Here is a 241,803-nt window from a genome sequence, read left to right as displayed (position 1 = left end):
AAGAGAATGCCATGGCAGCCCTGTTGAACCTTTCAAACCATTCCAAGAGCAAAATGTTAATTGTCAAGAACAATGGATTGGGATTGATTTTGGACGTTCTAAGAGGATGAGGAGTACAGGAAACATGGGATTGATTTTGTCAAAAACATTCTAGCAGCTGCTACATTTTTTTATCTTCAGTTGAGGAGTACAAGAAATTAATCGGAGAGATGCCAAATGCAATCTCTTCCTCGGTAGAGCTGATGAGGATTGGAACAGCTCGTGGGAAAAAGAATGCTTGTGAGGAGAAAGCAAACCACCGCTAGTAGCGGTGGTCAAAAGAAACAAAGGAAGGGAAAACATAAAGAAAAAGAAACAGAAGATGGGGAAGAAGATAAAAAGAGGAAGAGAGAGAAATAAACGAAAAAAATAGGAGAGGGAAGAGAAGAGTAGAGAGAAAGAGAGAGCTTTGAGGAGGTTGCCGTTGTTAGTTGTGGAAACTTTGTTCACTGCCGCTGTGAAGAAAATGAGCAGTGCCTTTCGGTTGCTCCGGCTTGATGGAAGAGAGGAGGGACAATAGGGACGGAGAAGAGAGATGGAGAGAGAAGAAATCAAGGACAAAAACTAGTGAGGGGAGATTGGGGAAAGGATATCTTGTTGTTCCCTCGTTTTATGACAAGAGGAAGGGGAAGCAAGGGCAATTCCGATATTTTGAAATATTTTAATGATGTCGTAACAATTAATCAGCAGAGGTAATCTTATAATTTTAATGGTTTTCCGTCTGGATTAGTGACCGAAGTGAAGTTTTTATAGAAACCATAAGAAAGGTTTTTATGATTATCAGAAACTTTAAGGGTGATTTTTGTATGTTACCCTTCGGGTTTTCAAACACACCATTTGCAGCTAGCGGAACAACAATAGCCAGAGAATTAATCCTTGTTTGTGACGCCATAATCTAAGTTGCTTGTAAATATAAGTCTTGGATTGGAGGCACTCCGCACTGAGCTGAGTCCAGAGATGATATGGTGAAGCGTTTACAAACTAATAACGAATGCGGCAAAACTGGGATTATAATTAAATGTAGAGGCTCTCACAAGTCACGACCTTCTCCGGCATATCGTAGAACCCCAATCGTCAGATCCTGTCTCGGCTTTTCAAGAGTCGAACTTCGGCTACTGTGTAGTCCTCCCTTTCGGTACTCTGTGACCTACCACTATGTGTTCTTTCCAGTTCAGTCTAATCAAATCAAGTTGGGTCCGTTTAGCAGCTTGAGAATTCGAAGTAGGTTTCCTGTTTCAAGTTGGAAACCCATTTTAATTTTTGCGACATTTCTTTGGTGGTGGCAGAGAACATGGCATGTTTGAAAATTTTAATGAACGGTTAATGGTATTTTGGTCTTATAGATTTAATTTGTTGTTAGACTTAACCTTTGAAGGAAGGTGGTACACATAAGTCAAGAGAAATTTAAATAGAAAATGACTGTGCTGCAACATATGCAGGTGACAGGGGTGATAGTAAAAAGTGGTCTAAACCTTATCCAAGATTTTCGGAGTGGCATTTTCTTCATATTTTAGTTGATTCAGTGTGTTTGGTTTGAAGGAAAAAGTAGGAAAAGATAGAAAAACCTTAACAAACCTTTTATAGATTTTCTTAATGGATTCAGAACCTAACAAACCGAGACATAGATAGTTCTGTTTGATTCTCTTCTGGTTGTTTTTAATAATATATTCCATGTATTTTCAGATGATATATAGACTTGATCCCGGCAGGCGCCCGTGGTTGTTTTCTTTTGCTCTGTTTTATTGTTGCTTTAGTAGGCGAGCGCGTCGTTTTTTCTGTTAGTTTCTTGTCAACGTCTTTTAACCGTAAGCGGTATCCCGTTGCTGTTGTCTTTCTGCTTGGAACCAAGTTCATCTCCTCTATGTAATGTTGTGGCCCAGTGATGTCGTGATGGAGCTAAAGCCATGATTCACAGTTTTATGTAGCTAAAGTAAACTCGGGAATCCGGATCTTTTTCTTTTATGGGTCAGGGGATCCGCATCTACTATTCATACTCTACCCACACGCCACAATGTGACCGTTCATCCACCAACATCATTATATGCTTTTTAGACAGGGGGTATCTCAATGACAATAATGTAAATACAATGACTTTTTAACATTTTCATTTTTTTTTTTGTCATTTTACAAAAATTTAACTTGTTTTTTAGGAGAAGTAGGTAGTTGAATAGTATCAACACATTATAAAGGTTAAGCACGAGATCCCCTCTATACAAACTTATATGTTTATGTTTATAATCATTTTATGCAATACAAAGAGTTTTTTGTCTAATTTGTATGCATTTATTGTTACCTTATTGCTTACTTTCTTTACATTATAGGCTTACTTATTGATTCATGGGTGCCGCATGGGGCCCCAACATAGCCCCGTGACAACAAGGCATTAGAGCATGTGAACATCCTGGTATTTGGATATACTTCAAATCCCAATTTCATGCTGCAAAGTGCAAATATTTCTTTCTCTCTCTCCACATTTGGAGGAGTTATTTGTAAGGGTGCAACTTAGACGACTCAAACTGAACTTGACTCAATCCAACCCAACTCAACTAAAATTGGATTGGGTTTGGGTTTAGGTCTTAAATGGCTCGAGCATCACCTAAACCAACTCAAGCCCATCTGAACAAATACATACATATATGTGTTGATTATACTACTTTTAAATGAGGCCATAAAACCCAATAAATGATGGCTATAGAAAAATCTATACATAAATTTATTTTAAACGAACTAAGCCTGGCCTGAATTGTATTTGGATTAAGTTCAGGTTAGGCCTGGATTGATAGACTTCGGCTTAACCTCAGATTGGGGCAAAGTCTGATCCCAAGATTCGTACCTTTAGAGTTAGGCTTGGGGACTTTCAATCTGACCCAACCCACCCGTGTTGCATTTTTACCCCTGCACGTTTGCTTCAAACTGATCCAAAAGTTTCGATGTATTTGAAGCGGGTGAATTTTAGATTAATTCCTAAATGGAAGTCTCGATATGTACCTACCATCTGTTAAGCGAAACCAACCAGGTCATGTACCTATTGTGCTCATCGCATCATTTCCGCCTATTGTAGTGGAGACTCGGGATCAAATCCAACCTTCACTAGGGTTTGGGGGTTATGGGCCACCCCTCGTTATGTGAGATGGGATCACCTGCCAATAAAATACGTTCCAACACCCTATCAACTACATCTGATACCACGCATCTCATACATGGCAGATTGCAGTTTTATAGAGAGGTATACAGTGTCAGATCAAGTTGGTAATTAGGGTGTTGGAACTTGTTTTGTTAGCAAGTCATCCCAACTCTTGTTATGTAGCCCAATGGAGCAAGAAAAACAAAAATTAAGGCCCTGTTTTGTGTCTTTCCACGCGATCTTTCAGCTGTTTACAAATTGAGTAGGTTGTGCCGCGGTCTTTTTCCATTTGGTTCATATCAGATCTATCTGTCAAAAGTCGGTGCACCAAAAAGACACAAAAAAACCCATTTTGGACTGATTTCGGGAAGTTCCAAACAGAGTTTTTTGTGTCTTTTTGCTTTATTTTCACACGGAAAGACCCGAAAAAATACATAGAAAGACACATGATTGCCAAACTAGCTTCAAGCTACTCAGGTCTTCATGCAAAAGCTCAATACATCTTTTGACCGTCAGATAGATAATCAAAATGACTTGCTAACTACTAAAAGATCTTCCCAAAATGACTTGCCAACACCCAACGACCCTAAGGAGCACCAAACAGATAGACACTGTGACTTAATTCCGTCTCATTTCCCTTGTACTTTTTTCTATGGATCCTTGTAATTGCAGACACGATGAGATTGAGGGTGTCATCTTAGTTGCACAAGGACTAAGGACTCAAAGACAAGGATCCCATAAGATCGAGATTGACCGCAAGATTTGCAACATTGATCCATAAAACTATTCGAACAAAAACAGAAATATGGATCTGTAGAAGAAGAGAAGACACTTGGTGTACTTTCTATAAGGAATCTCCAAAAACCCAAGAGCACCTCTTCATGGAATGCCCTCTCTCAAGGGCTGTTTGGATGCAGGCCCAAGTTGGACTTATCCCAGAGGCTTTTTAAGCTCTGGACAAGAGGATTTAATCCAATGGTGGTGGCAACATACTACTCACTTGCAGAACAAAGTATTAAAGTGCAAAGATTTGTGCTATCTTCAGAAGATTATGGGATGCAAAAAATGATCAAAATTTTAATAAAGTGAAACTAGACCCTCTTCAAATTTCGCGAAAGGCTGAAAGTTACTATAACTTTAGAGAAACTGAGCTCAAAATTTTGAACTCACTACATCTACAATCAGTTTGCGACTTGCATCAAGCTCTCCTCACAAACCTCCTGATCATCTTAGTGGATGGTTCTTGGTGTGCCACCACACAAACTACATCCACTAGAATATATATATGTTCTCTCACAAATCTCCTCTTCTCATTGTAGAAGGACAACCATGCATGGCAAGATCACCAACAGCTAGGAATGGCAATGGGGCGGGGACTACATTCCCCATCCCCAACCCCGACCCCCAAACCACCCCCCATCCCCGTCCCCGATCCCCAACAGGGAAAGGAATCCCCCCTCCATCCCCGACCCCGACGGGAAATTCATCCCCGTCGGAGACCCAAATCCCCAACAAACTGGAGACTAAGAGTTTGAGTCTCTAAGAGACTGAGAATGAGTCTATGAAAGAGAGAGAGAGAGAGAGAGAGAGAGAGAGAGAGAGAGAGAGAGGACCGTTGCGAAAGTTGAGGTCGGCGATGAGAGAAAATCTGAAGGGCGAGGCGATGACGACGATGACGAAAATTGAAGGAAGATTAAAGAACTGAAACTCTTCTTTAAGTATCTCTTCTCTGTCCTCTGTCTGATGTCTGACAGCGACGGGCGAGTGGCGACAGTCAACGATGGCAGTCGGTGAATCGGTGACGAAGATGAACTGACGAAGGAAGACAAACCTAGGGTTCTGTCGAAGACTCGAAGTCGAACTGGCAAGCCTTTTACTATTTAAGTGTTTTTTAAGTTTTAATCTTTTAAAAAACAAATAATAATTTTGATAATATATATATATATAATTATATTATATATATATATATATATATATATATATATATTAATTGGGGATGAGTCAGGGCAGGGATTGCATTTCCCGTCCTCGTCCTTGTCTCTGATTAGGGATTCAGGGGTAGCCCCATCCCCGACCCTGACCCCGCCAAGGTACCCCCCATCCCCAACCCCGTCGGGTCGGGGAGCCCAGGTACCCATCAAGGACGGGGAAAATTGCCATCCCTACTAGTAGCAGCTGAGCTCTAGGCAGTAATTAAAGGCTTACATAAGTTTTTTGTATGGGTGTTAAAGCAAGTTTTTTCTATCGGATGCCAAGGAGGTTCTTATGAAGCTAAAAAGAACTGAGAAAAACATCATGTGGGATCTGCAGGCATTATATGATCATATATCTGAACTTCTCTTGTTTTATTAAAATTTTGTATGTAAACAGGGATATAGTGAAGCCAGCGCATGATCTGGCAAAGCGAGCTAAACTCCAAAACTCTTATGTGAATAGTACTCACATCCCAGTGAACCTAGCTCAAGGTTTTTTTGTTAATTGTAAAAAGGGGACCCAAATGTTCCCATGATGTTTTTAATGGGTCCTTTTTTATAGAAAAAAAATCATGTATATTTGTGTTTCTGTGTAGTTTGTCAAATTGTTACGCTACAATAGTACAACAAAAAGATATTGATATTGATATTTAAAAAATAAACAAAAAATTCCATTCTTACTAATTACATGTGACATGTATTATATATGTGCAACTTCTATAAATGTATACAAATGCATGTCAATTATTGAGGGAAAAAATTTTCCAAAGCATATTAAATTATTAAGGTATTATAGCTGATAAGGGCAACTTTTAGGCTCTAATATCAATAAAAATAATCATTTTAATATAATTTATAAAATTGGTTAACTTTTTTAAAAAAATATATCAAAAAAGGGTAAAAACATTGTTCATCTTCTTTCTCCTCCAAACCACTGAATAAATCTCTCTCAAGCATAAATTTCTATTTTTTGTTCGCCCTTGTGAAAAGAAATACTAAATATCCATAACCCATATGGGCTTTGCAAACAAAACCCAGTTATGAGAATGCACCAATCAATCTTTAATTTAATTCCTCTAGGCATAAACCAACAAACAAAACCCAATACCCAGATGGGCTTTGCAACTCGCTCTCATCCATACTACTTGCCCACTCCATCACCGATGAGCTGCACCCAGATGAAGATGACAACATTGACGACGACCACGATCTCCTTGTCGTGTTCAAAAAGCCTCTGTTTATTCTCTTCCACTCGAACATACTCATCCCAATCCCACCACTGATTGGTGTCATCAGATTGGCATTGTCAGAGGTGGGCTGAGGCAGCAACAACGACACTAGTGGATGGTGGTCATTGAGGTTTGCAGGGTTAGGGCGGAAGCAAGATGGGAAAAATATTTATTAATCTTGAGAGTGATTTATTAGGTGGTTTGGAGGAGGAAGAAGATGAACAGTGTTTTGCCCTTATTTGATATATTTTTAAAAAATTAACTTATTTTAGAAATTATATTAAAAGGATTATTTTTATTAATATTAGGGCCCAAAAGTTTCCCTTATCAGCTATAATCCCAAAAATGAATGGCAATTTTAAAAGGCTTTAAAAATTTTATTAAGGGTCATTTACTAGAACACCCCTTATAGTTTCACAGATTTACTTAAACCTATCCTATAATATGCATTTTACTAAAACACCCCTTATAGTTTGCAACCTATTTACTTAATTGACCTTTAATTACGAATTATTCGTTTTGCCATATGAAAATAGTAGCATGATCACCTAAACTAATCGGAAAACATTTAAGGGCATAGACCCATGGTTGTTTCCAAAAGTACTCCTAAACTGAGTGGAAAATGTTCAAGGGTATGGATCCATGGTTGTTTATTCCAAAAGCACCCATGACACTTTTTTTTTGTATAGAAAACGAAATTGGCCAGCTAGAGAAAAATAGAGTGGTTGTCTTTGTTTTATTAGGGGCAAAAATGACAATTTTGTTTTTAATTTCTTTCGATTAAATTTTTTAATGGATGTTAGTGTTAAAACTGCCATTTTCCACTTTCATCTAATGAAAGGTCGATTAAGTAAATTTATTACAACTTATAAGGGATGCTTTAGGCTCAGTTTGGAAGGAGTACAAATACAAATTTGTAGAATGCAAAATCTTGTATTTTGTATGTATTTGCACAGTATATATTTGTATTTGTACTCCTACCAAGTTGAACCTTAGTAAAACACAAACTATAGGGTAGGTTTTAGTAAATTCATAAAACTATAGGGGGTGTTTTAGTAAATGAGCCATTTATTAATTATATGGGGCCATCTTAAATAATAATTTGGTACAAAGGAGATAAGCTGGCATCTTATCTAATAAACAGAAACCATACCATACACCATCTTCAAATATACAAGTAGTTTTTCAAACTACATGATACAATATACATCATTTAAGTAATTTCTCAAACAGAGTATATATAAATAATTATCCCAAAATACAAACACATTGTTAAACTGTGTTTTAAGATGAGGTTCTTCATACTGTCTCTTTTCATTTAATTAGGGTTTTGAAATGTGGAAGGAGAAAGAGAGGCTGTGATCAAGTTTCACGTTTGGTTTGAAGGAAAAGGTAGGGAAAGGAAATGAAAGACAGAGAAACCAATACAAGGTTTATAAAGGTTTTCTTATCTTTTCTTTCCTTTCCCTACATTTTCCTTCAAACCAAGTGTTAAAAGCTGAGGAATAGTGGCTTAGTTTGGTCTTGATTCTGATCTTTGGAAGCACTCCATGGGTGTATCAGACTGAAAGTATCAGATAGACTTTTTTTTCATTCACATCAAGCAATCCTCTATGCGTGGACGTGGGTCAAGCCATAAAAAGTCACCAATTGTTCAATCATAGGAGCAGATTCACCATAAAACAGATCAACTATACCTCTTTAATCAACCACTCAATCATGGAAAATCATATTCTATACAAAAGACTCTGTTTGTGCATCCACTTAATTAAAATGTGCATCCCAACAATAACTCCCTACCCCTTTAGGAGAGCCACATGGACTTTGGGTAATTCGTTTTAAAAGGTTTTATTTAAGTCTAATAAAAGTTAAAACCTTCAGTAACATATGTAATTGTAATAGTGATAGGGCTCTCTGTCGCCAAAATGATATTTGGTAAGTCTGTTGATTAAATAAATGTTTGTTTCGGTTGATAGCATCTAATAGCGTCTTTTGTGTAAGTGCTACTTGTGTAAGTGCTTAATAGCATCTAATAGCGCCTACCTGTCAAACAACAATAAAAGAACCGTTTATCAACTGTTTTTCCTCGGTTTTAAAGATAAACCAAGTACAAATGTTTTTCAAATAAAGGGAAATAATGCCAAACATCGTCAGTTTAATGAGTTCCTTCTTCCTCCGAGCGCAACATTATAATAAAGTAAACTTACCTGTCAAACAACAATAAAAAAACCGTTTATCAACTGTTTTTCCTCGGTTTTAAAGATAAACCAAGTACAAATGTTTTTCAAATAAAGGGAAATAATACCAAACATCATCAGTTTAATGAGTTCCTTCTTCCTCCTGGGCGCAACATTTTAATAAAGTAAACGTAAAATAAACAAATACAGCTTTGAAACATTTTAATTTTTATAGGGGGAAAATGAAAACTTAATAAAGGAGAAAAAACAATACAATTAAAATAAAAAAAGAGACGTCTTACGTTACAGAGACATCGTTATTAAACCTCACACACTCTGACTCACACTTAATTTAATGATCGACTTCAAACTTCAAAGTATTCAAGCATTCCCCCCAACTATATATGTTGGCCTTCACTAACGAGTCACGACTCAGTGAGCAGGAACAGCGGGGAGACTGTGCAACACAACCGTCTCAACAGTCAGACCGGGTCCGAACCCGAACAGAACACCCCACTCCAATCCTTCACCCGTTGTGGCCCTCCCTTCCTCTACAGACTTCTTCCTCATCTCATCCAGAATAAACAACACACACGCACTGGACATGTTACCGTATTCGCTCAAGACGTTCCTCGTTGCTCTGAGCTTCTCCTCTTTCAGGCCCAGTTTTTCTTCGACCTGGTCCAGAATGGCCGGGCCACCCGGGTGAGCGATCCAGAACAACGAGTTCCAATCACTGACACCAATCGGGGTGAAGGCTTCAACCAGGCTCTTCTCGATGTTCTTAGAGATCAACCCGGGTACGTCTTTCAACAGGTGGAATGTTAGGCCAACTTCGCGCAAGTGACCATCGATGGCTCCATGAGAATCGGGAAGAATGGTCTGCGCCGCCGACACAAGCTGGAACAGAGGACGTTCGATGGACGTGTCGGGATCAGCTCCGACGATCACGGCTGCTGCTCCATCACCGAAAAGAGCCTGACCCACAAGAGAATCCAAGTGGGTGTCAGAGGGTCCACGGAAAGTGACGGCCGTGATTTCAGAGCAGACGACGAGGACACGCGCGCCGGCGTTGTTCTCGGCGAGGTCCTTGGCGAGGCGAAGCACGGTGCCACCAGCGAAGCAGCCCTGTTGGTACATCATGAAGCGTTTGACGGAGGGGCGGAGGCCGAGGAGCTTGGTGAGTTGGTAGTCAGCACCCGGCATGTCTACACCAGAGGTGGTACAGAAGACCAGGTGCGTGATTTTCGATTTGGGCTGACCCCATTCCTTTATGGCCTTTGACGCAGCTTCTTTTCCGAGCTTGGGCACTTCAACCACCACCATGTCTTGACGTGCATCAAGGGATGGAGCCATGTAGGCGCAGATGTTGGGGTTCTCCTTAAGAATTTCCTCCGTTAGGTGCATGTAACGTTTCTTTATCATAGATTTCTCGCCTGTTAATAATTAACAAATAACAAGTTATAGCAATAGTTTTTTTTTTTTTTAAATTAAACATGATTAAATCGAGAGAGAGAGAGATTAAATCTCCAAAGTCTATACTGCTTACACATTCTCTTGAACTTCTCCTTCAGTTCGGTTTTGTGCTCGCTGTTAGTGATTCGGAAATAGTAGTCCGGGTAGTCAGCCTGGTAGACACAATTGGCTGGAGTTGCAGTGCCAATGGCAAGAACGGTGGCCGGACCCTGAGCGCGCTGGGCGTTGCGAATTTCCTCGACGGACACCATTGTTTCGTTGATGGAGTGGGATTTGTTGGACGTTCGTTCGAAACCGAGCGAGCCCGAAACTCGGTCTCTGCAACGAAGAAAGAAGCAGGTGAAAGCTCAACTCAACTGGTTCTAGTCTTTCTAGCTACTTCCCAGCGAGTTGGAGAGCTCGTGAGTGATGTGGTGGGTTAAAATGGGAAGCAGCTGCTTGAATTTATAACGTGTGAGGGGTAGGTTGGATGGAGGGGCAGATGAGTTACCACGTGGGTTGATCGATATGACAATATTGGTGTTAGCATGCGGTGGCCGTCGTCGCAACGTGGCTAGCTTCTTTCCTTTTTTTCCCTTAAAAAAACTAATCTTATTTTCGGAACTATTACTATTTCCTTCCATGATTTCGGACAACGAATTAAATGTGACATGTGCTGCATTCAGTGTTCAGGTAGAGGAAGTCAAGACTCGAGAGGAAGAGGAAGAGGAAGTGGGGTGGCCGGGTGGGTAGTTTGATCATTGAATGTATAACTTGGTAGTGGGAATACAGTACTCCAGTTTGTTTGGTAGGTTGAACGTCCAGTCCCCACACCCCAACCAACCACCACCAAGTTTGAGCCGGTATTTTTCCGGTTGTTTTGTCTCGATGGCCCGACCGGGTTGCCCATGGGGTACGGTACTTTTTGTCACTTCTTAATAAGTAATACGTGTACCAGTCGCTCAACTTCATTAATACGCATCAACTACCTACCCACACACAGGATACTAGTTGGTATGGAGATGTTCTTAATATTCTTGTCTGGATTCAATACGCATACCCCAACTGAATTGGGATGTCACAACTTAGAATCTCCCAGAGTTAGGGATGCAAATGAATCGGATCATAATTTGATTCGTTCTGAAGTTTGATTTTATATTTTTGGATAAATTTATCTCTATTTTGGATTTTTAGATCGGAGTGGATGATATGGTCTTATCATAAAACAAATAGAATACAGCTCCCCCTTATCCGATTTGATATATATGTTATTTATTTATGTATAAATATATTATTTATATTGTATTTTTGTAAATTTGTCATATTATTTATTTTTTTATAAAAATTATATATATGATGAAAACAGTTAAAAATATATTTGTATTTTTTATATTTCTTTATTTTATTTTTCTCTGAATAATTTATATTTTTAAATCAAATCAGATCGGATCAAATTTGAATATCTGAGTTTTTCATTGAATTCAAATTTAAATCCATGTTTATGAAGTCCTATTGGATCTACAATTATTAATATCAGATCGAATTTCAATAATACTTTAATTCAAATCGGATCCAATCCATTTGCATCCGTACACGGAATTGAGTGGTGAAGTGTGTCCGTGTGAACTGTGTTGTTGAGTCACGGGTTGAACGTATTTAGTTAAGTTGAAAAATGGATGGCCCGGATCAACTGGGTCATTATACATTGGGAATTGGTACAGTTAAGTAAGCCCCATATGTTCGTGACTGTGACATCCTTAATTTGGCCTTAGAGTCTCAGGCGCAGAGGGCCAAAGGTGAGAAGGCCAGGTGGCATAGAGTCCACAAAATAGCACCATCCCCACCTAGAAAATATAGAATGGCTGTTACTAACGGTAACGGTAGACAAGGTGAGGAGGTTGTTGGGGGGTTTGGGCTGCCGTTTGTAGTTTGTTCGTCGTATATGGTGACCACTAGGAATGGTTGGAAGGCGTGTGCGCTGCGTGTTCTACATACAATTTAATAATATTGTTAGGCTTACAATTCCAAACTTGGCTTGTCGTCCACTCGTCCTACCAACCAGGTCCATTTCGAACCAGTTTTCTTTGCTTCCTTTTAGATCGGGACAGGCCCGGGATAGAAACTTCAATGTTCTGTATCCAAATTTGATTCGTTAATATCCAGATTCAAGTTATTTGATTCATAGTCTTACATTCAATTTTGATGCTAAATTCAAGTCAACACCTCCAAAAAGTTTGAATGCGCCAAATTTTATCTTAAAAGGCTTAAGCCTTGAAGTGTGACTGTGTGAGGCCTATTATCGATTTTACCTCTTAAGCATCACAAGTCATAATTTTAATATAAGGCTTGACCTTTGTTAGAAAGAGGTGTAAGGCTAAAGCCTAAGCCATGGGCATAAAAAATCAAGATACTTTTTTTTCTTACGTAAATGTGGAAGTGCTTTGCACGTTAAATTTTAAATTACAATAACAATTATCATCATCATTATTATTGTTATTATTATTTAATTTTGTGTTTCATTTTCATTATAAATAAAAATAATTTTTATTTAATATGGTGAATATATAACATTAGAAATGTCCTCAAATATTTTTGACAAAATTGTATACTTTTCATTTTTTTGTTCTATCTTTTTTAAATATTTATTATTCATCATTAATAAAAATATTTATTACATTTCATACTTAGTTTTATTTAGTATAATGAATATATAATATTAGAGATATGCTCAATTCCTTTTTTTGTATTTTTATATATTATTTATTTTGATTTTTATTATTTGATTATGGCATTATTGGTTAACCCATTTAATCCAAATGGTTGAATTGCTTACCACCACTAGAATGAAAGAAAATGGTTTTGTTTTCAAATTATTTTTCAAAATATTTATTTTTATATTATTAAAATCAATGTTATGGATTTAATTAATAGAATTTAATGATGAGAAAAATATATCTTAAATATATACCTTAGGTATGAGACTTAATGAGTGAACAAGAAAATAATTTAATTTCCAATTGGTTTTAAATTTTATATTCTACTTCTATCATTAATTGATGTATTTCTTATTTATCATACTTATTCTTGTCTAATATGATGAATATATGATATTAAAGATGTTCCCAAAATTTTCTTTAATTTATTTTTTTTTCATTTTATCAAGTTTTAATTTTTTTTATTTAATTGTGGCAACAATGCAACATGGGTTTGCCTATTTGACCCAATATTGTTTAATTTTTTACCACCACATAAAAATAATGCTTTTCCAAGCCAATTTCAAAAGTATATGTTATTAGAAATATTCATATATGGATTTAGTTAGTGGAATTGAGTAATTAACAGAAACAAAAAAATGCCTTAAATGTATGGTTAAATGAGGGTGAATGAGAGTTAATACTTTAAATGGAATTTAATGAGAGGGAATTGAATGCAATGAATAATAGTATTCAAATTACTTTTTCTGCCCTCATAATAAATAGGGACCCTATTTCAAAAAAGTGTATTTTAGTCCAAAAAAATCCAAAAATCTTGACCCTATTTGCACTTTAATTTCTATATTTTTTACATTTTATCTAGTTTTAATTTTTTATTATTTAATTGTGGCAACAACGCAACATGGATTGGCCTATTTGACCCAAAATTGTTAATTTCTTATCACCACATAAAAATACTGCTTTTCCAAGTCAATTTCAAAAGTACAAGTTTTTATGTTATTAGAATTATTTATGTATGGATTTAATTAATGGAATTTAGTAATTAAAAGAAAGGGAAATTGTCTAAAACCCACCAACACTTTTTATGAATTATCTTAAACTCAACATAACTTTTCAAAACGTCCAAAACCCACTATGTCAGTGAGATTTTATTTTATAAAATTAACCATCCGTTAGAACACCATTAATGTTCATTGATCCAAGTTGTCCACATCAACCTGAATGCAAGTTTCATGACCAAACTGCCCTTAAATAATGAGTCAGCTTGTTAAATAATTTTTTAACCGAAATGCCCTTAAGCGCCCGATCCTATTTCATATATAATATTCCTGCTCACTTTCTCCCTCCCTCGGTTTTCGTATATTTCCTAAAACATTCTAACGTCTTTTTCTATTATTTTTTATTCAAAGGTTTATAGGGAAGAGGGAACCCAGGAAACAGTGAAAGACGTTGCTCAGAGCCATTCACTCACCAGTCACCACCTCTGCTAACATACGCTCCTCTCCACTACTCTCTGCTCTCTGCTCTCTCTCACTTCAAGACTCCTTTTGACTGGACAATGGCCATGCCCCCCGGTCCGCCACCACTATCGCCATCGTTACCACCACCCATGGCGACCACTACAACCACACTTCTCTTCCTCCCCGTGGTGTTCTCCGCCACCACCCTGTTATATTGTGCCCAGAGGAGTCCTGAAGTAGGGTTGTTCATAAGAAGGCCCAACCCGACCAAACTGACCAACCCGGACCGACCCAACTTGATTCGGTCGGGTTTTCATCAGCACCGGTCGGTTTCGGGTTAGGCAAATTCATAAACCGATATATCGAGTCGGTTTCAGTTTTCACACATGAAAACCGAAACTGACCCAAACCGAACCGAACCAATTAGTCTTCTAGCTCGGTAGTTCCTACTTAACTAGTCTTCTACTTCCTACTTAACTAAATTGTATCTATCCTAGTTTCTATAGTCTTTTTCACCAAATAGGCAACCCATTAGGCAATTACAATTAGAATTAGGTGTCATTTTTTACATAGATTAGAATTTAGAAAGTTTCTTGAAATATAAATATTTCACCATTCTTTCTATAAAACAGTTTGACTTTTTATTTTATTCATAACTTTTGTCTTCTATTAGAATTAGGTGTCCTTTTTTACCTAAATTGTATCTATCCTAGTTTTTATAGTCTTTTACACCAAATAGGCAACCCATTAGGCAATTACAATTAGAATTAGGTGTCCTTTTTTACCTAGATTAGAATTTAGAAAGTTTCTTGAAATATAAATATTTCACCCTTCTTTCTATAAAACATTTTGACTTTCTATTTTATTGGTAACTTTTGTCTTCTCTTCTATTCTCTAACTTGGTCCGCCTCCCTCAAGTCCTCAACTCAAGACATCATTTGATTTTTGAACTTGGCTCTCCCAACTCTCCCATCTTCTCAAATAAATTTCCTTCTAGTTCTAGGCTTCTTTGTCCTTTTGTACAAGAGCAAAACCGAAACCGACCCAACCCGACTCAAACCAACCAGGTTGGTTTTGCCTATTAGTGGGTCAGCTTCGGTTTCCACTTTAGGTAACCCTACCAAGACAGGTTAGTTGGGAAAACCCCAGTAAACCGACCCAACCTGACCGGTGAATAACCCTATCCTGAAGCACTAGTTGAGATTCAGGCTTTGGTATCGTTCAAACTCAATCTACATGACCCGCTTGCCACGTTGAACGGCCGGGATGCTTCCACACCATCCACTCCTTGCGATTGACAAGGCATTGCCTACTATAACTCCACCATCGGCTCACTGACCACCTTGGTAAACTCACCGAGCTCTGCAAGCTTAGCCTTCATTCCAACGCCTTCAACGATAGCATCTCTTCTTGCAGTACAACTCATTCTCCGGTCGTCTTCCACCGAAGATCTTCAACTTCACTGACCTTCAAGTTCTCAATGTAGCTTAGAATCTTCTCTCCAAAGGAATCTCTAGTGATATCCCACAAAATCTTCGGTATCAAGATTTTGATGCGGATTATTCCATATATAATATTCCCGCTCGATGACATGGGAGACACAAGTGTTCTTGACACAAGAATGTTAGTTAGTCAAGTTACTGTTATCTCACTAACATCATGAGTTTTGGACGTTTTGAAAAGTTATAGTGAGTTTAAGAGAATTCATAAAAAGTGGTGGTGGGTTTTGGACAATTACCCTAAAAGATACAAAAATGCCTTAAAATGTATGGTTAAATGAGGGTGAATGAGAGTTAATACCTTAAATGAAATTTAATGAAAGAGAATTGAATTCAATGAATAACAGCATTCAAATTACATTTTTTTAAGGACCCTATTTTTTAAAAAAGGGGTATTTTAGTCCAAAAAATCCATAAATCTTAGACCTTATTCGTACTCTTTATAGTACTAGTAAAATTATACGTGCTTTGCACGTGGCAATTTTAAATAATGAAGATAATAATATACATCCAAATTATTTTAAATTTTGTATATATTTTTATGTATATAAAATAATTTATATTAAAGATGTCCCAAATGTTTTCGACAAATATTATGCATTTTTTGTTTTTGTCTTTCTTTAATTTTTATTATTTAATTATGACAACATGGCTTGACCCATTTGACCTAGATGGTTGAATTGCTTATCCACAACCTAGACAGAGGATAATTTCATTTTTTTTATTCAACTTTGAAAAAAATGAGATTTATTGTTAAAAGTATTGTTATAGAACTAATAACAGAATTTATTAGTTAGAAAATAACTTAAATATATCATTTAATGAGATAGAATAGGCGTTGGCCCCTCAAATATATAACTTAATGAGAGGGATTTGAATGAGGTGAAAAACAACAGTTCAAAATACATTTTTTGCCCTCACAATTAAAAGGAGACTAAATTCAAATTATATTTTTTACATTTGTTATTTTTCCATGTGCATAAAAATAATTCTTATTTATGACACTTGTTTTTGTTTAATATGATGAATATACAATATTAGAGATGCGCCCAAATGTTTTTTTTGTAAAATTTATGTATTTTTTAGTTTTATTTTTATTATTTAATTATGACATCAAATATTGGCACATTTGAATTAAAAGTCAAACTATTGATCTAGACCAAATAGGAAATCAATTTCATTTTTTTTATTGGTTTTAAAATTTGTGTTTCATTTCCATTATCAATATAAACAATTATTGTTTATGACACTTATTTTTGTTTATTATGATTAATATAAAATATCAGAGAAATGACCCACATGGATTCACCCAATTGATCCCAGATAGTCGAATTGGCTTAGCCACCACTTGGACAGAAGAATGGTTTCATTTTCTTTTTTTGTTGTTAATTTTAGAAAATGATAAATTGCTAAAACCTGCCTTGAAGTTTCTAATTGTTGCTAAAATCTCCTCTGAAGTTTGGTAATTGCAATCATTTCCCTTAAACTTTCTAATACAATTTCAAGTAGACTCTCTCTCTTAGAATCCTCTAGCAAGAGGCACATCCAAAATACCCATGCAGTTACCATTGAAGCTAGTTTTTGCATAGCATAATGCAAACTTTATTAATAACAAAAAAAATAAAGTTTAAAATTGCAACTTTTTGAGGAATTCATATGAAGGGAAATTTATAAAATAAATCAATTTTGGAAAAGAGGTTGGAAGGATTTGGGGTAATGATTGATATGAAGGGAAAATTTGAAAAATAAACATTTTAGTCAAAGTAACAAAATGGTTATTTTGGAAATTTTCATGCCTCTTGTTAGAGGATTATAAGAGAAGGGGTCTACTTGCAGCTATGATAAAAAGTTCAAGGAAGGTGATTGCAATTACCAAGTTTCAAGGGAAGTTTTAGTAGTGGTTGAAAACCTTAGGGGGGTTAGCATTTTATCCTTTAAAAACATGGGTTTCATATTGTTAAAAAGTATTTGATAAAGATCTAATTATTAGAATTTATAAAGTAAAAAATAGCTTATTATATTCAAAATTTAATATGAGAGAATGTGAATTAGTTCCATAAATATAAGACTTAATGAAAAGGGAATTAAATAAGGTGAAAATTTGTAAGGGATATTACATTATTTGCCCTCAGAATTAAATAACTAAATTCAAAAATAGGGGTAGTTTAATAAAAAAGAAAGTTCTATACCCTCATTGAGTTTAATAGTATATATAAAATATAATATTATATAGGGTCATTTACTAAAACACCTAGTTTGCAATCAATTTTTACTTAACCGACCTTCCATTTGATGAAAGTGGAAAATAACAGTTTTAATCCTAAAATCCATTTAAATAAATTTAATGAAAAAAAATAAAAGCAAAAATGCCATTTTTGCCCCTAGTAAAACATGAACAACCACTTTATTCTTCTCTATTTGATAAATTTTGTTTTTTTATGCAAAAGTGTTAGGGGTACTTTTGGAATAAACGACCATGAGTAAACATTTTCTACTTGGTTTAGGGGTACTTTTGGAATAAACAACCATGGATCTGTATCTTTGAACAATTTCCACTCAGTTTAGGGGTGGTTTTGGAATAAACAACCATGGGTGAACATTTTCTACTTAGTTTAGGTGATTATATTACTATATTCAAATGGCGAAACAAATATTTCTTAATGAAAGGTCAACTAAGTAAATAGGTTGCAAACTATAAGGGGTGTTTTGGTAAAATGAAATGGTAGGTTTAAGTAAATATGTGAAACTATAAGGTTGTATTAGTAAATGACCTTATAAAATAAAAGGTAAATATACACAAAAAATTTCAACTTCATGTGGATTGCACATAGAAGTTTTAAATTACAATTGTTGTTGTTTTTATTACTATTACTACTACTACTACTACTAAATTTTAACCATTATTTTATTTGAAAAGTTGGAATACTGACCCACCATTTAGATAGGAAAATAGCTTTGCTTTTAAATCAGTTTTAAATTATATATTTTATCTACATTATATAAATATTTTTTATTTATTAAACTAAATTTTTGTTTGATATAATTAATATATGACATTAGAGATTTATACATTTTTTTTATAATTTTTGTATTCCTATGATTATTTGTACTTTTTTACTTTTTAAAGATTTATTATTTAACTATGACATCATTAGTTAATTCATTTGACCAAAACCAACAATCCACCATAAAAAATGACAATATTTTTATTTTTAAAAAAGAAAGGAAAATAGGTTGATTTTTAGGCTGACTTTAAAATTTAAATATCATATTACATTTATATCATTGATAAAATTAATTTTTATGTTTAATATTTATTTTTGTTCAATATAATGAATGTATAGTATTATATATGCACCCAATATTTTATTTTTTATAAACATATAACATTAGATATGTGCCCAAAATTTTATCTAGTGTATTTTTTTATTTTATTTTTGTGATTACTTTTATTTTTTATTTTTAAAAATGTTATTATTTGACCTTGACATCATTTCATTTATTGGTTGATTTTATATTTGAAATTCCATTTCCATCATTATTAACAATACTTCTTATATTTCATACTTATTTTTGTTTAGTATAATGAATATACAATATTATAGATATGCTTAATTTTTTTATATTTTATATTTTATTCATTTTAATTTTTTATTATTAAAGTATGACATTAATTGTTGATTAATCTATTTAACCTCAAATGGTTGAATTGCTTACCCACCACCGGGAGGGAAAGAAAATGGTTTTGTTTTCAAATAATTTTTCAAAATATTTATTTTTATAGTAATAAAGTTAATGTTGTGGATTTAATTCGTGGAATTTAATGCTAAGAAAAATATATGTTCAATATAGGATGTAATGAGAGAATATAACTTAGATATGAGATTTATAGGAAAATAGTTTTATTTCAAATTGGCTTTAAATTTTATATTCAAGTTCCATCATTAATAAAAATAATTATTATTTGTCATACTTATTATTGTTTAATATGTCAAATATATGATGTTAAAAGTGTTCTAAAATTTTCTTTAATTTATATTTTTTTGCATTTTATCTATTTTTTTATTTTATTTTATTTAATTGTGGCAACATTATTTTTGGTATTTAACACAACACACTAACTTTTCAACAGGTGGATAATTGTGGCAACATTGAGTTGGCCCATTTGACCCAAAATGGTTTAATTTCTTACCACCACTTAGATGAAAATACAATTTTTTTTTTCATGTAGATTCTAAAAGTATAAGTTTTTTATGTTATTGGAATTATTAATTTATTATGTATAGATTTAATTAGTAGAATTTACTGATTAGAATAAATAAGGATGCTTTAAATATATGATTTAATGAGGGTGAATAGGAGTTAATACCTTAAATGTGTGATTTATGAGAGGGAATTGAATGCATTGATTAATAGCATTTAAATTACATTTTCTACCCTAATAAAGGGATCATATTTCAAAATAGGGGGTATTTTAGTCAAGAAAAATTTAGAAATTTAGAGGCTATTCATACTTTTTATAGTAGTATAGATTATAGATTGTTCTACACTTTTGGCTGACAAGAAATCTAGCATCTTATATTTGCCATTTCTTTTCTATTTTCCCTACACACATAGACACACACAAAACCATCTACCCAAATTTTGCCTCTAAATTTTCTTTATAATAGATTTCTTTTCCTTTTATTGGTTTTTTCTCTTTTTTCCATGTATTAAATCAAATATCACTTATATAGATGATTCATCAGAAAATCTCATTAGTGATAGAAACTTTGATGATGGGGAATTTTTTTTTAATCTAATGCATATGACTGGTCATTTGTCATTTGTGAATAATTTGAAAAACTTTGGGCTTTGAAACTTGAAAATTGAAATATAAAAAGTTTATGGTTGTTAATTGATTAATTATTATTTTGTTGAAAGATAAACCCTATAATTTAATTTGTTATTATGTTTTTTAAAGCTTATAATTCCACCTTTTTGACCCATTACGTATTAATTAGCTAAACTTTTAGTTTTAGTCTTTTAAAATTTTCGGGTCTTTATTGTTCAGTCCACCCGAACAAATATTAACTCCACCTTACAGTTGGAATAGATACCAGCTCAAAATTGATGATTAATGCCAATACACGAGTAGACATTGGTGTTATAAATAGGGGTAATTGAAATTTTGAATTATTATAAGTTTGCAGTGGAATTTAAAATTCTGAGGTGTCTCCTGATAATTTATAATATACGACAACAGAATTAATCTAAAAGATCAAATGAATGAATCAAAGCCGAAGTAATGCCCAATGCACTTCAAATCATCTGCTAAGTGCCTTAATTTTCAATTGAATTCGTCTCGCATCATTAATAAAGGGAGGAATTTTGGGCTTCGTGGTTGGTATTACTCTGATCACATTCAATGTAATAGAAAATTGTCACGGATCATTTTCTAAACATTGTTGATATGCATAGTCTTAATAGCTCTTAATGCCAACCTACCAAAATTTAAAAGAAAACCAACCATTGATAAGTACCGGAAGCCAGTACTGGGGATGCAAACCAGCTTAAGTGAATCAAGACCGTTCTTTCCGGCCCAGAAATCTCTCAACTCTATATATGGATGGCCTCTGTTTATCAAAAAACCGTTTATCTCAAGTTATATGGAAAATGTCAAAATGTTTGTCATGAAAATGTCCAAATGACGTTGCAATGACAACATGTTTTCGCACTTTTTTTGATTTATGTGAAGCCGCATCTAATGGTTATAGTGTTGAAAAACTTTAATTAAATTAACGTTAATGACAATTACCCCCTAAAGTTTCATTTGCAATAAAGGTCGGAACTTTTACTTTGCAACAAATGCCCCTTTTGGGGAGTCTGTATCACCTGCCAATAAACGTTTCAACCACCTACCAACATGATTTGACACCACACTTTCGTACATATATGAGATGTGCGGTGTTAGATCGTTTTGGTAGAATGTTGGAATGTGTTTTGTTGGCAGGTGATTCAAACTCTCAAAGGGGGTTTTTGTTGCAAAGTCATAGTTCTGGACCTTAATTGCAAATGAAAGATTGAGGGGTAATTGTCATTAACCACAGTAGTAATTTTATTTTATGGTGGGTTCTGATTTTATAGTGAGATGTGCGGTGTTAGATCATATTTGTAGAGGGTTTGAACGTGTTTTATTGACAGATGGTTCCAATTCCCCCTTTGGTTGTCAAGTTAAGTGATGAAATGCACTAAATTACCAAAATACCCAAATGGGCTTTCCTTATTTTTCATTGCTCTTCTTCTCTGAACTTCCATTTTCTCCAAATGAAACCAACTAAAATAACAAAAATCATTTCATGACATAGAAAAACAATTTTCTTTAAATTCTTCTTTCATTTCACTTATATGAATGTCTTTTCTTCATCTTAATTTATAAAAAATATCCACTCCTTTCTCCAATAAATCTTTACAATTTCACCTAAATATTGAACCAACCAAAATTTTGCAGTAATCTATTAGAGAAATTGGGAGGATTTTAATGTCATATTTTAAAAAATTATTTTACTAAAATAAATAAGAAAATGGAATTTGAGAATTTAAAAAGTTTTAAAAGCTGAATGAAAATATTTTTCAAAATTAATTGATGGAACTCTAATGAAGGAGGTATTTATTATAAAGTAAAAGTTCAAAGGGGTATTTGTCACAAATGAAAGTTCAACTGGGTATTAGCGAAGCTTTTAATTGTTTTAATTATTTATCATAATGCTTTAAGGGGTGTCTATAGTGTAAATGGCAAATTGAGTGGTATGTTTTCATCCACACCACACCCCAACAAAGTAGTTGTTTCTGTCTATAGTGTAAATGACAAATTGTGTGGATTGGTTCACACCACACCTTCACACCACACATTTTGTTTGATTACATGCATATCAACTACAATATTTGAGATAATTTATGTCGTTAATCATTAAAAAATATTTTTTGTAATATACACAATAGAAAAATATTAGTAATTGCTAAGAATTTTAGTAATTAATAATTAATAATATTAAATAGAAAATAATGATATTAATATTAAATAAAAAACAAGTAATAATTTCAATGATAATTGATAATATTAACAACAATATTAATAATAAGTAATAATGTCAATAAAAATTCATATTAATTATTAATATTAATAAACGTAATATACAAAACTTAATAACTAATAAAGTTAATATTAATATATATTAATAAGCAAGTAGTGGCAAGTGGTTCAAACAGAGAAGAATAATATAGCATGAGAATAAACGGATGAGGAATACTTACCATTGGCAGTCCAATGCAGTGGTGGTTAGAAGAGGAGTAGCGAGTGGTTCAAATGGAGAATAATAGCGGCGAGCTCACAAAGAGGTGTTCCAACAATAAAAAGAAAATAGGTCTTATATTAGGTAAACATCCATGTAAAGTATCGGATAATTATTCTATATGCAAAACAGTGTAGTGTAGATGCTTCTACAAGATAAACCCGTGGACAAGAAAATGGGGCTGTGGTGTGAACCGATCCATGCGCCACACCACAGCCAACCAAATGCATGGCACATGCATGGTGTGGATTGAAACTGAATATATAATGGCCAATCTACACCACCGAACACCACCTTAGGTTCTAGATCAACTCTAGTAAGAATATGCATGGTGGAGAAGAATTTCGGCGTCTCCAAAGAAGCATGTTTGTTTTTGAAAACATGGAACCTGATCTAATTAGCGTGGCTCCGAATTTGATTTGCAGGATGGTGCGGGAGAGGAGTATGACTTCCCAGCTAGGATGATCGCCATGTTCCATAGCCCTTGAAAGCTCGAGTTTGCCCACTTTCTGGCAGCCTCCTTCACCACGATCTCTGAAAGTGAATGCAGATGGCAGTTTTTTACGATGTTGGTAAGGCATGTTTCGGGGTGGCGATTAAGGACCATGATAGCCTCCCATTGGCAGCTCAGTTTGAGCGAGCCTCTCGCAGTCTCTTCCACTGTCCAAGCAGAGGCATTGCTATTTTGAAGGGGATTGAGCTGGTTAAAGGCTTTTGCAAGTCTCTTATGTCGAGGTGGAATCGAAATGTTTTTTGTGTCAGGATATGTCTTGTAAGCTCAATTCCAAAGGAGTACAAATACAAAACATTGTAATTTGTATTGTTTTTTATATGTATTTACAGTGTATAAATTTGTATTTGTACTCTTTCCAAATTGAACCGTAATTGCTCCATTTTTGGCTCATGAGTCATTGGCTGCTTTATTTGGAATTGTCCAGTTTGGCTGAAGATATTAGTGAGCCAACTCGTATAGACCCTCCATTGTGCCCCGTAGATGTTCTGCTGTCGCTTTTCTAATCTATTTGCCTTGTTATCAAAAAATATGGTAATATAGTATAGGGGTTTTTATAAGTCAGCACACCTCCGAAATCTTAATCCTACTGTACAGGTGGGATATAGATATTGGGGGGCTACTAGTTTCTGAGGTAAGGGTCTTTGTAATTTGTGTCTTATTTTTTAATCAAATCAAACATCACAAAAAACAATGAAGCAAGGAACCTTCCAATGATTTAAAGAAAAACGAAAAATATAAACAGAGTTATAATTACCAAGAGATAGATGGCAGATCCGATGATGAGGAAGGTCCAAACTTAGAACACTTTCATGACATGAGATGGTTTAGCCTCACCCAAAGTCAGCTCAAACTCAAACTCTAAATATTGGACCTAAGTCCTTAGTGCAAATTGGGCCTGAGTGCAAGCTCAATCTCTCCGACCCAAGCCTTGGATTGAAAATTGATATATTCTGGTTGGGTCCAAGCATAGGTTGAGTTTGTGTTTGTCAATTGGACCCAAGCCTAGCTTGGATTGAAAATTGATATATTCTGGTTGGGTTCAAGCATAGGTTGAGTTTCTGTTTGTCAATTGCGCTCAAGTTTCATGAACATACACATACATACACAAATGAAAAATCTCTATTTATTATTGTTTGCATAATATAAAATAAAAAATAGAAAATCTGATGATACTTTAAGTAATTCTTCAAACAGTAGGGTAAGTTATTGTCTATTGTTAAGCCCACCCACCATAGGGGTTCTTTAAGTATTCAATTAACCCTTTGATTTATGATACTATCCTAAGTTTATTGTTGTTGAATATTATTGTAAAGAATTGTAACAACTATTATTGTTAAAATAAAAAAAACAATAATTTATTTTCAATTTTCTATTATGTTATTCATTTTAAAATTGAAATTAAATTTTATTACTTTATAATTATAAGATTATTATAATTAATTATACAATATGGAAGTATTTTTCATAATTATAATAATATTTTTCAATTAATTATTCATTTTTATTACTATAGTTTTACTATTTGTTTTATTGTGTTATTTATTTTTTCATTTATTGGTATTTTAGATATTTTTTACTCATCTTACTTTAATATTTAAACTAGCGGAGGGGCCCTGCTTCGTAGGGGTTGGAATGAAATTGTCGACTTGTTGATCTGTTGACTCGGTCCCTGGCTAAAAACCGTTGAATCGGTCAATGACCCATTGGCCCGAGCGGTCGAATCATTGTCCCATCGACCCGTTGACCCGTAAAATGGTTTTTAATTGTTTTTTATTTTTTTAATTGATAACCATCCAGGCAACCAGTTCTATTTTATCCTAATCTCGGTCCCTGGCAAAAAAACGTTGAATCGGTCAATGACCCATTGACCCGGGCGGCAAACCATTTGACCAGTTCAATGGTTTTGGGTCGTTATTTTTTATTTTTCAATTTTTGTTGTCAGAACGGGCCATCGTTCGAACCGAACAGTCGACTCGAAAACCGGTGGTCATAACGATTCTGTTTTTAGGTCATATGAGTCACACGCTCGAATGACATAACATGTATGATACTACTTAATGGACTTCACACACTCAAAATTTTGCTTGTAATTTTTGTTGTCATAATGGGTTGTCTTTTCTTATTTTTTTAATTGGGAACCGTCCAGGCAACCAATTCCGTTTTACCCCAATCCTAGTCCCTAGCCAAAAACCATTGAATCGATCAACGGCCCACTGACCCGAGTGGTCGGACTGTCAACCCATTGACCCGTTCAATGGTTTTTGGTCTTTTTTTTTTCATTTTTGTTGTCAAAACGGGCCGTCCATTTGAACTGGACGGTTGAACCATTGACCAAAAAACCGGTGGCCAAAATGGTTCCATTTTCAGGTCGTATGAGTCACACACTCGAATGACATAACATCATGGTTTTTAAAACGACCCAGAGACTGAACCAGTCAGGGGTCTGGTTAATGGGCCGAACGGTCTGACTGTTCAAACCGAACAATCGAATCGTCGACCCAAAAACCGGTGGCTAGAATGGTTCCATTTTTTGGATCATATGAGTCACACGCTCGAATGACATAACGTCATGATTTTTAAAACCGATCGGGAGACCAAACCGGTCAGGGATCCGGTTACCGGGTTGAACGGTCGACCGTTCTAACAAAATTGTTCAAACGGTTCGATATAATAACTATTATATATTTATCTAACAATATTTATATAATTAATAGGAAACGAGATTAATAATATTTATAATAACTATTATATTTATATAATTAGATAATTATATAACAATATAATTAGATAACTATCTAACAATTAGGAAATGGATTGCTCTCACGTGGAAATCTACTCACGAGTAAATTCCATTTCCTACACGGAAAGAGCATCTGTGCAGAGACATTAAAATTATATGGTAAGAGATAGAGATAGAAATAGAAATAGATAGAAAGAGAGGAAAGAGACATTAGAATTATATGATTTATTGGGCATGTGAGGTCGATTGTGAGATGTTTAGGAGAAAGTTTTAGGTTGGGGAGGAGAGATTTTGGGACATTAGATGATTTAAGAGAGAGAAATATCATGAAACCTTTGTTTAGGGAAGGGAGAATATCTAATTGGTTGTTTGAAATATGATATGGAATATAAAGTCAACAGTTAAAAAAAAAGCAGAAAAAAGTATAGACTTCCTTGGATAGGCTCGAGCCTAACTTGAAAGTATTGAGGTTGTGTACATTTGGGCTTACGTTTTCGGAGAGTCAAGCCAAAGCCCAATTTATAAAAATATTGAGGCCTTGTTTATTTTTACTTACCTGAGTAAATGCATAAAACTTGCTTGGACAAGCTTGCTTAGGTGAGAGGGTGAAAACGCTTACTGATGCGGTTTAGGATATGGTAAGTGATTTACCCACGCTGAGGGAGGGTATCTCGTACCCTTGGGAATTGTAATTTGCCGTAGGATCCAATATAGCGGGAACCAACACTGTTATTGCAATCAATTTATGGATTGATCAATTTATCCCCAACTAAATACGATAAACAAATGAGGCCTTACAGACCAATTTTCTTGGCTTAGGCCCTGCTCAAGCACGAAATATAAAAGCCCATCCGTGTAAATTATCGGATTGGGTCAGTTTGGTCTTTGGGTGGGCATGCCTAAATTGCACCCGTATTTGTAAAGAGTTCACTTTATGGAATTTACAAATTTTATCAGAAGAGTTCACTTCTGAATAAAATATCGAAAAATAAAATCAAATCCTAAAGGAAATGGGTGTGAGAGAGTGATGATATGAGAGTCAGAGAGTACCTCACGATGATGAAACTTCTGGAGTAATCATCCGTGCCGGAGACCGCGTTGGATTCGAGATCGAATGAAGGGGAGTGAATGGAGTCAGGGTTCTCACACAGGCTTCAAGCTGAGGGCCGGAATATGGAGATTGGGGTTTTGGGCGAGTTTTGGAGCTAACGGGATGAACTTCCATCGTGTGAGGACTAAATAGAAAATCATAGACTTGAATCTACTCCAGCGGCCCCACCAAGAAGTTACCTCATAAAATTGAAGGTGAGGCGATAGCACCAAATCAAAGGGTTTTATTTACTTGTTTAAACGCAAGGCTACGACACTTAAATTGTCTTCGGTGCTTATAAAACCGTGTTTACACTGTTTGTACAACTTTTTATAATCGTGCATTGAAATAAAAACTATACAAGTATAAAGATATTCCCAATATATAGCTATAAAATATCGTACGAACAGTATAAATACGGGATTGCAAGCATTGAAGTCGATCTCTACGACACTGTCATAGGAAATGTGAATCGAACATGAAACTATTTTGGGGACCGATTCCTGGGTTAAACGGTCTGACCGACCGTCTATTCAAATTGATGGCCCATTCCAATTTTAAAAAATAAACTAGCGGAGCAACTCTGCCGTTTGAAATTTCCTCAAAGGAGATACAATTGTACAAATGTTAGGAAAAAGTGAAGGTCACTCTCCATGCATTAGATCTGTGTAAAACGTAATAAGCTACGGAATGGATGAACTGCAAAGGGTTGGGCGTCAGGTAAGGGCGTAGCTGACCAAACTCCCACATAGTCAATGGAGACATGCTAAAACCTAACCAATATAGCTATTGCCAGATTTGTACCATGAAAGCTGTGACCTGTGAATCTGTGATTCGGCCCAAGTTAAGGTCGCAAGACTCGCAACGCATGCAGTTCGGCTTCTATAAGAGCAAGTCTGTGCTTACACTCTTCCAGTAGCCCCTTGCAATTTTGCATTGGGAATATCTTCCATAAAATAAATTATGTAATAGCGGAGATATTCCCAACACAAGAATGTAAAGGCTATTAGAAAGGTCTTTGCTCTGACTGAAACCGGATTCCAACGCATGAAAAATTTTCAGCTCCAAAACTCTCCCAAACAGAATGGGAAGTATTGTTTAAATAAGCATAGTTAAGCTCCTCAAAAACTGGTGCAGAGTTTAGACGCCAAGGCAGGTTAAAGATGATAATTCAAGACAGAATCAGAGGGCCTTGGACAATTAAGTATCATGTTAATAAACAATTATAACATACAACACATAAGAAAAATAAAAAATTATTTAGTAAATATCGAAAAATACAAAAAACAAGGTTCAATTTGAAAAAAATGCAAATGTAAATATCTACAGTATAAATACATACAAAATAATACAAACAAAATAAAATTTTACACTACATATTTACATTTTGTACTCCTTGCAAATTAAGCCTAAAAAGACAAAAAACTCAAAGGATAATAAAACCAATCACAGGGGCCTGTGTGTTTGTGTCCCCTGTATATGGCATATCTTCCCCATTCTCATCCTCAAACCGAAACCCTTTGGAACTTACAGTAACTCTCCAATTAATAGGTTTGTTTTTTCGCTATAATTAAAAAAAAGACAAAAAAAAATCTATGCAAGTCAAACTCATCATGTGAATCACCACTTTCATCTGATCCACCGTGAGCTCCACCAGTATAATAACTTAGATAGATTTAAAAAGAAATAATTAAAACAAAAATATCCAAAAACTGTTGTTAGGATTGATTGGTCAAATGCTTAATTGCCCGGATTAATATATTGCTGAACAAGTATTATACATTTATAGATTTCATTTATTAAATAAATATTTGTATTTGATTTATTTTTAAAATCGGGAAAAATGCTTGATAATTCATTTATTAACAATTAAGCACCACATCAGCGGTTGAGTGAAATCATTGGGAGAAGTGTGTAAATGAAACTTCTCCAATGAATCATATAAATCAAAATCCACTTTTATAAATATCAATGTATACAAATAAATATGATAAAAAAATATTAAATTGATAGTCAATTTAATATCGGTAAACGTCCATAAAACAAAAGACACGCCAAATCGACTGAAATGGTTTTATGATGAAACTGAACCGGTTGCTTCACAGGTTGGGTCAAGCGATCCTACTGCCCGGTCTCGTCCGGCATTCAAAACCATGATAAGACTGGTTTATTAAACAGAAAGAATTTCACAAGCCGTTAAATCAAATCATACATCACATGATGTGATTCACATCGCATTTGTGGTCATCTCTCGAAATTTAGGCGGGATTCATCCTCCTTAACATAGAAGCAAGGAATCTACAATGGCGAAAAAGAGAAATCAGAACACTTTACACATAAAAAAGTCATTTTTACAAAAGAGAAACAGACCTCATCCAGTCTCTCTCTCAGTCTCAGTTCATTCTTGCTTCAGTTTTTTTCTGACGCATTCGGCTTTTCGTTTGGCTTTTGGGCCCTTTCCTTTTTATTTTGGAACTTTTTTCGGAAGCATATAGAGATGAGCTGTGAGACCGTCGGTTCAAGTCCAACCAGTCTGCATGCAGACTGCAAAATTGCCTCGGATGGGTTTGAACATATTTTTCAGAGAATGATGAACATGGATACTTGTTTTAACTGCAAAAAGCAGGGCCATTGGGCCAGAGACTGCCCTAACATCCCCAGCGGCCAGGATTTCCCGGTTGTGCACTGCTCTTGCGGGGCTGGACCATGCGTCGTTCTTACGTCCCGCACGGAGAAGAACCCTGGGAGAAAATTCTATTCGTGCCCTGTGACTGTGAGTATTAGTATACATTCTTCTTCTTCTTCTTCCTCTTCTTTCGTTCTGTTTTGTCTGCAACAGGATCGATTGCTTTAGTTCCGCGTTTCTCTTGCTCAAATGACTCTCTTTCGGCAATAGTCCTCTCATTTTGTTCCAAAAGTCCTTTTTTTTTCAAGTGTTGATTCGGTTCACCTTCAAAATATCTCCGGGCATTGTTGTGAACCATTTTAATTGCTAGTTTTCATCAAGTGCTACCATGTCAATCGAGAAAAAATGTCTAAAAATATGGTAAAACATGGATTAAGTCATCCATGGAAGTAATGGGCCATGGACACTACACACATGAATGATTTTAATGAACCTTTAGAACTTCAAGGAAGTGTTCTACTTCTACAGTGTTTTGGCAACTGACAGATCTTTCACGCTGAAGATTATGAGAGCTGAAGTGGTAACGTATTGCTTGAAACCTTTTCTTTTTATTCCTTATATTATCTACCTTATTGCCAGTTTCTCTCAAATGATTTTCATTTGGAAAAATATGGCCTATCTTTTATACTTTATAACTAAGGACATGAAAAAAATATAAGCAACTCGTCATACTTCTTCAGTATGCTTCTAAGTTTTGTTTATGATCTTCTGATGAAGGAAGATTTGGCCCGACCTCATAATCACCCAACACGTGGCGAAAGCGAATTGCACAACAGTGCGCCCGAGGCGTGAACTTCGGAGGAACCAGCGTCCGAACTCCCTACAAGGAGCCCGAACTCCCCGCAAGGAGCCCGGGCTCTCCCTTTGGCCCCGAGCCTTACAAACACAAAGGGCAACAACCCGAACTGGCCTGCCCCATGGCAGTTCGGGATACACCTCTATCCGAACTCAAGACCACCTCGCTCGCCACTCCAGCACTTCGCCCCCAGGACGCCGAACTGAACAACCGTACCATGCCTAACATCGAGGAAGTCCGTGCCCAGGGGCGGTGCGCCTGACTGACTTAAGATCTGACGCTTGACAGCCGCACTTCAACGGCCACCTGCCACTGCCATCAATTAAGTTGCAGAGACGGCTCCGACAAAGAGAGCAGTGACGGTTCTGCCCCAGCAGAGGTGATGACACCCGAACTGGCAGGAGCGCAAAGATAATCATAGCCGACTTGACAGAAGCTTAGGAGTGAGTGCGCGAAGTGGTTATAAAAGGCCCCCTACCCCCTAAGAACAAGGTATGTGAACTTTGCGCCATCTGGTTTTATCCTGCCTTTGAGAGAATTCTAACTTGAGCTTCGGAGCATTCATACTGGGTTCCTCCCGGAGCTTCCCCATCTTCTCCGTTTCAGGCTCCCCGTATCTCCGCCCAGAGGCAGAATCATTGACAGCTAGGACCAGCCGGATTGCGCACCATCAATTGGCGCCGTCTGTGGGAAACGCTTCTAAAAGCCTCCCTCTAAACTCTCATAACCTCTTTTCTCCAAAAGCTCCAACACTCATGGCTACATCCAGCAACGCCGGATGTGGCACGGAGACAAACACCACCGGGGAACAACTTCAAGTCCCCGTGGTGTGCGTCGGGCAATTCAGCATCCCCCTTCTGGTGGATGGGATCCCTAGCTTGAACGCGCCACAAACAGTGGTGCCCGTAAACCTTCCTGCCATGAGCATCCCTCTTCCACTCCCTATCGAAACAACTTTTACTGAACCAACTGCTGTCCCCCTGGCGACCTGCCACAACCAGTTTAACGACCTGATGCAGTGCATGCGGGCAATGCAAGCCCAAATGCAACAAATCCAGCAACATCAACTCCAGCAGCACCAAGTACTGCACCACCTCTCTCAACATCACTAGCAGCAGCAATTCCCCCAACTGCCCCTGAACCAGTCACTGCTTCCACCTCGGCACCCCGCTCCGAAGCCAGTTAAGGCTTCCCCTCAGGGTAGACGCCCTTGCCGAGGAGAAGCCTCCCAACCCTAGAACCCCCCCAACAACCAGGCCTCATCCCCGCCGAAGGGAAAGAATCACCCCCGCCTCGCAGCTCGTAGGTGGGTCGGGAACCTCACCCGCGAAGTCAGCACCTCGGCGCTCCAAGGCTGAGTTCCCGCTCACAGAGAACCGATTCAGCGCCCTAGTAGCAGACTACCAACATTCTGGACCCATAGAGCTCAGCAACACAGAGGCCAGCAGCGCCAGTACCAGGCCCACTCAACGAAGGCGCCGGCGAAGTCGCCGAACTGCCACCCGTGTTCTGCCTGAACTCAGAGGTAAGGAAGAGACGAGCTCGGACGAAGTAAAAGCTGCCCTGATTCTCTCAGTTCCTTCCCCCCTCGCATCAGAACTCCTGGTAGTCCCCATGCCCAAAGACTTCAAGCTCCCACCATTGGACAAGTATGACGGGTACTTTGACCCCAATGACCACGTCGATGCTTTCCAATCCCAAATGCACCTCGCTAGGGCCAGTGAATCATGCATGTGCGGCCTTCACCACCACCTTCAGGGAGGTGGCCCGCACATGGTACAGGAACCTAGCCCCAGGGTCAATAAGAAGCTGGACCCAATTCGTGCAGGTCTTCACCGCGCACTTCGTTACCAGCAAGCGGTGCCCCAGAACTGAGGAAAGCATCTTCGGAGTAGTCCAGAGAGAAGGAGAATCCATTCGGGGCTACATCAAGCGGTTCAATGAAGCGTGCCTATAGATACCACGATTAGACCCCGCAGTTCAGCTCGCGGCGGCCAAGAGAGGAGTAGTGCATAAGGAGTTTAAATGGCACATGGTAGCCAGCCAGCCCGCGACCGTGGCCGAATTCCTCAAGCTCGTAGACAAGTTCATGAGAACAGAGGAAGAGATCAACCAAAGGACCGAAGGCGGGGTCGAGAAAAGGAAAAGAGAAGGTTAACCCTCCAACCCAGGCGACAGAAGAAACCCGGCCCGGGAGGCGAAGCCGAGCCAACCGTCCCGAGCACCATTAGTAGTTCGGACGGATTATATGCCGTTAAACACGAGGCAGACCGAGATCTTGATGACGATCAAAGACGCCCCATACGTCAAGTGGCCACCTCGCCTGAAAGGGAATCCAAACGAGAGAAACAAAAACCTGTACTGTAGTTTTCATAGAGATCACGGTCACAGTACCGAACAGTGTAATAATCTCCGCGACGAGATAGAGGGACTCATCCGTCGCGAATACTTGAGAAATTTTGTACAACATAATAACAATAAGGCAAGTCGGTAAGGGGAGCATGGGAAGGACGCCCCTGAATCCAGCAGCAGACCAGCCGAAGTGTTGCCACAGCCTCCGGGAGAAAGGCTAGTTCGGGGAACCAACCATGTGATAGTGGGAGGTTCGGTGGTAGCAGGGTGTACTTTGGCAGCAGCCCGGACGTCAGTTCGCGAGGCAGCCCGAGAAGAACAGAACCCTCCAAAGAGGCCGAAGACAGAAGAACCGATCTTCTTCACTGAAGACGATGCGCGAGGTGTCCACTACCCCCACGATGACGCGCTCGTCATAAAACTCAGGATCAACGACTTCGAAGTCGGGCGCGTACTTGTGGATTCGGGTAGTTCGGCGGACATCCTCTTCAAGTCGGCGTTTGACCAGCTACAGTTGCGGAGAAGCGAGCTGAAGCCCACAAGCACTCCTCTGGTGGACTTCAGCAGAGAAGAAGTCAGGCCCATCGGAAAGATAACTGTACCTGTGGAAGTTGGCACATGGCCCTTGTGCGGTCAGACTCAACCACGATTTTCTGGTGGTCGCAACCCCCTCCCCATACAATGCCATAATAGGGCGGCCAATTACCCATATCTTGCGGGCAGTGGTCTCCACATACTATTTGGCAATGAAGTTCCCTACAGACTTCGGTGTGGGGGTAGCGTGGGGCGACCAGCTTGAGTCCCGCAAGTGTTATGTTGCCGCCCTGAAGGGAAAAACCAAGGCGGTCGGCGACCTTGAACTGGAGCGGCCTACGGAGCAAGGCGAGGAACGAGCTTCGCCCACAGAGGAAACGGTCGCAGTCCCGACTTCGGCTACAGACCCAGCTCGCACACTACAGATCGGTGCTTCCGTCGAGGAACCACTACGAACCGAACTGGTGAGTTTCTTACTTCAAAATTTAGATATTTTTGCCTGGTCTGCGGTTGACATACCCGGTATTGACCCCAGCCTTATAACTCACAAACTTAATACTGACCCTGTAGTCGCCCCGTGAAGTAGCAGCCAGTGTGGCATCTCTCCTGGTTAGGCCAAATGCGAACTGGGATGAGGAGCCTTGGATCCTTCACGTAGATGAACCAGCAGGGTAGCCTCGAACCAGCAGGGTAGCGGGGCTGGAATAGTGCTACGCGGTCCGAGTGGCACGAAATTGGAATACGCACTACGCTTTGAGTTCGCGGCATCCAACAACGAGGCGGAGTACGAGGCACTGATAGCCGGGCTGAACCTAGCGCACAAGGTAAGAGCAAAGCACGTAGTTATCTACAGTGATTCGCAGCTCGTGGTTAACCAGGTTACGGGCGAATACGAAGCGCGCGAACTCACTATGATTGCATACTTGGCAAGAGTAAAGGAGGCTCTGCTCAACTTCCAGTCACACTTCATCAGGCAAATCCTGAGGTCAGAGAACACTGAGGCCGACGCCCTGTCCCGGTTAGCCAGCACGAGTCACAACACCATGATAACCATGTACATAGAGGACTTACCTCGGCCTAGCATTCTCGGTGGGGTAGAGGAGGTCGCTCCCGTCCTTGAAGCAGAGCCGAGCTGGATCGTCCCACTCACGAGCTTCTTGATAGACGAATGGTTGTACCGACAGTCCTATATGCTCCCCTACCTGCGTTGCTTGCGACCTGCCGAAGTCGAGCTCGTACTCCGCGACACTCGTGAAGGTCTGTGCGGCGGACACCTGGGGGGCAGAGCCCTCGCCCAAAAAGCACTTCGACAAGGATACTACTGGCCAACGATGAAGGCAGAAGCCGTCGAGCTCGTCAGAAAATGTGACAAGTGTCAGAAGCATGCCAGTATCCACCATCAGCCTGCTGCCGACCTCAAGTACCTCACCAGTCCATGGCCCTTTGCACATTGGGGCATCGACCTCCTGGGGCCATTTCCGCTAGCAACAGGTGGGAGAAAGTTCCTAGTGGTGGCAGTAGATTACTTCACAAAGTGGATAGAAGCTGAACCTCTGGCAACAGTCGCAGCCCGAAACATACATAACTTCTTTTGGAAGAACATAGTATGCTGCTTCGGGCTACCTCGGGTATTGATCTCCGACAACGGCAAACAGTTTGGGGATATCAAGTTTCAAGAATGGTTCCAAGATATGGGGATTCGTCAGAACTTCACATCGGTCGCACATCCGCAGGCTAACGGTCAGACAGAAGTAATGAACAGAGCCATCCTCCGCAGATTGAAAGCACGACTAGACCGAGCTAAAGGGTTGTGGGCGGACGAGCTACCAAGTGTTCTATGGGCTCACCGAACCACGAAAAAAACCACCATAGGAGAGACCCCCTTTAACCTCACCTATGGCACCGAGACGGTAATCCCGGCGGAAATCGAAATACCTACACTACAAGTAGAAGCATATGACGATCAGACAAACGGAGATGAGTTGCGCACCAACCTCGACCTACTAGATGAAGTAAGAGACCTTGCGCGCATCCGAACAACGACCTACCAACAAAAAGTAGCTCGGTACTACAACGCTAGAGTAAAGAAGCGGAGCTTCCGCGTCGGCGACCTGGTTCTCCATAAGATCATGGTACCTGAACCCGGCGTGGGCAAACTCAGACCAAATTGGGAAGGACCCTACAAAGTAAAGAAAGCACTCGGGGGGGCATACGAGCTCGAAACCTTAGAGGGTAAGCAAGTACCCCGAGCATGGAACATCGTCAACTTAAGGCGATACTACCTATAGACCACCAAGCGAAGTGGATAAAATCGCCACCAAAGCCCAAGGGCTAGGATGCCGAGCTAACGAAGGAACCTCGGCATAGGCAAGCCAAGAAAAAGCCAAAGGCAAAACGGAGACAACGAACTAATAGGGACATCGGCATCTCAGAGTACCAAAACAGGCCGCGCGAGTGTGGTAACCCGGGCAGGAAACAGACCGGACGTATGGTCAGTTCGCCAAATACGTTCAGTTCGGGAGAAAGAACAACCAATACTTAAACCAAAAAGAAAGTCATTCCATTTCAAAATAAGGGAGTACATTTCAAAAAAAAAAAAACAAATTACAAGCCCGGAGCTACTTCCTCATTATCAGAAGGCACTTCAACAACACCCGAAGGTCCCGCCTCGCCCTCGGAATCTGGCTCACCATCTGCAGCATTGGCCATCTCCTGAGTTATGCGCGAAGTGGATATGGCACTGATATCAAGCTCGGGGTATGTATTCCGGATCATCCACCGGCTTAGCTTGAAACCCCTTCGGTACGAATCCACCATCAGGTCGTCAAAGCCCGGCGAGGCGATGTACTCATCAACGACCTTCTTCTTGGCATCTTCAATACCTTGAGAGAAGATCTGCGTCCTCTCCCTAATGTCCTCCTGAAGATATTCGACCTGATGTTGCAAATCCAGCCTCAAGTCCGCCATATGTTTCACTACGACTCCCATGGCCTCGGCATCTCTCTGAGACCTCACCTGCCTGGACTGTGCAACGCGAGCAGCTGCCTCAGCAGCACGAAGTGCCTCTTTGGTAGCTCGCGCCTGCCTCGGGCTCCTTTCCACCTGGGCCGCCAAGGCGTGAGTAGAAGAGTTCACCTACCAAAAGGAAAGAACAAGAGGTTAAAAGGACAGCAAGAAGGATAAAAGCAGAAGAGCTCAATAAAAAGTCTGACTTACCACCAAGGCATGAGTAACAACATGACAGGTCACTTGGTGCAGAGGGAGATCTGTCCACGCCGCGACCTCCTCGGGAAAAATGGCCTCCTTACTCTTCTGAAGAGCGTGGGTCAGCGACAACACACTCCTGAATTCCCCTGGGGCCCCCGAGCCCGAGGGCCCAGCTCGCGTATAAGCAGACCCAGAGTAGGTGGGAGCCCCCGTGTAAGTAGTTTCAGCATACGGGCCCCCTGCCGCTTCTTGCATTGGAGGAGCCATCTCGGGCTCCCTGGGCGGATCCTCCGATGGGTAGTCTGGAACCTCAGGCTCCGCATCCCGGGGCAGCTCGGTGCGAGTTCGCTTGGCGACTCGCTTCCTCCTCTTCATGCCTTGGAACAAGTGCCCACCACGGGTCCCTCCTGAGTCCATCACACCTGCAAAAAAGAGTTCGGCATCAGAAGAAAGTAAGAGAGCAAAATAGAACCTCTAAGTAAGGAACCTACTCGAACTCAGGCCGGCTGCAATGAGCTTGGCCTCTTTCAGATACTGTTGGCACTTTAGCCCAAGCCGCGCCCATTGCCGGAGGCCCTTCGCCGTCTCCTTGTCAAGCGTAACCCCGGAGTCAGGGGCGGCCATCCCCCACCCGGTCTGAAACGGCCACCCCAGCACACTTCGCACCCCGAAGTAGTCCCGCTTCCACGCCGGGACCTTATTAGGAAGCTCACGTAAAAGCTTAAAACCCGGGCGAGGAGACAGGTAGTACGCTCGCCTACGCCCGGGGAGGAGACCCGCTTGCTTCTTAAGCATTAAGATGGAAGAGAAGATCTCCAAGTCTAAAGGAAAGCCCTGTTCGCAAAATAGAGAGATGGTCCCCACCAAATTACGAATGGAGTTCGGGTGAAGCTGGCCGACCGTAACGTCGAAGTGATTCAAGACCTCGACAAGGAAGGGACAGAAAGGCAATCGCAGCCCCGCAGCGAGCTGCTCCCGGAATATCACGATCTCATCAGGACCGTGTTCCCAAGGAAAGCTACCCGAAGGTATGAAATAAGTGTATTCCTTAGGCAAATTATAATAGGTAATAAGGGATTGGAGCCCCTGGGGGTCATGGTCGAGGGGCCAAACTTGTCTAACGACCGACCCCGACGAGAGGTGGACGCCAAACTACCCGAGGTGACTCGACCAACGGGTTCGAACTCTTCCTCGAGCTCTACCTCCGACTCGCTAGAACTATCAGGGGATGCAACTCGGTTCGTGGAACCTGCATCTGACTCACCAGAAGAACCGCCCGATCTGTCCGAACTAGACATTGAGGAAAGAAGGTGGATTCCAGGAAGGTACTCACCCGGATAAGAGCTTGAACGAGACTACGAAAACTTGAACGAGCAAAAAACCTTGAACGCGAACTGAAAGCCCGGACGCGAGCTAAAATCTGGATGCAAGCTCAAGAGGCAGCGCAGAAGTGACAAAGTGACTGGGGTCCCCCACTATTTATAACCACAGTGACCGAGATGCAACGGCGCAGATCAAAGCCGATCTGACGGCCCGCGGTCACGCTGACCGCACGTCCCCTGAGACCGAGACGTGATTGGCGCACGTCTTTCTGAAACTGACATGCGCCGGCGCACGTCTTTTTGAAACTGATAGAACGCCAGCGCACGTCTCCTCACGTTAAAGGCGACAGCGACACGTTTTCAAATTTGAAAAGACGCCTGCTGTCACGTCTCCCAACGGCGCGCTTTTTCAACTTTTTAAAAGTAAAGAGCGCGTTGCCACATCTGTCAACTTTTTCGGCGCGTTTGCCACGCTATCAGGCAACCAAGATTCGAGGTACGGGACAAATCCACTAACCAGCTCGCGAACTCCCCGCGTCAGGGCAAGGTCCTTAGCATGAGGAGTGGGGGGCAATTGATGAAGGAAGATTTGGCCCGACCTCATAATCACCCAACACGTGGCAAAGGCGAACTGCACAACAGCGCGCCCGAGGCATGAACTTCGGAGGAACCAGCGGTCCGAACTCCCTGCAAGGAGCCCGAACTCCCCCGCAAGGAGCCCGAGCTCTCCCTTTGGCCCCGAGCCTTACAAACACAAAGGGCAACAACCCGAACTGGCCTGCCCCATGGCAGTTTGGGATACACCTCTATCCGAACTCAAGACCCCCTCGCTCGCCACTCCAGCACTTCGCCCCCAGGACGTTGAACTGAACAACCGTACCGTGCCCGACACCGAGGAAGTCCGTGCCCAGGGGCGGCGCACTTGACTGACTTAGGATCTGACGCTTGACAGCCGCACTTCAACGGCCACCTGCCACTGCCATCAATTAAGTTGCAGAGACGGCTCCGACAGAGAGCAGTGGCGGTTCTGCCCCAGCAGAGGTGATGACACCCGAACTGGCAGGAGCGCAGAGATAATCATACCCGACCTGACAGAAGCTTAGGAGTGAGTGCGCAAAGTGGTTATAAAAGGCCCCCTACCCCCCAAGAACAAGGTATGTGAACTTTGCGCCATCTGGTTTTATCCTGCCTTTGAGAGAATTCTAACTTGAGCTTCGGAGCATTCATACTGGGTTCCCCCCGGAGCTTCCTCATCTTCTCCGTTTCAGGCTCCCCGTATCTCTGCCCAGAGGCAGAATCGTTGACAGCTAGGATCAGCCGGATTGCGCACCATCATCTTTTGTTAGACCGAAGCAACACTAGTGATATGGGTTCACAGTGACACAGCCATACAGGAATGTCAATTGTCAAGGAATGTCACCTCGCATGTGGAGATACCACATGCCCGGACGAATTGCTCCTCGTTGACAATGGTGGCGATACTGGAATTGCTGTGAATATATATGGCTAGAATTATTTCTCAGATTCTATATTATATTGTTCTAGCAATTCTTTTTTTTGATTGTTCTGAACGTTTTAATTTTGCTTTAGTTATCTGATTCGGTATTTTTATTTCTTTTCTATTTGAATTTGTTTAGGACAAAAAATGCGGCTTTTTCAAGTGGTGTGACATGGTTCGTTCTGATCGAAGGTGTGATGTTCCCCAGTCTTCGTATGGTGCTGAAGTGCACATTCCTACACTAAAAAGTAGGGGGAATGCATGTATTGGGGAAAAGGTTAACTTTTCATCCTTGATATTCTTAGCACTTCCACAATTAGTTTTTGACATTCTGACATATCATTAGTTAAAAATGAGTTTTTATTCTTTGTTTGAACATAATTCTGCTCTGTTATAATTGTTCTCAAAATTTCCTATCAGAATTAAATTGTGCTCAAATGATAATAGAAACAAAATAACTAAATATACTCCAATGTTCTTCTTATCTGGGTGAAAATTTGTACTATAGACTTATAATGTGTGTTCTGTTATTTATTATTGTATTGTTTTTTTCCTACATAGCATGGTATGTACTTTCCCTTTGTTATTGATAAAAAAGGTATGTACTTTCCCAACAATTAGTTTGTGAATGGGTAATAGATTTTGTACACTTCTGGTGGTCTTAATATTTTGATCATGGTCCTTTCAATTTTGTCAGATTCATATTGGACAACAGTGTTTTAAAAGCGCAGGGCGCAAAAAAGGCGCAGGGGTCAATTTGCGCCTGAGGCACAAGGCGAGGCACGCGTCTTTTTGAAGGAAGGCACAAAAATAAAAAATAGAAAAAGTCATAAAATTAAAAAAAAAGCAAAAAAGTGGAAAACATTAAACATAATATTAATAAAAAATATAAACTTATATTTTAAAATAAATGTTTTAAAAAACCTATTATCTAAAATTAAAATACATAAAAATAACATGTATAGCGTATTCAAATGAGAATTTAAAAATAAAACCAAATATATAAAACGTTTTCAAGCATGTAAAACCCATAGTTTTTTTTTTTCCCCTCAATTGCATTAGTTCAAGTAGCTAATGTGATGTAAAACATATTACATTCCTAATTCTATGAGCCGCCTTTGTGCCACGCCCTCGAGGCAAGCCCAAACAAGTCCATATTAGGGTCTTAAATTCTTAGTTCTCACACAAAAAATAACGATTTTATAATAATTGCTTTTTAAGAAGATGAACAAGGCACAAAAAAAGCGTCAGATTTTCAAAAGGCACATGCTTGGGCTGAGGTGCAAGGCGCATCAGGCGTGCACCTTTTGAAAGGGCTGTGTCTAGGATCTGGGTGAGGCACATACCCTAAAATGTGCCTCGCCTGTGCACCTCAAGGGTTGAATGGTCCAACTATCTCGTTTGATTGTTTGACTCATTCAAATAAGAAATGCAAATGCAAAACAAAAAGAAGAGAAAATAGTTCAAGATTATTTTTTAAAGCTAATTTATATCTAAGTAGCTTGAATCAATAGATATTATAGGTTATAACAGGTTTTAACATGAATATTTGATTTGGGTTTAATCAAATCACATTTCTAAGAACCAGGCAGCTTAAAAACCATTTTGGCTGCTGTTCTTTGTTCTAATGGTTCAACCAATCAGTCTATTCTGAGTCTGATGATCTTTGGGGGCTTTCTTGTTATGGCAGGGAATATTTGGTTGCCAGTTACTGGTTCTAATAGTCCAATTGTCTCTGATCCAGTCCGAGTCAGATAAAATGGAAGATACTTCTAGAGTGCTTTTACATTTTGTTTTTTTAAAGCTAATTGTCTTATTTGGTACTAATATTGTGATTTTTTTTATGGTAAACATTTGTTGAAATGTGCTGCTTCTATATTTTTGTTGACAAGACAGATATATAATCTCTGCAGAGGTAAGACTGTAAATTATGAAAATAGTGAACTCCTTCCATTGGAATCCTATATTTTTTTGAAAGATGAGAAATTTTATTAAATTTAAGGGAAAAACGATACAAAATCCAGAAGGGAGGGGGATCCTCAACACCCAAAAGGTAAGAAGAACAAACAGCAGCCAAAACAAGGCTACTGAACATAAATGATTACAATATAGCAAAATAATCTCAAATGATGTTACCCTAGTGATCTTGAAACTGACTACCACAAAGCACCCAACTTGGGAAGCCCATTTAACCAGCAAACTCTTGATGCAGCCACACACCTTCTCCACTTCTTCCATCTGATTCTCAAAGGTCCTGTTGTTTCTCTCTCCAAATCCCTTAACAGACATCAAGAGGAACCATTTATCATAAAATTTTACCTCACTTTCAAAAGGCCTTCACTTTCCATGAAGAGATTAGGCTCTATTGATGTCAGCAGGGAGGGCCCCTCGACAACCAAACAAAGAAAACATATGGATCCATATCTTATAAGAGAAATTGCAATGCAAGAGCAAATGCTGAATGAATTCGTGCTTCACCACAGATATAAACATCTATTTATAATAGTCATTCCTTTGGATCTGAGGATATCAGTTGTCAAGATTCTGCCCTTAATTGCCATCCAAAGGAAAAATATCACATTAGAGGGGACTTTTTGCCTCCAAATCCAGCACTAGTGAACCTTTATACCTTCTGAAGTGGCAAGCTTTTTGATCAGTGATTTGACAGAAAATGCACCTGACCTTTCTTGAGACTACCGCATTCTATCAGGTTGTAGTGGCTGAATTATAACCTGGTTAATATCTCTCACTAGAGCCATGAGAGCCTCCAGATCCCACTCATTAACAGGCCTTTTCAGGTGAGGATCCCAGAAAAACTAACCTCCAACAATCTCATAGCACTCACTTCGGCATATTTATCTTCTGCCATTGCAAAGATACTAGGAACTCTATTAATATCCATGTGGTACTTGGTCTCAGTATAAATGTTTCTTATCAAGATGGATAATTTAGGCATGTTCAGTTATCTGTACTGTAGTCCATAGATATCCTCAATTTTACACTTGGTGCAACAGTATTGTTAGCAAACAAATGTGTCCACATACCTATTATGGATGGTTCAAACCTTGTTTATTTTATTTTTTATCCATCCTTTGTTTTTAATTACCCTACGTCACAGGATTTATTAATTATATATGGAATATAACACAGAAGACAAGAAGATACATTATAGTAGTAGGTGATCTCGTATCCAAGACTATGATTTGGATAGCTGTTTTTACCTATTTTTGGCTTGCTGCGACTTTCCCTTAACTTTTTCCTTCTGCTATGATTACTTGGTATCTGCAGTCTCTTTACAAGATATTAATTATTCATTATATTGCGTCATTTCTAGTTCATCTATGCTCCATTCCTATTCTTTAACTTTTGCAATAAAGTAATATAAGCATTCACAACAACATATATTTTTATTGTTAATCCTTGCAGGTAAACTCTGGGTCCGGTTATGGACGAAGAATTCCCGAGTCAGAGCCTAGCCCTAAGAAGGAAGAATTGCCTGATTCCAGAGACCAAGTTAGGGATTATCAATCTATTTCTCAGAGGGATAGATGTTTTCACTGCCTAAAGCAAGGGCATTGGGCTCATGAGTGCCCTAACAGAACCACAAAGAAAATAGAGCTTTCTGGAGGCAGGCCTACCATAGTTGATACTGCAGTGTACCTCAACAAACAATGCCCTTGTGGGGTTGGAGCTTGCCTCATTTTGACATCAAATACAGAGAAGAATCCTGGGAGGAAGTTTTATAGATGCCCCGGTAAAGCTGTGAGTAAATTTTCTTGGCTATCTGTTGTTTATTAAGTTTCATCTAATGAAGGTACCATTTATCCTTTGAGAACGTGGACAAATAACCAACACTTTTGGTAAGGTCTATTGGGTTCTATTCAAGGAAGATTTGTTTTGCATAACTTAAGTCAGATAGAAATGAAGAGAAGAGCTATAGTGCATAGAAAGGATCATGCGTTTGAGCTGAAGAGTGTTTCTTTTCTTGCCCAAGAAACCCTACCCGCCCTTCCTGGTTCCTTTCATTGGTTGCAGTGTGAATATTTTGTAATCAAAGTAGTTGAATTGCCTCCAATGGTATTATCAAATCACAAATTGTGTAATTATCCTACAAAGAATTAACATCTTGAAGTAATGGTAAGCTGATGTATTATGTGATTTGGGTAATTGGTTGTAAGAGGCATACTGCTTGTTGGCATTTTAATTAACTAGTTTGTTTTCCTGGTATGTAACTAATAAGTTGTTTCCCATGGAATTGCTATTTTAGGAAGTTTTGATGTCCAATTTATCTGTTTTTATTTTTTTTTGACAAAATAAAAGTTATGGATGCCTTAAATTCTCACATACCACACTTTTGATTAGATTATTTGATTTTATGGTCTTTCTTGACAATAAATCCGATTGAAATATGAGGAAGTAGAGAAGAGAGAAAGGAGAAGGAAGAAAGGAAGAAGAAAAAGTTTGGAGCAATAGAACAGTGTTGGTGGCGCCAACTTTTAATATATTATATAGGGTGGCAAAAACAAGAAGGGAAAAGACCCTTGTGCCCCTGCTGTAAGTGAGTACAATAACAAAAAGAACAGAAATAAAAAAACACTTTAACTAGCCAAACAGACCCTAACACAAATAACTAAATTATTTCAACACTCCCCCTCAAGTTGGAGCCTAGATGTCAATCTTGCCCAACTTGTCACACAAATCATTGTGCCACACATGATTAAGACCTTTGGTGAAGATATCTGCAAGTTGTTCTTTTGAGCTGACATATGGAGTACACACTTCTCCATTTACAAGTTTCTCTCTAATAAAATGCTTGTCCACTTCAATGTGTTTTGTCTTATCATGCAGGACTGAATTAGCAGCACTATTGGTGGTAGATTTATTGTCACAGTAGAGTGACATAGGATTGCTCACTGCAAAACCCAGTTCACCTAACAGATTTTTTATCCACATGATTTCCGCAACCCCATGAGACATCGCTCTATATTCTGCTTGAGCACTAGATCTAGCCACCACACTTTGTTTTTCACTTCTCCATGTGACCAGGTTTCCCGGAGCTGGTTTGTTGTTCCAGAAACATGGTCAATTAAAGGTGGAAGTATATATTGATGCCGATTGGGTAGGAACAGTCGATGACCGAAAGTCTACCAATGGGTAGGAACCACCTTTGTAGCTTCAAAGTGAGTTGTACTAGGATTGTGCATGAACTGACTAAGGACACCCACTGCATAAGCAATATCAGGCCTGGTATAGACAAATACAAGAGTCTCCCTACGAGTCTCTGGAACTTCTTCACATCTTTTAAAAACTTTCCCTGACTGTCTCCCAGTTGATGATTAGATTCAATTGGTTTTACCCCCAACTTGCCTGTATCTTCTAGTAGATCTAGTACATATTTCCGTTGAGAAATAAAGATGCCCTTGTGAGAGTGGGCAACTTCAATTCCAAGGGGCCTAGATCTTTTACCTCAAATTGAGTGGCTAAGAATTTTTTTGGTCTCCGTATTTCAGCCTTCCAATCTCCTGTGATCACTATGTCATCCACATACACAATAAGAGCTGGAATTTTCCCTTCATCTCTTTTCACAAATAGAGTGTGATCTGACTAGCATTGTTTGAATCCCATCTGTTGAACTGCTAAATGGAACTTATTAAACCAAGCCCGAGATGATTGTTTCAACCCATATTAAGATTTTTTTAACCTGCACACCTTTTGTTCACTGCCTTTGGCACAGAAACCTGGAGGTTGGGTCATGTACACTTCCTCTTCCAAGTCACCATTCAAGAAAGAAGGATCCTGATAGAGTTCATCTTGGCTACTGGAACAAAAGTCTTTGCATAGTCCACTCCATATACCTATGTAAAACCTCTTTCTACCAGTCTAGCCTTGTACCTTTCAACAGTTCCATCAGCCATGTGTTTCACTGTGAACACCCACTTGCAACCCACTGGTTCCTTCCCTTCAGGAAGGTCCACCAACTCCCAAGTGCCATTTTTGTGTAATGCATCAATTTCCTCTTGCATTGCATCTGTCCATTCAGGTTTAAATAAAGCTTCTGCCACATTCTTAGGAACGGGAACACTGTACACAGAAGAGAGGAATGCACGGAATGAAGGTGAAACGTGATCATAGGACACAAAATTAGAGATAGGATGATTAGTCGTACAAGATCTAACACCCTTTCTCTTAGCGATAGGAATATCAAGATCATTGATGTTAGGTGAATCAACATTGAGAGGAACAAGCATATCAATAGGAGCAAGTGAACCTGGTTGATGAGACGGATCTGCCTCTAGTGAATCCGATGATGTTGGTTGCATAGTGTCAGGTTCCATGGCTCTTGAACTTTGCTGGCTTTTATGGCGACGATGAAAAACCCGTAATGGAGGAGGGTCGGGTAAAGGAAGTAGTTGAGTTTGAGTCGCCTATTTCTCCTTAACCCTACTCTCCCCCTGAGGAGAACTGAGAAGAAAGGTTGATTCTCAAAGAAGGATACATCAATGGAGACATAGTACTTGCGAGAAGTAGGATCATAACAGCGATACCCCTTTTGAGATAAAGGGTAACCAAGGAAAACACAAGGAATAGCCCGAGGATCAAGTTTACCTCGAGTAGGGGACAAGTTATGGACAAAGCAACGACACCCAAAAACACGCATCAGAATGGTGGACAACGGAGCTGTAGGAAACATAAGCTGATGTGGGGTCTTATACTCTAGTAACCGAGATGGCATACGGTTGATGATGTATGTAGCATACAAAACTGCATCCATCCAAAAACGTTTTGGCACATTCATATGAATTAATAAGCCACGAGCTACTTCGAGAAGGTGACGGTTCTTTCGTTCATCAACACCATTTTGTTGGGGTGTCCTTGGCACAAGAACTTCGCTGAAGTGACCCACTCGAAGCAAAAAACTCCGTGAGATCACTATGGAAGTAATCCTTCGCATTGTCCGACTGGAAGATATGGATTTCAGTTTGGAATTGAGTGAACACCATGCGTTGAAAGTCTTTTACAATTTTTGGCACTTCATCTCTAGATTGCATAGGGTAAACCCAAGTGTATCTAGAGTAATCATCAATCAAGGTAATGGAGTACTTATATCCAGCCTCAATGGGTAGAGTAATGGGGCCCCAAACATCAGAATAAACAATATGAAATGGAAATTCAGATCTTTTATTTCTCAAAGGTAAAAAACTTCTACAATGTTTACTCAATTGACATGTCTGGCACTGTAACTGACTCACTGACAATGACTCAAACAACTTTGGGAACATAACTTTTAATGACTCAAAAGAAAGATGACCAAGACGACTATGCCATAATTAGGCTTGACTCTCACTTGACAAACTCATGGACTCTGTAGCCACAAGACCAGCTTTATTCTCCAACACATAGAGACCATCCACCATGCTTCCTCTACCAATCGTCTTCCTCGAGGCCAAGCCCTGAAACACACATGGAGACGGAAAAAAAGTGACTGAACAGTTCAAGGAGTGAGTTATACTATTAATGGACAACAAATTTATAGGTAATTTCGGAACATGCAGTACATTAGAAAGGGTAAGGCCGAGTGAGAGAGGTATGGTACCTTGGCTAGCTATGGTAGAGAAAGAACCATCAGCTAGTCTCACCTTATCTCTCCCAGAGACAATGTTATATGTCTGAAATAAATTTGACTTACCGGTCATGTGGTTTGAGGCTCCGGAGTCAATAACCCAAGGAGAATCAGTGGTATGAGATGACACATGGAAGGCTGTGGCAGCGTTACCTGATGTAGACGCGAAAGAGGTAGAGGGAGTAGGACCCGAATCCATCTGGCGGAGAGTCCTACCGTACAATTCCAAATGGTCATGAAAGGAGTTGATAATTTCTTCCTTAGGGTCAGAACTGGGATGCCTCTCTTGAGTTACCAATGGACTAGTCTCTGTCGATGCCATATTAGCTGAGTTATACTTTTTCTGATTCTGCTGGCTTGGTTTCTTGCCCTGATCAGGTGTTCAGACCATCAAAGGGAATAACAACCATGGGGAAACTCATATCCATTCCCCCACTCACTCCATTCTGGCTCCCTAAAATCTCTGAAGTAGCAGAATTTTCAGACGACATGGTAAGCACAAGATTTTTTTATCTAAACTCTTAACTTAGGATTCGTCCTTATATCGACAAAAGCTCCACACACAATTCAGTTCTGGACTTAATCTGAGCACAAAAACAAACAACACCAACTTCCAAAGAAGAACTATGACGAGACTGATTTTCACCGCAACATTAATCAATAACGTGTAAGTTCCACCACAACATAAATCAATTAGAGAGATCCTAACACACATGAAATCAGATTAACAAGCAGAGGAACCAGGTCATCTACGACCTACAATCACCTTTTCATAGGTATAGGATCACACGATCCAACAAATAAAAGATATAACCCTCAAAAAAGTTTGCCGACATTTACAGGATCACACGATCCAACAAATAAAATATATAACCCTCACAAAAGTCGGCCGACATTCAGTGGTTTGGATTCATTTGTTCTCCACTTGGTACTCGACCAAGGAAAGAAATAAAAAAAGAAAGAAAACTTTAGGGTTATACCAGTTGCAGATCTGATTTGATCGGCTCAGATTCAGTCCTCTGTTCCGCCCAGATTCAGCAACTTGAAGAGAAAATACTTGGTCGCCCAGATTCAACAGCCTTGCTCTGATACCATTTTGACAATAAATCCGATTGAAATATGAGGAAGTAGAGAAGAGAAGGAAAGAAGAGAGAAAGGAGGAAGAAAGGAAGAAGAAAAAGTTTGGAGCAATAGAACAGTGTTGGCGGCGCCAGCTTTTATTATATTATATAGGGCGGCAGAAATAAGAAGGGAAAAGACCCTTGTGCCCCTGCTGTAATTGAGTACAATAACAGAAATAAAAAAACGCTTTAACTAGCCAAACAGACCATAACACAAATAACTAAATTATTTCAACAGTCTTTTAATTGGGTATGTCTTGCCTTCCATTTTAGTTTGATTTTATGGGTTGTATTTAGAGGAACAGCTTAGTTGGTTCTTTTATTCTTTGTATTTTTATAGGGCAGAAAATGCAACTTCTTCCAGTGGTGTGACCTGGAGACAGCTGATGAAAGACATGATGCTCTTCAGTCTGTGTATCCCTTGTGTTCTTGTGGTGCTGGAGTTTGCAGTCTCTTAACAGTGAAAAATGGAAGAAATGCAGGGCGAAAGTGTTTTGTCTGCCCAGTGAAAAGGGTATGCATTGTATGAATTTTTTAATACTTTGGACTAACAGTTATCCTCTCCCGTGACAAGGAGAAGAGCATTCTTTGGGCATACCTGTTACCACATATATGATTAAGACTACCCTACCTGATTCAGTGGATCTTTGCCTAGAATATTATATTATTTCAGTGTTAACACACAAAGGTGGTTAAAAAATTGCTCATTTATTATATTTCTTTTGTCTCAATGATGAGATTATTGTGCATGGTGAACTATCAACCTGCAGATTTACCAATTATTTTTTCTTTAATTATATATTCTTGTTTGATGACTTATGGACATAAACCCTTCTTAGATAGGTCAAGATTTTATCCTTAATTGGATGTGTTAGTCTTAGTGGGAAGTTTTGCTGGAATTAGTTTAGGATGTTGGGACCATCAAGCATTTACTGTCTTGTGGGGTACCTAGTCTATGGGGTAATCCCTAGATATTAGGTGTTTTGGAATGTGCTGTTTGAAGGGTTTTCTAAAAGGTTGGTACCCTGGAAGAAGAATTGCATTTCCTTGGGAGGGTGAATTGGTACCTTTGGTGTTTGAGGGGAATGACTATTGCTTATTGGGTATTTTGTTTGGGCTGGTTACAGCTTACAGGTAGGTGTTTGTGGAGGTAATTTTGTAAATTTGTCAATTGTTGTGGCAGTTTGTCTAGTTGTTTTTGTATAATGTTTCATGAGTGGGGGCTGGGGCTAGCCGGGTGTGGGGGCTGTTTCAGGTAATTTTGTAAATTTGTCAATTGTTGTGGGAGTTTTTCTTTTTTCTTTTTAATATTTTTTGGTTTTCTGTTTTCTTTGTGAGTTGCGAACTTACCGTCCTCATTTTCATCTTGTATTGCTTCAATTTTAATTTTTTTTGTAAATTTTGAGTTTTCTTTCAAAACACATATACACATGCAAGCATAGTGATGCTGGAGCACAGTGGTTAAATATGAATCTTTTGAACTTTTATGTATTATTTTTATTTCTATATAACAGGGAAATTTTGGTCATTTTACATGTTATTGGAGGAATGCCCAAGGTTGGCGAGTGATTTGCATGCCCTGGTATGGTTTTTGGCACTGATGTGTTTCATGGCCGTTCTGTTTCACCAACTTGTCACATCAGAAAAAATGGAAAAACCATTTAATTGAATCACTATAGTGATCAAAATAACGTTTCTTGAATCACCATAGTGATCTTGGATCACCAATGCGGTGTAGCACATTCAAATTTGAAAAAGTTAACTGCTTTTCTGAGATATACCCTTGTCATAATGAAAACCATAATCACCATCTAAGCCTTGTCCTAACTATATAGGGTTGGCTATTCCATAAAGAAAGTATTTTAAAATAAAACCAATGTACTTTAAACACCCAATCAGCATGCATCTCCACCAAATGGGTTTTTATGTGTTTTTCAAAAACAAAGAAAAAAAACAATGCATAGTGGGTGGTGGTGGTGGTCCTGATTCCTGATGAAACGTAATGCTTGTGAAATTCAAAACTCGGTCTTCTTTTATGAGCATCTATTGCAGCCATCAACTGCCTACAAATTCTTCACAAGAATACATTCAACACCCCCAAATGGTTGAAAGTTGAAACTGATTCAAGTATATAATTTTTTTCACCTTTCATCCTGCATTTTTTTTCTTAAAACCCTATGTTCCAGAGCTTTTGGGTTTTTTAGTAAAGTAGATTTGTCATCCTTCTATTCAATATTCTCTTTCAAGCTTGGTCAGCTCTGCAAGTTGAATGTGTCTCTATGTTCAATACCTTCCTAGGTTCATCCTTTAGTCATAGTTTGTTTTATGTTAATTTGGCATTAGGGCAGGTGATTCTACATTATTTGGTGTCAATGTTTCTAGTCTTACACCACGGAAACTTACCATACATCTATATTTCAGGGAATGCTGAGTTATCATGTCATGTGAACAATAGCCTTCTATATATAAATATGTTTGATGAGCAAGATAGCCTTCTACATGTTATTTGTTTATTTTTCTTTTACTTCTATGTCATATTTGTTGGTTTCTAACAGAAGGGAATTATGACTCAATTGTTTTCCAGGGACAAGGAGCTTGTAATTTCTTCCAGTGGCAAGATGCTCCAGCAAAAGCAACAAGTACCAGTCATTTAGATGAGAACAAACCCTGCAGTTCTCCTAATTCAGCATCTTATTGCCAGAACGAGGCAGGTGGTGCAATGAAGGATAATCATTATAATAATTTAGAGGAAAATTTGACCCCTGGGTTGGCAGAGGAAGAATCCTCATTGTTCAGAGAATTCCATTCCAAGATTGAGACAGATGGATCAGGAATTGGGATTGATGATTGTTATCCTCCAATTGAAAGATTGGATTTAGAATAAATCGAGAATGCTAATGTTATTACTAAGCCATGCATTGAAGGCACTCAAATTGGTATTCAAATTGTAAGATCATACTCTAGTTAGTTAAGTCTGAAAGTTTCCCCAATCTCTTTGACTGTCCTGCTATAGATTACTCAGGAGTATTTTCTTATTGTGGTTTACTTTAATAGTGCTGATTTATTAACATTTTCGATCATCATCATCATCCATGCCTCATCCCAACTATATGGGATCTACTACATAAATCGTGTTTTGCCAATCCATTCTATTCAAAACCATATCCACTGTTAAATTGTTAGTGCTTAAATAATTTCTTACTACTTCTAACCATGCTCTTTTTGGTCTACCCCTAGCTCATCTAGCTAGCCCCTTCCACTTGTAACAAATCACTTCCATAGTTGTCAAGGCGCCTAGGCGATGGAATCTGAAAGCATAAAATCTAAAGATCCCTATTCCTCCTAAGCTACTTTATTAGTTTTTTATACATACCAACCTGCCTGTATACTACGTATTAGCAATAAAACCATTCAAATAAGTAACGAACTATAAATTTCATATAAAAACATAAACATGCCATCATAAATACATCATTTAAATATATTAATTTCAATGTTTAATAACCTGCATCGGGCCATTAAAAAAAGGAAAAGAGAAAATAAGGGGGCTTTGATTCATTCCCAAAAATTAAACAATAAGAAAACAAAAATACATGAATAAGAGGACAACTTGGGCTGTGTTTAAGGGGGCAAAGACCTTGTTTCAGGCCAATAAAAATGCCTGCCTAGGCGTCGCCTTGACAACTATGATCACTTCTTCTAACTGGAGCTATTGGTGGTCTTCTATGCAAGTGACCAAACTATCTTAGCCTACTCTTCCTCATTTATTAACATTTTCGATAGATGAGAGAAAACTTTATTGAGATTTCCTGTTTCCCAGATCATGGATGGAACTAAAAACCTTGCAAAGAATTGTATGAGACCATAGTCATAGTGAATCCCCATTTCTCCTCTTCTAGCTTGTGATTCTGCAAAGGAGTATATTGTAATAGAAATTTACTCTCCCCTGTAAAGGTAGATGGTCTTTGTGGACCTATCAATAATACATCCATCTGCTGCTAAAATTTGAACTTCTCCTGTTGAACAACTCCAAACCAAGAGCTTGAGAGACAGAGAGTGAAGGACCTTGTTTGGAAACCATGGATTAGGCTTTATACTATTATCAATTATTCCAAGGATTAAATAAAGCAACTTTGCCTTCTCAATCCTTGGAACTTGGAGGCACTTCCAATACTTGAAGGCCTTCAATTATGCAACCAAGCATCTGTAGAACTTACTTTAACATGGTCTACTTTGAGTACTTGAATTCTTTCACCACTACTGAGTTGAATGCAAGTGTCTTCTACCTGATGCAAAATTTTCATTATTGAATCAATGAATAAACTCTCTGAGAAATGAAAAATTATTTGCTTATGGTTGCTTTATTCCTATTTTAGTCCAGAGCCCAACATGCAATTAAAGTCAGAAGAATAAAATTCAGCAATCTAGAATGAGGTGGTGGGTGGGGAGATCTGGTATGAAATGCTATGAAGTATTTTAAGAGGTGTCACAATGTCTTCGGTGTTTGTTACATCTCTGGTATCATGCTTTCTTTGAACTGGTTGAAGAGGCTTGTGGTGCCTGGTATCAAAATACCATTGTGGATTTGATGGCAACAATAAATGGATAAAATCTATAGAAAAGAGCAAGAACATGATCCCAATGTTTACATGATTTTGTAGAATAACTACATCTATAGGCTACATTATCACTAGGGCTGATAGGGAAGATGTGATAAGGGGATGGAGAGTAGGCACAAACAGAATTCCAGTAACTCACCTTCAGTTTGCAGATGACTTGATGATCTTTTGTGAGGAAGGCTTCGGTGAGAAGGTGGAAAACCTAAGAATTGATTAGAGATTTTGAAGGAGTTTCCAATCTGAAAATCAATCTAGGAAAAGGCTGCATAGCCGAAGTAAATATAGACTTTGAGGAGGGTGAGGTGATTGTAGATTGTCTTGAGCGTTCCATTTCTTCTTGGCCTTTGTCCTACTTAGGGCTTCCGTTAGGAGCAAACCCTAGGGAGAGTAGGTTCTGGACCCCAATCTTGGAAAAGATCGAAAAGAGATTAGCAGTGTGGAAGAAAAATTATCTCTTTGGGTGGGAGGATCACTTTGATAAAAGCTACCCTCATGAATCTACCTACCTATTACCTCTCTGTGTTTAGGATACCGTCTAGGGAAGCAAAGAAATTGGAAAATTTGATGAGAGATTTTCTTTGGGAACTGGGAGAAGGTAAAAGAGATCATTTAATTAATTGGGTAGAAGCAAAGAGGAAGGAGGATTAGGGCTACGGAATGTGCTTAAAAAGAATTCAGCTTTGTTAGGGAAGTGGCTGTGGAGGTGGCCTTTGGAGCGAGATAGACTCTGGCACAAAGTAGTGAAGAGTATTCATGGAGGTTCAGAGAGTGGTTGGGATGCTGGTACATCACGGAGGGCTAACCTAGCCACACCATGGAAAGCAATTCACAAAATTCTTCTACAGTTCCTCAGTCGTGTCAGGTATGATGCTTGTTCTAGTAATTCTATTCGGTTTTGGGAGGACATTTGGGTTGGAGATCTCCCTCTAAAAGACCTTTTTCCTTCTTTGTACTCTGTTTCTTTGTATAAAAATGAGGTGATCTCAAAATTCCTTCTGTCGATTTTAAATTTGTCAGCGTTGTCTTGGGATTTTGGTTTCCATAGAGGGTTAAGGGGTGAGTAAATTGAGTGTTTGTCTACTCTTCTGTGTCTCCTTGATAAGGTTTGGCTAGATCCCTCGAAACCTGATAAAAGAATTTGGGCCATTCACCCCAATGGATCTTTTTCTTGTGGCTCCTTTTTCAAGTTCCTCTGCCAAATTTATTCTCAACAAAGTTTCCCTTCCAAAGAAGTCTGGTGTAGGCCGGTCCTCCCAAGGTTATGGTTTTGTGTTGGGAAGTGTGGCATGGTAAAGTAAACACGATGGATATAACCTACAAAAGAGAAGACCCGACCTTTGTTTTTCACCAAACTGGTGCATTATTTGCAGATCTCATGGTGAGGATTGTAATCATCTATTTTTATCTTGTAGTGTAACTACAGAGCTCTGGGCTTGGCTTCTATCTTTGTTTGGGTATAGTTAGGATATGCCAACAGAAGTAAGCACAATCTTTAACCCTTCTTTTTTCTCTTGGCCCCATAAAAGAGGAAGGAAAATGTGGAGATGCACGTAAGCAGCATTGTTATGGACAGAAAGGAATGCCAGGATCTTCCAAGAAAAAGGGAGGAGCAGTCAAGCCTTGAAGGACTGCATTATGTCCAGGTCAATACATTGGTTAAAGACTCTAGAATTATTTAACCATTTCTCTTTTACTGATTGTTGGAAGGATCGGAAATTGGTAGCAAACTGTTCCTCCTACAAGGTAAGGGTATTGACTAACTGGCCCCCCCCTCCTCTTGGTTCTTTGAAGCTGAATTTTGATGGGAGTAGCCAGGGTGACCCGGGTCCCTCTAGGATGGGAGGTGTACTGATTAATGAGGCTGGAGAGGTTGTCTTAATCTACTCTGGCCCTTTAGGTGTTGGGAACTCTATCCGGGCAGAACTGTCTGCTGCATTACAAAATACTTCTTGCAAAAGAAGTGGGCGTGGAGCAGCTTCTGATTGAAGGGGATTCTAAGACAGTGGTGGACTGATTAAATAATCCGGAGGACATCACTTGGGGCTACAAAAATGAGTTAAAGAAATTCAAATGGCTGACAAGAAATGTCTATAACAGTACAGTGGGTTGGGAGGTCAGCTAATACATTTGCAGATGTCTTGGCTAAACAAGGGATAAATAGGGAAACATTGTTCTGGGCACAACTGTAACTCTTGTTTTAACATCAACATTCATGTAATTTCTGTTATAGTTCTTGTATTTGCTGTTAGGAGAGGCGGCACCTCGCGCCTCTAAAGGGATTTTCTTGTAACCAATCATTAATTTAATGGAAACGAATTTATTTATAAAAGTTATCCGGATAATAAAAAAATCTTCGAATCTCCACTTTACCAAAGGATCCCTGCACATATGGCCAAAATCCTGAAACCTGGGTTATTATACTGTCTAGAACCCCTATCCCTAAAGTGGGTGGAGGATCCAAGTCTCTCAGAACATCCTAATGTTAGTTTTACAATGCTTTGGTGCATGTACACATTTTGGATTATTATGTATGATATTATTGTTTTGGCAAATGATTAATACTTTATTGAGATCAAGAGCTTAAATCAGTACAAGCATCCCTTTGAGAGGTGTGAGTTGGACCTCCCCCAAATCTAGAACAAAAAGAAAATTATTAAAACCTGTCTGCTGGCATACACAATATCAACTATTTTTTTTTTCTCAACAATTTCGTCCACTTTTGTCACATTGAGAGTGACCAGAGTTGGATATGACAATTCTATTAACACCTGTCTGCTGGCATACACATATCAACTGAAATGATTGTGTTTGTCTTCTTCTTTGTTTTGAAAATAAAAAAAATACCAGGTCTCTGACCCATATATGAGTGAATACAAAGGATATTCTTTTCTTAAAGAGAGTGTGGAGCATCATATCTCCCGTGGACTCAAGAATGCTACCTATTCCATCAGTTCTTTGGATGAGAAAAAGGATATTTCAAGCAAACTTCCTTGTACTCCTCAGGTTAGATAATCTAGGTGCCTCTCATTTTTACAGTGATATATTTGTACTTGCATTTTTTGATTGGTAGTTAGAAATTATACTGGTATACCATAGGAGAAGATACAAAGCAAATGCTTCCTAGTTTTGGTTGGGGTTAGAGAATAACTTATACAATTTCATAATTTGCTATTTGGTTGCAAGCCTGAAAGCTTGGAATTTGATCGACTGTCATCTTGTTCAGAATAATCTCCTCTTTGATGATAAAGAGCTTACATTTTAAGTTGGGGTTAGAGAATAACTTATACAATTTCATAATTTGCTATTTGGTTGCAAGCCTGAAAGCTTGGAATTTGATCGACTGTCATCTTGTTCAGAATAATCTCCTCTTTGATGATAAAGAGCTTACATTTTAAGTTGGCAAAGAATAGAGATATAAAGTTTGCTGTTTTTTTTTTTTTTTCTTATTTAGTGTCTCTTTTTTCTTTGAATGTTGGCTAGTAAAATATATGAGGGAAAGTGAGAAGTGGAGGGACAGTGAAGAGTTGCAATTGGGAACTAACTTTTATCAATAACTGAGGACTTATCTTTCGTGATATTTCACATGTTGACCTCTCTTTTTGACTATCTTCTTGTTATGTGCCTTTGTTTGCTTTAACATTTAATACTTGTTGCTCATAATTTCTGCAGTTATTACATAGTGGTTATGCTGTATGCTGTTGTGGCATGAATGCATTAAATCCCCAGTCATTTAAAATACCAACTTTCATGGTTTATTGCTCTTGTGGTGTCGCTGCAGCTTAGTTTCTGATCATTATGGAAATGTGTCTGCAATGTTGACATAAAATTAAACCAAAGATTGATGATTAGGATGATGTGTTGTCCTTTTAAAATTTCTATTGATTTCCTTGCCATTCTCTATTCTATTTGAGACCAAAAGGTGCAAAACAAGTATAATGTTAGCATGTGATGCATACTTGATGAAGCATCAACTTGATATATGATCCATGTATCTGATGCTGATGCAATGGTCCAAGATCTCTACCAACTGGTGGATCTTGATCTCTGATCCATATATGATCCATCAGTCTTCTTTCAGTTTGGTAATCCCCTTTGTTTGCATGTTGGGCTCATCAAATATTGGAAAACTAAAACATAAATTGTCCAATTACTGTTATGTGTGTGGAGGTTGGAGCTTTGGGGCTTATGCATGATGCATCACACTTAGCTATCCGGTCAGGTTTACACTTCTTGGACTTGAATAGTTGTTTATATGCATTCAGGACACATGTTGGCAATATGTGTTTCAAAAAGCATTTGTGGTTTAAGCCATGAGCTTGGATAAAGCATGAATGGGGTGTATAGGTGTATGCTTTTTAGCAATGTTCAGAGAACCGGACCGGTCATAGAACCGGATAAGGGAGAGGTTCATGGGTCAGAGGTTTGATTGGGGTTGAACTAGAGGTCGAACCGTGATGATGTGGCATATACATGCATACATATATATATATATGTATTGTAATATTGTAATCCTTTAATAGGTACTCTTAAGTGACTAAATTATTCTTTAACGTAGTTTAACTTTCTTGTTTTGAAGTTGTTCTAAATTTCAAATAAGACTTGTTTCAAAAATTTACCAGATCATTTGGTTGAACTGGGACTCAATTTGGTCCAATAAAACTGGTTGGTTCAGGGTTGAATTGTTGGTTAAACTTCTAAAACTAGTGTAAGCTGATAGGGATAGGGATCAAGGTTCAAAATATCGATACGGCGATGGGCATATCGGGCGAATCGATATTGTGTTTTTTTTTTTTATTTTTTTTTTCTGAAATCAGTTCAGGGGGGGCAGCTTAGGGCTCCTCCACCCCCTGAACTGGTCAGACCCCCGATACACCCACTATAGGGGCGTATCGGAGGGGTTCCGGAACGATACGTGTCGATACTTTGAACTTTGATAGATTTAGCCTTGACGTTTTGGAAATAGATCGGAAGATGCCACTAGGATTTCAATGATGTAGAGAAAGGGAGCTTAGGTAATAATAGTATCAGTTTGTCCCTTCTCACAGAAGATGGTCTCCCTATTTATAGAAGTGGTGAGGTCAACTACGTTGTATGCGAGTAGGGGTTTTGGATTTTTTTTTGATTGATAACAAAAATTTCATTAATCAAACAGAATAATTAATTACAAAGGATGGGAGCTAAGCTTTCTTAACTCCCCCAACAGAGGCAAGAGCCCCCAAGGAAAAACCAAAATTACAACTAAGCCCAGAATAAAGATCCCTAGTCACCCCTTGCTTGGCTAACCCATTTGCAAATGAGTTAGCAGATCTCTTCACTCAACTGTACTTTTATTTCCATGTCCTTAGCTAACCACCTGAATTTTTTCCTTTCATTGGTGTAGTTCCATAACCAAGCCTTGTCTTTACTCATCCACCCAACTACCACCTCCGAATGCCCTTCAATTACAAGCCTCCTAATATTCATTTCCTTGGCCCTTTGAAGACCTTCCAAAGCCCAATGATTTCAGCCCTAAGAGAGTCACCCGCTCCAATTGGGCCTGAAAACATGGCTAAAACAATCCCATTCTCATCCCTAAACTGTAGAGAACATTGATGTGGGCCCCACAGCTGTGGTCCCACTCTGTCCGTAGGGTAGAATGTATCTAGTCACAACTGTGGTCAATTTATGATTCTGTTATTCTAGTTGTTATTTACTTTTCAGATGTGTCCTTTCATGTAACTAGCATAACATATAAATATTAAATTAAAGTGGCGGCGGCAGAATATTGAGATTCTGTTCTTCTCCTCAAAACTGTGTTCTACTGCTCTCTCACCACTCTTTCTCCTCCACTTTCTCTTCTCTTCGAACTTGAAGTTTCTTAGTGATCAAGACTGATAGCAGTCTTGAACAACTACATGGTATTAGAGCCAAGTTAGGGTTTCTCATGTGAGTCTAATACCAGTCGACCACATGAGAATCTCCTAGAACTGGGAGTTGAAAAGGAGGAGTTCGCAGACTGATTCTTGGAGATCGCCAGAAGTGCTAGCAGCTGTTGGAAACTTGTTAGGGTTGCAGAGTGTTGGTGGTCAGGAAGGATCAGAGAAGACTAGGGTTCGGGTTACCCTAGAAGGCAGCGAACAATTTTTCCTTGTAAGTTATTTACTTTCTAAGAGAAGTTAGATCAGAGAAGATAGGTTGGACCCATCTGGAGGGGAAGGCCAACCATCCTAGGGTTTTCTCTCTGCGATTCACTAGGGTTTTACAGCAAACCCTAGGCTGAACTGTCTCAACTGTGTTTCTCTCTACTCTAGTGTTTGAAAGTAATCTTGCGGCAAGCCCTAGTGTTTGACTGAACCTTGAGATTTATATATACAGATTCTAGGGTTTCTTATTAACCCTACTGCAAGTCTATATATACAGTACTGAGTGGATTGTGCAACTGAATTGTTCACTTTAAGGACTGATTAAAACCATAACTTTCCCAAGCATATCAGACCTCTTTTAAGCTGTTTTTTCAGAGTCCTAAGGGGTTAGAGCTCTACGGACAACTACTGTTGTATTGGCTAGTTGGTTTCAGATCAGAATTATCCCAGTCTTGTGCACATACACTGTGAAGACAGATCAGGCCCATACTGTTTTTGATTGTGATTGGTAGTCCAAGTGCTGTTTTGAGACTCGACAGAAATGGAGTTTAAAAATCAGGCAGAAGGCAGCCTTGGGAACATCAGTTATGGTAATGTTTCTGAGATGGGTGGTCAGATTACGACTGTAAAGTTTGATGGATCAAACTATTTGGTATGGGCCCAATCAGCCATGATGGCTATTGGTGGAAGAGGTAAATTAGGGTACCTCTTGGGAGATATGAAGGAACCTCCCAAGGGAGACCCGACATATACCAAGTGGATTCAAGAAAACTACTTGGTTATGACATGGCTGTGTAATTCTATGCAGCCTCATATTAGCCGAAATTATTTGTGGGCAAAGACAGCTAAGGAGATATGGGATGTTATGAAAGAAACTTATTCCCAACCCCTTAATGTTGCCAGAGCATATGAATTGAAATGTGAAGTAAAGAATCTTAAACAAGGAGAGAGATCGGTTTCAGTATATTTCTCTACCTTGCAGTCCCTGTGGCGTGAGATTGATCACTTAGAGACTCTTGAGTGGGAGAGTCCCAAAGATGCACAGATATATAGAAAGCAGGTTGAGACAAACCTGGTATTTGAATTTCTGGCGGGCCTAAATTCAGAGTATGATATTGTGCGGCAACAGATTTTGACTAGAGACAGTGTGACTCTCTCTTAGGCATACTCATTTGTACACAGTGAAGAGACCAGAAGGAAGGTTATGATGCAACCTCAACCCCCCACACCAGCCTTTGTAGCGGTCACACCCAAATCAGGGGGTGATTCAGAGAAGGACAGGAGGAAGAAAGACAAGAAGGATGTGGTATGTGAACATTGTAAGAAGCCCAAACATACAAAAGAGACATGTTGGAAACTGCATCCTCACTTGGTTCCTACGAAGTTGAGAAGCAAGAAGGGCACTGCTCATGTAGCCGTGAACACTGATTCAGCATCCTCATCTGGCACAAAAGGAACATCTTTAGAGACCTTTGTAGCAGTTCGGGCTGCCCTAATACAGTTAGAAAAGGAAGTTGAAAATTCAGCTCAGCCACCGCAGTCTTCATCAGCACCTGCCACATTTGCCTTCGCACATTCAGGTACTCGAGCTTCAGCCTATCATGCCTCAGCTCCAGGTACTACTGAACCTTGTTGGGTAATAGACTCAGGTGCATCTGATCACATAACTAGCTTGCCTTCACTGTTTACTACTTACCATTTGTCTTTTGGTAGGGATAAAGTGTTTATTGCTGATGGCTTTCTAGTTCCTATTTCTGGAAAGGGTGACATCAAGTTATCAAATACTATCTCCTTGTCATCTGTCTTGCATGTTCCTAAGCTTGATACTAACCTTCTTTCAGTCAGTAGTATTACCAAGCATATGAACTGCTCAATAACCTTCTTCCCTGACCGATGTGTTTTTCAGGACTTGGAGACGAAGAAGGTGATTGGGACTGGCCGTGAGACGAATGGGATCTATCTGCTCAGGGAGAGGTTCCATTAGGGAGAGTCAGTTGAGAAGATGTCTTTTGTTTCTCAGAGTGTGAGTCCGGTTATGCTTTGGCATAACCGATTAGGTCGTTTGTCTTTTCGGTCTTTATAGAGTCTGTTTCCTACTTTATCTGAGTCTATTGAGTTATCTCAGTTACAGTGTGAAAGTTGTGAGTTTGCTAAGCATTGTAGAAAGCCTTATTTATTGAGTAATAAAAGGAGTGATAATTCTTTTGATATTGTGCATACTGACGTTTGGGGGCCTTATCATATCAATTCCATGGGTGGGTACAGATATTTCTTGTTATTTGTTGATGATCATACCCGTTTTTCTTGGGTTTATCTCATGTGTTCACAAGATTTGGTACCTTCCCTGATCCAAAATTTTCACCAAATGATCCTAACCCAGTTTGATGCCAAGATCAAAGTTCTCAGATCTGATAACGCAAAGGAATACTTTGCTAAATCATTGACATCTTATCTTCTTCATCATGGGGTTATCCACCAGAGCTCTTGCCCTCATACACCTCAGTAGAACGGAGTTGCCGAAAGGAAGAATAGGCACATTTTGGAAGTGGCTAGAAGTCTCATGTTTACTTCCAATGTTCCTATCTGCTTCTGGGGTGATGCTATCCTCACGGCGGTATACCTTATTAATCGGGTCCCTTCCAGGGTCCTTGATATGCGATCTCCTTTTTCGCTTCTACACCCACGTGAGGACTTGTTTTCCATATACACCTCTTCTTGCAGATCCCCATTTAGGAAAGCATTCTTCACATCCAGTTGAAACAAGGGCCAAGAGTATGAGGTAGCAAGAGAAAGGAGTATCCGAACAGAGGTCATCTTTGCAACTGGCGCAAATGTCTCTAGATAATCAATGCCATAGGTCTGTGTGTACCCTTCTGCAACAAGTCTTGCCTTGTACTTTTCTATACTTCCATCTGCCTTATACTTTACTGTGTAAACCCATTTGCATCCAATTGTCTCATTGCCTTCTGGTAGGTCCATAATCTCCCATGTCTGATTCTTAATCAAAGCCTGAATCTCTTCCTACATAGCTGTCTTCCACTCAGGTTTGGAGAGAGCCTCACTAACACCCTTGGGTATAGACACTGAATCAAGAGAAGAGAGAAAAGCACGGTAGGAAGGAGAAAGTCCACTGTAGGATAAGTATTGTGAAATGCAATGAGCAGTGCACTGTCTCTTCCCTTTTCTAAGAGCAATAGGGAGATCAAGGTTATCTGTAACAGTGTTAGTAGGACCAATGGGAACTGAAATAGTAGTGGGATCAAGAGGAATACCTGAATCTGTATCAGCCGAATCTGGAGTCTCTAAGGGATCGACAGGAAGTGGTGTGAGTTCTGCTCTAGTGGAATCAACTGCTTTATGAAGTCTCTGCCGTGAGTAATGCTGTGTGACGGAACGCAAAGGAGGTGGCAAGGTAGGTGACATCGGGTGGTGGTCAAGCACAGTAGTAGACACAGGGACTGGAACTGGGAGAGGGATAGATTGCTGATTTACTTCCCCAAAACACTCCCCCTGAGAAGGATTCCTTGAGAAGAAGTACGTAGATTCAAAAAAGGTAATGTCCATAGTAACAAACCGGTTCCCAGAGACTGGATCATAGCAGCGGTACCCTTTTTGATTCTCTGCATATCCAAGGAAGACACATTTCTTTGCCTTGGGATCAAGCTTCGAACGGTAAGGACCAAGGATATGCGCAAAGCAAACACACCCAAACACCCTTAGAGTGATATGAAACATCTCCCCCTGAGGAAAAAGAAGGCTGAATGGAGTGCTGAATCCAAGTATACGAGAAGGCACCCTGTTAATCAGATATACTGCCGTGAGAACAACATCACCCCAAAAACGAACCGGAACTGTAGCTGTGATGATCATGTTCTTGCCGTCTCAACAATGTGTCTGTTCTTCCTCTATGCAACACCATTCTGCTGTGGACTGTAGGAGCAACTACTCTGATGGACAACACCATACTCCAACAGATATGAGGCAATATGTCTCTCAAAATATTCCCTAGCATTGTCAGATCTGAACATCTTTATTCTGGTTCCAAACTGTGTTAATACCATTTGGTGGAATTGCCTCACCAAGGATGGTACTTCATCGCGGGATTTCATCAGGTAAATCTAGGAATATCGAGAGAAATCTTCCACAAACAGGAGAAAATAGCGATAGCCGCCCATAGAGGGAACATGATAAGGGCCCCACACATCCAAATGAATAACATCAAAAGGAGAAGAACATCTTTTATTTCTAGGTTTAAAAGAGTGTCTACAATGCTTTCCAAGTTCACAACCTTCACACTTCAACCTTGACAGACTCACAGACTCAATTAGTTTTGGAAACAAAGAACTTAAAGAAGAAAAAGACAAATGACCCAGACAATTATGCCAAAGTATAATCTGATCCACAGATTTTGAGTCACTGTCCTTGCAAACATGATGACTTTGGCGAATTGGAAGAGCATTCAGGAGGTAGATTCCATTCACTTCACGACCACTCCCAATCGTCCTCTTTGAATCCAGATCCTGCAAAATACAGCGTTCAGGAGAAAAAATTACTGAGCAGTTCAGGTTCTTAGTCAAACTACTAACAGATAATAAATTGGTGCTCAATCTAGGAACATGGAGGACAAATGGTAAACAAATGAAATCATTAATCTTGACAGATCCCTTCCCAGCAATAGGAACATGGGATCCATCAGATGTGGAGACCCTATCTCTTGCCGGAGCAGAGCTGGTAAGAGGAGAAAATAGTGGAGCAATGGGTCATGTGCTGTGAGGCTCCAGAGCCTATATAATCCAAAGAGATCTCTCTTTACCTGAAGCAGAAACATAGTTTGCAATGACATGTGGACTACCTGTGTGGGCAAAGGAGGTAGAGTGAGCTCCACTTGTGCTACCTGTACCTTGTTGTCCGCTTGCGGCTGAACTGGAACTAGCTGTATCCCTCTGATTCAGGAGTAACCCAAACCTCTCAAGCTCGACCCTTACTGTAGCAGCTGCAACGGACTCCAAAGCAGCTGTAGTAGGGGGGGCCGGAGTGTCACCGGTAACTGCCATGTGCGCATTTCCTTTCTTATTCTTCAATTTGGTCGGCACAAGATGTGGATGAAGCTTCTAACAAGTATCTCTTGTATGCTTAGGCTTTTTACAGTAGTCACAGACTAAGTCCCTTTTGTCTTCCCTGTTGTTTTCATTGCCATTCTGTTTAGATTTCACATCACTTACCATAGCGGACTGATCAGACATGAGATTCTTCATCATTACATCCCTCCTGCACTCCTCTCCTGACATAAATGCATATGCTTGGGAAAGAGTGACACTGTCCTTGGAAAGAAGATGCTGTCGTGCACTGTCATACTCGGGGTTAAGGCCAGCAAGGAATTTGAAAACCCTATACTTCTCTAAGTGTCTTTGATAGGTAGTTGCATCCTTGGTGGTTTCCCAAGCAAAGGTCTCTAGATGGTTGATCTCCTGCCATAGGGTCTTAAGGACTGAAAAATAAGCTGCAACAGATCTATCTCCCTCCCTTGTAGAAATAATCTGATTTCTCAGTTGATAAGCCATAGCAACATTCTCCTTTTGTGAATAGGTTTCTGCAACCTCATCCCATATCTCCTTAGTAGTATTTGCCCATAAAAAAATTTTACTTATATGTGGCAACATGGAATTACACAACCATGTCATTACCATATAATTTTCTTGCACCCACCGGAAGTTGCCAGTTTCAGGTTTCACCTCTTCACCAGTAATATACCCCAATTTTCCACGAGCCCCAATGGCCATCTTTGCAGATTGGGACCATTCCAAGTAGTTTGTACCATCCAACCTAACTGTAGTAATGGTCCCAGCTCCGAAGGGGTCTCTAACACCTCCCACAGGTCCCATTTCATTCCCGGACTTATATTCAACTCTGTGTCCCTCCATACTTCTCAAAACTGTATAGAAAAACAAATAAAAAATGCATCAAAAACAAACAAAACACCTTCTGGAACCAACGGCACTTCTTTGGTGTCCTGAACTTTCTCCCCACGAAAGATTCCTTTTCTATGGGATGGGAGAAGAGAGAGAAAAGGCAACCGCCCTCTCTACAAGCCTCCAAACCATGTGGGACTTGAATCGCCCCTTATAAAAAACTCCAAGAAACCCTAAAATAATAGGGCACCACTACCTAGGTCAAAATTGAAGTGTCCAACAAAAACAGGACTCTTCCCCTTTCTCTAGTTTTTCCTGATTCTGATGAGAAACCCTAGACCAGCTACAGAGCATATAGATCCATCAAGAAAATCCAAAAACTGGGCTTACTTGAGAGTTTCGATCAACCTCTTAAATCTCCATGCAGTCGGCCGATCTAGGGCTGCATGAGAGAATCACTTCCAGAACCTTCAACCTGCTCTGATACCAAGTAGAAACCACTATCTGCTGATTCGGTCAAGCTTCTTGTGGAAGGAAGAGGTGAAAGCTGTAGATTTCAGCAATAGAACAGGAAAGGAAAGAAGAGAGAAGAAGGTCAACTAGGATTGTGTATCATAACCCTAGCCGCCATCCCCTCATTCTATTTATAATTAACTTAAATATGAGATATTACAAAGATGCCCTTAGTAGGGCGGCAACTCAAACTAAATAGTTACAACTCTTTAAAAAATAAAAACTAATGGGCCCAAGGCCCAACAACTTCTTAATTTAAAAGAAAATAAACTAAACACAAATCGGCCCACTCAACACAAATTGTGGCGAGGCCACTAGTGTCTCATCCTACGAGGGCGAGGCTGATTGAGACTCGACCAACGGCTACAAGTCCGTTGGAGAAAACAATAAGCATTCAGGGAGAAATCTCTATTGCCCTGACACCCGCCTCTCTGACCCTATTGCTTGTGGTAGTTGATCTAAATCGAAGGTATTTCCAATTTAGAGATATTTGTATTTCTTAGTTAGTTATTTTCCCCTTTTTTGGATATAGTGTGATATTTAAGTTCTTTGTATATTGTAGGTTGAGATGATTAAATCCCAGAGTGTTATTCTAGAAGACAAACTATGTTCATTTACGGGTTCTATGCTTGGGAACCTTATGGAAGTTGCAAGGCGTGGGAGGATTGAACATGTTATGTTTATTTGGTGATTTTCTTTTCTTTGTCTAGATTATTTCTGTTGTACTCCTTATTCTTTATTGTTTAGGTTGAGGAACGACTTGAGGAATTCAAAGAGCAACTTCGAAATGTTTCCGCTGGTGAAATTTCATCTTCAGACAATGTTACCACTAAGTTGGTTAAGTCTCTAAATGAAGGCATGGGTACCGTCTTGGTTAATTTGAAGTAGTGCAACAGGATTGTGGAGAGGGTTTTGAATGATGACCCTACTCAAGCTCTTCCTATTATTGTTGGAAATATGGATACCCTACTCAAGCTCTTCCTATTATTGTTGGAAATATGGATTCTATCTCCAATGTCGACGAGGTTCCTGTTGTAGATAAATCAGTTCCTGTTGATGAGCCTAGGATTGATCCTAATGACCTTGAGGCCACGATTGTTCTGGAAATAACTGCTTTGGAAGAGGGTGATGTTTCAAAGGATAGAGTTTCTATAGGTGAAGAAATTAAAAGGGATGACATTAACAAGGATGATATTACTATTACCGGAGCTTCTAGTAATGAAGACATGGTGACAGAAGATATTGTTATTCCAAATACGGATTCTCTAGTGGTTGACAAAGCTAGTAATAATGTTGAAGCTCAAGATGTGAACCCTTTGCCTCTTGTTGTTTTTAAAATCGTGGATGCTATCAATCGAGTCATGGAGGAGAAAGATATTGCTTCTTTGGTGGTGAAGAAGTTGGATGAACTACGGAGCCGGTATGCTGCTGAGGGTTTGGATGTTATCGAAGTTCCTTTGGAGGATTGCGAGGATGTGTGTCATGCAGAGCTTTAGTGCACATATTCCATCCCTCGCAATCTTCTTTTTGAGGCGAGAAAGCTGTTAGGGTTGAAATCCACCCTTGTGTGAAATACGGTAAAATAGCTTAGTATGCTTAGCACACTTGCAACTGTGTGCAAAGCTGTTTGTTCAGGGCTGGTTTCCCTATTGGTGGTTTGATTGAAAGAATTGAATATATGTCCTTGATATCAGCCATTGATAGGGAGCATTCTTCTGCCCTTGAGTTTGGTAAGAAGTTAAAGGCTCGTGATGCTATTGTTAGTCATTGCCTTGAGAGAAGTTTAAGGCAGAAGCTGGTGTGCTTCTTGATACTACCCAGAAGCTAAGTGGTAACCGACAAATTATGGAGAAGTATTACCTGAGTCTTAAGTAATTGTGGCCTTGTGTGGACTTGTATATTTTTGTCCTTTAGTTGTATGTATGTGTTAAAGTGGGCCGAATAGGGGTAGTTTAGTCATCTTATGTTTGTTAAGTGATTTGCTTATGTGGCAGTTTTATTAGAGACACTCTGCCCCACACTTAAGTAAGGGCAGTTTAGTCTTTGTAAATGTTATTAGAATCTAATGACTATTAAGGGGGTCGACTGAATGGGATAACCATCAGATTTCGACAGACCCTTCTTTTCCTTCTTCTTCTTCTTCTTCTCTTCTTCTTCCTCTTCTTCCTTCTCTTCCTGGTTCGGGTTACTGTAGCAGCATTCGAAACATGGTATCAGAGCCATGTTCTTGACCTACTTCAATTCGTAAAGCATCTCAGCAGTGTTCGTGACCCTTCTTCCTTCGTTTCTGGTCAGTCAATGGAGAGAACTGGTTCGCCCTAGGTCTGAAACATCACAGCTCGTCTCTCCCTACTGCGCATAACCTTCTTCATCAAGAAAGGTGACTTCAGCAGTGAATGGTTGGTTGACTCTCAAAGGAAGGTCGGTTATCTCTTCTTCTTGTGTTGCTGGTATTTCTGGGTAGAAACACTTCAAGAATCTGTTAGTACTGATCAGAACCTAGAGAACTAGGTTCATTGTGGCCCTAGAACGGGCTGTGTGTACAGTGGCCGAATGGTGTAGGGGCTGCTGTAAGTTGTTGAGTGGTGTTAAGGCTGCTGTAAGTGGCCGAGTGGTGTAAGGTGTAATGCAGTGACCTAGCCGAGCTCCTTGTGGTTGTGTAATGCCCTCTTAAAAGGGTTAAACTAGTCTGAACTGGGTGTAACAGGTTTGACTATGTTGTGGTGCTTGTGGTGCACAATCTTTATTGAGTGGTTGTAAGAGGGCTTACATGTGATTAGTGAGTGTTAAGTTGATGCTTATGTGGTTCGTGGTGTTGTGAAATCAGCAGTAGTGTGAATAAGAACAAGGTGTGTGTACCCACTGTTGTGTTTAGGGGCTGCTATAGGTGCTGGAACATCAAACTTTGAATAACAACTGTCAGCTTGTAGCTGAGAATTCAGGTTAGAGGCAACTGTGAAAGAGTACAATGGCAGCAATAGGAGATGGGAATAATGATTAGAAACCTAGTGTGGTGGTTTCCCCTGACTACCTAGGTGTATAGATGACCTCAATTAAACTGAATGGGGAGAACTATGTTCCATGGGCTAAATCAGTGGAAGTTTTCCTCAAGGCAAAGAGGAAAGCGAAGCACGTAAAAGATGATAAACCATCGGCTGACTCTCCAGGGTTTGATGATTGGGAACAAGAAGATGCTCAAATCATGACTTGGCTATGAAACAATATGGAACCCAAAATTAGTGCCAACTTCATGTTTCTTGATACGGCTAAGGATATATGGGAACATGCTAGGAAGTTGTATTCTGGACAAGATAATACAACAAGAGTATATCAACTTTATCAAGAGTACTTTGATTTGCAACAAGGAAACAAAACACTAGAAGAGTATTATGCCTGCGTGAAGAATATAAGGAATGAACTCAATGTCTATTATCCCCTCACTCCAGATATTAAAGTTCAGCAACAGCAAAGGGTACAACTAGATGTTACAAGATTCTTGGTGGGGCTGAAATCGGAGTATGAACCAGTTAGAGCCCAAATATTTGGGAGCTCTACCCTTCCTACACTTGAGGAAGTATTGTCAGGACTTCGTAGAATTTCTTTGGGATAGACAGAGAATCCCACACAGTCTGATAGATCAGCACTTGTGACAGATAGAGGAAGTGGACACAGTACAAGAGGGGGAGGACATGCCTCCCGAGGAGGCCGTGGCAGTTCCATGATTGGTCGGGGTGGTCGTGACTCAGAGGGAGGCCGTGGTAGAGGGAAGAATAACTCTGCAAGGAAGTGTACTCATTGTGGCAGGGAAGGACATACAATGAATTTCTGTTATGACCTTCATGGCCCTCCCTCTAAATGGGCTAATCACGCTGTAGCAGGTGAGGTTGATATCAGTGACAATAAACAGGCAGATCGAACTCCTCCCACATCTACATTACTTCTGGGAGGGAGATGGTGAGTATACCACGTGATGAGTATGAGCGGTTCCTTCAAACCACTTCATAGCATACCACTGCCACACTTGCCCACTCAGGTATTGCTTGCATGTCATCTAAAACCTCTCCCTGGATTATTGACTCTAGAGCCTCTAATCACATGACTGGGACTCTAGGTATGTTCTCTTCTCTTTCTGAAACCTCCACACCACAAACTATTACACTCGCCAATGGGTCCTCATCTCCCATCTGTGGTGTTAGTAATGTTGACATGGCTTCTCTGTCCTTATCATCTGTTTTATATGTACCTAAGTTTCTATTCAATCTTATGTCTGTTAGTAAAATAACCAAAGCTCTTAACTGTTCTGTTACCTTCTTTCCTTCCACTTGTGTTTTTCAGGATCTCACGACGGGGAAGAAGATTGTTGGGGGGCATGAAGCTGGTGGATTGCATTATCTTGACGGTGGTGGATATTCAATTGCTCTTCAGACTTCACTTACTCCTCTACAATGTCATTGTCGATTGGGACATCCATCTTTCAAGGCTCTCAAGATATTGGTTCCGTCTTTGAGTCATTTGTCAGTTTTGCAATATGAGTCATGTCAGTTTGGGAAACATCGTCGTGTGTCCTTCAGTCCAAGAGTTGAGAGTCGTATGTCGAGTCATTTTTCTTTGGTTCATTCAGATGTTTGGGGTCCAATCAAAATAGAGTCTTATAATGGGTACAAGTATTTTGTCTCCTTTATTGATGATTGTTCAAGAATGACATGGATTTACTTAATGAAAGAAAGAAGTGAATTATTTTCCATTTTTCAAAAATTCCATGCTGAAATATGCACACAATTTGGTGTTCCAATCAAAGTTCTCCGTTCAGATAATGGTCGTGAATACTTTCTTACTTCATTTCAACAGTATTTAGAACAACATGGTATTATTCATCAGACCTCATGTGCATTCACTCCTCAACAAAATGGGGTAGCTGAACGGAAGAACCGTCAGCTTCTTGAAACTGCTCGGTCTATTCTTCATCACATGAATGTTCCTAAACGGTTTTGGAGTGATGCTGTACTCACTGCATGTTTTCTCATTAATCGGATGCCCTCTTTCATTCTTCATGGTCGGTCCCCCTTCTCTATCTTGTTTCCCACTTTATCTCCATTTCCATTAACTCCTCGTGTCTTTGGTTGTGTGTGTGCTTTGTCCACAATCTGAGTCCTGGAATAGACAAGCTAGATGCACACTCAATTAAATGTGTCTTCCTTGGCTACTCTCGGACTCAAAAAGGGTACAAGTGTTATAATCCCATTACCCGAAAGTGCTATGTCTGCCCTGATGTCACCTTTTTTGAGTCTGTTCCCTTCTTCTCAAGACCTGAAGCACCTTCGTCTCCACCCTTACTTCCTCTTCCTCTTCCTGTCAGTGATCCAGTTCTAGATGCTGTTGTTGGAGTAGACTCATTACCTCATCCAGTGCAGATCACCACTGAACGACCACCGATCCGGCAAGTGTATACACGTCGAACGACACCGACCCCTCCTCCTGCTTCTACCTCATCTGCGGATCCTCTCATGGCTCCTATTGCTGAACTTTCAGACCTTGACCTACCCATTGCCTTACGGAAAGTTAAACGCAGTTCTACCCTCCATTTCATTTCCAATTTTGTTTCTCTATCTCGTCTTTCTACCTCACATCGCCAGTTTGTTTCACTTTTGTCATCTATTTCCATACCTAACAATGTCCAAGAAGCTCTTAGTTACCTGGATGGCGGCAGGCAATTGAGGAGGAACTTTCTGCTCTTCAACATACTCAAACGTGGGAACTTACTACTCTCCCACCTGGTAAGCATGTTGTGGGCTGTAAATGGGTGTATACTGTGAAATACTTGCCAGATGGTAGTGTGGAGCGTTTGAAGGCCAGACTTGTTGCTAAAGGTTACTCGCAGTTGTATGGAGTGAACTACATGGAGACATTCTCTCCGGTGGCTATGATTGGCTCTGTTCGTGTACTAATTTCCTTGGCAGTTATGTATGATTGGCCTCTGTTTCAGCTTGACATAAAAAATGCCTTCCTCCATGGTGATCTAGTGGAGGAGGTATATATGGAGCAACCACCTGGGTTTGTTGCTCAGGGGGAGGATGGTAAGGTGTGCAGACTGAAGAACGTAATTTATGGGTTGAAACAATCGCCACGTGCTTGGTTCGGGAAGTTCAGCGAAGTGGTGAAGAGTTTTGGAATGAAGCAATGCCAGGTTGATCACTCAGTGTTCAACTATGACTCAGAAGTTGGGAAGATCTTATTAGTGGTCTATGTGGATGATATTGTCATTACTGGCAGTGATAAATTGGGGATTGACAAACTAAAGGTATTTCTTTAAAATCATTTTCAAACAAAAGACCTTGGAACATTAAAGTATTTTTGGGAATAGAAGTTGCCAGGTCAAAACAAGGTGTAAATCTGTGCCAAAGAAAATATGTTCTTGATCTACTGGAAGAAACATGACTGTTAGGTGCAAAACCGGCTGAGACACCTATGGAACCAAATGTTAAGTTGAGCAGTGATACTAGAGAAGTATTTGAAGATCCCGGAAGGTATAGACGACTAGTGGGGAAGCTGAACTATCTGACTATCACGAGACCCGACATCTTCTTTGCAGTTAGTGTGGTGAGCCAATTCATGCAGAACCCTCGTATACCTCACTGGGAGGCAGTTCTTAGAATTGTAAGATATCTGAAAGGAGCTCCAGGCCGTGGACTATTGTATAAACCAGGAGGAAAACTTGAAGTAGTTGGGTATACAGATGCAGATTGGGCAGGCTCAATGAATGACAGACGATCTACTACAGGCTATTGCACATTTCTTGGAGGAAATCTTGTGACGTGGAAGAGTAAAAGCCGACGGTTGTGGCCAGAAGCAGTGCTGAAGCCGAGTATAGGGCCATGACACACACTACCTGTGAATTAGTGTGGTTGAAGAATCTCCTACAAGAAATTGGGTTTCACATGGATAAACCTATGAGATTGTACTGTGACAATCAAGCTGCACTCCATATCTCATCCAATCCTGTCTTTAATGAGAGAACAAAGCACATAGAGGTTGATTGCCACTTTGTGAGGGAGAAGGTTTTTGCTAGAGAGATAAACACAGAACATGTGGGCTCGAATGATCAGTGGGCAGATTTGTTTACAAAAGCTCTAAGCTCAGGGAAAGTGAACTATCTATGTAACAAGCTGGGATTATATGACATATATTCTCCAGCTTGAGGGGGAGTGTTAAAGTGAGCCAAATAGGGGTAGTTTAGTCATCTTATGTTTGTTAAGTGATTTGCTTATGTGGCAGTTTTATTAGAGACACTCTGCCCCACACTTAAGTAAGGGCAGTTTAGTCTTTGTAAATGTTATTAGAATCTAATGACTATTAAGGGGTTCAACTGAATGGGATAACCATCAGATTTCGACAGACCCTTCTTTTCCTTCTTCTTCCTCTTCTTCTTCCTTCTCTTCCTGGTTCGGGTTACTGTAGCAGCATTTGAAACAGTATGTATGGAATTTTGTTATTTTGGCCAAATTTTGCTTCACAAAGCTAAGCTTTCCTTATGCTGTATACAATTTTTTCCCTATATTTTCTTTCATTTTCCCATTTTTAACGATGTAGTATATGACTTATAAAAGTTGCGGTCTGACGAGATCAATAATTCTTTCTTGCAAGGTTATGTAAACTTTTGTATGTAATGAGATTTTTATTTGCCTCACGAGGTTTGGCTGTTATATGGATTTCTCGTATTTTATGAGGCACAAATGCCTTTCATGTGTTAAGCATGAGTTTTTCCTTTTTGCACAAACTATTAGTTGGATTATGTGTTTGTATTTGTAGAGTGCAAGCCAAGAGTGTTTTTATATTCATTATTGCAAGGCACAGTGCCTTTGTGTTGTGTGACTGCATTTGTATGATACATAGAGATTTTGTTTTGCTTAATCGTGTGCTTGTAAGATTTAGGAACTCTGTTTCGCATGGCCTTTGTTTATGCGAGAGGTGCTGGGCCTTTGTCTTGAACAATTTCATTGTATGTGAGGTGTTTAGTTTTTATTGAACAACTTCATTGTATACGAGGTGCAAGGCCTTTTTACCCTCAACTATATATCCACTGTCTCACAACTGGAAACATGCCTCCTTTTTTAGTTCATTGTCTGCTTAGTTTTCAAACATTGGTTTTAACATGTCTTTTCTACATTTTTGGTGTTTAATGTAGCTTGACCTATGCATGCATGGACAACCTTCCTTTTTTCTTGAGTTTAATGGTGCTTCAAAAAGAAACCCTGGAAAAGCTGGTGCTGGAGTTATACTACGAGCTGAAGATGGAAGTGTGGTATGTAATCAAACACATCTTACCCTTTTTGTTTGGAACTCTATTTTATGGTTCCATCCCTTTAGTAGCTAAGAGATGAAGGAGAAAACTAAGTCAAAATTGGAATTTTTTTGTTTTTTTTATGTATTTTTAGATTGTGATGGGATTAAACTGAATTGTGTTGAGTTGTATTTTGTCCAGTACCAATTTAATTGCATTTGAAGTTTCTTAGCCTATAGGTTAGTAGTTTAGCAGCTATTGTGTTCTCTAATGACAGTGGCAATTCTATGATTTCTTTCTTAGTTTTAGTAGGATTGGCCATCTATGTTGTAGCTGTATTTAGAGCAAATGACATGGTTAGTGATATTGAAGTGATTTTTTGGCATGTTATGTGTTTGCTGAGTGGTTTCCATAAATGATATTGTGATTCTGTGTGCTCGTTGAGTAGTCCTGCATTTTCCTTCTCTGTGTTTTCTTTCTATCTTCTCTCTGTTTTTGTTTGCAGTTGTTTTAGAAATCAATATCTTATAATAATTGTCATAGAGGTTCAAATCAATGCCTAAAAGGATTTGAATTGAATCAGGTACATACTATTATGTTTATGAGAAAACTTGAAACTTTCTTGTTCCTGCACTTTTCGTCCTTTCGTGATTAACCATGCCCAGTGGCTCCCATTTGGATTCCCGATATTGATCTTCATAACATTTTCCCAAGTTTCATGTCAAAACGCCACCTAGAATCTTACATTCTAGAATTTCTGGGTTTTGTAGTTATGCTTGATTACAGAAAAAAAGGATGAATAAGACTTGCAGAAAAAATAATGGAAGGACTGCATAGGAGAAATATAAAAAGAGAAAGAGAGAAGAAAAGGGGAAAGAATTGGAGAATTGTTTGTGGGTTCTAGTGTAAGCCCACTGTTGGTTTTATTTAATCAACGTAAAGAGAGGGAAGTTACATAGTTGCCCTCATATAGGTGGCAATACAGTAAGACTTAAATAACAACATAATCGGGCCCACTGGCCCAGTAATAAAAGAATGAAGCCTACTATATAAAGAAAAGAATATACAACAGGTGCAATAAAGGATATAATAAGCTGCCGATCATGGATCTTAACATGTTTCTTTGCTACAGAGAAATTTTGTCCTTTTGCTTAAAATGTACTTGGAAGTTGGAACCCTGTTGCTGTGTCCCTACCAAGTTTGGTTGTCCCCTAAAAATATCCATTCCAAATCTACCTACAAAACTTTGTTAGAAAATTCAAATCCTACACATATTTTCCTAAATTTGAGACTTATTACTGTTTTGATACAAAGTTTCAAACATGTGATTCTTGTAGTTAAGTCTTGAAACCTTTCCTAAAAAGGATTTCTATCTTTTAGTGTTTAACTTTTCCTAAATTTTGTTTTATGTAATCAATTCCTTCATAGACTCACCCTTGAGTCATAATTTGTTGTACACCATTTAGTATCGGAGCAGGTGATCATACTTCATTAGGTTTCTAATTCTTCATCTTGTAAGTATTTGGAAATTACATAAAATGTTAGAATTGCACCTAGCATAAGCTTTCTAAGCTTTCGTTTTATAAAGGTTTGGCGAGTACGTGAAGGTGTGGGAATTGCTTCCAATAATGTTGCTGAATATTGAGCCTTGATTTTAGGATTGAAATTTGCGCTTAAAGAAGGGATTCAACAGATTTTTGCCCAAGGAGACTCAAAACTTGTCTGTATGCAGGTACGTAGTTATTACTCACTGTTCGAATTGTCAGTTTCAGTGGAAATGTTAGTAGTCGCTCAAGATTGAACATACACTTAAAAGAGAGTTGGGTTGATGTGTTTAAACAGCCACCCCCCTCTTAAATTTATATACATAGTATCATACTTGTAAATGGACTGAATTGCTTACATGGCAAGACAAGATAAGATAAGATAATAAAGCTGAAAAAAAGGCTAATCCTAATCTTATAAAAGACTAGTCTAATCTTATAAAAAGACTAGTCTAATCTTATCATAAAGAACTAATCCTAATCATAACTTATTGCTGACATACGAACAGTGGGGACCACCTTAGTGGGGTCCACATTAGTGTTCTCTACACTCCCCCTCAAGTTGGGAATAGATGTTTGTCATTCCCAACTTGCATAGATCTGCTTCTAACTTCTTCGTTGAAACCGCCTTGGTGAGAAGGTTTGCCAGCTGCATGTCGGAGGTGATGTATGGAAGACATACTTCTTGAGATGTAACCCTTTCTCTGATAAAATGTTGATCCACTTCAATATACTTAGTCCTGTCGTGTTGAACCGGATTATGGGCTATATTGATGGCAGCTTGATTATCACAGTACAACATCAAGGGTTTCTCATAAACAATACCTAACTCCTCAAATAACGATCTCAACCATAGGATCTCAGCTACACCATTTGCCATGGACCTATTATTTAACTTCAGCATTGGAACGAGAAACAACATTTTGTTTCTTACTCCTCCAAGAGACAAGGTTACCTCCTACAAAAGCACAATATCCAGAGGTAGATCTTTGATCATCAACACACCCAACCCAATCAACATCTGTGAAAACTTCTATCTTCATGTGATCATTATTCTTGAATAAAATGCCTCTGCCTAGGCACCTCTTCAAATATGCTAGTATCCTCTCAACTGCAAGGAGGTGAGTAGTCCTAGGACAATGCATATACTGACTAACCACATTGACTGATCTTGTGGTTTTGTTCAATGGGTGTGTCAGCAGGCTTAACACCTAACTTTCTTGTTTCTTCCAATAGGTCAAGAACATTCTTTCATTGAGAAACAAAAGTCCCATGCTTGGATCGGGCTACCTCAATGCCCAAGAAGTATCGTAGTTCTCCCAGATCTTTTACATCAAACTCTTGATGAAGGAGTTGCTTAAGGGACTCAATCTCAGTATTATCATTTCCTATTACTACAATATCATCCACATATACAACAAGCAAGGTTAAGGAAGAATCCACTCTCTTAATAAACAAGGTGTGGTCTGATTGGGTCTATACATATCCCAACCCTTCAAGGGTTTGTCTAGATCTATCAAACCAAGCTTTGGGGGACTGTTTTAGTCCATACAAGGCTTTATTCAACCGACAAACCTTCTTTCTGTCTCTGTACCATAAAATCCAGGAGGCAATTGCATGTCAACCTTTTCTTGCAAGTCTCCGTTGAGGAAGGCATTTTTAACATCCATCTGATACAACGGCCAAGAGTAACTGGCTGCAAGAGATAATAAGACTCTAATAGTGGTCATCTTTGCTACAAGTGCAAAAGTTTCCAAGTAGTCAATACCATATGTCTGAGTAAATCCTTTTGCAACTAACTGGGCCTTATACCTTTCAATAGAACCATCAACATTATGTTTCACAGTGAATACCCATCTACATCCAACCGGTTTCTTACTTTTAGGCTGATCAACTATCTCCCAAGTATTGTTTCTAATGAGAGCATCCATTTCTTCTTTTATTGCATCTTTCCATTCTGTTACTTCCAATGCTTTCTGTATTGTTCTGGGAATGGGAACATCGGCAATGGATGCGAGAAAAGACTTATAGGAGGGAGACAAATGATCGTAGGACAAGAACTGAGAAATGTTGTGAGCTGTAGATGTGGAGCAACAACGCTTGCCCTTACGAATTGCTATGGGAAGATCAAGATCATCTAATGAAGGTGAAGGCTCCATGGTGGGATGTCTTTCATGTTGTATCTGTGGTACTTGGATTTGGCTCTATAGAAGGAACTGGGGTTACTGTGGTACCGGGATCTAGATCTGCAGAAGAGACTGGGACTGGCCTGTACTGTTGATGTCCGAAATCAACCTCTCCATCGTCTGTGATATACTCTCACATCCCTGCATCTCTGACAACCCTCCCCATTACACCCCTCTTCACTTAATGGGATAGGTAAAGGAACTTCTGATGAGTCAACCCCATCCTTGCTACTCTCCCCTTGAGGAGAAACCCTTGGATAATATGGTACATCTTCAAAGAAAGTGACATTCATTGAAACAAATCTTTTCCCAGAAGTAGGTTCATAGCAGCAATATTCCTTTTGAGTTTGTGCATAACCAAGGAAAATACATTATGAGGCCTTAGGATCAAACTTGGAACGATGAGGGCCAAGAATCTGAACAAAGCATGTACAACCAAAGGTTTTAAGGGGAATGGTAAATAACTCTTTATCAGGATATAAGATGGTAAATGGAGATTTCATGTCAAGAACCCGTAAAGGAATCCCATTGATGAGATACACTACTATAAGAACAACATCCCCCTAGAAACGTATAGGCACATTGGAGGTAAATATAATGCTTCTGGCTACCTCCAATATGTGTCTATTCTTTCTCTTAGCAACCCCATTTTGCTGTGGTGTACGAGGACAGGTAATCTGATAGATAATCCCATGTTAAAGCAAATAGGAGGCTAATGGGTTTGCAAAATATTCTTTCGCATTATCAGATCTAAAAATTTTGATTTTGACCCTAAATTGGGTTAAAATCATTTGATGAAAGATCCGGGTTAATGTTGGAATCTCATCTCGAGAACGCATGAGATAAATCCATGAAAAACGAGTATAATCATCAACAAACAGTAGGAAATATCTGTACCCCCCGTGGCAGTGGTATGATAAGGTCCCCGAACATCAGTATGCACAATTTCAAAGGGAATATTACTTCTATTATTACTTAATGAATAGGTTGTCCTGCAGTGTTTTGCAAGTTCACAACTCTCACATTTCAAACTAGACATCTGGATAGATTCAAATAAACTAGGAAACAAACTCTTCAAAGCCCGAAAAGATAAATGACCCATCCTATTATGCCAAAGCATAGCCTGATCAATAGACTGAGATGCACAAGACCTCTTAGTCTCACTATCTTCCCAATGAGGAGTCCCTCCAAGCAGATAGACTCCATTTGCCTCACGGTCAGTCCCAATCACCTTCATTGTCTCCAGATCCTGAAAAACACATCGATCCAGAAAAAATGTTACTGAACAATTCCGGTTTTTTGTAATGCTACTAACTGAAAGCAAGTTAGTATTAAGCTTAGGAACATGCAAAACCGAAGATAAGGAAATAGCATTAGACAACTTGATGTCTCCTTTGCTAGAAATAGGGACGAGGGAGCCATCAACAATGGACACTTTGTCTCTGCCTGAAGATAAGTGGTAGGTAATAAATAGTGATGGCAAGAGAGTCATATGGTCAGATGCTCCGGAATCTATTATCCATGAATGTTCTGTATTACCTGTAACTAAGGCTTGGTGAGCTAAGGCCCGATTACCTGAATGAGCAAAAGCTGAGGTAGGGGGTGTTTATGGTGTCTGAGGAGGTGGAGCTGAATTACCAACTTCATTTTCCAGCTGAACTAGAGCAGCTCGGACAACAGCTAGAGTATCTAGTGGATTGCCTCTTGTGCTAGATGATGTTGTACTATCCGTGTTAACAACCATATTTGCATTCCCCTTGTTGTTTCTGAGTTTTGCTGGAACTAGATGTGGATGTAACTTCCAACAGGTTTCTTTAGTATGTTTAGGTTTCTTGCAATGCTCACATACTAGGTCTTTCTTAGCTTCCTTCTTTATGTCTCTTTCCTTATCACTCCTAGATTTGAGCTTAACTGTTGCCAAAGCTGATTCAAAAGGCTGTTGCTGTAGCATAACTTTTCTCCTAGTCTGTTCACTGTGTACTAAGGAATAGGCCTGGGACAGAGTTACACTGTCTCTTGTCAACAGTTGCTGCCTCACAATATCATATTCCGAATTTAGACCAGCCAGGAACTCAAACTCTATTAGTTTCAATCTGTTTTTTGTAAATCTGTGCATCCTTCTGACTTTCCCATTCAATTGATTCAAGGTGGTCAATTTCATGCCACAGGGATTTCAAGATTGAAAAATAAACAGAAACTTGTTTCTCACCTTGCTTGAGATTTTTAACCTCACATTTCAGCTCATAAGCTCTAGCAACATTAAGGGGCTGAGAGTAGGTTTCTTTCACAACATCCCATATTTCTTTAGCTGTTTTTGCCCATAAGTAATTTCGGCTGATGTGTGGCTGCATGGAATTGCACAACCATGCCATCACTAAATAATTTTCCTGAATCCACTTAGCATAAGTGGGATCCTCCTTATTTGGTTCCTTCACATCTCTCAACAAATAGTTCAGTTTTCCTCTTCCCCCAATGGCCATCATGGCTGATTGGGCCCACTCTAAGTAGTTTGAACCATCAAACTTTACAGTTGTAATCTGGAAGGTGTTTTCAGTCATGCCACCTGAACCAGTCCCAAAAACACCCTCCCCTTGGTGCTTGAACTCCATTCTTGGTTGGGGTTAAGCAAAAAACACCTTCTATTTACTGTAACAATCAGCCTACTGGGTCTGAAAAAACTAACGACAGTAGGTCTAGAAGCAGAAACCAGATTTAGAGAAAGAAAAAAAAATTCCAATTCACTGCATCACTGTATCAATCGGCCTACTAAATCTGAGAACTAATAGTAGTTGGTCTGGGTACAGAACTCCAAAACAAAGATCAGAGAACATAAATCTGATAGTAGCCAAACTTAAAAACAAGTCTAATCTCTTATCCAGACACAATAACAGTCCTGGATTTCAGGGTTTTCTCTTAAAACCCTAGGAGAGAAAAAGAAAAAAAATTCTATATAGCCGTACCTCACAAATTAAGCTATCCTTGTTGCTGCCCTCAAGAAGGAATAAGACCTTCCCCAAGAATTTTCGAGAAAAAAAAAACTTGATCTTGATTCAAAAAATTCTTGCTGAAATTCTGACCGCCAACTTCAGTTTGCTCAAAACTGATCTTGATTCTGATCAACCCGAGAAACTTCTGAAACAGAACTGATCTCGGAGAAAAATCTTCTTGATCGCCAACTTCAATCTTGATGAGAGAACCAAAAAATCTGATTGGCAGCTCCAATCTTGACCAAAGACCTAACCTTGATCACTTAATTCTTCTCTGATTCTTCCTGATTAAAAGGGGCACTTTCCAATCCTTGGACAATTGCTCAAGACTTCTTGTAATCTCTAAGAATCAGTCGAATGAAACAACTCAGCCCTAAATAATTCTCATGCGGTTGGCTGAATTAATTCCACATGAGAAACCCTAGATCGAATGCTTTGATACCAAGTAGTTGCTCAAGATTGAATAGACACTTAAAAGGAGAAGAAAAAAAATAAGAAAAGAAGAGGGAGAGAGAGATTTTGATAAAGAGAGTTAGGTTGATGTGTTTAAACAACCGCCCCCCTCTTAAATTTATATACATAGTATCATCCTTATAAAAGAACTGAATTGCTTACATGGCAAGACAAGATAAGATAAAGCTGAAAAAAGACTAATCCTAATCTTATCCTAATCTTATAAAGGACTAGAACTAATCCTAATCATAACTTATTGCTGACATACAAACAGTTTGGACCACCTTAGTGGGGTCCACATTAGTGTTCTCTACAATGTTTGCCTTCAAGAAATAGGAAACATGTAAGTAGTGCTAGAGTTGCCCTGTGAAAAATATTATCAAATGCATGGAAACAAGATGTAGTGAAATAGTTGGAAAAAATTTAATTGTATTCCAGAAAGAGGCAGAAAAGCATAATATGCGTTTATCTTTTGTTATCATTATTAAATACCTTGTAATACGTATAAGGTGTAATATGGCCACATGTAGTTTTTGGTAGACAAGTTGCTCCCTCTTGGCAATAAATCCGATTGAAATATGAGGAAGTAGAGAAGAGAAGGGAAGAAGAGAGAAAAGGAGAAGAAAGAAAGGAAGAAGAAAAGGTTTAGAGCAATAGAACAGTGCTGGTGGCGCCAACTTCTGTTATATTATATAGGGCGGCAGAAATAAGAAGGGAAAAGACTCTTGTGCCTCTGCTGTAAGTGAGTACAATAACATAAATAACAGAAACTAAAAAAATGCTTTAACTAGCCAAACAAACCTTAACACAAATAACTAAATTATTTCAACACTCCCCCTCAAGTTGGAGCGTAGATGTCAATCATGCCCAACTTGTCACACAAATCATTGTGCCGCACATGATGAAGACCTTCAGTGAAGATATCTGCAAGTTGTTCTTCTGAGCTGACATATGGAGTACACACTTCTCCATTTACAAGTTTCTCTGTAATAAAATGCTTGTCCACTTCAATGTGTTTCGTCCTATATTGCAGGGCTGGATTAGTAGCAATATTGATGGCAGTTTTATTGTCACAGTAGAGTGACATAGGATTGCTCACTGCAAAACCCAGTTCACCTAACAGATTTCTTATCCACATGATTTCAGCAACCCCATGAGACATCGTTCTATATTCTGCTTGAGCACTAGATCTAGCCACCACACTTTGTTTTTCACTTCTCCATGTGACCAGGTTTCCTCCTACAAAGGCACAATACCCACTGGTAGACTTTCGGTCATCGACTGCTCCTACCCAATCAACATCAATATATACTTCCACCTTTAAGTGACCATGTTTCTGGAACAACAAACCAGCTCCGGGAAACTTCTTGAGGTATCTAAGGATCCTCTTTGTAGCTTCAAAGTGAGTTGTACTAGGATTGTGCATGAACTGACTAAGGACACCCACTGCATAAGCAATATCAGGCCTGGTATAGACAAATACAAGAGTCTCCCTACGAGTCTCTGGAACTTCTTCACATCTTTCAAAAACTCTCATTGACTGTCTCCCAGCTGATGATTAGATTCAATTGGTGAGTCAATTGGTTTTACCCCTAACTTGCCTGTGTGTTCTAGTATCTAGTACATATTTCCGTTGGGAAATAAAGATGCCCTTGTGAGAGTGGGCAATTTCAATTCCAAGGAAATAACGCAAGGGGCCTAGATCTTTCACCTTAAATTGAGTGGTTAAGAATTTTTTTAATCTCCGTATTTCAGCCTCCCAATCTCCTGTGATCACTATGTCATCCACATACACAATAAGAGTTGCAATTTTCCCTTCACCTCTTTTTACAAATAGAGTGTGATCTGACTGGCATTGTTTGAACCCCATCTGTCTATTCAGGTTTAGATAAAGCTTTTGCCACATTCTTAGGAACGGGGACACTGTCCACAGAAGAGAGGAATGCACGAAATGAAGATAAAATGTGATCATAGGACACAAAATTAGAGATAGGATGATTAGTGGTACAAGATCTAACACCCTTTCTCTTAGCAATAGGAACATCAAGATCATTGATGACAGGGGAATCAACATTGAGAGGAACAGGCATATCAATAGGAGCAAGTGTACCTGGCTGATGAGACGGATCTGCCTCTGGCGAATCCGATGATGTTGGTTGCATAGTGTCAGGTTCCACGGCTCTTGAACTCTGTTGGTTTTTATGGCGATGATGAAAGACCCGGAATGGAGGAGGATCGAGTAAAGGAGGTAGTTGAGTTTGAGCCGCCTGTTTCTCCTCAACCCTACTCTCCCCCTGAGGAGAAACCGAGAAGAAAGGTTGATTCTCAAAGAAGGATACATCAATTGAGACATAGTACTTGCGAGAGGTAGGATCATAGCAACGATACCCCTTTTGAGATAAAGGGCAACCAAGGAAAATACAAGGAATAGCCTGAGGATCAAGCTTACCTCGAGTAGGGGACAAGTTATGGACAAAGCAACGACACCCAAAAACACGCATCGGAATGGTGGACAACGGAGCTGTAGGAAACATAAGCTGATGTGGGGCCTTATACTCTATAACCGAGATGGCATACGGTTGATGATGTATGTAGCACACAAAACTACATCAATCCAAAAACGTTTTGGCACATTCATATGAATTAATAAGCCACGAGCTACTTCGAGAAGGTGATGGTTCTTTCATTCAGCAACACCATTTTGTTGGGGTGTCCTGGCACAAGAGCTTCGTTGAAGTGACCCACTCGAAGCAAAAAACTCCGTGAGATCACTATGGAAGTATTCCTTCGCATTGTCCGACTGGAAGATATGGATTTCAGTTTGGAATTGAGTGAACACCATGCGTTGAAAGTCTTTCATAATTTTTGGCACTTCATCTCTAGATCGCATAGGGTAAACCCAAGTGTATCTAGAGTAATCATCAATCAAGGTAATGAAGTACTTATATCCAGCCTCAATGGGTAGAGTAACAGGGCCCCAAACATCAGAATAAACAATATGAAATGGAAATTCAGATCTTTTATTTCTCAAAGGTTAAGAACTTCTACAATGTTTACTCAATTGAGAGTCACCTTTCTTAAAAGCATCTCCGACATTTGTATCTGAATTTCCCCGGACAGGTAGGGCAACTGACTCCCCCTCTACACAATTCATCACACTTCTTCTACTCTCTTCTGACTGCACTAAGGCATACACCTCCTAAACTGATGGCAAGTCTTTACTACCCAAGATCTGCACCCTGATGGACTCATATGAAGGATTCAGCCCTAGGAGGAAAGGCAAAGACCTGTTGCTGAGATAAAAGTGACTTATACGCCTTTGCATCTTCATTACACTTCCAATTCACATTTTGGTAGTGATCAAGTTCTTTCCATATTGATGTCAAATCAGAATAGTGCATCGAGAGACTCCTCTCCCCCTGTTTGCAAGTAGAAGATTCACATTTTGGTACTGGTTTTCCTATAAGTTCCCCCACAGCGTTAATCAATAAGAGAGATCCTAACACACATGAAATCAGACTAACGAGTAGAGAAAACAGGTCATCTATGACCTACAGTCACCTTTTCATAGGTACAGGATCACACAATCCAACAAATAAAAAATATAACCCTCACAAAAGTCTGCCGACATTGAGTGGTTTGGATTCATTTGTTCTCCCCTTGGTACACGACCAAGGAAAGAAATAAAAGAAGAAAGAAACTTTAGGGTTACCAGTTGCAGATCTGATTTGATCAGCCCAGATTCAGTCCTCTGTTCCGCCCAGATTCAGCAACTTGAAGAGAAAAAAAAAACTTGGTCGCCCAGATTCAACAGCCTTGCTCTAACACCATCTTCGCAATAAATCCGATTGAAATATGTGGAAATAGAGAAGAGAAGGGAAGAAGAGAGAAAAGGAGAAGAAAGAAAGGAAGAAGAAAAGGTTTGGAGCAATAGAACAGTGCTGGCAGCGCCAGCTTCTATTATATTATATAGGGTGGCAGAAATAAGAAGGGAAAAGACCCTTCTGCCCCTGCTGTGAGTACAATAACAGAAATAACAGAAAATAAAAAAATGCTTTAACTAGCCAAACAGACCCTAACACAATAACTAAATTATTTCAACACTTCCTATATAATGGACTTGATGCACTCCCATATAAAGAAAGGAGTGTCTTTACATGGTATTTTGTTTGTGTTGTGCCTTTCATCTTTTTATTTGGGTGTGATTAATCTTTTAAATGGCATATAAAAAATCTTGATGCTATGGATTGTTTAGTGCAATTTTCTCAAGAATAGTTTCTCTTTTTTTCTTGACATTGACAAGCACCAAAATTTCATTCTTTCATTTATTAGTTATAAACAGAATATGCAATGGATTATACAGACAGTGGAGAGCATAGAGTACCATCTCCCTCCCCCCTCTCTCTAATTGCAAGACAACCCAAAAGAATCAATTCCTGAGTACCCCTTGCTCTGCAAAGTTATCAGCCATATTATTTATTGATCTCAAGAATAATTACTGTCAAGGGTTTATGATATCAATTACTCCAGAAAAAGATCTCAAAAATGGAGGCAGAAGGGAAATTTGTGGTGGAAATTAATGTCTTTACATGTACTCCCATAGTGTGAATGGTTAAAAGTTTTCTCCTTCATGAGAAAAGGGCAGCCCAGGGATCAAGTCCCACCAATGTGGGGTCTGGGGAGGGACAGATTTATGCAGCCTTACCCGTGCATATATACAGAGTGTCTGTTTCCAAGATTTGACTAATATTCATGAGCAAAAGTTTATTTTCTTGGCTTGCTTTTGACTAATATTCAATTCTAAATATAAAGTTTTGTGCTTCTAATGATTTTGCATCTTTTCAGTTCTGTTCCTTTTGGTTTTTATTGTGCACATACATTCTGTTTGTTGGTTATTTTAATTAATTGTTTTTAGGGCCCTTGGCTTTGAATTTATTTTTTATAATAAAATATTTATGTTGCCAAATCTCCTAGCATGAAAGTTTGATACAATTAAGAAAAATCAAACAGCAGTTGAAGCTCATTTCATTGATTGAGATGGAATTAGCTTCTATTTTAGAATTTGAACTTTCTGGAAATATTTCACTGCTGTTTCCCCTCCTTACTAGACTTGCCTGTCATGAAAAATGTCTTCATACAATGCCCACATGTGGTGCCTAATCTTAACTTTGTTAGGAGATAATGCTTGTCCATAAGGTTGTCACAGTTCATTGTAGAGAAGGTAGAAACTAATGTTTGTCTCACTTTTACAGGCATTTTGCTTCAAGCTCTTAGCATGATGTTGAATAATTTGTTTTTCCTTTTATGGCATTATTTTTTTTCCTGGCAGTTGATTTTCAGATTGATGGGAAGATCTGATCTTGTTGCAGTGTATATTTTTAGAAATAATTCTTTTGCTATGTTTAAGATCCATCTTTTGATAAGCTACATTCTATATTGATTCTACCACCACTGTTACTATCATAAGGCAGTCTGTGCAGCCTGATTTTATCAATTTGTAACTGGATTATGCTTTCTAGCTTTGTTGAAATCATTAGTGAACTAACCAGTAGAACATGAATTGGTCTAATTCCATGTTTATTTGTGTAGGCACTTGTATTATGTGTGGTTTGTTTGTTAACATGATGCTTTAACCAGTCCTTTGACATTATCCATATAGCTATATAGTTTTGAAGTTGGACGCCCTCTACTTAATTTCAATGTTGATTCATCAACTCGCCCTTGTAAGTCTGCTTTGTTCCTATGTCATGCCTATCCCAAGAGCTCTACCAACCAAAGAGCCTTAATTTTGATCTGGAGCTAAAACTAGCAGCAAACATTAGAAGTTTAGAACCTATGGTAGACGGATACCTATAAAAGGGTGCCATATCATGTTAGATTCTTCAAGTTATAGTGTAAATTCTGTACCTGTCACCATGACAGCCATGTTTAATTGTGTAGGTTGCATGTATTCTGGATCTGCAAGCAGGAGATTGGGAACAAATCCACCAGTTCTGTATTCTTGATATTAGTTCTGATCCTTGAAAATGTTCTCTTTATATTAAAAATAAGAGTGCCATCTTTATCCTTAATAAAAATAACAATACTTGGTAATATCTTAAGCACTAAATTGTGTAAAGCAGCATATGTTTTTTGTAGATTCGTTATATTTTCTTCCCAGTTGGTATTTGTTTGATCAGAAAATCTGTTGTATTTTGTTTATTCCCATACTGAAGATGCTTCAATGAACAGGTTCAGGGTCAATGGAAGGTCAAGAATTCCAACATGATTAACTTGTGCAAGGAAGCCAAGAAACTAAAGGATACACTTCATTCTTTTGCGATTAATCATGTTTCCAGGTTATCTATGTATATTTCCTTGTAGAATTTATTTGACACAGTTCTTTAATAGAAGTCGATTGTTTTCATTTTCTGGCAACTCTAATTTTTCTTGCTTTGTTTATTTCATGGCTAAAATATTTTGTGACTTGAATTAATATTTGCTGAAGCACACGCAAAAATAAGTTCTTCATTTGGGAACCATTATTATAGTTCGTACATTTTCCCTTGGACTGTTTTTCTACGTGCATGCTTTAGGCACAAAAAATATGCTTCATTAAGTTATATGATAGATGTCCAGGTCATAGCCATGGTAAGATGGTTGCCTAAGGTAAAAACATATAGAATATCTAAATGTTCACTCAACTGAGCACATTTTTTTTTAATGGATCACATGAAGGTTCATCCATTCACTGTATAGAACCATATCTTGATAATGCAGTGCATAACTTTTAGGATAGGCCTAGGCATGAACTTAACATGTTTGCAATTTTGCATCATTATTGAGTGGTGGTTCCAGCTTTCCAAGGTCTTGGGAGGGGTAGACTGGATACAGATCCGACCTTTGGCTTTTTTGGCACAAAGTACCCACTAAAATAATTGGAACGTCATTCTCACACTTGTCATCCTAAATTTTACCTTTGCATCAAGCAATGACCCCTTGAACTTGAAACATGTTATTCGTTTTGAGTGTAATTTGGAAATTGGTTTTGTTCCTACATCTAATGTCACAAACCCCTATTGGCAAGAAAAGCTCAACATGGTCACTAGGGTCTAGGAGGAGATACGTAATTACATATATTTTAGAAACAACCTGCTTGCTTGAGGATATGTGTTCCTTTGATATTCTTAGATAACACCAAGAAACTTGTAATCATCCTTGCTTGTCCAGCCCTGATCAGTCATGGGTAGAATATTAATGTGATGTAGTTATGATGTTGTAGATCCTTGTTTGCTTGTATTTGCACAGTTCAAATCCCTTAACTGTGCCCATGATGCTGGAAACATGCAAACCGTGTTATAAATCAGCTAATCAACTGTTAAATATGAACATTTTCTCCTTAGTATTACATTTCATTTATGTTCTTTTTTATAGTTAAAATTAGTTAGCATACTGCCATCGACATCATTAGTCAAGAATGTAATCAATGAATAAACTTTTTCCAATTTCATCTTGTCAAAACTGATTTCTTTTCTGAGTGTTTCTATGTATCTGTTTTTTATTTGTTTTCCTTGTTTGTTCTCCACTGGTTACTGACTCATCTGACACATTCCACTATACCTACCATAGGACTTCAACTTGGCCGCCGATGTCCAAGCAAATTTAGCAATAAATCTTGAGGGTGATGCCTCCAACTTTTAAATTGTTTCTTCTAGTTTGTGTTATTCATTGATTCCTTAACATTGTTTGTATCTCTGTATTTTTAGATGGTGAGGTTGAAGAGGAAGTCAGAGTGAAGAACAAAACTGGTTTTTTCCCGACTGGCTGAATACGAGTGCTTCAATAGAGATGGTGGTCAATGAAGCAACCAGGGCATCCAAGATTTCTACGCGCCAACGTGAGGGGGAGTATTGGCCTGAGCTGTAAACGAGGAGAGTATCCCTTAATTCCGGGATAACTCTTATCATAGTAATTTGTATGTAACTAGGAAAGGAAGAACAAGACAGTTCGGGTGTAACTAGGAGAGGTGTGTATATAACTCATTCGTTGCAAAGGAAAAAATAAGAAAAAAGGAAGAGTTTTTCTCCTTCTACTCGAGTTATCATGGTATCAGAGCATTACGGTCCGTGACAAACTCGTCTTCCTGATCGCTGCGAAGTCTTGGTTCGCCGGTGGGTGACCGCTGCTACTACTGCTGCAAGTCCGACGGTTGCTCCAACGTGTGGTTTGTTTTTCCTCTACCTAGAACTATCAACTCCACCGTGGTCGCCGGTGGTTGGCCGTTGATATTGCCGCTGCGAACTCTTGCTGAGTGCAACCCGACTCCTCTTCACATCAGACTTGTTGATTCCACCGTGATCACCGGTGGTTGGCCGCTACTACTGCCGCTGCAAGTCCGGCAGTTGATCTGCCAGATCTCTCCGTCTCATCGTGGTCGCCGGTGGTTGGCCGCTGATATCGCCGTTGCAAATTCTTGTTGAGTGCAACCTGCCTCATCCTCCTGATCGTTGCGAAATCTTGGACTCGTCTGTATCTTCGCAATCTGCAACGACCGAACCGAACATCGCTCTCTAATACTCAGCGTTAGGTGCGATTGTCGACTCCCTTCTCGCCGTCTCACCTTGGTCGCCGGTGGTTGGCTACCGTTGCAAGTCCGGTGGTTGCTCTGCCAGATCTCGCCGTCTCACCGTGGTCGCCAGTGGTTGGCCGCTAATATCGCCGCTGAAAATTCTTGTTGAGTGGCAACCCGCCTCGTCCTCCTGATCGCTGCAAAGTCTCGGACTCGCCTGCTTCCTCGAAATCTGCAACAACCGAACCGAACATCGCTCTCTAACACTCAGCGTGCGATTGTTGACTCCCTTCTACTCCGAGACCCATCGGCAAGAACACCCTACGACAGACACAACCATGTTTGATTCGGAAACCTCAGATCTGTTTGGAGAACGACCCAATCCTACCCTCACTGAACCTACCCTCACTGAATTGACCACCAGAATGACTGAGCTCCTGCACAGACCGACCCCAACTACAGAGACCTCCGCTGCTCAGATCGGCATTGAGTTAGATGGCACCAACTATGCTCTTTGGTCTCAAGTTGTTGAGATGTATATCTCTGGCAGAGACAAATTGGGATATATTAATGGCGAACTTCCTCAGCCTCCACAGACTGACCCGAGCTTTCGAAGGTAGCGCACCGACAATGCTATTGTTAATGGATGGTTAATTAACTCCATGGATGTATCCTTGATTGGTAACTTTATTCGATTCCCTACAACAAAGATGGTGTGGGATTCTGTTGCTACTACGTACTTTGATGGCAGTGATACCTCGTAAGTATACGATCTTCGGCGCCGTGTGACCCGCTTGCGCCAGTCTGGAGGGTCTCTTGGAAAGTATTATAATGATTTCCAAGGTTTGTGGCGAGAAATTGATTTCCGCCGTCCAAATCCGATGGAGTGTGCGGTGGATATTCAACGGTACAATACTCTTCTTCAAGAAGAGAGTGTACATCTTCTTAGATGGCCTTGATGATAGACTAGACAAGATTCAGGCAAATGTACTCCAAATGCATCTGTTTCCCACTATTGAATAAGCATACGCACATGTTCGGAGAGAAACTATCCGACAAAGGGTTATGATCACCGGTAACAATATGGAAACTCCGGGAGCTATTTTGGCCTCTAGAGGTGTTAAAACTGGGCAACTTACGCCCTCCTCAACGGGCTCTCTGCCTTCAAGCAACGAAAAATCTGGTACGTCTAAATCTCGAACATCTTCTAGTGGAATGAAGTGTTCCCATTGTGGTAACTCAAAGCATATCCAAGAGAATTGCTTCAAGCTACATGGCTATCCCGACTGGTGGCATGAACTCCAAACCCGGAAACGTCAAGACAAGGCCGAGACTAGTGGTAAGGCTGCAACGGTTACAACAGAATCTCAACTCTCACCACAGGGAGACGTACACCTCTCGGATTCAGGTAACAATCTTCCCAACAAAACTATTGATGCATGGATACTTGACTCAGGGGCTACTGACCACATGACCTATGATGCTACTGATTTTTCAAAGACTTCACCACCAAGACGGACTACAATTGCTAATGCCAATGGGGCTATCTCTGAAGTCACAGGAGCAGGCACTATGACCTTGTCACCTACAATATCCTTGAAAAACACCTTGCTTGTTCCCTCTCTCTCCCATAAATTACTGTATGTTAGCCAAATCTCCTCTGATCTAAATTGTGTTGTGCTCATTTATCCTACTTTTTGTCCTCTTCAGGATATTCTCACCAAGGAGATAATTGGGCGTGGTACTAGGAGGGGGGGGGGGGTTCTACTACATGGATGATCTCGGCACGGGTCAAGCACATCATGCACAACATCAAAGTAACACCAGAGAACAACAGATTTGGATGTGGCATCGCCGGTTAGGACATCCATCATTCGGTTACATGAAACACTTATTTCCGGAGTTATTTACAGATATACAGCCTCATGATTTTCAGTGTAACACTTGCATCTTAGCTAAGAGTCATAAAACTATTTATCCCTTAAGTATGAATAAGAGTAGAGTTCCATTTGCTTTGATTCACTCTGATGTGTGGGGGGGCCATCCCCGGTAACTACAGTGTCTGGATTTCGCTGGTTTGTAATATTTGTTGATGACTTTACTCGCATGACATGGTTATATCTGCTGAAACATAAAGATGAAGTGTTGATTGTATTTCAATCTTTCATATGATGGTAAAGACTCCGTTCACGTCACAGATCCAGGTATTCAGGTCTGATAATGGCGGGGAATACATGAATCAACGGTTCCAAGATTATTTTCGGATTCATGGGTTACTTCATGAGACTTTATGCCCACAAACTCCACAGCAAAATGGCATTGCTGAGAGGAAGAACCGGCACATACTCGAAACTGCCCGCGCTATGTTACTTGGAGCACATGTACCTAACCGACATTGGGCTGATGTTGTTGCTACCGCCATGCACCTCCTTAATCGAATGCCATCACGGGTCTTACAGTTTAAAACACCATTACAAGTTCTTTCATCACATGTCTCCTTGCCATCCGTTTTGATGATTCCACCTCGAGTTTTTGGCTGTGTAGCATTCGTGCATCTACACATAAAAATCAATGCACAAAACTGGATCCACGAGCAGTTAGATGCTTATTTTTGGGGTTGCGCTACACCAGAAGGGGTGCCGATGCTATGACCCAGTCACCCACCGCACCTATGTTACCATGGATGTTACCTTTCAAGAATTAGAAATATTCTACTCTCCTTCCAAAACCAATTTTTCTTTTTAGGGGGAGAGTCAGAGCGAAGAACAGAACTTGTTTTTTCCCGACTGGCTGAATACGAGTGCTTCAACAGAGATGGTGGTCAATGAAGCAACCGGAGCATCCAAGATTTGTACGCGCCAACATGAGGGGGAGTATTGGCGTGAGCTGTAAACGAGGAGAGTATCCCTTAATTTTGGGATAACTCTTATCATAGTAATTTGTATGTAACTAGGAAAGGAAGAACAAGACAATTCGGGTGTAACTAAGAGAGGTGTGTATATAACTCATTCGTTGCAAAGGAAAAAATAAGAAAAAATGAAGAGTTTTTCTCCTTCTACTCGAGTTATCAAAGGACTGTGACAAAAAGTAGCTCGATCAGGTTATCAATGTTACTGGATTAATATGGTTAGCTGAAGTGCAAATGAGACATTTCGGAACTCAAACACGTTGACCCTTCTAGAGTTTCATCTGAAGTGGAAATTTGGATGATCGTCTGGGTCGTCTAGAAAGCTGTATCAAGTATCAACAGGTTGTGGGCGTCGGTATTTGATGTCTGTGCTGGGACTTAGGAGTGTATGTATATTTTATGCATGAGGGATCTACCCCATATCAGCCACTTGTACCCAACTATATATTAATGTTTATGATACTTTGTTCCGTTGTGTGCTTAAGATAAGTATGGAGATTCTCTCTCTCTCTCCACCCAATCAAGGGTTTCGGTGACAATGCTGGCTGACACCTGCAAAGTGGCTAATGTCGTGAATAATGTCATCTCACCAATAAGAGTTGAGGCTGCGCCATGGCTCATTGGAAGGAAGTAGGTGTTTATTTTTGTTTAAGCTGTCAAGTGCTGCACCTGCAATGAACCAGCCCCAGTTTAGATTTTTTGGATGAATGACAATGCCTCAAAGGTAAAGGAAGAGCATATACTTTGTAGAGAGGAAACCATCGATAGTCCAGTATAAAAGTGAGAAGGCCTAGGTTTGGTTTCATTCGTCATTCACGTTCCAAAAGAGAATGGACACAAGCGTTTGGAATAAAGTTAAGGGAGATTTATTGGAGACAAGCAAGCGAACATGTTCCAAAGCTGTTCATCTTTAGCATCTCTCTACTGACATCTGTTTGGTTTTGGTGATATTACTGTTTTAGTACTATGTAAATGTAATGCAGTCCACCATCCTTCTTGTTACGCACTGCTGCTTTCTGGTAATGATGACATCATCATTACCATAACGTCCCACAGCGTCCTAACGTCCCACCAGATTGCCTCCCATAATGTCCCACAGCACATCCCTGCTTTGTATTGTGAACATCTCCTAATGATGATATCATCATTTCTGATATCATCATCGGGAGATGTTCTCAATACACAGCTTGAATGTGCTGTGGGACGTTGTGGGGGGCTGATTTGCTCTCGTGAAAAATGTTGGTTTCTGGTTTCTTCCCTTGTTTTACAGTTTCAATTCCATGCTGAAGTTGAAGTTTAACAATTTGGAAAATCATGGATGGTTTTTCCATAAGGATATAATCATTTAACACTCATAATCCATCCATTGGTTACATACACAGCGTAATGAGCAGCTGATACTGAGTGCAAGTGGTAAAGCTCATGTCAAAAGTGATTTCCAATTTTTGCCGCTCTCAGATTTTAATCCACCTCTTAAATCCTATTTCTTCTTTCTTCATAGTTCTCTACACTTTTCCCCCCTTATATCCAAATCCCCAACGTCCGTCTTCCCTAACTCACATTTTACTCCTCTCCTTTATTTTGGCATCAAATCTAACTATTTTGTTTATCATTTATAAGATACCCAATTCCTTTTGGTTCTATAACTTGCTTCATGGCAAAACATGTATATTTTAAGCATGTTGTGCATTCTAAAAGCTGTCCTCATATAGTTGGGATAAGGCATGAATGAAGATGCATATTTTGAAGAATTGACTCCGTATAGTTGAGATAAGGCATGTATGATGGTGATAATGGTGTATATTTCAATAGGTTGAGTTTAGTTTCGGAAAACATCAAAATCTTGCATATCAAATGTGAGCCCGAATTTTCCGCAAGTAAAAAATGTGCACATGCAGAATTCAATTACATATCAGTAATCTCTCTCGTAGATGTATGTTAAATTTATAGGAAGGTGTTTTTAATGCTATCTTAGAGATTGTATGTAAAGGGTTTGTCTAACATCCCACTTCAAATGCAACACACCTTTAAAAACCCAATAAACATTAATTTAATATTTTAATAAAATAATTATATATTTTATACTTGAATGCTTTAAAATACATTATAATGCAAATCAATACCAAATATTGTGATGAATTTCAAAACCTACCATTTCAAACATTCAACATTGAGGTGCAATAAATTAGAACACACCCACATTTTAGGGAGAATGATGATTTAGCCTAGGGTCAGAATTTGCAGGCTCAAAGTATATTTGGGGTGGGTGCCAGTTCATAATTGATGTTAATTTACGGGTGGATATAGGTGCATAGAATGTGGGTTTTGATCTTTTGAATGTTTATACCTCTGCAATGGAAATCAGAAATCTGCATTGGACCTATTTGTACTTCTCGCACATTTTTATGACAATGTCTACCCAAAAATCGAAAATGATTTACAGGATGTTTTTATTTTTATTTTTTGTAATAGTTTAATGAATACTCCAGAAAATTAAATATAAAATAGGTTTGAGCTGTTAACCTGGTTCGGCGCAAACCAACGCTAGACCACATATCCAAAAATGGATATGCGAACCAAAACAATTTTTTACATGAATTCTGAATAAAGTTATATTCTTATTCACATTTATCGTAATTCTGATATTAATTATTAATTAATTAAAATATCACATTCTCTCTTTTTCTTAAAAATCTCACATACCACCCCCACCCCTCGCTCTCTCTGCTTCCTCTCTTAAGTCTTAACTCAAGTCTAAACTTTACATCGGGATTACAACAGATATATGCATGTCGTTCCATCAAACACCAATCTCTCATGGCCACGTTCTTGCTATCTGACCTTGCCGGAGATCCTCCTTTCTCCCGGCCGATCTCCGGCAGAACTCGCCCCAAGATGATCTGAAAGTAAACCTTTCTTGATTGGCACGTGGGGCCTCTATTATAATTTCTCCATACATCTATCATTTTTTCTTTCTTGTCCCCACGGCAGTTAGTCCGGCGATTGCCTGTAAGAATTCATCAATTGTCGTCATATTCCGCTGACTCTGTTCTTACACATTATTGAAGTTTCTGGTGGCATTCCTCAGGCGTTCGGTCTTCCGTTTTCGTTGCGCCTTTTATTTCCCTTTTGTTTCTTCCCGGAATCAGGTCAGAGTTCAAGAATCCATTCGAATTGGCTTTTTCTTGTGTGTGTTGAATTCTTCCTTTCAATTCCTCTTGAACTTGAAAGGGTTTACATTTGTCCTCCGACGAAATTAGGTCAAAACGTTTCCTTTATTCCTTCTCTCTGCTTCTTATTCTGTTACTACCGCTTGGAAGATTCTAGCTTGTTCCGCCCATCTGGAAATCTTTAAATCTTCGTCCGAATTTTCAGATTTGATAAGGTTTTCCCCTTTTTATCTCAAGCGGCTGCAAAATTGGTTAGTTCGTCTTCTATTCAGCTCAGGCTCGTGTTTTTTTTTTTTTTTGATTGGTTTAAATCTCGTGATTTTTGCTTAGAAGTGTTCTATGTCGGTTCTCTTTTTCTATTTTATGACATTCGATTTGGATCTCGAGCTTCAACCTCGTCGTTGAAAACTGAGAAGTTCATAAAAACCAGGTTTTGTTCTCTTCTGGTGGGGGAATTTTAAGGAATGTCTGGGGCGGGGCAGGCCGTCAAACACGTAGATTTTTCAAAAATGGAGACCAAGAAGACATCGGAAGATGAACGGCGTTCAGGTTGTTGCAATCCTGTCAAGACATCGGGGCCTGTGTCCATGGATCATGTCCTTCTAGCACTGCGTGAAACCAAGGAAGAGAGGGAGCTGAGGATCCGCAGTCTTTTTAATTTCTTCGATGTTGCGGATGTCGGATTTTTGGACTATGCGCAGATTGAGGCAGGCCTTTCTGCACTACAGATACCTGCGGAATATAAGTACGCAAAGGATCTTTTAAAGGTCTGTGATGCAAATAGAGATGGCCGGGTTGATTACCAAGAGTTCCGACGGTATATGGATGACAAAGAACTTGAGCTTTATCGCATCTTTCAGGCTATTGATGTTGAGCATAATGGTTGCATTTTACCAGAAGAGCTCTGGGACGCCCTTGTTAGAGCTGGTATTCCATATTTTCTATCTTATACTAATTCTTATTTACCCTTTTTTTTTTCTTTTTCTGTTGTTATCCTGCAAAAAGTAGTAATACGTATAAATAGTTATCGTTAAAGTAGTTATTATTGGGTGCTTCTTACCTGTTGGAGAAAATTCACAAATTCACCCACGGCCACAAGCTTTCACTCTTCTACTAACTTTTTTTTTTATAGACCCCCAAAAGCCAATCTCTTTCACAGCCCTGCAATCCTTACAAAAGAAAAGCAAAAATCCACTCCTGACCCTACCCAGATCCATTCTTACAATTAGAGCACCATCCTGAAAGCCTAATCTCCCAAGATCAACAAACTAAGAGCATACCCACTAAATCCAACTTCAAAAGAACTGACACAGCCTGCAACACGATTCCATCATTGAACCTCTTTGCTAACTGGAACCAGAACCCCTTCGCTTCTCTTTAGGACAAGCCCCCCCCCCCCCCCCCCCCCCAAATCTGGCAAAAGCTTTTTGAAACTTGTGCCACTCTTGTCTGTTTCTGGGATCTGAACCTTCTTACTGCATTAAGAACAGTCTCTGAATTCTTCAAGTTCTTGGAGTTTTCAATTATTCTTTCTAATTCTAAAACCACATTCCTCTTGAAGATTTGTCCCACTGCCGGCCCTTGATCCTCCTTGCAACCATCCCCTAACAGCCTCTGAAGACCTATTGTTTTGTGCTTCATCAATCATCTTTTCTTTTTTCTTTCACTGGCTTCGCTCTTGTCAGAAATCAACTTTTCTTTTCCTTTCCACATGATTGGCCTCCCACAATTTTCTTCCAGATCCTTAAACTTTTTCCTTGTAAATTCTCCCCCCCCCCCATAAATTCTATTTATGGGTTTCATCAATCATTATTTCATTTTCATTCGAATCCTTCATCACTCTCATCTTCCACCCCTTTATATTCCTACAGAGTTCTTGTCCTATAGCTCTGCTTCCCATTATAAACTACTGCTCGAAAAGCCCCCATTGACTTCTTTCTCTCCTTTTCTGTTTTGAGATTTTTTTTTGAGAGGAAATGGTAACTTTCATTAGCTTAATATGAGAAGAAATACAACTGTTGCCTACAGAGACATAAGGTGACCCCTCATCAAATAATCAGATTACAAAACAGCCCAAAACAAAGACTCCCGATTAAATCCTTGCTTTGCTAGAGTGTCTGGTAAAGCATTTTCTGTCCTCCTAGTCCATTTAAAATGTGCACCCAGCTCCCTTGTTTGCATCCAGCCTACTACTAATTTTGAGTGCCCCTCCACTTCTAACTGTTGAAAGCCCAATTGCTTAGCCAATTTGAGCCCCTAGAGGAGGGCCAACACTTGTGCTCTAAGAGAAACACCCAACCCTATTGGGCCAGAAAAATTGGCCAGGATTCTTCCTCTTGTATCTATAAAAACACCCCTATTCTAGAGGGGCCTGAGTTACCGATAGAGTTTCCATCAAAGTTTAGTTTCACATTACACTGCATAGGAAAATATTAGAAGACCAATCCTCTTGAATGGTAGAAGATGAAACAGAAGACCCTGCCATTATGCTCCAACCTCTAGTTAAGTCATCTATAGAGACATCCTTGAATAAGTCTAGAGTTTTCAACTAATGTATGGCCTTGATGGTGATCCTTTCTATAAGTTCAGGAACTGTTTTTTCTTTCCCTTGGAAAATCCTGTTATTTCTCTCTTCCCAAATTGCCCACAAGATAGCTATCCTTGTTCTCCACATCACCCTTACCTTCTTCTTTGGTTGTTGAAAGAAACTAGGGTCAAAAAGATCTACACTTGAGGGAGGATTCCACCTGCAATCAAAGAGAGAGGAGAACCAACCCCAAATAAGAGCAACAAAAGGACAAGATATTAATAAATAATAGGTATTCATTGTCTCTCCACTCCTCAAGCAAAGGCTATAAACATGTGGGGACAAGCACCAATTTGGTCTTTTTCTTTGAATCACTTCCAAGGTATTAATTTTTTGGGGAACCACTTCCCAACAAAAAGTCCTTACCTTTGGAGGTATTGGAGCACACCATACTTCTTTAATAGGAAAGGATGTAAGTATGTAACCAAGTTAGTAGGTAGTACTAGAGCATTAAAAAAAGGAAGAACAAGAATAGCAGCTTGAAGAGGACTCGGTCCAAACTCTACTATTAGGACAAGACTGGTCCAAATACACTGAGTTTAGAAGAGAAAATAGTTCATGTGTCGATCCCACTTCTGAGTACCTCAAACCTCTCCTTAATCCTAGATCCCATTAATTCCCAAAGACACAAAAAGAAGAAATAATCTTAAATTTGTTCATAGAGAGGGAATGCATGATCGAGAATCTATCCTTAAGAGGAGATCAGGAGAGTCCCCAATCCAAGTGTCCTCTCCAAAATGAACCTTATTACCCAGCAGGCATCATGCCTAATGAAAGGGGAGAAAGCGGGCAGGACACCAACAATGTCTTTCCATGGGGAAGAACAAGATTCAAACTCAACTGGCCCTGGATCTGTATCAAAACCATTTTTCTTCTTAGATTTTGTGCTGTTAGTAATCTCCAAGAATTCTCCCTCACCCTTTTCTTCCTTGTCATCCTCCTCCCTACACTTTAAAAGCTCTTCCTCCAGTCCTCCTCCTCCTCCTGACCTTTCTTCCCCCCTACCTCCCTTGTGTTCCCATTGATTTTTTTTTTTATTGGAAATGGTGACTTTCATTAAGGATATCAAATTACATCTTGCACTGTCAACCACTCAAACAAAGAGTGTTGACCCCAACATGACATCAAGAATTACAGTACAGCCCAAAAGAAGTTTTCCCTGAAGGTCCCCTGTTTTGCCAAGCTATCTGCCACAGAATTTGCTGATCTCCTTACCCATTTGAAGATTACTCCAACTTCCCTTGCCAAGCAGATTATTTCCCTTATTTGCTGTCTAAACTTCCATACACCCAAACTCTTTGTTTGCAGCCACCCTATTATCAATTTAGAGTCCCCTTCCACCTCCAAGTTCTGAAATTCCCATTGTTTTGCAAATCTCAGGCCTTGTAGTAGAGCCAAAATTTCAGCTCTCATAGAGTCTCCCACTCCTATGAGACCAAAAGTATAGTGCCACCATTCTGCCATCCCCATCCCTAAAGACTCCCCCAACTCCCGAGGGTCCTGGGTTACCCATGGAGCTTCCATCAAAATTTAATTTGACCCTTTGTTGTGCTGCAGGTGTCCAAGAAGGCTGAGGGACAGGTTGTTTGGTTGAAGAGTTTGCCACTGCTGACCATCCCCTTTGTATATCATCCACTGAAAAGTCTTTAAATAAGTCACTTACTTTCAGCTAATGTATGACTTTAATGGCTACACAGTCAATAATTTGTTCTGATGATCTTTGTGCCCCTTGGAATATTCTGTTATTCCTTCTTTCCATAAGGACCAAAGAATGGCTGCTCTTGTTGCCCTCCACATCACTCTCCCCCTTTTCTTTGATAGGAGGAAGAAGCTTGGGTTGAAAAGACTTGTCACATTTGGAGGAGAGATCCACCTACAACCAAATAAGGAAGAGAACCAATTCCACACACAAGAAGCAAAGGGACAAGAAAGTAACAGATGTGTAACTGTCTCACCATTTCCTAAACAAAGGCAACAAACATGAGGGGAGAGGCAATGATTTGGCCTTCTTTTTTGTAGATTATCCAGAGTATTAATTTTCTGGAGCACCACCTCCTAACAAAAGGCTCTTATTTTTGGGGGTACAGGACTACACTAGACTTCCTTTGTAGGAAAGGAGTCTCTTGGGTGTGAGGAATGAAGGAGGGAAGAGAAAAAAGAGGCACAGGTATAGGAGCCAGAGGGGGACTCTGACCAAATTCTGTTGTCCTGGTAAGAGAGGTCTAGGAATGTAGTATTAAGAAGGGAAATTAGTTCATCTACTAAGCCCATTTCATGTTCCCTTAACCCTCTCCTTAATCCTAGATCCCAAGAGTTTTCATTAACAAGCAATGAAGAAATCACTTTCCCTTTATTGAGGGACAAAGAAAAAATAGGTGGAAATCTGTCTTTGAGAGGAATGTCCCCAAGCCAGATATCCTCTTAGAAACGGACTTTGTTACCCATACAAGCATCATACCTTACCAGTTGAAGGAAAGATGGTAGCAAATTGTGAATTCCTTTCCAAGGAGAAGCCCTTGTTGCCCTAGGATCAAGGCCAGTGTCCCATCCGTTGTCTGCCATGCCATGGATGCTTACAATTACCTTATGCCATAAGTTCTCTTGTTCCAAGGGAAACCTCCATTGCCATTTACCCGGCAGTGCCAAGTTCCTAAGTTTAATGTTTCCTACCCCTAGGCCTTCACTATCCCTACTCCTTGAAACCACCTCCCACTTTACCAAATGATCCTTTTTTGTATCCCCTGGCTCCCACAAGAAGTCTCTCATCAGTTTCTCCAGTTTTTTGGCCACTTTTAAGGGGATCCTAAAGGTTGAGGGGTAATAGACTAGCAAATTAGTCAATGTTGAATTTATTAGTGTTATTCTACCCCCTAGAGAAAATGTAGTTTCTCTTCTAGCCAGCAAGCCTTTTTGTGAATCTTTCCACTACTGGATCCTAGAAGCTGACAGAAGTCGGGTTCCCTCCCAAGGGTAGACCAAGGTACTGTAGAGGCCACTCACCTACTTCACAACACAACAAACTAGCTAGGCTTTCAACCTCTCCTCTCTCCTTACTTAATCCTGCTACACAACTTTTGCTCCAATTTACTTTGAGGTTGGAGACCTTTTCGAAAAGGGATACCACCCTTTGTAAATTTGTCAATTCCTCCCTTTCTCCTTCGCAAAAAATTAGAATATCATCTGCAAATTGTAAATGGGTAACCACCACATTATTCCTTCAAATTCTCCAACCTCGTATCAAATTGTTGGCATCAGCCCTTGAGATCAAATCACTAAACACATCTGTTATTAGAGTGAAGGGGAAGGGGGACAGGGGGCCACCTTGTTGAAGGCCCCTTTTAGCTGGAAAGAAATCTCTGGCAACTCCATTAACCAAAATGGAATAATGACAGGAGGAAATACAGCCCCTTATCCATTTGCACTATCTCGCTCTAAAACCTCTCAACCTTAACACTTCTAGAAGGAAATCCCAATCCACCAAATCATAGGCTTTCTCTAGGTCCAATTTGCAAATTAGCCCTTTTTCGTTTCTTTGTTTTTTAAACTCCATACACTCATTTGCAATAAGGATTTGGTCTATTATTTGTCTTCCAAACACAAAAGCCCCTTGATTTGGAGAGATTAAAGATGGAAGAACTCTTTTAATTCTCTCAGCTAACACCTTGGAGATAATTTTGTACATGCTACCCACAAGGCTTATGGGTCTAAAATCTTTTGGGTGGGAGGCATCTAGGGTCTTAGGGATCAAAGTGATAAAGGTAGCATTTGCCCCTGAGTTGAAATTTCCCCTCTCAAAGAATTCAGCAAAAACTTCCACTAAATCAGCACCCACAATTTCCCAACAATCTTGAAAAAAAGCCATCGTAAAACCATTTGGGCCCAGGGCTTGGATCTTTCCATAGAGAATATAGCTTCTTTTATTTCTTGGACTTCAAAAACCTTCTTCAGGGATTCCATCAATACCCTAACACCTCTTCTCCAATCAAACTTTTCTAGGGGATCTCTGGAGCCTCCCTGACTATTAAAAATACCTTTGAAGTGATCCACAAAAGCATGTGCTATATCCCCTTCCCTAGTTAGGGTTTGCCCATTCCACACTAGCTGAACAATAGAGTTTCTTCTTTTTCTCCCATTTGCTACTAAGTGGAAAAAACTTATATTTCCATCACCTTCCTTTAGCCACCTACATCTAGATTTCTGTCTGCAGCAAATCTCCTTTTTCCTCAAAATCTCATCCAGCTCATGCTTTAGTCTCCACCTCTCAGATTTCGCTTCCTCTCTTATTGTCCTTTCCCCATCCAGCTCATCTAATTCCTCTATTCTATGTGAGATGTGTGTCTTTCTTTCCTCCAAAGACCCAAAAACTTCCTTATTCCACTCTTTGATCCTGCCCTTCAACCTTTGCAGTTTTTTGTAAAATCCAAAACCCTTCCATCTAAACTCCACTTGGTCTTCTTCCCACCATTCTTTCACTTTTGATTTGAAATCCGGATGTGGCAGCCACATGTTCTCAAACCTAAAAGGGCAGGGCTCTCCTCCCACTCTTTCTTCAGAGATGGTGATAGGACAGTGATCCGAAGTAGTTCTAGGTAAGGCCCTAACCATTAGACTCTGCCACCTTTCCTCCCAATCTAAAGAAAAGAGAAATCTGTCTAGCTTGCAACAAATAGGTATCTCTTGAAAATTGGACCAAGTGAACTTTGCTTGAAGAAGGGGCAGCTCTCTCAGTTCATTTGTATCTACAAAAAGATTGAATTTTCTCATACTGGAGGTAATCCTACGGCTAGGGTTATTTGTTTCCTGAAGGAACCTAATCACATTGAAATCACCCCCCAAACACCATGGGCCCTCCCACAGACCCCTGATTGCTGCCAGCTCTTCCTAGAAATCTTCTCTCTCCCTGTAAGAATTCGGCCCATAGACATTGGTTAGAACCCAAACAAAACCATCTGTCTTTCTTTTTATCTTGATTGAGACTGAAAAGTTTCCTATCAGTTCTTCCATGCACTCAAAATTATCGCTCTTCCATATAGTGATGATTCATCCAGAAGATCCCCAAGATTGTGAGAAGGCCCAACTAATTCCCCTAGCAGTCCAAATCTGTCTTATCCACATCCATCAATTTGGACTCTTGAATCAGCATAAAGTCTGGCTTCTCCTTTCTTAACAGCTCTCTTATTGCTCTTCCCAAACCTCTTACATTCCAGCTTAAAATCTTTATGTAGAAACAAACTAAACTCTGTCCCCCTTTTTTATTGACACCCTTTGCTTTACCTTTTCCTATCTTTTCTCTCAACGCTCCCTTTGTCATACACTACATCACATCGCAACCTCTCCACCTCAGTTAGCTTCTTCGTCCTTTTCTTGTTTGAGCCTCCTGTGATCTTGCTTCGACCCTTTTGCTCACTCAACTTTCCCTTTCTGACCCTTTTTCTAACCCTACCTCTCCTATTATTTTTTTGTGACCCTTTTTTCCTTGTAGTCAAAGCTTCTAACTCCTTCCTCACCTCTTTTGGCTTTGAAAGAGGACTGTCACCCTCCCCACCCTTTCTCCTCTCACTTTCTAGTTCATCCTTCACCATGATCCTAAGGATCTCCAAAATCATCTCCCAGATTCTGTCACCTTCCTCCCCGTCAACTGTCGGCATCTTATCACTACCCACTACTTCTGTCGAAGCACTGGCAGTGGCAGACTTGGATGTTGGGCTGGTCTCTCCTGTGAACAAAGGACTAGAAGAAAGATTAATACCCACAAAAACCAAAGGAGACATCATACCTTGTGACTGAGAAGGAGACACACTAGGATTTGGAAAGTTCTGGTTTCTGAGACTTAGCCTTTTGCCAGGGGTGACACTCTTTGAATCAATACTTGGAGAAAAGTTTGGGGGTATGGGGTCTGTCATTGCCTTGCCGAGAGCTAGTGGGAGTGTTACAATCAGTTCCTTCTTGTCCTTGATCTTGTACGTTTTCTGGTTTTCCGTCCCTTTCTGACTGAGTTTCCCTCTCAACCGAAGGACTTGCATTTTCCACCATCGTTGCCCCTACTTCCAATCCATTAAAACGCTCTTCAAATAGTAAGGCTAGACCGTTTGCCTCCACTGAGTCCATCAAAGCTTTTGATTTGCTTTCCACACTTCATGGGCTAGGGGAAACTGTAAAAACTTCATCATTTGTATTCTCTTCATTGCAGCTGACCCAATCTGTATCAAACACATCGTCCTTGTCCCTTTGCCGATCGTACCTTGGGCTTGGTTTCTCTGGGCTAATAGAGTAGGAAACCAGCCTGGGTTTCCATGTCCATACTCCTCCCGCACTGTTCTGATCTCTCTGTTTTTCTAATTGGTTGGTCTTGGGTTGGGACGATGATAGACCGGGAGAAGCGTATGGTGTCGCTCGGTTCCTCCCTCCTGTCACATGACTTTTTAGGAAGTCACATGACCTCCTCAAATTTGGTCCACCTCTGTTTGCTGGCCCAACTGGATTTGGCCCAGTTACTTTCGGCCTTAAAACAGGGCTTTCTTTACCCGGCCCCACGTGCCCATTTAAGGGCCCACGTGGCTGTTTCAACCAATCAGTTTGCAAGCCTGTTTCACCAGCTGCCCCCTTCGAACCACAAAGCCCAATGTCCAGCTGTCTTTCTTCAGATTTTGACGCAACCACCTGGGCAAACGATCTGAATTTAGCCATTGGGGTTTGAACTCCTGAGCCTGATTTGTTGATAAATAGAGGAAAAAGTTTCTCTGTCTTCGTCTTCTCCAGAGCCACAGTTTCAACTCCAGAGCCATTGAATTTTCTTCAGTTGCAACTCCTAAACTTCTCTCTACCCCAATTTGAACTCCACTATCACTCTTCTACCAACTTTCACCATGACCAGATTACCAGAGTACAATCTTTCCTGGTATCTTATTATTATCAGTCACAACAGTTGCAATTTGTTTTAGCATTTCATTTGATATTGACAGCCACTCTTGCTAGGAGTAGAAGCAGGTATTGCAATGTTGCAAAAACTATAAGCAAGGAAGGAGAGCTTAATTTACAGTTGTAACATTACCTGTGTTAGTGGCAGAGATAAAAGAGAGAAATTGATCTAAAGCACAGGCTTTATTTCTTTTAAAGGGAATCTCCAGAAAACTAGTTAAAAAAACTATACATTATACTTTAGGGTTCGGAAACGATGCCGGAAAGACATGATACTGGAAAAACTTTTAACCAATCAACCGATATCATAAAAGTGGTAACCAATCAGGTGGGTTTTTATCAAAATTTATGCGGGGAGGGGGGGGCTGGTTGATTGGTCAAATCCTTTCCAGTATCATGTCTTTCTGGCATCATAGATTTTCCCTATATGGTCATTCTTGGGCACAGGGTGCAGGTGGTCATTTTGGACTTTTCTTTTTGTATGTTGGTGTCCTTGGGTGCATCTGTTTTAGTGTTGTCTTTTCTCTCGGGTGATTTCTTGTCACCTTTCCCTTTGTATTCTCTTTTTATTTTAATGAAAATTTCTTTACCCTTCAAAAAAATTATTGGGATCAGATCCATGGATTTTCTACTGCTTAAAACCAAATATCCCTTACCATACCACTTCAAAAAAAATTATTTGAATTGTGGCTTTTCCCATAGTCATTTATGACTTAACAGTCATATATGCACTATTTTGGTATTTCCTTTTTTCAGTCAGTTTTCCTTCTATAAGCCATGGCAGTTTATTTTCTGCAGGTATTGAAATTGATGATGAAGAACTTGCCCGTTTTGTGGAACATGTGGACAAGGATAACAATGGAGTTATAACATTTGAAGAATGGAGAGATTTCCTTCTACTCTATCCCCATGAGGCTACTATTGAGAATATTTATCATTACCTGGAGAGGGTATGCCTTGTAGATATTGGGGAGCAGGCTGTTATTCCAGAAGGCATCAGCAAGCATGTCCATGCAAGCAGATATTTAATAGCAGGAGGTGTTGCAGGAGCAACATCCCGTACTGTGACAGCTCCTCTTGATCGCTTAAAGGTGGTTTTGCAAGTCCAGACAACACGTGCTTGCATTATGCCTTCCATAAAGGACATATGGCGGGAAGGTGGTTTTCTGGGATTTTTCCGAGGGAATGGATTAAATGTTCTGAAGGTAACACCTGAAAGTGCTATAAGGTTTTACACTTATGAAATGCTGAAGAATTTGATTGTCAATGCTAAAGGGGAAGAAAAGGATGGTATTGGTACTTCTGGGTGCCTTGTTGCCGGTGGTATTGCAGGTGCAGTTGCACAGACTGCTATTTATCCAATGGATCTTGTAAAAACTCGATTGCAGACTTATGCTTGTGAAGGTGGAAAAGTTCCTAAACTCAGAGCTTTAACAAAAGACATATGGATTCAAGAGGGGCCTCGAGCCTTCTACAGAGGTGTTGTTCCATCTCTTCTTGGGATTATTCCTTATGCAGGAATAGACCTTGCTGCATATGAGACCTTAAAAGATATGTCAAAAATATATATTCTCCATGATAGTGGTAAGATCTTTCACATTGCTTTTGCTTATGCTTTGTTTTTGTTTTTCCATTTTTGTCTTCCTTACCTTTTCTTTCTTTGTCAGTGCTATTAGATTGCTATTATAATTTCTTATGTTATCCTAAAAGTTTATATTTTCCATAGAACCTGGCCCACTTGTGCAACTGGGATGTGGGACAATTTCGGGTGCTCTTGGAGCGACATGTGTTTACCCATTACAGGTTATCAGAACAAGGTAAGTTCTCGGTTTTTGATGTATTTAGAACTTGTTTTTTGGTTGTCTTTCTGAATGGTTCTGGAGGGACCATTACTTGATGTAATGGTAAAATCTCGGGCTGGCATGCATGAGAATGCGAGTTTGAGTCTGAGGGCAGCCATTTTGTGCAAAAAATGCCAAAGGTTAGTGCTGTACCCAGTCTACCCCTCCCAAAATTCCCCAGATAGCTGGGACCAATATTGGGTAATGCTCCCCCTTTTTTCTGAACAGCTTTGTATCATCCTTGAGGGTTCCATCTCTTGAATCTAGTTTTTACTATTGATTTTCAGAATGCAAGCCCAGCGGTCTAATACAGCTGCTTCTTACAAAGGAATGTCAGATGTCTTTTGGAGAACCTTCAAGCATGAAGGTTTTAGAGGATTCTACAAAGGAATCTTTCCGAATCTGCTCAAGGTTGTGCCATCTGCAAGCATTACGTATCTTGTTTATGAAACTATGAAAAAGAGTCTTGATCTTGAATAATGGATAGGATGGCTTTGCCTGATGGCTACCATCATTGAGAAAGCTGGCTTCAGACTTTACATTGATGGTGGTAGTGGGAATGATGATGATGATAACAAGAAAATGTTACTAAGGGATGGGCAATGGGATTATTTCAGTTAATATTGGCAAGATGATACTTCCCGTTTCACAATACAAGGTGCATTATTGTATAGTCAAAGTTTTTGCAGGCATGTTTGAACTAACTACACTGAGTTACCTCAAGTTATGACACCTGACTTCCATGTACTAGGTATAGTTCTCTTTCTTCAAGATTTTTATTTCTTCATTCTTTTTTTGTGTGTCAGAATTGCTCTAAGTTGAACAAGCTATTTGTTTTGCTTCCATGAGTTCAGGTTTTGCTTATGAATCATTGGCTTCTGTTCTCTGAGTACATGTAAAGAGCTTGAAATGCAGACCCTGTTCTTCTGGCTTTACTTACTACGTTATGGGATTTTATGTATGGTTTATGTTGGGGAAAAGGTACAGACATAGGTTAGACGAGAATTTTTTAACGAGCAATCCATGATACTTTAATAATGTCCTAGTATGTCAAGGTGTACAAAAGAGGGCCCTGCTATAGCTCCAAAAGGCTTTACAGTGTTCCACCTGTACACCCAACACAGACTGATTGCAAAGATTTTCAATTTGGCTATAATTCTCTCTCAACCTACCAGCTGATTGCAACCATTTCCGTTTTGTGCGTATTAATTTTCCCAATTGTGCATCGACTTTTTCTACCTTGTATATTGTTTCAGAGGGCCTGCTTGGGATATGGCTCTGTTTAACAAAATGTGTAGGCATGCCCATATGTGTTACTTCCAGACTTATTAATGAAGGGATACAAAAGTTTATCTAGGTTTGAATTAGAATGCAATAAGGTTACTTGTTCAGACTTGAGCTTAGTTTATGCAGTTTTTCTTTTTTTTTTCTTTAATTGGCATCCATTCACTGCATACGAGCTATTTTTATATATGAATATTGAATTTATGTTTACTTGCTCGTGTGCCACATCTATCACTTTGCATCTTATCTTGTCATTACAATGCCCTGCTCATTTTAAGGTTAACTTTACCAACATGTTGTTTGAATAGAGAATACCAGTTGGTTTATAAGGATGTTGGCATGTAGCATGTTGCAGAGTGCTTAAAAAAACTGTGGATATGCAAATGTAGGGATGAATTATGGGAAAACTAGATTGGACAAGATTCATTGTTTGTTGAGAAAATGAAGGAAAGTAGGTTAGGATGGCTTGGGCATGTGTCCATTGTTAAGAAGTTCTACCTTATATATATATATATATATATATATATATATATATATTCAGAATGGTGAAAGTGTCATTGTATTAGGAGGGAGAGAAAGCCTCATAGACTAATAATGGAGAGTTTAGGCTGTTAGAATGTATGCAAGGACAAGCAAGTAGACATATTAACTGAACTGAACAGATTAACTTATGAATTATGGCTTCTTTTTTTGGATGAAAACTACAGAAACGACTTCGGATAAGAAAAGAAGGAATACAAAAAGTAGCCTTGGTGGAAGCAGCATTTTGAGCTGGACCAGGCACTGAACCAGAAAGAGGCTGGTTTAGTTTCCTGATTTTATCAGCGAGTTGAACCACAAGACTGGTAGAAGTAACCAGTTTATGTACCAGAGTGGTGTCGTTCAGGTTTGACCTGGTTCTACTCTCTGGTCCATTCTAGTTTTCAAAACATAGAGTGGAGGAACTAAATAACAATGGGAGGAGTAGAATGTGTGTTCATGTCATCTATATTGGTTTCTTTCCTTGATATGGTTCTAATGGTGGATTGTCTCCACAATAGGGCCTAAATCATAGTTGGTGTTCCTTTTGTTATACTTTGATGTTTCATGGTCTTTACTCTTTTTGTTTGTGGAATTTTACATCTTTGGCCGCAGCCATCTTTGGATATTGATTACAATAGGTTTTGTTGCATGCTGGTATTACTAAGAAGAAAAGGGAGGGTGAGAAACCCTCAACCAGGTACGGAAAGAGTGCCTATATTAATATGCACAAATCATTTACATTCAGCTCCTATACAAAAGGCTAAGAAAATAATAGACATCCAACTATGAGAGAAAGAACTGGCTGGCACTCCCATGAAAAAGACTTGAGCACCCAGCTGACTGAATTTAGAAAGACAGAAATAGAAATAGATGGATTTTTGACAGATACAAGTCGTATTTCATGAGATTTTTTTATCACCAAAAAAGGATAATTTCATTAATGAGCTGAAATAGTACAACAAGAGGTTGTGATTACAATCAAGGAAATATTGAGATCCTCTGCTCTCCCACCCCACCCATACATATTGCATCACTGCCCCAAAAAGTTGTTGTTTATTAACACCCTGTTTTGCCAAGCCATTAGCAAACCTATTGGCTGATCTTTGTATCCTCTGAATATCTTCATATCCTTTGAGAACCATTTACCTTGTCTAGATTCATTCTTGAAACACCATGCAACCTTTGCCTCCCCCCTTGGCCAGCTGATAGCCTATCTTGCAATCTACTTTGACAATCAACTTTTCTGCTCTCAACTCTTAGGCTTTTTGTACCACAAAACGTACTGCCTTCATCTCTGTCCTTACTAAGCCGCCTGCTCCTATTGAACTTGAGTACATTGCAAGAATATTCCCTTTCTTGTCCCTTATTGCTCCCCCAATACCAGATGGCCCAGGATTGCCCATACTACTACTATCAAAGTTCAGCTTCCACCGTCCTCTCCTTGGAGGTTCGCAATCCTTTATAACTTTTGGCCTCTTAGAAGTGGATAGTGCAACTTCCCCTGCGCCCACTTTCTGAGTAGGTCATCAAGTGTAAAATCTGAAATAATTCCATTGTCCTCATCCAATTTGAGACTCTTAGGCCATGTTTGGTTCACTGCTATGGGCCTCATTCGTTTAATTCTTGCTCATTCTAGGCAAGAATGGGCAAGAATGAATAACATTAGAGTGGTTACAAAATTCTTGCCAACAGCCACATTCTTTTTAAAATGAAAAATCAGCCCCATAGCAGAAAAATTGACTAGCCTGCTGCATGAAAAATAATCACACCCCATCTTGCTCATTTCATTCTTTGAGGAAATTCTACCTATAAAACTATTGCCATAGATCTTTACTTTTGCGAAAGCACTTTTACAGATGTACTTTTACGAAAACACTTTTATAAAAGTACTTTTATGAAAGCACTTTTATAAAACTACTTTTACATGAAAGAACTTTTATGAAAGCACTTTTAATGAAAGTACTTTTACATGATACAAAAGTACTTTTATAAAAGCACTTTTATGGAAGTACTTTTATGAATGTACTTTTATAAAAGCACTTTTATGGAAGTACTTTTACGAAAGAACTTTTATAAAAGCACTTCTATAAAAGTACTTTACTAAAGCACTTTTATGAAAGTACTTTTATAAAAGCACTTTTACGAAAATACTTTTATGAAAACACTTTTACAAAAATACTTTTATGAAAACACTTTTACGAAAGTAATTTTATATACAAAAGCACTTTTGTGAAAGTACTTTTATAAAAACACTTTTGTGAAAGTACTTTTACGAAAGCACTTTTACAAAAGTACTTTTATAAAAGCACTTTTACGTAAGTACTTTTATGGAAGTACTTTTATAAAAGCACTTTTACGAAAGTACTTTTATGGAAGTACTTTTACGAAAGCACTTTTATAAAAGCACTTTTACGAAAGTACTTTTATGGAAGTACTTTTACGAAAGCACTTTTATAAAACCACTTTTATGAAAGTACTTTTATAAAAGCACTTTATGGAAGTACTTTTATAAAATCACTTTTATGAAGTACTTTTATAGCACTACTTTTATGGAAGTACTTTTACGAAAACACTTATAAAAGCACTTTTACGAAAGTACTTTTATAAAAGCACTTTTATGAAAGTACTTTTACGAAAGCACTTTTATAAAAGCACTTTTGCGTAAGTACTTTTATGGAAGTACTATGAAAGTACTTTTATAAAAGCACTTTTACGAAAGCACTTTTATAAAACTACTTTTATGAAAGCACTTTTAATGAAAGTACTTTTACATGATACAAAAGTACTTTTATAAAAGCACTTTTATGGAAGTACTTTTACGAAAGAACTTTTATAAAAGCACTTCTATAAAAGTAATTTACTAAAGCACTTTTATGAAAGTACTTTTATAAAAGCACTTTTACAAAAATACTTTTATGAAAACACTTCTACAAAAATACTTTTATGAAAACACTTTTACGAAAGTAATTTTATATACAAAAGCACTTTTGTGAAAGTACTTTTATAAAAGCACTTCTGTGAAAGTACTTTTATAAAAGCACTTCTGTGAAAGTACTTTTATAAAAGCACTTCTGTGAAAGTACTTTTACGAAAGCACTTTTACAAAAGTACTTTTATAAAAGCACTTTTACGTAAGTACTTTTATGGAAGAGTACTTTTACGAAAGCACTTTTATAAAATCACTTTGCCGAAAGTACTTTTATAAAAGCACTTTATGGAAGTACTTTTATAAAATCACTTTTATGAAGTACTTCTATAGCACTTTTATGGAAGTACTTTTACGAAAACACTTATAAAAGCACTTTTACGAAAGTACTTTTATAAAAGCACTTTTACGAAAGTACTTTTATAAAAGCACTTTTATGAAAGTACTTTTACGAAAGCACTTTTACGCAAGTACTTTTATGAAAGTACTTTTATAAAAGCACTTTTACGAAAGTACTTTTATGGAAGTACTTTTACCAAAGCACTTTTATAAAATCACTTTTACGGAAGTACTTTTATAAAAGCACTTTATGGAAGTACTTTTATAAAAGCCCTTTTATGAAAGTATTTTTATAGAAGCACTTTTATGGAAGTATTTTTATTAAAACACTTATTAAAGCACTTTTACGAAGTACTTTTATGAAAGTACTTTTACGAAAGTACTTTTATGCAAGTACTTTTACGAAAGCACTTTTATGAAAGCACTTTTACAAAAATACTTTTATGGAAATACTTTTACAAAAGCACTTTTAGGGAAGCACTTTTATGAAAGTACTTTTATGAAAGAATTTTTGCGATAGTACTCTTATAAAAGCACTTTTACGGAAGTACTTTTACAAAACATCTATGCCAATTGATAAACATCGACTATTGGAGACCTAGGCTGGTGGTTTGTGAATACCAGCACTTTTTTTTTTTTGAAGAATGAAAATGAGTAACATAGGACACTTGTTAGTCTAAAAATAATTCATTTTAGGAAAAAAGTGTTTGGTTCATAGCAATATTTTCTCATTCTACCTATTTTTACCCATTCTTTTCCATTTTAGAATTTCATCTTGGGTAAGAATGAGAATTGAACCAAACATGGCCTTAGAGTAATGGTTTCTGCATTTCATGAGATTATGTAGAGATGCTAGTTTTATTTTTATGGATTAGACTTTAGTTTCTAGCAATTTCCACCAAGATTTAAAATGTTGATGTCAATGGAATTGTCGATTGTCCAAATATAGGAAATATGTCGGATATATCATATTATATGCAAAATTATAGAATGATATTTTATGAAATGATAGAAGAAGCATAGGGACACCTTTTTAAATTATTATCTTGTTCCAAATTATTAAACAATGCTATATAAAAAAGGTTCTGAAGTTGTCTTGTAAATCTTAAGATTCAAAGCTATATGATAGAATGAGTTAAATCAAAATTTAAAGTCATAGAAAATCAGTGTTTTAAAAGCGCAAGGCGCAAGGGCCAATTCGCCCAAGGCGCGCGCCTTTTTGAAGCAAGGTGCAAAAATACAAAAAATTGCAAAAAAGTAAAAAATGTCAGAAAATTCAAAATAAGGCCAAAAAATTAAAAAAGAAAAGCAAAAAATAAAAAATATTAACCATAATATTAATACGAAATATAAACTTAAATTTTAAAATTACTGGTTTAAAAAACCTATTATCTAAAATTAAAATACATAAACGTAACATGTAAAGCATATTTAAATGAAAATTTAAAAATAAAATCAAACATATAAAACATTTTCAAGCATGTAAAGCCCACAATCTCTTTTTTTTTCCTCAATTGCATTACTTCAAGTAGCTAATGTGATGTAAAACATATTGTATTCCTGATTCTACGAGTCACCTTTGTGTCGTGCTCCTCGAGGCAAGCCCAAACAAGTCCATGTTAGGGTCTTAAATTCTTAATTCTCACACAAAAAAATAATGATTTTATAATTTTAATTGCCTTTTAAGAAGATACTTTATTAAGATGAATGAATGAACAACATTAGCCAATAGGGGTTTCTCGGAGCGTGGTTGGGTTGGATGATGACTTCTATGGAAGTGACAAATTTTTACTTCTCATTTCATCTCTTCTAGGTTGACTTTCTTTGATCCCCCTTTCTTTTTCCCACTATTCCTTGTTTATGGAATTTTCTTAATGATAGACTTCAGGGTTTTCTAATTATACATTTCTAAGTTGCTTGTGGTAATCTTTGTTTTGTAGCTTCGATTGCTTAGTTTTCTATTTTTGCTCTATGTTCTGCATAATGTGATTTATTTCATATACGATTTGTGTTTTTTATAGTATGTTTTGTACTATTAAATATCCCATGTCTAGAATATTCAATGAAAACTACAGATGCTAGGGTGGGATCATATTGAGGATTTGTTAAAACTTGAATGGGGCGTTAGTGTTGAGATCCATAACGATTCTGTACTCACATAATTGTTAAGGATGGTGAACTTGGGAGTGGTTGTTAAGGATTGTGCTTAAGTTTGTAGAAAGATTGCAGCTATTATGTACATGTTTAGTTGGTAGATTTCTCAGTTCAGATCCTGGTGTTAGTTACATTTATAAATGGGATTTAATCAAATGGAGTCAGTATGACTTCAATAAAGTTATAAGGTTAAATGCAGGATTGTTCTTGTTTATGTTCTAAAAATAGGATGGAGCAAAGGTAGTGTTCCAGAGTGAAACAAGAGGTACATTTTGGTACCCAGAGCTGTGTTTAGGCAAATGGTCTCCCATGATTGGTTAGGCTGTTTGGTTTGAAACAAGAGGTAGGGAAAGGGAGTCTGTTAGGTAATATGGCATTAGGCAAGGAATATGTAGGGTAGGAACTTCACTTAGATTAACATATTTGGAATTCCTCTTCACATGTGGTGCACCCAGACTTTCATGGCGATTGGCAATGTGTGTAGAAAATGTGTGCAGTTTATCTCTTTGCATCTTAATTTATCATTTCTGGTTAGATGTTTGAGTTTTGAATTGTGATGGAAGGCGAAGATCCAACTTTGGGTGTCAAATTGACAGCCATTGTGTTGGGAGTCATAGGTGGAAATGAGGGGAAAGAGCGTTCAGAGAAGTTGAATGGCCGCAAAGGAGACGAAGTCAAATAGGCAGAGGGGAGTGGGGAAGAGGAAGGATAAGGGAAAAGAATAGTTTCGGAAGAGGAGATGGAGACATGTGGACCCATATGTTATTTGAGAAAAGAAAAGGGGGAAGTTCTCAAAGATTTGACACAAGTATTGAACAAGCAACTACAAAGGTTAAAGTTTGATAAATCAAAAGGGTTTCTTTTAGGAGTGGGGTTGAGTAACTGGTGGGCCCACAAGGTTTCCCTTAATATGGAAAATTAAAACAGGGGGTTGGGATCCCAGCTTTGGCAAAGCTTAGTTATAAAGATAATTGGGATCACATGGTTAGGGAGTTTACTGAAGATAGAAATCAAGTTAGTGAAAGTGGGCTAAAGTATAATTTTATGGGAGGTAAGAGCTCAACAAGATGATGGCTTCGTTTGGTGCTGACAATATTTATTTATAGGGACAGATGGTGTTTAAAGAAGAGAGTGGTCAAGATGTTGCTGAGTAGTGATTGTTGACTCTCAAGATTGAGGTGAAGGAGGTTGCTCAGGGATCATTGTATAGGGCAATGATGCAATCACAAAAAAAAATAATAAAAAGGGAAGAGAATAATCATTATCAAGTAAGGAGAGTTCCAAAGATAGCAGTTGCTAATGTGGTTTTATGTGAAGTTCTTGAGCAAAGGACTTAAGTGGTGACCTTGGAGGTGAAGTTCTCCGATCAAGATGAAGTGAACGAAGGTGATCCTGATAGAAATCCACGTCTTGTGACAGAAGATGGTAGGTTTGTGAATGATTTGCATTCGACAGGATGGAGAACTCTTTGGTCGGGGAGGTAAGAGATCTAGATCAATTTCTAGAGGAAGTGAGGAGATCAATGGAGTTTTTGGCGACCAAAGTAGAAGATTCTGTTACAATTATGGATGCAGGTGTTAGGGTTGTTCAAAATGGGGTTGAGTTGTAGTTGTAGGAGTTAGTGTGTTGTTTTCTTCTTCTCTCAGGTGACTTCTTGTCACCTTCCTTGTACTCGTATTTTTCTTCTAATAAATTTTTTTATTAGAAGGCACTTGTATCTGAATCTATAAAAGGGAAAAGAATTATAGAACTTGGCCTTTTAATAGTGCTGAGTGTGAAGATGAACTTGCGGAGGTGGTTTTAGATGAAACTCATTAAGTTGATGGAATTGTTGATTTGAAAACTGTTGTAAATGCAGAGGGGTAAAGTCAGCAAAACTTTGGGATTGTTTTTTCTTGGGTGGTGAAGAATTTGTAAGGAAGGTTTTTAAGTTGGAAGAGAAAAATCAGAAGAGAAATAACGAAGATTTTGTGGCTCATGAAGAGGCTGGTTTTAATTTAGGGATAAGAGAGTCACTAGATTATAGTTCACCCCGAGCCGCAGGGGGGGGGGGGGTTGCTAGAGAGGGCGGAGAAGTAGTTGCAAATCAAATCTTTAAGAAGAATGTTATTCTAGAGTTAGAAAGGATCAATGGCGGTTTAAAGGAGTTCAAGGAGCTTGAGAAAATTCTTGAATGCTATAAGACGTTTCAGGAGGCAGAAGAATTGGAATTGTTGAACCATTCAGGTTTTAATAGTCTTTATAGGTTGAAAGGGGGTTTATTTGGGGTTGGGCCTAACAAAAGGATGAAGAAATCAAAGAATGGTTTTAAGAGGAAAAGAGCTTCCTATTCAAGCCATTGAAGATGCTAAATAGGTGAGCTTTGATTGGTGTGGTGTTAAGTAGGAGGAGGATGATCTTTTGTTGTAAAAATTTGTTAGTTTTCTGGGGGTTTGGTGTCTTTGCCAGTTGGTTGGTTTATTGATTTTGCTGTAAGGCTTGTGTTGGTTTACTTTTCCTATGGTTTCATGTGTTCTTTTTGGAGTTCGTTTGGATGTGATTTTTGTTGAATCTTGTCACTTTCCTTGTACTCTTGTTTTTTTTTTTTTTTTTTTGATAAATGAATGGTATTTTATTCAAAGGAAACAAAGTGATGTTACAATACAGACTACCCAAGGAGAGGCACGAGCTGGTACCCCTCCACAACAACAAAGTACTACATCAGGCTCAGAAATGAAAGTTTACAGAGCTGCCCAGAATAAATGTTCCCTTGATACCCCTTGTACTCTTGTTATAGTTTTAATAAATTTTACTTTACATTCAAAGAATGTTTAAATTCAAAAGATTGGATTTAATTCAAAACCGAGTATAATTAACATATACTTGATGACTCTGAAGTCAACTTGTGGGTTAAAACATTCATATACATACATGTACATGCTTATGTAGTGGGGCGGGTTAACTAGTAGTGCCATTTAATGAGCCTCCTGAAGTGACCAGGGAATTTTACATGTGGCAAATTAGTTGAGAACACAAAAGGAGTCATCGAGTTCCTCTCCCCTCCCTTTTTACTTTTGGTATTATCCTCTCTTCTCCCATAATTCATGGGAAAAATGCCCCCCCCCCAATAATACCTTGCAATGTTTGCAGAAAAAGTCAATAGATCTTGAAGGATACCTCCATGTAACATTTTGTTTTTTTGGCCTTATTCAATGTAGATGAACGGCTAATTTATACAATCAATGTCATTCTTCCTAGAAAATGTTAGTAAAGTTTACAATATTAGAATTGAACAAAATATGGGCTTCTTTAATAGTTTATGCCTTTTGAGTGTAGTGAAATATGAGTAATTTATTTGGATTGCTTCCCTTCCCTTTTCTTTTTCTAAAATTTAGAAATTTGAATAATTGATTTGGATTTTCTTATTCAGTGATATGCAACAAATATGTGCAGGTTGATTGCATCCTAGATTTTATACATGATGGCAGACTTGGACTTTCTTTTGAGCTTCATAATTTGCATTATTTGGTTTCCTTGTATTTTAGTAAATAGAAGTTACTTTAAACTTTTGGGTATCACTATCTTAATTTTTTTGGTGAAATTTTTTATTCGTTTTTGCAGTTGCGGATGATCGAATAAGTAGATTTAGAAGTTCTTTTTGCAAGGACAAAATTGGTTTGTCCTGATTAGTGAGGTCATTCACTTACGAGCTCATCAAATACTCAATTGCACCATTAGTTTTTGATAAGTTGATAATAGGGGGGGATGGGGTGGGAGAGGGGAAAGAAAGAAGAGGCTGATACTTGCATTCTTATTTTGTATTTATTATGTAGCTCAGCTCAACACTCAACTTGATAAAATTTGCCGAAAAACCGGTGTTCTGTCTGGGTGCCTCGTAAATCATCATTTGGCCTTCTTCTTGGAGAATTTCTGTTAGGTTGCCCTGAAAAGGAAACATGGATCATTTCAACTTCAATCTTAGTTTTTTTAAATAATTTTGCAAAGAGAGGAAAGAGGGAGTCAGCCACTGCTCACTTTCCTGATTAAGATTTTTTTGGTCAGGCAACGTTAAAGCCGAGTTTTGATAGCAGAGAACATTTGAAAATGGATTCTCGTGTACCCTTGATTCTGTGGAATCAAATTAATACATTCATATAGTAATTTGTTATACTTATACATCAACGCATATGCAGGTAGCAGCTCATTTTTTATATTTGTAAATGTTTGGAAATGAAAATATCAAATCATGTGAAGATGTTAGAAAATGCAACCAACGTTAGCCTGCACGAATCCGGATTCAGTCCTCAAAAAATTAGTACTAACACCGTGCTCACAACACTGGACAGTGAATATAAGTTGGAACATCTCCCCATGAATGAAAAAAATATAAGTACATCTTGTAAGTATTGTGATCACGGTGTGAGTACTGAATCCAGTCTCAGCCTGCACAATACATGGGTTGTCGTGGTCATATCCGCAAGGTGACGGGATCTGCTCCTCACAAATGGGCATCAAACACGCACATCCACCGTGTATTAGGAGCATCTTCCGTGAATATTTATTAATAAATACGGGAGATGTTCCCAATGCATGATAGGATGTGTGTATGAGGCACCAGTTGTGAGGAGCAGATCCGGTCTCATCCACAAGGCCAGGTAGCTACTTGCTAGCTCTCTCTAGTCTCTTACTCCCACCCATTCAAATAGGCATTCTTGATTCTTGCGCAATACATGGGGTTTTTATTGTTCAGTCTACCTCATAAATCTTTGTCTATCTCATAAATATTTATGTAAGGAATGTATCACAATTCAGTGTATCATAAATATTTAAAAACCAAGGGGTGGTGGACCATAAGACATTTTAAAAACATATCCCTGTGATTTTACACTTTATTTAAGTAAAAGGAAATTTTATGGTCTATTGGTAGACTTTTTTATTGGGTTCTAAAATGTATTGTCCCAAGCCCGTCACCTATTAGTTTTACCCTGCGATGAATTCCTCTCATAAATATTTTAATAAAAAACCCTTTAAGACCGTTGTAATTTGACGGTTTAACCTCTAATGTCTAATCTGACAATACAATTTACATCCTCTGCGCATTAATGAGAAATTACAAACACAATTTATAATAGAGATTGGTTGTTTCAAAGGTTTGCACATTGATCCTAGCATTTTCATTGGTTCTATACAAGTCATTGCGTTCAATTAATCCAGAATGACCCGTATAGAGAGCGGAGCATTGCACTATCATTGATTCTATAACCTGTTAGAATGCCATTGCGTTCAATTAATCCAGTGCCCGTGATTTAGTAAAGGAAGCTAAGCTTGTGGGTGAATTTGTTTTATTTTATTTTTAGATTAAAAAACACAATTTTAGGGGTTGAAAAGTATTAGGAGAAATAATTGGCTGATGTGGAAACATGATTATTATGTATGAATTATGATATGAAGTAGGCAAACCAAACGTTGAAAAAAGATTCAGGGGATCCTGCCGAAAGAATGATTTTTGGTTTTTCAGTGCAAAAACAACTGCCACATCAGTGCTGAGGTGGCAATTGCTCTCGTTTTGAGGAGAAACACAATCACGTGTATTCGAGAATACTCAATACTCCCCAAGTCAATAAAAATTAAAAATAATGAAAATCAAAATAATTTATTCCTTGAGAAAAAATCAAATATAAATAAGTTCGAGAATTTCACTTGGTTCAGCGCAAACTCACGCTACACCACATATCCAATAAGAATATGCGACCAACAAAATTTTTTTTATTCTTTTTTACAGATTCTTCTTTTTCAGTTTTTCTCCTCTCTCTCTCTCTCTCAAGTCTCAGCTTTGATTGCGATTACGAGCGTACATGCATGCTGTTCCATCAAACACCAATCTCTCATGGCCACGTTCTTGTTATCTGACCTTGCCGGAGATCCCCTTTCTCCCGGCCGTGCCTCGGCAGAGCTCGTCGTAAGATGATCTGAAGTTCAACCTTTCTCGACCGGCACGTGGGGCTTCTGCTTTAATTCCTCCATACATCTATCATTTTCTCTTTCTTGTCCCCACGGCACTTAAGTCCGGCGATTTCCTGTCAGAACATGTCAATTGTCGTCAGATTCCGCTGACGCTACTCTTACACATTATTGAAGTTTCTGGTGACATTCCTCGGGCGTTCTTTCTTTGCGTTATTGTTGCGCCTTTTCTTTCCCGAACATCAGGTCAGAACTCAAGAAACCCAATCAAATTGCTTTCTTTTTGTTTGTGTTGAATTCTTCGTTTCAATTCTGCTTGGACCTGAAAGGGTTTACATTTGTCCTCCGACGAAATTAGGTCAAAGGGAATTTTTTTTCCTTTGTCATTTCCTTCCATCTGTTACTCGTTTTGATGGAATCACTTTGAGGATTATAACCTGTTCCGCCCTGGAAATCTTTAAATCTTCCAATCCCTTCTTTGTGCTTTTAGTCGAATTCTTTCTCTTCATTTACATCTGGGTTTGGAATTTGGAAATGACAAATGGATAGAATGAAGATCATCTGAATTTTCAGATTTGATTAGGCCTCTTTTCTTTTTATCTCAAGCGGCTTCAAAATTGGTTAATTCGTCTTCTTTAATGCCGTTAAGGCTCGTAATTTTGGCTTGGAAGAGTTCCATGTCGGTTCTATCTTTCTATTTTATGCTATTCGATTTGGATCTCGAACTTCAACTTCGTCGTTGAAAACTGAGAACTTCACAAAAATCAGGTTTTGTTCTCTTCTTTGAGGGGGAGTTTTGAGGAATGTCTGGGGCGGGACAGGCAGTCAAACACGTAGATTTTTCAAAAATGGAGACGAAGAAGACATCTGAAGATGAACAGCGTTCAGGTTGTTGCAATCCTGTCAAGACGTCAGGGCCTGTGTCCATGGATCATGTCCTTCTAGCACTGCGTGAAACCAAGGAAGAGAGGGAGCTGAGGATCCGCAGTCTTTTTAATTTCTTCGATGCTGCGAATGTCGGATATTTGGACTATGCACAGATTGAGGCAGGCCTTTCTGCACTACAGATACCTGCGGAATATAAATACGGAAAGGATCTTTTAAAAGTCTGTGATGCAAATAGAGATGGCCGGGTTGATTACCAAGAGTTCCGACGGTATATGGATGACAAGGAACTTGAGCTTTATCGCATCTTTCAGGCCATTGATGTTGAGCATAATGGTTGCATTCTACCAGAAGAGCTCTGGGACGCCCTTGTCAGAGCAGGTATTCCATATTTTCTATTTTATACTAATTCTTTCTTGACCTTTTTTTTTTCTCTTGTTACCCTGCAAAAAGTAGTCATTTGTATAAATAGATACTGTTAAAGCAGTTATTAGTGGGTACTTCTTACCCATTTGGAGAAAATTCACCCGCAAGCTTTCGTTCTTCTACTAACTATCATCATGATCAAAGTACAATAAGCACCCAAGAAGAGAAACAATCTTCCCCGGTATCTTATTATTATCAGTCACAACAGTTGCTATTTGTTTTAGCATTTAATTTGATATTGATGGCAACTCTTGCTAAGAGCTTAGGACTAGTGGCAGGTATTGCAATGCCGCAGAAACTAAAAGCAGGGAAGAGATTGTTTTACAATTTCTGTAACATTAACTGTGTTAGTGGGAGAGAGAAACGAGCCAAATCAACCTAAAGCCCATGTTTATTTCTTTTAAAAGGGAGCATCCAGAAGAAATAGTTAAATCTATATATTACACTTTTATATGGTCAATCTTGGGATCTGATTCATGGATTTTCTCCTGCTTAAAATAAATCACATCTCTTATCTATGGTCTAATCTTTTAGCAGACGAACCGCATTGTGGACAACAGTTGATGCAGAAAAGGAAGTGTTTTTGTACAATTTCAGTAGTGTTTTACTGTATTACTGCCTGCTGATATTTTTGAGCCTTACTAAACTAGCTTCACCCAAGGGGTTCCAATTGTGGTTTTAGCCATTTATGACTTGCCAGTTATATGTGCAGTATTTCCTTTTTCAGTCAGTTTGTTTTCCTCCTATAAGCCATGGCAGTTTCTCTTCTGCAGGGATTGAAATTGATGATGAAGAACTTGCCCGTTTTGTGGAACATGTGGACAAGGATAACAATGGAATTATAACATTTGAAGAATGGAGAGATTTCCTTCTACTCTATCCCCATGAGGCTACCATTGAGAACATTTATCATTACCTGGAGAGGGTATGCCTTGTAGATATTGGGGAGCAGGCTGCTATTCCAGAAGGCATCAGCAAGCATGTCCATGCAAGCAAATATTTAATAGCAGGAGGTGTTGCAGGAGCAACATCCCGTACTGCAACGGCTCCACTTGATCGCCTAAAGGTAGTTTTGCAAGTCCAGACAAAATGTACTCGCCTTATGCCTGCCATAAAGGACATATGGCGGGAAGGTGGCTTTCTTGGATTTTTCCGAGGGAATGGACTAAATGTTCTGAAGGTAGCACCTGAAAGTGCTATAAGGTTTTACACTTATGAAATGTTGAAGAATTTGATTGTCAATGCTAAAGGGGAGGATAAAGGTGATATTGGTACTTCTGGGCGCCTTGTTGCTGGTGGTATTGCGGGTGCTGTTGCACAGACTGCTATTTACCCAATGGATCTTGTAAAAACTCGATTGCAGACTTATGCTTGTGAAGGTGGAAAAGTTCCTAAACTTCGAGCTTTGACGAAAGACATATGGATTCAAGAAGGACCTCGAGCCTTCTATAGAGGTGTTGTCCCATCTCTTCTTGGAATTATTCCTTATGCAGGCATAGACCTTGCCGCATATGAGACCTTGAAAGATATGTCAAGAACATATGTTCTCCACGATAATGGTAAATCTTTCATATAACTTTTACTTATATTTTGCTTTTTTTCCCCTTTCCTCGCTTTCTCTCTCCTAGTGCCATGGCATTGCTTTTAGAATTTCATACTTTATCCTAAATGTTTATATTTTCCATAGAACCTGGCCCTCTTGTACAACTTGGATGTGGGACAATTTCAGGAGCTCTTGGAGCAACATGTGTTTACCCATTACAGGTCATCAGAACAAGGTTAGTTTTCAGTTTTCAATGTATTTTTACCATTTGCTGAATCTAATATTTACTATTTGTTTTCAGAATGCAAGCTCAGCGGTATGCAACTGCTGCTTACAAAGGAATGTCAGATGTATTTTGGAGAACCTTCAAGCATGAAGGTTTTAGAGGATTCTACAAAGGAATCTTTCCAAATCTGCTCAAGGTTGTGCCATCTGCAAGCATTACATATCTTGTTTATGAAACCATGAAAAAGAGTCTTGATCTTGAGTAGTGTAAGGATGGCTTTTCCTGATGGCTACCATGATTGAGAAAGCTGGCTTCAGAGTTGATAATGATGGTGGTAGTGAAACCGATGGTGATGATAACAAGAAAAATGTTATTAATGGGGTAGGCAATGGGATTGTTTCAGTTAATATGACAAGATGATACTCCCCCTTTCACAATACAAGGTGCATTATTGTATAGTCAAAGTTTTTGCAATCATGTTTGAACTAACTACAGAGTTTCCTCAAGTTATGACACCTGACTTCCAGGTACTAGGTATGGTTCTCTTTCTTAAAGATTTTTTTCTTCACTCCTTTTTTTACGTGTGCCAGAATTGCTCCAAGATGAATTTAGTGATGGTACAGTTGTTCATGCTATTTGTTTTGCTTCTCTGAGTTCAGGTTATGTATATGAATCATTGGCGCTTTTCTCTGAGTACACATAAAAGAGCTTGCAATGCAGACAGACCCTTTTCTTCTGGCTTTGCTTACTAATGCATGGGATCTTATGTGATGGTTTATATTGGGAAAATAGCATAGACATAGGTTTGATAAGAAGTTTTTGAGGAGAATCCAAAAAATTTTTTGTAATGTCTAAATATTTATATATAGATACAAAGGAGGGCTGGGCCACAGCCCCAAAAAGACTTTATAGTATACCACCCTCTACACCCAAAATAGACTGATTTCAACATCTATTTTACCCCATACATTGTGTCAAAAGGCCTCTTCAGGATATGGCTCTGTTTAGCAAAATGTATGGGTGTTTTCATATGCATCATCACTGCAAAAAGATGTTATAGTTGAATTACATAATGTGAAAAAAAGTTAATTGTTTAGACTTGGGCATAGTTTATGTAGTTTTTTCTTTGACATCCATGTACTGCATTTGAGCATTTTGTTTCGCTAATGTGGATAATGAATTTTTGTTTACGTGCATGCGTGCCATATTTATCTCTTTGCATCTGATCTAGCGAAGTAGTGACTACAATCCTCTGCTCATTTTATGGTTAACGTTTACAGTTGCTTTTTGAGCAACTAGAATCCTTGCTGGCATTGATGGCACAATCAGGAAAAATGAGGGAACCGTCTTGCTCTTTTTTCCCCAGGGTCAGTGGTTATTGATGATTTATACAGATCCAGGATCCTTCCCTACTCCAAAGACTTAAAGCTTTTTTTGGGGTGGTTCAAGAGGATTATGGTGGGATGATTTCTCAAATTTTTTTGCTTTGTTGGGGGTAAGATCACTCTAGTGGGTTTTAGGGAACGAGTCATGTTGCTTTCAAAAGACTAGATCTTTGGTGTCCAGATAGGACATTACATTTGACTTGTTCCCTAGGTTACCTTGTTTGTAAGTGGTGGATGCTGTCTTTCCTGTTGATGACATTTTTTGTTAGTAACTAGATTGAAGAACTTAATTACAATCTTTTCAATGAGGAAAGTTAGGCTTCATACCTTCTACAAAAATTTAACAAAATGTAGACAACATCACATCTATATTGCTTTAGTTTCAGGTTGGCAAAGAAGTTCCCCAGTACAAATCAGATCTATTCACTTCTTTTTGTTTTCTTTATAGGTGTTTATATCTGCTAGGTCAGCTTTCTGATATCCCTCTTTCTTTTTCCCTTTTTTTTCGTTATGCATAACAGGAATGAATCTCCTTTTTATGAATTTCCAGCCATTTTCGTTTCCATTTTCGTTTCTTGTATTTTCTTAATGATAGACTTCAGGATTTTCCAGTTAAACATTTCTAAGTTGTCTGGTGTAATTTTGGTTTTGTAGCTTCTAATGTAAAGGATATTCTGCGAACACTGGTGTGTGAAGTGAACTGGGCTACATAACCAATCATGAGTGAACATGCCAGTGTTCCATAGCCTGGTTCACATACTTGTGTTTGCAGCAGATCCCTGTCCGCTTCCATTGCTTAGTTTTTCTGTTTACTTTATATTTTGCATAATATTATTCATTTCATATTCTCTGTTTTTTTCTGCTATGTTTGGTACATGTCCCAAAACCAAAAGAATGGATTCAATTCAAAACTGGAGTTCAAGTATACTTGGTGACTTTAGAGCCAACTTGTGAGTTGAAACTGGAAACAATCATAGACATGCAAATACATATATTGGGTGTTGGTATGTGTACACATACCATATTTAGTGATAAGTTTTAAATATAAGGGGGTTTCTATTTACATATACTGACCAATCAAAAAAAGGTAGGGTCATTGGCCTTCCCTAAATGTCCTAGGAATCTTACATGTGGCGAATTATTAGAGAACAAAAAAGGAGTCATCGAGCTCCTCTCCCCGCTCTTTATTTGTGGAAAAAATAGCCCAAAACACTTTCTAATTTTTGCAAAATAAGTCCACTTAATTTTATATCATAGTTAAAAAATTAAAACTTTATGTTTATAATATGGTCTTGTGGGCATCTTGTTTTTCTAGTTCAAGAACTTATAACAAATGGTGTCTCAGTTGGTAGGATCTCTGGCTCATTGTAGCAGAGACCTGGGATCAAATCCTGTTGCAACCTGGATTGGGGATGAAAAGGATGGGGAATGGGTTACCCCTGTTGTGTAGTGCCATAAAGCAAAAATAAAAAGGAATAATTTAGACTTATTTAAAATATTTCAAGAATCAAAATAGAATAGAAACTAGAAAGATTAGCTCAAGGAAGAGAGACTAGAGAGAAAAATTGAGAAGAGGAAACTGATATAGGCCTATGTGCTCTCACACACACACACACACACACATTCTCTGGATTGAGAATATCATAAATACCCCTTTTGTTATTTCAATGAATAAAACAGCAAATACTAAACAGAACAAAACATAATAACTAAAAACCAAACCAAGATTATCAACAAAGTGTTAATCTCTCATAAAATATTGAATTGAAATTTCAAATACTCTAATTCCTTCAAGTCGACTAAGGCAACTAATGAGTTGACTTGATGAATTTTCAAACACTGGTTTGGTATATCTGGATGTTTCCCTTCCCTTTTGAAAATCTTAGAAATTTGAATATACTGATTTGGGTTTTCTTATTCGGTGTTAATGTGTTATGGTATAAACATATGCAGGCTAATTGATTGCATCCTAGATTCTGTACATGATAGAAGAGTCATGGTTTTAGCTTCTTGATCATCCTAATTCATTATTTGGTTTCACTGTATTGGATTATATAAAAGTTAAGTTTATTAAATTTCAGGTTTTCCTGCCTTAATTATTTTGGTGAAATCTTAATCCTTGTGCAGTTGCAGATGATCGAATCGGTAGATTTAGAAGTTCTTTTGCAAGGACAAAATTGGATTGTCCTGACTAGTGAGGTCATTCACTTGAGCTCATCAAATACTCTACTACACCATTAGTTTATGATAAGTTGATCACACGGGGAGGTGGAGGAAAAAATGGAACAGGCTTTCACTAACACTCTTATTATGCAGCTCAACCTGATAAATTGTGTCGGCAAACAAAATTATATATGTTCTTTTGGAGTTAGTTATTAACATGTTGATTTTGAAGCCTTTTTCCTCTCAACTTAATGTCTTTCTCTGTTCTGCGTGCGTTGTAAACCATTTGGCAGCCACTGTTGATTAAATAACTAGCCATGAGCCAGAGCCAGAGCCAGACCAATTTGCATTAATTGGACAACTTTACAAACGGTAAGGAGGTCAAAATGTGAAGGTATGCAAATTGTAAAAAGTGATTGTTTAGAAGCAATTAAAAGGTCAAACCATTTGTTTGGTTACAAAACCTTGTAGTTGGCTTAAGAATACTTGTTCCTACAAAAAATAAATAAATAAATCCATATGAAGGGGGAGATTCATTTCAGTTTAATTAATAGCATTATAGAATTGGGATTCAAGCCAAAATTAGATTCTAGCGAGAATTTTAAGCGTTTGGTTCAGATGTTACATGCATATTCTATATATAGGGAAAATTAGAAATAGTCTGCCCTATCCTATGTTTACCACTAGGCCTCTCCCTCTCTCTCTCTCTCTCTCTACTCTGTTGTCGGCCCCTTGGGTTCTATTCAATCTCTTGACAATTTTCTTTACTTCTTAATCTAACCTTATAAGTTACAATCTCTCTCCAAATCAAACAAACACTAGCTCAAACTTTGATAGAGTAGACTACATAGGGAAAGAAAAGGAAAGAATCTCAACGAGGTGGAGGTGGGTCTTTTACTTTTGTTTATACAACGTGATGGACCTCGAACTGGATGTGGATTGTGGAAGCAAATATCCATTGTGATGTCATTAGGGGTGTCAACGGTATTCGAAAATTCAATTTTGAACTTGATATTCGACATAATCGAATCGAATTCGGATAATTCGAATAGCTAATCAGTTGAATTTGGATATGTCCTGATTCGATTTGATAAATATTCGAATTTAACCTATTATTTAATTATTATATATAATATATAAAATATGTTATATAATTTATATATAATAATTAAATTATATAAATAATTTATATATTATATATCAATAAAATATTTATTAATTATTAATTAATTGAATTCGAATTGAATCGGATATTCAAATATTTAATCGGATTCAAATTTGGATATTAATTTTTAATATCCATTGGATATCGAATCGAATTTTTTAATCGGATTCGAATTTAGATATTGCATGATCTAATTCAAATTCGGTCCATTATTTACACCCCTAGATGTCATTGGCCACAATCCTAACCGCTTTTAATAATTCTACTTTGTGTGCAAAATAATGCAATCGAATTATTATATTGACGTTGTTACTGTTCCTATGCCAGTCTGCCTTGCTCTCTCAAAGGAGTCGGCTATTTTCACAACTTCCAGAGTCCCCATTCCATCTGTGGTGGTAGGTAAATATAGAACGTGATGCAGCTGACGGAGAGCGGAGTAGGTCTTAATCCCAAGTTATTTCCAGGTGTGATACAGTTGAAATATTTGTTGGTTGTAAGTTGTGATCCGTAAAGATGATGTCGTGAGTTTTCAACCCCATTCCATTATAAATTGGGTTACTCGTGTTGATGGCTTTTATCTACCAACTAATTATGCACAAGGAAAAAACATGTGCACTACCAAGTTTCATTTGGGTCTGTCTGGGTGCTAAGGCTACTGGCCACGTATATCCCTAACTCGCCCGATTCTATATATTGGGCTGGCTGTTGGTATGTTCCATCCCTCATCGTAACTCGCGATGTTAATGGACAATGGGCTGGTTTCGAATTGGTCTAGCCCAAAATGTTTATTTTTATTTTTTGTGTGCTAAAGCTAACTAGAATGTAAATTCAATCTCAATCAAACCACCTCCTGACCTATGAAATGTCTCCTAACTAAAATGAAGGGCAAATTTCTTAAATTATCAGCTAATTCATATGAAATATCCTTTTGCCCTTGGGGCTTGGTCTTAAAATCCTACTGTTCATTCTCCCCTTCTCAACGCATCCTCTTCTCCCATTCTTTCTCATTCTCTCACTCTATTTATCTCTCTATCATCCTCTCTCGGTCACCCATTTCTTTCTCCCTCCCCTGTTATCATCTCTACCCGCCACCGCTGCTGTAACTTCAGCGGTGGTTTTCTTCTTCCTCTCTCATTCGTTACCCCTGCCGTGGGTCACCATTATAAACTTCCTTTTCTCACGATTCAAGAACAACCCATCCCCAGATCTATTGCAGAAGTTCACCCATCTCGTTTCCGCCCCTCGATGAATCCTTGCTTGCAGGCATGCTAAGACATCTTCACGACATGTATACCAGAAGGCCCAAAAGTATTTCGGGAGTGGGCATCCTCCTCCAGTAGGTTCCATGCTTATCTAGTGCTGGATTTGATAACCAGTCTTTAATATCATCCTCTTCTTTTGGTCTGTGCGTAGATGCCAGAAGTTCATTCACCCGCAACCTCCGTATTCCTAATTCTCCATATGCCAAGTTTTTTCAGAGAGCTAGAACCAATTCGGTTTTTGGGTTTTCCATTGATGGTCATTTGTAGAAACAACAACAATGAATAGAATGTCAAAAATCAAAATTGATCAAAGAAATGCCAAGGGATTTGTTGACGTTTTGCAATGATGGTCATTTGCAGAACGCCGTAGATGACTGATGAGGACAGATTTGGCCCTCCAATGACATCATGACATATGGCATCTTGGAATAGTTAGTTGATACGTAGACACCACCTAAGCAATGACTTGGAGTCCCAGATTGTGGTTTTTCTTCGCCCAGACCTGGCGACCTGCCTTCACCGCCAACCTGACGACCTCGACCACAACTCAGGTCGGCTAGAAGCACCTCATCCGGGGTCGACCTGCAGCACCTCGTCACTGGCCGAAGTGGCCTCGACGCAAGGAGCGACCTCCCTTGAGGGTGTGCCGGCCTAACTAAGGTCCAAGTGGCGACGTGCGAGACGTGCTCGTCGACAAATTCGACATGCATATCCCGACACTCACGATTCTTGGAAGTTGGCCCACGTACCGAATGTTCCGGAGGGTGGTCAATGTGCATGATGTTTACTTCCAAGGATTTCGGACCAGTTAGGCATAATCTCCCAGAAATCTCGGATGCGGTGCGTAAGGCCCACACTGAACAATACCTATATAAAAGCACCAACCCCAAAGACCTAGAGAGGAGATTGCAACATTATCATTTGGAGATTTCAAGTGGTGCTTAAACACATAAATACTTCCTACCCTTTGTATGATTAAGATGATGAATCCTTTGAACATTTACTTTTCAAATGCCCATTAGCAAAGCAAGTTTGGTTTGGTAAGGACATTGCTATCCGTTCCGATGTAACCACTAACATGAGTATTAATGATTGGTTCCCAAACTGGATAAAGCTTTGAAAATCAAGACTCATCATTGATATTGATTTACTAAAAATCATATATTTTCTATGGCATATCTTGATTGCAAGAAATGCTTTAGTATTCAATAACAGCCCATGAAATCATCATATGATTATCTAGTGCGCCACTGGGAAAGTATTAGGTTTGCAATTTCCATGAGATTCTCTCACACCATCTTAGAAGGTGATAATGAAATAGTTATTAAGATCTTGTTAGAGGAAAAATCTCATATTCCTTGGAGTATTTTTTTATTGTAATATCTAGTTGCAGGAGTCTTCTCAATCACCTTGATGGTTCATAGTTACTTTCACTCAAGATCTGGTAACCAGGTAGCTCACTACTTAGCTAAATTTACTCTTACTTGTCAATTTCCTCAAACCTGATCCTTGCTCTTGAGTTTATCTCTTGTATGTTTAACAAGAATGTAATTGAGATTTGAAAGTTGAATGAAAGTGCCTAATGACTTAAAAAAAAAAAAGACAACAATTCTTTCGAGTTTGGTCAAACCCTATTGTAATTTTATTTTATTTTTGGTTGCTCGTGGATGTTGACAAGGTAGCCATGTTGTATTAATGGGATTCTCATGCTCGGAAATTCCCACGTCAGATCAGATGTCGAAAAGGTAAAGATTGAAAAATAACAAAAAGGAGGAAAAAAAGCGAAGGCGACATATTTGTTCTTTTCTCACTCTACTATATATTTTTTTTCAAGTAGTAGAAACTCGAGAGTTGACTCGAAGTAAACGGATGTTACATTTAAATAAATGAATGAATAGGCAAGCGTGTAGAAATAATCCTCGAAATAATAGGTTAATAATGTCCATCAAGCTAGTCCTAAATCTCTAATCATTTTTGTGTTACGCTAATATCTTGTAGAAAAAATGGCTTCTTTTTTCTTTTATCATGCATTCAACATAGCTTTTCTACAATCATGTTGTCCAAAATTCAAATGGATAAATGACTAATTACATAAGACAAAGATGAAGAATGAAAATAAAAGATATATATATATCAAGTAATGGGCACAAGTTAATTTATCAGAAGAAATTTTTTGCAAGGTTTTTGTTTAAGTTTAAAAAAGAGGTTGGATAGGCGTGATGGATAAGGGCTAATTTGTGTGTACACCCATTTGGATTTTGTTGGGAATACTTCATTATTATGAGCTCTTCCACATTTCTAACGTTTACTAATTTCTATTAATCCAATAGACGTAAATAAGGCTGAGTTTGGAAAGAATGTAAAAATACAAATATATGCAGTGCAAGTATAAAATATACAAGGTTTTTCACTGTATATATTTATATTTACAGTCTCTTTCCCAAACCGAGTCCCAAGGGTTCATATCAATTTTGGCCTTTTTCCCAATAAATATACATTTGATACCTTTGAATGGAAAGAGAAAAGTATGTGGTTACAAGGTACCCATCTCGTCCACTCGTCCAGCAACCAAACAATAACATATTTATCATTTCTTTGATAAGTGGGATATATAAGGTTTGTCTCTTTTTGTATACTTTTTCTTGCTCCTACTCCTTCCTCTCTCTCTTTGTCGTCTCTCCCTCATTTCGACGTGGTTTCATGACTTCATCCATGTGATAGATGATGTGGTCCACCGTCCAGTCGTCCATCTAGCAGATAGCAGGATTTAAAAAGTTAAAAGGCTCTTCCCTAAGACCCTAACTTATAATGGTTCCCCCCTAGCTATTCACTAAGTCCTAACATTAATCTTGTATATTACATCCATCCGGAGTCCGGACATTAATCCCAGAGCGTCTCAGATTAGACTGACTAGCTTAGTACGTACTACACTCCTCTAATTTCTTCCTAATAGCCCCACACATCCATCTTCAATGGAGATTCTATGAAAATTTATCAAAAAAAAAAAAAAGAAAGAAAAGAAATTCAGTGCATGTGATATGTTATTTGTACAGGGCATGGCCGTGTATATCGGGATATCATACATGCATAGCCACATAAGGATGTGGAGATGTCATTTTCTCATTTAGTGTTTACTTTAGACTTCATTCATTCGTTATCTTTATTTTATAATGCCAACTCACATTCATACCTAATTCATCATATTGATTAATCATTTAATTATATATATATATATATATATAAAGAAAGAGGTAATGAGATTGAAACTTGAATCTTGTACATCTAATATATCCCTATTAATTGTTCTTTAAAACCCAATCCCAAGGTTGAACCACTTTGTCAGCAAAATGAGTCAGTGGTTCAACTGTCGTCGTCAGTGGTGCAATTTGTATTGTTATTATCACAAAAAAAAAAAAAAAATGTTCTAAAAAATTTAACAATACAAAGGAAGGCGGGTAGACAATCCATTATTGAATGAATTAATCAGACGGCCGGTCAGTTTGATTCAATCATTCATGTCAATAGGTTGTTGATGATCGATCAAGTGAAGTCAAGAGTTAGAGGTTGACCCAAATCAGTACTGTACTCCTTATTATCTCATCCTTGGCAAGATTAATTCATGGTGAATTTGGCAAATTCCAGAGGAATTCACGCACCAAAAAAAGTTGGCCTGAAGATGATTAATTAGATGTACATAAAATAGCTAGGAAGGTTGAAAGATCATCAATGGAAAGCGATATCTCTGGTTAATTTCTTTAAATTAAAAAAAAAAAAATCATTGTTTGATCAAAATGAACTTTAAAGATTCAATGTATCAGTGCTAGTTGTAGTTGTCCTGCAAAACCATTGCAACTTGGATAGACACAGGTTGGGATATTTTGTCAAAATTAATTTGAATAGGCCCCACCTAAAAAATCTGGTTCAAAACTCAAATATTGCAATTGTAAATACTTCAAATTGGGCACCCTAGCTTGTAGGACAATGTGTGGTAATCTTATGAGGTAGCTAACCTAAACCTAAACTATAAAATTGCAATCAAATTGGAAAGCATTATTAGCACTTTGGTATATATATGATAAAAATTTGATGTTGACAAGTTCGTATTTAATGTATTTTTGGGAATATGAGTTTTGTAGAAAAAAAATATATGTATGCAATACATAAAACAAAAGTAAAATACATGCATATCCATGTATAATGCACTTTAGGTTCAGGTTGGAATGAGTATATATATATATATATATAATACAAAATATAAGGTTTTGCGCTCTATTTCTATTTGTATTCCTTTCAAATAGAGTCTTTTAGGCTTAGTTTGGAAGGAGTATGAATACAAATATGTAGAGTGCAAAGCCTTGTATTTTGCATGTATTTATACTGTACAAATTTCTATTTGTACTCCTTCCAAATTGAGCCTTTGGAAAGAGTATAAATACAAATATGTATGGTATAAATACATACAAAATATAAGTTTTGGCACTGCACAAATTTGTATTTGTTCTCTTTCCAAACTGAGCCTTAAAATGAAAATTTTGTTATGCCAAATTTATGAATAACCTTTTTTTCCAAATTATTTGCTTTTACAAATCATTCATGACTTTTTACTACAGCTCAGTTTGGAAGGAGTACAAATGCAAATGCAAATATATAGAGTGCAAAACCTTATATTTTATATTATTTTGTATGTATTTGCAATGTACATGTTTGTATTTGTATTCTTTCCAAACTGAGCATTCCCTGGTTTTGGCTAACAACCCTTTAATTACCTTGGTAATTTGGAGAATATTTTCTTTATATTTTTCCAAATATATTTTACATGTTATATATCTTATAAAAATGGCAATTTTAAACATGTCAAATGAAATTGAAATTATTATTTATAATTTCCCGGTTCCCCTTGACCCCCTTTTCCACCAAAGTGTTGGTTGTGAGATTCAATTCCACGTCAATACTGAAACAAACCAACTAACACACCAACAAGTCAGCCCTTGGTTGGTTAAGGCTTTTATTATCTAGTGCATGAATCCACGTCTTCTAGATAATATAAGTTATCATAAATAAAACTTGATTAAATCTCTTAAATCAAATAAAAAACTTAATTTATATTTATCATATGGACTACGGGTGCCAAACAAAATACACCATAACAACATCTAGTTTTTAAACAAAGAAAAGAAATTCATATTTTTCATAATCGTTATTAGCCGATTAGATATAATACCTTTTCTTTTTTATGGCTATTCTTTTTTTAAATAATTAAACTGTTAAAGACCGTTTAAATTGTTGATGGATATAAGATAGTAGAATTTGTAGTTTTTCCAACCATAATCTGTTTACATGAATCTTGTTTGGCCATTTCATTCTATTTCTGCCATAGCTAATGTTAAAGCAATTCATCAAAATCCATGACCAAACAAACCAACTTGATTGATGCATCCCATCCCTCTAGGTAGGGATGCAAACCGATTGGATTGGATTCGAAGGGTATATTCTAATCCAATCTGACATTGTTCATGTCGGATCTGATCCAATCTAGAGATCTGCTCAGATATGATAGGACTCGATCTAAACTAGAATCCTATCGGACCTTCATATATGATTTGATCCAACTTATTTTTTTTAATTAATAAAATATTAAAAGAAAAATAAAATATACCAATTTAAATAAAGATAAAACAAAAAATATAAGTATTTTTTAATTATATTCATCATACATATACATGTTTTTATAATAAAATAATATAACAAATTTATAAAAATACAATATAAATAATATATTTATAAATGAATAAATAACATATATATAACATATATATATATACATATATAACATATATATAACATATATATATATATAACACATCAGATCGGATCTTCTCGAATCATATAGGGGGTGATCTGAATCCAATTTGATCCGAAGATCCGACCAGGTGTGATCCAAATTCGACCAAATAAGATCGGATCTCCGATCCATTTGCATCCCTACCTTTGGGCTTGGGAGAGGCAGGAAAAGGACATATGGATCAAAAAAGGAACCGGTATGATCCTTCATATCATGGACATATATCCTTAGGATTCTCAACACTGAATGGGTTTCAAAACATTTTATAACGTGTGTCAAACACTCTTGTCTCTTCTATGAATTAGTAATTAAGCACATGCGTTGCACGTGAGAAAATTTTCTTCATATTAATTACTTGAATTTTAGATATATCATAGTTAAGATATAAATTGAAAATTAACAAAAGTAACAATATGGTTAAAAATAAACATAAATATTTATTACTCAATTATGACATCATGGGTTTCTTTGAAATGTTGGATCGTTGACCCATATCTAAAAAAAGAATATAGCTTTGCTTTTGGATTAGTTTTAAATTAGGGAAAATTATAGTCGGAGTTGGATGTACATTTAAAATTAGGTTACAAGTTGGTCCATAAACCAACAAAACTATGACAACCGGCTTTACATTTCAAATTATAAAAGTCGTTGCCATGTCATCAGAGGCTTATGTGGCTATTGCCAACATGGGACTCTTAATCCATGTTGGACACAACAAAAAAGGTTATACTGAAATTGCCCTGTAATGTTGGGTGATTGGAAAATAAAAAAAAAAAGGTTTTTTACTTTCTCTCTCTCTCTCTCTCTCTCTCTCTCTCACACACACACTCACATTCATCTTTATTTGCTCAACGACTATGTGATTTGAAAATAAATAAAAATTGTTTTTGGTTTCTGTATTTACGTTCTCTATATCAATTTATCTCATTCTCTCTCTCTACCTATCGTTCTCCCTTAATCTTTCTCATTTGATTTCTCAGTCGATTTCTCATTATCCCTCCCTCAGTTTTTCTTTCGCTCCCTCTCTCATTTTTTTAATTTTCTTACATACTTATATGGTATTAATCAGACTGTATAAAAGAAAATGAGACCAACTTGGTATGGTTCAAAAATTATTACTCCAATTTAATAAAAATTTACAAGAATCTCTTGGCCATGAAATTTACACCAACTAGAAAACAATAGAGATTGAGGGAAAATGAGATATTGACCAAGAGGGAGAGTGAGGGAGAAGAATGAGAAAGATTGAGGGAGAACAATAGAGAGAGAGAGAGGGAAGGAGAGATAGGGGTGTTTTGATTTGGCTACAGATCAAAGATGAGAGAGTGGGAGAGATAGAGAAAGTGAGAGACTAAGAGATGACTATGAGAGTGAGAGAAGGGAGGGAGATCAAGAGACAGAGGGAGTGGAAGAGAAACTAAGAATCTATTTTTGGTATAGGTTTTTTGTTGTGTCCAACATGGACTAAGAGTCCCATATTGGCAACAACCACATGAGTTTTTATAATTTGAAATGTAGAACCGGTTGTAAGAGTTTTGTTGGTTTTTGGACCAACCTACAACCTAATTTTAAATATACAACCGAGTTTGACTATGATTTTCCCTTTAAATTATATATTTCATTTACATTATATAACATATTTTTTACTTATCACACTTAATTTTTGTTTGTCTATGGTATCATTTGACTCAAACCACTAACCCACCATGTAAAAATAAAAATTGTATGATTTCTAGGTTAACATTAAATTTTGTATTACATTTCCATCATTGATAAAATTTTTTCTTATGCATAAAACTTATTTTTGTTCAATGTAATGAATGTACAATATTAGATATGTGCCCTATATTTTAATTTTTATAAATATATAACATTCGATATGTACCCAAAATTTTTTCTATCTTTTTTTTTTATTTTTGTGATTCTTTGTATTTTCTATTATTAAAAAATTTATTATTTGACTATGACATCATTTCATTTCTAGGTAGCTTTTGAATTTGGCATTCCATTTTCATCATTATAAAAAATATTTCTTACATTTTATAGTTATTTATTTTAATTTTTATTATTTAATTATGGAATTATTTATTAATCCATTTGACCCCAAATGGTCGAATTGCTTATCCACCACTAGGAGGGAAGAAAATGGTTTTGTTTTGAAATTGCTTTTCAAAATATTTATTTTTATACTATTAAGATTAATATCATGGATTTAAAAAGAATTCAATAATGAGAAAAATATATCTTAAATATAGGATTTAATTAGAGAGAATAGGAAAGTATTTTTATTTTCAATTGGTTTTAAATTTTATATTCTATTTCCATCATTAATAAAAACATTTCTTATTTATCATACTTATTATTGTTTAATATGTACGTTAAAAATGTTCCCAATTTTTTTTAATTTTATCTATTTTTTAATTTAATTATTTAATCGTGGCAACATGAATTAACCCATTTGATCCAAAATGATTTAATTTCTTACCACCACCTAGATGAAAAACATTATTTTTGCTAGGTAGATTTTAAAAAGATAAGCTTTTATGCTATTGGAATTATTAATTTATTAAGTATGAATTTAATTAATAGAACCTAATGATGAGAAGAAACAAAAATGACTTAAATATATGATTCGATGAACATGAATGCAAGTTAATAACTTAAATGTTGGATTTAATGAGAGAGAATTGAATGCATTAAATATCTTTAAATTACCTCTTTTCAACTCATTTAATATCAAGAACCAGTTACCCTATTTGCCCTCATTTTTTATCAGTAAATTTATAAATTTATATATAGAGGGATAAATTTTAACATATATTATAAAAATGAACTCACCACATGAGACATGACGACGTAATATTTTTTATTATTCTCATAGAAAATTTGAGGAAAGCTACATTAGTAAGAATTAATTAAGAAGTTAAATTAAATATCTATAAATAATAATAATAATAATTTATTTATATAAAAACAAATAAACGAATAATTTTTTATAAATACGTGTGCCGTTGATCTGATTCTGGTCCCGCGGAAATTACTCTTCTCCGTGCTGCTCCCTCCCTCTCTATCCATTTGTTCTTCCAATTGTGGAGCTGCAATTTCCATGAAACATCTTTTGGTTGTAGGAGGGTTCATCGGTTCTTAATAATTCCCCCATCACCGAAGCTCTGTTAATCTGGAAGGGCTAGGGCTTCTCGTTGCCGTTTTTGACTCCCATCCCATTTAAATCCTGCTCTGCTCGCGCCAGAAGGGATATGCGATTCAATGGGCTTGGGTTGGTCGGCCCTGTACACCACATCCTTATCGCAATCCCCCCTTGTTATTCATCTGCTCTGAGTCTGAGTCTCAAATCTCCACCTCGCGCTGTTCCTCACGGGATTCTTAGGCTACACTTTCTTCCTTCCTTTCTTCCCATTCAATGCAGTATGAACGATTGACAAGGATTACGTGGTTATGAAAGCTGTTCCATTTGCTTCCCAAAACACAGTAATTCATGCTTTTTTTTTTTTCTTTTCACCAAGATATTCTTCTTCTTCTGTTTTCTTTCTTTCTTTATATTTTTAATCCATTTTTTAGGTTAGAAGGACTTTTCTTAAGTTTTTGGTTTCTTGTTTATGCTTCTAAGTTTTTAATTTCTTTTTGTTTTCTTTCTTTCTTTCTATTTTCATTGTTTTGTGCTCAGGAGAATTTCTAAGAATACGATGTCGTCTGTGGTAGCTCGAACGGGAAGACAGAGGCAAAGATATGAGGACCAGCTACGTCTAGTCGCTGGGTAAGTCGTTTCTGAATATTTGCTTTTGCTGTTGTTCGTCGTCATGGCTGTGATGTTTTGCGTTTTGCCTTGTAACTATATATATATTTTTTAATCTTTCTTTTTATGCTTTTTTTACTTTTCGACATTATCTCTTTCTTGGCTTTCATTTTCGTCTTTCTGCGATTCCTTTATGGTATTTTTGTTTTCAAGTCCCCGTTCATGTGTTTGTTCTCTCCTGTGTGAGGATATCGCTTCCTTTTCGTTTTCTCTGTGCGAAATTAAGATTGTCGTCGTACCCGTACTTGATACGGTTAGATTTTTTTTTTAAGAACGTTCGCTTTAATCTCCTCCGCCAAAATTGCGGTAATGCAGAGACTATGGTTTTGTCAGATGGGTAATATCAAGCCCTGGCATTTTCTTTTTGGGATTTTTCCAATATTATGTGTCTTATCCTGGTGAATTGCAGAACAGTGTGGTGATAAAGCTGTTACTCTTTTTATATTGAACAGTGACATGCATTGGGCCCTACCTTGACTTATGCTGCTTCAGGAATCAGGATCTTATTTGAGTTATTATTTGTTGTGGGCATGACACTTTTTTTTTTTTTGAACTTTTCCCCTATTGTTAATTCGACCGGTGACCCGGTGGCCGTGGTTGTGCGGGCGCTGAGGAGGTGGAATTTAGATGCCCTACCGATCTAGTTAATTTCATTTCTTTTTTTTTTCGAATAGAGTATAGAACCTGCTATTTCGATCAACCCCTTGTTGCGTTACTACCATTTGGTTTTATAGTAGTCAGTGCATACATAAAATTTGTCTTTTGTAGGTTCTACTAGCTTTATATTCCGTATGGAATCAAGATAATCTTTATTAAATCATCCCCATTTTGCTGTGGGTAAACAGATTTCTGTGTCCTCAAGTTCTGTAAATTACACAATGTTATGTGTGAGGAAAAAAAAGGAAAAATGAAGAAACAAAGGAAGCAGAGAAAAGGCATAAAAAATTGCCATGGTTGATTTCCTCTGTGGTGGTTTTAAAAATTTACGCATACTCTGATATTTCATACAATGTTTATGAGGAAAACAAATTATTTATAACAGAATTTCCTTTCTAGGAGTTAAGTTATTATGCATGGGGATAGATCATATTGACGTATGCAAGAGAGGTTGCTTCATTGGAAAGATTATTGACAATTGTGAACAATATTTTTTTTTTTAATTTCATAGAGATGTTGTAGTTTGGTAGGAAAACCACTTTTTTTATTTTTTTGCAATTTCACATTTCCTTAATTCAATAGATGTATGTATCTGAGGTACACTACAAATTTATCCCTTTGCACCCAATATTAAGTTGTTTTGCTATATGGTCCATCTATTAGTTCTTACCCATCTGTTGCGACACAACCAGGTGCATTCCTTACAGGATAAAAGATGCTGAGGATCAAAGTTGTGATCTGGTGAACAGATTGGAAGTCCTCATGGTTTCTTCCCCAAATCGTGATGACCTTGTATTTCCAAAGGTGTTCATTTGCCTACATCTTATTCCTTAATTTAACCATTTCTGCTTATGCCACTAGCATGAAATAGGCAAAAAGAAAAAGAGTTATGCCATTAGTTCAAGTTTTGAAACTGATGCTATTCACATAATTTGGTTCAGGGTGGATGGGAGGATGATGAGACTGTTGGTGAAGCTGCATGTCGTGAAGCATTGGAGGAAGCTGGAGTAAAAGGAATACTAGATGTAAGTTCCATTTCCTGCTTCGTGCAGTGCCTCTCTCATGTTTCTGCACATATTCATTGTGTTGAAGTTTAAAGGATTTTGAAATAGCTCTTTTATGTAATCTATTGCTACTTCAGTACTGCTTTTCCCATTTCCCATTTCCCATTTTGCACCAATAAAAAGTTACTTTAATTATATATCAAGGTAAACTCTGTGACTTTTTTATTAATAGGACAAATGAAGGTCATCTACCAACTGATGGTGGCTCAGTTGGTAGGATCTCTGACTTGAAAAGAAAAAAAAAGGTCATCTGATGTTCTGTTTTTTATTGAAGGTGAAATTTCAAAAATTTGAGGGGTATTTTTTGAAAATTTCCATATCTTTTAGTGCTTAAGGATGACCTACATTCTAACAATATTGTTTTTGTTGTTTGGTTGAATGATCCACAGCGAGCATTTGCATTTACCTTTTTGCATGTTATGTTTCCTATACTAATCCAAACACCTAGTTGCTTTGCTTGTGCATTTTTTTGAGCACTGAGTGACCTAGAAGGCTTGAGGGATAAAATCAAGAAAAAGGCCTGGCTGTTTTCAGTACCTACATACCCATTTGGACACGTTTCAGTTTCCCATTTTATACAAGAACCTGATTCTAGGAGGTTGTGCTACTCCTACTAAGTACTTTAGTGCAATCTCAGATTCTGCTATCCTAGCATATAGCTGTCCCTCATGCTAGCAGCAGATTTCATTGCCAGAGGAAATCCTTTATTTTGAACCTTGTGTTGTCCCTGAGATGCCTAGCTTGTGCATCATTTATTTCTATGCCTTCTCAATTAGAATGCATTACATAGAAACATTAGACTGATGGTTATTAATTTGTTGACATTGGAAAGCATTTTGCTCTTTTGGAAGAAAAAAGTTAAAGCTATTCTGTGTTTTTTAATATCCACAAAGGCTTAACATACTAAATACTAAATATGGTGAATGTATATACCACAATTCTTCAGTATTTGAAAATTACTGATCATCTATTAGGTTAGTTCATTATTACCTGTAGTGCCTGCAATTCATGATCAATGCCTGTGTGTAAGTTCTTCCATATTTCAGGATGTTGCCAAATCATAATTGAAATGATTCAAGATTTGAATCATGGTTTAAATTGGAAATACCAACAACCTGAGGTGTGTCAGTTTATTTTAGGTTTCTGGTTTCCTTAAGAAGAAAAATATTTGAAGTTGATTGCAGATTGGGAGTCCTATCACTGCTTTTATTTTATTTCACTTTTATGTTGTCTGGTTTAATTTTAATACCATGAAGAAAACTCACTATGGAGTGTAGGGCATCTCTTACTGGCATGTCCACCTACAGAAAGAGGTTAGGATTGGAGTACGTATACCAATCCAAATATGACCTGTTGGATTGTCAATAGTTACTTTGTAGTACTGTGTGCTGCCTTCTCTCTGGATATTTAGGTCATCTCTTCCAGTTTTTTGCTACTGTAAACTAGGTGGTTGGCGTATAATGTTTCTTGGTTGGACTACATGATGTTGACCAACATTCCCATTAGTTGCTTTGGCATCAATGGATTTCGAGCTTTTTATCCATTTGGATTGTCCTTCTTGTTGCAAAGCATTCTGGTATAAATTTTATAAAATTTTTATCTTATTATTAAAAAAAATCTGGTATAATTACCGAATCAACACTTATTCTGTTCCTACAGGCAACTCAAATCCTACTTTGGCCAACCCTGTGATCTCACAGTCAGCTTGATGCATCTCTACAAGTGCCTTGCTTTTGTGTCCTCCCATATTTATCTTGACATAAAATTCTGATAGACATGACCACCTAATCATCTTTTTTGGTCGTCTTCAACTTCTTGATTAACCATGGAACTCCCCAAGCCCAATGGACTTTGCCCTTGGAAATTGTCTTGGAGTAATAGACTTCTAGAACCTTTTTTTTTTAATTTTCTATTACCTTTTCTATCTTACTTCTGATCCATTACTTATTGGTGCTAGAACCTCACACTACAGACTGCAACAGGTGTTGGTTCTAGGTAGAAATGCAATTGTGGGGTTGTATGGCCTTTTAGCCATTCACTTGTGAGTTGCGGCAAGTTTTTGTGGCAGCCTAATATAGTTAAGTCTAATTTTGCTCTGCCATCATAGGCATGTGGGACCTGATATGTAAAGGTCTCTCAACTGCTTTGGTTACAAACTTCTAGATATGTAGGTTGGCTTTTTAACTCTGTTGGGTCTATATTTTGTTCCAATTCTTTAGTATTAATTATATTTCTCACTCATGATAGTCCCATATATTTTGACTTTTGAGAAAAATAGTTCAATTTGTGTTCTCCCTTCAAGTTGTCTAACTATATTGATTAGTGGAGAAAAAGAAGAAAGCTCTCAAGTCATCTAATGAAATATTATGTCTCCTGTGTAGGAAAATCAGCTGGGAGTTTGGGAGTTTAGAAGCAAGAGCAGACAGGATAGCTGTTGCCTAGCAGGTGGTTGTAGAGGTTACATGTTTGCATTGAAGATTACTGAGGAGCTTGAGTCCTGGCCAGAGCAGGCTTACCGTGATAGGAAATGGGTCAGTATGCAATGAAAAGGTAGAGAAATAAAGGGATTTACCATGGCATGATGTTTGTTGAACTAATGAGTATGGTGTGTAAAGAAGGATTTGCAGTGCAATCAGTTGCCTAACAGAAGGGTCAATTGATTGGGTTGATTTATGGTGAATTTTCATAACTGACCCATCAATTGGATAGTTTGTATTTGATGGGCTTGACCGCAGCATGTATCCTAGGGAAAATCATATTGTTATATGCATGCTGTGGTACTGGTACATACCTTTAATTTCGTCAAGTATGAATTACTGCTGCTAGTAATTGAATTGTTTAGAATCCTTACTTGAGAGTTGAGGCTGGGTTTTTCTTCCCTTTTGCAGTTGACAGTAAGAGAAGCTTTCAGACTCTGCCGGTATGAGTGGATGTCTAGAGCACTTGAACAATTTTTGGGAGTTATTTCTGAGAACAGTGAACATGAGGAGAGAGAAGACCTGATAGGAGGTTCTCCTTCAGTTGCAGGTCCAGATGTTGTTGCAGAGCATCAGATCTTGCCTCCAAACTGCTTTGTGAAACCTTCTGGTTCCCAACACCTTGACGAACCACATGACTGTGTGGTTCAAGGGTGATAGCCCAGCCAAACAAATTCCAACTGGGAGGAGGGATCCCATCAGTAAAGCCTTCTGGTTGATTCTCAATCTCTCGCTCGGTGCTGTTGGAAAAGGGTATTGTTTTTATGGGTACAGACTACAGTTATGTAATTTTACCAAGTTATAATGTTACATTTACATTACCACATGGAACGTAAATCGCAGTTGTCCGGGTGGCTTCCTTGGAATTAGCACTACTGCTGACTGCTCTGGTGATTAAACCAACTGAGTCGTCTTAAATTGAGATTGAGGTAGCTTGAGAGCATTAGTTTAATTAGACTGATGATGTTAGTAAGTAGTAACCGTGGAGTCCGGATCCGTCTAAAGCTGAAACAAGATGGTGCCATCTGTATTTAAAGTTAAAGAAATCCATCCATCCCCCACTGTGTCTACCTGATCCGAGTCTGGCAGCACTGGTTGCAATATTTGGGTTTTTTCCATTGGATTGTGGAGCTGGGATGGATCCTGGTTAGAAGAATCTCTCTTAGCCCCTGGGGGTGGAATTTGAGGCTTGTATTGCGAATGGGTTGGATTGAATCTGATATGCTTAGATTCAAATTTGATAATTGAATCTTGTCCAATGGATTCGGATTTAGAATTTTAGATATTGAACGTCATCAATGAATAATGTATTGAATTAAAAATATCTTTAATATTTTCCTCAAAAAATATCTTTAGTATTATGGGTTTGACATGATACTGGAAAATTTTAAGTTTATAACTAATCAACAGGTATCATGCTGCTCCTCCATCTGAGTAAATTTAGGGGTATCATAAAGTGGGAATCAATCAGGTACGGTTTATAGATCCATATTTGATCCCATTATAAATGGTCCCTTGGATTAATTGGATCATATTCGACTTCAACTACCATTATATGTAGAGCTGTGAACTTCAACTACCATTATATGTAGAGCTATGAATGGTCTATCCAACGAATTTGAATGGACTGAAAAATTACCCTTGTGGTTTAGTTAATTAACTAATTCATCTTTATTGTTTACCTAAAGTATTTTTATTGTTTCTTATAATTGTCTAAAACCTCCTCTACCGTTAACTCTTCATCATAAACCGTTCACATGTGACATCACATGACTGATATATTTTTCAAAAATTTTTAAAATACGCTTTTGTCATAGAGATCTCAGGGCACCAAGACCGGGAGTGGGCACTTTGTTATAGAGTTTCAAACCAAAGCACAATGGAACCAAAGACTGCCTTTTTACTTTTTGAATCCAATGCTTGACAAGGCATTAAGAATTCTGTCAAAAAGCAAAGTTCCCATGAAGCTTGGAGAAGACCTATCAAAAGATCTAGGAATTTCAACAATTGTATGAAGATGTCAAAGAGTTCCCACGCAGTGAAAAACCATGGTGGAGAGTTTGCTAGTTGCATTGAAAATGAATTGTTCAATTTGTGCATCACAATCTATTTCATGGGATACCTGTTGTGACTGTGAAAAACTAAGGCCTCGTTTGGTTTGTGGGAATAGGGGTCTGGAATCGGAATTGGAATGGGCTACTCCGGTTCCAAATGTTTGGTTGGGCAGAAACAGAATCCCATTCCCATTCCTGCTAGAATGGCATTCCCCCATTTGATGAAATGGCCATTCTCTACCCCTCCCTTGGGAATGAAATTCCATTCCTGCTGATTCTAATTCTCATTCCCATTCCTTTCTAAACCAAACAAATTATGGGAATGGACCATTCCGATTCCAAATCCAGAGGATTTTGATTTCGATTCTGATTCCAATTCCAATTCTGACTACGAACCAAGCAAACCCTTAGGAGTTCCTACTTTCCATGTTTCTAGGTTTTTAGGAGCTCTTCAATGGCCAAATGTGAATTGGAATCAATTCAACTAAGGAGTAGTAACATCGGAAGTTGCTAAGTACTATGTCTAAGCTACCTAAGATGATATGATAGCTAATGGTAAACTAAACTGAATTTTTAGAAATAAGGTGATGGAATGGAGAGAAGAGACAGATTCTAAAATACAAAAGAGGAGTAGTGTTGAGTTGAATTTCTACAATCAATAATTGCTGAAATTGGTGGAATTCTGTTAATCTTTGGCTCATCTTCGTTCAACCTAATCTTGTTTATATAACTTGGGCAGGTGGTTTTCCTTGTTGTTGTTTGGGTGTTTCCCTCTTCATCCTTGTTGTTTATGTTTTGATGTAAGAAGTGGGATGTATTTTTTTATTTGAGATGTGTGATAAATGCAAGCCCTACAACATTGATATGAGATGGAGGGCTTCTGCAGTTTCTGCTTCTGGTTTCCAGATGCCAATTCCTTTGTGAAATTATTGAAAACAATTTTGTGAGACTAAGATATGTGACACATTGTACATTAAATTTGAGATCAGCAGCACCAACCCTTAGACTAGTTGGCCAACCTAGAACCCAATTTAGCGTTACTGCCTTTCAAAGAAGATCTGACATTAATGGTGCTAGGATTTGCCATGTTTGTCAATGGAAAATCATAGAGACCTTTTGCCTTTATAAAAAGCTATGAATTGTAACACAAACCCTAAATTCACCCCAAATCCAATTGATGTGGATTTGTTCAAATTTAAAATCTACGAACATGTGCAAAGTAAGATAATAATCCTTCTTCTGGTCGTGTGACAATCAACTGGACCGACCAAATTATAAGTACATATTCAGAGAAGGGTTGGTAACGATGGCAATGACGGTGGTGATAGGGAGATATGACAAATGCATGACAATGGGAAACTTAAGAAGGTTCCTAAAATTTTTCATCAGTTGGGTTATATATATTTTGAAAATTTGAGGAATAGTTGAGGACAAATTTAATATTTATTTTTTTCCGTTTGTCAGAAACAATAAGGGCACTTTAAGACAATATGTAAACAATAAGGGTAGACTTAGTAAATTAAATAAATCATAAGGGTATAATTTAAGAAATTTGCCCTTATAACAAATTTGTTTTCATGATTTTGTCTCAATTAATAATTGGGTTGATTCTGGTTCTTGTTTGTTCCAATTGATCCAGACCTAGAACCAACTATTTTATTAAATATAATAGCTTCTTAATTTTCTTATTATTTTTGTCATATTTTATATTTAAAATGATAAATTTGATAGATAATCTATAAGATACTATTGGTTAAAAATTTTTAATTTATTAACATATAAATAATTTAGTATTTTCTATCAATTCTATTAAGTTTATATTATCGAAACTTAAATTTTAAGTTACTATTTAAATAAAAATATAATTTTCACTATAATCAGGTCTTGACCTGATAGACTTGACTATTAACTGGGACGGATCTTAGTCTGGTTCTATCTACACCCAACTCAAACCTGATCCGATGATAACCCTAATTATATCTTCAAGAGTTTGAATTTCCTAGTCAACAAATTGGTCCTCCACCTTACAACACTTGCAGTCATACATTAGGAATATCTTTCCATGAATGAAATATACAAATATGTAATCAATGCGTGACTGAAAATGCTGTGTGAAGTTGGTGAGGAAGAAATCTGAATCTATCTTATAGTATCATGTTTGCCTTAGCTTCACGTCCATGCTGAATTAATTTTAGACTTGTAGTTATAATGATAAATATTGTTAAAAGCTATACTGTAGTACTTGGTGGATCGGATCCATGAGAATGATGTGCTCTGTGAGAGTAAAGACTAAAGACTGCTTCATACATGCCTTCAATCAATCTCTGTTAAATATTATCAGGACTGTATATTCTAAAGAATTTGGAGAAACGGACCAAGTACGTGGAAATTTATGATATGATCGGGAATGAACTGAAAAAAAAAAAAAAGGAAAAGAAAAACCAACCACATGTTTTAGAGAGAGAGAGAGAGAGAGAGAGCGCTAAGATTCCGGGAAGGAAATTCATGCGCGACAAGACATTGAAAGTTTGAAACCTACAAGCTTCCTTGAAACCATGAAGGCTGTTGAAAATGAAAAGGTAGTGGATGCAAGTGCAACCACTATGAAGCAAGCAGCTACCTTTTTATACAAAAAAAAAAAAAGGAAAAAAATTAGGGTTTTGACGGGACTTTGCTGTCTGTCTACACTCTACAAGCCACGACTCACAACATAAAAAGTGACGAGTAGTTCATACAACACAACAGAACAGTCAACAGACAACAGGTGGTCAAGGGAAAGGCCCTCACCCTCAGCTCTCCGGTGTGACACGGTCCTTGCCTTTGTATGTTGTCGTTCATTAATAAGTGGAAAACTCCCTTTCAAAAGAGAAGGGATTTGGTCTATTAATTAATATTGGGCTTAAGCTGGTCCTTGGTGGTACAAACTACAAAGCAAAGTACCATTAATTATCCCATGTTGCATGCATATTAGAGTAGTGGGGTCTGAGAGTAGAGACTAGCTAGAAACTGTGTTTATAACTTTCATCTAGCTACAATTAATAAAGTTGACGAGCTTGCAACGAATTGACGACGTCTGATTAATCTACCAACAACGTAACTGATGCTGATGATCATTTGAACCAACCGAGATCATATCGTTAGACGTAATGGCATTGATGACATGGACTCATGGTCCAGGTCCAATATACAAATTAAAATTAAATCGAGGTTACATGCATGGGTGCCACACCCACATGGCTTCAACCACACTAGTACTACTGTTGCACTACTTGCTCTTGTATACTCCTACGTACATCCCCCTAGCTACTGTACTACCTATGATCGATCGATACAATTTAAATTTGCAATGAATGATCTTCCTAGGTTGGGACTAGCTACTTCATATATTGCTTGTTCTCTTTTATTCTCTGCTGCTGGTTTTGATGAATTATCACAGCTAGCTAGCGACTAACGCTTCAATATTTATTATAATACTTTTTCCATGTATTCAATTCACATATATTATTACTTAGCTTCTATCGTATATGAGAGAGAGAGAGAGAGAGAGACAACAAAACAACAATCGTGGAGGGCCTCTCCTAGTTTACCTAGTGCCTCTTTAACAGTCACGAGTCAACAGGTGCCATATCCCAGTCATCTCTCTCGTTTTACTTAATTTGCATCAAATTTTGGTTGTAGAAATAAGTTAATTTGATAGCCCGGCCCATGCATGCCACCATCTGAAACAGTGAAAGGATCTCAAAATTAAAGAGCAGGTTGTTTGTTTGTTTGGTACCTTATTTGCACCCATCTACCTAATTAATTAGCGATTTGATATATTGGGATGGACATGCATGTTTCTTTGGTCTTCTTTTGATCTATTATGATATCAAATTTAATTTAATTTAATTTTTAAAAGTTGTACACATATTGCTTGCACATGGGGGGAAAAAAGAAAATTAGAGAATTTGATGCCTGATGAGACTGTATATAAATGAATTTTGCAGTAGGTTCATGTTCTCTTCTTAGAGTTCGGTGTTATTCCCAAAGATGCCTTCTCAAAGTGGACCCATTTGCATTTGGTTTGGTTTTGTACACAGCCCTTTCTCTCTCTCTCTCTCTCTCGTTAAAACTTTGAAGAATGAAATTATATAGTTAAGTGGCCTGGGTTCTATATATGTTGTTGTTGGCTTGTTGCTAGTAAAATTAAAACAGGGATCGATCGATACCTGAGCCTGACGTGATATTATTCAAATAGAATTAATGAAGAAATATGGTCCATTCAATCTAAACTGCAAAACCTGTGCTACAGGCGGTTAGCTACAGCTGCAGGGTGCTTTTCCTTTTGTGAAAACTGAAAACTGGGTGCGCCCTGCTGCCCTACACGGACATCCAATTATCCACCCAACAATATTCAAACTGCTGCTTAGGGTTTTTTAGGCTTAGCCAACCCAATAACCACATAAAAACTGCGCGCGCGCAACTTATGATGACTGGATTGATAGATGGAGCCAAGACTTGTCACCCCAATAGCCAAACATATATATATATATATATAAATAAATAGGTGGTAGACAAGTTCCGAGGACCATTATTTGGCACCTTCTCAGCATCTAAGCCACACAAAAATATGCACTTTGGATGGCTTTAGATGCATGCATGATATATTGTCCCCGATCGAACTGGGCCTAGCAAAGCTTCTTTTCCCTAGCTTTTATATTTTTGTTCTATTTGTTTATACTAAAGCATACAAATCACTTTTGACTGTAAGCTTATCCTATTTGGGGAATTGGTTTATTCTCTCTCTCTCTCGTGCTTTACACACACTAGGCAGAGGGGAATCCTGTTGAGGAATCATTGACTAGACACATTTAGACAAATCCATATTGACAGCCATGGAAGACAAAGTGACAATAATTACGCACAAGGTTTAGAAAGCTTAGCTAGAAGCCAACACCAACTCTTAATCCAAATCCCAATGGAGCTTTCACTTATCCCCCTTTTTTCATTTTATTAACACAGGGTGCCTAGCCTGTTACTGTAATACAAGTGTAGTATTTGTCCTGCTTTAATGTCCAAGCAAAATTTTGACCCTTTGTTATCTACCTTTGTTCAGAAAAGAAACAATACTACTTGGTACAAGCTTAAGCTTAATGTGCAAAAACATGAAACATTCCATTAAAAAAGAGAAAGGAGAGAGAAAGAGATCCCTTAGCCTTTTCTTTTTCTAGTATATTAAATTCAGAGATCCGTGACAACAAAGGTACCATACCTGGATTTGATTAAATTAACAAGTGATAATTAGGACCTCCTAACACCTTAGCTTATAATGAGCCTGATCCCAGGTCCAAGGATGACTGATCTCCAAGGATTCTCTCTTCCTTTGGGTTGGGGGTTGGGAACAAAACGACGCTCCACTGCTTATTTGAGGCTTGAAGCTTGCCCAGTTTTGATTAAGCATTGCATGGTCATGGTCGAGCCAAGTGCTGGGCCATGAGCTCAACTAGCTAGTTAGGCCCACCTAAGAAGAATGAAGAGTAAGAGAGGAGGAAGGGATCAGGCTTAAGGGACATATATATATAGCTAGCTAGTATTCTATATATTTATATATAAATATGTGCTTGTAACAACACTGGTCACGTGTGAAAAGGACCCATTTACAGATAAGTCCTAAGCAACCCTACCTGGCTAATGTTATTATAGATTGTTAAGCATGTAGTAGGGTTTATAATCCCTGTAGGGTGATAGGATCTGCCCCAAATACCCCAAAATATACAACTCAATGTGGATTAATGGGCCATGAGATGGGTCCACTTGGTCAAAGGCTACTTGACTTCGCATTTTCTCTTAGCAAGTAGGTAGTGTGCCTAGTGATTGTTTTCTTCAAAAAAGGGGCTACCTATGTGTCCTTCTCACATGCAACCCAACAAGCCTTTTCCCTCGTTCCGGTCCTATGTTCTTCATTTTAATGTTCACCAAGGGATGATGCTTCAATGTTCAAACCTTACAAAATAAAATAAAAAAGAAGAGATTAAAAAACAAAAGTCATTTCGATGTGTCATTGAAAAGAAACAAGGAAGGGAACCTTTTGATTTGAAAAAAGATATAGGAGGAGGGTCGTGGAACTTATCATTGGTTTTGGCTTAAATTGGATGCACATGGGATGGCTCTTCATCAATCATATTTCTTAAAAACACCCCCACTTACATGTCCCATCTATGTAGGATTAGGTAGCATGATCCAATTCACAACCCATATAATTAATCACCTCCCCAATCCCCCCTCCATCATTTTAGAATTTATTTTCTTCATTGTTTATCTTCTTCTTCTTCTTCTTTTTTCTTTCAAGTTCCTGGACCTCACTCTTTATTTCTCTTCTTATGCTTTACCAAGGTTTTAAAAATTGACTCGGAATTGAAATCGTTTTGCACACCGGATTCTAGGTCAATGGTTCAACTGTCTGATTTAAATGGATGGCCCATTTTAATGAAAAAAATAATATATTAAAATTAAGAACAACTAAAACCATTGAACGGGTCGAATAGGTCGACTATTTGACCACCCAGGTCAATAGATCACTGACCAATTGAACAATTTTTTGCTAGAAACTGGGTTTGGATTAAAACGGAACCAATTGTCTGGATGATTCTCAAGTTGAATGGTCCAACCATCTGATTCAATAGCGATTCGAAAACATTGGCTTATAATTCTCTTTTGATGTTTTTTATATTTTCCCCCTTACTAATTCATAAATCAAGCTCACTTTGGTTCTTCAATATCTATTACATGTTTGATTTGGGCCATTTAAGAAATGGATGACTATTAAAGATTAAAAATATGGAATCTAACTACTAACACTTACAATTAAATGATTGGTTGGCCTTAGGTAAGTTAGATTTACATACAGAAGAGAGAGAAAGAGAGGGGGGGGGGAAGAAATATCCAATGATTTCAAGTAATTTCTGCTAGATCATACTTGTGTTTGGGTTGGGGGTAAGGGAACATTTTCCCAGATCGGGGTTGAGACTTGAGAACTAAATCCTATTGACCCAACCCCGTCGAGATGTGCCCATTCATTACAAGTCTCTGACATACACAAAAACATTGATAGGCACATAATAAATGCACATGCAAGACCCAGCCATCTGATTATAAAAAGACATCTCCCAAAATGATGGACCCACCCATCTGGTGGCAGGAAAGTAGTGAAGGTCCCCATCATGCATCCGGCCGGCCTTTATACATAGAATCTCTGATTGGGGAGAGGAGAGTTCAGGGACCATCCACGCAATGATCATTGGGGCCGGGCTAATGAGTAATGATCATAACTTTGAACAACCCATCATATTCATATTCATATATAATGGGAGAAGCAAGCAAGCTAAGTCTTTTAGAAATTTTCTTCCTTGATTAGACTTTGGAAGCTTTGGATTTGAAGATATCTTTAGTACTTCAATTGAGGGGCATGCACGCTCACAGAGTCACATATATATACACAACAGTTTGTTATTCTATTTTCTGATCAGTAGATCTTGTTTGGCAGAGTCCATGATTAGATCAGGCCCCCGGTCAAGTCAATTAAGCACTGCAATCTCTGGCTACCTTTAGAGTTTAGAGGGCCACATGTAAAGATGAAGTTTGGTCCACCCAGGCACCCACCATAAATAAATATCAAACTTAATAGAGGGATAAGTGATATTTAATTTAATTAGTTCAATTAAATTATTGAGATTGAAGAATAATCTTGAAACATGGTATCTAACAGAACATGCTAATCATGTCCTGTAAGATCTCTAATCATGTTATGTTGCTTCTCTTACATTCTTTTATTTATTTTTTTTTTATTTTTCATTTCTTTTTTCCTTTTTTAATCTTCCTGAACGTGAGCATCTTCCCATCATTAGAAACTCACCCTCAGAGAGAGAGAGAGAGAGAGAGAGTCAATGTACAATTAATATACATGCAGTTTCTTCAAAATGACTGAATTATCCTTGGTCCATGAATCCATGGACTCGTTCTAATTATTGATCTCCTTAATTTACAAATAAACCCTGAAGGTGAAACGACACATTTCAGTGAGAAAATAAATGGAACACATTTCATAATGGAAGAGGAATAATGCATCATAGCGTTCATGTGATATGTGAGCGACCCACGAATCAAAGTTCAAAGGCACTCCACCTAGCCAGAACTCAGAAGATAGGACAATTTAAGGAGTCCGATCACCTGCGCGCCCATAAAACACCTTCCAAGTTCCAACTCTCTACCAATATAATCTCATACTGCATGGTGGGTCCCATTTAAGTGACAATATGACTCAAGTAGCTTATATAGCATCACATATGGATGGAAAATGAACTAATGAAGAGAGGAAGGTGCCAAGGTATGATATTACCATTTTGGAAAAGCTCAAGGGCAGCGAAGGTAAAATGCCAGGGATATATTAAGTAGATTCTTTATTTAAACGGCTAACGTGCAGCTGAGAAACAATCCCAATCTCGTCGAGAGAAGAAGAAGATACTTTCTTTCTCTGGATCAAACTCCTCTCTCTCTCTCTCTGTTCAGAGTTACAAACAGAAAAGGAAAAAGACCATAGCTTCAGAATCTCGGTCTCTGTTATGGATTTCACCAACACAGCAACAAACCCGTCTTCGTCTTCGTCTTCATCACCTTCCATGTTTTTCCAGGAGAAAAAGAGCAAAAAGAAGCAGCACCAGCAGCAGGAAAGTACAGGGAGGTTTCTGGGTGTTCGAAGAAGGCCATGGGGACGATACGCAGCAGAGATAAGAGACCCATCAACCAAAGAGAGACATTGGCTGGGCACATTCGACACCGCCGAAGAGGCCGCTTTGGCCTACGACAGAGCCGCACGCTCCATGCGCGGATCTCGCGCTCGCACCAACTTCGTGTACTCGGACATGCCACCCGGTTCTTCTATAACCTCTATAATCTCTCCCGACGAAACCCAACATGACCTCTCGGCCCTCTTCGTCCCTCCCCCCGAAAACGATCCTACCACCCAACTCTACTTCTGTCAGGAATCCGGAAATGCGTGCAACTTCTCCACCGGTTATCCTGCGGTGTCGGCCGGTGACTCATGGATTCCAGCAGCGAGTGTTTCTGAACCATCCGTTGTGGGAGCAGCAGGCGTCAGTTCACAGCCTCACCAATTCTACGATAGCACGGAGCTCCCTCCGTTGCCGTCTGACGTTTCGAGTTGTTTCAGTAGTTCGAACGTGCCTCTGTCGGGTTATGATATGGGGGAGGGAGCTTGGCCCGAGGCAACGAGCTTTCTTGGGTTTTCGGAGCAAATGACAACAAATGGATTCGAAACAGTTGAAACGGGGTCGTGTTTGGGTTTTGATTCCAGCGAGTTCGTTCACAGCCCGCTATTTGGCCGGATGCCGCCGGTTTCCGACGCTGTATCCACAATTGCGGATGGTTTCGATTTGGGTGCTTCCGCTTATTTCTTCTGATGCTCGCTTTGTTGTAGCCTGTAGGGTTTCGGTTTTTGATTTCGTACGTGCTGCAGCCTCTTTTTTGTTTTGTTTTGGGTTTTTCTTCTGTTTTTAATTTTTAAAATTTTCATTAAAAAGTTGCTTTATTTCGGTGAGACGAACTGACGAAGGGATGCATGGTATATGGCATGGTATCTGTAAATCATCACTCATCAGAAGAGTTTTGGTTTTGGAAAGGGGAGAGAGAGGGACTCGGATGATGAGTTTTTTAATTTAATTTGGAATTTTAGGGCGAACGCGAAGCTTTTTTTATCCCCCTTTTGAAAAATGGAATTCTCCTCTTCTTTTTCCTTTGAATTCACTTTGGTGTTGGTGTCATCACTCATCAGCAGTGATTTCATTCCGCTGTGGCTTTAGCCTTTAGGAGAGTTGGGAGTTGGACGTCTTGGGTTGGGACTAGCGGAATATAATAGCTGGGTTTCCCAATGCAAATGCATGTCCCAGACACTCCCAGTTATGTTGCACATGGCGAAAACACAAAATGGAGTAGAGATTAGAGGGTGGTTGTTTTATATTTTGTAAATATATAAGGGATTATCAAGTAAGTATATATGGGTCATGGGATGTTTCTTTTTGAGTGTGTGATTTAAGGGATTCGTGGCAGACCAACCAACCACCCGTGAAAGGTGAAACTAGCACTCGGCATGGTTTCTTTTGTTGAGTTTTGAGTGATGTTCACAATAACATAATTAAGCTTAAAGAAATAAATATACCAAGGGAGCATGGAATTGAACAACTATGGAAGGAAATCCAAGACAACCCCCCAAAAGGAAGAAGTTGGTGCGGTGTAGCAGTAAGCATTGAGCATGGGGGCAAAAAGTTAATTATTATTGATTGAGTTGAGGGCCGGGGTTAAAAGTTAATAGTTACATGGGCAAAAATATAAATGAGATGTAACTAAAAATTATTATTATGGGAATTTTAATAAAAGATATTATAATTACCTTTACTGATACTGAATTCAGAGGAAGAGGAGGATATGGGAATGAAGTGGATGAGAGAGAGTGAGGCTGATTCATGTATTGCTAACATAATACACATGGGCACATGCAAGTTTGTGCCAAACATCCACCGCCACTTCTTTGCAACAAAAACAATTGGTTATTTTTCATGATTCATGAATCATGATTGGGGGGGACTGGGGACTGGGGACTGGGGACTGGGGACTGGGGAGGGAGTATAAAAAGGAGGGGACGAGTCCGGCACTCCTAGTCCTAGATCTCCTGACTCCTCACTCCTGCTTATTCGCGTGCATTTCCATTCCTTTCATAACACCTCCGCCTCTCAACTCCCAACTCCCAATATATTCATGTCTTATTTTCTATATTTTTAAATTCAAAAATCTAAAATCTAAAACAAAAAACCATTTCATGAGAAACATATAAGCAGAAAATCTGATACTCTCTAGCACTTCCCTCCACAAGTCCCAAGGGTAGAGTTTAGTTCATACTCCATACCAATGGGGACATGTGGGATGCACAGTTACGTTAAGTGAAATTGAAGTAAAAAGAACCCCATACATTAGATTTGTTATGTGAAATTTGATCAAAAGGACTTTTTTTTTTATGTTTTCAAATATTTATCGCATTGACAACAAATATTATTTTATAATTTGTAGATTTATTCACAAAATATAAATTTAACCAGATTTAGAAATTAGATATAACCATAAAAATAAAGAAATCTTGTGTATAGCCATTTTATGGTGGAAATCTATAAATTTTAATTGCAAACATATTATTAATTTGAATATGATATTGATATTTGGATGTGAACATGGTATTGGTAGTTAGAAGTAGAACCAATGCAATGTATGGACTTTGTTAAAACAAAATTAAAATAGGAAAAGCCCTCTAATATTCTTAAGGTTGCAACTTGGACGCACTTTACCCAAGCTTGACCCAACTTAACCTGAGTTTTTGCATGGTTTGGGCCTAAATTTGGGATGAGGCCTTCAGTAGTCCAAGCCCACCATATTCAATTTATTTATATAAAAATATCATTTTTCTTAATTACATGTATGTATGGATGCACACTTGGGATCTGCTACTCATAACACTGTGTAAAAACCTACATAACCAATCACAAGTTAACACACTAGTAGTGTTCTAGTCTATTCTATATCCACACCCATTTATATGTAAATTGTTTATGAAGAAGCCCTTTACACATGGCATGCATGGTGAGTAGCAAATTTGGGTTTATATATGCATTTGTGTGTACATTTATAAAAAAAAAAAAATGTTTATATTTTCAACCAAATTTTCTCCCAAATTGGGCTATAAAGCTCAATAAAAATTGCTACAGAAAAATATATCGATAAATTCTTTCAAATCTGAGTAACCTTGCCCAAGCATAACTAAGTCTGACTTAACCCAACCCAAACACGAGCCTAGCTCGAGTCATGTTGGGTTAAGCTGGGGTTGGACTGGGGTGATGAACTCAGGTTCAACCTTGGTTTGGACTAGGCCTAAGCCCGAATAGGATTGGGCCTAGGTTGATCCTCAACCTGATATAATTTGCCCAAGTTGCACCCTTATTCCTAAGCTTTTCATTAATGTTAAATTAATAAAAGTTTGTTTTTAATTTATATTTATTGTAATATTAATATTATTATTTTTTTAAAAATTAATAAAAAGTAATGCTATAACTACTATTTTTATTTAATTAATATTTTGGATTAATTTTTATTAAGTAATTAACTTAATTAATTGAGTAACTTATTAATTATATTTGATTAAATTATTAAGTTAATTAGTATGGTCACTCAACTTTTTCCTTGTGATTATAAAAATAAATCTTTTTTTTTCATTTTCGTAGAAGGCTAAAGAGTGGTGGATATTTTAACTAATGGTTAAACTAACAGTTTTTTTTTTATCAAGCCAATGGTTTCTGACCAATTTTTGGATTAATTGACCTAAACCATGAGGGTGATGGTTCAAACAGTTTGATTGCTTAGATCAATGACAGTTCAAAAACATTGGATTAGAATATGATGAAAAGTGCAGTATAAGAGTTCGATTTTCTCCACACATATTTGGTCCTCACACCGACCTTGCAACACTCTCAGCCACATTGGGAACATCTCTGCACTTGTATGTTTTAATTGATGGGAAGATGTTCCCAATGCACAGCTGGGAGTGTTATGAGGAACAATTTTATAGTGAGATCCGGACTAGTGTAAAGTCAGATATGAGATCGGCTTCAGTCAGTGTAAGTCCCGTTCAAACAGCCTTTTCAGCCTTGCACTGGGAATATCTCCATACCTATGCACCTTATTTCATGGGGAGATATTCCCAGTGCAAGGCTGAAAAGATACAACAACATCCAATCCATATCCCTTGTCTTTTCATGGTGGAAGGAGCTAACTTACACACACACACTAATCGCCCTAAAGCGGAATGAAAATATTTTCGGAAAACTACAGATAGGCCCAATGTAGATTTCTGAATTCTACTACAGATCTATAAACATTCAAAACGTCAAAAACCCCCACTCTATACATCAATGCCCACCTGTGAATTGGCATCAATTCCGAGATGACACCCACCCCAGATGTACTTTGGGCCTAAAAATTCTGACCCTGGGCTGAACTGTCATTCTCCCAAATATTTTCCCCAAACAAGCCAATATAAAGATTTAGTAATTGGGTCATCAATCAAACTCCTTTTGATTTTTGATTTGGATGAATGAATTAGAGGAGATTCTATAAACTGCTTTTAGACTATAATCCCTAGAATTTGGATATGATGTGATCGGGCCCGATTAGTACTGAAGAAATAAAAATAAATTAAGAAAGGAAAACATTATGTTAGAGAGACTAAACAACCATCCTTAATTTGTTATATATGTTGTCAAAACCCACCCACTTTCTCCCTCTTTTGGTAATGCAAAACATAACAACCTTAAGTGCAAAATTACTCAAATGATCGATACGACCAAGTTTTCATCATGTAATCTTGGAAATAAGCTAGCTTGCGATCGATCAAAAATAAAGACAACTCTACTCTACATGCCCAGTATAAGCTGCTGTGTGACAATGGCAGCAGCCAAGGAGTAGCAGCAATCAAATAACAGTTGGATCGAAAGAGACAAAGCATGTTTGGGCTTTAGTAATTTAAGGATATATATATTAAAAGTTATGGTTTTGGGCATTGGATACGCACCGCACGATAACCCTTCCAAAATCCCAAACTGATATAGAAAAGAGTAGTGGTAGGGCATGTTGTTGGGAAAGGACAAGCTTCTAATGGGGGCTTCTGCACCATTTTCAATTGTATCAATGCACCATTTTCAATTGTATCAATGTCATGGGTGAAGGTAGCCAATCAAGCAGGATATCTAATTACATGAGCGCTGAGGCTGAGGCTGAGGCGTGAGGGAATATGCAGCCATCCCACATCCCTACGCAGGGGACGTTAGGGTTGTGCATGGTAACAGATTGGATAGATCGGTTTAAGACCAGTTCAAAGTCGATTCTATTTGGTTCCGGTTAGAATTTATCCATTTACGCACGCATTCTTAGTGTTAAGTAGTAGTCGACTACTACCTTTGAAGCATTAATCGACTATTAGAGTTTAGCAATTGAATACTATGCATAGAAAGCTTCTTCATAGGATTGTTTTTCAGCTGTTCGAATTACAATGTCCCTTTCCTCTTTAAGAGAAGTTTGAAACACCTTAAAAATCATCTTTGAGACTTTACAATAGAGCATTGATCAATCTCTAATGGTTCAAAAATGGTCATACTGCCTTTATAGTTACAAAAATGAGTGAGAATCAGAAACAGAGGCAAAAATGTGAAATTCAAAGAGTTTGGCAAGAAAATTAGAACATTAGATTAGCATTCAAAGGTTAGAAAAGAAGATTAGTTTGAGTACAAGAAAGTGGAACCCAATTCCCTCCCCTCCCCCCCCCACCCCCTCTCTTGGTTTAGGTCACATAGGCTATCACTAACACAAATCCAATCTCTGAACTCTTATTCCACAATTTAGGGAAACCTCGGATTGATTAAAAAGCCAAGAAAACTTGGGTTTCATCAATTTGAAAATTTTTTATTGATAAAATCATTCCGAAACAGCTTAAGTGTTTTGATTGTGTGATAGATAGACCGTAACTTTCTCAAGCAGAAAAACAATAAAACGGCAGCCCAACAAGCGTTTTGGATGAAATAACAGACTTTATTAAATTAGTCCAGTTAGAACCGGACCTCCTTTTAAAAGCTCAAAATAATACACAGCAGCAGGGGTGGTGGCAGCATTTCTACAGTAATTTGCTGCTCGTACAAAGCACCCCATGTCATAAAATGGGTATAAGATTAGCAATGAAGACCATGAAGGAGAACAGAATTTACATACAAAGAGGGGGGTCCAATTAACAGGGTTAGGTGTCCGGTTCGGATTTTAACGGTAGATTCAAGGCGGCACCTGAGGATGAGGCACTACTTCCATTCTGAAGATAGAGACTTCCCATCACAAGAGAATCGCTTACCAGGCCAACATTGTCAACATCAAAGTTGAGAGCACCTCTGAGATTCCGTGTGCTGGAAAATGGAACAAAGGCACCATCAGCATTTATAGAAGAGTTAAAACTACAAAGACTGTTAGTACAACTTAACGCACCCATTCAAGTGGTTATTAATGTCGGTCAGGTCTTTGGAAGGGCTCTGATAAGCATGAGTACTCTCTCCAACGCAAGCATAATAGCTTTTAGAGTTGTGTGAGATCAAAGCATCCATCTGTCAAAAGAAGTTGATACAAAGTTGTAAGAAAATATGAAATAAACAACAAAATAAATAAAGAAAAAAGTAAAACAAAGATGGATCAGAATAATCGCATGGAACAAGAGGTTCTTGGGTCTCAGTCAGAACAACCAGATGCATCCACTGGTCAATTTAGTAGGTGAGCCATTGATTGAAAACAATATAGGCAGCGACCAATAGAGCTAGAGAGGCCCAAAGCCATAGAGACTCCAGATGTTAAATGTTCAATCAAAAGAAATTTCTTGAACTCCTTCCTGATAAGATGACATCATTATTGAGAAATCATTGGTATGATTATAAGGTAATGGCCCACCGTCCACAAGTGAAATTGCTGATATAGTCATATGTGCATGCAAAATACATTGACAAAATTCAGCACATGTTGTCAACAGAATCATAACTCTGATTTTTTGACAGGTCAAGTGCTTAGATACTAAACACTTCGGACATTGGAGACTATTAAAGAAGGCTTAAAGATAAAAGAGCCCAACAACATTGCAAAGCTAATACCAAATCAAAATAGTTCAACTACACTAAAAAAGCATGCATTGAAGTTGCTCAGATATATCTCTTCAGCATTTGCCTCATAGAAGCTAAGGGCGCAAGTCAGGCCGGATAAAGGTTAGGTCGGGCTGAATTGGATTTGAGTTGGGCTCGGGATTGCCCAAATTCTTTATTTCTTTTTAAGCTTTTGTCGTTCTAGCATTAATATATATAGAGGGACAAAATCATGGACTTATAGTGCTTTATAATTAATTATTTAACACCAAAACATTTTTCCTTTAAATTTAATTGTCAATACATACATATTATATAATATTTACATATGCAAAAATCAAGACATGTTGGATTCAGGTAGGGTCAGGCTCCATAGGCCTCAACAATAATCCAACCCAGAGTTAATAGAAGCCGTGTTGTTAGAAAAACATCCTAAAACTGACCAAGTCCATCAAACAATTCTTGGAAAGCTCTAACAGTAAGTTAACAAATTAAGGGAAAAATGGAGGATATGGCTGAGGGGTGTGTGGGGGTAACCAGTAGAGCTTCATAGTCGACCCAGGACTGTAACGAGCCAAGAGGAACAAGCCTTAGCCTCGATTGAAGCTCAAATAGCTCAAAAAAATAGACCAAGCTCAGGTGATCTCCACTCATTTACCTAAGATATATCTACATTCTACAAAAACAGCATGTGACAATTAGTTATGCCTTGGTTTATTCAAGATTTATCACCATTTTAAGTTTTATTGTAACCAACAGTGGTTTCTTTGTCTTTTCACAACGGATGTGCCCAGTTTATCAAAAATGGAATGTGCACTAACCACTCCTCTTATTGGTTCTCCTCAATATTTTTTATTTTTTTGCTTTAAATGTTAGAAATGGAATGTGCACTAACCAACAGTGGATATTGTTCTTTTGTGGGAGGAAACCTAGTCACATGGAGAGTCAAGAAACAAAAGTATGGTGGCTAGGTCTAGTGCTGAAGCTGAGTATAGAGCAATGTCCCATGGAGTGGCTAAAGCCATGTGAATAAAGAATTTGTTGAGCAAACTAGGTTTTCCAGTTGATAGTCCCATGTCCTTGTATTGTGATAACAAGGCTGCCATCAACATTGCAGCCAACCCAGTTCTTCATGATAGAACTAAACATATTGAAATTGACAAACATTTTATAAGAGAGAGAATTGTTAATGAAGTGTTCACCCCATATATTAGTTCTAAGGAGCAACTTGCAGATATATTTACAAAAGGCTTACATCACTCGCAGCATGATGACTTGTGTGACAAGTTGGGCATGATTGATATCTATGTCCCAACTTGAGGGGGAGTGTTGAATAAGCTAGTCTTACTTTAGTTTAGCATCGCAAGGGCACATATGTAACTTTACATTGTTTTATTATTTGAACGGTCACCCTAATATAAATATCAAAAAGGCTGATGCTGCCAGCTGAGGTTTTTCTCTCCAAAACCTTTTTTTCTATTTTCTCTCTTCTCCCTCATCTTCTCTCACTATTCTGAGATCCTGCTGCGTGTTTATCAAGAAAACAAACAACAAATAGTCCCAAGAGACAATTGTCAGATACCATCAAAAGCCATAATAAATAAAAATACCTTTGATGAGCGCAGAGGTGAGACATAGACATTATGTGCTGCAGACACTTTCTTTGGGGACATATCAGGGAGATTTGGAAATGGAGTTAACCGAGGGGACCCAGGACACTGACCTGTTTAATAGAAAAAGAAATTTGGGTAAGAAATTTTCTTATTGTTTCTTGTTTAGGTTGTATTGCCTTTAATGAATAGAACTTAAAAACATCAAGTGACTCAAAAAAAAAAAAAAATACAAAAAGAACATGCCATCAGCATTATTGTTAGCTTCAGGAACTCGATTAGTTCTTGGTATTGCTCCAGCCGGACCAAGCTCCACAAGGAGAGGCTTTACGTTCGGAATAAATACTTCGTTATAAAATGTGATAATGTCAACATGCTCCTGCCCTGTTTTCTGTTTCCAATGAAAATAAAGGCTCAGGCTTAAAATTTTATAAAATGGCTAAAAGAGAACATGTTTAGTTATATACCCCATTGCGCCGGGCTGATGACCAGTCAACAAAAACACTGCGGAAAACTTGAGGTTTACACTGTGGTTGCTTCCTATAGTTATAAATTATTTCCCTAAAGGTCAAGTTTAACTGAGAAATCTGCAAGCCAAAATGAACTTAATAAGAATCGTGTCATAAAGGAAAATAAAGAGAGGATAATATATTCTTTTTAAGTGTTTACGCACAGACCTTCGCAACTCCATATAAACTACAGAGGATAATCTGGTCAATATGCCTGTTGAAGAATAGAGCTGTCCGCTGACTAAGGATTTGTTGAACAAGACAGTACACATTCTCCCTGATCTGCTGGGAGAGTTGTAACCTCTCAACCAAGCCACTGATCCTCACAGCTGCTAGCTTCACAATCTATGAAGCAAAACCAGGTCACAGATCAGTGTGAGAACAAAATATCAGGCAGAGGAAATAACTCTAGGAACAAAATAAAGCAATCCGAAGCCTAGACTGATGCAACCTGAGAATATTAATGGGAGTTTAGGGTAATTAATTTGCCACCAGAATAGCTCATCATAGAGACAATAGAAAACCTACAAATAGTTGGTAGACCACAAAAACAGTCCATAAGAGCCTAAATATACATAGCATTCAATCAGTAGCAAGATGCATTGTTTGAAGCATCTCACATGGATCTCCATTACCAACTTGTTCAGATAGTGTATCAATTTGCAGCTTTTTCTTTCTTTTCTTTTCTTTTTAATTTTTCCTTCTAGAGAGTCTCCAACTACAGAAAGCTATAGACTGGAGGGTTCTGACCATATCTTTTTTATTTTTCCTTTTAGCATGTACATTTTCACTTGGAGGACCATCTTTTGCCAACTTACCTGAAAGATTTTTGGATCTCTTATGGGGACAGAAGACAATAGCAAGATGGTATGAAGAAGTTGTTATGAATAGTTATACCTTACCAAAGAAAATATTGATCCCTGTTTCAGCACAAGTTTCCCCTCCTCCTCCCGGATTTGGCCGTGTTGGGCTGCACAAGAGTACACAATGCAAAATTTATAATCAGAGAGAGGAACTTAGAAATATAGATTTGTCAGTTCTGACTCCATGAAATCTAAGTCAAGACCTGGCAAAAGCAGATTGTAAAGGAGGTGGTGGCAGTTTTGACTTAAGACTGTTAAAACCCATTAGACGGTCCTTCACTGGAGATGTAAAGGTATTCCGTTCTACTAAAACACTTCGATAATCATTGCACAATTTCTTTGGAGATCGGATATCTCCATTCTGGCCTGTAAAATGGATATATTAGAAAATAATCAGTTCAGAGGATCTTAGATTTTAATGAAGGCAATATAAAATCTGTTCCATCAACTCCTAGGGTACTTCCATCTAAGACTGTTTGGTTTGAAGGAAAAGGTAGGGAAAGGAAAGGAAAAGCAGGGAAACCTATACAAGGTTTGTTCATGCTTTCCTTCCTTTCCCTAACTTTTCCTTCAAACCAAACATACCCTAAGGGAGACATCATTTTTCTTTTTCTTTTTTTTTTTGAGAATAAGTTAATCAGATTTCATTAAAAAAGACAAGGAGTACATGAGCAGATGTACTAAGCAAAGGAAAGAAAGCTTAAGCAGCAGAAACGCAAAATTACAAGGGGGGAAGCCTGTTGCCATCATTTTTCTTTTCCCTCTCTCCTTTCCCTATTGACCATACAAAGTGTAACAGTAGCTACAACCTTTACATTCAGGATGGTGCCACAGAACTTTTCCCAAATCAAGGGGAGGGGGATCAAATATTGCAGCAAGATGTCTAGGGATAAACTTAGAATCCTCAATTGAAATGTTAAATAAATCTCTACCTGGTAAGGTCTCATGCTTCTGCAAAGAAGGCATAGGTGGCAACCCTCCACATGAAATGTTATTATGCATTGCAATTGCATCAAGTGAAGGCATGGGTTCTGCTAACAACCCCATGCGATTTATTTCTGCAGAAAGGGACGGTCTTGCAACAATCAAAGAATTGTACATTGATGAACCTTTTTCCCATACCATGCTTTCTAAAAGTCTCTCTTCCAAAGAATTTAGATGTCGCCTCAACTCTCTTGGAAGGGATTCTTCATGTCTAATGAAACTCTCTATTACCTTGCTCAAATCAAAAGCTGTAATACCAGTTCTCTCTAAAACCGCAGGGAACAACATGGTTACTGTCTTGTGTGTTGCTAAAACCAGTTCAGCTGAGCAAGCAAGCATACATCTATGAAACCTCTCATTTGTTAACAAAGACGTTAAGTTACTACCATGCAATATTTGAGATTCTGCTGTACACATTGCCTCCAAAACCCTATAGTATAACTTCAAGGCTTCCATTCTTCTCTGCTCTGCCCATATGCTGTCCATCAGGTTTGCACTCTGCAAGCTCCCTACAACATTGCGCTCTCCAAGAGCACTACTTGGGAAGATGGCCTCCAATATTATGTGGGCCCTGCGTATTACATCTGCGGTTACATCTCTGTCACATGACGAAAGAAAGTGCTCCAGTTCTGCTGAGGGTCTTGAAGGGAGTGGAGAAATAATGGTTCTAAGCCACTTTGCTGTTGTCATTGCTGTGCTTACAGGTGTAGGTACCATTTTCAAATTGGCACCAGCTAGACTACCACTTGCAGGTGATGTTGAAGGAGACCGTGGGGGAGAAAGTGGACTTGTTATTGACTTTCCTGGGGAGGATATTGCATCAATCTTCCGCTGCATAATTGGAAAGTTACACAATTGATTTCAAAGACAACTGTGATTTCTATAAGAAACAAACATGCATTGTTTTCTCTTCACCTTGGATTAAAAAATAAATAAAGATATACCTTAGCACCACAGAGGTTCAAGGCACCTCCTGACAAGCTCCCTTTACCAAGTAAGCTCTCTCCCTCACTAACAAACATTCTCTCATCCAGTTCTCCCTTATTATGAATTGCAGCATCATAATCCTTCTCTAAAATAGTTAAACTTGATGACAAAGATGATTCCTCCATTAGATCTTCAAAATAGGTCAGCCCGTCTGCACTTAAAAAGGATAGGAATTTTAACATGGGGAAAATAGATTGCTAATAAACCCTAATTATCAGTAAATAAAAAAGAAAGATGGAAACGAAATAAAAATTTACCTGTGTCAATATTATCCAGGTTCTCAGTTTTGCATTCCGATGCCAAACAGGGTTGTTTCTTCAAGATATCCACTATCAAATTATTTGATTTCTCCATTGTTCTCTTCAACTCATCTTCTGATGTGTCATAAATTTTGCAGAGAGATGCAAGTAGATCCACACTTTTGTTTCCTTTCCTAACTGAAGCAAGTAGTTAAGGCATAAGCACCCATGTGTTATTCAGAGATTATGTTAAAGCTTGAAACAAGTATATTTAACCAAAACTGGCATTCATAAAACTGAAAGGATCATTACCAAAGCGAGGGTCATCATAGATAGAGAAATTCCTCAAGTGCATAGGAACATGAAGAATTAGGATAGCCTGTCAGAAGTTGTGTAACATATTATAAACATTAAACAAGCCACCTCCTTTTAAGGAAAAAAAGACCAGGATGTTCTGACAGGAAATTTGATATTTTATAAAAACAGAAAGAAGAAAACAGAACATCTGAAGTAGAATCTTCAACCCATTTCAGAGATAGAATTGAAAAATAAACTAAGGCCATTTAATTAAATGTTAAGTGGCAGAGGATTGTAATCTACCAAAATTGAAATCAACCCATTTGTGCAAGTCACCAGGTCCCTAAACCGGCTAAATGCATGAACTCGAAGTGCCAAGAACAGCAACCATCCAAATTGGTGGTAATCTGACACATAACCTGTAGACCTCACAACAGCTGTTTGTTTATCAACATTTGCATCACTAGTCGAGAAGAATTCCTGGTATGCACGTTTATAGTACCTGTAAATCATGAGATAAATACAATATACAGTTACATAGGGATAAAATGTACGGTATACCAAAAAAATAGAGAAGAAAAGGTGAAAAGTTCATAAAAGTATATATAACAGCAAGCTTGTACCATTAAATGTAGTTCTAAAATGCAATTAACAAAATTAAAATGAGCAAAGTAAATCCAATTATCCACGCAAGTCATCAAGCACAGATTCAAAGGCAATATCAAGAAACAGATAAGATGTCCTAAATGCTAAACTAGATGACTTTGTTTAAAAAATGTACCACTTTTTAAAGTGAACGTTGTTAGGTGATCATGCCCACTCCACCTATGGCTCTATGTTTCTGGTTGAACTTATAGATACTTATGTTCTTAGTTAAGCTCTATAAAATGCCTTCTAAGTTCCCATTTCTTTTATATTTGTAGCAACGATGGCAAGTTGTATTACAGTTAAGCTCTACAAACTAATAGAGTGTCACCTTGCCCCCATATTTCTATTTAATATGGTAGATATGTGCATCTGTTGGAGATGCCCTTGGAATGCAGTTGTGTTTAGTAATTAGTATCACTGCCTCTGAAGAGAAAAACTTGGTTCTTTGGGTGAAGCAATAGATTAATGTTGAGTTTGTGGGCAATTCTTTTATGCAGTGGGCCCAATGGGCCTTTTTTTTGGTTTCTGGGCCTTTTAGTTATTATGTTTTATTACTGGTTAGTTATTGAACCTTTAGTTAATGGGCCTAGGTCGTTAGTATTTCTGTTTTTATTTGGGACCACACCTAATTAGGGAAGTAGGGGTGTTTCATTCCATTTAACTAGTTAATTACAACGAAAATATGGGGCAGCTGAAGAGAAACTGAAGAGACTTTTAGCCTCTCTTTCAATTTCTCTTCTTGTTCCAAAGTTATTTTCTTTGCAGATTTATTACTGTTAAGTGAGTTCTACAATTTACAAGTTGGTATCAAAGCAAATCTAAGTATTTTTTAGGCTGTCCTCATGCAGTTTTAGGATTGGCCAGCTGCATGGGAGGATAGAAGAGGCTGATCACCAGTTTTTTCCTGCCTGATTCTTGGAGTTTTTTAGGAAGTTTTGTTGCCCAAGCTGTGGTAAAACAGGAAATCAGTGAGTATAAGTGGATCGATCCTCTTTTTTTCCTCTTAGAAAGGACTGACCATACCTGCTGCAGTTGGAGAGTTTCTTCAGTAACCTATTTGAAATCAATCTAAGCAGAAAGGTGTCTTGGACTTTTTTTGGAGGTCAGCCAGCCTTGTTTCAGGATTTTGGTGGTTCGCAGATTGGCACTATAACTCCGGGAAAGGCTTTGGGACTGGTTCTTGGAGCTGTGTTCATCTTTGAAAGCTATAACAAATTGCTTAGGGCCTCCCAGTGTGTTTGAAAAGGTATAGATGTTTCTTGAGACGATCAAAAGACATAGTGATGATGGGAGCTTAATGGGAAGTGTATTTGATCTCCAGAAAACAATACCATTACTACTATAAGACCGGATGGATCAAACTATCTACAATGGGCTCAACCTGTGAAGATTGGAGTTGGATGTCGTGGTAAATTGGGATATATCACAGGAGACAGGAACCTGATTCCAAGGATTTCTCATTCATGGGAACTTGCTAATACTCCTTTTGAGCAGAATCATATGAATTGTGCCACAGAAAGTGATACCCTAGAGGATGTTGCAAACTATCAGAGACTAGTTGGCAAGCTGTTATACTTATTCCTAACCAAGTCAAACATACCTTATGCAATTAGTGTGGTTTAGCCAGTATGCATGCTACCAAGACCCATTTTGCAGCTGTAGGATGGATTTTAGTTAACCTTAAGAAAAATCCTGGAAGAGGAATCCTATATGCAAATCGTGGGCATATAAAGGTGGAAGCACATGACGGTGCAAAACTGCAAATTGAGCTAGATCGGTAGATGATTGGAGGTCGACATCTGGTTCCCATACCTTTGTTGGCTAAAACATTGTATCCTAGAAAAGAAGTTAGTGGTAGCACGGTCCAATGTAGAAGCAGAATGCAAAAGCATGGCTCATGCTGTCTCTGAGTTGCTTTGGATATGTTCCCTACTTGGAGAACATGGGAGTAATGGTAGAAGAGCCTTTGAGACTTTAACAATCAAGCCACCATTAACATAGCCCATAATCCATACAACATGGCCAGACTAAACACAGAGAAGTGGACAAACACTTTATTCAGGAAAGAGTTACATCTGGTTAAGTGATCCAACCATATATTGCCTCTCACCTATAGCTTGTGGATACGTTTACAAAGGGAGTTGCAGAGAATAAGCCGGAGAATGGTGTTGGCAAGTTGGGCATGATCAACATCTATACCCAACTTGATAGGGAGTGCTGATGGATGAGTTTGTGGATTGTTTATACAGCTGATTCTTTTATGTAATGGGCCCAATGGGCTTTTTTGTTTCTGGGCCTTTTAGTTATTATGTTTTATTTATTGTTTAGTTATCAGGCATTCAGTTAATGGGATGGGCCTAAGTTGTCATTAGCATTTTTGTTTTTATTTGGGAGTTGGGACCACACCTAATTTGGAGACAAGGATGTTTTGGTCCATTTATTTTTTGTTAATTAGTATATAATGAAAATATGGGGCGGCTGAAGAGACTTTTAGCCTCCCTTTCAATTTTCTCTCTTCTTCTTCTTGTTCCAGAGCTATTTTCTTTGCAGATTCACTATTGTTGGGTGAGTTCTACAATTTACAAGTATTAACTAGGTTTCTCAATTAAAACAGCTTGCTAATCTTCGTTCCATCAGCAAAAGAATGTAGTCACCAGAATACATTTCAAATACAATTTTGCAAAGAAACAAAAAATAGTATTGTTCGTTTCCATCTTCAGATTTTCTTCAAGTAATGGTTTTCTGTATCACCAGGGATCTTGAAACCTGAATGGACAATATACCATAATTGACTTTATATTTTATAATAATTATGATGATGAAGACAAAGAAGAAACAATTTTAATAATCAAGAATTCATTGAGTGCTTCATTCATATACATTTTTTAAGAACAAAGTAAAATACAAATGTAGAATGCTCACTTGCTTAGAAGGCTCAAGTGCACAAAATTGGCCTGCAACTCCTTTGCCTGATTCCAAAAATGTACAAACAGAATTAAACAAACAAAAAAAAGAAGATTGCATACAGTTAAATGCATAAAACAACGGTTTTAGCACAGACAATATTACAATCCCTTTGGTAGACATGGTAATACCTCCAATCTCTTCTCCCAATCTGCACCATATAGATTGCTCAGAATTGGACCAGCCTTGAGAAAGAATTGTGGCATCTCTTTGAAGAAATCCACAATGCTGCAAAACATGCAAAAAAGCGGTAATCAATGTAGAAATAAAATGTTAACAAATTCATGATTAGATAGGGAATCAGACATACTTCAGCTTAGCTGCCCTCAGTATCTGACATAGCGTAAAGCGATTTTCATCGTTCTCTTGCTTTGCCTTCATAGCATCCCCGTCACTTAATCTCTTCACAGAGTATAAAATGAATGCAAACCAAAACCTTTCAACTTCTTCTGGCTGGAATTGAGATATATAATGCAATCAATACAATGATGAGAAAAAAAGAAAATGGGAACACCTCGATTTTCAATATTAATTTTAAGTCAAAAGGAATTTTCAATTCAGACAGGGGGGGGGGGGGGGGGGAGAGAGAGAGAGAGAGAATGTAATCCACGAAGTACAACAAATACCGTTCCGCTTCCAACTGACGACATATTTGCCAAGAGAAGATGTTTACTTTCTCTGAACAGCCTCATAGCTTGTGAAAACGTACCCTCGTCAAGAGATACTCCAACCTACAACCAGATCCCATGTTAAACCATGTAAAATTAAGGATCAAATCAAACCGGTAGTGAAAGAGTACAATAGAATTACTGAAATAGTATTAGTAAAACATCTGAAAAGAGTAAATATAAAAAGGAAACAAAAGCTTAAATTCAAGAAAGAATTCCAAACACAACTAATAATCAGAAAAGAGAAAACCTTGCAGAGCTCTGTAAATCGAGCTTCCATGCCACCGCCGTCGTTGGAATGAGAATTACTCGCAGAAATAATGGGCTTCACGTCTTCCATCTTCAAAGCAGCTGTACTCATAGATTTAAATAAGCTGCCTCTCTCTCTCCCCTTCCCTCACTAACCAAAGCTGATCTATCACCATTACTCGATTATACAGAGAATAACAGCAGCAAAGACCAGAAATTTGAATAACGGATAAAAACAAGGAAAAAGTTGGCGATTTTGATGCAAACGAAATGGTTAATGGTGTAGATCTCCGATCTCTTCAAATCTCTATGCGTAGATCCACGGCTCAAAGTATGTAGTGATATATCATAAAAACCCCCAACTCTTGGACGAATTCAACATAGAAGAACACTTCACTGATCGAATCGAAACGAGGGTTTTGTGTCTCTAGTCGTAAAACAAAACCCTCCTGTCTTCCCTCCCTTTTCTCTGGCTTTTTTCCCCCTTTCTCTCTCTCTCCAGAAACCCTCTCCCTCCGTGCTCGCGCGGGAAAAAACAACATAGCATGTCATGCATGTGGATGTGTATGTAAAACAACATAACATTCATGTATGATGCCATGGCTCCACAGAAACAGAATATAGCCGACCCACCCCAACCCTAGACATCGTTAACCCGAAAAACCGAAGAGCAAATTTCTGAAAGTATCCCTAAGATTTAATTAATTGACAAATTTTACCCTTATTTTTTGATTATTTTCTTAAAATATCTTAATACTTGTTACAAGTGGTTATTTGCATTCTATTATTAAACTCGTTAATGTTAAATCAAAATCTGTGCACACGTGACATTACCTAACGTATAAATATTTCTAAAAATCAATACTACTCTTCAGTTACAAAGCCGTATTTTGGAGTTGGGGCAAAGGTGATGTTTAATACTCTGTTCCTCTCACGAATTCTAAGGTGATGTTTAATACTCTCTGTTCCGCTAACGAATTCTCTGAAGAAGTAATCCTTCTCGTTAAACGATAAAAAGAAAAGAACTAAGTAACGGAAGAGAATGTAAAGGATCAGCGGTGACATCAAACAAAGCTTCGGTTTGATAGAGATTGGAATATGAACTATGAAGTTGGGTAGAAGTAGAGGTGAAATGAACTATGAAGATTGGAATATGAACAAAGCTTCGGTTTGATAGAGATTGGAATATGAATATGAACTATGAAGTTGGAATGTAATGATCAGCGGTGACATCAGCGAGAGAACTCTCTCTCCAGATCTCTTGATGTTCTTCATTATTGCAGAAAGAAAAAGAGGGACAATTAACTTGAAGAGCGGAGAAACCAAAATACATACAACCATACAGGAAGGCTGTTGTCGCCTATCAGAATCAATTCCCAAATCACTAAGGTTGTGTTTGGAAACGATGCAAATAAAGCAGGATAAATTTGTATTAGGGCTGTTTATGGGTCGGGTTGGGTCGGTTTGCTGAGATTTTTCCAATCGATCCGACTTGGTCAGGTTACCTGAAATTGAAACTGAAATCGACCCTGTGTTAAGTAAAATTGACCTGGTCAATTTGAGTCAATTTGGGTCGGTTTCGGCTCTAAGTTCAACATGGTAATAAATTGGTAGATTGGAGAAAGAAGACTGAAATTTGATGCAAAAAATGACACCTAGTTCTATTAGAGAAAGAATACTGAAATTTGTATATTTCAAGAAACCTTCTAATCTAAGTAAAAAATTATACCTAATTCTAATTGTAATTGGTTGCCTATTTGGTATAAAAGACCATAAAAACTAGGATCCTTTGATTTTTTTCTTTAAACTTTTCAAAAAAAAAAATTATTATCTAATTGTCTTACAATACTTGCCATTAATGTCATTTCTAACTAGAAGACTAGAAATTAAGTTAGGTTGTAACTAGGATAGAGACAACTTAGTTAAGTATGAACTAAGTAGGCTGTAACTACTAACTAAGAACTAACTACTAATTATTAAGTCGGTTTCGGTTCGGATCGGTTTGGTCGAGTTGGGTCTTCTTATGAACAGCCCTAATTTGTACTTCAGTTCACTTTTGTTTATATTTGACAACATTACATTTATGCATTGACAAATGATAGACCAATGCATATTTATATTGATAATAAGATATAAAAAAAGTACATCAATAAAAAAGAAGTAAATTTGCATTCAAGTGGGCTTTTGATAAAAGAAAAGGCATATGTTTTATTGGAATTTATGTTTACATCCATTACAGCTAAAAATTAATTTGATAAGAAGATAAATTTGTCAAAGCAAAACTAACTCAACTTTATAATTTATGTGGACCATTTTACACTCTACATATTTACATCGCTTTCAAACACAACATAAAATTCTCAATAAAAATGCACCAATTAGGAAGATTGATAAGGATGCAATGTAATTCAATTGAAAAAACATCCTTCATACACCGATTCCCTAATTCCTAGAGAAAGAGCATCACTTGAGGACGTTAACCACCTCTGTGAGTTGATTTGGGAAGTCAAAGTGACAGAAACCCATTGTCATTGGAATTATTGAGCCCTCCACTCATCCTTGCCTAGTTGCCTTCACTAGTGATGGTACGACAGCTTCGCTGTGATAGGAAGCATAGCGTTGCTATTCTTCTGAAACGAGACATAATAAGAGATGGTGAAAACGATAATGATCAGATAAACTACAAACTAAAGAAGTCCAAGAAGAGCAACAATTAAGTTTCTAAAAAGATGAAAAATCCTGTTCTTGCAGTAGGGTTTTATTTTGAAAAGTTGAGAAATAATGAAGAGTAAATTTGATATTTTATTTTTTCGTTACGATTTAACAATAACGACAATTGCCTGAAACACTATAAATATTTTAAAACAATATTGAAACAATAGGGTATAGCTAGTCAATTCCTAAATCTTAAAGGAATAGTTTAAGAAATTTACCATCTTTTATCGCCAAAATTCTTTCTTTATATGAAACCTACCGTTAACCATGTGGAAGACTGAAGTGTAGTAGATTGAAACCCCAAACCCTATGCGAGGGCTTTCTTTGGTCCCACTCCCACCAGGCACCAGTTCTACTTCTACGTCTTCTACCCGCCTGCGTTGCCACCTTTCTTCTTCATTTCGGGTTCGACTATGATTCCAGGAAAACTTGTAAGTTGTAACCAAATAAACCAGTCAGCCCCAAGTGGAGCAACTAAACGGATCTGTACGATGTGGGTTTTATTCTATGGTTTTCAAAATCGGATCAGACAAACTGGATTTTTGCCAAGAAAATATTGATTTGGTTAGTAAACTGTTGACCCAAGCGGTTGAACCGTTCAAACCATTCAACCGTCTTGACTGTTTTTTAATTTTTTTTTAATTTTTTATCTTTTTGTCATAAGGGATTGTCTGTTCGGTTCGAACGGTCGGACCATTCGACCTGGGAACTGGATCCCTAATCGGTTCATTGTCCGAATCGGTTATAAAAACCTTGCTTTATTCTGTGAGAGTGAAGCAAACGGAACCTCATCTTAATGAGCCACATTTAATCAATGATTTTTTATTATGTTTATTATTTTAAATGGATCTTTAATGATTAATGGGTATAATTTTTTATTAAATTTTAAATAAATGACTTTTTTAATATTTATTAATTTTATTACTTTCAAATGGATTGAAAATCTTAATTAGAAATTAAAATTAGAATAAATCAATTTTAAAATTGAATTATTATTTTTTTTTTCAAGTGGAATAATTATAATTGAATTTAAAATATTGTAATTAATTAATTAATACAATATTAAATAATTTTTCTTATTATTTATTGTTGGTAATTTTCTTGAGTTTTGTGTGGTTTAAATTAAATCCATTTTATTTTATGTTATTGTTTTGTTTGTTAGTGGAGTATCTTGAGTCCCACATGAATTAAGGTTCCGTTTAGTTCGATTCTCATTTCTTCCATTTGAGAGAATGGCCATTCACTGCCCCTCCCTTGGGAATGAAATTTCATTCATGTCGATTCCAATTCCCCCCCCCCCCCCCTTACCAAACATACTATGGAAATAGATCATTCTGATTCCAATTCCGACTACGAAAGAAGAAAACTCCTCTTATGTTTATCTATTGTTTTGTATACTTAATTTACGTCTTATATGGCTTGTAGAGAGAGTGCATTTGAACTCCTGCACGTATTCATTGTACCAAGCTAGGTCTAGCACACATGCCTTTTCGCCTATCATGCCATGCGTGTGGGTCCAAGGTTCTTATTTATTTATATTTTTAAGGTATTTAATGTTTTAATTCCTTGGAGTCTACTTTCTAACATTCTTTTTTGTAAATCCACACTCTCTTAATTGTGGAAGAACCCCCAAAATTAGTGGGAGATGTTTTGTCTTTATTGTCAAAACAATTGCAAATTTCCATCTTTACAACTAGCTTCTAGTCTTGGAGTTATGCTCTGGGCTGTGGGCATATATATAGTACATTGGTTCGTTGGTTTGGGCTGTGGGTGTACATACGCCAAGGCTAAAAAACTGTTATATTATGGAGGCGGACTGTCAGAAACCTTCTATATGTACAAAAATACTTCGAAAGGTTGCTAAATTGGTTTCAAAGAGAGTATACTAGTTGAGATGTTATTGATGAATTATCCACCCACTCATTATTATTTTGTTATATATAATTCCTTGCAGTTTGAATCTATTCTTGATTGAAAACCTGATTTAACTGTTATAGCCATATTTCTTAAGATTTTTTCAACATTTATAAATTAAAAATGGAACCTATATGAATATCAAATCAATAGATAATATAAAAATGAACCCCATTTTAAAGGTTTTGTTTGTAAGATGTAAGAAATATTGTAATGCAAATCAGCAAAAAAGAAGGGTAAGACCCACTCTATGTGAAACAGCCCAAATAATTAAATAAATACCATAGGTGAAGGTAGTAGTGTAACAATGGGTGATTTGGGCGGTATTTGGCATCAATGCCGTTGCTTCAGAAATGGTAATACATTTGGAATACATTTGGAATCGTTTGGAAAATGGTAATACATTTGGAAAAATCGGTGCTTTAGAAAATGGTAATACATTTGGAATCGTTTTTTCATAAAAAACGGTGCTCCAAATCACACCTTGGAAATTGAGAAGGCATGGTCTAGGGAGACTCTGGATCTTCTGCCCACGCCTACCCACAATACACCACCCCTCGTGAATTGGGAACATCTCCCCCTGCATAATACTATGCAGAGGATGAGATGTTCTCTATGTGTGGCTGCAATAAACATGGGCAGGAGATCCGGGCTCATCTAGGGAAATGTCAAATTTGACGTTTTCTCAATTTAGCGCTTGTTCCTGCCAACGAGGACATGATGTGGCAGTGGCATGGACTTCCTATAATGGGTACCAATACTGAAAATAGATATGAAGCACTGGTACCAAACAGGAAGTGTTGTTGTTACCCCAAAAAATGTCTTACCAGGCAGCAAAATAGACACCATTTTCTCAGAAAACAATACTTCCAACCCACACATATACAACACTGTTTTCTGAAAAAATAGTGTTGTATATGCAGCATCGATGCCAAACATATGTTTAGAGATTCAAATGCTAAACCACGCATAAGGCTGCAAGTATTGTCGAGTTCAAACCTTGGCTGCAAGTATCGTCAAGGTTCAAACCTTCCAAATCCAATTTTGCCCAAGCCACCTTAATATGAACGTTCTAGAACCTTACTGTTTATAATAAACCAGAGTTGGTATCTATTTTCTTATACAGAGCAATTTCAAACAAATTAATAGTTTTATTCATGGTTCTCAAAACCGGACCGAAAAAACCAGACAGTTCCGTTTTCCCCCAAACCCGTTGACTTTGGTCAGCAATCCGCTAAACCAGCCGGTTAACCGTTCGAACCATTCGAACGGTTTTAACCATTTTCCATTTTTTTTATTTTTTGTTGTCAAAATGGGCCAGCCGTTTGGGTCGAACGGTTGGACCATTCGAACTGGTAATGGACCTCTCACCGGTTCGTTTTTAAAAACCATGGTTTTATTCACTCATTTTAACAAACATTTTCCATTAATTACATGCACCAACTATCCAATTATCCCAAGTAAATTAATGTCGTATTTGATACTAGGGGTGGATTCGAGCCGAGCCGAATAGTACCAGGCTCGAGCTCGACTCGAGACTATTCTATAAGGCTCAAACTCGAGCTCGGTTCGAACCAAAACCTTGAGCTCAAGCTCGGCTCGAGTCAAGAGTTCATAAGCTCGAGCTCGGCTCGACTCGGCTCGGCTCGTTTTATATTTTATAAAAATAAAAATTATATATAATTTTTTTTATTTTATATTTAAAAAATTAAGAACTATAATAATTAATAATTATGATATTTTTATTATATATATTATATATTAAATATCAATTATATATATATATATATATATATTTGATTCAGCTCACGAGCCAAGATCTAGTAGGCTCGAGCTCAGCTTGTTTAATAATCGAGCCACTGAATTGGGCTCGAACTCGGCAGAAACCGAGCTGAGCCGAGCTTTTCACGAGCCATTCTCGAGCAGCTCGTGGAAAGCTCGGCTCGTTGCCACCCCTGTTTGATACTACTGCAGTTTCTTCATGAAACGTTTTGGAGTTGATCAATAGAAACTGAGGAAAAAGATGAATTGTCACATCACACAAGGGAATCACTTCAACTAGAAAATGCATGTGGGAAGGATCATTGTTGTTTAGTGTTGAAACACAATTTGATGTTTCAACTTTCAAGTAACAACTTATATTTTTAACACCAATTTCTATAGATAAACCCCAAATGTTTCGTGAAGAAGCAACACCAATACCAAATGTAACCTAAACACTGTTATCGCAACAGCCCATGGATTCAACCAATGTTTTTAAAACCGGATCGGACCAGATAGTCAGATCGGAACAACTGGGAACCAGTCATCTGATCGATTCCATTTTAGCTCGTTGATCTGGTCAGCGAAACACTGATCCGAGCGGGTCAAACCATCAAATAATTTGACCTAGGAATGGTTTTTGACCGTTTTTTTTCTAATTTTTTTTTTCAGAATGGGCCATCCATCTGAACCGGGTGATTGGACCATTCGACCTAGGAACCGGATCCAGAATGCAAGGTTCAAAGTATCGACACGTATCAGTCTGTATCGGCCGATACGTATCATTCCGAGACCCCTCCAATGCGCCTCTATAGTGGGTATATCGGGGGTCTGACCGGTTCAGGGGGTGGAGGAGCCCTAAACCAGCCCCCTGAACCGGTTTCAGAAAAAAATAAAAAAAGTAAAAAATAGTACCGATTCGCCTGATACGCCTCTATCGGCATATCGGGCATATCAATATTTTAAACCTTGCCAGAATGGTTCCCTATCTGGTTTGGTTTTAAAAACCTTCTGTTCAACACAAAATGCTTTAACTAAAAACTCTATATGAATAATGTAAGAAAACAGAGACCAAATCAGCCCCTCACAAGATTGCCCCCCACAACATCCCCGTCATGTATTGGGAACATCTCCCGATGATAATCTCAGAAATGATGATGTCATCATCGGGAGATGTTCTCAATACAGGGCGGAGATGTGCTGTGGGACATTGTAGGGGGCAATCTCGTGGGGGACTGATTTGAACTCGAGAAAACATTACTTGCAACTAGGGTTGCAAAACAACTCAATGACCCCAAATAGATTAATCCTTGAAATGTTTTGGGATCCTAATCGGCTAATCGCATGCAGGAAAGGAGTCCTCACCAGCCACAATTGAACCTGAAACTGCTATGAGCCACCATCAACATTTTAGTTTGGGGAAGACAATTATAAACAGCTAACCAGACAACCACACACCCACGCACACAAACAATAGGATGACTGAGATTTCAATTCACATCAACGAAATAAAACAAATTAAGGAAAATGACCGTTCATCCTAGGGTTAGAATTCTTAGGCACAAAGTACAGTTGGGGTAGGTGTCAGCTTGGAATTGATACCAATTCATAGATGGGTATAGGTGCATAGAGTGTGATTTTTTGACATTTTAAATGTTTATAAATTTGCAGTCAAAATCAGAAATCTGCATTAGGCCTATTTGTACTTTTCTGAAGAAAATTAAGTCTCACATTTCCTTTGCCTAAAACGATTTGCCTTCCCTTTACATTGGTATTTGGTAAACTCCCTTGTTACATGGGGTTTGCTTTTACAAGTTGTGCAGAGAGAGAGAGAGTCCTACAACTATCAAGTAAAAATGCATCAATTAATCGCCCTGACTACTAAAACAAACATCTTTTAACACATCCTTTGCTGGGACTACAAGTAAAGTTGCTACGCAATACTGCTTAAGTTACAACATGTTTAGCTTGATAATAAATAAGAGAGAAGCAGAGTCGAGAGAAAGTTCTTAAGAAGTTTTAGAAGTCTTAACTTTTTCTCTCTCTTATTTTCCATCAAGCCGAACATAATCTAAATAGCTGTTTGATGAGTTTGGAATAGAAATGTGACACAAATTGAATAGAAGTGTTGCGAAACAAACCCCACGTCTCCAGCTGAAATGGAAGACCGGAAACTGGGTTGATAAATGACACTGTAGGGGTACTCTTGTAATTGTCATATAGTTCAGAGGCATTTTTAGTAATTTATTCACAATTTTTTTAACTTTATAAATAGGGAAAATTTCAGATTAATACCCTGTACTTTGGGTCTAATGCCACTTTAGTTTTTGAATTTTAAAGCGCAATAATTTAATACTCAAACTTTTAAAACGTGCTAATCTAATACCTACCATTAACCTTCCTGTAAATCAGCCGTTAAGTGCCCATTTGAAAAGACATAAATACCCTTCAAGTGTCATCTAATTCTCTTTATCAACCATCCAAACATTGACAAAAAATGAACAGTCCCAAATCATTGCCTCTTCTATTCAATAAAGTTGGGATTATGTCTCAGTGGACATTCTAGTGACCCCAACTTTCTTGAATAGGAGGCAAGGATTTGGGATTATTCATTTTTTGTCAACGTTTAGATGGTTGATAAAGAGAATTAGATGATACTTGAAGGGTATTTATGTCTTTTCAAATAACACTTAATGATTGATTAACGAACAGGTTAATGGTAAGTACTAGATTAACACTTTTTGAAAGTTTGGATACTAAATTGTTGCATTTTCAAGTTAAGTGACCAAAGTGGCATTAAACCCAAAGCACAGGATACTAATCTGGAATTTTCCCTAATAAATATTCAATTCAACTACCATACTCCATTTGTTATCAAATTATACTTTAATGATGTGGTCCTTTATACCTGACTCCCGTCGTTGATAATTTCTGAGGTGTAATTTGTTGGCGTTAAATGAAATCTAGTCTTTTGGCTTCCAAATAAAAGAAATTACAAAAAAAAAAAACTCATGAAGGATGTATCATTAATTAGTAGTTAAGTATCATTAAACTCATAATTTTAGCATCTGGTGGACGTGCCGGAGTGGTTATCGGGCATGACTAGAAATCATGTGGGCTCTGCCCGCGCAGGTTCGAATCCTGCCGTCCACGCTTTTTTAAGGATTTAATTTTAATAGAATCTTTTGGTGCACTGCGAATATTGCCTGTCCTACTATGGCAGTGCTATGACCGTTCTTTTAAGCCTAATTTTAATTAGAGTGGATGACTGTTCAGCCCACTTCAGAATTCTTAACCGGTGGGATGAACCCGTAGCAGGATGCAGTTTATGAGGGGGAGGGGGGGTCTACCGATAGACTATGGGGTAAGGCTTTTAAAACACTGAAGTGTATTCTCCAAGAATGACTGTTCAGCCCATTTCAGAATTCTTAACCGGTGGGATGAACCCGTAGCAGGATGCAGTTTATGAGGGGGAGGGGGGGGGTCTACCGATAGACTATGGAAGACTGTAATTTCAGAATTCTGCAGTGGATTGCAGTGTACTTCATTTTATTTAAGGCTTTTAAAACAATGAAGATATTCTCCAAGGGCGGAGCTAGGTATATTGGTGGGGTCCTGGCCAGTTGGCCCCCCAAACTTTTTGTTAGTTAAAAATATAGTAAAGTGAGTCTTTAGTGCCTCCAAGATTTGATTATTTGAACTAAAATGTTAAGGATTACTCTCTAAAACTCCAACTCTCAAAATTTAAATTTTTTGTTTATTTATTCTTTAAAAAATATTTATAAATCCAAACCTTCTCACCCCATTTCTCTCCAAACCCTACATCTTCTATTCCCTATTTCATTTTCTTGATTAACTAACCCCCTAAAACAAAATTCCTGACTCCACCACTAGTATTTTCAAAAGAAAAAAAAAAAAACACTAAAGTAATACTACAAGCGGTTGAATTGATAGGATTATTACTGTCTTTTAATGAATAAACTTTTGATGAGATTACGCACTCTTTAATGTGTGAATTTGAAATTGAGTTGGATCATTATACTTTGAATATTTTGTTATTTAATTATTCTATTTTAAGTCTCTTAATTCAGCCATTTCAGCTGTTACCAAACAGCTCCTAACATACATTTTAGTTTTCTTGAATTGGGAAGCAAGTCAAACAGAGTTGGGATCTACCGATAACAGGACGCTGGCTACATGCAGGACCTAGCTGCACATTGGAAACATTTTTTGTGCATATTATTGTCATTCATGGAGAGCTGTTCCTGATGTACGGTTTGTGGCATCTTGTGCACAGGATGTGGCACAGCATTTTGTATGGTAAACAGATTTGAACTCAGTCAAACAACCCAATTTGAGAGCTAGAGTAGGATCACCTCCACGCACCACGCAACATTTTTTTCTGAATTGAATTTTGCAAATTTTTGAAAAATACAGAATATAATAGGAAGACTGAAGAGCAATATATCCATCTCCATACTATAATATGTAGTATAAAGGGTGATCCAAGTTCAATCTATTTATAATCGGATCTCCTTCCAGCAAAAAAACTGTTTCAACAACACATGTCATATATGATGATGGATCCCAATCTTATGGTAGATTCGCCTTCATCGCATCCCATTATATTTAAATGTACATGCATGAATATGCTTACGAAACCAATATAAATCTCATTAAAATTTAATTGATTTCTCTCTCTCTCTTTTTATTTTTGATCATTTTTTGGATAGGCAAGAAATTGAGTATCAAGCCACTATCCATGATACTTATCAATATATACAATACATTACTGATGTTGTAGACCAGCACAGTTGGAATTGCATGCATACATTAATCCAACTCATACCATATATATACCAACCTTTTAAAAATCCAATAAGCTATATACCATGTACCAATTGTATATATTGATGTTTTGAACTTGCATGCAGCTGGTACATTACTTAACATTGTTCACTTTACAATATTGATACTTTGAGGACTGTTTCTATGTGCTACCATGTGAGGACTTAATGCGAATTATGTGCTTTATTTCGAATTTAATGCGACTTAAAACTACAAGTTGTTTGTTTTTAAAAAAAAGTAATAAACCGTGTTCCAATCATATGAAATCGTTTATTTAAGGTTATGTTTGGGAATACTTAAAAATAACTACTTATTTGGGCTGGGATCACACCATTAAGCACTTATTGGTGTTTGGGAAATAAGTCCAAAATAAGTGTTTATTTTAAAAATAAGCGCTTATTTTTTAAGTCCAAATTTCTAGCTTTTTCTTAAGTGCTTATACAATAAGCACTTATTCAATTTTTTCTTCCAAAACTATCCCTAGTTGAATTTTAAAATACCACTTATAAAATTATCCATAGTTGAATTTTATAAAAGTACTTCCATAAAAGTGTTTTTATAAAAGTACTTTTGAAAAATAATTTTATAGAAGTGCTCTTATTAAATTTCTTTCATAAAAGTACTTTCCTAAAAGTGCTTTCTTAAAAGTACTTTTATAAAAGTGCTTTCACAAAAGTACTTTTATAAGTGCTTTCACAAAAGTACTTTTATAAAAGTGCTTTCATAAAAGTGTTTTTATAAAAATAATTTAATAAAAATACTTTCATAAGGGTATATTTTAAAATTTTGAAAAAAAATGAAGGACAAAATAGTCACAAATGCTTATTTAAGTGTTTATTGGAGAAAAAGTCTACCAAACACCCAATATGAAACAAGTGCTTATTTTTTAAAACAAGTACTTGAAGACATTGGGTACCAAATAAAAATAAGTGCTTAGCACTCCCAAAGCATGGCCTAAATCCTATTGTGCCTTTCCATGTTCAATATCCTATCCATCTCTAAATTATGGATGCTTATATCCTTTTCACCCAGGGCCTTTTTTGTTGGTTTCTATCTCTTCTAGCTCCTTCAACTTGTAAAAAATACCTTTTTTTTTTCGAACAAAAACTGATTTTCTATAAACATTAGCAAGCCATTTTTTTCTTTTTCTTTTTTTTTTTTCATTAGCAAGCCACCTTAATAATCATTTTATCACCTATTGGAGATACTCTCGGGTTCCTTTGTTCAAACCTTTTGATATTCTGTCAAGGCTCTTTTCCATACAATATAGCTAGCACTACAACTATTTTATAAAATTTTCTTTTTTAGCCAAAGTGATATTTTTCCTTATTACATGATGCACCACTCTCTATTTTGTTATGAATTATTAACACGAAGATGATGGAAGAAGTCACATTGAATTATCTCTTAGTCTCCAATCCTATATACCCTAGTTTGTACTCCTATTATTATTATTATTATTGTTAAAATTTTCAGTCCATTCTGTTTTAGTCCTACTTATTGCCTTGCGCTCAATTCCCATAGACAACAAAAAGCTGGGGACTTTTGAATAAGGCTTTCATGCAAAACTTCTGGCTTTGTAAGGTGGGCCTCACATGGAAAGCCTAGAAACTATGTTTGGTGAAAACCCTAAAAAGCCCAAATATGCTTTCATTCAACCAAGAAACTTTAGTGAAGCTAGTTTTAGATACTCTAGACATCTAGCGAGGAGAGGCATTTACATTAGGACTGGCATGTCTTGGTCTTGTAAGGCCTTGTTCAGCATGTCATGGTCATCAAAGAGAGAGAGAGAGAGAGGTAAGCTCTTGAGAAGGGATCCTTTTTGCATCTAGGGCTGTGTCCCACTAACTGCACTTGAATTTTTCATGAAGTCATTTGTTACTACTGATCAGTCTAATCATCGTTGACACAACCAGTTGGACTATTTGGCCTAGAAACCATCCAGGCAACTGATCGGATCCCATTTCATCCAAGGTTTAAAGTATAAAAAACGTAAGGTGTCTCAGAAAGATAATTTTAAGAGACATATCGGGATACGCTTTGGATACATATAGATACGGATAAAAAATCAAGATACGCATAAATATGCTAAAAAATGCAAATAAATCCTAAAAAATATATTAGTAACGATAAATAAGTTATTTAAAAGTAAAAAATGTAATTTAATGGTCTATATAAATTTCGAGATATCAAGACACACTTAGTAACTATTGACAAATGATGGAATAACTAAAATGTTTATTGATATGCATTAGTTTTAAAATAATCAATATAATATATCTTAATATTTATTAATACACAAATTTTAATAATTAATTCTAACATTTATTCATAAGCATATACTAAGAAAAAGAGAAAATTTACTTAAAAATAAGAATGCATAAATTTATAGCAAGCAAATGGGAATGGCTTAGTGGTGATTGGTTTACCTCTAGTTCTTAAAGTCTAAAGGCTAGGGTTCGAACCTTGCTATTGCTAATTTGTAGTTTTATACTAACAAAACAAATTTAATGAGAAAGAGGGTTATTAATTAACGAAATTAATGAGAAGAAAATTTCAATTAGGCGCTAAAATTGAAATTCAAATTTAAAATTATGCATTAATTACAGAAGTAATTAACTAATTAATGAGAGAAAAATTCATTTAAATATAGGAGTAAATGTAAAATTAATGAGATAATTCGGCCTTAAATATAATTTAATGAAATTAATGAGAGAGAAGGGAACTTGTATCAGGCTGTATTTCGGATCGGCCAATACAGACCCGAAGCAATTCGATACAGGGCCTGAAACGGTCCAATACAGACCAAGACATACGAAAAGAAACACTACAGATAATTTCTATGCATTCCATGTATCGAACTTGTACTGGAACGATACATATCGGTTGATACAGTCCGATACTTTGCAAAATTTTGAAACTTGATTTCACCCTTTACCCATTTCTAGGCCAAAAACCCTTGATTTGGTCAGCGACCCATTGACTCAGGCAATTGAATCGCCGCCCTGAACAACAGTTTTAGGCTGTTTTTATTTTAATTATTTTTTATTTTTAATTGGAACAGGCCATTAGTTCAACTTGCTGCCCCAAAAACTGGTGGCCAAAGCGATTCTGTTTCCGGATCGGTTTTTAAAACATTAATATTGAGTATTGACTTCACGTGAAGTAAAAAAAGCAGAAAAAAGGAACGAGGGTTGATCGATGCGATCACTGTGGCTTTGGCCGTTTAGACTTGGAATGTGGAAGATCGAAGACCATAGAGTAAGTCACCCGAACTGGGACTATCCAATGGCATCTGGAACTTCATCAAGCTAAGTGAGAATTACATTTATCGCATTTGTTTTTGGATGCTGTTATATTTGGTGTTCTAGTGGTTGACTTCGCTGTACGGTGGTTCGATCCCTCAACATCCCGTTTGGGAATGCTTCAGCTTTGATTGAGCTACTTTCACTGGGCTGCTTCGCTAGATGGCTAGGGTTGCACAGGAGATGCTAATTACAAGATGGGTAGACTTCCTAAAAGATAATAGGCTCAAAACCAGAGCAACTCTAAAATGTGTATACTACCTCTTTAAATATCATGAAGACAAGGTAACATGAACCCATGCATTACCAACCAAAACCCCATTACTTCAATTAATCTAAACCTATGATACCATTTGGGACCAAGTTGCAGGAAAGCCTGCTGCTTAGTGAAGCAGTTCTACAGAGGCGAGAGGAACCAGATGCCCATGCAATTTTACCAGACACTTGCAAAATGCAAAAGGCTGTATTCCTTCTAGTATCTCTGCTCATAATAATTACTCCAACATCATGCAGAAAGCCCAAAATGTGCCGCAAAGTCTCTCCTCAATATCAACTTTGTGGTCAAGTTGGCGGAAGCTGGAAATCCCAACCATTTTCTGTTCAAACAAGGTGGAAAAGGTAATACGTCTTGTTGACTTTTTTCAATTCTTCCTAGTTTTACACTTCTACACACTGAAGCTTGTTCCAATGGTTTCTTCTCCTGCAGAGCCTTCAGATACCAGAACTTCAATGGCAGGAATGCTGGTAAAGATGCTATTTGATGAAAACATGGAAAAACTACATAATAAACAATTAATATCTACTCGAACTGCTCTTATCTATCCCTCCAGCATACTTATCTGCTTGATTGTCTTTTTTTTTTTTTTTTTTGGCAGAGGTAGTCCTCCAGCATGTTTACTGATGGTGTGCAATCCGGCCGGTCTTAGCTGTCAACGACCTTGCCTCTGAACTGAGCAGCAGGGAACCTGAAACGGAGAAGATGAGGAAGCTCCGGGGGAACCCGGTGTAAAGGCTCCGAAGCTCAAGTTAGAATCCTTCAAGGGCGAGATAAAACCAGATAGCGCAAAGTTTGCATACCATGTTCTTGGGGGGTAGAGAGCCTTTTATAACCACCTCGCGCACTCACTCCTAGGCTTCTGCCAGTTCGGGTGTTAGGGCAAAACCGCCACTACCCTTTTTGTCAGAGCCGTCTCTGTAACTGGAGATGGCGGTGGTAGGTGGCCGTTGAAGTGCGGCTGTCAAGCGTCAAATCCCAAGTCAGTCAGGTGCACCGCCCCTGGACACGGACTCCTTCGGTGTCAGGTATGGTGTTCTGGAGGCGAAGTGCTGGAGCGGTGTGCGAGGCGAAGTCTTGAGTTCGGATAGGGGAGTGTCCTGAACTGCCATGAGGCGGGCCAGTTCGGGTCACTGCTTTGTGTGGCTCGGGGTTAAAGGGAGAGTTTGGGCTCCTCATAGGGAGTTCGAGCTCTTAGTAGGGAGATCGGGCTCCTCGTAGGGAGTTCGGGCTCCTCGAAGGGAGTCCGGTCTCCTCGAGGGGAGTTCGGTCTCCTCGAGGGGAGTTCGGACTGCTGGTTTCTTCCCTTTGGTGTTTGCACCCTGGGTACGTTGCTTTAAGTGTCGAGCTACTTGTTTTTTGCCACGTGGCGTGATTGCGAGGTCGGGCCAAATCTTCCTTCATCAATTGCCCCCCACTCCTCGCGCTAAGGGTCTTGCCCTGGCGCAGGGAGTTCGCGAGGTGTCAGGTAGATTTGCCTTGACCTTTGGATCTTGGTTCTGATGGCGCGAGGTGCGTTGTCAGGGTTCCTTGGGTTTCTTCGAGCGTCCAAAAGGCGGGAAGCGTGCCGGCCTGCCTAGGTGCCGATAGATGTGACGACACACACTTTATTTCAAAATTTAAAAAAAGCGCGCCACTTGGGAGGCACGATAGCAGGCGTCTTTTCAAATTTGAAAAAACGTGCCACTACCGCTTTTATTGAGGAGACGTGCGCTGGCGTTCCGTCAGATTCGAAAAGACGTGCACCGGCGCCCTGTCAGTTTCAGAAAGACGTGCGCCAATCACGTCTCGGTCTCAGGGGACGCACAGTCGGTGCGGCTCTGGGCCGTCGGATTGGCTTTGATCTAAGCCGTTGCTTTTCGACCACTGAGTATAAATAGCGGGGGGGACCCTAGTCACTATCACTTCTGTGTCTCTTGAGGTCGCGTTCGAGTTTCAGCTCGCATCCAGTTCGCATCCAGTTCTGCTCGTCCGAGCTCCTGTGGTCTACAGCCTTTTTCCATGTGAGTACTTTCCTGGATCCCATCTCACTCCCCGATGTCTAGCTTGGATAGCTCAGATAGTCCTCCCAGCGGGTCTGATGCAGGTTCTACGAACCGAGTTGCATCCCCTGACAGCCCTAGCGAGCCGGAGGTAGAGCTCGAGGAAGAGTTCGAACTCGTAGGCCGAGGCGCTTCAGGCAATTTGGCGTCCACCTCTCGTCGGGGTCGGATGTTAGACAAGTTTGATCATTCGACCATGACGCCCGAGGGGCTTCAATCCCTCATTACCTACTATAACTTGCCTGGGGAATACGCCTATTTCATACCTTCGGGTAGCTTTCCTTGGGAACACAGTCCTGATGAGATCGTGATATTCTGGGAGCAGCTCGCCGCGGGGCTGCGATTGCCTTTTCATCCCCTCCTTGTCGAAGTCTTGAACCACTTCGGCGTGACGGTCGGCCAACTTCACCCGAACTCCATTCGAAATTTGGTGGAGACAATCTCCTTATTTTGCGAAGAGAGCTTTCCTTTGGACTTGGAGATTTTTTCTTCAATCTTGATGCTTAAGAAACAAGCGGGTCCCCTCCCCGGGCGTAGGCGGGCATACTACCTGTCTCCTCGCCCGGGCTTTAAGCTTTTACATGAACTCCCCAACAAGGTCCCAGCATGGAAGCGAGACTATTTCGGGGTGCGAAGTGTGTTGGGGTGGCCGTTTCAGACCGGGTGGGGGATGACCGCTCCTGACTCCGGGGTCACGCTTGACAAAGAGACGGCGAAGGGCCTCCGGCAATGGGCGCGGCTTGGGATGAAGTGTCAACAGTATCTGACGGAGGCCAAGCTCATTGCAGCCGGCCTGAGCTTGGGTAGGTTCTTTACTTAGAGATTCTGTCTTGCTATTTTTCTTGCTTTTTACTGATGGCGAACTTCTTTTCGCAGGTGTGATGGATTCTCGAGGGACCCGGGGTGGGCACTTGTTTCAAGGCATGAAGAGGAGAAAGCGGGTTGCCAAGCAAACTCGTGCCAAGATGCCCCGGGATGTGGAGCCCGAGGTTCCAGACTATCTGCCAGAAGATATGCCCAGGGGGCCCGAGATGGTTCCTCCAATGCAGGAGCCGGTAGGGGCCCTTATGCTGAGACTACTTACATAGGGGCTCCTACATACTCCGGGTCTGCTCATACGCGAGCTGGGCCTTTGAGCTCGGGGGCCCCGGGGGATTTCAGGAGTGTGCTGTCGCCGACCCATGCTCTTCAAAAGAGTAAGGAGGCTATTTTCCCCAAGGAAGTCGCGGCGTGGACTGATCTCCCTCTGCATCAAGTGGCCTGTCGTGCCGTTACCCATGCCATGGTGGTATGCGTTCTCCCTTTTTTAGAGCTCTTTAGCTTTCGTTTTGTTGGTTCTTTTGATCACTCGGTTCCTTTTGGTAGGTGAATTCTTCTATTCACGCCTTGGCGGCACAGATGGAGAGGAGCTCGTGGCAGGCACAAGCTGCCGAAGAGGCTCGTCGCTGCCGAGGAGGCGGCTCGTGTTTCCCGGATCAGGCAGGCGAGGTCTCAGAGAGATGCCGAGGCCATGGGAGTGGTGGTGAAACACATGGCAGATTTGAGGCTGGATCTGCAACATCAGGTCGAGTACCTTCAGGAGGACATCAGGGAGAGGACGCAGATCTTTTCTCAAGGTATTGAAGATGCCAAGAAGAAGGCTGTCGATGAGTACATTGCTTCGCCGGGCTTTGATGATCTGATGGTGGATTCATACAGGAGGGGTTTTAAACTAAGCCAGTGGATGATCCGGAATACGTACCCCGAGCTCGATATTAGCGCCATATCCACTTCGCGCATAACTCAGGAGATGGCCAATGCTGCTGACGGTGAGCCAGACTCCGAGGGCGAGGCGGGGCCTTCGGGTATTGTTGAAGTGCCTTATGATATTGAAGAAATAGCTCCGGGCTTGTAATTTTTTTTTTAAATGTACTACCTTACTTTTGAAATGGAATGACTTTTGGTTAAGTGTTGGTTGTTCTTTCTCCCGAACTGAGCATATTTTGCCGAACTGATCATACGTTCGATTTGTTTTCTGTCTGGGCTACCGCACTCGCGCGGCCTGTTTTGGTGGTGATTTTATCCACTTTGCTTGGTGGTCTATAGGTAGTATCGCCTTAGGTTGACGATGTTCCATGCTCGGGGTACTTGCTTACCCTCTAAGGTTTCGAGCTCGTATGCCCCCCCGAGTGCTTTCTTTACTCTGTAGGGTCCTTCCCAATTCAGTCCAAGTTTTCCCACGCCGGGTTCGGGTACCATGATCTTACGGAGAACCAGGTCGCCGACGCGGAAGCTCCTCTTCTTTACTCTGGTGTTATAGTACCCAACTACCTTTTGCTGGTAGGCCACAGTTTGGATGTGCGCGAGGTCTCTTACCTCATCCAGTAGGTCAAGGTTGGTGCGTAACTCGTCTCCGTTTGTCTGCTCGTCGTATGCTTCTAGTCGCAGTGTAGGTACTTCAATTTCCGCCGGAATTACCGCTTCGGTGCCGTAGGTGAGGCTAAAGGGGGTCTCTCCTGTAGTGGTTTTTTCCGTGGTTCGGTGAGCCCACAAGACACTTGGTAGCTCGTCCGCCCACAACCCTTTAGCTCGGTCTAGTCGTGCTTTCAGTCCGCGGAGGATGGCTCTATTCACTACTTCTGTTTGACCGTTTGCCTGCGGGTGTGCAACCGATGTGAAGTTCTGACGAATTCCCATACTTTGGCACCATTCTTGGAACTTGATATCCTCGAACTGTTTGCCGTTGTCGGAGATCAGTACCCAAGGTAGCCCGAAGCGACATACTATGTTCTTCCAAAAGAAGTTATGTATGTTTCGGGCTGTAACTGTTGCCAAGGATTCAACTTCTATCCACTTTGAGAAGTAATCTACTGCCACCACTAGGAACTTTCTCCCACCTGTTGCTGGCGCGAATGGCCCCAGAAGGTCGATGCCCCATTGTGCAAAAGGCCATGGACCGGTGAGGTACTTGAGGTCGCCAGCAGGCTGATGGTGGATATTGGCATGCTTCTAACACTTGTCGCATTTTCTGACGAGCTCGACGGCCTCTGCCTTCATCGTTGGCCAGTAGTATCCTTGTCGAAGTGCCTTCATGCTAAATTGACGCAGGATTTGGAAGACAGAATCTAAGTCTTGTATTAATTCTTGTGAAAACTGTGTCTTGACGACCATGTCGTCTACATAACATTCTATCTTCGTGCCAATTAAGGGCCGAAACAGCCTATTTACAAGTCTTTGGAAGGTTGCCCCAGCATTTTTTAATCCGAAGGGCATGACCTTGTAGCAGTACAGGCCGAACTCGGTTATGAAGCTGGTTTTTTCCTCATCGGACTGGTCCATCCTGATTTGGTTGTAGCCTGAGTAGGCGTCTAGGAAGCTTAGCAACTCATGTCCCGAGGTCGCGTCCACTAGGCGGTCAATCCTGGGGAGGGGGAAGCAATATTTCGGGCAAGCCCGGTTCAGGTCGGTGTAGTCGATGCACATGCGCCACTTGCCGTTTGCCTTTTTCACCAGCACTGGGTTGGCTACCCAGCTCGGGTAATGGACTTCCCTTATGAAGTCTGCTGCGAGGAGCTTCTCGACCGCCCTCCAATGCTCTGGGGCTAAGTTGCGTTTCTTCTGTCTAACGGGTCTGACTATAGGGTTAGTATGAAGTAAAAAACTCACCAGTTCGGTTCGTAGGGGTTCCTCGACGGAAGCACCGATCTGTAGTGTGCGAGCTGGGTCTGTAGCCGAAGTCGGGACTGCGACCGTTTCCTCTGTGGGCGAAGCTCGTTCCTCGCCTTGCTCCGCAGGCCGCTCCAGTTCGAGGTCGTCGGCCACCTTGGTTTTTCCCTTTAGGGCGACAACATAACACTTTCGGGACTCGAGCTGGTCGCCACGCGCTACCCCCACACCGAAGTCTGTAGGGAACTTCATGGCCAAATAGTAGGTGGAGACCACCGCCCGCAGGATATGTGTGATTGGCCGCCCTATTATGGCATTGTATGGGGAGGGGGTCGCGACCACCAGGAAATCATGGTTGAGTCTGACCGCACAAGGCCATGTGCTGACTTCCACAGGTACTGTTATTTTTCCGAGGGGCCTGACTTCCTCTCCGCTGAAACCCACCAGAGGAGTGTTCGCGGGCTTCAACTCGCTACTCTGTAACTGTAGCTGGTCAAATGCTGATTTGAAGAGAATGTCCGCTGAGTTGCCCGAATCTACGAGTACGCGTCTGACCTCGAAGTCGCTGATCCTTAGTTTAATGACGAGCGCGTCATCGTGGGGGTAGTGGACCCCTCGCGCATCGTCTTCCGTGAAGAAGATTGGTTCTTCGGTCTTCGGTCTTTTTGGGGGGTTCCGTTCCTCGAGGGCCGCTTCGCGAACTGAAGTCCGGGCTGCTGCCGAGGTGCACCCTGCTACCACTGAACCTCCCACAATTACATGGATGGTTCCATGAACTGGCCTCTCTTCCGGAGGCTGTCGCTGCAACGGTTCAGCAGGTCTGCTGCTAGATTCGGGGGCATCCTTTTCGTGCTCCCCTCTATCTCGTCCCGGAGATTATTACACTGTTCGGTACTATGACCGTGGTCTCTATGGAAACTACAATACAAATTCTTATTTCTCTCGTTCGGATTTCCCTTTAGGCGAGGTGGCCACTTAACGTATGGGGCGTCCTTGATTGTCATTAAGATCTCGGTCCGCCTCGCGTTTAACGGCGTGTAATCCGTCCGAATTGCTAGGGGAGCCCGGAACGACTGGTTCGACTTCGGCTCCCGGGTCGGGTTTTTTCTGTCGACTGGGTTGGAGGGCTCGCCTTCCCTCTTTCTTTTCTCATTCCCGCTTTCGGTTCGTTGGTTGATTTCTTCCTCTGTCCTCATGAACTTGTCCGCGAGCTTGAGGAATTCGGCCACGGTTGCGGGCTGGTTAGCTACCATGTGCCACTTGAACTCTTTGTGCGTTACTCCTCTCTTGGCTACCGCGAGCTGCACCACGGGGTCTAACCGCGGTATCTGTAAGCATGCTTCATTGAATCGCTTGATGTAGCCCCGGATGGATTCTCCTTCCCTCTGGACTACTCCGAATATGCTTTCCTCTGTTTTGGGGCACCGTTTGCTGGTGACAAAGTGTGCAGTGAAGACCTGCACGAACTGGGCCCAGCATTTTATCGACCCAGGGGCCAGGTTCCTGTACCAAGTGCGGGCTACCCCCCTGAAGGTGGTGGTGAAGGCCACGCACATGCACGATTCACTGGCCCTAGCGAGGTGCATTTGGGACTGGAAAGCGTCAATGTGGTCGTTGGGGTCGAAGGACCCATCATACTTGTCCAAAGGTGGGAGCTTGAAATCCCTGGGCAAGGGGACCGCCAGGAGTTCTGATGCGAGGGGGGAAGAAACTGAGAGAATCGGGGCAGCTCCTACCTCGTCCGAGCTCGTCTCTTCCTTGCCTCTGAGCTCTGACAGGACACGGGTGGCAATTCGACGACTTTGCCGGCGCCTTCGTTGTTGAGTGGGCCTGGTACTGGCGCTGCTGGCCTCTGTGTTGCCAAGCTCGATGGGCCCGGAATGCTGGTAGTCTGCTGCTAGGGCGCCGAATCGGTTTTCCGTGAGCGGGAACTCGAGCTTGGAGCGTCGAGGTGCCGATCTTGCGGGCGAGGTTCCTGACCCGCCTGCGAGCTGCGAGGCGGGGATGATTTTTCTCTCTTCGGCCTGGGGACGAGGCCTGGCTGTTAGGGGGGTTTTGGGGCTGGGAGGCCCTTCCTTGGTGGGGGCGTCCATCCTGTAGGGAGGCCTTAACCGGCCTCGGAGCAGGGTGCCGAGGTGGAAGTGGTGGTTGGTTCAGCGGCAGTTGGGGGAACTGCTGTTGATAGTGATACTAGGAGATGTTGTGCAGTACTTGGTGCTGATGAAGCTGGTGTTGCTGGAACTGTTGCATTTGGGCTTGGATTGCCCGCATGCACTGCATCAGGTCGTCCAACCGGTTTTGGTTGGCTGCCAGGGGGACGACAGTTGGTTCAGTGAAGGTTGTCTCAATAGGGGGAGGAAAGGGGATGCTCATGGCAGGAAGGTTTACGGGCGCCACTGCTTGTGGCGCATTCAAGTTGGGGATCCCATCCACCGAGAGGGGGATGGTGAACTGTCCAACGCACACCACAGGGACTTGAAGTTGTTCCCCGGTGGTGTTTGTCTCCGTGCCACGTCCGGCGTTGCTAGAAGAAGCCATGAGTGTTGGGTTTTTTTTTGAAGGAAAGAGGTTATGAGAGTTTGGAGGGAGGCTTTTTGAAGCGTTCTCACAGACGACGCCAATTGATGGTGCGCAATCCGGCCGGTCTTAGCTGTCAACAACCTTGCCTCTGAACTGAGCAACAGGGAACCTGAAATGGAGAAGATGAGGAAGCTCCGGGGGGAACCCGGTGTAAAGGTTCCGAAGCTCAAGTTAGAATCCTTCAAGGGCGAGATAAAATCAGATAGCGCAAAGTTTGCATACTATGTTCTTGGGGGGTAGAGAGCCTTTTATAACCACCTCGCGCATTCACTCCTAGGCTTCTGCCAGGTCGGGTACGATTACTTCCGTGCTTCTGCCAGTTCGGGTGTCATCACCTCTGCTGGGGCAAAACCGCCACTGCCCTTTTTGTCGGAGCCGTCTCTGTAACTGGAGATGGCGGTGGCAGGTAGCCGTTGAAGTGCGGCTGTCAAGCGTCAGATCCCAAGTCAGTCAGGTGCGCCGCCCCTGGACACGGACTCCTTCGGTGTCAGGTATGGTGTTCTAGAGGCAAAGTGCCGGAGCGGTGTGCGAGGCGAAGTCTTGAGTTCGGATAGGGGAGTGTCCCGAACTGCCATGAGGCGGGCCAGTTCGGGTCACTGCTTTGTGTGGCTCGGGGTTAAAGGGAGAGTTCGGGCTCCTCGTAGGGAGTTCGAGCTCTTAGTAGGGAGGTCGGGCTCCTCGTAGGGAGGTCGGGCTCCTCGAAGGGAGTTCGGTCTCCTCGAGGGGAGTTCGGACTGCTGGTTTCTTCCCTTTGGTGTTTGCACCCTGGGTACGTTGCTTTAAGTGCCGAGCTACTTGTTTTTTGCCACGTGGCGTGATTGCGAGGTCGGGCCAAATCTTCCTTCATCACTTACCTCATTTATAAGGTCTACCACAGTGGAAACAGGAAGCAATGGAAATCTTCACTTAGCTGATCAAAGCAGAATAATGGCTGTAACCCTGTTAAAGATGCTATTTGATGAAAACAGCATGAAAAAAACTCAATAATAAACAATTTGCATCTACTCAAGATGCTTTTATCCAACCCCGCAAGATGCTTATCTGCTTGGTGGTGTATCAATAATCTATTGACCTTTCTGAAGATGGTAAACACAGTGGAGTGACACAGAAAGCAATGGAAATCTTCACTTTGCTGATCAAAGCAAGTCAGCTCTCCAATTTCTAGAAAGATCCAGGCCTGAAGAAGCTTCAATCCCATTATAGCACCAGTCTCTTCTTGCAACTGGCAACCACTTCCAATTCTCAAACCACGGTTCAGTTCTTACAACTGCTGGTTGTCTTCGGATAAACATCCAAGATGGCTCAAAACCTGATACAATTGGATAATGGTGAAGTGCCACACTTTTTTCTTTCCTCAATTGCAGCCAGTCTGACGTAACACAAGACCCACAAAGCTTATATACTGGCATTTCAAAAGACCATCCTACTGGAATTCCACAATTCCTGGTAAAGGAGTATGCAATCAACACCCTAGTAGCCATTCTCACCAGTTCACCACAGGTTATAAAGATCGACTGCTAATCATTAACCTCCTTCCTACTAAGGATATCATCATTGATGAGATGCTCTGCAAACCTTATGCTCTAAAAGCCACTCAAGAAATGACCAGCACTGCCAACAATGAGGATGGCACAATTAAGGCACCAGTTGACCAGGTCCCTACACAGAACCTACCAAGCCTGAGATTCAGATGCAAGTAAGCCAGCTTGAACTATAACCAGTATTGGTACCTCTCACCTCTAAGCCTAAGGGCAACTCAATCACTAACAGACTTCAATTATACTTGCTCATCTATGGCAACCAACCAACCTGTCGATCAATGATGCTCCCGTCATGGCTAAACAGGAAAGGACATTCATGCTAATGCTATGAGTAACTGATGTTTTTAGTGGTGCTTAGTCTTAGCACTACAGAATAGCCTATGCTACATCCATGGTTTTACCTGTTTTGGCTACTAAAGACGTGATGCAGTAACAATTGGTGTAAAAACTGACACAGTGGTGCAGTAGAGGCAGCTCTAATGACAACCACGATCTTTCTACAGTACAAACACATGCAGATGCTGCCTTAGTGGATGGCCAAAAGCTGGTGACAATTCTAGATGTGCTTGAGAAGGTTTTCCTTATCTGCATAAGAAAAAGCATTCGACCTGTTCGAGTATATTTTAGAGCATAATGAGATCACATATCCAATACCCCAGAGGTCCACAAGCATCCTTGTCCACCTTCTATCTGACAACAAACTCAAGAAGAAAGCTGCTTTGGTGCTCAGACAGATGAATCTCATCCCAGAACAATCCTCCTACTTCTTAACTGGTTGTACTTGGTAAAGGAAAAAAGATCATGACAATTATTGATTTAAGAGACTAGGACATGACAAGGGTTCCTAGAAAGCATCCAATTGACACTGCCCAAAATTTGAAGGCTGTTATAATTATCTGAATTCTTCCTACCTCTAAAATATTAGGTCTGTATCCAGTCCACCCCTCCCAAGACCCCAGATAGCTGGGACCAACATTGGGTAATGGCCTTTTTATATATAACAACATTTACTTGATTGATTATTCTACTAAAAGATTTATTATTTTTCAAATCAAAGAAGCTGAAAAAACTTGAACATCATGGGAAAGAATTTACAAGAGAGCTTTAGTTCAGTAGAAAATTAAATACATCTCTCAATGAGATAATGCCTTCCACGCGCTTGCTACCAGCTTCAATGACAATGAGCCGCCGCACCGCTGAAAGAGAGCACAAAGATGTTAGTTCCAAGACAACAAAAAATCCCACTCTATAAGCATATGTCAAATACCTGCATGGACATCACATACAGATATTACAAACTTAAAGGCGCACCTGGATCTGAGAGACGTTCCATAACATCATGAAGAGAATCAGAACGTAAACATGTTTGGCATCGTTTGTGGGCATAAGTGGCATCAGTTGCTTTGTATACCAGTTCCAGAGCCTGAAATCAAATTAAATTGCTAATTCAAAACCTTCCATAGGATTTAGATGGAGAGAAAATTTTGGTTCTTTAGATTTTAGGCAGCAACCTAAAAATTTTAGCTTTTTTTCCTGATCAGTAAACTTGAACTTTATATTGCTTGTAACAATATGTTACAAAAGAAGTGTACAATGATTTATCATATGATATTATACAATGGAATGGTTCACATAGTTTTCAAGGTGCCAAGGCAAGGATAGGCAACAGGGGGGGGGGGGGGGTGCCTTGTTGCCTAGTTGCCTAGCCACCCGCCTAGGCGATGGGTTTTCTTTTTAAGTAAAAACAACATATCCTAGGGTAGTTCCCTAGGTTCCATAACCATCTTTCATTAATAACTATCCATGATTTTCATAAGAAAATTATAAACTTCATGTTTAAGTCTAGAAAATCATCATATTTATGAGAAGAAAAAGAAAGAAAAGAAAATTCAAAAAATATAGGGGCTGAACCACTATTTTTGTTATAGGAAAAGAAGAAAAGAAAAGGTGGAAGAAGAAGTCCTTGAGGGTTCAGATTTTGAAGTCTTTGAGGGCTCAATACAGCACTTAGCAATGTTTGTATTGATTAAACCCTAACAAATAAGAAAATAATAAGAAGAAATTAGTTTATAAACCCAAAAAATGAATATTTTTGTTTAATAATGTCTATTTTATTATTATAATCTCAAAATAATAATAATAATATAAAAGTATTTTATAAGACAATATACAAAACTGCTTTGCGACTGGGCAAGGTGAGCCTCCAAGGGCACCTTTGTTACGGTCTGACACAGGCTTAGCCTTGCCTACGCTTGGCAGGCTTACGTTAAGGGACATCACCGTCATTTTCGCCTGTAAGATTTTTGGGAGAATTGATGTTATCTTCAGGTAGACCACCAAAAGCTTAACGTACTCTTTGAGGAGGGGTGGTCGACCTCCTTGGGTGCCTAACCTTGGCACTCCTAGACCAACTTCCCTTGCAGGGCGGCCCTGGTTAATGGCTAGCATGGCTACCAGGGTTCCTCATGGGCGCACACTTGCTCATGGGGACAGTGCATGGACCGACACTGCGCTACTGACACTCAAGGGAGGCTTGGCATGCGGGTTTGGCTCAAGCATGACCCTTCACCACGCCAGCCCCTTGCCCAAGCTGATCGAGCTATCCCGTTGCCCCTTGTACACGGGTGTGTTCCGGCCCAAGCGGTTGCCTCTCATCATGGCACATAGGTGCCCGCATCATCGGCGTACAGGAGACCCTTCACATCGGTGCCAAGTCACCTCTCTTCGGTGCACAGACGCCTCACATCATGGCCATCCCCCCTTAGCACGTAAGTGGCGCCTCCCATGGACCGACTAGAGCCAGCCGAGTGCCCCAGCCATGCGACTTGAGGTCATGATCCAGTGCTACTGACCTTGGTGGAGCCATCTCATCGGGCAACTCCTAGCCTCCAAGCACACAAAGGCTTGTCTTGGCCTGCCTTGGCCTGAACGCCGCACAGGTTTCTTCCGCTGTAGAACTACCCCCGTGACACCTTGCTGCCTAGGAGTCGCCTTGACAACTATGTGCCTCAGCACCCCAAACTTGATAGATCAAACTATCTACCATGCCCACAAAACCACACACACACACTCAATCCCCTAAAAGACAGAATCCCAAAATAGTTGCCTTATGTGAACACCTTGCCTAGCTAGAGCATCTGCAAGGCTCTATGCAGATTGCTTCACCCACTTAAAGTTTACTTCCAAATGCCTTATCAATTGCTGCAACTCTCTCAAAGTATTCCTGTATCTCCAAGGGACCATCTTTTTCTTTCTTTTAATCATCTCACTATCACCTTGGGAATGGCTTCAGTAACCATGTTATCCAAATTGAGTATTTTAGCCAATTCCATTCCCAGAGAGCTGCTATCAGTTCTGTCCAAATATATGTATAATATATGCCCTTCACAGTCTCTAAGAACTTCCCCAATTCTAGACTGCCTTGGGATAACCAAGCTGCAACCATCAGAGTTCATCTTTACAAAGCCTTGTAGGGGTGTGGTTCATTCCATGCAAATATTGTTCCTTAACAAAGATGCATTAGCCACTACATATCCACTTCTGATAACATCAATAGTTGCAAAATGTGTGAATATATCCATAGTCTTCACCCAATGAGAGAAATGAACAGATCGTTTCATCTCCAAGCCTTGCAGCAAGCTTTGTACCATCTTTCCAGCTGCATATTTTGAGTGTGCTGATTCTTTAATGAATTTATTGGAACCTCACCCTTTGAATTCCATAGAATCCAAAAACAGCTCTTATACTTGTGATACAACAGTTTAGGACATCTAAATGCTCAACGGGGAGACAAGAGTTGGTTAGTTGCCATATAAGAGTTGCAGAGATTTATTTATTTAGAATTCTGCGATACCATATTCTTAAGACATTGCCCTTTAACCTATGACCAAACAATTGATGTCAGACCTAGTTGCATGACCAATAATAACTTCTAATACCATAATTTATGAAAGTAAAGCAAAAGTTTCATATGGAGATTCAAAGAGCCATATGGCAGGTTCATCATCCAAATCTAGAAAAGCATCTTATCCAATATTCCTCCTTATGTTACCACCAACCATTTCCTATAATGCAGCTATGTTAATTCAGGGAAAACTATGGAAAAATCAGCAATTGCATGCCCAATAGCTAAATACAGCTACAGGAATATCAAAATAACAAACTAATAACTGAGTCGACGATATGCACTCACTTCACGCAAACTTGTTTGATCCAGGCGGATATGAGCATACACACTGTTGTTAGCCAATGAGGTAATATCACTGCACATCCAAGTTTTTGTCAACCCAAATTTGATATCTGAACAAAATGATAAGACTAGATGCAAACTAATGAGAAAATACCTCCGAGTGTATACATCGATAAGAGACCCCTTTTCATCAACAACGGGTATGGAACTTATTTGAGCTGGAAAAGAAATATATAGGGTGTGAAGTTGATGTATTGTAATTAAACTACAATATAAAAAAATGCTTATCTTAATTGTTGAAATATAGACTCAGTTTGGAAAGAGTACAAATGCAAATATGTACATGCAAATACATACAAGACAATACAAAACATAAGATTTTGCACTCTACATGTTTGCATTTGTACTCCTTCCAAACTGAGCCATAATGAAAAACTTACTGATGCTGACAATAAAAGAATTCAATAAACAAAATGTAAAGCAAAATCTGGATTCCTCTCATAATCCCAAGTGAGGGATGTACATTAAAAACAAGGTAAAGTCGAGAAATTATAAGATTCCAAACACCTAACATGCTAAATCCTTCAGAGTGGCACGGTAAAAGACTCCATAGGACAAAGACTTGGAGTAATTGGTGAGTTTTCGAAAAGATGGGAGTACCAAATATGCATGTAAGACTAATAAAGGACATGTACTCGAGTGTAAAAACCAATGTTAGAACACCTAGGGGAGAGACATCAGAATTTCCAATACACTCCTCATTTATTTGCACTAGTCATGGATGAATTCATTAAACTATGCAAGAGTAGGAGTAGCTCCAATAGGTGATAAAGTAGGAGAAAGTGACCCCAATAAGTGATAAAATGAGAGCAAATAAGACTCTTATGGCAACCTGTGACAGACAGAATAGATCAAAGGCTGGTGGGTTGGAAAGGAAAATTTCTCTCCTTTGCTGGGAAAATTACCTTGATAAAAAGTGTTCTTTCTAACTTGCCAATCTACTACCTATCTTTGTTGAAGGCTCCAGCGGCAGTGGTGGGGGAGATAGAAAGAATCTAAAAGGAGTTTTTGTGGAGTGTGAGGGCTGAAAGAAAGAAAATACATTTGGTTAAGTGGGAGGTGGTATGCAAGCCTAAAAAAGAAGGGGGTCTTGGGGTGAGAAGGGTGGGGGTCTTTAACAAAGCTTTGTTCAGAAAGTGGGTGTGGAGATTTGGAAGAGAGAGGGAGGCACTGTGGAGGAGAGTAGTGGCTGGTAAATAAGGGGTGGTGAATTTCAGGTGGGATTCAAAGGAAGTAAGACACTCTTATGGGGTCTGTGTATGGAAAGGGATGATGAGTTTCAATTCTTTGATGGGTCCCCATTATTCTTGGAGAGTGGGGAGTGGGTCTAGCATTAGGTTCTGGGAGGATGATTGGTCTGGAATAGGGTACTTTTGTGAGATCTGTCCAAGGTTGTACAGGTTGGGTCAGAAGGGAGTACCTATTTCTAAATGTTATGAAGTCTCAAATGGTTCAGTGGTGTGGACTCCAAACTTCAGAAGGCCACTCCTCAACAGGAAGCTGGAGGAATGTGTGGATCTGTTATCAAAATTGCAATCTTTGGAAACCAGTGCCCCCAAGAGTGGAAGCCTTTGCATGGCTGATAGCTAGGGGGAGGGGGGGGGGGTGTATTCTGACTCAGGACATCCTAAAGAGTCGAGATTTTCAATTTCCAAGCAGATGTGCCCTGTGTTTATCTGGAGAAGAAAATATTATGCATTTGTTCTACCGTTGCAGTTTCATTTCCCCAATATGGTTTTACTTCAAGCTGCTTAAAATGGATATGTGGTCGATTTCAGATCAGTCTGAAATTTTTGGACATTGGCCAAGAATTCAGGGTGCTTCTAAGGTCAGGCTGATGTGGAGTTGCATTCCATTTGTGGTGTGCTGGGAAGTTTGTAAGGAAAGAAAAAGAAGAGAAGTTTGGAAGAGGTGGTGGCTCGGATCAGAGCTCATCAGTAATTGGTTGGGTGTTGATCCTGCCAGAATTTCAAGGCTTAAAGAAAGAAGACTTTGGGGCAGACTTCTGGAGTTCTTTGAATTCTTAAAATTCTGGGTTTCTGTTGTATCTTTGCTTTAAAGTTTGTTATCTGCTTTTTCTGGTTCCTTTTGGTTTGGCGGTGACCTATTGCCACCTTTTTTTATGATATCATCCACGTACAACTATCAACACAGCCACTTGTTTCTAACATATCTTCACAAAGAGAGTGTGATCAGATTGCCATTGTTTGAACCCTACTTGCTGAACTGCCATATGAAATTTACTGAACCATGCTCTAAGAGATTGTTTTAAGCCATAGACGGACTTTCTTAGCTTGCACACCTTATTTTCACTTCCTTTGGCATAGAAACCTGGGGGTTGAACCATGTACACTTCCTCCTCCAGATCACCATTTAAAAAGGCATTCTTTATATCGAGTTGATGCAATTCCCAATCAAGGTTTGTAGTGAATGATAAAAGAACTCGATTTGAGTTCATCTTAACCACTGGAGCAAACATCTCATCATAGTCAACACCATAGACTTGAGTGTATCCTTTAACTACCAGCCTTGCTTTGTACCTTTCAACTGTCCCGTCTGCCTTGTATTTCATTGTAAACACCCACTTACACCCCACTTGGTCTTTCCCTTTTGGAAGATCCATCAACTCCCATGTTTGATTCTTATGGAGGGCATTAATCTCTTCCTTCACAGCATCTATCCATTTAGGATATTATAAAGCCTCTACCACATTTCTGGGTATGAGGATGCTATCAACTACAAATAGGAAGGCACGGTGAGAGGTGTAAATGTGGTCATAGGAAACATACTGGGTAATGGGGTGTTTGGTAGTGCATGACCTGACTCCCTTTCTATGAGCAATAGGAATGTCAAGGTCATCCACAACCAAAATGGGAGCTAGGGTATCAACAGGTGAAATAAAAGGTGTGAAACTTACCTCTTGGGAATCTGACGGTGTTTGGTGGCTCCACATCTTTGTCACATTGCTAATCTCTACGACGTTTACATTGGAAGACACGAAAAGGAGTAGGATCCGGAATAGAAGGTAGAGCCACAGAGAGACTTGACGGACTTGGACACGAACCTGCTTCTCCTCTTCCACATTACTCTCCTCCTGAGGAGAAGCAAGGAAGAACGGTTCAGACTCAAAGAACGAGACATCCATGGAGACAAAGAACTTATGACCCACGGAATCAAAGCACCGATAACCCTTTTGTGAGGAGGGATACCCCAAAAAGATACAAGGAATAGGCTGAGGATCCAACTTACCACGGGACGGAGATAAATCATGGACAAAAGAATGAAAACCGAACACCCTCATGGAAATGGAAAATAAAGGAGACTGAGGGATCAATAACTGATGAGGGGCCTTATAGTTTAATAATCTGGAGGGCATGTGGTTTTATGACATAAGCAGCAACAAGTATTTGGGAATATTCATATGTAGCATCATCCCTTGGGCTACCTCAAGGAGGTGTCTATTCTTTCTTTCTGCAACACCGTTTTGTTGAGGTGTTTTGGCACACGAGCTCCTATGAATGGATCCATGAGAAGCAAAGAAATCATTGAGCTGCCCATGGAAATATTCCTTCGCATTGTTTGATTGAAAGATTTGAATTTCAACATGAAATTGTGTAAGCACCATCCTCTGGAAATCTCTCACGATCTTTGGTACTTTGTCTCTGCTATGCATGGGAAATACCCATGTATAACAGGAGAAATCATCAATCAATGTGATAAAGTATTTATACCCACCCTCTGAAGTTATTGTAATAGGCTCCCACACATCAGAATACACAATATGGAAAGGAAAACTGGATCTTTTATTACTTGAATGAAATATTGTTTTACATTGCTTACTCAACTAACACGTTTGACAATGGAAATCTGACACTGAATAGGACTTAAATAAAAAAGGAAACAAGAATTTCACTATTTCAAAAGACACATGACCTAACTGATTATGCCATAAAAAAATTTGACTCTTATTTAACTGAATATGTGACTCTAAGGATGACACTGAGAAACCAGCCTTGTTGTTGAGAGTGTAGAGGCCATCCACTAAGCATCCTCGTCTTCCCAAATGTTAGATCTTGGAAAACACATGAATCAGGTAAAAAGGTCACAGTACAGTTTAATGAGTTTGTGATGCTACTAACATAAAGAAGATTGATGGGAAGCTGAGGAACATGCAAAACATTATTTAGGTTAAGTCCATGAGGGAGGGATATTGATCATTGGCCTGCAATGGAGGAGAATGATCCATCTGCAAGTCTCACCTTATCCCTTCCTGACAAAAGGTTATAAGACTGGAATATGTTTGGCTTACCGGTCATGTGATTAGATGCCCCTAAGTCAATGATCCAGGGGGAGCTGGTGGCAGTGGAGACATGAAAGGCAAAGGCTGCATTACTTGATGTAGACGTAAATGAAGTAGAAGGGTTACCAGTAGCTAAACTGTCCATTTGGCGCAAGGCCCTATCATATGATTCCAAATGACTACGAAAGGAGTTCATGGTATCTTCCTTGGGGTCAGAACTAGTGAAGTGCTCCCGAGTAGTATTTGTTGACACCCTAGTAGACTGAGTTTCTTGGGTTGCCACATTTTCTGTATTGTGTGCTATATTAGACTTCTTCTGACCCTGTGCCTTACCCTGTTCTTGGTTCTTTACAGCCCACTTTGGCCTCCCATGGATCTCCCAACATGTGTCATGTGTATGTCTTGAACGCCGGCAATGGGTACAGCATAACTTTTTTTTTATTGGAAACAGTAACTTCCATTAATTCTTTAAGAAACTTAGTACAACTGTCACCTTCAAAAAACAAGGTGACCCCTCCACAGATTACAAACAGGCCCAAAAAAGGTTCTGCCTACTAACTCCTTGCGTTGCTAAAGTATCAGCCATTGCATTGGCTGATCTCCTACTCCATTTAAACCTGACTTCAAGCTCCCTTGTTAGTTGCATAATCTCCCTTATAGGTTGTCTAAGGGACTAGGCGCCTAGGCTGTTTGTTTGCATCCAGCCTATTACCAGTTTCAAGTCTAGCTCAACTTCCAACTACTGAAAACCCAGTTGTTTTGCCAGCTTGAGCCCTTGTAGGAGTGCCAAAACTTCTGCCCTAAGAGAGTCCCCCAGTCCTATCGGGGCAGAATAAAGGGCTAGGACATTTCCTCCCCCATCTCTAAAGACACCCCCAATACCAGAGGGGCCTGGATTACCTATAGAACCGCCATCAAAGTTTAACTTAACATCCAAAGATAACGGGGGCGACCAGTCCTCTTGAATAGCTAAAGAGGGGCAGGAAGTTGCTACCGTGCTCCACCCTCTAATTAAGTCATCTACAGAGAAGTCCTTGAACAGATCCAACGATTTCATCCAATGTATGATCTTGATGGTGATCCCTTCTATGACTTCATGTGCTGATTTTTCTTTCCCTTGAAAGATTCTGTCATTTCTCTCTTCCCATACTGCCCAAATAACTGCTGCCCTTGTTGCTCTCTACATTACCCTTCCTCTTTTCTTTGACTGACGAAAAAAGCTAGATTCAAAAAGATCCACCATGCTTGTAGGAGGAACCCACCTACACCCAAAGAGAGAGGAAAGCCAATCCCAAATAAGAGTAACAAAAGGACAAGATATTATAGATGATTTACCATCTCACCACTCTTCAAGTAAAGGCTACAAACATGAGGAGATAAGAACCAATTCGGTCTTTTTTTCTGAAGCAAGTCCAAAGTGTTGATTTTTTGGAGAACCACTTCCCAACAAAAAGCCCTCACCTTTGGAGGTACAGGAGCACTCCACACTTCTTTTATAGGAAAAGAGTAAACTAAATTGGAAGATTGCACTAAAGCATTGAAGAAAGAAGAGCATGAAAAACAACCAGAGGACTCTTTAGACCAAATTCTATTATCAGGACAAGAATGATCCAAAAACACTGAATTTAGAAGGGAGAAAAGATCATCTGCCAACCCTATTTTTTACTCCCTCAACCCTCTCCTGAACCCTAAATCCCACGCCTCATTAGAAACACGAAAGGTAGAGATGACTTTAAATTTGTTCAAGGACAAGGAGTAGAGGACCGGGTACCTATCCTTAAGAGGCTGGTCCCCAACTCAAACGCCCTCCCAAAAAAGGACCTTATTACCCGAACAAGTGTCATACCTGATGAAAGGAGAAAAGGCAAGCAAGATACCAACAATGTCTTTCCACAGAGAGGAACGAGAAGCCCTTGGGTTGATACCAGCATCCCATCTATTTGCTGCCAATCCATGTATGCTTTTTCTATCACTCTATGCCACAAACTTTCTTGCTCCTTGGGAAACCTCCACAACCACTTACCTAAGAGTGCTATGTTTCTTAGACGGATATTTCCAATCCCTAAACCCCCTTTGTCTTTTGTCCTAGAGACCATTTCCCACTTCACTAGGTGATCCTTTTTTGACTCCCCAGGTTCCCAAAGGAAATCTCTCATTACTTTTTCCAACTGATTTGCCACCTTGACAGGCACTTTAAAGGTAGACAGGAAGTACACTGGCAAATTTGCTAAAGTTGACTTAATTAAAGTGATCCTGCCTCCTAAAGAGATGTAATTCCTCTTCCACCCTACTAGTCTCTTTGTGAATCTTTCCAAGATTGGGTACCAGAAACTTTCTGACTTTGGATTTCCCCCCAAGGGTAAACCCAAGTATTTTATAGGCCAATCACTTCACTCACAACCTAACAACCTAGCCAAGGAAGACACCTCCTCATCTGATCTATTAACCCCAACTACACAACTTTTATTCCAATTCACTCTCAAATTAGAGACCTTTTCAAAACCTTCTATCAACAATTTCAGATTGATCATCTCATCAGGCTCTCCCTCACAAAAGAGAATTATATCATCTGCAAATTGTAAATGAGTAACTACTACTTCTTGCCTCCCTACTCTCCACCCATGAAAAATATTTCTGGAGTCATCTCTAGAGATCATAACACTCAAAACATCCACTATTAAGGTAAAAAGGAAGGGGGAAGAGGGTCCCCTTGTCTTAGACCTCTCTTTGCAGGGAAAAAATCCCTAGCTACCCCCATTCACCAAAATAGAGTAGTGGCATGAAGTCATGCAACCTTTTACCCAACTAGACCACCTTTCTCCAAAACCTCAGTTTCTTAAAACTTCTAATAAAAAATCCCAATCTACCAAGTCATAAGCCACCTTTAATCAAGTTATCACCAAAGAAAACTTGGGAGGGTTTCATTGGAGCATCTGTTATAACTATGATCTCTGCATTTGTGGTGGGTATCATTTGTTCCTTGTTATTAGTAATCTTTTAGGTAGTCCTAAATATGAAGTGATTGGATATGAAACTTGTTGTATGCATACATGCGAAAGTTACATTTTCTTTTATAATCAAATTTTATCTTAAGAGTTTGAGGGTCTTTGGTTATTACCAGCTTCAAAAAAAGTGAGTGAAGTAGAGAGTGAAAAAATTGTGGATTCACGAGAGATGGAGAACAGGTTTGTAGAAGCTGCAAATGGAGGAAAGAGATAAAGATTGAAGCAAAAGTTTTCATTCTTGAAGAGATAAGGATTAGAGGCCAGCAGAATTTGAAGATTAGGGAGGCAAAGAGAGCTAAAATATTGCTGGAAGGTCTTGAAGTAATAGAATGGATGTAGAAGTTTGTTTCAGAAGCAAGTTATAAAGGTAAACAAATGAACTTTACGAAGTTCAACCTTGATGGAAGGAAGAGGTATGAGTTGGAAAGAAATCAACTCAAATCTAATTTGAAATCAATCGGCATGCACAGTACCAGGCAGCCTGTCAATCTGAGATGCTATTTTCTGAAATCACTACTGTGGGGCCCACTGCTGCGAGAGCAAAATTAGGGTTTCAACTGTAGGTCTGAAATAAGTGCTCAGCTGCACTCTCCAAGCAGTCCGCACAAGTGGGACTTGTCGTAGGGCAATATGAAACCCTAAAACTGATCACCTCTGAGAGGGGGGGTTCGGCCCAACAGTCAAACCCTAGAAACAAACTTAAAAACAGTTCGGCCTCTCCTTCTAGATAGGTCCAACCTATCTCGACTGATTGCAGTCTCTGAAACTCAATAAAAAAAAAACTTACTTATGGATTTCGGTTTACTGCCTTCCAGGGTTACCTGAACCCTAACCTTCGCTACTTCTTCCTGATTACCAACTCTCTGCAAGCCGCGGCAAGTCTTCAACTGCTGCAAACCTCTCCTGGTAATCTCCAAGATTCAGCCACCGAATACTTCTTCATAAGCTTCCAGCCCTAGCTAGTCCTCATGTGGTTGGCTGGACTAGACACACATGAGAAGCCCTAGATAGGCTCTGATACCAAGTAGAAGATCAAGACTGTAATCAATCTTGAATCCTAATAGGTTTTAGGTTTCAAGAAAAGTGAGAGAAAGGAGAAGGAATAAAAGAGAAACAGGAGAACACAAGGGGTTGAAAGGAGGGACAGATTCTAACAGATCTGCCGCCACCACTCTCTTATTATTTATAGGTTATGTTCAGTACATAATGGAAATGACACATCTGCCCTTAGTACTTACATGATAAATAAAGTAAATAAAAACTGAATAAATAACAACTGAATTAACAAACTGACTCAAACTAACACTACTATAACTGAAACAAATAACTACACATGCTGTCCTACGAACACAGTGGGGACCACTGCTGTGGGGCCCACATCAGTGTTCTCTACAATGCACAACCACGACTAAGCCTTCACAGCATCAGCCAAAAAGGAGAAAGGAAGCTTCACAACATCGGCCTCCTCCTACTAGGGTTACCTTGACGCTACGACCAAGGAAGAACCCAGAAAAAAAAACAAGTAGTTCTTATTAGACGATTAGGGTTTCTTGTCCTCACTGTTCAGGAAATCAGAAATCTGGGTTGAATGGATATGATTCAGAAGAGAAAACGACTCCTATTGCCCAGATTTGTGCTCTTATACCATGTTTTCTCACAAGAATAGAGAGAGAGAAGAGAGAGGAGAGAAGATAGGAGAAGAGAAGGGGAAGAAAGAAGTGTGAGAGTCAAAAAATTAGGCTGGTGGTGCCCAACTTCTCTTTTATAATAATATGATGTAACAAATAAAGAAAAGAAATTACAAGTAAAGAGAGAGGGGAGGTAGAAAGCCTAGCTAGATTGTTGGGTTGTGAGGTAGGAGACTGGCCTTTACAATATTATGACCAATTACTATGAAAAAGTCAAATAGTTCTTTAGGAGTTTTATCTTTTTATGACAAGTGCTTTTAGGAGCTTTATTCCACTTAGGTATGTTTTGAAAAAGTTAACTTTATTATTGATAAAAAAAACAGTTCACTTTATTTTACTTACGGATACCTTTAGGCAGTTACTTGATAGTAAAACATCATCTAGGATCAGAATTTAAATCTGCCAATAAATAAGGAGAAGTTTGTGTTTTTTAATCTGAAGTGTACAGCTATTCATATCCACATTTATACAGGGTCTTCATTGTATTTTGTCTTTATGATTTTAATGAAATACTTTACCTTACAGTTTAAAAAAAAATACATCTGCATTTGTCTTCTTTGATTAAGTATGTACCTTCTATTAACAAATTAAGGGCAGCACTTAGAGGACTATCCAGTTGTAATGTTGTTAATTGGCACCCATTTGCTCTTCCCGCTTCTGACACCCATGCACCCAAAGGAAGCCTGCCAATAGGTTTTTGCAGAAGAGGAAGAACTCCACGAGAGTATCTCAAATGCCTGCAAATATCTGGAATTTTGAGGGAAAACATAAGCCATAAAAAAGAGCATAAATGATAGTGACAGAATAAGCCAGGATAAGCTGGAAATATGGCGCACATTTTAATATTCCCGATAGGCATGCAAGGTGTAGTAACTGTGATGATGACCCATCTTGTGATGAATGGATGATGGGAATAACTGATATCTTATTCCGAATAATCTTCAAAGCTACATCTTGTAGAGACTCATGTGGACCAGCCTGTAGATATCAGGATACTGGCATAAGTCGTAAAGATCTAAGATTGATATAGAGATTCTTTTATTTCTTTTTCTTCCTTTTTTTGGTGATCAGTAAGATGATAAGAAGATTGTTGATTAGAGATGATCAGGTAAGATCAATAATATCCTCAAATCACTAGTTGCATAGACACCAGAAGATAAGTTAAAAGATTTGTAGTTCAATCTTTTTTTTTTTTTTTTGATAGATAACAACAAAATTTTATTAATGTAAACAGAATAATATATACAAAAATTAGCCTCCCAATGGGAGGTGGATAAACCTACCCCACCCAAAAGCGATTAATTACAACTGAGCCCAAAACAAGTACCCCTATTAACCCCTTGTTTGGCTAGTGTATCAGCCAACCTATTTGTATCTCTTGGTAACCATTGCATTTTAAAAAGTCCTTGTTACCGGGTTTTGGAAATAAGCAGGATAAGTCCTGATTATCTCCCCTTGCATCATATTTCAGCTTCATATTAGTAGAGGGTGAAGTCTCCCCCTGCATTACCCTTTTTAGTCAGGCATATAACATCACATCATATTGATAGAATCAGTTTAGCAGAGGTTAATGTTGAGATGAATAGACAAAAAGACTAGAAGCAATACACTAGAAACCTATGCTAGGCAGTATAGTTGAAAGCACAGAAAGCCATACAAAGGCTAATGAAAGTGAAGCAAATGCCTCTTCGAAAAAGCATAAATACAAGAGGCGTGCACCTCAGTTCATTCAGTTGTTACTGAAGTTAAATATGATTAGTATCTGTTAATGGGGCACTTATTCATAACATTACATAGAATATACTTACCATGCCATCAGGTACATGTTTATAACTGTATATTGCAAACGAATCATCGCTTTTTGGAGCAACTACATATGAAAAGCTGGAGGAAAAACCTGATGCGACCCACTTGAGTACTAGACAAATAGAACTTACAGTGATTATTCTTTTCAAGAATGGTTACAGTCAATACAATTTTACTCCAGATTTTCCCTCTCAACACTTTTGATCCAAGTAAGAAACAAATCTCAGAAATGCCTAGCTTCTACGTTGCTCAGTTATAGCAAAAGAACACCCTGCAAAGCTACCACCAGGGGTTTGCTATCCTCCTATGCTTCCATCTTCCAAAATTTCCTTATTCTTGTTATTAAGGCCTTTGTGCAGGACAAAGCAGCCATTAGCTACTAATCTAAATGAGAATGAAGCTGCAATATGTTCTTATAGTCCATTGAAAACCACTCAGTTTCCTTTTCTATGATGTTCTTTATATTTGGGACTAATAAAATTATCTGAATTATTTCCACCATGAACCTAAATTTTGCTAGATTGTTGAATAAAGCTAATAGGTCATTTAAATATTTTATGCATTTTTGAAGTTCTGTTTTTTATATTTTTCTAAAAGTTGGGTAATTAAGTGAGGTGCAGAGGTCACTTGAGTGACCATGCTCTTCATTTTGTCCTTCGAGCCTCAAAAGACAAAAGACACTACAATCTGAATGCTTTTTCCACTATAACTGAACTGATTGGCAACAAATGGAAACCCCTTATTAGGGTGGAGTTACCCTTGGTTCTTTTTTTTTTGTTTCTGCACTCCACTGGGGCTTGTACTTACCCCATTACTCTTTTACAATTTCTATTGATTATTTCCTCTTCATATAACAAACATATTTCTGTTTCCAATCATAGTTGTCAAGGTGATACCTAGGCGACTAGGCGGTTTTCCATGGTCGCCTCGTCCAAACGCCCTGGATTTTGTATACTAGGCGCCCGCCCAGAGACTTAAGCAGGCGCCTACATACATCTAAGATTTTTTTTTTTAAATTTATTTAGATGTTTTATTCTTTTAAAATAAAACCGGTTACATGCTATCATTTTATTATTAAGACAACAATACAAAGATTTTTTCTTTTATTTATGCATAACATAAGGGTATTTTCGGAGAGGGAGGAGAACCGAAGACTTCTTCTCAGTCGCTAGTCCTAGTCTCATTCCCTTTTTTTTGAAAAAACAGGGGCTCCGCTCCTACACTCCTCTCCGCCCCTGACTGTTATCAGTCGATAGTCTCAGTCCCTTTTTTATTTGAAAAAACAGGGGCCTATACTCCTCCCTGCCCCTAATCCCCTATACTTCTTCTTCTTCCGCCCATATACTCCTCTCCTCCCTTCTTAGTTCCTGCACTTATTCTTTTTTTCAGTTAATAGTTAGTGTACATGCTTGCTAGTTAGCACACAAAACCAATAAAATAGCTTAGAAAAGTATAGATTAAGTAAAACTCAAGAAAATTAACATTTTAAAATTCCAACACCTAGGCGCCTTGGTGCCCTGTGGTCGCCTTGGCGCCTTGAAAACTATGTTTCCAATCAAGAGAAAACAAAATTGGCAATGAAACTAACTAAATTGAGATACTGTAACAAAGATACAAAGGTCAAATGCACTACTAAGGAATGCGTAGTGAACCCGCCTGAACTCAGTCTTAATCCCAACAATTTGGTGTTCAGCTATACAAATCCTATCCAGCCATTGTGCTCTATCAAGAACCATGTTTTCTGTCAGATTTTAAATCTTTAAGGGTCTGTTTGGTTCACAGTTGGAAATGGAATCAGAATCCCTGTTAGGGAAGTGGTTGTGGAGATGGCCTTTGGAGCGGGATAGACTCTGACACGAAGTAGTGAAGAGTATTCATGGATGTTCAGATAGTGGTTGGGATACTGGTGCATCAAAGAGGGCTAACCTAGCCACACCTTGGAAAGCAATTCACAAAGTTCTTCCACAGTTCCTTAGCTGTGTCAGGTATGATGCTTGTTTAGGTAATTCTATTCGGTTTTGGGAGGACATTTGGGTTGGAGATCTCCCTTTGAAAGACCTTTTTCCTTCATTGTACTCTGTTTCCTTGTATAAAAATGAGGTGATCTCAAAATTCCTTCCGTCGAATTTATCCTTACCAACTTTGTCTTGGGATTTTGGTTTCCGTAGAGGATTAAGGGATGAGGAAATTGAGTGTTTGTCTACTCTTCTATGTCTCCTTGATAAGGTTTGGTTGGATCCCTCGAAACCTGATAAAAGGATTTGGGCCTTTCACCCCAAAGGGTCTTTTTCTTGTGGTTCCTTTTTCAAGTTCCTCTGCCAATCTCCCTCTCATCAGGGTTTCCCTTTCAAAGAAGTCTGGTGTAGGCCGGTCCCCCCCAAGGTTATGGCTTTGTGTTGGGAAGTGTGGCATGGTAAAGTAAACACGATGGACAACCTACAAAAGAGAAGACCCGACCTTTGTATTTCACCAAACTGGTGCATTCTTTGCAGATCTCATGGTGAGGATTGTAATCATCTATTTTTATCTTGTAGTGTCACTGCAGAGCTCTAGGCTTGGCTTCTATCTTTGTTTGGGTCTAGTTGGGATATGCCAACAGAAGTAAGCACAATCTTTAACCCTTCTTTCTTCTCTTGGTCCCATAAAAGAGGAAGGAAAATGTGGAGATGCTCACGAGCAGCATTGTTATGGACAGTATGGGAGAAAGGAATGCCAGAATCTTCCAAGAAAAAGGAAGAAGCAGTCAAACCTTAAAGGACTGCATTTTGTCCAGGTCTTTGCATTGGTTAAAGACTCTAGAATTATTTAACCATTTTACTTTTACTGATTGTTGGAAGGATTGGAAGTTGGTAGCAAGCTGTTCCTCCTACAAGGGAAGGGCAGTGACTAGCTGGGTCCCCCCTCCTCTTGGTTCTTTGAAGCTGAACTTTGATGGGAGTAGCCAGGGTAACCCGGGTCCCTCTGGGATGGGAGGTGTACTGAGGAATGAGGCTGGAGAGGTTATCTTAATCTACTCTGGCCCTTTAGGAGTTGGGAACTCTATCCGGGCAGAACTGCTAGCTGCAATACAAGGAATACTTCTTGCAAAAGAAGTGGGCATGGAGCAGCTTCTGATTGAAGGAGACTCTAAAACAGTGGTGGACTGGTTAAATAATCCGGAGGATGTAACTTGGGGCTACAAAAATGAGTTAAAGAAATTCAAATGGCTGACAAGAAATATGTCTATAACAGTACAATGGGTTGGGAGACCAGCTAATGCTTTTGCTGATGTCTTGGCAAAACAAGGGATAAATAGGGAAACATTGTTCTGAGCACAATTGTAACTATTGTTTTAATTTCAACATTCTTGTTTTCTCTGTTGTAGTTTGTGTATTTGCTGTTTGGAGAGGCTGCTCCTCGCGCCTCTAAGGGGATCTTCTTGTATCTATTCATTATTTTAATGGAATTGATGTTATTTATCAAAAAAATGGAATCAGAATCCCTTGGAATGGCCTATTACCATAGTCTGTTTGGTTCAGACAGGAATCAGAATCGGAATTGAAATCAGCTGGAGTGGGATTTCATTCCCAAAGGAGGGGGAGAGAATGGCCATTCCCTCAAATGGGGAAATGCCATGCCACTGGGAATGGGAATGGGATACCAATTCTACCCAACCAAACAGTTGGAATCGGAATGGCCCATTCCAATTCTGATTCCAGAACCCTATTCCCGCGAACCAAACAGGACCTAAATCATTGTTTTTACCACTTCAGATTATGTTGCCTTTTAAGAAACTTCTATTTGAACCAATTACTCCTTGCTGCAGCCATTGGCCATCTGTGCACATGAACAACCACCTCAGCTGTTTTTCCCTTATATTGGGACTACTCGTAAGAACCCTCTAATGCACTCATTCCTGCTTCTGTCCTTTCTAGTCTTGCCAATTGCATCTTAACATACTCATCTCAGATATACTCATTATTTGACAATGTTTTTTCTTTATTGCCCAGCACTCTGAAGGGATATCATGAGGGCCAAAAAGAAAATGGATTCAGGAAGTAGAAAAGGTTTACTGAATCACTCCTTAACCAAAGACATGGACAATGTCAGTTGAACATAGGAATAAAATCCTTGAAACTGAACTTACAAGGTGAAAGGGATTGTGGCAGATAATGATAATGAGGATGATGATGAATTCATTTTTTTTTCTACTCATGAACCTCTAATATAAAAACTTTTTGCAAGAACAGATATAATCCAGTCTATTGATTATTTACCTTAAATATTATATATAGGCACTTCAGACCATGAGTTTATCGACTAGTAGTAATGACATAAATAAATATGATCCAAATAAATAATGGAATGGATGTTGATAATCTACCAAAAGGGCACAGGGAATATCTTATCACAGAGAGTGCTTACTTGGACCAAAGGCCTCCTAATTGGTGATTGCACAGGAACATCAGATGCTCTACGAATTTGAAGCTTCCCTTCTTTCCAAGCCGAAATTGAATGCATTTCAAGTTCTTCATTAGTCAGCATTGTAACATTATTATGAAGCTGCACATGAAATGAACCAGAAGTAATTTCCTTATAAACAAAACATAGAAAGTCAAACAAACAAGACCAATAACAGCATGCAGACAAGCACAAGGGAGGAGCTAAGTGTAAACAGAGAAGCCTGCAATTGGATCATTAGCTTGTTAAAACCTTTTTACCACAATAATCAGTTCAGTTCATCAATAACATTTTCATAATTTTCCTCAGCAAACTATACCATCAAATGGAAGCAAAACTTGCTATAATTATAGTCACCATACAGCAGAGTCATTAGGTAGATCAGACAACTTAAATAAGTTGTGAATTCTTTAGTACTGAGAGTAGTAAGATAAAATCTACCATTGAACTGCCCCAGAAATAGAGATACTAATGAAAATTATGCATTGGTGGTGATCAAACCACTGAAAATTGACTGGCGCAACTCCATCCTTGAAAGCTTCTAAGTCCATCTTCAGTCAGTCCACAAAATTGAATCCTGTTTTACCATTCCGTTTGTTTAATAGCATATCCTTTCTAACACTATTAGTATGACCAATCTCTCCTCTGATAGTGCCCCTCTACATGATCTAATCTTGATTTTCTTTAATATTATTAGATATGGTGTGGTGGGGGCTTAGTTTCATAGGTCAATGGGTCTACTTATATTGGATTTTGATGTAACCGTTTTTGGTCACGTACCATTTTTTGTGATGTATAAATTTTTTGGCTAAGTACCTTGTTGTTTGACTCGGTGGTGACGTGCCTTGGTGATGAGCTACTTGGTGGCGAACTCCCTGGGGGAGAACTACTTGGTGACGAACTGCCTGGTGGTGCTCCCTGGTGGCGAACTGCCTGGGGGCGAACTGCCTGGTGGTGAACTGCCTGGTAGTGCTCCCTGGTGGCGAACTGCCTGATGGCGAACTGCCTGGTGGCGAACTGCCTGATGGCGAATTGCCTGGTAGTGCTCCCTAGTGGCGAACTGCCTGGTGGCGAACTGCCTAGTGGCGAGCTACCTGGTGGCGAACTGCCTGGGGGCGAACTGCCTGGTGGCGAACTGCCTGATGGCGAACTGCCTGGTAGTGCTCCCTGGTGGCGAACTGCCTGATGGCGAACTCGTCACTTGACTTGCTCCTAGGCGGTCTGCAACTCAGAGGATGGTGGAGCTCCCTAGTGCAGCGCAACCCGACTACCCTCCGCGTGAGGTGATTTTCTCCCCTTTTGTAGACGGCGGGAGCTGAGGGACCTGCGAGAACTGAATCAGAGGACCCGGGGGTATTTTCCCAACGGGGACTCTCCGATGCCTAAGTTAGCATTCTGATTACAGAGGGCTTGGAGAGAAATGAGAGAGCTAGAGAGCGGGGGTTACCATCCTTTTTTCTTCTCTCCGATGCCTAAGTTAGCATTCTGATTACAGAGGGCTTGGAGAGAAATGAGAGAGCTAGAGAGCGGGGGTTACCATCCTTTTTTCTTCTCTCCTTTGTCTTTGGGGGTCGGAGTCCTTATATAGTGGTGCCCTCGCGGGTTAGGTGGGTGAAAAGCCTTCAAATGGTAAGACGTCATATCCCGTCAGAACCGGGGTACGGTGATGAACTCCTCGAGGTTGTCAGGCTGGCGCTTGTGCCAGGCGGCCAGGTCGGCGCTGGGCCAGGTTGTCAGGTCGGTGCCTATGTCAGTCGGCGGGTCGGTGTCCGGGCCAGGTTGCTAGGCCGGCGCCTGTGTCCAGGCCAGGTTGTCAGGTCGGCGCCTGTGTTAGTCGGCGGGTCGGTGTCCGGGCCAGGTTGCCAGGCCGGCACCTGTGTCCGGGTCAGGTTGTCAGGTCGGCGCTTGTGTCCAGGTCAGATTGTTAGGTCGGCGCCTGTGTCCGGGTCAGGTTGTCAAGTCGGCGCCTGTGTCCGGGCCAGATTGCCAGGTCGACGCCTGTGTCCGGGCCAGGTTGCCAGGTCGGCGCCTGTGGTAGGCTGATCCGGCCAGGTCGCGCAGGCCAAGCGCAGGTCGCGCGGGCCGCGCCAGGCCGCGTGCAAGTCGCCCGTGGGCCGCGTGCAGGTCACGCCAGGCCAGCCAGACCGGTGCCCGAGGGGGACACCAACTTGGTAAGTTGTTGCCTGGGTGCTTGCCTAGTTGTCACGAGGTGCCACGTGTCGCAATTTCACTGGAGGGCCAAATCTGCCCTCATCAGATTTAATTTCAAAATATGACTAATTTGGAAAGTTTTAATCACATATTTTTTTGATAAATAACTCAATTTTTTTTTGAAACTTTAGGTATTACATTTATAGTATTATATTTATTGATTTTCTATCTATCTATCTATCAAGTAAGCTTTATAGCTTTATTAGAAAACCAAGCAAATTACAAGGAAAAAGAGAGATAAACTCTCTTATCTCTCCCCTAGAAAATCAAACAAAACCAAAACAAACAAAATGTTACAATTGAACCCAGAAAATAGAGGCTTTATTCATCCCTTGCTTTGCTAGCCCATCACTAAAGAAATTGGCACTTCTTTTTATCCAAGACACCTTGACTATATATATATATATATGTATATATATATACCATGTCCCTGAGATTTGATAAAAGAAAGGTACATTAGCGGTTAATACATTGTAATTGGATAATTTATTAGGAATATGATGGAATGAGGAAAGGAAGAAGAATGCACCAAAATGCAGGTGCTGCACCAAACGCTGGTGGTTGATTCTTGTTGTAAGTGAATGCAACGAAAAGACCCGGAAATAACGAATAATGAGACAAGTCATTTATTGACATTTCGTGCTCATTTCAAAATTTCTGCTTTCCCATCATCCGGTAACCACAGGATGATCCACAATCAAGGTGGCAGGATTCGAACCTATGGCCAGCCCGCCCACGATAGGCGAAGGCCCCCATTTCATAGCACTTGGGGAGAGCAAGTTTGATCGAGGATTGGAGAGGAGAGGTGGAAGAAAAGGCTCCGAATGGATTTAGGAGTCTTTGTGTGAGCCGTATGCGGTGAGAGTCGCACGTACAGTAACGAGGGGGGTTCGCATATATACGTGTAGTGTGGTAGTTGGGACTACCCACCCTATTTGTTCCATGATCTATGGGTCTACTGAAGCTACCCACTTCGATCAATTAACCAAGATTTTGACCGGATACGAATTAGGGGCTTTGCCACTTAGACTTTTCTTAGAATTAACATAGGCTCTCCTTCTCTTTTTATATCTTTCTCTTATAATAGGAAATTGTCCCCTTTTTTTTCCCATTATTTCATTTATCATATCCCAAACAAAGATATTCTCTGTGTCTCCAACTTGATTTACAAAATAAGGCTCCATCCCCCAGGTTATAGACTATGTAATGTTGCATTTATTCTACTCTTAATGTTTACTATTTTTCATGTCATAATTGCTACTTCAGCTAAGAAACCAAGCTAATTCCAATAAAAATAAATAAAAACTGAGAAACAATCTAATTAAAATTTGCAGTGTCTTCAGTCTGCCTTTGACCCAGGAGACTCTAATAGGGCTGAACTTTTAGCAGCCCTACAAGGTATTCAAATTGCACATCAACTTGGAGTGGAAAATTTAATAATTGAAGGAGATTCTAAAGTTGTTGTAGGTTGGCTGGCTGATTCGGATTCGGGGGTTTGGTGCTACAGGGATCTCTTAAAGAAAGCCAAGTGGTTAACAAGAAACATGAACATTAGTTTATAATGGGTGGGAAGGTCGGCAAATGGCTTGGCTGATTGCCTTGCTAAACAAGGGGTTAACAGGGAAAATTTGTACTGGGATGCACTGTATTCTATTCTCTTTTCTTTAATCTGTAATTTTCTTTGAAGGAGAGGTTGCACCTCGTGCCTCTCCTTGGGATGCCTGTAATAGATTTCTTATCTTGTTAATAAAATCACCATTCAATTATCAAAAAAGAAAAAAAAAATCTGCCTTTGACCCTGGTAGTTGACTAGGTCCTGAGTTTTTTATGGTTTTGACTGTTTCACCTCACTAACCATCTGGTTGAACAACCAAACTCACCACCATGCATGCTCTCTCATTAGGCACCTGAATACCAATTAATTGTATTAAAAGTGCTCCCTCTTTTCCTTCCTTAAGCAAACTTAAGCCTTATTTCTTTCAACTCTTTAAAAGCATAGCTTTTCATCATCATTATCATCAAAGTCTTATCCCAACCATATGGCATTGGCTACTAAAAACATAGTTTTTAATTAATGAAAAACACTAATTTCAGTTCTTCCTCAATCCTAGGAGAACAAGACCATACCCTTTGCTACCACTATGTCTGTTGTTGCCCATAATTAAAAACCATTTGGAACCCATGCTTCCAGTCCTGCAAGTGGGTCCCATTTTTCAATGGTTTTCCTTAATATTCCTACAGTATTTTTCTTTGAAAAAACTTCCAAGTTAAAAAGAATTTGACAATCAAAACCATGTAATCATAAAAGGCATGAAAAATAATGAAACAATATGATAAACATACAAATGAAGTTGGGACCAATACCTCTGTTAAGATCAAAATGAAGTCAGAAGCGGTCAACATGCCACAGAACTGTCTGTTGCAGTCATCCCAAATAGGTACAACGGAAAGTCCCTGCAAAAATTCCAGATAATACTAGATCTTGAAGAAAGAAGATAAAGCCTCATCAGAAAGCAAATAAAAATTAATAAACTTCATGGATGAATCTTGGTTGATTCTTGGCTGTTGTTGCATTGTACTTGAATCTTTCTTGAGTTTTTGCTACTTTTTTTAATATCTATATTCTTGATGCATATCATATATAAGATGGCTAGCTGAGGCTAGCCACTATACTTGTAACAGTTAAAAAGGTCATTACTCAGTGTTGGTTCCAGTTATCTGGGGTCTTGGGAGGGGTAGACTTGATACAAACCTAACCTCTGGCATTATTTTTCACAAAGTGATAGTGCTCAGACTCAAACCTGTTTTCTCACACTTGTCAGCAAGATTTTACCATTACACAAAACAATGAGTAACGAATACTTTTAACAGTTACTGACCAGGAAAAAATATTATGTATTGTTGATCATATTCTTGGTTAATCTTCATTCTTGAAAATCCCTTTAACATTATCTGCTTACATAGGCCTAATCAATTACTATAAGAAGAAAGAGTGAACCTTTCATCCCAAGCAAATTTCTTACACTCTAAACAACCCTAAAATTGTATAAAACCAAACCTAGGGCACATTTCACATCCTTACAATATCTATTGGATTAGACATGCATCAGTGGAATATCTACCTTAAATCTTAAGATTTTTCCCAATCATAGACATCCTTTAAACCCTCAATCATTTTTTCCCTCCTCGGGAGCACCTCATGGTTAACCTTCCTATCCTAGGATAACCCCAAAATGTCTGTAACCTAATATTTGATTTCTCAAACTTTACATTGCTTTACCATCCAATCTATAGATTTCAGCCCATACCTTCCACTATTATTTAACCTTTGGATACTTCGATTTAGAGCTACCCATAATACAGAGATTTGAGATAAACCATAAGTTAGCCATGAAGGAGAGACTTCTCTCCTAGGCCTAGGAACAGACAGCCTTTGAGAACAGTGCATGAGGGCATATTGTTTCACTATCTTAATCATTTTTTTATAATTATTATAACAGTAGAATTTTATTAATATCACAGTAATGTTCCTAAGCCTAGGAACAGTCTTGTCATTCAGTTTGCACATTATACACTAGTTAGGGGAAATAAACTAGTTGGGTCCTCTTCTTTGTAACAAATCAAAAGTATTAATGCTCCTTTGACTGGAACTTGGGGTTTAGGAGGAACCTTAGGGATTCGAGGTTCCCCAGGTCTATAACCTTTTGAATATTCTGGAGGGGGTGATGTTTTATTTCACTAAAGGGAATGGACATTAGTTAGGGGAAATACACCAATTGGGCCCTCTTCTTTGTAACATATTAAAAGTATTAATGCTCCTCTGACTGGAACATGGGGTTTAGGAGGAACCTTAGGCTCAGTTTGGAAGGAGTACAAATACAAATATGTACAGTGCAAAACCTTGTATTTTGCATTGTTTTGTGTCTATTTGTACTGCACATATTTGTATTTGTACTCTTTCCAAACTAAGTCTTAGGGATTCAGAGGCTCCCCAGGTCTCTAACCTTTTGAAATATTCTGGAGGGGGTGGTGTTTTATTTCATTAAAGGGGACGGTAGGGTGTTGGGTCATAACCCTGTTTTTTTATTTCTTGTGCTTCTTTTTTCAATTCTCTAGTGGCTTCCAACCTCCCTCCTTTATCCTTTCCTGTGAAGGAAGTGTGGTGCATCCCTATCCCTCCTAAAGTTGCTGCTTTCCCTCCCAACCCCAAAAGGTTAGAGATAGGTTTACCTTTTAAGGTGGATAAAGTGTACAAAGAAGGGAATGGATTTTTCAGAGGAGCATCCCCTACCCAAATATCTTAACAAAATTTTACTTTATCGCCAAAGGAGAGATCATACCTGATATGATTAAGAAACAAAGGAAGTGGAACAACGAGAGTGACAGACCTTTTAAACTCTAATTTCTTCCAACAACCAAAGAAGGGAAGGGTGATGTGGAGAACAACGAGAGCAGCTATTGTGTGAGCAGTTTGGGAAGAGAGAAATAACAGGATTTTCCAAGGGCAAGAAAAAACATTGCTTCAACTTATAGAAGGCATCACCATCAAGGCGATACATTGGTTGAAAACTATGGATTTCTTCAAGGATTTTTCTGTAGATGACTTGCTTAGAGATTGGAACATAGTAGCAGGCTCCTCCATGTTATGTGCTTTAGGAGAACTCACCCCTAAAAGCTAGCTGTTAGAGGGAGGGAACCCAAACACATATATACCCCGTAACAGCATCCCATACTACCAACATGGGACAAATGGATCGTAACATTCTACCATGCTCTGCAGTCCCGGCGCTCACACAGACTGGCTTTGCACTAGTCCACCTAGTCCCAGCTGGACACTGCAATACCGACGTCACCACCTGTGCCGCACGATTGCAACTGGGAGGCATAGTGTAGGCTCTAATACCATTTGTTATATGCTTTAGGAGAACTCACCCCTAAAAGCTAGCTGTTAAGAGGGAGGGAACCCAAACACATATATACCCCACAACAGCATCCCATACTACCGATGTGGGATACCTCACATTAGCATCCCATACTACCAACATGGGACAAATGGATCGTAACACTCCATCCCTCCTATCTTTCATGAGTAGACCCCTCCTTTACAGCTTTCTGTGAAATTGAACTTTGATGCCAGCTCTATGGGCAGCCCTGGTCCATCTGGAATTGGGGGTGTGTTTAGAGATATGGAAGGAAGAGTTTTGGCCCTATTGTCTGGCCCTTTAGGGGTGGGTGACTCATTAAGAGCAGAAGTAATGGTGCTCCTTCAAGGGCTCAGATTGGCTAAACAGTTGGGTTTCCAACAGTTAGAAGGGGAGGGGGATTCAAAATTGGTCGTAGGATGGATGCAACAAATAATTTGTGTGCTTGGCCCCTAGACAGCATATAAGGGAAATTATGAACTTGACAAGGGAGATAGGAGCACAATTTAACTGGGTTAGGAGGTCAGCAAACGGGTTGGCTGATGTTTTAGCAAAGCAAGGGGTTAATAGGGAGACTTTGTTTTGGGCATGCTTGTATATTGACTATGTTATGAGGGGTCCCCTTTTTGGAAAATGGCAGTTGAAATTCTATAATTCTCAAACTTCATGAAAGTTACAGTTTCCTATAAAAAACAAAGGATGTTGTGGATGGCTTTCCAAGGAGAAGCAAGATTGGTTCTTTGCAAGAATCCAACACCCAATCCATTGCCCATAACCCCATGAATACTCTCCACTACTTTGTCCAAAGCTTCTCATGTTCCACTGGAAATTTCCACAACCACATCCCAAGTAGGGCCAATTCCTTATTCCCAAATTATGTTCCTCTTTCCTTCTGCACACTACTTCCCATTTAACCAGATGGTCCTTACCAATGTTTTAAAAGTGCAAGGGCAATTTGTGCCTAAGGCGCAAGGCAAGGTGCACGCCTTTTTGAAGCAAGGTGCCAAAATACAAAAAATGTCAAAAAAAAATAAAAATAAAAAATATTAATAAAAATATAAACTTAAATTTTAAAATAAATGTTTTAAAAAACCTATTATCTAAAATTAAAATGCATAAGCATAACATGTAAAGCATATGCCAATTAAAATTTAGAAATAAAATCAAACATATAAAACATTTTCAAGCATGTAAAACCCACAATCTCTTTTTTTTCAATTGCATTACTTTAAATAGCTAATGTGATGTAAAACAACTTGCATTCTTGATTCTACGAGCTGCCTTTGTACCAAGCCCCTTGAGGCAAGCCCAAAGAAGTCCATGTTAGGGTCTTAAATTCTTAATCCTTACACAAAAAATGATTTTATAATTTTAAATGCCTTTTAAGAAGATATTTTATTAGGATGAATGAATAAACAACACTATGCTCTGGCTAGGTTCAAAAAAGAACAAAAAACGCAAAAAAAAGGCACACACCTGGGTTGAAAAACAAGGCACACTAGGCGCTCGCCTTTTGAAAGTGCTGCACCTAGGGCCTAGGCAAGGCGCGCATAACTTAAAATGCACCCCGCTTGGAGTGCCTAGGCATTCTTGAGGCATGCCTTTTTAAATCATTGGTCCTTACTCTCCCTAGGGTCCTAAAGGAAGTCTCTCATTATCCTCCCAATCCTATTGACAACTACTTGTGGCATTCTAAACACCAAGAGATAATACATAGGGAGTTTAGCTAAGGTAGACTTAATTAGAGTAATTCTCCCTCCAAAAAGATGTAGTTCCTTTTCCAAACTGCCAATTTCTTTTCAAATTTCTTGATCACTGGAACTTAAACGCTATTAGATCTAGGGTTTGCACCTAATGGGAGACCAAGATACTTCATTGGCCACCCACAAGAAACACATCCTAACAATGCTGCTCTAGACTCTACTTCCTCTTTTCCCAGATTTATCCCTACCACCATGCTCTTGCCCCAATTAACTTTTAGATTTTAGTCATTTGACACATTCTCAAAGAGTCTCACCAATAGCCTTAGGTTTTTCCACCCAACATCTATTCTCCCCACCACAAAAAAAATGATTATGTCGTAAGCAAATTTTAAGTGGCTAAGCACCTCCCCTTCTCTTCCCACTCTCCAACCCTTCACCAATAACATCCCATCAGCCCTTGATATTAGTCTCATAAAATATCTGCAATAAGAATAAAGGAAGATAAAGGATTGTTGCCTCAAGCCCCTAATAACCCCAAAGAAGTCTTTCACAGCTCCATACACAATGATTGAATAATGACAAGTTTGCAATCATCCACGCTATTACCCAACCTTTGCACCCATTGATTATTCACTTGACAATTTCTAGTCAGCCATTTAATCTTCTTGAGTTCATGCCTATAGGATATTAGAACCACAAAGCTTTCTCCTTATTCAGCATCCATCCAATTACAACGTCAGAATCACATTCACTGAGAAAAGGGCCATTACATGTCCCTTCTCATCTCTAAATACTCCTCCCACTCCTGATGATCCAAAAATCCAAGGCTGCAGCCATCAAAGTTAAGTTTTATTAATCCCCACTCTGGTGGTAGTCATTCCTTTTGAATCATCACCCTTTTTAAGGGTACATCCAGCTACAAACCCCAATTCCTTATTATGTCTTCTTTGGAGTAAGATGAGAAACCCTCCAATGGTTTTACCCAATAAGTCTTGTGACATTTTTTATACTACTAGGCTACATTTGAATAATTGCATTCTTTTTAACTCTTAATGATTAAGATAATGAAATCATTTATCATTAAAAAGAATGCAATTATTCAAAAGTAGCCTACTAGTCTCATGAAATTTTACAACAGTATTAGCATCATACATTGCTAATATGGTATATTTAGCACATCATAATAGTTGATATGCTTGGATGTTGTTGTACATATTTGAGACACTTTAGCAACTGAAACCTTGAATACTGCCATTCAGGTCATATAAGACCCAAGCTGACTTAAGGAGAATAATCTCTGCATGGAAATTTTTGCTCAACTTTAAAAACCAAATGAAATATCAGCTGGAAAATCAAGGGTGCATTGAAATATCTCAATTTCCTTAATCGATACAAAGAGAGAGTAGAAGCTCAAAAAGAGCATGCCTACCTGTTCATACATAATATGAAATGCTTGTTTAACAGGCAATATAAGATCCAAGGCAACAACCTGAAAGTTATCCAGTAATTCTAATCAGAAAAAACCAATGAGCTTCTAAATATAGAAATCACACAGGAATTTTTATAGCTCAAAAAGAAGTTGCGAAGGAATGCAAACCTTGCCCGACATAGGAAGCAATTCATATGTTGTATATCTTGACAATAGTATGGAAAGATGGCGACGGAAAGCATCTATATCACCATCTAAAATCTGTGAGACTGGTTCCTGGTGCATGCCACCTGACAATGAAGCCTGGTTGGTATAACAGGAATAAACAACATGTATGCTATTAAAATGCATGAAAAGGATTAATGAGATGCCTTCAGTAGGAAATAGAAAAAGAAAATAGAAATAAATAATTAGCCATGAAATAATTTATAAACTAACCGGGTGCTGAAAGATGCCATTATCAACATCCATGCCAGATTTAGGAGCCTCATTATGTAAAATTGAAGGGGCAAACTCCAGTTCCTTCACAAATATAATATTATTCACTGCCCCATACTCATCAGTAACGCAAGGCTCCTGCTCATTGAACCGCCATACACCATCAACCAAGAATTTGTACTGCAAAAGGAAATTTATCACCATATAAAATTAAATAATTATCCAGAATATGGAAGTAAATAATTTCTTCATGTTCTCATCATTATCCCCCCTAGGCAATAAATAAATAAATAAAGTTGAATGCACAGAGAAAAGAACTGATAGTATCTCCATATCTGACACTTCATTTTGGTTTAAATGCTGAGAGATTATTGTACTTAGCTGGTCTTCAGCATAATTGTCCTTATTCTATTTGCACTATTTATGTATTAATTGACTAATCATATTTAGGAGATGTCCCATGGTGCTTGCTGTTTGCTGATTACATAGTATTGAAAGATGAAACTAAGAAGGATTGAATGCAAAATTAGATTTATCGACAAGTGCCCTAAATCAATAGGTTTTACAATAAAAACAAACAGAACATATGCAATGTAAATTTAATAATAATAGGAGTGGAAATTTAGGTACACTTAGGATTGAAGACCAAGAGATAACAAGGTGGAGATTGAGGAGGATGTTACCCATGTCCCATAGAAGTCTTACATAATATGAGAATATCACTTAGGTTAAAAGAAAATTTTCATAAATAGTTACAAGAACAATAATCATAGTTGCTACTCATAAAAAAAATAATAATCATAGTTGTCAGGGCAATGCCTAGGCAACTAAGCAACTTCTTGTCCTTTTTTTTTATCAGCAAGAGAAATTCATTAAATTCCTTGCAACACCATGTGAAAATTTTATGAGACACGCTTAGGCAACAAAGCAGGACCTAGAACCTGTTATAAATTACAAGAGAACCTGTTATTTTTCTATCCTTGCTATATTGGTTCGTTTTACTTGTTATAATAGGACCTGGTATACATAATCATATTTTTTATTTTGCGAGATAACAAAATAGTTGTGAGTTGTCTTGTAGGGTTTTTCATAGCACAATTAAGAGGCAAGACTACAGGAGCTCTTGAGACTTAGAGTTGGTTCATTCCTCACTCTCAGTCTCTCACACCTGCAGCTGCAAGTGCAAGAACTGAACAGACCAGGCCAGGTATGTTTCCTTTTCTCTTTGTGTTGGTTTAAAACAGGAGCTACACTCCAATTTTCCCTCCACTTTTTACTATCTTTTCCCCAAACTTTTTGAATGGTATTATTGGAATGAAACAGGGGCTCCACCCCCTTCTTTTCTTCTGCAGTTTCCTGCAGGGGCTCCACTATACTTGAAGCAGCACTGGACAATGCCTAGTTAGGGTTTATAGAAATTTGTAGGTTTTTATTTTAAAGATTTTTTTTGATAATTGGTTTTTTGTTTTTTTATTATTTTAAAGATTCCATCTCCTGGGCAATGCCTAGGTGTCCACCTAGGCTTCTGGGCACCCTGTGGAAACTTAGCCTTGTCTAGGCACCTTGAAAACTATGACAGTAATGTTGTATAGAGTAGAGTATTGGGCAGTCAAATAACACTAATGTCCAAAGTGTGGCAAAAATACCAAATGCTAGGATGGATGAGTGGAAAAAATAGAAAGAATAAGATCAGGAATGTACTTATTTGAAAGAACAGAGGAATAACATTAAAAAAAAAGAACCTAAAAGTAGCCCCAATAGGCAATAAAATAATGGAAAGTAGATGAAGATGCTTTTGTCATGTGCAATGAAGACCATCTATAGCACCAGTAAGAAGAAGGGGTCTTTAGTTGAAGAGGCTAATAAGATAGCTAGGAGTAGAACAAGATGACATGGGTTGAAGTAGTAGAAATGATTTAATGGTCCATAATTTAACAATGGATATGGCACTGAACAAAAGGCAATGGTGGAACATGATTCATGTAGCCAACACCATATACTTAGGGACAAGACTTGGGATAATGATGATGATGCTTTTGGCATAACCATGTAAAATAGCTAAAGGGATAGTTTTCTCATGAACACTGGTGGAAAGCTTCTCTGGTAGCATCAAAGCCCATTGGGTATGTTAACATGGAATATATTTCAGCCACAAGGTTGAACAAATATAAATGACCATATTAGCTTCTCTGTTTCCAATCATGCTTGAAAGGAGTGGAGTAGGGCAAATGAAACTGTTCTTAGAGCTTTTCCTTCCTGGATAATTTTCACATATGTATCCTATATTTTCTATTTCTTTGGATCTTTGTTTCTGCTTGCTTTGGTGCATATATATCTTTCATCTAGCCTGTCCTTTTCATTAATAAAGTAATAACAGTTTCCAATTTTTAATATAAAAGGCAAATACCCACTTTTGTTATGGGCAACATTAAGATAGATGGTATTAACATATAAAGATACACAGGTGTAAGTACAGATTACCAAGCTATGGACTCAATACAAAAAATAAGATGCCAGGTATATTTAAGGCTCACATGCAGGGTGCCATTCACAAGGAGCTTTACTGTTTTAAAGTATTATATTGAAGGAATTTAAATACACAAACTTTGATGGTTGTAGAGTCGGAAAACCAGGCCTATCTGGTATTGAGGGAGACTTTAGAGATGTAGGTAATATACTACGCAGCCTACGCCTATACCCAGAACCAATTAGTTATGAGAGTTCAACAAGAGCTGATTTACTGACTGCTCTGCATGGTCTAAGACTAGCAAAAACTATGCAATGGAAAAACTTGGAGGTGGTTTATTCATCAAAAAAAAAAAAAACTTGGAGGTGGAAAGTGACTACAAAACAATCAAAGGATGGCTAAGAAGAGAAAGGGAGACTAGCTCATGGATCTATGAAGCATTTTAAGGGAAACAAAACAACTGACAGAAGAATAAGAATCTACTATAAGTGTACAAAAAGGGCTGCCAACAGCTTGACAGATGGTTTGGTCCAACAAAGGACTTTACAACATGTGTATTTTGGGTGACTAGTTGAACTAGGCTAAAATGATGGGGTGTTTCTGACGCCACTATGTACATAACTACATATCATTATTTTAAAGCAATTATTAAATATTTACAGTTGATCGTAAAAATAAAACTTTACTATCTCTAAAAAAATGCTACCCTGGTCCCTAGGACCATTATGAGACCAAGGTATTCATAATGTGATCCAATCTTGAAAAGGGATTATATATCAAAAAATCCAGATTATATGATTGGCCAGGGGCCAGGGCTCAACATAGTCCTAGAGACTGACCCAGTATGACTGATATTTTAAACCAAACACTTTATGTAAATACTGGGTCTATTAAGACAGGATTTAACTTTTAAACAGCATTGTCGACAAATATGGAGCAATTATGTGTGGGTACAAATATTTCCTACTGTCACACTTATTAGCTTATCACATTGTCTGGTTAAAGAAGGAAAGCATAGCTTAAATTCCCTTTTGTTCTGAATATATTGCAGTTCAGACTAAACTCATTAAAGATTTAAAGGTTTAACAGGGAAAAAGAAGGGAAATATTTAGCATAACAAGGGAGGTGGGTGTTTGTTTTAAGTGGGTAAGGAGATCAGCAAATGGTTTAGCCGATGTGTTTGCAAAACAAGGGACTGTAAGGGAGGGTCTTTACTGGGCAGTGCTGTATATGATGTTTATTGGATCAACCTCTTCTAATAGGGGTTGACTTCTGTATTTCAATTTTAATTTATCTTTAATGAAGTTACCATTTCTGATCAAAAAAAAAAAAAAGTAGGGAATCCGAGTAAGATGGAAAAGAGGTTTAGAGATTCAAAACCCCAAGTGGCAATATCCCTTATACTGCTTCAGAACCTTGATCTTCCTCAATAACCTATCTTCTCTTAGTGTCCTTTGATTGATTACTTATACCATGCCCCTGGTGTACAAGCACCTTTAGTTCACTCAAATTGACTACTACCATCTTTTTTTTCTTTTTCCTTTTCGTTTCTTTGTGGGCAAATGATTCAAACCTTCACCTTCATAAACTCTATCACCCTACTTAAGCTATTTATTGGTCATGAAACGCTCATAGTTTATAGGCTCTCCAAAGTAAAAATTTTTTTCATTGGAATCCACGAAAGGTTCCTAATTATGCAATTAATCTAGTAGATTTATTTTACAGATAGTTCAAAGTAATAGTCTATTGTCCATGAAATATTTCCTTATTGTGCACCTAAACTACTAAATCTGTATTGCAAGCGCTTCAAGTTAACTTTTCCTCCGGTTTGTCATACACGGATAGTTTCACCAAAAAATCTCCCGTATCCCGAATGATTCCATGCTCAAGCAAAACTGAGCAGAAGAGAAACGAACAGAGAATTACAATCTACACTGAAATCGGATGCAACATACCTGATGATACCCGGGCGTTAGATCCCAAATTGCCTGGAAAACCGTTCCAGAATTCTCCATGAGAGTCATACGAATATGCTCAGTCCACCTGATCATATAACTGGACGTAGATAACAGAAAGCAACACAACTTTCCAGGCAAAAGAGATCAACGTCTGCTTAAAAATCATCAAACAACATGGGAAAAAAATTACCTTGTGAAAGATCCGGTAAGGAAGACATGTTGACCACCATATGGCCATTCAAATATTGTCAGAACCATCGCTACGAATAATTTAATGCTTCCGATACCAACTAATTACATCGAAAATCCGAAACAGAAAAAAAAAAGATATTGGCAATTCAACGAGGTCGATAGTCGAATCAGGGGACTCTCCCACTGTTGGAGGACCCCACGGTACACAAACCTAACGATTACGGCACCCAAGATCCTAATTGCAGAAACCCAGAACTAACAAACAAGCCTATTGAACTTTGACAAACGGATTAAAAGCCCTAGCAGAAACGACAGCCTCACTCAATTTCACGTTGGACACTACTGGTGGCGAATATGAAAATCCCTGGCGATTGTAAAGGTAAACCCATAAATCCTCTATTTTGCAATGGGAGGAAAAGAAGTTTCCCAGTTGCAGAATGAGATTCTCTTTATAGTCGCTTTACCTCGCCCGCCCTTTTTCCCCCCAAGACAAAAGGCGGATGCGGCGTACGTCAGACTATGCCCGAAAATCCAGCAATGCACCTGAGTTTAAAGTAAATGAGAGCTAGAAGAAGTGAGTGGAGCTGGATATCCGACACCATGGACGGCGGAGGGAACAACCTCACTCCATCGCTTCTCCTTCCGAAAGATTACCGGAAATTATTAAATATTAACCCGTTTGGGGTTTGGGTGGTTTAGGTACCCTCGCAAATTCTGTTTCTAAATTCGCTTTATTCTCTTTGCCATTTTTGCTATGCTGGCGTGAAAAGAATTTCTATATGAATTATGAAACGATACTCTTTATTTTATTCTTCGCCGGTTTGCCCTGATACTAATAGACCTTGCCGGACCCATGAAAGATACAATATAATATATGATAAGAGAGCAAGACAAAATTGAATATATGTGGAATAAAGCCAGCGCAACTTTTTCCTAAAAACTTTGTTCTATTTATTTCGCTTTCGCCATTTCTCGCAGCACCTGACATTCAACTTGTTTAATATAGATGCAATAATGTTTCACTCAATTCCAATTATAACGTCAATGTTGGTTTATACATATCACGCTTTTCAAAACCGGATTGGATCAGACGGTCGGACTGGAAAAATTAGGAACTGGTCTATTATTTTTTAAATTTGTTTTTTTTCTTAAAATCGTTGATTTTGATCAATAAACCATTGAATCGGTCGTTTTTAAATTTTTTAAACTTTTTAATTTTTTTTGTCATAATGGACCGACCATTCGGATCAAATGGTCAGACCGTTCGAATTGAATAGTCAGACCATTCGGATCAAACGATCAGGCCATTCGAACCGATAACCGAACCCCTGACCAGTTTAATCACCGGTTCGGTTTTAAAAACCATGTTACATATAACCCTCAAAAAGAAAAAAAAAAAGGTTGTTTCATAATTTATAAATTATATATATATATATATATATGTATGTATGTCTAAAAATTGAAATTATATATGAAATGACTAAAACAAATGAATAAGAAATGGCAATAAATATTAATGTCTTTTTATAATTAGATATTACCGGTTTATTGCCTAATTTATCATCATCATCATCATCCAAATAAATCCTATTTTGCCAAGTGATAAAAGTTTTAAATGCCAACAAAAACTACAGGGATCATCACCATGAATTACAAAATATAAGCAAAGAGGGATGATCTGATGTGCACAACCATAGATCTGTTCAGAAGGTCGGGCTCAGGCTTAACTTTTACCAACTTTCAATGAATTTGGCTTAAAACCCGGAACACATCCCAATATTTTTAATTGAATAGAAGCCCTACCAAGTACCAATAATAGAGTCTAATTTGGGTGTAGTAATTGCAAATATTATAGGATCCGGTAATTTAGAATTTAGAATATTTAATTTACATTGGCGGATTGGATTGGATTGGATCCATTAATAAACATCCAATCCAATTTCAACCTTTTACTCACATTCTAATAACTTATGTTTTGGAGGAGAGAGCTAGCATACAGGTGTGATGAGGCCGTCTACTGTGGTGGGGGATGAACGCTGAAAGATGTCCTCAACGATATGGAGGATAGCTCTGACATCAACCTCCCGACCATCGTGAGCATGGGTGGCCAGAATTTGCTTCATCATCACATTGTCGTTCGATGCCGAGACCGAGAACATTCTGTCGCCACTCATCATCGGTTGTTGGTGTATCGTCTTTGGAGCTTCCTGGACAGTTGACATTTTTCTCTCCCTTCAAAAAACAAATCTAAGAACAATGGAAAGAGAGAACGAGAAGGAGGAACGATTAATTTGCCTATGATTAATTCCAACTGAACTAGTTATACAACCCATTAATGGATTTGGAATAAAGGCAATGAATCAGCTTCTTTGCTTCCAAGGTGGTCTACCCCTTAGAATAGAATCTACTGGTTTGTATCCCGTTGCTCTTTACAGTTCAAAAGCATTCTTTTGGAGATTTTTGGCCCAACAAATCCTGGTTGATTTGATATGAATGTAACAGGTGCATTTATAGGAATTGGGATTTGCTCCTCATAGAATGATCTTCACACCAATTTCACATCACATCAATCCCACAGTGCATTATTAGAACATCTTCCCATTAATTACATATAATTACAAGAGATCGATAGTGGGGAGCAGATGAGGCCTCCAAATCTCATTGCAATTTTTGCTTTTTTAGGTTTTATATATTATTTTTTTACCAATGTCTATATTTTTTCTTGCAATTTCTGCTATATTTTTTTTTATCAACTTCTGTATTTTCTATAAGTTCTGCTATTTCAGTTGAAATAATATATGTCTTCACGTTTCCACCAATTTTCTGTATTTTCTACTTTTTTTTTTTGCATTGGTCCAATATCCATACCAATTAATGAAACCGATTGAATTGGATTTCCATGAAATAGCATATCTCGAGTGTATTGGATCTGAATTAGATTTATTGGATCCGATATGGATAAGTATATGGGGTCCTTTTCACTTCCAACTTAGGGGTCATTTGATTGCACTTTTCAAATGTTTGAATCTGAAAATGCTGCTTTTCAAACTTCACCCCTTGTTTGGTTTTACCTCTTAGACATGGTCTGAATCTTATATTTAAATCTAAAAGTAATAGACCTTGGCCCGTCTCTTAACGCGCTCAAACGCATTTCAAAGCCTGTGCAAGGTCAAATCCACCCTTCTATTTTTTTTTAGAAATGGCAAACACTACCCTTAATTACCCCTATATCTAAAAAAAAAAAAACTAATCATTTTGTAGGGAGGAAGAATGCCTCTCTCGCTCTCGCTCAGGGAGGAAGAATGCCTCTCTCTCTCTCTCTCTCTCTCTCTCTCTCTCCCCTATATTCTCTCTCACTCTCGCTCTCGCGCTCTCTCTCCCTGTGTTCCCACCACCGCCACCGTCGTTGCAAGTTGCAGCAGCGGCTCTCTCTCTCTCTCTCCCTCCCCTGTGTTCCCACCACCGACGGCTCTCGCTCTCCCCCTATCTTCTCTCTCTCGCTCTCTCCCTCTCTCCCTCCCCTGTGTTTTCACCACCGTTGCAACAATGGTTCAGTGAGTAAAAATATTTAATTATAAATTATTTTTATTAATTATTAATTATTTTAATATTTTTTATTAAATTTACTTCTGTTATTTATTAACTGGTAATTTTTAATTATTTCATTAATTTTTATTTGTGTAAATTATTAATTATTTTAATATTTTTATAGTCATTAATTTTTTTTTAATTTTAATCGTTTCATTTATTAATTAGTAATTATTAAATTATTATTTTTTATTTGTATTGTTTCAATATTATTTTGAGGTTGAAAATTATTTTTTATGAGATAATACAAATTGAACTCAGCATTTACAAATAGTATGTTCTAGGGGTAAAATAGTAAAATCAATAAATTTCAGATGGTAAAGGGTTGATCCAACACAAACAAACTTATGGATTTAGATCCTCTAAAAAGTAGAAAAGCATGTATTCCTATTTTCAGATTTCAGACACTTAATATCTTTTTAACTTTTCAGATTTATCAAACGCCACCTTAGGCATTTTGAGCTCAAACGCCAACTTTTGTTTGGTTGATACCATTTTGAGTTAAAAACAACATTTTTACTATGAACATAAACCCGGAGGGGTTGGGAGAACATCAAACTGATATTTCATCCATTACCTACTTGTTGGAAAAAACATTCCAATGATACTGCGTTTGGTTGGTGTTCTACATGGCAATGTAGAAATATATTTTAATGTATCACATACTTGCAGGTCCCGTTTACTTTTCGGTAAGTTATTTATCCAGGTAAATGCAGTTACCTAGGTAAGTTTTTCATGGGAAACACTTACTCAGGTAAATGCATTTACCCATGTTCTTTTATTTCTCATGTAAATAAGACAATGACCATTTTAGCCATAAAAATCCATTATTAAAAGGGGCATTTTTGTCCCATTCAAGTGTTTGCAACTTTTCCCTCAGGTGGGAAAGTTATTTACCCACTTAGGAGACGGGTATCACTTACCCGAGTAAAGTGATACCCAGGAAAATAAACTTTCCCTGGTCCCCACATAAATAAAAAAAAGGGATTCTTGGTCAATGGGAACCAAAATCCCATTGACCAACTTTCCCCCTCTTAAGATCCCAAAAAAGAACGCCCCCGCAAAGATATATACACTATGAAATGCCTATAAGCCTATCTCCAAAACATAGGTTTTTTTTAGATTCTATATACTTTTAACCAAGAACCATTAGATCTGCATCTAGATGTTAGGCCCTGTTTGGTTCGCAGGAATAGGGGTCTAGAATCAGAATCGAAATGGATTATTCCGTTTCCAACTGTTTGGTTGGGTGGAATCATAATCTCATTCCCATTCTTGTTGGAATGGCATTCCTCTATTTGAGGGAATGGCCATTCCCAGCCTTTCCCTTAGGAATAAAATCCCATTTATGCTGGCTCTAATTCTCATTCCCATTCCTATCTAAACCAAACAAACTATGTGAATAGACCATTCCGATTCCAGATGATTCCAATTCTGATTGCAAACCAAATGGACCCTTAATCTATGTGTAACGATGAGCCAATTGTCATGACATTATTTTTAAAATAGACCATTGAATGAGTTATAATAAGATGGTGTCACATTAAATATAAACATTTCATTTAAACATTAGTTAACAACGCCAATACTAAGTTAAATGCTTTTTAGAATACTGGTTCAATATATAGGTTGTATTTGATACTATTGCCATTTCAAACTCAAACACTTAGGTTGTATTTGGTATCATTACCATTTTAAGTTCAAATATTTAAAAAAGCAATGGCATTTCATATCAAACGCCAAACACAAGCATTTTGACATCAAACTTGTATTGGGTGTTTAATACCAAGGTGAGGTGTGTGGTGATACAACAAAAAGTGGAAGTTGCACCCCACACCCCATGCACACTGTTTTCGTTTTGTTGTAAAATACATTTGGTATGGATGGATGAATGTTCACTGAACATTGTAGTAAAATTTATACTTGAATCATATCTAATTATCTATAACCCACCATGCAATAAGCCAGTTAAATGCCATATCATAACGCAACAGCTCCAATATCCATTGGAAGAAACATCTGTTTTGTGTTGCGTTATAAGGTATGGCCATTGTAAGTTTGTATCTTCAAATGGTCTAACAAAACACATTTTATTGATGTTTTACTTAAAATCATGGTTTTCAAAATCAGACCAGACTGGAAAAACTGGGACTGGTCAGGTGACCAGTTCTAGTTTTCTCCAAAATTGGATTTTTGTCAAAAAATATTGATTTGGTCAGCAAACCCACTGACTCATGTGGTTGAACCGTTTGAATCATTCAATGGTTTGACCATTTTTTATTATTTATTTTTTTATTTTTTTTTATTAGAACGGACTGTCCATTCAGTTCGAACAATTGGACCGCTTGACCTAGGAACCGGACCCTGACCGGTTCATTGTCCGAATCGATTCTAAAAACCTTGCTTAAAATGCAAACGTAGCATCAATAAAAATATAGTGGTTTTAATTTTTTTTTTATATATCGGTGCATGTTATATATAGATTAAATGATTAACATTTAGATAATATAATGGTTTTAAAAGTATTATAGGAAAAAATCTTTATTCTTAACTACAACAAGTCCCGGATAGCCACCATCAATGAATACCACGGTACCACCTGATATCTATGATACCGGTTGATTGGTGATTAAATTTTCCGGTATCATACATAGTCCTAAAATTGAAAATTTTTATAGGTGACACAAATAGATGAAATAGGACAGGTTCCCACAGAGTGCGCCCCTCAGTTCATTCTCCTTCTGTGTGGTTCATCAAGAACATTTCTCCATGCAATTTGTTGGTGCCCCACATAGCGCGCCCTACAATACGTTCCTACTGTGTATTCGGAACATCTCCCAAATCTCAATGATAATCTGTGGGACAACAATGTGAACTCTTTTCTAAGTTGATGATAGGGATTTATTATTAATAAAATGCTTTCAACACTGTATTTATATTTCACCGCAGCCGCACATTAAGAATATCTCACTTATCATTTGAGTTTGAATATACTCTTCGCATAGTGGTTCTCACACCGACCTCACATTCTAATTATGCATGAGAATATTTCCTGTATGTAATTATTCATTGGAAATATTCCCAATACAAGTGGAATGCGGATGTGAGGAGCAGATGTTATCAGTGACTATCACATAATTGACCTGTTGGGACAGTATCGCTAGCGTTTGCTGGTGGTACATGATGATAACCCTCTCCTACGTAGATACCAAGGAGCGCACGCCACCGGTGTCCCACAGCCCATCTCATTGGATTCAGCCATGGTGATTATATCGTATTCACAGCCACTTGTCAATCGTGTATTAGGAATATCTTAGTAATTGTATGTTTTTATTCATGAAAGTTATTTCCAATACACGGCTGTGATTACGGCGTGAGCAGTGAGCACTAAGCACCGTTTTGTGGAAGAATTAATTTGTATCGGCCCGAAAAGCAAACACGAGAGCGACACGTCAACCTAGATGTAAACAAGACCACCGTATGCCAACAGTTGTATGCTGAAGTGTTGATTCTGGAGCGTTCTCAGTCAAACGTGTTGGATAACAATAATTCCACGTTTCCTACAACTTACTTCATTCCTCGTGATGCCACATCCACATGGGCAAGAGAGCACCCTTCATCGTTGTATATTTTTCACTCAGAAGTTCAAAGGGAGGAGGACATGTTTGCTTGCCGGTGACGTACTAAGACCGCTATATTCATTCGTTTTGTTTTTTTGGTTTTCTGAGAGCTTCGACACGGTTGTTCGTCCATTCCATCCGTCAATCATGGCTTTTAGAGCACTGGTAAGAGCTAATTAGCGGTGATTTAGGATCTGTCTGTCTCTCTTACCCCTTTGAGAACTGATACACTACAAATGCTGGAAATGCAGGGTGGTTGGATAGCGAGTGGCATAGCGGCAGGAAGACGGTCATTCACCACGTCAACTACGCCGAAGATGAAATCTTTCACATCAACGTCTGATTCTGCTCAGGCTTATCATCAGACCATAATAAGGTAGGTAGGCCGGTGGGTATGTTACAGTGTGTTACTCTTGTCGGAGGAGGGAGGGGGGTTATATACTTATATTAGTAAGGGTGATGCTACTAGTACTGGCTACTGAGTACTGGCACTGGGCAGGGCTGCGAAGGGAGAGTTTGTTCCGCTGTACGTGGCGCTGGGGATGATAACATTGTCGGTGGGGCTGGGACTCTACACCGCAAAACAGGAGTTGCTGTACAGTCCAACGGTGTATGTGAGTAAGAAGAAGAGGAAAACGGTGCCAGAGGTGGAAGATCCAGATCATGTGGTGGATGAGGCCGATAAGTTCGTCAATACGTCTTTCTTCAGGAAGGTGTCCCACATACAGGAGTTTGATCGCAATCAAGCCATCCCTGATCCAACTCGACGTGACCCATTTGCTCGGTCAGTAATTAAAGCACATGCCACATATATATAATTCCCAGTATACATAGCCCATGTACTCCATGCCATGGCCATCCATGGAATGTAATGTGAATTGTGAACTATGAATGCAGCCCTAATAAGAAGGCGGACACCTTGAAGTCGGTTGGAGTGGAACCCAGCAGTCAACATTGATTCAGCAGCTGCAGCTCTCGAGCAGCCAAGCGGTGGGACTCCTTCTGCCTGTATACGTACGCATACCATCGAGGCATCAACTAAACTTCAGTTTCAAAATAAAATTTGACCACAAACAAGAAGGTAAAAAAATCTATAAGGAAAATAAAGAAGGGGTGCAATTTGATTTTTTCATCCGATTCCATTCCATTGAATATATATATGACGCAGCCTGACGCTGACGCGCTCGACCGGGCGAGGACACAAGCACCGGACGATCGAGCGGAAAGAAAACTCTTGTGCGTATTCGAATCTTCGAAATTTTCCTCTTGCTGCCTTTGATATCCACCGTCCGATAGTCATCCTCATCCAATGCTACTTCTAGACATCTTCGAAATTTTCTTCATGCTGCCTTCGATATCCACCGTCCGATAGCCATCCTCATCCAATGCTTATCTAATGCATGGAGCTGTCACCATTATCCTATGGTTTTTGGATTGAATTCGACCTTGAGTTATGATCGGGATATGCAAGGATCGCAAATCTATAATGTAGGCATTGTCAGGATCTTGTATGGGTCGTATTTTCGAGGTTGTAACTTATTATGCTTCTCAACGAGTAGGTGTTTTTTCTTTAAGAACACAATGATGTCATTGTGATGCTTCAGCTGCAAGCTTATATTTTGCATTGGTTTTTTGAAGTTTCTGTTGTACTTTTTCCTATACTGACTGGATCTGTTCTGTTAACTGCTCTGCTGAAGTATTAAGGCCGGGTACCTTGAGTAGCTTTACCAAGTCCAATGCATGGTTAGGTATTTTCATATAAACAATAGAAAACGGGGATATACCTGTAGAGCTATGAAATGTGTTGTTGTAGGCAAATTTTGTTTGTGTTGTAGCAAAGTCCCACTGTTTCGGCCTCTTTCTGCAAATACTGTGGGTCAAATTACCTAGAGTTTGATCCATTTGTCTGCGGATGAGCAGTTGTACTACTGAAATTTAATGATGAGTCAAATAGTCTTCACAAGGTCATCTAGAAGTGATTTAGGAATCTCAGTCCGACGTGATGGTCTTAGGTACCATATGTAAACGGACAATCTCTTTGAAAATTAGTTTGGTCGTCACTGTTGCATCCACGATCTTCTTGCATGGGAGGAAATGTGCTATCTCGGAGAACCGGTCAACCATTACAAAGACTGAGTCCATGTTTTTTGGAGTCTTCGGTAAGTTTAGCACGAAATCCATAGACAAGTCTTCTCAAATCGCAGTAAGAACAGGCAAAGGCATGTAGAGGCCAGTATTCTCAAATCGCAGTAAGAACAGGCAAAGGCATGTAGAGGCCAGTATTCTGGGTTTGACCCTTAGCCGTCTGACATATGTAGCACCTACTCACGATAGTGGTCACATCTCTTCTTAATTTAGGCCAATAATAATGCCCTTTAACAGCATCAATCGTCTTGTCCCTCCCGAGGTGTCCTGCTAAGTCGCCTCCATGTAAATCCCTGATGATTTTCTCGCGGAGGGAGATGCAAGGAATGCACAGTTGGTCCCCCATCATAAGAAAGCCATCATGTACATAGAAATCACTCGCTGGTTGCCGATTCATGCATTTTTCCCAAACCTGCTTGAAGTCTTCATCTTGGGCGTATAGATCCTTCAAACATTCAAAGCCCATAATTTTGATACTAAGAGTCTTGATGAGGGCCACACGCTTGCTCAAATCATCGGCCACTGTGTTCTGTTGTCTAGCCTTATACACAATTTTGTATGGGAATTTATCAATAAAAGCAGACCACCTTGCATGTAGATCACTCCTCAACTGTTTTTGCTTACTTAAATATTTAAGAGCTTGATGGTCGGTGTAGAGGACAAATTCTTTAGCAATCAAATAGTGTTCTCAGGTCTTTAATGCTCTTACGACAACATAAAATTCTTTATCATAAGTGGATCATTTCTTTCTGGCTTTGCATAGCTTTTCACTGAAGAAGGCAACTAGTCTCTTTTCTTGTGATAACACGGCCCCTATGCTGACTCCACTAGCATCACACTCAACCTCAAATAATTTGTCAAAGCTTGGCAATGCTAAGACAGGAATAGTGCACAGTTTTTCTTTGATGAGAGCAAAACTTTACTCTTGTTCTTCTCCCAATTGAAACTTACCCTTTTTCAAACACTCAGTGATAGGAGCTACAATACTACTAAAGTGTTTGATAAACCGCCTATAGAAAGTTGCTAACCCATGAAAATGCCATATGTCTGTGACGTTCGTTGGGGTTGGCCACTCCCTAATGGCTCGCACTTTCTCTTCATCCACCTTAATTCCGTCCTTGCTTATTATGAAACCCAAGAACAAACTATCACTCATAAAAATACACTTCTTTAGATTAGCATATAGTTTGTTCTCCTTTAATGCACTCAATACCTCTCATGAAGGTGTTGGGTGCGTTAGTTAGTCCAAAAGGCATGACTAACCATTCGAACAATCCATCTCTGGTCTTGAAAGTTGTATCTCATTCATCTCCGGGACGGATTCTGATTTGATGGTAACCATTCCTGAGATCAATTTTGGAAAAGATCACAGCCCCATCAAGTTGGTCAAGCATGTCATCCAGCCTGGAAATGGGAAACTTGTAGTTAATAGCGATTTTGTTGATTGTTTTACTGTCGACACACATCCTCCAACTCCCATCTTTCTTATGTGTTAATAATGTTGGTACTGCACATGGACTCATGCTGACCTGGATATGACCTTTTCTTAACAATTCTTCTACCTTCTCCCGTAAAATCTTGTTTTCTTTAGGGCTCATCCTGCAGTGTGGCAGATTAGGTAGGCTAGCACCAGGAACAAAATCAATGTGATGTTGGATATCTCGCATGGGTGGGAGCTCATTAGGTAACTCGTCAGGAACTACATCATGAAACTCGTTGAGTAATCCCTGCACTTCCAATGGGATTTTGTTCTCCCCCAGTGATTCACTCACGCTTTCTCCCTTTACCACCAGCAAGTGGACCTCGCAGGTATCCTTACATTCTCTTACAAACTCAGAGTGACGATGAGTTATGGTAAGAAAATTTCTTTCTTTTGCCTTTGAAGCCTTGGGTTGGTTCTTTTCTACCATGGGTAATAGTGTATAGCGCACACCCTCTTTCTCGAGCTGGTATGCGTTCTTCCTACCCAGGTGCTTGGCATCTGCATCAAACTGCTAAGGCCTACCAAGCAAAATATGGCAAGCATCCATATCTACAATATCACAATAAAC

At 38.9% G+C, this 241,803-nt stretch overlaps 9 protein-coding genes, 1 long non-coding RNA gene, 1 other non-coding gene and 1 pseudogene across 32 annotated transcripts; 8 read left to right on the top strand and 4 right to left on the bottom strand.

Moving 5' to 3' along the window:
• Positions 1-8,753: 8,753 nt before the first annotated feature.
• TT4 (Chalcone and stilbene synthase family protein) lies at positions 8,754-10,438 on the bottom strand. The gene is made up of 2 exons (XM_010251015.2): positions 10,092-10,438; positions 8,754-9,978 (listed from the first exon to the last, which is right to left on the bottom strand). Exons 1-2 carry the CDS (start codon positions 10,267-10,269, stop codon positions 8,975-8,977), a joined length of 1,182 nt encoding a protein of 393 aa, XP_010249317.1. The 5' UTR covers positions 10,270-10,438; the 3' UTR covers positions 8,754-8,974.
• Positions 10,439-29,587: 19,149 nt separating this feature from the next.
• On the top strand, positions 29,588-51,472 carry LOC104591895 (uncharacterized). Of its 3 annotated transcripts, none has more exons than XM_088902484.1 (6): positions 29,866-30,118; positions 30,749-31,319; positions 39,880-40,017; positions 43,167-43,502; positions 48,823-48,996; positions 51,067-51,472. In XM_088902484.1, the coding sequence occupies exons 3-6, from the start codon at positions 39,913-39,915 to the stop codon at positions 51,364-51,366; spliced, it is 915 nt and encodes a 304-aa protein (XP_088758610.1). In that variant the 5' UTR covers positions 29,866-30,118; positions 30,749-31,319; positions 39,880-39,912; the 3' UTR covers positions 51,367-51,472. The 3 variants fall into 3 exon arrangements, with proteins under 3 accessions (XP_010249319.1, XP_088758610.1, XP_088758611.1); XM_088902485.1 differs by lacking the exon at positions 29,866-30,118 and adding an exon at positions 30,494-30,551; XM_010251017.3 differs by lacking the exon at positions 30,749-31,319 and having other exon boundaries at positions 29,588-30,118.
• Positions 51,414-118,473, top strand: LOC104591896 (calcium-dependent mitochondrial ATP-magnesium/phosphate carrier protein 2-like). 13 transcript variants are annotated; one of them, XR_016085177.1, is made up of 11 exons: positions 55,959-56,104; positions 73,828-73,944; positions 75,512-75,655; positions 87,325-88,753; positions 88,839-96,646; positions 106,023-106,808; positions 106,951-107,041; positions 107,353-107,816; positions 107,920-108,046; positions 117,891-117,963; positions 118,108-118,473. XR_016085177.1 is itself a non-coding variant. In XM_010251026.3 (8 exons), the coding sequence occupies exons 5-8, from the start codon at positions 96,184-96,186 to the stop codon at positions 107,543-107,545; spliced, it is 1,533 nt and encodes a 510-aa protein (XP_010249328.1). In that variant the 5' UTR covers positions 55,959-56,104; positions 73,828-73,944; positions 75,512-75,655; positions 87,325-88,753; positions 88,839-96,183; the 3' UTR covers positions 107,546-107,817. The 13 variants fall into 13 exon arrangements, 1 of the variants encoding a protein (XP_010249328.1); XR_016085176.1 differs by having other exon boundaries at positions 118,103-118,473; XR_016085173.1 differs by lacking the exon at positions 107,920-108,046 and having other exon boundaries at positions 87,325-87,431; positions 88,702-88,753; positions 117,891-118,473.
• A 1,510-nt stretch (positions 118,474-119,983) lies between these two features.
• On the top strand, positions 119,984-127,321 carry LOC104591897 (calcium-dependent mitochondrial ATP-magnesium/phosphate carrier protein 2-like). Of its 4 annotated transcripts, XM_010251029.3 has the most exons (6): positions 119,984-120,476; positions 120,999-121,496; positions 122,315-123,100; positions 123,229-123,319; positions 123,386-123,844; positions 126,823-127,321. In XM_010251029.3, exons 2-5 carry the CDS (start codon positions 121,034-121,036, stop codon positions 123,573-123,575), a joined length of 1,530 nt encoding a protein of 509 aa, XP_010249331.1. In that variant the 5' UTR covers positions 119,984-120,476; positions 120,999-121,033; the 3' UTR covers positions 123,576-123,844; positions 126,823-127,321. The 4 variants fall into 4 exon arrangements, with proteins under 4 accessions (XP_010249331.1, XP_010249332.1, XP_010249330.1 ...); XM_010251030.3 differs by having other exon boundaries at positions 119,984-121,496; positions 123,386-123,837; XM_010251028.3 differs by having other exon boundaries at positions 119,984-121,496.
• On the bottom strand, positions 124,181-126,816 carry LOC148791961 (uncharacterized). The gene is made up of 2 exons (XR_016085170.1): positions 124,279-126,816; positions 124,181-124,214 (listed from the first exon to the last, which is right to left on the bottom strand). It is a non-coding gene; the product is annotated as an uncharacterized LOC148791961 (long non-coding RNA).
• Positions 127,322-138,150: 10,829 nt separating the features above from the next.
• On the top strand, positions 138,151-144,486 carry LOC104591898 (nudix hydrolase 12, mitochondrial-like). Of its 2 annotated transcripts, XM_010251031.3 has the most exons (6): positions 138,151-138,616; positions 138,813-138,902; positions 140,291-140,402; positions 140,540-140,623; positions 143,044-143,193; positions 143,551-144,486. In XM_010251031.3, exons 2-6 carry the CDS (start codon positions 138,832-138,834, stop codon positions 143,794-143,796), a joined length of 663 nt encoding a protein of 220 aa, XP_010249333.1. In that variant the 5' UTR covers positions 138,151-138,616; positions 138,813-138,831; the 3' UTR covers positions 143,797-144,486. The 2 variants fall into 2 exon arrangements, with proteins under 2 accessions (XP_010249333.1, XP_019052339.1); XM_019196794.2 differs by lacking the exons at positions 138,151-138,616; positions 138,813-138,902 and adding an exon at positions 139,431-139,557.
• A 9,046-nt stretch (positions 144,487-153,532) lies between these two features.
• Positions 153,533-154,926, top strand: LOC104591899 (ethylene-responsive transcription factor LEP-like). The gene has a single exon (XM_010251032.3). It carries the CDS (start codon positions 153,791-153,793, stop codon positions 154,646-154,648), a length of 858 nt encoding a protein of 285 aa, XP_010249334.1. The 5' UTR covers positions 153,533-153,790; the 3' UTR covers positions 154,649-154,926.
• Positions 154,927-159,848: 4,922 nt separating this feature from the next.
• Positions 159,849-171,474, bottom strand: LOC104591900 (retinoblastoma-related protein-like). Its single transcript, XM_010251033.3, has 18 exons — positions 170,968-171,474; positions 170,676-170,780; positions 170,360-170,502; positions 170,181-170,277; positions 170,008-170,054; positions 166,741-166,939; positions 166,453-166,519; positions 166,159-166,338; positions 165,859-166,052; positions 164,863-165,745; positions 164,134-164,296; positions 163,965-164,037; positions 163,236-163,412; positions 163,026-163,145; positions 162,805-162,949; positions 162,559-162,671; positions 160,311-160,426; positions 159,849-160,231 (listed from the first exon to the last, which is right to left on the bottom strand). Exons 1-18 carry the CDS (start codon positions 171,076-171,078, stop codon positions 160,072-160,074), a joined length of 3,093 nt encoding a protein of 1,030 aa, XP_010249335.2. The 5' UTR covers positions 171,079-171,474; the 3' UTR covers positions 159,849-160,071.
• An 8,953-nt stretch (positions 171,475-180,427) lies between these two features.
• TRNAS-AGA (transfer RNA serine (anticodon AGA)) lies at positions 180,428-180,509 on the top strand. Its single transcript has one exon. It is a non-coding gene; the product is annotated as a tRNA-Ser (tRNA).
• Positions 180,510-185,671: 5,162 nt separating this feature from the next.
• On the top strand, positions 185,672-196,443 carry LOC148791960 (uncharacterized; annotated as a pseudogene).
• Positions 196,444-196,578: 135 nt separating this feature from the next.
• Positions 196,579-231,179, bottom strand: LOC104591901 (sucrose nonfermenting 4-like protein). 3 transcript variants are annotated; one of them, XM_010251034.3, is made up of 13 exons: positions 230,398-231,179; positions 230,205-230,304; positions 225,783-225,962; positions 225,513-225,647; positions 225,345-225,404; positions 219,655-219,744; positions 215,044-215,181; positions 209,670-209,811; positions 209,407-209,580; positions 199,935-199,998; positions 199,784-199,853; positions 196,903-197,014; positions 196,579-196,787 (listed from the first exon to the last, which is right to left on the bottom strand). In XM_010251034.3, the coding sequence occupies exons 1-13, from the start codon at positions 230,463-230,465 to the stop codon at positions 196,696-196,698; spliced, it is 1,425 nt and encodes a 474-aa protein (XP_010249336.1). In that variant the 5' UTR covers positions 230,466-231,179; the 3' UTR covers positions 196,579-196,695. The 3 variants fall into 3 exon arrangements, with proteins under 3 accessions (XP_010249336.1, XP_010249337.1, XP_010249339.1); XM_010251035.3 differs by having other exon boundaries at positions 230,205-230,292; positions 230,398-231,178; XM_010251037.3 differs by having other exon boundaries at positions 230,205-230,358; positions 230,864-231,177.
• Positions 231,180-237,615: 6,436 nt separating this feature from the next.
• Positions 237,616-239,334, top strand: LOC104591902 (NFU1 iron-sulfur cluster protein). Of its 2 annotated transcripts, XR_002022388.2 has the most exons (5): positions 237,616-237,772; positions 237,859-237,983; positions 238,107-238,391; positions 238,505-238,688; positions 238,776-239,334. XR_002022388.2 is itself a non-coding variant. In XM_019196817.2 (4 exons), the coding sequence occupies exons 1-4, from the start codon at positions 237,755-237,757 to the stop codon at positions 238,563-238,565; spliced, it is 489 nt and encodes a 162-aa protein (XP_019052362.2). In that variant the 5' UTR covers positions 237,616-237,754; the 3' UTR covers positions 238,566-239,334. The 2 variants fall into 2 exon arrangements, 1 of the variants encoding a protein (XP_019052362.2); XM_019196817.2 differs by having other exon boundaries at positions 238,505-239,334.
• The last annotated feature ends 2,469 nt before the right edge of the window (positions 239,335-241,803 follow it).

Source organism: Nelumbo nucifera, chromosome 4 (assembly GCF_055504915.1).
Source record: "Nelumbo nucifera cultivar China Antique chromosome 4, China Antique-T2T, whole genome shotgun sequence".
In the NCBI taxonomy this organism is placed as follows: Eukaryota; Viridiplantae; Streptophyta; class Magnoliopsida; order Proteales; family Nelumbonaceae; genus Nelumbo; species Nelumbo nucifera.
The sequence above is the reverse complement of the archived record's forward strand: the minus strand, read 5'-3'. Positions and strand labels throughout refer to the sequence as shown.

Bases quoted from the DNA above. Each gene is read 5' to 3' on its own strand.
- TT4 (XM_010251015.2), bottom strand. From the start codon at position 10,269: ATGGTGTCCGTCGAGGAAATTCGCAACGCCCAGCGCGCTCAGGGTCCG. The intron at 9,979-10,091 runs GTAAGCAGTATA...AATTATTAACAG, and splicing joins GGAGAAGTTCAAGAGAATGT to GCGAGAAATCTATGATAAAG.
- LOC104591895 (XM_010251017.3), top strand. From the start codon at position 29,843: ATGAGCTGTGAGACCGTCGGTTCAAGTCCAACCAGTCTGCATGCAGAC. The intron at 30,119-39,879 runs GTGAGTATTAGT...GAATTTGTTTAG, and splicing joins TCTATTCGTGCCCTGTGACT to GACAAAAAATGCGGCTTTTT. The intron at 40,018-43,166 runs GTTAACTTTTCA...TAATCCTTGCAG, and splicing joins ATGCATGTATTGGGGAAAAG to GTAAACTCTGGGTCCGGTTA.
- LOC104591896 (XM_010251026.3), top strand. From the start codon at position 96,184: ATGTCTGGGGCGGGGCAGGCCGTCAAACACGTAGATTTTTCAAAAATG. The intron at 96,647-106,022 runs GTATTCCATATT...TATTTTCTGCAG, and splicing joins GGACGCCCTTGTTAGAGCTG to GTATTGAAATTGATGATGAA. The intron at 106,809-106,950 runs GTAAGATCTTTC...TATTTTCCATAG, and splicing joins ATATATTCTCCATGATAGTG to AACCTGGCCCACTTGTGCAA.
- LOC104591897 (XM_010251029.3), top strand. From the start codon at position 121,034: ATGTCTGGGGCGGGACAGGCAGTCAAACACGTAGATTTTTCAAAAATG. The intron at 121,497-122,314 runs GTATTCCATATT...TCTCTTCTGCAG, and splicing joins GGACGCCCTTGTCAGAGCAG to GGATTGAAATTGATGATGAA. The intron at 123,101-123,228 runs GTAAATCTTTCA...TATTTTCCATAG, and splicing joins ATATGTTCTCCACGATAATG to AACCTGGCCCTCTTGTACAA.
- LOC104591898 (XM_019196794.2), top strand. From the start codon at position 139,472: ATGACACTTTTTTTTTTTTTGAACTTTTCCCCTATTGTTAATTCGACC. The intron at 140,403-140,539 runs GTGTTCATTTGC...AATTTGGTTCAG, and splicing joins ATGACCTTGTATTTCCAAAG to GGTGGATGGGAGGATGATGA. The intron at 143,194-143,550 runs GTCAGTATGCAA...TCCCTTTTGCAG, and splicing joins CTTACCGTGATAGGAAATGG to TTGACAGTAAGAGAAGCTTT.
- LOC104591899 (XM_010251032.3), top strand. From the start codon at position 153,791: ATGGATTTCACCAACACAGCAACAAACCCGTCTTCGTCTTCGTCTTCA.
- LOC104591900 (XM_010251033.3), bottom strand. From the start codon at position 171,078: ATGAGTACAGCTGCTTTGAAGATGGAAGACGTGAAGCCCATTATTTCT. The intron at 166,520-166,740 runs GTAGATTACAAT...AACTTCTGACAG, and splicing joins ATGGGTTGATTTCAATTTTG to GCTATCCTAATTCTTCATGT. The intron at 160,232-160,310 runs GTGCGTTAAGTT...TCCATTTTCCAG, and splicing joins ATTAATAACCACTTGAATGG to CACACGGAATCTCAGAGGTG.
- LOC104591901 (XM_010251034.3), bottom strand. From the start codon at position 230,465: ATGGTTCTGACAATATTTGAATGGCCATATGGTGGTCAACATGTCTTC. The intron at 225,963-230,204 runs GTATGTTGCATC...TTCCTTTTGCAG, and splicing joins TAACGCCCGGGTATCATCAG to TACAAATTCTTGGTTGATGG. The intron at 209,581-209,669 runs GTGCGCCATATT...TCAAAATTCCAG, and splicing joins CCTATCGGGAATATTAAAAT to ATATTTGCAGGCATTTGAGA.
- LOC104591902 (XM_019196817.2), top strand. The intron at 237,984-238,106 runs GTAGGTAGGCCG...GGCACTGGGCAG, and splicing joins TATCATCAGACCATAATAAG to GGCTGCGAAGGGAGAGTTTG. The intron at 238,392-238,504 runs GTCAGTAATTAA...CTATGAATGCAG, and splicing joins CGACGTGACCCATTTGCTCG to CCCTAATAAGAAGGCGGACA.